Consider the following 272,008-nt stretch of genomic DNA (forward strand, 5'->3'; position numbering starts at 1 on the left):
AATAGATTTTGAAGCAATAATTCATTTATTTATTTTAAATATTAATATTTATATTATCCGTTTTCAGTCGAACAATAATTTGCAGACGGTCCCGAACTCGCGCAGTATGCGACGTGCTTTCGCCGGACTCTGTTAGCGAATCCCCGCTACAAATCAGCGAATCTCCGCTACAGATCTGGAAGCCGAAACTTTTTTTAAAATATTCACCTCAGGAAAAATATGAAAAGGGCTGAAGTCTTGCCTAAAGGAAAAATGTACATTTACCACACGGCTCCACGGACGGCGCCGTCTTCAGTTTAGCACAACACGCTGTATCGCTGCAAAATTGTTCGCTCCCTGTTTAATATTAAAAGTGATTGACATTTTTAATGCATTAGTCACATTATGAAATAGGCTAATTAAAAGTCATCCTATTAGTTCTGCTGCTCAGTGGCGGCGACTAGCGTCTTGAGCTGAAACTACACTAAGAGTAAGTTAAGGTTGGTTCAGACCAACCTTAAGAACGTGTGACTTACCTATGAGATACTTAGCGTACGAAGGTTTCGGGAAATGCGCCATAATGTTGAGAGAGGTTAAGGTACAACTTAAGAACTACTTAGCGATAAGAAGCTTTCGAGAAACCAGGCCCTGGTATTTTTTCATGTTCTAAATCATGACTCATTATTTTGAAACAAATTGTAAAAAAAAAAATAAACCAATTTCAAATAAAAAAAAAGATATCAAAACTTAGCTTTAAATGTAACATAGCTTACAAATTAACCTTTTGTTTATTTATATAACACAAACGCTTGTGTCAAAATAGTACAATATTTATGTTCATTTTAATTTCATATTAATGCTTATGAAATAATTGTTTGCCAAGATTGTGTTTTTTCTTAAACCGAGAGCTTCTATAGATGTTAAACAAGAAACGGGTATAGAGCTGCTTCACATTTTGAATGTAAATTTTCATGAATTGTTTCTTTTAAAGCTGCTGAACCATATTTCCTGAGCACCACCTTGTGATGGCAACTTGCGATGGCACATCCATTTTTGGCATTAGGCAATTAAAACGCTGTTCTTTTGTCTAAATTAGGAACTATTAATGAAAACCATAGCCTTTAAATATTAACAGACAAACAAAATTTCACGGCTGAGCCGTGTGAGGCAGGCTTGGAGGACCCAAAGGCAGACAACAGAATAGGTTCAGTATAACTGATTTTAATGCAAAATATCAAAGTCAAACAGAGGGAGAATTATAATCAAAAGAAAGTTACTATCTTTGTTTGAATACCGCTGATCTTAATGCAAAGTATGAGAGTCACAAAAACAGGAGTATAATCAAAAAGGTTACTTTGTTTCAATGCCACTGATTCTAATGCAAAAATATGAAAGTAAAACAGAAGGAGAATATAATCAAGAACATTACGTGGAGTGGGTAGTGGCGTGGCTTGGCAGTGGCTGTAGACAGGAGTTAGGGACGAGTGACGCAGAGCGCGCGCGGTGGCCAGCAGAGCGAGCGCGGCTGAGAAAGCGCAGGTTGAGCAAGAGTTGCCACAGAGCGAGCGCAGCTGTGTGGAGAGATGAAAGCTGCAGCGCGCGTGCCGAATCCGACGTGCAGGTAGAGAGCGCAGCAGCCGCAGCAGGGTGAGATCAGAGTAGTAGTGATCCAACAGATATAGACAGAGTCGGCGTCGAAAGTGGAAGCTGAGGTTTAAAGCCGGGTTATCAGTCAATGTAGCAAACAATTCCGATTCGTGAAGCAGAAGACGTAGGCTGTAACTCGAGGGGGGAAAGGGTGAGCAACGTGTGAGCCAAAAAGTATTATTGTTAACACTAGACACAAAAACACTTGGCTTGAAGCACACAAGAATTCGGCAACGTGAAGACGAGAACAGACTTAACGTGAGGCTCGAGAAAACTGGGCTATGAGCACGCAATAATTCGGCAAGAGTCCGCTGTGTGAGGAAGCGTTATATAGAGTGGAAGTGATGAATGAGATGAGGCGCAGGTGTGCTCGGGCATGAACGACCAGGGCGGCAAAACGGAAGCAACGGAATGGAGTCGCTGGAGATCATGGCTTGGCTTGAGCAGAGGGCGTGACTTGGCGTACCGTTACACAAAATTATAGTAGTAATAGTCACTTGTATTCCTGCTTTATTATACTGAATTAAATCAAATTTTATTTGTCACATAGACAGTCATACACAGTACGATATGCAGTGAAATGCTTTGACAACTGCTCGTGACCTTTTGATAAAAGACCTTAAAATAATAGACTAAATAATAGAGAATAAATATGAAAAATTGAAAGAAGGGAAATTTAACTAAGAAGATTGAAATAAAATATAAAATAAAAAAAATTAATAAAATAACATTACGTTACAGAACAAATATACAATATAAGAAAAATATGGGGAAAAATAGAAAAATACGAGACAGCTATATAGAATATAGGCTACAATATAAGAAAAATATGTGAAAAATATAGAAAAATAAGAACAGTTGTACACTCAAAAAAATAACTTGTTGAATGAACGTAATTAAATTATGGAAAGAATTTCCACCTGATTTAATGGCTTTCTTTCAGCATTAAGCAATTTTGTTAGCCCAACTTAATGTTCTTAGGTTCAGTCAAATTAATTTTATTAGGTTCATTTAACTTATTTACTACAGCTGCGTCCAACATACTTTAATACTGTTAACATAAATTAATAGCGTTGGTACAACACATTTTTCAGTTGTAAATTAAGTTGATCTAACTCAAGTAAATTTAAATTTCAAGCCCTGGTCAACAGAATTCTGTGAAGGAAGGAAGCATAAGACAAACGGGATAAAACGGAGATTTTTATTTTACACCAGCAGCAACTTACAAATGAAGTCTCAATTTGAAAAGATGTACAAAACATAAAACACCACAAATAAGTATTAATCATAGAAAAAAAAATGTAACACCAACAGAAAGTTTTGTACTTTATAACTGTCCGTTATGACTTTTAAATATGACCGTTAGAGACGGTTGGTCAGGAAACTCCTGAAGTCAGATACAGACAGGACACTTTCACTCACAAACTCCTGTGAAAAAATACAGAGACAGATTCAATTAAAATTCATGATACTTAATTTATCAAATGAACAATATATATAGTTTCTTCCTCTCGCTTCACAACTCATGAGAACAGACCGAAACCAGAACCGAACCGCAGATTAAGCACGCGCATATAACCGTCGGTATTTTAAATGTGATTAAAAATACAAGAAATAGCTTAACCCAAAATAACGTGACTAAACATCGCTAAACAGCAGGTAACATTTATGTTCAGTATTTCGTTTCTATTTAGAAAGACGGGAATTAATTCCTGCTTACCTTTTCCACACGCCCGCCAAACGTTTGTTTTCTCAACACGCTGTGTTCTCTTCTCGCGATACTTCCGGTTTTCCTATTTCCGGTTTTCATAGTGACAAGATCTCTTTGGTTTATCTCAACATGATTAAATCTAATACATGTTAAGTTGTTGAATTTCATGTAAATACAACATAATTTATTCATGTTCATCTTGGAAACATGAAATTATTATGTACAAAACACATATTACATTTTAGTACATGTAACAGGTAGCCATGTTTATTTTTTTGAGTGTACAATATAGATATATGGAATTTTATGGACTTTTGTGTGGGAATGAAGTTGAATATAGTTTGAATATAAATGGAAACGTCACATATGTAAAGTGTTTAACGTGTCTTGTGCATCCAGGTAACAGAACGTCCAGGGGGTGTGCAAATATGCTTGAAAGTGACATATTTAAAGTGACTTGTGTTAGGGGTAATTGTGTAATTTAACTAACTAATGACCACGAATGGTAGTTGTGCAGTGGCCACTAGTGGTTATTGTAAGTGAATGTCCAGAATGTCCATAGTGAGTGCAAAAACCATATGTGTGCATGTGCAAAATGTATCAGTACTGTGTGTTAGCCTGGTTGAGAGACCGTATCGCCTGCGGGAAAAAGCTCCTCCTCCGCCTCTCCGTGTTGGCCTTCAGGGAGAGGAATCGCTTCCCAGATCGCAATAGAGAGAACAGTCCATTGTTGGGATGGCTGAGGTCCTTCACAATCTTCCTGGCCTTGGTCCAGCACCGCCTGCTGTAGATTGAGTGCAGGTCAGGGAGCTCGGTGCGGATGATGCGCTCTGCTGATCGCATCACCCTCTGTAGATCTCGTCTGTTCTGCATGGTGCTGTTCACGAACCAGGTTAAGATGTTTCCCATCAGGATGCTCTCTATGGTGCAGGAGTAAAAGTTCCTGAGCACCTTGGAGGGCAGTCTGAAGTCTCTCAAGCATCTGAGGTGGTAGAGATGCTGCCGGGCCTTTTTCACCACGGTGTTGATGTGACAGGACCATGACAGGTCCTGCGTGATGTGAACACCGAGGTATTTGAAGCTGTCCACTCTCTCCACTGGGATGTCATTGATGACGGGGGCCTGGTAGTTTCTCTCCTGCTTAGTGCTGAAGTCCACTATGAACTCCTTTGTCTTACTGACGTTTAGAAGGAGGTTGTTCCTTTGGCACCAGTTCTCCAGATTCCTAATCTCCTTCAGGTAGGCCGTCTTGTTGTTATCAGAGATCAGGCCCACCACGACGGTATCGTCAGCAAACTTTATGATGGTGGTGGAGCTGGTAGTGGTATATGTACAAAGAGTACAGCAGGGGGCTCAGAACACACCCCTGGGGGGCTCCAGTGTTAAGAGTGATGGAGGCTGAGACATGTCCGACCATCTTCACTGCCTGTGATCTGCCAGTTAGGAAGTTAGAGATCCACTGACACAGAGATGAGCTGAGTCCCAGGTGCTCCAGCTTGGTTGTGAGTGTGGAGGGAACTATGGTATTAAATGCAGAGCTGTAGTCGATGAAGAGCATTTTAACATAATTCCCCCTTCTAGTGTTCAAGTGAGTAAGCGATGCATTCCCTGTACCTGGTAGTAGATGGTACAATTTAGTACCTACTGGAAACTCCAAAATGTGTTTAACATTCCTCTCTATGAGCCAACATAGGTGCAGCAGCTAATCATAATAAATCTTCTATCATAATACTGTAATTCTTCCTGTTTATTAGCTGTCCTCACAAGAGACAGTTATTGTTCAGGTTGATTTTTGTTCAGGAGTCCTTTTTTTCTTACAGAATCATAAATAACAAAACTTGCTTTAGGGCTTAATTACATGAGACTTTAAGAATTTAATCTGTTCCATCAATGGTCACTTCCAAACTAATCCTGGTCTTATGACTGAAGTTCTCAATTAAATCTGTCTGAACATACTGTAGATGCTTGGAACTGTATTTTCTACAGGTACCAGCACTTTGGTCACTTCCAAATTTTGGTTCCTTGCAAATTTACAGAATTTCCTTGATTTCACCTTAATTCCTACTTGATAGTCTTGCAAATCTTCATTGTTCATCAATCTTTCTAAGTCAATGCAAATATTTTCTGTAGTGATTACACAGGAACTGGCGTTGTCAGTCAAGTAGGGTCGAGAGGGCATGGTTTGGGTTGTCAGTGCTTTTACTGGTAAGCAGTAGACTGAGGTCCAATATTAAATTTACAGACATACCAACAGTATGTACATTTTTTAAACAATGAATAGAAAAGTGTAGACATTTGGTTAAAGTGCAGGTTCTGTCCTCGAATACAATACAAATAGACCAAGTTGTCAATGAATGAAAGTTTAATTAGAAGCACAAAATAATGCTACAAATGATACAATGTTTTGGTAAATGATACATTATTTTGCAGGTACTTATAGAGAATGAGTTACACTTTTTATTCACTCGAAGTAGGTTAACACAGTGATTGTTCCTCTTTTTAATTAAACATGTAAATCCATGTAGTGATAAGTATTAGTCAGTGGTTTAGGGTGATCAGTCACACAGTCTGTGTGTCACTAGTCTACATTCAATCAAATATATTTAAAAATAAATAAATCATATGTTTAGTTACAGTTTGGATCACCCTGAAAAGTAGAAGCGCCATGGCTCACACCCACAACAACAGTGGCACGGCGTTTGTGGCTCTCCACAAGGGCCATACGGACAAATCTGTCTGGAATGTTTTCACTCTGCGGTATGAATGCCTGACCCAGTATGGTGCTTCTTGTATTTTGTTGAATTTCGAATTTTTTGTAAACCTGATTATTTTTATTTACCGTTCCCTGTAGCTTAATGTGGTAGTTGTCTGTGGTAGCGATCCCGGACTGGCTGTTCCAGCGTGAAACTAATTCTGAAATCTCAAAGACCCGCATGCCTGCATCTCCTATTGCTGTATTTGACACAGCAAGGAGTTTGATTTTCTTTGAATTTGACTGGCTACAGATCAGCAGTGCATTCTTGCATGAATCTTTCTCCCATTTTGCAGCATATCTGCATTCGTTTGACTTAATCAGGCCGCAATAGTCCCAGCCTGAGGCTGTATAGCACCAGCTGTAGGATTCGCCATAGGTACCACAGGGGTGATCTGATCGACATGGCTCATTTTTGTATGTAACATCAGGTATTGGAGAGCAGTAGTCTCTATCTTTATCTGTATTGCAAACGGAGAAGCCCCATTCACTATTATAGAAACACTCGCCGTGGCACACCATCTGGTAAGTTGCACTTATATATTGCTGTGCTTTCTCCTCCACTTTACTACAGAAACTTAAAAGATCATCAGTGTTCTTGCACCAGGAAGTGTCTTTACTCTTCGTACAAGGTTGGTCATCTCTACATTTGATGCCTCTGAAATCGATGTTCTCCCGTACCGAGCAGTAGTCCCAGCCCTTGTACGTGTTACACCAGTAGTAGACATTGTCATGCATACTGCATGCATCATTACACAACTTGCCATATGTGGATGAGTAACGGTTTACAAAGCCTCCCTGTCCCCATGTCCAGCAGATGTTACTAAGGAAAATGATGGACGAAAGGACCACAGTGATTTTATGTCCTTCTCCCATGTTGGTGTTCAGCTACAGAGGAAGGGGAGGAAGTCCAATTGAACAAATATGATGTCTGTTCACAGTATCAACACTTAGAGTACATTCCATTATTCACCACCTGGATGAAGTTGTTGCTAAGATATTAGAACAAGCCAGTGATTTAAACCAGTGCTTTGCAGATGCACTACTGTCAGAGCTGCTCCTATAGAAAAATAAATAACTAAATATACTGCAGAACTAAATTGTTTTGTTTGGGAAGTTGAATTAACTTCTATTTGAAGTGAAACTGAATTACTATGTTACACTTATCTGGTGCTACATTGTTAATAATAAATAATCCATCTTGTGTAAAATTATAGTTTTATTAAAACTATATGTATCTAAGTTTCACCCATAATACTCACCTCTTGATGCTGTATATATAAGCACAAAGCTTAGTGTTCTTTCCTAAAGGCAGAAAAAGATTTTCTATATCATGATTAGAAGAGGAGGAGTTTCTCACTCAGCCAATCCTAAAATTTTGTTTTCTTGAATTGGGAGTTAATTTATGTTACAACATGCTGATGTTAATAATAATTCCATAAATCTAACCATTTCACAACAAGGAAAAAATAGTTGTAACTAAAAAATACTTGTCACTAATACCATGCAATTACAAACATCATTTTTCAAAGAAACTAGAATTTAATTAATAGCATAATTATATGTTATAATTACCTTAGTATCTTGACAACAAAACACATTTCTTATTATTATTATTAATATTATTATTATTTATATATCCAATGTAATGATTTTATATCCAATGTGTGAAAGACACAGCACTAATTACTGTGTTATGCTTATCTTACACTGTTAATAGTACATAATCTACTGTACAATTTTATTGCATACATATACATATACATAGTTTTGCTCAGCAATGCTCACCTCCTGCTGCTGTATGTTGAAGCACAGAGTTTAGTGTTCTTTCCTAAAGGCAGATAAATCTCTATATTTATGTCATGATCAGAAGACGAGGCGTTTCTCCCTCAGCCAATCCTGTGCAGGTAATTTGTTTTTTATGGATTGGGGGTTTGTGATTACGACATGCTGATATTAATAAAAACTTAACAAGTCTAACCATAGAATGTTTTAATGTTTAATGTTCTTTTTTTTTGTTTGGTGTACGTGTGAGCTAAACTGGTTGAACACACATTTAAAAACTGATATAACGAGTAAGACATCCTAGATTTTTTTTTTTGTGATCTAGTTAAATTCTGACAAGTTATAAGTGCAGACAACAAACTGGTTAAGTTCACAAACAAAGTAAGTATTTTTGTTTTTCCTTTTAAAACACCCAAAGCTGTTATGTCCTAAAAAATATTCAAGTAAACATCAATTACGGTTCTAATCCACATCCACTGGCCAATTTTAAGGTCTTTACCAGCGCTGTGTAAATTATAGTGCTGCTCCAGTCTCCTTACACATGATAACAAGAAAAAATTGAAATCTTACTAATTCAATAAAATTACCAATAAAACATGTTGTTTAAGAATAAAAAAGAAAATATAATTTAATTGCATTAGTATCTGTTTAACAAGAAACACCTGCTAAAACTGTTCTATTTTGTATTTTCAATACCTGCTCAAAAGTATTTAAATTTGATTTTTCATTCCAATTCACATAAACAAATTGTAATAAACTATAATAATAATAATAATAATAATAATAATACCTACTCAAAAGTATTTACATTTAATGTATTTCAGGTATTTAATGTAGGCTATGTAATGTATTTAATATATGTAATGAATTTAATGTATTTATTGCTTTACTACATCAACAACATGGAATAAATAATAATAATAATAATAATAATAATGATTATATATATATATATATATATATATATATATATATATATATATATATATATATATATATTTATATATATATATATATATGCTGTAAACTAGGATGGGGAACAGAAATCTGCTGCTCTCTAATTATGATGAAGCAGATATTGTAATGACGGCACTATAAACACTGATAAAAAGCTTAAAATATCCTTAAAAGCTAACGTTTTATTATTATTATTATTATTATTATTATTATTATTATTATTATTATTACTATTTTAAGTTAATACATTTTGTTGATGTAGTGAGCAATGAAAAGTACTTTTTATTGTGTGCATCAACCTATATACATGTTACATGACCATCTAACCCACTTGGCTATAAAGCTATAGACCTCTGCAGGCCCCAAGGTCACATGTAATGGTAAATATTTAAGTTAAGCTCAGTTCCCGTAAGCCCACCTCCACTGGCCAAGTTTAAGGTGTTTATCAGCGCTAAGTAAACTATAGCGCTGCTCCAACCTGCTTTATAATGATAAGAGATTTTAATCATATTTACAAAATAAGATATTTTGCTAATCCCCCCAAAAAATACATAATATAAAATGTGTTGCTTTGGAGATAAACAGAACATGAACAGAATTTACTATTAAATGTATCTAGTCAACAAAAAACACCCATTAAAACTGTTTCTATTTTTCTTCTTGTTATGCCTACTTAAAAGTTTTTTAATGTAATGCATTTAATGAATTAAATGTATTTTTTATTCTTCACTCCATCAATAATATGTAATAAACTAAAATAATAGTAACAATAATAATATTATTATTATTATTAATAATAATAATAATAATAATAATAATAATAATAATGATAACACTGAGAATTCTTAAGAATAGAAGGTGATCAGAGTTATTTATTTGTTAGTCAGTTCATTTAACATTTTTTTTTTTGTTCATTCAGCATTTGTGTGCATCAAGCTATACACAGTATAATGTTATGTGACTATTTAACCTAGATGGCTATAAGGCTATAGACCTCTGAGGGATCCAAGGCCACATTTAATGGTTAATATTTAAGTAAAGCTCAGTTCCCGTAAGCCCACCTCCACTGGCCAAGTTTAAGTTGTTTACCACCGCTGTGTAAACTATAGCACTGTTCCAACCTGCTTTATAATATAATTTAAATCATATTCACAAAATAAAAATTTTTACTAATACCATACAATTACCAAAAAAAATGTGTTGTTTAGGACTAAAATAGAATTTAATCCATGATATAATTTAACAAAACAAATAAAAAAACACCTGTTAAACCTATTTACTTTTAATGCTTCTCAAACATGCTTAAATTTATTGTATACTGAACAAAAATTTAAACGCAACACTTTTGTTTTTGCTCCCATTTTTTATGAGATGAACTCAAAGATCTGAAACATTTTCTACATACACAAAATAACCATATCTCTCAAATATTGTTCACAAATCTGTCAAAATCTGTGATAGTGAGCACTTCTCCTTTGCCGAGATAATCCATCCCACCTCACAGGTGTGCCATATCAAGATGCTGATTAGACAGCATGATTATTGCACAGGTTTGCCTTAGACTGGCCACCTGTAAAAGGCCACTTTGAAAGGTTCAGTTGAATCACACAGCACAATGCAAGTTTTGAGGGAGCGTGCAATTGGCGTGCTAAGAGCAGGAATGTCCACCAGAGCTGTTGCTCGTGAATTGAATGTTCATTTCTCTACCATAAGCCGTCTCCAAAGGTGTTTCAGAGGATTTGGCAGTACATCCAACCAGCCTCACAACTGCAAACGACGTGTAACCACACCAGCCCAGGACCTCCACATTCAGCATGTTCACCTCCAAGATCGTCTGAGACCAGCCACTCGGACAGCTGCTGAAACAATCGGAGTGCATAACCAAAGAATTTCTGCACAAACTGTCAGAAACAGTCTCAGGGAAGCTCGTCGTCCTCATTGGGGTCTTGACTTGACTCCAGTTCTTCATCATAACGGGTTTTGACAGATTTGTGAATAATATTTAAGAGATATGGTTATTTTGCTTATGTAGAAAATGTTTCAGATCTTTGAGTTCATCTCATTAAAAATGGAAGCAAAAAGAAAAGTGTTGTGTTTATATTTTTGTTCAGTATATTTTTCATTCCTTACTACATCAACAAGATGTAGGTACTTAAAATGCAAAGGTAACACTTTCATCTCTAAATTATTCCAACATTTTTTTTATTTTATATTTTTGTTTTAAAAAGCACCTTCTAAATCGGTTCCTTTTTGTGTTTTTAGTACTCAAAAGTATTTAAATTAGATTTTTCATTTCAATTTACATCAACAAATTATAATAATAATACCCACTCAAAAGTATTTACATTTAATGTATTATTATTATTATTTACTTTTAATGTAATAAATTAATTTAGGCGACACGGTGGTGTAGTGGTTAGCACTGTCGCCTTGCACCGCCAGGTTCGGGTTCTATTCCCGGTCAGGCTTGATTTCTGTGTCTGTGTGCATGGAGTTTGCATGTTTCCTCCTGGTACTCCTGTTTCCTCCAACAGTCCAAAGACATGTTGGTTAGGTTAACTGGCGTTCCCAAAATTTCCCATAGTGTGTGTGTGCCCTGTGATGGATTGGCACCCTGTCCAGGGTGTACCCTGCCTCGTGCCCTAAGCTTCCTGAGATAGGCTCCAGACCAGATCCCTGCAACCCTGAATACAGGATAAAGTGGTATAGACAATGAGTGAGTGAGTGAGTGATTATTTAATGAAATAATTAAAAGTATTTCAGGTATTTCATATAATATATGTACTGAATTTTATGTATTTCTTGTTCTTCACTACATCAAAAACATGGAATAATCTAAAATAATAATATTATTAATAATAATAATAATAATAACACCAGTTTTTAGGCACAGAAATCTGCTGCTCTCTAATCATAATGAAGCAGATTGGCGCAGCAATATAATTTACAAGGCACCGATAAACTTAAAATATCCTTAACAACTGATATATTATTATTATTATTATTACTATTATTATTATTATTATTATTATTATTATCATTATTATTATTTTAAGTTAATGCGTTTTGTTAATGTAATGAGCAATGAAAATTTAATTTAATGGTTAATATTTAAGTTAAGCTCAGTTCCCGTAAGCCCACCTCTACTTGCCAAGTTTAAGGTGTTTATCAGCGCTGTGTAAACTATAGTCCTGCTCCAACCTGCTTTATAATAAGAGATTTAAATCATATTCACAAAATAAAATATTTTACTAATCCTATATTTTTGCTTTAAATTACATTATATATACATTTAATATACATATATTAATAGATTGTACATGAACTAAAATTACTTTCATGGTGGAAAAGTATTTACAGCTATAAGGAATTGTTGTGGAAATTATTTTTTCTCTCGTTGGCCCCATCATTGCAGTTTTGCCTGTGCTCCATGAGTCACAATACAGTATTTCTCCACAAAAACAAAATAAACAAAATAAAATAAAAATAGCAAATATAATAACCAGAACTGGAACAGATCAGCGAATACAAATTTGAGACGTGTGAATTTAAGTGTGATTATAGTATAAAGTGAGATATAGAACAACAATTTACAGAATGGTGCAGTAGTATAGCATCTGTATTTGTCGCATAACTAGTAGTATAATGTAGTTATTAAAATCAAAATACAGTGGATAAAGAAAAGAATCCCTCTTTAAAATAATCAAATTTTGTTGCTTTGCAGCCTGAAATGAAAACAGATACAGCTTTTGTTTTATCCAGCTCTTTTATCCAACTTTTAACATCTAAGTTCAAGATAAAACACCAACATGTCAGAATAAAATATAAAAAATGTAAACCAGAATCATTCATATGGAAAAGAATCAACTTTTCCTAAGAAAATACTTTAAACTTAATCAGGTGAATCTAAGCAGCTTCTCAAGGGCACACAAAGACTGAATCTAATTGCAAATCTCTTTTATATTATTATTGTAAGCTTTGTTTTATAGACTTATAAATAATAATAATAATAATAATAATAATAATAATAATGTTTTTATTTCTGTTTAATTCCTGCCTACAAAGTTTTTGGTGGTCTAGGCCATTCGCTCTAAATTTTGGTCAGTCTCAGTTGGTATTTCACAGGAACAAATTACTGTAGGTTGTAGGTCCTCCTGGCAAGTTGAAAAGTACTTTGGCTTAGGCATATAAAAAGCATGAAAAGATGACCTAATGTATGACCTGAAGCATGTTGGATCACCAATATTTGCCTTCTGCAGACTGTTGTGTTTGGCTTTGATTCCTTTGGCTGCAGACATACAGTACTGTATAAACCCACGTGATATGTCTATTTCTGCAGCTTTGAGCATTAACCTCCTTCCCACTTGGGATGATCTGGAGACATTTAAAAAAAATTCTATCCAATTATCTAAACCCCAGGTTAATGGACCGTGGCAGTAAACATATAACCAGTGCCTATTAAAATCTGACAGCCCTGAGCTCTACTGAAAAAAGGAGGACACAGCACTTATTCAGTACCATGGACAGCTCTGCTGGGGAGGGGAGCCTCACTGAGGCTGGCAACAGAGTACTGGTCACCATCATGCTGTCAAAATTGCTTTGTAGTTTCCATCATTGGATAGATCCATACACTGGGTTACTAGGTTACTAACTAGGTACAACCAGTCAAATACTGTTGAAAAGTTTTTTTTTTTCTTTATTTCTGGGGATTAGTCCCAGTACTGAAGAAACATATGTCTTAAGTTGTCGTTTAAAAATTGCACCAGAAAGATGGTGTGTAATGCATTTAAAGAGAAAATTTTGCAGTACTCCAGCCTTGAAGTAACAAAGGGACTGAACAAGCACCTGAGTAGCCTGTGAAGAAAGAAATAAGCAGATTTTTTTTTGATATTGTAAAGAAGAAATTGACCGGAGCGAGTAAGGTTATCAATGTGTGGAGAAAATGATAGTTGATTGTCCAGAGTTAGCCCAAGGTTGTGGGCAGTGACTGAAGGAGTGATCTGATTGTTGCCCAGTTGAGATTACAAGGTCTTGACTGGGGTTGATAAATCACCAGGAATGAACGGCAGGTATGTTTTACTGAGACTGACCTTCAGCTGATGAATGTCCGCCAGACATGCTGAGTTTCATGTGGAAACCTGAGTGTCTGGGGGAGGAAAGGAGAGAATAAGTTGCATGTCATCTTCAAAACAATTGTATGGAAAGCCATGGGATGAGGGGTTGTTCCCATAGCAAGCGCCGGAAACATTAAAGGGCTAATATATCATACATATTGTTTTACTTTAGGGCACTGCATTTTTGTATGTTTATGCGCTTATCGAATATATGAACTAAGGTAGTCGGCATGTGAAACATATCATTTGACAATTTTGCTAGGTTATTTACTTTTTTAATTGCTTTTTTATTTTTTATTTTATTTTTAATTGGAAACAGCATACACATGTTTCCTGGAGAAAAATGTGTATGCTGTAATAAGGGAACTGTTGTTGAACTGAGTTGAACCAAATGTAAAAAAAAAAAAAAATGTTTTTCTCCTAATTTAGCTGGTTGAAAATGAACATTTCAAAGAACATGTTAAAGTATATTTTAATGTACAATGCTTAAATTATTGATGGTATTTACCCAGACTAGAGTCACTGTTCTCCAAAGATGATGTAATGCAGTAATGTTGATGATGAAGATGATGATGATAAGGAACAGCTGAGCTACAGTGACCAAATTGAATGAAAGTGAAAGTTCAGAGGTGAATGACAATGAGGAGATGCAGAGCCACCTGATATAAAAGACAGTTTGAGGCAATGGGTATTTTGTATTTTCATCCACCTTGCTGAGAGAAAAAGTGTGGTTGTACTGGGTGTTTATTTTGTACTTTATCATTACAGAGTTTGTAATCATTTTATCACAAATAAAATTGATAAATAAATGTCTGGAGATATAAATGTGTTTTCTTATTGTATATATGATAAAAAAGAGTTCAACTTTGTGCCAACATTGGGCTAACCTACTTTTGGCCCCACCAATGAGCCAACGTTGGGCCAATGGACAAAATTACATAGGGCCAACCACTGATGCCAACATTAGCCCAATGTATGCACTGCTGTTGTGGCCAAGCATTGGTCCTTCAGCAGTGTGCTGTCTGGGAGGTAAAGCAGTTTTGTAGGTACTGTACTATTTTGTTAGTACTATTTAGTTACTTTCCTTCATATTAAAAAGGTGCAATCAAGGGAATATCTTTTGTCAAGTTTTAATATATTGTGGGGTAGGCGGGGCGGCGGCTGACGACCATCATGCTTTGCGGGAGAGGTTGCTATGTGTTCACCATGTTGGGGAAGGGTGTTTGGGTTAGTGGCTTTGGCCATGTTTGTTTGTTGAGTGTGTGACCTATTGAATGTGCGCCGGTTTATGCTAAGGTTAAATTGGATGTAGGTTCTCGTGTGAATGTGCTGCTCATGCTATACAGTGCTGTGTTAAATAAAGTACTCCCAGCCATTGCATTGGGCAGCAATTAAGCTCACTCGTATCTTCAAGTTCTTTTCGGTGGTAAAATGCTACAATAGATATAGCCTATGTTTGATTTTATATCTACACTGCCTGGCCAAAAAAAAAAAGGCACCAACTAACAATAAGGTTTCTACTTGATAATTACTGCGGTGATTAATATGTTTTAGCTGCAACAAGATATTTTACCCTAACTGATGCAAAAGACATACTGTGGTCGTGGCAAAGATATTCATCTGTTTTAGAAGGGTCAATTCTCTGTAATTAAGAAAACAACTAAGGAGATTGCTGAAACTATTAAAATTGGGTTAAGAACTTAAAAACCTGAAAGGATAGTGCTGCAGTACATCATCTTTGAGGAGGAAATGTGGTTGGAAAAACATCCTGAAAGAGCATAATCAGAGATCACTTAAATGTTTAGTGAAATCAATCATACAATATAGTTGCAAGCAATGATCAAGCCCAAGCAACTGTGCTATCACCACTAAGGCGCACCAGAAAGACAGTGTGCAATGCATTTAAAGACATTATTATAAGGACAACAAGTGACAGTTTGAGTCTATTAAAAACAGTTCATACACTTATGTTAAAACTAGAATACTATACTATAGAAAACATTATGAACATTAAGCCATATTTAATTTTTTAAAAAGGAGAAAAAGTGGTGTAAAGGGTGGCTTTCTTGTCCTTGGTCTTCATCTGGTGGGTATTCTTTAGTACTGCATGAGGCAGGTCAACACCTTGTCAAGTCAAAGGGCTTATAAATTAAAGAATTTGCTGTGAGCTACTTAAGCATCACATAATCAGGAAAATTAGCAAATCTCCATAAAATCGCTTGCTCTCTCTATGTAGATTATTTTAAACCATTAAGATTTTCCACTCGTAAGATATGAGTACATTAATTTTCGTCTATTATTCAAATCAGGTGAAAAAAAAGGACAAAATATTACAGATTTCAAAAAGTGACAACTTAAAATAACTAATGTATTGTGGACTAAACCCAATGACATGCCATGGGAAAGTTGTTCAGCTCAATAAGTTCTATATGTGTACCGGGTTTTCCATGTATAACTCATATACTGAGATATTCCAGGGGGCGCTGTGAAGGGCATGTGCCATGCCAAGGGCCGAGTCATACTGACCTATTAATGGCCGCATATTCCAACCTGAATATGTTAAGATCCCCCAAAATGATGATAAAAATTACCCCAGGATGATTAAACAAAATATATATATATATATATATATATATATATATATATATATAGAAGAACAAGAGGGCCCTTCACCCTGCTAGGGCTTTGGCTGTAATAAAAACAGCAGTAGAACTCAGAGCTATGTTTAACAGTGACAGTAAGAGCACTTTTACATATGGGAACTAAGAGAACTTAAGGAATTAGGACTAAACAGATGTGTGGCCTTAAGAAAACCACTTTTCAGTCAAGCTAATTTTAAAAAAAGCATTGGTTTGCTATCGTTCATAAAGAATAGACTGAGGAGCAATAGAATAGAAAAGCAATAGCAATAGAAAAAGGTCATGTGTCTGATCAGTCAAGATTTAACCTGCTTTCAGAGTGATGGGTGCATCAGAGAATGCAAGAAGAGAGGCGGATGAATTTAAGCACCCATCATGCCTTGTGCCTACTGTACGAGTAGGGCAGTGGGGACTGTGGGGACAGGGTTATAATCTGGTGTGGCTTCTGTTGGTCAGGTTTAGATTCAGCAATGTTAAGTGAACAAAAAATGTGTCAGCCGATGACCTGAATATACCGAATGACCAGGTTTTCTCATTAATAACCTGTTTCTTTCTTGATGGCACAGGCATATTCCCAGGCATAATTGTGAAAGAGTGGTTCAGGGAGCATGACATAATTTTCACATGGATTGGCCACCACAGGGTCCAGACCTTAACCCCATTGAGAACCTCTGTTATGTACTGGAGAAGGCTTTACGCAGCGGTCTGACTGAATTTACTCTACATCTGAACTTCCTCACTCTGCGTCTGAAGTTCTCTGCCAAAACCATATGCACATATCTGCTTAGGACTGAACTTCCTACAGGTTTCATAACCTGGGCCACTCTAAAGAAGGGAGAAGCAATGGGAATTTGGAAAATACAGCATGAAAAACATTTTAGAAAATTTAAAAAAGGGACTAGGGAGAAAGTATTTGATGGGTTTCTTAGGCATGCTGGGACTAGAAAACAGGATTTCAACTAAAAGAAAAATGAGGGAGATCAAGACCAGAAGGTGGCGGTAATGCAACATAGTGGACGCCAACCACCGGTAAATACCAAGAAGACAAAAAGAAAGACATCCTTAAACAGACCATTCATACCTGAAAACTCCCCAGTGTGGCGGAATTTGGCAATTCTGCAAAGAAAAGTGTGCTAAAATTCCTCCAGTGATGTGAATGACTTATTTCCAGTTATCGCAAACGTCCGATTGCAGTTGTTGCCACCAAGTGTGGTACAAGTAGTTATTAGGTTTAGGGGGGTACTTACTTTTTCACATAGGGCTAGGCACGCTTGGACAGTTTTTTTTTTCCTTATTAAATGAAATCATCATTTAAAAACTGCATTTTGTATTTACTCTGGTTATCTTTATATAATCATAAAATTAGTTTGACGATCTCAATCATTTAAGTGTGAAAAAAATCTAAAAGCTCTAAAGGTTTCTTAACGACCCTGCTGATAAACGCCTGCAACCTGGCCAGCGGAGGTGGACCTACGGGAACTGAGCTTTATTTGTTCATTAGCTAGTAAATGTGCAGACTTGCAGTAACTGACTGGAGTCCTCAGAGGTCTATGCCTTTTTGCCAACTTGGATTTATAATCACGTATGATCTCGGACAAATAATATTAGAACCTTTTTTGGAGAAAGAAATAATAATCGAGAGCTGTATCTGCCGGTAAGTGGGGTTTGGAGTGGTATTACTGTACGTGTGTATTGTGCGCCACAACGCAGGGGGTGGAAGCATGAGTGGGTTTGTTTCTGTATGCTCTCTTCGTTATGGTTCAAAACTATTTGTGTGGTTTATAGCTCACACCCAAATTTACACCATTATTAACTGTGTGTATGTTTTATTGTTTTTTTATTACTTATGAAGAAGTACAAATTAAAGAGTACTCAGTTTAGAGTAACACATGCAGCAGTTGTTTACATGGCAAATGTATTTAGTTAGCGAGACAGCAGCACTAATTAACACTATATTGTATTTTACTAAACTTTATTGCAATCTATTACTTTTTCACTGTTTTCTATGATTACTGGAGATGACGTTTAGTAATAGGAACAGATTAGTAAATGATGTTCTTGTTTTACTTGTTTTACATTTTTGTTCAAGCAGATCAGATGCAGATGTTCAAGAAACAAGCAGATGTTCCTACTAGCCTTCATAGTCAAACAAACTAGGAATCAAACTATTAGACTGTAATATTACTGTAGAGTAGTGTATATACTGTAGTCAAAACTGTATCTCCACTAAGGAACCTCATCAAAGAAGAACACCTTAAACGATATTTGATATATAGAAATATTTATTCAAAGAAATCTTAATGAAGAAGTTCATAACATACACCATAATGTCAATCTAAAGTCTAAACAAAAAGGTTGTTTAGGTAATCATCTTTTAAAATGGTGGAATCACAGGTATATATTTTGTTGCTTTTTAATAGATATGTTTGATTTTATAATACATATTTTATAATTAGCAAAAAGGAACCCTTTTCTGACAGATTGTTAAAAAAAAAAAAAAAAACATTTAGAATTGGCTTTAGAGCTCCATCCACGTAAGATTTTACTCTAACTTCAACCGGATCCACTTCCAAAGTCATCTGTCACTTCCAAAGTAATCCTGGCCCGACGTCTGAAGCTCTCGGCCAAAGCTGTACGCACATACCTGCTCGGGACTGAACTTCCTACAGGTACCAGAACCTGGGCCAGTCTGGAGTTCCTTCCAGATTCCTTTGCATTGGTATGGATTTCTACTTGATAGTATTGCAGATTTTCCTTCCTCACCACGCCCAGTAGATTAATGCGCAGATTATCTGTAGTGACCGGGAAACTGGGGTCCTCAGTCAGGTAACCACTATGCCATCGTGCAATCAAGCTTGTCAACTCTCTTCCCCAACGGCTGCCATCTGCTATTTCTATAGGGTCTGGCTCGGTGTTGAACATGATCTCTGTATTGCTTCCGCTGTATGACGCCGTGCAGGATAACATTGCAACATTAGACTGATCTTCTTTATTCCCAGTATAAGAGTATTTACATTCCCCTGGCCTGATAACCCCGCAGTAGTCATAACCTAAATTTGTCCAGCACCAGTTGTATTTATAGCCATGAGTGCCACAGCTGTGATCTGACCGACACGGCTCGTTCTTGTAGGTTGTATCAGGTAGGGGAGAGCAGTAGTCCCAGCCTTTATCTGTGTTACACCAAAAGTACTTCTTTTCCTCATCGTACAAACATTCGTCCCTGCACTCGCTCTGATGTTTTGAACTTATACGTGATAGTGTTGTTGGTTCTTCTACACTGTGCACTAATCCACAGTAACCCCAGCTGCCCTTCTTGTTGTAGCACCAGGTGTAAGACTTGCCGTACTTCTCACACGGATGGTCGTCTCGACATGGATGGCCTTTGTAATCTGTGTTCTCTGTTACTGAGCAATAATCCCAACCATCTTTAGTGGAGCACCAGAAGTAATCAGACCCTTGCCTGTCACATGTCCCTGTGCACAGTTTCCCACTCGTTGTGTAATCGTATGCTTGCTTGCCACACAGGTCTTCGCATGGTTTCTGGGTAACAAAAGGCTTAATAATTTCCAGTTCATGTGTCGAGCCGACGAAAATGCTGAGCACGACAATCAAGGGGATTTTTTGACTGGTTTGTCTCATTTTGGCACTTTTTATTTTTCTAGAGCAGAAAAGGCAAAGAGGAAGATGTAAAGGAACAGGGAAGATACTTTGTATGATGATGGCAGATTTGTGATTACCTATAGAAATTGTTCAGTAAATGCTTGGTTAAATAAAACACATTTAATTATAGCTTATTATTCTATAAATATATAATTAACTGACACTAATTAGGCTCATGATCTAAGAAAAGCAAATTATTCAGATATAAATAATGAAATTTTTCAACAACATTTCAACAACAATGATAATAATCATCCATGTGGCTTGTATGTATACAGAGGTGGTAAATATGTCTAAATTACCCACACAGACTTTATAATATTCTGTCCCCCATCACATCAGTAGTTACAGAACCTGTATAATGAATCTGGTTCCCGGTATTTAATCTAGTGCTTGCTCGGTAACACTCACCCAGTTCCTGTCTCCTGTATGAAGTGTCCTCGGCTCTTTATGCCTGACTCTGAGTGCAGCTTGGTTTTTATATTTAAATCAAAGAGGAGGGGCTTGATCATACAATCACGGGGAAAAAAAAAGTGTTTCTGGATCTGTTCACCTTGTTTACTGTATGCCCAAAGGCACTGTCCAAGTTTCACAGCCAGTATCAGTGTTAAAAATATTGGCACACATATCTTTATATTTTCACTTCTCCTCTTCTTCCACTGGCTTCCTGCATCCTCCCAATGCTTAACAAATAAGCTAACCCACTTACCTCTCAGCTCTTATCACACCCCACACTGCAGAGATCAAGAAAGACATGCATCTAGACTGTTTTCTGTTCTGGCACCTACTGTAGGTGGTGGAATGAACTTCCTCTAGATGTTTGTACAGCAGAGTTAGTTACAGTAATTCATTAAACTATAATATCAGTATCAATGATACCATGACGTCATCGCCATCAAACTATTATTATTAGTGTGTGTGTGAGTGTGTGTGTAATGCAACTATATTAATGTATTTGTAATTCTAACCCTAACGCTTCTATAATGTAGGGAGCCAAACCCCCCCCCCTTTTTTTTTGTCACAGGTCTATCTGTGGCTCTTTGTAAGAAGAACATTCATCAGTATAAGTATTTTTGCTCTAAATAAAGTCACCTGGCTGCAATCAGTCAAGTTCACATTATACAATGACTTAACCCTATTTTTGTGACTTGTCCTGACTGACGGACTTGGCTAACCAGGTGCTACTGTAGTGCTACACATAGGTTTGGTTCAATAGCGATCCTCCTAAGAACTGGTTTTGTTTTTTCATGGGATACGGAGTCACACCATTACATCACAGTATAGGTCCATGTATGTCTCTACTTGCCCAGCAATGAGTGATAGTGCTAGTGATAAGTTTAGCAGCAATATTAGCAGAAATGCTAGCACTAGTGGCAATACTAGTGGCAAAAATATGCTAGTTGCAAAGCCAACAACATCAATGCCGAACTTCAACATGGCTTTGCGATCAGTTCTTTTGGCTTCATCATTACTAGAAAGAATTTGAGCCACCCAATGGATATTAAGTCCCAAGTTGTTTGGTTTTGTTTAAAATTTGTTGAGATGAAATTAAAATTTGCCACAACAGTGTTTCTCTCCTCCCCTTCGCAGATCAAGCAGTGAGTGATGGCGCTCTAAGCCAAAGTGATTGACGGCCCTCTGTGCCATCGCGTAAGTGACGGCGCCCTGAGCCTGTGACAGTTGGCTTGTCAGGTTGACAGTACATTTGCCAAATGGTGTTGGGGGGCACTGGGGGGACCAATCATATTTTAGCTGGGACCATGCCCCCTCATGCCTCCCCATTAGAATCACCCTGAAACCACCTTGGTGGAAAATGGCTTTTAGTTGCTGGGACATCGTAGGCATATGCTTGGAGAAAATCTCTCATAATTTTTCCAGGAAATACAAATCCTGATTCTATAGCTTTAGCTGCCAGTAAACGTGCAGGGAACAATGAGAATGGAGAAACAGAGTAGAGTAAAAGAGGTTACAGTCTGTTTGAATGTGGTTTGCTATAATACAACAGGTTATTCTGTAAATTACGCCATGTTGGTGTACGGTATTAAAATCTTGTCTAAGATCTTAATCTGCCCCTTTTTTTATCGTTGATCTACTTTCACCAGAAAGCTCTCTGCACGGCCCTGCTGGTAAACACCTGAAATTTGGCCAGTGGAGGTGGGCTTACGAGAACTGAGCTGTACTTGTGTATTAGTCAGGAACAGTGGCCTTGTGGTAAGTGAGGTCTATGCCTTTTTGTCAAACTAAGATTTATGATCATGTATCATTTATATCCTTTTTTTTTTTAGCAAATAAAGGTAATGATGACGCACACAACCTGCTTCTGAATGACTGGATTTATTATTACTGTAGGAAAAAACACCCATATAACAGTTCAATGAGTTTTTCTGTGATACCTGTGGGGGTGATGTTTATAACACAACCAACATGTTTTTTTTTAAATAAATGTCAGATAAATAAATAAAAATGACTTCTGTAGTAAGTATGAATTATAAGCCACGTCTTTTATTTACTGCTAAACTCTGAAGCCTTGACCCAGGAGTTAGGAGGAAAAGCGCAAGCCTTCTTTATTTACTAGTAAATAAAGAGAATTAAATTTTTCACATTTCTGGTAAACGTCAAACATCTGATTTACTCTAAAGAGGAATATTCTTTAATAACTTTCGATAGGACAAAGCAATCTGAATGATGAGTTGGACCAATAAGGTAGCCGCCAGACAACCATTGCGCCATTTAACACTGTACGCCTTCACTCAGTCACTCAACTTCTCATTAGCATGGTGGTGATCACACCTTCACAAGGATGTTATTTAGAGGATGGTAGGAAACTGGAACTGGCATCATTGGGATCATCGATCTCCCTTATTGAGGAGGCTGTCTAAGATGTTGCATAACATAATCTGTGACGTTGTGCAAATTCATAATGCCGTTGATAACGCATACATCAAGGTATGTAGCAATTACCCTGTTTAAGCAATCGGTGCTGTTTAAATAAAAAGACAAAAAGCGTTCAATCTTCTGTAATGAATAGAAATGGCTGCATTTTTGCTGATTTGACATACAGTGCAGTGGAACCTTGGATTACGAGCATAATTCGTTCCGGAAGCGGCTCGTATTCCAAAACACTCGTAAACCAAATTGAATTTTTCATAAGAATGGGAAAGAATATAAGAATAATGGAAATTCAAATAATTTATTCCACAGCCCAAAAAATAAATACATAAAAATAATTAATTACTTTACCTTAAAAAAAAGAAAAAACACTCCGGATGAGTGTTTCCGTTTGTGCGCGCAGGCGCTGTGTGTTTGTGTGTGTGTGTGTGTGTGTGTGTAATGATGAGATGGACAAACTGGATTTAGAATGCCTGTTCTTTTATTTGCTGCATTGTCGGGCTATAGTACAGTTGTATAGTATAGTATAGTATAGTTGGTCGAAGAAGGAGAGGAGGAAGGCATGTTCGAAAGCAGAGACAGAAAAGGAAAGGCAGTAGGGACTTTAAATGTTCCAGAAGAGGCAGAAACATAGGGTGACAAATATGAGTGGAGGCAGAAGCACCCAGGTGGACTACATCTTGTGTCGACGTTGTAATCTGAAGAAGATCAGTAACTGCAAAGTGTTGGTAGGGGAGAGTGTAGCCAGACAACACAGAATGGTGGTGTGTAAAATAACCCTGGTGGTGAGAAAGGTGAGGACGACAAGGCAGAGCAGAGGACAAAGTGGTGGAAGCTGAGAAAGGAAGAATGTTGTGTAGTCTTTAGGAAAGAGTTGAGACAGGCTATGGGTGGTCTGGAGGTGCTTTCAGTTAAATGGACAACTACAGCCAGTGTGATCAGGGAGACAGGTAGGAGGGTACTTGGTGTATCATCAAGTAAAGGAAAAGTGGACAAGGAGACTTGGTGGTGGAATGAGGAAGTCCAGGGGAGGCGGTGTGTGTTTAATGGTGAACAACAGCTGGGGCAACAGCGCAAGTATTGTTCCTCTTACACGCTCCTGCACACCAAACCTGGAACTACTGTCCATCATGTATCGTCCTTTTTATCTACCTTGAGAGTTCACATCGGTCATAGTCAGCGCTGTTTTAAATTCCACCACAAGCAGACACGGACACTGCCTTAAGCGAGCTGCATGAGGCACTCACACAGCACCAGACACAACACCGGGACGCTGCGCTTATTGTGGCAGAGGACTTTAATAGTGCCAACCTCAAACGCGCAGCGCCGAACTTTTATCAGCACATCACCTGCCCCACCAGGGGCGAAAGGACACTGGATCATTGTTACACTACAGTCAAGGATGGCCACAAGGCACAATCTCGTCCATCGTTTGGTAAATCCGATCATGCCGCCATCTTCCTCATGCCAAAATACAAACAAAGGCTGAAACAGGAAGTTCCAGTTCAGAGGGAGGTTGCGCGCTGGATGGACCAATCGGGACGCACTTGGTGAAGCAGACTGGGACATGTTTAGAAACAGCCCTGATGATGATGTCAGCGTGTTTACGGAAGCGGTTGTGGGATTCATCGGGAAACTAGCGGATGATACCGTGGAGAAAAATACCAGATCAGAACGTTTCCCAATCAGAAGCCGTGGGTGGATAAAGCCATCCGCGACGCTCTGAGATCTCGCACCGCTGCCTACAACACGGGAATCGCATCGGGGGACATGGACTCGTACAAGGCTGCGTCATATAACGTCCGGAAGGCGGTGAAAGAGGCGAAGCAGCGCTATGGAAGGAAACTAGACTCACAACTCCAACAGAGTGACATTTCTACATTTCTGATTTGGACAAATATCTATTTTCTTCTTTTTATATTTCTATATTATATTTTTATATTGATACTTGTTCTTATTTGTACAGTATATTTTATTTTATTTTACATTGTACAGTATATTTTACTAGTTAATTTCATTTTCCACCATATTTCTTTTATTACAGTATATTTTACCTGTACAGTATATTTTATTAGTTAATTCTATTTTCTAACATATTTCTTTTATTTATATTTATCTCTTATGTTTAAGCTTTTACTTTTAAGGTCACTGGCAGTCGTGTAAGCATTTCACTACATATCGTACTGTGTATGACTGTGTACGTAACAAATAAAATTTGAATTTAATTTGAATTTAATGAACAATTTATTTAAGTTCTGACCTTTTTTTCCGCAAATTTTGGACTCCAAATTCCTGCGACACTGTAGATAAGGTGAAGTGTAGACGATGGTGAGTGAGTGAGTGAACTTGAAATTAATTTTTTTTCTTAGAATGCATGACTTTAAACTTTGAATTTGAACTGAGTTTTGTTATTTTCTCAGAAGTCTGACTTTAAACTTTAAATTCTATTGATTTTTTTTCAGAATTGTGTTTTTTTTTCTTTCTTTTAGAATTCTATGTGTTTTCTCAGAATTCTGATTTTAAACTTGAAATTCAGGTATATTCATCTTCAAATTTCTGTTTTTGAATTCAGAATTAATTTTTTTTGTCAAAAAAACATCCATGCCATAATTAAAGCATAGGGTTAACCATGCTCCCCCAACACAACAATCAATGTGTTATATCTTTATCCATCTTTAATTGTTAGGTGTTAGTTGTGTATTAGTCAATAGTTTTATTTTGATGTATTAACCACATTGTCACAGTTGGGCCAGGCTCCGAATTGAATTAAACACCACGCCCCCAATCACACATGAGGTTTATGAAATATGATTTTAACCATGAGACCCTTTTGAAATATTTGACTGCTTCAGCTTTTTACAGCAGTTTTCTACCTTTTTATAGTAGTAAAAAGGAAATCAAAAAATAAAAAGGAACTGAAAATATGGCCTAAAACTGTGGCTAAAAACTGTGGCTCTTAACCCAAGTCCAAGAGGATGTCCCGCAAATCATAGTGTTTTCCTGCTTTATTTCACACATAAATTCAGAAACGACTGTTAAATAGTCCGTTAGTTAAATCAGGTGCACTGAGACCTGAGAAAACACAAAAAAAGAGAGTTTAAATTTTGGATTCCCAAAGAGACCGCCGCAGACATGAATAAATAATAAGAAAAAGATGAGATAAGAGTATGAAATTAGGAGTTACCACACCACTAGGCCGAACATATTAACATATACCTATTGAATATTAAATAAAAATTGGATTAAACAACAAAACAAGGAGGAACGATGAAGCACTTGTCAGGTATATACAGTAAACCCATGTAAAATAGGGAAGTGATGGACTTCGAGGACCCAGTAGTTAGAGCTTTGTGGGGTGTCTTTCTTTCTGACCAGTTCAGAAAATCTATCTACATTTAAACTTTTTTGCTTTTTCTCTGCTTAAAAGTTGTTTGGTTTTGTTTAAAAGTTGGTGAGATTTAATAAAAATTTGCCACGACAGCGTTTCTACATCAGTTTTTGTGAGGACATGTGCATCCCTACCAGGACATTTTTAACATATAACGATGACAAACCATGGTTTACAGCAAAACTCGGACAGTTTCGTCAGGCCAAAGAGGATGCCTACAGTGAGTGGGGACAGGGTCTTGTACAACCAGGCCAGGAACACAAATCTAAAAAAAAGCTACTCTGAAAAGCTGGAAAATAATTTTTCTGCAAACGACCCTGCTTTAGTGTGGAAAGGCCTGAAAACCATCACTAACTACAAGACGCCATCCCCCAACTCTGTAGGGAATCAACAACTAGTTGATGACATGAATGAGTTCTATTGTACATTTGAAACTCCCAGTCTCACACCACACTCCTGTCCTGACCCTCTTTCTACACCACCATTATCACCTCTGACAACCACCATTTGTGCTTTAAATGTTCCACAATCATCCCCATTGCAAAAAAAAGCTAACATCACAGGACTTAATGACTACAGACCAGTCGCCCTAACATGTGTGGTCATGAAGTCATTTGAAAGACTGATGTTGGCCTATCTGAAGGACATCACTGGACCTTTATTGGACCCCCTGCAGTTTGCTTATAGAGCAAACAAGTCTGTGGATGATGCAGTCAACATGGGACTGCACTTCATCCTTCAACATCTGGAAAAACCAGGGGCTTATGCAAGGGTCTTGTTTATAGACTTTCCATCAGCTTTTAATACGATCATCCCAGCACTGCTTCAGACCAAACTAACCCAGCTCTCTGTTCCCAGCTCTATCTGTCACTGGATCACCAGATTCCTGGGAGACAGGCAACAGCTAGTGAGACTGAGGAAATTCTTGTCCAACAGCCACATCACCAATACTGGAGCCCCTCAGGGATGCATTCTCTTCCCACTGCTCTTCTCCCTGTACACCAATAACTGCACCTCTACAGACCCCACTGTCGCGCTCCAGAAATTTGCAGATGACACTACAATCATCAGCCTCGTCCAAGACGGTGACGAGTCTCCATACAGAAGTGAGGTCGAGAAACTGGCTGTCTGGTGCAGTCACAACAACCTGGAGCTGAACACGCTCAAAACAGTGGAGATGATCATGGACTTCAGGAGAAATCTACCTGCACTTCCCCCACTCACCATCATGAACAGTACTGTGACAGCAGTGGAGTCATTCCGATTCCTGGGCACAACCATCTCTCAGGACCTGAAGTCGGACATTCACATTGACTCCAGACATCAGAAGACTACAATGGATGGTTTGGACAGCTAAAAGAATTATTGGCACTCCCCTGCCCACGCTGCAAGGACTGTATATATCCAGAGTGAAGTGAAGGGCTCGAAATATCACTTTGGACCCCTCACACCCAAGCCACCCTACCTTTGAACTTTTGTCGTTGGGGGCAAAGCTACAGAGCACCGAACACGAAGACAGTCAGGCATAAAACCATTTTTTTCCCCCAGGCAATTTACCTCATGAACAGCAAAAAATAAAATAAAATTAATTATTGACGTGCGAGTGGCAGCGCCCTGAGCAATGACAGGTTTGCCAAATGATTTTGGGGGCACTTGGGGGACCGTGCCTCCTCATAACCCCCCCCCATTAGAATCACCCTGAAACCACCTTGGTGGAAAATGGCTTTTAGTTGCTGGGACATCGTAGGCATATGCTTGGAGAAAATCTCTCATAATTTTTCCAGGAAATACAAATCCTGATTCTATAGCTTTAGCTGCCAGTAAACGTGCAGGGAACAATGAGAATGGAGAAACAGAGTAGAGTAAAAGAGGTTACAGTCTGTTTGAATGTGGTTTGCTATAATACAACAGGTTATTCTGTAAATTACGTCATGTTGGTGTACGGTATTAAAATCTTGTCTAAGATCTTCATCTGCCCCTTTTTTTATCGTTGATCTACTTTCACCAGAAAGCTCTCTGCACGGCCCTGCTGGTAAACACCTGAAATTTGGCCAGTGGAGGTGGGCTTACGAGAACTGAGCTGTACTTGTGTATTAGTCAGGAACAGTGGCCTTGTGGTAAATGAGGTCTATGCCTTTTTGTCAAACTAAGATTTATGATCATGTATCATTTATATACTTTTTTTTTTAGCAAATAAAGGTAATGATGACGCACACAACCTGCTTCTGAATGACTGGATTTATTATTACTGTAGGAAAAAACACCCATATAACAGTTCAATGAGTTTTTCTGTGATACCTGTGGGGGTGATGTTTATAACACAACCAACATGTTTTTTAAAAATAAATGTCAGATAAATAAATAAAAATGACTTCTGTAGTAAGTATGAATTATAAGCCACGTCTTTTATTTACTGCTAAACTCTAAAGCCTTGACCCAGGAGTTAGGAGGAAAAGCGCAAGCCTTCTTTATTTACTAGTAAATAATGAGAATTAAATTTTTCACATTTCTGGTAAACGTCAAACATCTGATTTACTCAAAAGAGGATAATAACTTTGAATAACAATAACTTTCGCTAGGACAAAGCAATCTAAATGATGAGTTGGACCAATAAGGTAGCCGCCAGACAACCATTGCGCCATTTAACGCTGTACGCCTTCACTCAGTCACTCAACTTCTAAAAAATAAATCTCAACTGATAAGTGTTTCCGTTTGTGCGCGCAGGCGCTGTGTGTGTGTGTGTGTAATGATGAGACGGACAAACTTTCGGGTGGATCCTGAGTATGTCGGCGGTTTGGAAGCACTTGGAAGCAAGTTTTGTTATTGTTAAACAGCCTTATTACTGTTATTTATTATCAATAAAAGTTTGATTGCTTAATTAATTTGTAGTTTTTTTAATACAAACAAAAAGAAAATATTTTAAACATGTTTTTTTAATGAAGCCATTTTCGGTTTCGGTATCGGTTTTCGGCCAAGTGCATCCAAAAATTTCGGTTTCGTTTTTGGCCCAGAATTTTCATTTCGGTGCATCCCTACATTAAATGGTCTCGCGCCGCAGTACCTGAGCGAACTGCTAGTGTTTTACGATCCGCCATGCCTACTTCGATCAAAGGATGCAGGCTGCTTGTCAGTACCGCGTATTATGAAAAATACAGCTGGGGGCAGAGCTTTTTCTTACAAAGCCCCAAAATTATGAAATAGTCTCCCAAATAGTGTTCGGGACTCAGACACAGTCTCAGTGTTTAAGTCCAGGCTAAAAACCTATTTATTTAGCCAAGCATTTTTATAAATAGATTTGCCATAGGTAAAGGAGCAGATCTGGGGGACTCATGGACGTAGAGTATTATGGTGAACTGGTATGTTTGGATGCTGTCTTCCTCACTCTCATTGATCACTCAGGTTTGTTGACGGTGAGGTGATTGGTTGCTTTACATCTCAGGAAGCCCTCATGTTTGTTTCCTTCTGGCTCTCCCTTTTTAGTTATGCTGTCATAGTTAGTTCTGCCGGAGTCTCTGCTTGCACTCTGCACTAAATATACATTCACTTTTTACATTGTTCGACTGTGACCATACCTAACTGTTATTTCTCCATCTCTTTGCTCTCTCCTTTTCTGCGCTCTCCTCTCTCTCTCTCCATCTTTTCTTTTTCCTCTACCTATCTCTCTGTCGAGCTATACATGTCGCTCCTGAGCTGCCAGTGATCCAGACCCCCTCTGCCCGCTGGACCTGTCTAACTCATCCTGGAGTCCTGCTTCTGGTTGGAGATCTCATCACATGGATGCCCCGTGTGGTCTGCCTGGAATGCGTGTGGTGACTGGGGTTGGTTCCACTTTTCCATGAAGGTGGTCCTGTCCTCGACTGATGCAGACAGCTGTTCTCTGAGGACCTGTGACTTCAGTCGCTCAATAGTTCAGGACTGAAATTTTTCACAGTCTACCTGAGCCTCCAGGAACAAACTGGACTTTAATCTTACACATCTCCTCTTATATTGAACTTCCAGTCTCTCATATTATTATGCACATCAATCCCTGCTATCTGTTTCACCCAGATGAGGATGGGTTCCCTGTTGAGTCTGGTTCCTCTCAAGGTTTCTTTCTATTACCATCTCAGGGAGTTTTTCCTTGCCACTGTCGCCGTCGTCCTAGGCTTGCTCATCAGGGACAATCAGGGACAATCATATCATTTTGATTCATACACATTCACATTTCATACAAACTTAGTTCTTTTGATTGTGTAAAGCTGCTTTGTGATGATGTAAATCGTTAAAAGCGCTATACAAATAAAATTGAATTGAATTGAATTTAACATACACAAACATAGGATATCAAACTTCCTGGAGGATCAAGGCCACAGGGCTAACTGTGTTTTTTTTTTTTTGTCTATTTTTTTTTTCTTTGTTTTTATGTGCAAAAGATGAACTGATGTCCATTTCAAGCCAGATTACCACATTTTGTTTGTGCTAAAGAATTTAAGAGTGAAACAAGAAAAGGAGCACCATGGAAATGTTTGGACACCTGAAGAACCGATCACCAGCCCAAGCACCAATCTCCAACAATCGGCACCTGGGCACAACATACAACCTGTGCACATTTTTAGAACTCTAAGACCTCCAAAAAGCCCTGGATACTGATGTCATTCAATGTGATGTCACTTAATATGATGTCACCCAGGAAGTTATAAGTCACTTTTGAGGATAGGTTTAAGGCATCGCCATGGCTGAACCATTCGATATATCAAAAATCCCTTCGCAATTTTGCATCCTCAATGTTTTGAGATTATATGGGCAGGGTTTGATTTCATTAATGTTCTCTCCGAAGCCGCTGTACTATATGAGTGCTACCTTGTGACTGCACATTCATTTTTGGCACTAGGATATTAAAAAGCTGTTCTTTTGTCCTAGTCATAGTAAACTTGGCCATTACTAAATATTAGCCTTAACATATTAAAAGACAATAAAGACTTGTATTCCTGTTTCATCATACTAAATTAAACGGATGCATTCTCTGTACCTGGTAGTAGATGGTTCAGTTTAGTACCTACTGGAATGTCTAAAGTGTGTTTAACAATCCTCTCAGTGAGTCTAAACAGGTGCAGCAGCTAATCATAATAACTCTCTTCTATCATAATAATTCTTCTTGTTTATTTCTGGTCCTCACAACAGATGTTTGATCACCAATTACTTATGACCTCATACCGACAGTCATGGCTGTAAGGCAGTGGTTCTCAAACATTTTCTGTCATTCCCCACTTAAGGCGGTGGGCGAACTTTCAAGCCCCACTTGTCAACAAAATGATAACGAAAATGGCCAAGTTTACTATTTATCGAAATATAAATTTCTAAACCAATAAGATCAAATAAGACCAAGTTCAAAACAGATAAAATTTACGTGCTATTTTTATAACAGGCTTACTTCGTCACTTATCTAGAGCTTTCTTTCAAAGAGGTTGAGTGGCTTATTAACGTGACTGGGGTGTGTTGTCTCTAAGTGTCTTCCTACTTTGTCTCATGCTGTCTGCTGCCAGCGGTTTAAGACACAAAACACACACGGGTCTCTCCTCTGCCCCCACCATGAATCCAAGTGCAACATACAGTAGGCTTCAGCATGTTTTCCTTTCGGCTGGCTTTTTGGTTGATTAGGCTGTTGGTGCTGAATCACCTGCTTTTTTGTGGTCCATGTAACAAATGTATCCATTGATGTTATTATGCTCACACACTGTACGCTACTGACCCGGTGTTCTGCCCTAAAATGCCCCCCCTGCCACGGATTTCCCCCCCTACATAATCTCTTTCAAATAATATATTAGAACATAAATTCATAGGTTTATGGTTTACAAATGACAAATTATAACAAACGAATTTAATTATAAAATAAGCAATATAAAAAAATCTTGTATAGGGGAAAAATATATAAATTATATATTTTTTCATATAGAACATGTATATTTTTATATTGCCCAATTTAAAATAAAAATCGTTTGATGTAATTTTTCACCACAAACAATATTTATTTAGTGTAATTTGTGATAAATAATTTGTTATTTGTACATTGACAAACCCCTGCAAAATAAATGTGCCATAAAATAATCATTTTGGGGATTTGTCTCGAAGGCTGTCACGTGCCTAGGGTTAATTATAATAGTAATAATAAATTTTTATTATAATAATAAACCTTTGAATACATGTCCTAATATAATATTTGATAGAGATTATGTAGGGGGTCAATCCGTGGCAGGGGGGATTTTAGCGCATAACACCTGTTTGTGACGGCGGTAAAGTTAGTTTGATATTCGCATCTCCGAATTCGCAGTACTAGTCTGGCATTTCTAGTTTCCAGTGTGGTAACAAAGTAGCTTTTTGATCCTTCAGGCGCTGAACAGAAGGGAAGATCAATATCGTTCTACACTTTTTGTTGCTTTGCGGCTTTTTGCGATGATCCCTAAATCATTCGTTGTGCCGTAGAGAATAATGGTGTTTATGCTTTTAAACATGTATAATTTAAGGTGGCTGTAGCTTAAAGACAATGTAGAAAGGAAATATATGTGGGTATCTTATTCGCGGGTTTATTTACGCAGCTATTGAATTCGGAGATGCGAATATAAAACCAACTTTACCGCCGTCACAAACCGGGTCAGTAGCGTACTGTATGTTGTGAGCGTAATAACGTCAGTGGATACATTTGTTACATGGACCACAAAAAAGCAGGTGATTCAGCATCATCAGCCTAATCAACCAAAAATCCAGCCGAAAGGAAAACATGATGAAGCCTACTGTATGTTGCGGTTGGATTCATGGTGGTGATGGTGGGGACAGAGGAGAGACCCGTGTGTGTTTTGTGTCTTAAACCGCTGGCAGCAGACAGCATGAGACCCAACAAAGTAGGAAGACACTTATCGACAACACACCCCAGTCACGTTAATAAGAAAAAAAAGAAAGCTCTAGATAAGTGATGAACTAAGCCTGTTATAACAATTGCACATGTATTTTATCTGTTTTGAACTTGGTGTTATTTGATCTCATTGGTTTAGAAATTGATATTTCAATAAATAGTAAACTTGGCCGATTTCGTTATCATTTTGTTGACAAGTGGGGCTTGCAAAGCCTTAAGTGGGGAATGAAAGAAAATGCTTGAGAACCATTGATATAGTCAAAGATGTTTATGTTTGTTAGTAAGAAAATCCTGTGACCCAGAAGATAAGATGATTACCTTGATTCTCTTTACAGTAAGTCTTTAGGTGTTCAATTACTTTATTCACAGATCTACCAGGCTCTTCGGCTGGGCCGCATGGCTGATGAGTATCCAAAAGTTATATGTCTGTATGCCAGCATTGGAGTTCCTTCTTTTAAATAAACTTTAGAAGACAATTTAAAACAGTACCTTTTCCCCTCTCTTTCATTTCTGCCATGTCAATAAACTCTAGAATTCAAGGGAGTTGGTCATCTGCCATCTTATGATTTCCTTAATATAAAAATTAGGCTAAAATTGATTGTCATTACATGCTTATTTAATAAAAAAGATAAAGGATTTTTCATTCCCTAGAAGAAAAACAAAAACACTTAAATCACACTAACTAGTTGACTAAAATCTAAAAGAATGTGTAAGGACTGTTTAAATACTATTTAAATACTATGGGATTTTATTTGAAGTAACAACAAGTAAAATTTTCTTCCTTTTTATTGTCATGAAATATGAGTAGTTTGGTCTTTAATTTTATGTTCAAAGGTTTGTTTTCTCACACAGACTCTTTTATTAACAATCCAAGAAACAACCAAGAAATAAGTAACCAAAAACCAAAGAGTGGTTCAGGAAGCACGACATAATTTTCACATGGATTGGCCACCACAGGGTCCAGACCTTAACCCCGTTGAGAACCTCTGTTATGTGCTGGAGAATGCTTTATGTAGCGGTCTGACAGAATTTACTCTACATCCGAATCATAAGTGGTCACTTCCGAAGTAATCCTGGCCGACGTCTGAAGATCTCATCTGAAGCACTCGCCATATGCACATATCTGTGTGTTTAGCTCACACCAAAAAAACAGTAAACAGTTGTTTACATGGCAAATGTATTTAGTTAGTGAGACAGCAGCACTGAATAACACTTTATTGTATTTTACTAAACTTTATTACATTAAACTTTATTGCAATCTCTTACTTTTTCAATGTTTTCTATGATTACTGGAGGAGAGTGTATTACTGATTAGACTTAATGTTCATATGACATTTAATATTAGGAACAGATTAGTAAATTATGTTCTTGTATGTTTATACATTTTTTTTGTTCCATCTCCCTCTCTAAAACCCTCTGCAGAATCAATATGCAATCAAAGTGAAGCAGATGTTCCTACTAGCCTTCACAGTCAAACAAACAGGAAGCAAACCATTAAACCGTAATATTACTGTAGCGTAGTGTATGTAGTCAAAACTGTATCTCTACTAAGAAACCTCATCAAGGAAGAACACCTTAAACGATATTTAATATATAGAAATATTTATTTAAAAAAAAACTTAATGAACAAGTTTATAACATACATACATGTCAATCTGAAGTCTAAACAAAAATGTTGTTCAGGTAATCATCTTTTAAAATAGTGGAATCACAGGTATATATTTTGTTGCTTTTTTTAATTTCATAATACATATATTATAATTAGCAAAAAGGAGCACTAACAGGATTGATTAGCTTTAGAGCTCCATCCATTTCTATGGGGTCTGGCTCTAACTTCAAACGGATCCACTTTCAAAGTAATCTGCCACTTCCAAAGTAATCCTGGCCCGACGTCTGAAGCTCTCGGCCAAAGCTGTACGCACATACCTGCTCGGGACTGAACTTCCTACAGGTACCAGAACCTGGGCCAGTCTGGAGTTCCTTCCAGATTTCTCTGCCTTAGTATGGATTTCTACTTGATAGTATTGTAGATTTTCCTTCCTTACCACGCCCAGTAGATTAATGCGCAGATTATCTGTAGTGACCGGGAAACTGGGGTCCTCAGTCAGGTAACCACTATGCCATCGTGCAATCAAGCTTGTCACCTCTCTTCCCCAACGGCTGCCATCTGCTATTTCTATAGGGTCTGGCTCGGTGTCGAACTTGGTCTCTGTATTGCTTCCGCTGTATGACGCCGTGCAGGATAACATTGCAACATTAGACTGATTTTCTTTATTCCCAGTATAAGAGTATTTACATTCCCCTGGCCTGATAACCCCGCAGTAGTCATACTCTGAATTTGTCCAGCACCAGTTGTATTTATAGCCATGAGTGCCACAGCTGTGATCTGACCGACACGGCTCGTTCTTGTAGGTTGTATCAGGTAGGGGAGAGCAGTAGTCCCAGCCTTTATCTGTGTTACACCAAAAGTACTTCTCTTTCTCATCGTACAAACATTCGTCCCTGCACTCGCTCCGATGTTTTGAACTTATACGCAATAGTGTTTTTGGTTCTTCTACACTGTGCACTAATCCACAGTAACCCCAGCTGCCCTTCTTGTTGTAGCACCAGGTGTAAGACTTGCCGTACTTCTTACACGGATGGTCGTCTCGACATGGATGGCCTTTGTAATCCGTGTTCTCTGTTACTGAGCAATAATCCCAACCATCTTTAGTGGAGCACCAGAAGTAATCAGACCCTTGCCTGTCACATGTCCCTGTGCACAGTTTCCCACTCGTTGTGTAATCGTATGCTTGCTTGCCACACAGGTCTTCGCATGGCTTCCTGGTACCGGAAGGCTTAAAAATTTCCAGTTCCCGTGTCGAGCCGACGAAAATGCTGAGCACGACAATCAAGGGGATTTTTTGACTCGTTTGTCTCATTTTGGCACTTTTTATTTTTCTAGAGCAGAAAAGGCAAAGAGGAAGATGTAAACGAACAGGAAAGATACTCCGTATGATGATGGCAGATTTGTGATTACTTATAGAAATTGTTCAGTAAATGCTTGGTTAAATAAAACACATTTTATTTATAGCTAATTAATCTATAAATATATACGTAACTGACACTAATGAGGGCTCACGATATAAAAAAAAGCAAATGATTCAGGTATAAATAATGCAATTTTTACATTTCAACAACAATGATAATAATCATCCATGTGACTTGTATGTATACAGAGGTGGTAAATATGTCTAAATTACCCACACAGACTTTATAATATTCTGTCCTTCATCACATCAGTAGTTACAGAACCTGTATAATGAATCTGGTTTCCTGTATTTAATCTAGTGCTTGCTCGGTAACACTCACCCAGTTCCTGTCTCCTGTATGAAGTGTCCTCGGCTCTTTATGCCTGACTCTGAGTGCAGCTTGGTTTTTATATTTAAATCAAAGAGGAGGGGCTTGATCATACAATCACGGGAAAAAAAAAAAGTGTTTCTGGATCTGTTCACCTCGTTTACACCCAAAGGCACTGTCCAAGTTTCACAGCCAGTATCAGCACTGTTAAAAATATTGGCACGCATATCTTTATATTTTCACTTCTCCTCTTCCTCCATTGGTTTCCTGCGTCTGCCAAATGCCTAATTGTAAATGTATTGTAATATAATTAGTTAATTCATTAAACTTTTGTGTTTGATCTGAGACAATATCAGTATCAATGATACCATGGCCGTCATCGCCATCGCTCTGATAGTCCTGTTTTAATAATGCTAATGTTATAATTGTGTGAGGACCCTCCTTTGTTTTTCTAAAAAAAAAAATTTTATTATCCGGGTCATTTTGAGGTGTAATTATATTAATATATTTGTAATTCTAGGGCCAGGGGTAGCTCAGTGGTTAAGGCATTGGACTACGGTTCGGAAGATCCCAGGTTCAAACCCCACAACCACCAAAGTTGCCACTGTTGGGCCCTTGAGCAAGGCCCTTAACCCTCAACTGCTCAGATGTGTAATGAGATAAAAAAAAAAAAAAAATGTAAGTCGCTCTGGATAAGAGCATCTGCCAAATGCCTAAATGTAAATGTAATTCTAACACTAACAGCTTCTCTAATGTAGGGGGCCAAACACCGCCCCTTTGTCACAGGTCTATCTGTGGCTCTTTCCAAGAAGAACATTCATCAATAAAAGTATTTTTGCTCTAAATAAAGTCACCTGGCTGCAATCAGTCAAGTTCACATCACACAATGACTTTACCCCATTTTTGTGACTTGTCCTGGCTAACCAACTCAACCAAGTGCTACTGTACTGCTACACACAGGATCAAATCAGATTCAATTAGCAATATATAATGCCGTAGAAAGCATTAAACATGATTTCCAAAATCTCGAGCAATGCCCCGTGCCCTAATACGGGTAGTATTAAGTTAAATGTGGCACTGACACATGAGCCTGAAAATCATTTGGTATTTTTGGAAAATTATCTTTGTACATTTATTCATAAAACAACTGATAAAGTAGCATTTATCCTTTTTACTATTTATGTGGTGGTGAGCACTGCTGGTAAATCATCTCTAATGCGTAACCGAAGGATGACCCATACACACACAGAGAGCAAGAAATAAGGAACTTTAAAGCAGGCAGGGCGTAATGGAAAAGTGCAGAAAGTACTTTGTCAAATTAAGATTAACAGAGACGCTTATGAAAAGTTATAGAAATAACTTTCATTTCCGTTTTCTTCTGGACACAAAGCACAGATGGTCAGACTTCCCTTTTTTGAAAGCTAGGAAACAAAACGGTCAGTAATCAATAACCAAATCCATTAGTATCCCTCACTACTACAACTAACACTATCACACTATTACACTACACTACATAACCCAGTGGTTCTCAAACATTTTCTGTCATTCCCCACTTAAGGGGGTGGGCGAATTTTCAAGCCCCACTTGTCAACAAAATGATAACGAAAACGACCAAGTGTATTTTTTATTGAAATATCAATTTCTAAACCAATAAGATCAAATAACGGCAAGTTCAAAACAGATAAAATACACGTGCTATTGTTATAACGGGCTTACTTCGTCACTTATCTAGAGCTTTCTTTCAAAGAAGTCGAGTGGCTTATTAACGTGACTGGGGTGTGTTGTCTCTAAGTGTCTTCCTACTTCGTTGGGTCTCATGCTATCTGCTGCCAGCGGTTTAAGACACAAAACACACACAGGTCTCTCCTCTGCCCTCACCATCCCCACCATGAATCCAAGCGCAACATAGGCTTCATCATAGGCTTTTTGGTTGATTAGGCTGATAGTGCTGAATCACCTGCTTTTTTGTGGTCCATGTAACAAATGTATCCATTGATGTTATTATGCTCACTAAATACAGTACGCTACTGACCCGGTGTTATGCTTTAAAATGCCCCCCTCGCCACGAATTGCCTCCCCTACATAATCTTTTTCAAATAATATATTAGAACATAAATTCATAGGTTTATGGTTTACAAATTACAAATTATAACAAATGAATTTAATTATAAAATAAGCAATATAAAAAATGTTGTATAGGGGAAAAATATATAAATTATATATATTTTTTTAATATACAACATGTATATTTTTATATTGCTTATTTTATAATAAAAATCGTTTCCTATAATTTTTCACCACAAACAATATTTATTTAGTGCAATTTGTGATAAACAATTTGTTATTTGTACATTGACAAACCCCTACAAAATAAATGTGCCATAAAATAATCATTTTTGGGGATTTGTATTAATCGTCTCGACGGCTGTCACGTGCCTAGGGTTAATTATAATAGTAATAATATATTTGGTAATAATAAACCTTTGAATGTATGTCCTAATATAATATTTGATAGAGATTACGTGGGTATGTGTTGGGGGGGTGAGTTTGGGCAATCCGTGGCAGGGGGGCACTTTAGCTTATAACACCTGTTTGTGTCCGCGGTAAAGTTAGTTTGATATTCGCATCTCCGAATTCAATAGCTGCGTAAATAAACCCGTGAATAAGATACCCAGATATATTTCCTCTCTACATTGTCTTTCAGCTACATCCGCCTTAAATTATACAAGTTTAAAAGCATAAACACCATTATTATCTACGGCGCAACGAGTGATTTAGGGATCATCACAAAATGCCGCACACCAACAAAAAGCGTAGAACGATATTGAACTTCCCTTCTGTTCAGCACCTGAAGGATCAAAAAGCAACTTTGTTGCCACACTGGAAACTAGAAATGCCAGACTAGTACTGTCTGATAAAATATTAATGTTTAACAAAAATACAGAAACATCAGCATACACATAGGAATAAATAAAATTACATACATAATACCGAATGTTTCCTTATATATATTGTTCCTCTGCAATTAACATGCCGACGTTAAACCGTTATTGTTGAACTATGGTTTCACTTTTTCTCTAAAGTTATTTTAATTTACTTGTATGAATGATCCATTTCTTTGCACATGATTGTTTAGTTTCAAATGTCCGATGTTTATTGTCAATAAAGAAAAGCATGAATTATAATAGGTACTTTCCTATTATTTTCCACTAATTCCCTCCCGTTCATTGCGCCCCACCTGTCATGCCTGTATTCCCCACTAGTGGGGCGCGCCCCACACTTTGAGAACCACTGACATAACCAAATCATTCATCAATGAAGGTTGTGATTTAAAATAATACAAATAAATAAATAAAAAAAATACATTTCAATAACTTACTAAGGACAGATGAGACATGACTGTTGGGAAAGGAATAGGAAAATAGGCAAATAAGAATAAGATTATAACGCATCTTAGAAAAAGCTCAAAACTTTCTTCAATGGAAAAATTGAGCCATCAGCACTAGGGTTTGATATTTTGGTTAGGCAAAGGGAAACAAACCAAACTTATGAAAATTTTGAGTTACGCCCCAGACATAAATAAATAATAAGTAAAAGATGAGGTAAGAGTATGGAATTAGGAGTTACCACACCACTAGGCCCAACATATTAATATATGGACTGTTCACTCTGTTGCGGTCTGGGAAGCGATTCCGCTCCCTGAGGGCCAACACAGAGAGACTGAGGAGGAGCTTCTTCCCGCAGGCGATAAGGTCTCTCAACCACAACCACTATGCAGAATTAACAATATTTTCACAATTTTCACAATAAATCAATCAATCTTTATACATCCATGGACACTATGGACAACTCCACGCACATCTACACTACATGTTTACGTTTACATTCTGGACCTTTGCACAAAGTCACTTTTTCTATGCATATTTGCACACCATTATATTTCTATTTGTACAGTACATTTCTATTTTCAGTTTCTATTTTTCGTTCTATTTTTCCTAGTTAAATTTTATTTTATTTATTTTATTTTTTTATTTAAATTTTCTATCGTATTTCTTTTATTCATATTTATTACTATTATAAGCTTTAATTCTCTTTTTAAGGTCACTGGCGGTCGTGTAAGCATTTCACTGAATTTCGTACTGTGTATGACTGTGTATATGAAAAGTTATAGAAATAACTTTCAGTTCCATTTTCTTCTGGACACAAAGCACAGATGGTCAGACTTCCCTTTTTTGAAAGCTAGGAAACAAAACGGTCAGTAATCAATAACCAAATCCATTAGTATCCCTCACTACTACAACTAACACTATCACACTATATTACACTTGTCATGATCGGGGTGTTGTGGCAGGTGTTGAACACCGTGGGCGGAAGGAGCAGGCATAGAGGCAGAGGGGTGGTGTTAACCAAAAAAAAAAAAAGAGTCTTTTAAAGGTTAAACAAAGTATAAATAAAGAGACAAACAAAGGAACAAACAAACTCCAACCATACTTAACTTTGTGCTAACAGGGGCTCTCTGGCAAGACACTAGAGAGGGACGGGAGACACTAGAGAGGGACGGGAGACACTAGAGAGGGACGGGAGACACTAGAGAGGGACGGGAGACACTAGAGAGGGACGGGAGACACTAGAGAGGGACGGGAGACACTAGAGAGGGACGGGAGACACTAGAGAGGGACGGGAGACACTAGAGAGGGACGGGAGACACTAGAGAGGGACGGGAGACACTAGAGAGGGACGGGAGACACTAGAGAGGGACGGGAGACACTAGAGAGGGACGGGAGACACTAGAGAGGGACGGGAGACACTAGAGAGGGACGGGAGACACTAGAGAGGGACGGGAGACACTAGAGAGGGACGGGAGACACTAGAGAGGGACGGGAGACACTAGAGAGGGACGGGAGACACTAGAGAGGGACGGGAGACACTAGAGAGGGACGGGAGACACTAGAGAGGGACGGGAGACACTAGAGAGGGACGGGAGACACTAGAGAGGGACGGGAGACACTAGAGAGGGACGGGAGACACTAGAGAGGGACGGGAGACACTAGAGAGGGACGGGAGACACTAGAGAGGGACGGGAGACACTAGAGAGGGACGGGAGACACTAGAGAGGGACGGGAGACACTAGAGAGGGACGGGAGACACTAGAGAGGGACGGGAGACACTAGAGAGGGACGGGAGACACTAGAGAGGGACGGGAGACACTAGAGAGGGACGGGAGACACTAGAGAGGGACGGGAGACACTAGAGAGGGACGGGAGACACTAGAGAGGGACGGGAGACACTAGAGAGGGACGGGAGACACTAGAGAGGGACGGGAGACACTAGAGAGGGACGGGAGACACTAGAGAGGGACGGGAGACACTAGAGAGGGACGGGAGACACTAGAGAGGGACGGGAGACACTAGAGAGGGACGGGACGAGGGCTAAAGACATGGCAATCAGCTAGGCATGGCTTTTAGCTAAACATGGTTAAGCTAAGCTTAACCATGGCAGTCAGCTACACATACACCTAGCTAAGCATGTCTTTAGCCCCAACATGCACTAAGCTACACTTACCTAATAGCTTAAACACACTAGGGAATGGGGCACAGAAACACAGACAAAGGATACCCAGTGGCTAGGCCAGGCAGCCCTCCATGACCAAGCGAGGCGGCACTCACAAGCTAGTCGTTACTCCAAAGCCAGGAGGGACAGCACTCTAAACCTAGGCACACTGGGACACTAGGGGGAGAGGAAACACAGGATAGCTAGAGACACAGAGGGGCTATGGCTAGAAGCATGCTAGTACTGTAACTGTACTATAACTCAACATAGAATTTAGCTAATCATGCTCCTAGCCACACACACACCTAACTGCTTACCTGCTCTGGCTAACCACAAGAACACAGGAGGACAGGACTGAATCAGCTCCACAAACACAGACACACAAAACATACACAGAGACATTGCCAATAAGAGAGCCCAAGTCAACACAACTAAAATCAAGGTACAAACTAAACATATAACAAATCAAAACAAAAAGCCCACACAAATGACAGCGGTGTTACCAAAAATGCTCGACCCAGTTTCCCAGTCTAAACAGCTATTTATAGATTGATTGATGGCTACCTCGGTTCAGGTGTGCACTGCATCACCTGACCGAGGTGCCTGCTGGGAAACTGAGTCGGCCAACAAAAACTACAAAATAAAAACAGTGACCTCTAGTGGAGGACCCTTACAACACTACACTACATAACCAAATCATTCATCAATGAAGGTTGTGATTTAAAATAATAATAAATACAAATAAATAAATAAAAAAATACATTTCAATAACTTACTAAGGACAGATGAGACATGACTGTTGGGAAAGGAATAGGAAAATAGGCAAATAAGAATAAGATTATGACGCATCTTAGAAAAAGCTCAAAACTTTCTTCAATTAAAAAAAAATTGAGCCATCAGCACTAGGGTTTGATATTTTGGTTAGGCAAAGGGGAACAAACCAAACTTTTGAAATTTTTAAGTTACGCCCCAGACAAGAATAAATAATAAGTAAAAGATGAGGTAAGAGTATGGAATTAGGAGTTACCACACCACTAGGCCCAACATATTAATATATACCTATTAAATATTAAATAAAAATTGGATTAAACAACAAAACAAGGAGGAACGATGAAGCACTTGTGTATTAGTCAGGAACAGTGGCCTTGCGGTAAGTGAGGTCTATGCCAAACTAAGATTTATGGTCATGTATTGTTTATACACTTTTTTTTCAGCAAATAAAGGTAATGATGAACACAAACACAACCTGCTTCTGAATGACTGGATTTATTATTACTGTAGAAAAAAACACCCATATGACAGCTCAATGAGTTTTTCTGTGATACCTGTGGGGGTAACGTTTATAACACAACCAACATGAGTTCCTGACGTACCTTCACAAAGATGTAATTCAGAGGATGGTAGGAAACTGGAAACGGCATCATCTGGACCATCGATCTTGCTATTGAGGAGGCTGTTCAAAAATGTTATATGACATAATCTGTGACGTTGTGCAAATTCATAATGCCGTTGATTTACGAATACATCAAGGTATGTAGCAATTTTTATTTGGGTTCAGATTGCTTCATAACGAGCTTTATACAACCGTTATTACAGAATATTCAGAGCCTCATATTAATATTATATACATCATAATATTTAGATTTTCCTGAAGTGTGTTTATATTTTGGCTGACTTCATATGTAATTATAAATATATAATTTTAATCATTAAATGATATATAAATGTATATTTTCATTATTTAATAATCTTATCATTAAAATGGTCAACAAGTTAGTGCATTGTTTTCCTACATTTCCCATAATGCCATTCGTCTCCCCTGGGTCACCTTGTACTGTCGTAACCGTAACGCGGAAGTTTAAACCGTCGCACGGAATTCTGGGTCATGTAGTCTGTAGCTTGTGTCCACATTGTATGACTTCCGTGATACACAACCTCCTGACGGTAACGGTTTTATTGGACAGATTGACACTTCGGGAGACATTTCTACAGCTGACACGCTTCTGAGTAAACCGTAAGTCAATACAAATGGCCTCAGAAGTGTGAAAACCTGTGTTTACTTGTTGTTGGTTGCTTTTGTTTTGTTAAAACAGAGACAAAGAAAAGCTGGGATGTGAGGTTTAGCGAGGTTTTAGCCTCCGTCTGCGCTGAATAAATCAACGCGTGTGTTTAATATGTCTAGTAAAGAATTATCTGATGTTTTAAAAAATATATTTAATCTTCGCTAAACAGCATAAAGTGCCGCTTTTTACCCTGCTGTGGTGACGTCATCTACGCTGACTTTATCCCGGAAGTTCTTATTAAACAAGGGAATAACGCTGAAACAAACATTTCTTTTGCAGGATAACGTGGTTACATCACCGCGTCAACCTGCTGCAACCACTTTAATCTGGTGATAAAGTGTAAATCATTATAAAAACACGCCATGTCGGAGAGTCTGGAGAAGACTGAGGCGTCGAACAGAGACTGCGCATGCGCACTGGGCAACGACACGCCTGAGTAAGAACCTGGTTACTGTTGCTAGGCAACCTTTTACTGTGGGCTTGTTTACAGAGCTTAAGTAATTAAATAAAATAAAGTCTGTGTACAGTAGAATAACAGGATGTTTACATATTTAACAGAATGTATAACAAAATATACATCTTATATAACAGAATATATTGTGTGTGTGTGTGTGTGTGTGTGTGTGTGTGTGTGTGTGGCCTGTTATCTTTATTTACAGTATGTGTGTGTTATCTGTGTTTGCACTGTTAAGAGATCATATCCATATCCAAGCGTGTCCGTATCTTTGTTTGTAGGTTTTTTTACACACCTAAACTTTTTTTAAAAAAAATATTTTTTTATAATGGCACACGTGTGATTTATTTGTACTCACATTCAGGGTAGTGATGATGTGCAATTATAGTAAAATATATTATAAAAGTTGTGGAAATAGAGACTCCTTCCTGAAATGATTTGGTTTGATGTTTATCCTGTGTTTGCAGTGCCAGAGGAGTCGCAGCTGGAGGAGAAGGAGGAGGAGGAGGAGGAGAGCCCATGCAGGTGGACGCCAAAAGCTGCGCTCATACCCACAGATACAGTCTGAGCTACCCCTCGATCGGCCACTGCGTCATCATCAACAACAAGAACTTCCACGCGAGCACCGGTAACATACTCCCTGATGTTCGGCTTTAAACTTCTCAGTTTGACACACACACTCGCACACATCCATCTTTATCATGACGCTGTCCTTTCAACTGCGTATGTATGTGCTTCATGTTGAGGCGTTTATTGAATTCCTGTTTTATGAAACGACTTATATAGCATTGTTATTTAAACGCTAATAATGTTAGTTAAGCACAATGAACAACAATGAAAACTACAGGAAATGAACCAGAAATTTAAACTTTCTGTTGAAATAGGGCGTAAAAGTGATTGACATTTATAGACGACTTGAAAACTCGGAGCCTGCTGCAGTTCTTTAAAATCGACGTCACCAACTTGCAGAAGGATGAGACGCATCTGTGTGTGTGAACTGTACACACAATCGTACACCAGCGACAATGACAATTGTTAAAATCGCTATACAAATAAAGTTGAGTTGAAAACTACTTGCATGTTACAGGAACTCGGCAGGGAGTCAGTTCCTGGGAGGCCAGCGTTTTACACATTAGGCAGGCATTATGATCATGGTCCCAGTATACTGAGAAAACTTTCTACCTAGATGGTATTCAAGCACTAGTGAAACACTGGGATAAGTGTATAGAGAAATAAAGGGAGTTTTTATAACTCATAACTGTGTTCTGTTCTGTTTCCACCATAAACAAGGCATGAACCAGCGCAACGGTACGGATGTCGACGCCGGGAACGCAATGAAGATTTTTGGGAAGCTGGGCTACAAAGTGAAGGTGTACAACGACCAGACTGTAGATCAGATCAAGAAAGTTTTAACTTCAGGTAAGAATGTTAAATTGGTTTAACAAAAAATCTTTTTTTTTAATATATATATATATATATTGCAGTTGTCCTGCAGAGGGCGCTACTTTCAAAGTCCTCCTTTTTTGCTCATCATTTTGCTCAAGATGCTCATTTTTTAAATGTCTTTCTTTTAAATCTAGCTCGCTGAATGGTGTCCCACCTGTTACAAAGTGTGCTTTTAGCATGAATCGTTTTTTACCTTTGTGTGTACAATTGTGTGCGCTTACCAGTTTCTAGGGATGACCACAGCCGCTGCGCCTCCTTCGTGTGCGTGTTGCTGAGTCACGGAGACGAGGGTCTGTTTTTTGGGACGGACCAGGCGGTGCAGATAAAGACCTTGACGAGTCTGTTCAGGGGAGACCACTGCTTGTCGCTAGTGGGCAAACCCAAGCTTTTCTTCATTCAGGTTTGTATGGGGGAATGTTTTTATATCCACCTGTCCCCACAAGGACTATAAATATGACTACGGACATTACGCTGGTCCCCGTAAAACAGGTTGTTGTTGAACTAAATGTTTACACAGTATAAAAACCTGAAAATGACAAAAAGGTTAGACTTACATTTAAACTAAAGTGTATTTACAGTGCTGTTGTAGCATGAGCACATTTTTTTGTAAGTAGCTGCATGGATAATCATACCTTTCGAAGGTCCTCATAGCGATAGTTCTTTGAGGAAGTGTGTTTGTGTTATCAGGCCTGCCGAGGCACAGGGTTGGACCCTGGTGTCGAGGCTGACAGTCCTGACAGTTCCGTGAGGATCCCTGTTGAGGCTGATTTCCTTTATGCGTATTCTACAGCACCAGGTACCCAGACACACACACACTCGTGCATACCTCAGTCAGGTCCTTTTAATCACTCAAACTGTAAAAGTGTAAATGGCCCTGCACTTTATAGGTTACTACTCGTGGAGGAACACACTAACCGGCTCGTGGTTCATGCATTCCCTGTGCGAGATGCTGAGCAAATACGGCCGAGAGCTGGAGATCATGCAGATCCTGACGCGCGTCAACCGCAAGGTGGCGCTGGACTTCGAGTCTGCCTCCAACATGCCCGACTTCCACGCCAAGAAGCAGATTCCCTGTATTGTGTCCATGCTCACCAAAGAGATGTACTTCACTTCCTGAGTGCAAACACACCCTTCTGTAATGCGAAAATGGCTACAATTATGTGTTTGTTTTGTTTTGTGTTAATATGGTGAGTTGCATTCTGGGGGCCGCGATGTGGTGGTAAATTATTATTGGGGTAGATTCTGTCACACTGTGCAGCTTTAGGGAACATATGGCGCATCACTTCGGTCATTCAGGTGTTTTAATTTGTCTTTTGGTTTTGTTTTTCAAGCAGGGCGATTCGTCAATCAGTTTCAGTGGGATTCTTAAATCAAAATGTAATGCCTTATTTTTAGCCCGACTTTTTGAAAAAAGATGAAAAAGGGAAAAAAAAAAGACTTGCAATAAAAGTTCAAAATGGGTCAGGGGTGACCCTGACAAATAGGTCAGGGTCTTCCAGTCAAAATTGTGAGTTTGCATTTTGTTTAATCCAGAATACTTGAATATCTAGCCAACTGGTCAAAATTTCAATTCGTAACCTGCCCCCCTAGTGGTAGAGTTTGGGAGTCTTTTTTCTTTTTTTATCTATTGTATAGGACTCATTAGGAAACGTTGTGAAGTGAGCCATTAAAATATTGTTAGGGAAAAATGTTTACAACTATACAAATGGAATTGATATAGTAGAACAGTTTTTTTTTTTTTTTTTAATGCTTCAGTTTAAGTGTATTTGTGGTGGTATGCTTTCACAATCAAGTTTTTTTTCACATCATTGACTAACTTAAAGAAGAAATACTTTCCTTATGTTGCTATAGTTATACCGCAGTACGTAAGCTGTGTTTCGATGTTGTTATATGATTAAATGGCTGAATTTGGCTTTAAACGGGTAACATGAGGGCAGAGCGACAACGAAAATAAGATAAAATTGTTAAAAATACATACTTTTTCCTCAGATGTGTTGGGGAACTATTAAAAAAATGCTCCAAAGGCCTTGAACACTTATTTACAGCTCCTCATACTTAGCATTAGCCGCTGAATTGAAGTGGGTTGTGTTACATGAGAAAGAAGGAAATGTCCCCATTCCGTTATGGCCTGACTTTACCTGTATTGGTTGTTTGTGTCACATTTTCTGGTAAACATTAGTTTTTCTGTGGGATTATCTGCGTAATTGGTTTAGATGGCACGGCTAAAGGGCTTGACTGAATGAATATACTTCAGCGGCCCTGCAGGAGCGTTTTATGTAAATAAATTCTCATGAATTGCCTAACAAAGGTCTGTCTGTTCGTCAATGCCCGAGACACTGAGTCATAAGGGATGTGATATCGGACTGTTTTTTTGGGTTTATAGGGGGTTCTGTTACAGGTCACCAGGGTTCTCTCGCATACACTTTTACAACTTTTTTGGACATCCACTTCATTTCATTTAATGTCACTTCATTTCATTAAAACTTGAACTGAGCCTTGATATCGAGAGAAAACCTGAACGACTCAACTTTTGAATTTACATTCAGTACGAAACTGCTGTAGCATTTATGTTGTTTATTCATAATGGTTAAAGGGGAGTTTTGTGGCTGTGTGTGTGTGTTTGTCTTGTGTGTTTATTATTGGATAAATCTGAACTACATAATGTGACCCTGCAACTTTATTAACCTGTATTTATAGTTTCAACATCCGCTACTCGAATCACTGTTCTATAAAACCAGCTAGCAATAGGGCTCAAACGAATCGAATCAGGGAACGAAAGCATTTGGCAACCATTATAGGATCCGGATACCGGTGTATAATTGCACTATACTGCATGCATTTTTATCCACGATAATTTGTCTTTCTACTCTCTAGGTGCTGTTTATATATATATATATATATATAATCATAGTCGTTACACCCGAATCACACACTTAAATTTAATCAGGTATTTTTATTTTGGTTTTGTTTGTTTTTTAAGATCGTGGCTTTACAACAATCACACAAGACCTCAAGTGTCCCTTTACTTTAACTGAAAGTGTCTTTAGCACGAGCTAAAGTTTCCTGTACTGTGTAAGAAACATTTATGGTAGTAGTTATAGTAACACCAATACCATGTGTCACTGAGCGTGCTTTCACTTCCCTGTCATTTCACTTGCATTTGTTCCTTAAATATAAACCATGTATGAAGAATTAAAATAGATGACATTTCATTTATCGTGTGCATCAGCTGTACTGTGCAGGTGTTGATAAAATAAAAAGCACATACTGTAGTGTACTGTGGTTTGTTGTATTTCTGGAATGAATTCAGCTGCATCTTTTCTAGCTATTGTACTTCTACTGTAATGTGTGAGTTAATCCGACATGTGTTAAATTCTTTGTCATGCCTTGTGAATTAGCATTAGCATGAACAACAGCACCATTTGCCCAGTTATTTAATAAACGTGAGTTCTTTCAGTTGTCGGAACAAATGTTTAAATACACAATGTGTATACTGTACATACACTACTGACAATAAGTTAGGGATATTGTGAGAGACTTAGTGAATGTCATACGTACAGTGTTTGTTTCACTTTGGACATTTTTGGGACAGGGAGGCAGTTGTATTGGGGTGATAAATACACCTGATTTTGTGTTTTTTTCAATGTAATGGTCTCATTGTGTCCAGGTGTGCCTTATATTGGGGCCAATCCCAAAAGACAACCCTTTTCAATGTGGTATCAATTTCAACATTCTGTGGGTATAAGAATCTGATACTGCCAGTAAGTCATTCCAAGTTCATCATTCAAACAGCCATGAACACACGACGTCACTTAACGGATAGCAGCGCCACCTGGCCATGGTGCGCCTTCGGGTCGGTGACAGGCAGTCAGATGTCGCTCGTGAACTTGGCAGAGTTCATGACAGACGGAGGAGTGGAGCCCCATGAGTGACAGACCGCAACGATGACCAGTACCTAAGGACCTATGCACTCAGACATCGTTATGCAACTGCCACACAGCTGCAGGCCCGTTTACGAGACGCGAGGGGTACTAGGGTTTTCAGACAAACCATTCGAACCGCTTTGGCTTGAATGCCAGACAACCGTTGCAGGTGACTCTACTGACACCAAAAAAACGCAATGAACGTTTGCAGTGGGCACAAGACCATGTGTCCTGGACAGTGCAGCAGTGGTCTACCGTCCTGTTTACTGATGAGTGTCGGGTCATCTTGCACAGGAGAAGGCGAGGTGAGCGATACACTGAGGTCAATGTGGTCCCCAAGGTTTGCTTCGGTGAATGAGGTGCAACAGTCTGGGGAGGCATCACCAGTCAGCGCAAAACAGATTTACCTGTTCTTACCTCAGAGACATCATAGAACCCATCATCATCCCCCAATTCCTCCAGCACACCCCCAACTTTCTGTTTATGGATGATAATGCTCCACCACATCGTGGCAGAATTGTCACAGCTCGACTTCAGGAAGTTGGAGTGCCTTATATAGTATGGCCATCAATGTCCCCTGACCTGAACCCCACGTCTGGGACCAGTGAAAGCAGAGACTGGGTGATCGTACCCCACCCCCACGTGACCTGGCAGAACTGCGTGTAGCATTTAAGGAAGAGTGGAACGCATTGCCTCAGAACAACATCATGAGGCTAGTGAGGAGCATGAGACGGCGTTGTCAAGCGGTCAGTGCGGCAAATGGTGAAAACACCCGCTACATTGTAAATTTTTTGTTATTTGGGGCTATCCCTGGTATTGTCTAAATTTTGGGGGTCATAAATATTAAACTAATAAAAATGGTGTTTCTTCTCATACATTATTAGTAATATCAAAGGAAACTTTTACTTATTTAATTCAAAAATAAGTAAAACTTGTGTGTGTGCGATTTCTACTTTATAAATAATCTAATTAATAATAATAATTTTAAATCTGAATATGTTTGAATATTCTGAATAAATAATGTTTAAATTTGGATCTTTTTCTCTAGTAATACAAACTTGTAAAATAAAAATAAAAAATCCTTATGAATGAAAACATCTTTAAATGCAATACATTAATTTATTTCACAAAGACTGTTACAGTACTGCAATTGTTATACACAAAATATATATATTTAGAACATAAATAGATCTGTACAAAACATTTCGTAGAACAGAAGCGGCAGCGTTATTTACTTGCAACTTTAGATTTTTTTTTTCTTAATGAACCAATGTCTCAGATAAATGTATCTAAAACTTATACCCTGCTTAGGCATGTTAGATAAGCGTTTGATTGAAATGAACTTCATCTAAAACATCAGATCAGTGCAGCTATGTACTTGTTCTAATGCGTTTCTATAGTTTTGTGATGACGTGTACGACAAGCGATCCGCGCTAACGGATTAAAATGCCGTTCAGGAGTTTGTGCTTCTTACAGTCTGCTTGTTTTTGTCTTCTAAAGAGAAAGGAAACTAACAGCTATAACATATCCAGAACAGGAACTAACTAGTGTTACGGCTGCTCCATGAACGTCAAACCAAAGTATAAATATATAAAGGGTATGTTGTGATTAATTAAACTGCTGCGGTGTAAAAGGAATAAAACACATTTCGGAACATGTTAGAACAAATAATCAACTTCCTAACATTGATTATTTCCCCACAACCAAATAATAAAGGACGGATTTTTCCCCCTTCGTTTAAAACGTGTCACATGGAAAATATGTCCGGCTCTAAAATATAATAAAATCATGTTTGAGTTTTAACTATTCATGACAAAAAAAAAAAAAAGGTTTGCGTCAACGCTACAAATGTAATCTGACGTGGTGATGTCACGTCTTTGGCACTACACAGAAATGTTTTGTATACTGTACAATCAGCACATGGCACAGAGAAAGAGACCAGCGCGACTCAGCAGGTAGATCAACCAGCGTACACAAGCTAACGACTAAACTAATACAGTTTTTAAAGATATTACAGAAATTTTGAAAAATCGATCAACCGAAAGGTAGAATTTAATTAGAGTATTGATTTCAATAAAAGGACATTTTAAAGCAACAGCTTTGGAGAAAAAAAATAAACATTTTTAAACTGGAGTGAATTTTTTATTATTTTTTTAAGTTTAGGTGCATTTTTACCTTTTATCTGTTCCTGCAATTTTTTTTTTTGATGGACGGAAGGCCTTTACCGGCCTGAAGGCATTGTATATAATAAAAATCACACTGGTTACCTAAATACCATAGGCTGGAGTGTTTTTGGATAGCGCCACCAAGTGGACATCATTATAACTGCACTTAATTAGGAGCTGATGGGTTTTAAGAAAGTTTCCAATCATGTCCCACCCCACTCCCACTCCTCGTCCTCTTCCTCTCCGGCTTTCTCCACCTTCTGAGTTTGTGCCTACATCCTGATCTTGGCGTAAAGCTGAGCGATTTGTTCTTTGAAGTGGTTCCTCAGCTCGGTTCTCTTAGCCTTCAGGGTGGGCGTGAGGAGGCCGTTCTGCACGGAGAACAGCACAGGGCTCACGGCGATGTCTCTCACCTGGACACAAATAAAGTAGGCATGAACGTGAAAGCTTAAAAAAAAGGTAAGATTCCAAACTTCTAAACAGGACTTAGTGCTTCTGAACGCAACCATCAGCTGACCTGCTCGAAGGACTTCAGGCCTCCCTCCTGCCCTAACCGCAGCATGTCCTCTAAAATGGCGTTTTTCACTTCCTGTCCAAACAGACACAAATGAAGAAGTCTTGGTTTAAAACACATACACACACCAGACAAACAGTAATAATCCCCAGTGGTGAACCAGTTGTTTATTGTGTATATTGAAGATCCTCTTTGTGTAAGAACATTTATGGAGGAAGTCTCCGATCTCAGACCTTGCGATGATGTTACATTGTTACACTGTGTGTGTGTGTGTGTGTGTGTGTTACCTTGCTCTTGCACAGCTCGAGGTAGGATCCCACGAGTCCTCTTTTCTTCGCCCATCCTGGAAGCATGTCAGGGTCTGGTACTACAATCCCCACTAAACACGACTACAGAAAGCACAATGCATTAACATTTACTCACATGCACCTTTGACCAGTTTCACTGCATCCTGAGAGTGTGTGTGTCGGTGTGTGTGTGTGTGTGTGTGTGTTTAGGACCTGCAGACTCTCTCCATGGACGAAGACCTGAGCCACGGGGTCGCTGTGAATGTAGACGTTCTCGATCTTCTCGGGAGCGATGTACTCGCCCTGAGCCAGCTTAAAGATGTGCTTCTTCCTGTCTATGATCTTCAGAGTGCCATTCTGTAACACACACACACACACACACACACACACACACAAGATACGATTAAAGAGGAAGAAGGAAAACAGAAACAGTTTAGCTAGCGTCTGAACTTTAAACGCTAAACGTGGAATGTACCGGAAGCCATTTGCCGATGTCACCCGTGTGCAGCCAGCCGTCTTTATCGATGGCCTCCGCAGTCTTCTCCGGATCTTTCAGATATCCCTGGAAGACGTTCGGTCCTTTTACACACACCTAAAAGACGAGACACAGATCAACACCATATGTAGTGATCACAACTTCGCTTACAGAGTAGTAAAACGTCGCGACGACTTACCTCCCCCTCACCGTTGTCCGCGTAGTAGCTCATCTCTGCCACGTCTATCAGTTTAATATAATTACACGGTAAAGGAGGTCCCACGTGACCTAAAACACACACACACACACCATAGCAGGTTTGTGTACACATACTATATGTCTTCACCCTGTGTGTGAGGTACAGTAGTGTTACCTGCCGTCCAGTCTCCTGGCAGAGACATGGAGCATCCTGCAGTGCACTCGGTCTGTCCATAACCTTCATAAAACTGTCACACACAACACACTCTTTAAAATGGTGCATGAACAGCAACCCGTCGGAAAAAAAAAGTCAGGTGATAGAACGACGTAGGTGTGATAGTTCACCTGGCAGCCGAGGGCGGCCCTCAGGAACGTCAGCACTGTAGGGGAAACGGGCGCGGCGCCGGTGATCATCAGCCTCACACGCCCACCCAGGCTCACCTACACAGAATACGTGCAATACATAAGGTGTATAAGTTACAAAGGGATTTAGGATTAATCTACAGCAGAGCAAATGCACATTCGTCTAGCTCGTCTACAGCACGTTACATCACTGATGCAGCGTTATTACAGTCATCCACGTCCTGATTCGCTTTAAAACTGCCCTGATTCCAGTTTTCAGCTTTCTCTTTCATGGTTCCTTGACCTACCTGCACTTTGTTGAAGATGAGTTTGTCCCACATGCTGTCCTTCCTCACCACGCCGCTGCGCAGTTCCGACTCTTTCCTCCTGGTGGCGAAGTCGAGCAGCCAGCGTTTCAGCGGCGTGTTTGCCTGCCCGAAGATCTGAACGCGACAAGAAGCACATTCAGAGAAATTGTGTGTGTGTGTGATTTCATAACATCTGCAGTACATCAACTTCAACCACACATCAAGCATACCCATAATTCTTAGCACACAGTCAGCGTGTTTACATTTTTCTCCTTGTTTTCTTTAACCCAAATTGTTTTTGGTGTGCTAATATTTCTAAATACATCACAAATACTTTTAAAAATGCTGCGCTCGACTAAACATCCCATTTACAAATCCCAAGAAAATGAGGATCGGCTCAAAAACTTAGCAAGAGTTAAGTTAGAAACGGCTTTTAATGTCGACAAAAGAAACTGCAGAACTTCTTAAAATTAAACGAGTTATACTACATAAAAACACACAGTACAAACAGCTCAGTGTTTTAAACAAAATATTCGACGTCTCAAAACCAAATACACTCAAACGGAGGAGTATGGACGTGATTCACGATGGAGTTGTAACGTCGCAGCGCGTCCTCACCTTGTCGAACATGCGGTTAAGGAGTCGGGGTACGACGGGGAAAATGGTCGGTTTCAGTGTCTTCAGATCGTCCATCAGCATCCGGATGTCGCCCTGAAAGTAACCGATCCTCGCTCCGTGCACGAGGATCACAATCTATACACCAATCGGAATTAGCAAAGTTAGCAGTGCGCGACTGCACAAATCTGCGTGCGGGAAAATTAATTCACAATTCTGTTAGGAAACAAAACACAGCAATCATACTAGCAGTTCTGACGTGGCAGAAGTTTTAATTTCTTCAATTAAGTGAAGATTTTTTGTTTTTTTAAATAATCTACAATTAAATATGAGGAAAATATAGCTATACAGACATTTTAAAATGTTTTTTCCTTTTTATTTAGACTAGCCAGGTATCAGCTCTATCTTTATTTCTTTAAACCTTTAATACCCCTCATGTTTGTTTTTTTAATAAGCAGCACTAACAAGTTTGATTAGTAGCAAATGCTAAATGTTAAAAATGTCACACACAGTCTCTTTCCCTCTGACTCAATAAAGAGAAACTTTATTAGTATATTCTTTTAAAAATATAACATTTCTGTCCTGTTTTCACTGCCACTCTGTTTTTAAATGTTAATATAAAAGACAGACTTGCTAGCTTTTTCCATCCAGATATCACAGTGTGTTGCTAACTTTAAAATGCTAACTCTGATTAGCTAACTCTACTTACAGTTGTCATTTTGGCATATACAACTGTTTATTAGTGATTTAATCCACACAACTGAGGAAAATATTAGTATTACCAACATAACTGGTGATATTAAATAGCTTTTTTTTGTTTTATTGTTCATAACAAAGGCAATAGCTAGCTTTTAGCTAAGCTAGTTTATGTTCATGGTCCAGAATTCCTATTTGTCTAGCATGACATTTTTTTTTTCCTCCTGAAATCTGTCTCATGGCTCCGTGCTGTGTTTTGGCATGATTGGCTTTTTCTTTTCATTTCAAAAATGTTATTAAATATGTGGTAGACCAGAGTGTTTATTTATATATGTACAGTATGTTAAAGACAGTTATATACGTACCTCTACCACCCTCTCAAACATGTGAGCGAGGGGAAGATAAGATATGTGGATGTCAGTGTGGTTGAGCATGCAGTGTATCTGTAAAAAACACACACACACACACACACACACACACACACACACACACATGCAGGGTAAATCACACTGTACCTCCATCACTCTCTCAAACGTGTGAGCAAGAGGCAAGAAGGAGATGATAATGTCACGACGATTCATCTTTATCTTTTCCTACACACACATACACACACACACACACATACACAAAACGCAGCAGGAAAGGAAGTAGATAGAGAATAAAAGAGGAAATGAGGCTAGATAAATGTTTTCATGTGTGCCGTCTTTAATTTTGAACTTGAACAACGACGCTATCCTACACTAGCTAGCAAACAATATAAAGTGAACAGGTTTATTAAACTTGTTGTTGAAATGTTAATGAACTTGAATGACGTTCTTTTATGACGACTTAATGATAATAACCCAGACATAAACCTCTTAAGCAAGTGTACACAAATGTTTATTAATATTCAGTTTCTGACAGAATGTAATCACGTGTAGAAATAGACCTACGATCTTGATTTGTCCATCCTGATAAGAAATAAAAGATGAGACTCTTTTCAACGTCGATGTCGTGTTAACAGTTTGTGGCAAAAACCCAAAGCACACAAGGGACGAGTGAATTTCCTCTAAAAGGAATTCATGTAACGCAGTGATTCGCGCAAAAAGTGCGAATGTGAACGCGATTGCGTCTCTTTGTGAGGCATTCCCACAAGAACTAAAGTTACACCAGTAGGTTGTGGTGTTGACGGTTTTAGGTTGATGAAATGTAGCTTTGTATGTCGTATGTTTTTGATTGGTCAATCTCGCAGTCTTCAGCTAATAAAATCATTTCGAACAAAGGATTTGTTTTTGTTTACTTCCTCGGTTACCATCATACCACCAAAAAAAGAAATTGCAACCTGACAAATAAGCGAACAATCTCCTCATAATTCTTTAAATACTGTCTTTTCTAATGTTCTCAGGACCCATGGTGCTATGTCTTCACTAAATCTTGCACAAACTGCAAAAATAAAATAAAAAAGCCAGCAAAAAAAAAAAAATCTTAAAATTTGCAAGCTCACTCCGCCTGGTTTTCAGCACTGATGCAAACAAGTTTTGAATGGCTCCCAGACGTACACGCAACTTAGCCGTTGAAAATACTTTGTACAGTATGCTGTTTAAAATTTCTTGCAAAATTTCAAATTAAATTCATATGTCGTTGAGCCTGTATATTCCTCAAAATACAGTATATGTATAGAACTGCTTTTGCTGTCTCCGCAACTCACTGCCGGCTTTTTCATTACAGGTCAAGAATATTAACATGCAGATAGTCACTGGTAATTAATGCAACAAAAAAAAACATAGTTTAAAGTATGCGCGTCCCTCAGACCCATAGTTTTGATTTGGGAAAATTATTACGGTTAATATATCCGAGTATGAAATGGTTACAGACGAAGTGCAAAAATGCCACATGTTCCTGTTTGATTCATCCGTCTCGAAGTGTTAAAACATGCTAATGAAGTTCAAGTGGCTGTACAGCTCACATCCTGACGCAAGCTCAGAATTAGAGAAGACTGGCTTTACCTGGGTGATGCGGATGAAGGCGGCGCAGTTGGAGATGACGTTGCCGTGGGTGAGTAAAGCACCTTTCGGATTCCCTAGCAAAGGAATAAAAAAACATTAGAACCAATAAATCAGTACTAATCTGTTAAAATAAAGATATTTATACAGTATACACTCTCTCTCACACACACACACACACACACCTGTGGTTCCACTTGTGAAGCAGATCAGCGCGAGGTCCTCAGGTTCAGGAGGCTACGGTAAATCGAACACAAGAAAGCAAAACAACCGTTAAGATCGGCTCAAAGTTATTATTCATGTCAGGTTGTTATGATTTGTTCAGAATCAAGCAATAAATATCTTATTCTGCTCACCACAGGGCGTCTGTGATTGGCTTTGCCGAGAGACTGCAAAAGACACATTCAGTTCAGCTGAAATCATTGGTGTACATTTGCAGTAGGTCTTACAGCATGAACGCATGTATGAGTGCATGTGCATGTGTTTGTGTTCACCTCCAGTATCCTCAGGCTGATGACCTGGATGCCCTCCTTTTCTGCTTGTGAAGTGAGCTCACTGTCCATGTCCTCCATCAGTACGATGGTCCTGATGCTGTGCTTTCGACCCGACACACACTCCAGCAGCGTGTGCACCTTCTCCACCACGTCACAGATCACCGTCGAGATCTCAGCTGGAGAAAATTAGATTGATCATAAGCAAGACGGACCAGACAGAGACACGGCTAATCGCATGCTCTGTGCTTTTTAACTCAAAACCAAACCAGGAAAATAATGATGCATGAGTTTGTCTTGACAGGCCGAGTATGTGGGTCTTACCTTTGTCTATGATGTAGCTGATGGCATCTTTGCCCAGTGTGTCATACAGCGGAACAGCCACCAGTGAGTAGGTGTAGCAAGCCAGCTCCGATATAGTCCACTGAAACCACATAATCACAAACATGATTCATCTGTTTAAAAGTATTGGAACGGCAAGGCCAGTTCTGTCGTTTAAGTGAGATGACTGGTCAGAGTTCCATTCTACTTTCCTGATAGGTGTTAAACGTATTAGAACATAACGCCTTAAAAAATATACCCATTTTTCTGGTGATCAAAAATATTGGAACACGACTTGACGGTGATGCTTGTTAACCTAGTGATTAACAGCACAGAATGTGTCTTGCCCTTCAAGCCCTGGGTTTGAGTTCTTCTTTTTGAGTTCTTCTTGGCTCTTGGTCAAGAACCAGACACCTAACAGTTCAGAATACTGATCTTTCGTCACAAAGTCCTCTTTGGATCTCAATCCCAATCGTCTTCGGTGTATGGCAAAATCTACAGAACTGGCCTTGACGTTCCAATACTTTCGGAGCAGTCTGTTTATCCCACAAAAAATCGACACACAAAATACATAATACTGTTAGAACAGATATAAGAAATATTGGATGATGAGGTGTACCTCAGGTCTGTTCTGGGAGAAGATACCAATGTATTTGTCTCCTGCTTTACTGTGACCTCTGTGGAGCAACGCAGAGCCAATCATCTCGGCTCTCAATGCGACCTACAAACACGCACAAACACAGATTATAAAAAAAAATAAAAAAACGCTTCTACAATGATAGACAGAGGTTTCCATAGTGCAAAAGAACTAAAACTCGTTACACTGTTTATTTATGAGGAACAAACTGGTGGAGTGGGATGCCTGGTGCAGGTTTTGTAGCCCGATTACAATGTGATGAGGTATGGGCACCAGGATTGACCTAGGATGTCTTACCTCTTTGTACGAGAGCCATTCATACGGCTGCTTAGCTCTTCTTGATCCCAAGCAAGGACCATTATCTGAGCAGGACAAAGACAAATAGTGCTCAACATCAACACCTCAACTGACAAGCAAGAAGATCTGTTTTTTTTGGGGGGGGTTGTCTATTTAGGACACTTACTGGACACCCGGATTCCACGCAGGAACACCTCGTACATGGTCCGTGCGTCATCGTAGAAGTGTGTCATCAACCTGTCGCTGTCCAGGAGGGTGGAACGGCGAACGTGTTCACCACCCTGAAAAAACATGGCAAATGTAGCAACGTGTCTGACGACTGAAGTGTGCGTCTTAGGTTTCGAGCTCGAGTTATAGGGGCAGGGCTAGTATTCATAAAAATTAGGGATGCACCGAAATTTCGGCCGCCGAAAATTTTCGGCCGAAATAGCATTATCGGTTTCGGCCGAAACGTAAGAAAGCGCCGAAAATAAAAGCCGAAATTGTCGCCACGCCTCTCCCATCCTCCCGTCTCGTTCGCGCTGTCATTACGCATCAAACACGGAGTATGTCGGCGGTTTGGAAGCACTTCAAAGTTTCAGCTGAGGACAGCAAAGTTGCAATATGCAAAATTTTTTTAATACAAACAAAAAGAAAATATTTTAAACATGTTTTTTAATGAAGCCATTTTCGGTTTCGGTATCGGTTTTCGGCCAAGTGCATCCAAAAATTTCGGTTTCGTTTTCGGCCCAGAATTTTCATTTCGGTGCATCCCTAATAAAAATTAGGAAGTGTGCTCTTTTGTGTGGTGTATAAGTTAATAGCTATGTGAGCTACGGAAAAATATCACGCAAAACATTATCATTTAGTACATACGTACGTACTTGGTTAAATTCTTGACGGCAATGAATTAATTAATGATTAGCAATCAGCAATATACAGTACGAACAGCAATAAACCCAAGGCTTAGCTCGTACTCATACTTGTCTAACAGGGACTTAACTTAATGGTGTTTCTAAATAATGTCCAGAAAAAGAAGAACTGATTGAAAGTAGGACATGAAAGGAGACAGAGTGTCACAAATACAGAGACAGAGATGAAGACACAAAAGGAGAAGGACGATGGCCTGAGCTTTTCTCTCTTTCTTGTATATTCAGATTGGAGGAGGTTGCCAAGGCTGTCGCTATGGCAACCGACCAGGCTGAGCACATCTCCTTCTCTTTCTGTTATTATAAGGAATCTGTGTTCAGGTCGTTGTAGCAAATGGAATGTGTAAAGAAGCGGGAAGAGATTCTGGACTCGTACAATCAACGGTTGCGTCAGACCGACGATAAACACTGCAAGACCTACTGTTTACCTCGATCTCCACAGACTGCATGGCGAGGTCGCAGGGGGGCTTCAGGGCTCGCGGTCGGGTGGCGAGCCAGTAGGTGGTGATGGCGGCGAACGCACCCATGCCCATTAGAGTGTTAGTAGGCAGACTACGCACATATTGCCTGAAATCACCCAGTTCGGGCACCCGGAACTGCCAAATCAGATCCTGCATCTGCATGGCTTGGCCACCGAGAGGCGCTCCTCAGTCAAAAACACGCGCACAAGTCTGTGCAGAGAGAGAGGGAAAAAAAAAAAGATTGGGTAAAACAGGAAACTTGAATAAACAAACACACTTCAGCGAAGTGGCCCTGGACAAGAGGCGTATCCCGGGTCCTTACTTTAAAACAAGTTCCAGTGAAAGTTTACACTGAATATATTTGTATATATCCTGCAAACACACAAACACACACACACAAACAGACACAGACGCTCTCAGTCTCTCTCCAGTCCCCCTGTCCTTAAAGAAACCCAAAATAGTCTCCGCACCTGCAGACTAAGACTCGTGACTCAGCTGAATATAGCAGCAGGGTCACATCACAAGTTACAGAAGTCCTACCTCAGAGGGCATTTATTTAAAAAAAAACATGCAAAAGTGGGTGTGCCTTCGCGTCAGTACACGTACAAGACGGAAGTCACTGGCATTCGTCTATGCTCGCGTTAGCTGGGTCAAGTGCACACCCACATCATGTGTCAAGCTCAAAGACACATCCTCCTGTCAGACTAAAAGACACACCCTCCATTCCCAAAGACACACACACACCTAGCCGTATCCCTGAATGTCATGCCCGCTAGGCTGCTGTTTTAGTCTGCCTACATAGCTTTGATCCATAACTGTAAATTCAAACACACACCCAAAAACTGAATCACCATACTCACGGAGATGAATCGCAAACACACACACACACACAGACAAGGAGAGAGAGAGAGGACACACACGGAATAAAGGCGGTGCTTAACAGAAGTGTGTGTCCGTTGACGTAGTGTGAAATTTAAACCACAGTAGTCAGTGTTAGCGCGTAGGACGTTTAGAAGCGTTTCTAAATGACTAAGAATAGAACGCAACACCCACCAAATGGCACGTACAAACAGACATGTACACTTACCACTGCCTCATAGGGACACCACCGCGCTGTCTTTCTCCTGTCCCCTGGTTTGATCTAAGTGTGTTACAGCAGAGCAATATAAACCCTGAACAAGTGTGTGTGTGTTCGTGATCCTGGCATTTAATAGGCAGGATCCTTTTTATCACTTCCCTATTCTATATACGCACACACACATATCGCTGAGCCACATTAAAGCTTGATTGTGTTTGATAAATACCAGCAGAACGAGTTGGAGCTGATAGTTGTGTGGGTCAATGCAGCCGGAGTGGAGTGTGTGATGTTGACCTACCACTTAACACACAATACCACGTGCACGCACACACACACACACACACACACACACACAGAGAATAAAAGGAACACATTCTCCATTTGCCGGAAACGCAGTTAGCAACCCATGCCATGTGACCTCAGTTTGCATCAAAGTTTGTGTGTGTATGGGTGTGTGTGTGTGTGTGTGTGGAGCAGCATGAGCCAGGGATTCAACAAGCAGGGTGTTTTTGACAACTTCCCCATTTCACTTACACACACACAAACACACACACACACAAAGCTGACCCATATTATACTACAATTGTGTTTATATTAATAAAAGCAGAGCAGAAAGTTGTGTGAAGTTCAGTGCGTCATTGTGACCTTCAACTCATCAGATGAACTGAACACACATAATAGAAGGCACACATTCTCAATGTGCCGGAAACTCAGTTAGCAACCCACATCATGTGACTTCAGTTCGAGACAGAGTCTATGTGTGTGTTTGTGCGTGTGTGTGCATGCACATGTCTTTCTGTCTTCATTATTTCAACAGAAGCCACAGAAGTTTGGTCATGTTGCAAATATTTTGCGGAAGATGGGCGTGGGTTGTATCTTCTGCAACAGTCGTAACAGACCGAGTGCTGATGAGCAAAGTGGGGACCAACCAGGAGCACACGTTACATTAGATAGTGTAAGTAGAACTGTGTGAATAAATCTATTACACACTTCAATCGATCGATTGAATTGCATAATGTATTTATTCGCACAGTTCTACTTATAGCATCACATGTGCTCGTGGTTGGGCCCCACTTTGCTTATCAGCACTAAATCTGTTACACAAACATATACTGATTCTAATCAAACCAGGAAATATTGATCAGTACTTTTTTTGTACTTGCCTTGATATGTATGCTTTATTTGCACGTTTATGTTGAATTCACGTGGTCTGTATAAAAAAAAAAAGACCTTCAGGCGACATTAAACTAGCTAAGAATTAGCATTTCTAGGTATTACCTAGCTAACATGCAGCAATTTTTTTATAGCTAAAAATTCACTGACAGAACGCACAATGTTTTTCAACTGTGTGTGTGTGTGTGTGTGTGTGAGAGGGAAACAACAAGGTTGTTAAATTGGGGAAATTAAACTAGCCACAAGTTTACAAGGAAATCCCCTGTAACAGGATCACAAAAGCTGTTGTTGCTAAAGGCTAGAGAGGGAGGCTTATTGTTTACACACACACACACACACACACACACACAACAGACCTAGTCATGCAAAGTCTTATGTGAGATTTAACAGGACTGTAAGTTTGCTGAGGTAAAACTTGCTAATCCCATGCTAATCCTATTAATTAATATTTACATAAGAAGAAACTGTTTAGCTTAACACACATGGCTAACCAGTGTCCCTTAAGAACCCTAGACTTGACCTAACTAGCTAAATCGCTATATATATTTACACAGGAAATGTTAAGCAACTGCTTGCTAGCCTCCTTTCACACCTAATTTTATTCAATATTTGCATTTATACAGAGACAATATTTAATATTTAAAGGTTTTACATTAATACAACAACGTTATCTCCTTGACATAACTATAGCACTATTACGAACTCATGCCCGTGACTACCTGTCACTACCTGAAACCACCTGCGGAAAACCAACAGTCAGCTCCCACCACGAGAGTCACGCTTTCCCTGCAGACGCCGCTGCCTACCGTTACATTCGGCGAGGAACGCCTGAGACTGTTTTCATGTAGTTATTGTTAAAGCTAGTTGTTTAGAAACCCCGGATCAGCTGCTGAAACATTGGAGCCGTGTGTGGAGCGGCGGCGAGTTGACTGCACACTCCATTCGCAGGTAACGCTAATGCTAGCATTCAGGCACCAGGATCTGCACACGGACAGAGCCACAGGGACCCTCTAGTTTTCTTATAAAGCTGTACAAATTGTACTTCCGACCAGCTTTTAAACAAATGCACGTAACACCAATCATTGACTTTTTTTTATTAATTACTGCCTTTTTATAATATTTTGCCATGTGGGAGAACCGGGTTCGATTCCCAGCCAATGCCCTAACCCCAGCCGCTGGATGCAGTGCCGGTCCCAAGCCGGTGTAAAACCTTTGCCAAGTTTGTCTGCGGAGTGGAAGGACAGCTGTGGCCGGGAGCAAGTCGAAAGACCAACAACAACAACAATTAGGTTTAGCTAATCTACCCTAGTTATAGGCTTTAGTTGTTAGCTAGCTGCACAAAAAAAAATGCTATAGATTTAGCGGTTAATAACACAAAAGACATGTTGGAGATTAACCACAGGACTGAAAAGACACATGACTAGTAAATAGAAGAATCCAGGACATCTTCTGGGATGATGGCCATGCATATATTTGTGTGTGTGTGTGTCTGTGTGTGTGTGTGTCTGTGTGTGTGTTTCAAAGTGGCACATTCATTAACTCTTGTACATACTCTGACTTTAAAGGTCACATATTTGACTATTTCCTCTAACAAGTTAACACGGGTCTCAGATACCTCTCAGATAACGCACCTTTTCATAATTCAAACTCCCTTCATTTTACTCCTCCCCAAACAAGCAATTTCAGTGTTTTATGCACATAAGTTAAAGGTTAGGGGAGTGAGTTCTTATTATATAATGTCACAACAGGGAGGTAATCTAACTGGCTGAACTTGACTGAAAGTGAATTTTGCTTAATTGATGCCCTTTAAGACAAGTTAACTGTCCTGTAAAAAAGATGAATAACTTTTAAATCATATAAAAAGAGAAAAATAACGAAATTGCTAACTAAAGTTAAACAATTATGGTAAAAAAGAATTAGAAATAGAATTCTAATGTAAATCAGGAAGTAGAAAACACACTATGTAAATATTAAAGTAATAAATTGGATTAAATTGATATATATGGGGTATCCCAGGTTGCGAATTGGGGAAACAGATAAGATCAGTAACTATGGGTTATACAAATTGGGTAAAATAGCTACAGTTACAGGCTAAATATAAAATAGTACAACAAAACGTTTTAAAGCACTAAGGCATGGTGAATGTAAATCCTGAAACCTGTGTGGTGAGTAAAAATGAGAACATAAATCTAAATCACTGTAATCCGAGACGGTACAGTCACACAGACACAAAAGCATAAGAGTATACATTTTCTCTTCTCTCTCTATGAATAATGATCCTATCTTCTCGCTCTGTCTTTCTTCCCCTCTCTCATTCAGTACTTTTGCCCCACACCAACACTTTCCCACACGAGAAAAACATCCACCTGGACTCCAGGGTTTCCTGAACAGCTAGTCCTCAGCAGAAGAAAACGGTATCCTGAGAATCGGAAACTCTGTCATTAAATTTGACGAGGCAAGCATCCTCATACTCATTTCCAATTGGTTAATTGAGCATCAATATCACAGCACCATCAGCCATACCATTATGACCACTGGCAGATGAACTGAACGACAACTGATCACCAATTATATCTAAGTACACTGGTGACAGGATCACGGCCACCCAAGGCTCACCCAAGCCCACGAGGGCCGAAGGCCAGTCCGTCTTAGCCGATTCAACAGAAGATCCAATGCATCATTATCAAAAGCCAGATGTTCCCCAGATCCCAGTCCAATCAAACATTAACTATGGGATGCACCAGACAAACAAACCTGAACCAGAGAGGCTCCATCCTGCAACCCACACCACCCAAAGGACCTGCTACCAACTTCCTGGTGCCAGATACCACAGCACACTCCAAGAAGTCTTGAAGGAGTCATGCTCTAAGGAGCTAAAGCTGCCTAGTTGGTTATAATGTTTATGTTTTTAACTTTATGGCTGATTAGTGTATAGAGCTTGACTTGTGCCAAATTAGCGGCACATGTTATACATGTTATAACCATTAACTTAACCATAGCTCTTCATGAGCTTCCAAATTGATTCCATCACATCAAGGATTCACTGTGTTGCAGAGGTCTGCCATTTTAGCCAACTTTGGAGCTCTATTTCTAGTAAAGATTTATATTATACAGCACATTATGTTTCGATTCATGTGAATCAGATCCTTTTTCCACTTAATCTACATGTTTGAATGAATATATTTGTGAATGTTAATGCAATATTAAACCTCGATTCATAGCAAACTAGATTAATTTTTTTGCATTGCATATGAACCAGAAAAAAAAACTGTCTTTTCAATCATAATTTCCATTCATGCAAATTTTGTTTAGAATATTCTGAGAGTTAATCAAATCGTGATGCCAGTATCGAGAATGAAATCTAATCGTGAGTGGGTGAAGCAAGTTATAGGTAATAATAGACACTGTGAGGATAAAAACTTATAAATTAATTTTTAAAATCTACCGAATGAACAATAAATAGTAAATGAGTTAAAATGGGTCAACCTACTGTGCAGCTTCACTGTTGCTAAGAAATGGAAAATGTGCGCCAAAAAGATCTCTACATCTTGCCAGTACTTGCTGTAAGAGAGATAAAAGAAACTTTAGAGCTAAAATCTCATTCAGACAATCCTGTGCTGCATCCTGCACTGCAGACGTAACACATCCATAAGCTCTTATAACATGCATACGCATACACACTAATATCCACCGAGTACTTTAAGATGAATTACAACAAATCCAAACTGTTAACACAGCCTGCTTTCATGGCTTTTAGGCATTAGGACTGAACACAGACCCGGTGCGTTGACGTTTGCCAGAAAAAGGATCTACTGCAGAGGATTGGGACTGTGTGCCAGCTGCAGACAGATGTGACTAATCTGATTAAAGGTGCTGACAGTCACCGGATGAAATTCCTGATCAGTTCTGCTCGGAAGTCCATCACCAGCAGCTCTAGGGTTTCTCATCCAGCTAGCGGTGAACAGAATGGTATTGTAAAAATGTTATTGGATATGAAGATATACTCGTGTTTAGGATCTGTATGTATTTTTATGTAGAAAGTCATATGACATGACATGGACTTTTATGTTACTCCAGTACAGAAACTAACCTCAAATGAAAAATAGGTCTTAGCTAATAGGGTTCATTTGATTTCTCCCCCCATCCAGCTATTTCCTTATTACGACAGCCAGTCTTATACTTTCATCTACCTTCCATCTACCTACCTATCTTACCTTCATCCCAAACCTCAAAGCAATTACAGCTAAACTCCGGACATTCCTGACTCCATCTAACATTCAGACCAATCCAAGGCCTTAACTTATGCCATGCTTCCTGCAGCACAGGAGCAGAAGTGAATCTCAGTCATGACTCATCTTCAGTGTGTGTGTGTGTGTGTGTGTGTGTGAGAGACTAGTCATCAGAATGCATGACTACCACCAGCGTCCATATAAATAAAAGAAAGGTTTTGTCTGTACTTTGGTCAGAACTTGCTCTTTTAATGAATTTCATACATAGGAAGACCAGAAACCAGACCCAGACAATTTTCTGTCTGAATGTTTGTAGGCCTGTCTGTATGTCTGTCTGTCCAGCCAGAATTTGTCACAGCATCACACCAGCATCTGGACAGAATTGGATGAAACTTTGCCAGTTCTTAGGTATCTGCCTGAAGTTAAACGCGTTTAGCGTTTTTTTTTTCCCTTCGAGGTGGGCGTGGCTATACACGTCACTCAACAGAGCCAATCAACGTGATAGTTTACAGTGTATAGACAGAGTAACGGCCTTTAATGCACAGACAAAGCACCCAAATCCTCAAAGAACACAAATGAAAGCGGGACACAGCATGGTTTACTCCAAAGAAAGGAAAGTAGACTATGGAAAGTTAACCTTCAAAGGTGTATGTACAGATCAATGTGTGTTTATGTGAAGTTTAAAATCACGCTGGAGTTGTTTAGGACAAAACTTCATTTTTATCCGATCTACTTTTTCCAGACAGACATGTAATGTACGTAATGTACATCAACGTACATTACAAACGTCAACGATGCGTACTTATACTGGTATACTGTGTAAGACCCGTGATAAATACTGTATCGGCTTCACATGTCCCACAGGGAGCACAATCCAGCCTTCACTTTTATCACTTAGGAGCTGCTGTGTCATACAGGCCACTTGTGTGAAAATAACAATGGGTGAGATGTTAATGTGTTAAAGATGAGGTCATCTTGCATGTGCTCAAGCTTCAGCTGGATTTTGTGCTCTGATTCAGTTTTGAATTTTCACATTTTGCATCTGCTTCGCTTTTCGCTTTCATAATCTGAATTGTCTGGCGGACTGCAGTTGCTGTCGTGGCCTTTTCCATGCTTGAACCAACAAAAACCTTTTATTTGGGTTGCTGCTTAAAGTTCAGTCCATCCATCCACCTAGGAACCTCTGTAGTCCAACTAGGTCCCGTGGAGGCCAATGGTGTATGATCACTGTATTTGTTCCAATTTGTTACCTCCAGTCAACATTAACACATGCATTCACACATTACAATTAGCCAACAAAATAATCTGCATGTCTTTGGATTGTGGAAGGAAACCAGGGTACCCAGAGGAAACCCACCAAGCACGGGGAGAACATGCAAACAGAATTGAAGTGGGAACCAAACTCAGACCCTGGAGGTCCATGGCGTCAGTGCTAGCCAATAAGCCACCATGTAGTTTAACTTTGTACTCACTCACTCATCTTCTATACCGCTTAAACCTGTATTCAGGGTCACAGGGACCTGGAGCCTATCCCAGGAGACTTAGGGCAAGAGGCGGGGTACACCCTGGACAGAGTGCCAATCCATTGCAGGGCACACACACACATACATACACTCACACACCCATTCACACACTACAAGCAATTTGGGAACGTCAATTAACCTAACCTGCATATCTTTGGACTGTGTAAGGAAACCAGAGTACCCGGAGGAAACCCACCAAGCGCGGGGAGCACATGCAAACTCCATGCACACAGAGACGGGAATCATGCCTGGCCGGGAATCGAACCCAGACCCTGGAGGTGCAAGGCGACAGTGCTAACCACTACACCACCATGCCGGTTTCCTCGGGGTATGCCAGTTTCTCCAACAGTCCAAAGACAGAATCAGATGTAATCTGATTAGTGTTTATAAATTGTCCACATTTTTCCTAAATTGCCTATGACCGCAGGTTAAGCCACCGAGACCCTATAAAGAATAATCGTTTAGAAAACATGAATGAATTTAATTGCACTGTGTTCTTAGTTGAAACACTAAAGGAACTCAGCATGCATGTGGATATCACAGTACCTAATGAAGCCAGATCCCCCCCAAAAAAGTACAATTTGGTACATTTTTTAATATATATTTATGAAAATGTATTAACAACTGGAAAATTATTGAATGCTTTTAATTAAACCAAACCTACTAAACTGAATGTTCATAAATTTGAATAGAATAAAAGTAATAACATTATTATTATCATTATTATGCAACCTTTTTCCAAAATATAGACTTTTATTAAATGCAACAAATCACCAAGCACCCTCCTCGCCTATAGCATGCACAACTCAAACCCCAGTCTGTGTTACTCAATTAACAATTAACAATTAAAATGAAAGACGAGGACAAACCTGACGCGCGTGAGTTTCACGTGAACATCCAGAGAGACGCGCACGCTCTTGTTTATTCCTCTGCAACGCGCGTTCACATACAAGCCCCGCCTCCTGCGATGTGATTGGCTCCCGTACGCTGGTTCGTATTCAGAGGCGGGCCGCTGATTGGTCCACTCTCCACGAGTCACTTCACTGAATCGATTCTTTTAAACTGCACGCGTTAGGATTAAATGAATCGACTGTCAAAGATTCGATTCTTTTGATTCGAGACGTTGCACTTTAAATAACGCATAATTTGAAGTTTTAAAAGCATTTTCTGCTTAATACAACTTTTATATGACTGAATTCAATAGTTTTAGCTCTTAGTTTTGGTTGTTTTAGTATATATAACATTTAAAAGTTCTATTTATGATTTATTAAAATGTTTATTTCCAATTATCACACGCGTATTAGTAGTTAATATTAACTACAATCACATAATACTGCAACATATATATATAGAATATTTTTTTAAAATCGTTTTGTTGTAAGTATTTTTGTATAATATTTAGAGCACGTTTAAAAGCACGTTGTTGCTCCCTCTAGTGCTCTAATGGGGTGTTACAGCAGCCCAGTGACGTCATTCAACCGTTCATAAATTCAAAAAGAAATTTTTAAAAGCTGCATTTTATATAAAGAAATTTGAACATGCAGATGTGTTACTGCAGATGGAAATAATTGACTTTAATTATACTCTTCCAGGATTGTTATAAATATATAAATAACGTATTTATTTATTTATTTATTTATTTATTTATTTATTTTCAGTTATTATAACTAATGATTATTTTATTCTATATCATTTTTCAGGCTAAACAGCGCCCTCTGCTGGATGACAAATGCTCATCAGGGACAATCTGATCAATCTAATTCAAATGAAGTTAAGTAGGCTTTCATTTTCATTCCAACCATATCGAGTTCAGTACACAGTGAAACGAAACAACGTTCCTCCAGGACCGGGGTGATACATACTGTACATCAATTAACAACACAACTCTACCGGAAGCAGCTACTGTAGCTAACCAAGAGACCCAATCATCTGACTAGCTCAGATATGACAGATTTACATTATTTATTTATTTTTAAGTTAACCTAAAACTACTTCTATACAAAAAAGAAACAACATAAAACAAAGTGCACGTGCAAATGTGCAAACAAAGAGCTACAAAGTGACAAATACAACTACGTTACACGTTTCAGCACTTTTGTAGTAATGAGGTACAAGTTGAGGTAGTGGGAGGAGAAACAGGAAACATCTGACATTCCTGAGCAGCAGCAAGAATATAAATGTTGTGCAATATAGTGGTATGTCGGTATGAACAAATTTTAAGATTATAGGTTGTAGATTAGAGTGTTTGTGCATGTGTGTGTTTATCAGTTCAGTGCTGATGTTATTTAGATCGTATAAGTGATTTGTGTTTGTGTGAGTGTGTGTGTTTTTTTATTATCAGTCCAGTCCCTTTGTATTGAGGAGACGCATGACTTGTGGGTAAAAGCTGTTGCACAGTCTGGATGTGAGGCCCGAATGCTTTTTTACCTTTTTTCAGATGGCAGAAGTGTGAAGTGTGTGTGAGAGGGGTGTGTCCGATCCGCCACAATGCTGGTGGCTTTGCGGATGCAGCGGGTGGTGTGGATGTCTTCAATAGAGGGGAGAGAGACCCCGATGATCTTCTCTGCTGTCCTCACTATCCACTATTGGGTCTTGCGCTTCGATGTGGCACAATTCCCAAACCAGACAGTGATGCAGCCGCTCAGGATACTCTCGATAGGTTCTCTATAGAGGGTGGTGAGGATTGGTGATGGAAGCTGGGCATTCCTCAGTCTTTTTAGGAAGAAAAGATGTTTTTGAGCTTTCTTGTGCAGAAAGTTGGTGCTGAGGGACCTGGTGAGGTTCCCCTCCATGTGGAAACCCAGGAATTTTGTGCTCTTTACAATCTTCACAGACGAGCCGTCGATGTTGAGCGGAGAGTGATCGCTCTATGTCCTCCTGAAGTCAACAACCATATCTTTTGTCTCATCAACATTTAGGGACAGGTTTTTGTCCTTACACCAGTCCATTAGCCTCTGCACTTCATCTCTGTACGCTGACTCGTTGTTCTTACTGATAAGATCCACTACGATCGTGTTATCAGCAAACTTGATGATATGATTTGAGCTGTGTGTCGCTACACAATCATGAGTCAGCAGCGTGAACAGCAGGGGACTGAGCACACAGCCCTGGGGGGCCCCAGTGCTCTGTGGACTGTGGACTGTGGCCTTTCGGTCAGAAAGTCCAGGATCCAGTTACAGAGGGAGGTGTTTAGGCCCAACAGGATCAGTTTCCAAATCAGGTGTTGGGGATCAACATGTATATATAGTTTTTTTTACACATTTCATACCCATTTTTCGTGACAATGGCAACTGTTAATAGTGCTCTACAAATAAAATTATTGAAATATTGAAATGCTGCATAACATTTTAGCATTTCTGTTTAAAATTGAAAATGAAATTGTTACTTCAGCTGGAAATAATAATACGCTTACACGGATTATTTTAAAGAATGTTAGGAACATAATGCACAGAATATATGTATATGTGTGTGTGCGCGTGTAGAGAGAAAGAGAGAGAATTTTATTTATTTTTCCTTTTTATTTTATAATATATTTACTTTGCTATAAGTATTGTGTATATATATATATATATATATATATATATATATATATATATATATATATATATATGTTATTTTTAGCTTTATTGCTGTATGTAACTCTATTAACATAAGTAATACATTTGAATAAAGAAGTGTGTCTATAAATATATTTTTTTAAAGAATTCCTAAATGCTCCTTGGTATGATCAGTAAATTCAAATAAAGGAGATTAATGTGGTTAAACAATTTTATTTAAGAACTTTTATCAAGTTTGAGATTTTTGGTGCTGATGTTCCTATTACTCTCCACACGATGGCGCTCTAACATTAAAAACTACCTTTAATAATAATAATAATAATTATTATTATTATTATTATGATTATGATTATTATTTTCCTTGGCTAAAATTCTAAAGGAAGTTTTTAAGGTAGCAAGCAAAAGAGTGGCCTAACAAGTAGAGAAATAAACCTAGGAACATAATATAAATGAATTAATAATTTGAGCAATAACATGTTGATCAGTGCTGCATGTTTACTCACTCATTCTCACTCACTCATCTCACTATACAGCTATACTTATCCTGTATTCAAGGTCGCGGGGGGCCTGGAGCCTATCTCAGGAGACTTAGGGCACAAGGCAGGGTACACACTGGACAGGGTGCCAATCCATCGTAGTGCACACACACACATACACACACTCAGACACTCCTTCACACACTACGGACAATTTGGGAACGTCAATTAACCTAACCTACATGTCTTTGGCCCGGGTTCGATTCCCAGCCAGTGCCCAAACCCCAGCCACTGGATGCAGTGCCGGTCCCAAGCCCGGATAAAAATGGGAGGGTTGCATCAGGAAGGGCATTCAGCGTAAAACCTCTGCCAAGTTGTAGTGCGGACTGGGTATTCAGCTGTGGCGACCCCTTGCTGGGAGCAGCCGAAAGACCAACAACAACAACATGTCTTTGGAATGTGGGAGGAAACCGGATTACCTGGAGGAAACCCACCAAGCACAGGGAGAACATGCATGTTAACTCGAAGCTTAAAATTTGAATTGTTTTCGGGACAGATCTCGGGTTATAGTTGGAGCTTAAAGAAAATCAACATGGAAACGATCACTCTATTGAGCAGAGCAACTAAGGGGAATATTACTATTATTTGCATTTTATCTACATTTTGCTGAAATTATTATTTTTGGAAATAATTTTAAAAAATTTAGTTAAATACTGATCATTTTGGGAGAAACAAACTGTAATAATGAAACTGTATATTATCATAATTCAATTCAGTTTTATTTATGTAGCATTTGGTCATTGACTTTAGTACAAAGCAGGAGAGGAATTATTAGACCGCAGTCATCAATGACAGCCCAGTGGAGAGAGTGGACAGCTCCTGATACCTCGGTGTTCACATTACGCAGGACCTGTCATGGTCCTGTCACATCAACACCGTGGTGAAAAAGGCCCGGCAGCGTCTCTACCACTTAGACACTTAAGAGACTTCATGCAGGACAGACGAGCTCTACAGAGGGTGGTGCGATCAGCTGAGCGCATCATCCGCACCGAGCTCCCTGACCTGCACTCGATCTACAGCAACCGGTGCTGGACCAAGACCAGGAAGATCGTGAAGGACCTCAGCCATCCCAACAACGGACTGTTCTCTCTGTTGCGGTGTGGGAAGCGATTCCGCTCCCTGAAGGCCAACACGGAGAGGCGGAGGAGGAGCTTCTTTCCGCAGGCGATAAGGTCCCTCAACCAAAACACAACACTGGACTAATAACATCTTTTTAAACTCCCAACATCGACTGGACAATCATGGACACTATGGACACATTCATACGCACTTGCACTCCATATTTATATTTTCATTTTTGCACCATTGCACAAGACACTTGAGTAAGTCACTTTTTATGCATATTTGCACAACCATTGTCACTTCCAAATTTTTACAAATTTCTATTTTTTCTCTATATTTTTATATTTTGTAATATTTTTTTACCCCTTTATTTGTACAGTATATTTTACTAGCTGAATTTATTTTCTTTCGTATTTCTTTTTATTCATATTTATTTCTTATGTATAAGCTTTTATTTTTTAAGGTCACTGGCGGTCGTACAAGCATTTCACTGCATATCGTACTGTGTATAACTGTGTATGTGACAAATAAAATTTAAATTTAAATTTTAATTTGACGCAAAGCAGCTTTACAGAATATTCTGTACTCCACTGTATATATACTGTACTGGACAAAAGTTATTTTAGGTCCAAACCTGTTAATTATTGAATTCATTTCTCATCCAACATCAGTGTCTGACTTCATAAATGCTCCATAGAATAAATGGAGAAGAATTCCCACAGAAACACTCCAACATCTTGTGGACGGCCTTACAAGAAGAGTGGAAGCTGTTATAGCTGCTAAAGGGGAACTGACTCCATATTGAAGCATTTGGATTTGGATAAAATGTCATTGGAGGGTGAGGCCAAATTCTTTTCCATATAGTTTGTAAAATGTCAAGAAATATGTATGAATCAGAATGATCAGATCGTCCCTGATGAACAAGCCAAGGGTGACAGTGCTGAGGGAAAAACTCCCAGAGATGTCAGTAGGAAGAAAGCTTAAGAGGAACCTCAACAAGGAACCCATCCACACTTGGGTGATAACGGATAGCAGGGATTGATCTGCAGTCACATCACTAACATGACCTCCACCATTATCATCACCATTAACTCCATCATCATCGCCATCACCTCCATAATCATCATCATCATCGTCGTCATCAACTCCATCTTGAACACCATCGCATCCACCACCATCACCTCCATCATTATCATCATCATTATCATCATCATCATCTCCATCATCATCATCTCCTCCATCATCATCATCACCACTACCATCACATCCATCATCATCACCACCACCATCACCTCCATCATCATCATCATCATCATCATCTCCTCCATCATCATTATCACCACTACCATCACATCCATCATCATCATCACCACCTTCATCATCCTCATCATCCTTATCACCACCATCACCTCCATCATCATCATCATCATCTCCTCCATCATCATTATCACCACTACCATCACATCCATCATCATCACCATGTCATCATCCTCATCATCCTCATCATCCTCATCACCACCACCACCATCACCTCCATCATCATCATCATCATCTCCTCCATCATCATTATCACCACTACCATCACATCCATCATCATCACCACCTTTATCATCATCATCACCACCACCATCACCTCCATCATCATCATCATCACCACCAGCAGCACCTTCATCATCATCATCATCATCATCTCCACTATCATAATCATTTCCTTCCTTCATCACCATTTGAAGAGTAAAGTTTAAAAGTGATAAGGAAATCTATAGTCAGTTTAGACTTTGTGCAGAAACATCATGCGAAACAGGAGCATAAAAAATCCTGAATTTTACACAAAGATCTATTTCTGGAAAAAGAAAATAAAACGAGAGTTTACTTCAGTTATCATGCTGGAGACGTACTTATAGCATTATAAATAGATTTAAATCTTAGAGGTGTAAACAATAATGCACATTATTACTAAACTAAACGTATACAGTCTAAACACACACACACACACACACACACACACACACTGTGAATAACAAAAGTAAACTCTGTACAGAGACACTGCGCTGATTTTTTTGCGCCTGCGGTTTTACGCACTGCATGAATTATGTCCGCGCATTAGTGTCGATCTGATCAGTTTACATGAGATTCGTGCATTAATCACACAAACAGCATTATAATCGAGCGGGAAGCGTGCACGGGGTTTGGGGATAACTGTAATCCATTTTCTATTCCTTACTCCGAAAAATAAACCATATGATAATTAACACACTGTATCGTTTGGAAACAAATAATTATTTGAAAATTATAGGTTTAAATGTTTAAGTAATAAAAAATAGTATACGCATACAAAATAACTTATTATTATAGATATACATAAGATAAGAAACAATTGTGCGTGTGCGTCTTGGCCATGTGACGTCATGTTACAAAGGGAAAACTAAATATTTCCAAAATAAATTGATAATTAAACAACTATCACTAATTTTGTTTACTGCTACTGTTGTGCGTTAATTACAAAAAGGAAACAAGATTTTCAAAAATAATTTTAAAGGATTTCAAATATTTTAGAAGAATTGTCGCGCATTGTTTTATCAAATGAAAAACTTGAAAGAAAAACATAAAACAGTTTAATGTAAAAACCACCGCGTTTGTAATCCCAGTTTAAAAGTTGTTTATCTAAATTTAAACTAACCTCCTGGGCACAACATTATGACACATTACACCAAAAACAAAATATTTCCAAAATAAATTTATAATAAAAAATGTATATATTGCAAATCACAAATTCATTTGCTGCTACAGTTTATTAATTATAAAACTAGCTTTTCAAATAATTTAGAAGAAGATAAATAGACTCAAAATAGACTTTGCGCGTTGTGTGTAACAAACATAGAAGGTAAAAAAAAACTGTTTAATGTAACAACTCTGCGTTTTTGCTCCCAGTTTAAAAGTTGTTTATCTAAATAAAAAATTTTACCAACAAGATCGACTAATGTATTGACAAATTAATTCGATTTTTTTAAAGACAAAATAAAAAGAAATGGTGCGTTTCACTTTGTGTAAAAAAAAAAATCTAAATGAACGCAAAAAGTTTTGGCACCTCGGAGCTTTGAATGTATACGAGTGTGTATGTTTTTGTGCTGGAAAAAATAATTGAACTAATTGGATTTTCTGCTTTAGTCTACTTCACTGGTGCCTCTCTCTCTCTCTCTCTCTCCTTCAATCGCAGCAGATCAGGCTCTCCAAAGAGCTATTATTCTTTTAACAATCTTTTATTTCTTGTATCTTTTTACCACCACCCCCACACACACTTTAATAGTTCGTAACCAGAAACTGTGTGATATATTAAAAACACACACACAAAACGGCACAAAACACACCGAGCTCAGTGTTTAGGAGATTAAAAGCAGCAGTAGAAGCAGACGCGCAGAAACGCGCTTTGGAGGGCGCACGGTGCGGCGAGCACAATACACCCCCGTTGTTTAACCCACGGTGTGAAAAAAAATATGGCTGGAGAAAAACAAACAGCCGATTGTTGCATGGAATGTATTCAAGTATAAAATAATGCCCTTTGTCGGACACGAACTTGGGCAACATGGGGATACAAAAAAGAGAGAAGTCCTTTTGTGCGCTTTTGCGCGTCGTCGCCAAAGACCCCCTTCTGGACGCGACTGTTGTTTTTTTCACTCTCTTCTCTTTTTTCCCCTTCTAATGACATTTACCGGATCAAAACATGGTGTTAATTCGATCAGAAAGCTTCACCCTTGGCAAACAATGCCCGAATGAGTCCGTCCCAAGTTGGTTAAGTTGAGCGAAATTAGGGCAAATGAATAGGGGCGCGCAGGTGATGGAGGATCAGGGGGCCAGCTGCGTTCCGGCATTCTTCTTCCCTCTCGCTCTCTTCTTTTTATTAAAATTTACACCCAGTGCAACCATTCATTCCGCTCAATAGACATTTTCTTATAGGATAATAGGATACAAATTGAGCCGTCCAGAGGTGGTGGGTGTGGAAAAAAAAACAGCATCACCATCGCTGTGGCGCGCTGTGGGCGCGCAAAAAATATATAAAGGCGGCGTGCCCGGAGTGTGTGTGTGTGTGTGTGTCTGGAGGCTATGCCAGGCCTAAGAGGTCCCCCCGCATACACCTGCCAAGGCTGGGGAGTGTAAAACACACGCTTTGCGTGAAAGATCTCCGTGTCACCGAGTCGTGTGAACACAGTAGAGGGAGGAGGAGGACATACACAGAGACACTCAAAAAAAAAAAAAAACCAGCGTCTACTGTCCAACACGGCGGAACAGCCTATTAAAGGCTTTGCTTAATTACTCCAGTGACAGGAGACATGCTTTATTTAAAAAAAAAAAAAAAAAAAAAGAATATTGCTCCAAAAAAGGTTAAAACAGGGCACAAGTGGTCAAAACCACGGGATCTCACTAACGCACGGGACCGGGTGCATGAGCCCCAGAGTGCATCTATCCCGGTCACTGTGCTAGTTCAGGGTTCAGGTTTCAAACTCCAGTGAACAAAATTCACCTGCAGTTCTTGTTAGTGTGCACATCGAATAGACATCAAAGACAATCCAGGGGAAACCACCTTAAAACAGTGATGCACACTACAAAGAACACTAACTTCTCTTAAAGACTTTCTGGACACAGGGTGTATTTATGTAGATCTAATTCCTTTAAAGGATAAATTGTGTATACGTATAGATAGATAGAAAAGATGCACACTCGTGGGAGCCAACATCATCATGACATGGAAATTATAAAGGGTTTTCGTTTCCATGAAAGTAAAAAGGGGTGCCCTACATGCAGGATTGTCGGTTTAAGCTTGAACAGTTTTGTGGCACCATAAAATCTCACTCATAAAAAAAAAAAAAAAAACCTGATTGAACTTTTTGTCAATGATGATGATGATGATAGTGTATGGTGGTGGAACAAAGAGTGCTGATGATGTTAATTCAAGAAGAAAAAAACTTATGTATCTATACATACAGTACAGCACCCTGAGTTTGAAAATAATTTTGAGAATAAAAATATGATTTTATTGAACTTTGTCGATAATCAGATTGGTTGTGTAGAGGGTGTATTTATTTAATCTTAAATATACAGACTTTTATATAATTATAATAATAATTTAATTTTAATATTTTATACTTAAAATAATTTAGAGGACATACCATGCACTAAGCTGTATACTATATTACTGTGAATGCACCAGACGTGTCCTTTATCGTCCCACACTAATGTAGGTTTACTTAAAGGACTGTGCATTATTGCATTAGACCTTAAACAAGTGTCCAAATGATTTGCCCCTATTATGCACTTTGTAGGGAACAGGGTGTAGGAACTAGGGCACCACTGGCGACACGACGGCACCAAACGCGCGCGCGCGCTCACTAAAACGTGCACCAGCGAAGTGCTCACGTGTAAACGCATTTAAAAATAATTAAATAAACAAAGACAAGAGTCTAGTATCTATCACACGAGCCCACACCTATACCACGGCCTAAAAGAAAGAAAGAAAGAAAGAAAGAAGGCTGGTTTGGGTCGCGCGCACTGGCTGCGCTCTCGGGTATCGTGTCCATGTGACAGCCACGTGGATTAACAAAACAGCACTTGCCCCTCCTTAGAGTCCCAGGTCCCCGCCTCTCTTTCACTTTAACTGATCCTATAAGCGAGCACATTAACCAAAAAAAAAAAATACAAAAAACCATCAGAGCTTTAATCCCTGAAGAATGATCGGGGAGGCCATGCATGCGCGCACAATCCGCTTTATAAAGAGCGCGCGACTCAGTCTCGCGCCTTCAGTCCGACACGGGAACATACACCGCTGTGCGCGAGAGCTGTAACAGCAACCGCTTTTATTTCCGTCCCTAAAGACACGATGGCTTCGAAGATGAAGGACCGCAAGGTAAGACTCAAGCTCACCACATTATTACAACTTATACACAATTAATACTAATAATTATAGGATTCTGACTGATACCATAACCAAATGATTCTGATCATAGCCAAAAATAATATAACAACAATAATATTATTATTAATAATAATAATAATAATAATAATAATAATAACCGTTTCATTTAGGAAGGGATTTTTATTATAATAAATCATTAAAAAAGGTATTAATACAATTATATAGTTTGGACACACCTTTTTAGCGCTATTTATTTATTTATTATAATAATATTTTATATGCACAAAAAAGTGTGTCCAAACCAGAGTGCATGGACCAATGGGCTTGTAAATGAAATACAGCACACTGTTTTTGTTATTCAATCTAAAAACATTTCTAATGTACAGGTTTTTTTTTTTTTTTTTTTTAGATTTTTATTAATTTAATTTTTTTTGTGACGTGTGTATATGTGAGCTGTAACATGCTTAATTCATAATTGTAAAAAATTTATGCAAACTTGCATACCGTGCTTACATTTTTGTCATTAATAATGATTTTGAAAGCACAGATAAATGAATGGGTAGCGTAGTGGTTAGCACTGTCGTTTTTCACCTCCAGGTTTTGGGTTCAATTCTCGGCAGAAGCTTGCAATTTCTCCAGTGGGTTTCCTCCCCCAGTCCAAAGATATGCAGATTAGTCTAACTAGCGTTCCTAAATTGCCCATAGTGTGTGAGTGTGTTTATGTATGTGTGTGTGTGCCATGTGATGGATTGGCACCCCGTCCAGGGTGTACCCCACATTGTACCCCTGGGATAGGCTCCAGGCCCCCAGCGAACCTGTATACAGGATAAAGTGGTATAGATGATGAATAAGTGAATGCTCTCTCAGTTTAAAAGTCACCTGGATTTAAAAAAATATATATTGGCTCACTGATGACAGGACAGTTTTACGAATCAGTTGCTCCCCTAAGGCCTGTTTATAGCCTTGGTGATAATGTTTAAAATTATTAAGAGCAGACAAGATAATCTAAAGTCATTTTTAGATCTTTATGTAAATACCGTAATATATAAAACACAGTAAGAGTCCTGTTGTATGTCATAATGTCGTTTAAGGGTAACCTGCGATGCAGAGCTTTAACTCAAATAAATGTTGCAGATCTCTTCATTAATGACTTAATCAACATTCCACAACTGAATGCTGGTTGTTTCTGTCTCAGTTGACAACCAAATTAATCCAGCAACTGCTTATTGGTTGGCAGTAAATTTCACTGTTATCTGTTTCCCTGCAGAAAACCCCAGTCTCGCACAAAGTGATCGAGAAACGGAGAAGAGATCGCATCAACCGCTGTCTGAATGAGCTCGGCAAAACCGTCCCCATGGCCCTGGCCAAGCAGGTACAGCGAAAATCTCTGAACATTACTGGGACAAAACAGGTCTGGGTGCAAAAATAAATCAATTAATCAATAAATCAATAAATCAATAAATAAATAAGCTTTGCTGTATTTAGTGCTTATCATCCATCCATCTGTATGTATGGAAAAGACTAGAATGATTGATTCCAATTAAAGTAGAAAACCATGATGGAAATACTGACTAGTATGATAGGGTTCATTCTTCAAAAAAGTGACCTGACAGTCGTGTATAATTCTTTACAAATGTGACATGATGAATCCTTATTTAGATGAGTTATACTTTAATTAAGCCAAACAACCAAACACCAATTGGATAGATATTTCCTGCATGCATAATAAAAAAAATGTTTTGATTTGTGACTATTGATAAAAAAACACATATCTGTTTTTGCAGATGAGCTCTTCATTAATTACCAGTGCTATATTTCTTTACATTTATATCTAATATATGCATTGAATTGAAATATAGCACACCGTTCCCATATTTTTGCAAAAATATGTTTTTGTTAAACATATTTTTAATTTGACACCAATTTCTTTACATTTTTGTCCATTTTGTCCATGTCTTTACCAAGTTCTCATATTATCTTATCTTATCTTATCTTACAGAATTGTGGGAAGCTGGAGAAGGCAGAAATTTTAGAAATGACTGTACAATACTTGCGTGCTCTGCACTCAGCTGATTTTCCCCGTGGTAGAGAAAAAGGTACGTCCTCCTGGACACGTCCTCATTCTCTTCATCTCTCAGATGTATTTATTTATTTATCTATTTATCTCTTTAATGGAAATGGCTCTTTATATCATACTAATAGTGATTAGTTTTTGGATCTCAGATGACCAGGTTTATGTTCATGTGACTAAATATAATATGAAAATATCATAGCAAATGTACATGTAATGATTGGAGAAGTTCATGCAAGTACAAAGGAACATCAGTTATTTAAAAGAGTTTAATATGTTCATGCAATATGATATAATTTTAGTATATACATTTTATTAGGTAATGAAACCTTACACAATGGCAATTACAGGATATATTATATCTTTATATCTCTTTATATCTCTTAGAAAACAAATGGTTTCTCTAAGATCCTCTAAAGTGTCATGAGTTCTAGCCTCCAAAAATGGCTTTCATTTGTGATTCATAGAAAGATAACCCAATGTCACTGACTTGTAGATAGTTTAAATGTTCTCCCAGAGCAACTGCTTTCACTAATCGATGAAATCGCGTTTGCAGGGGAGCTCCTGAGCGAGTTTGCAAACTACTTTCACTACGGCTACCACGAGTGCATGAAGAACCTGGTGCACTACCTGACCACAGTGGAGCGCACGGAGACCAAAGACAACAAGTATGCACGCATCCTGGCCTTCCTGCAGTCCAAGGTGGTTTCGGAGCCCGTGTTCGGGTCACGATATGAGTCTACGTTTACCTCGCCCGAGCCTGTGGACTTCCTTTGTCAGCTGCGCTCTCCGCCAGAGTGCCATCCGAACCCGAGCGAACCGGTCTTCCAGCAAAGCCACAGCGGACATTTATCCTGGCACGGTTCGGCGCTGGCCTACCCGCAGCAGCACGGACTGGACCATCACCATTACATGAACTTCATGAGCCACTCACACAGCTTGCATACGGCACCACATGTCGCTTTGTAAATAGGTTATTTGGATTTTTTTGTTGTATTTTGTATTACGTGTTTAATTTATATGGTTCACATGTCAAATAAAAATCTAGATATTGGAATTTACTAAATAAATTTTGTAAAAAAAAAAAAATTAAAAAGTGTTTGGTTGTACAATAAAGCTGAAATGTTTTGATGAAACATTGTAATAGGCCACAAAACCGTAGTAGGTCACCTACTGCTAATTAATGGGCCCCAGTTGGAGACTTGAACTGAGGTGTTTAATTTTGATAATAATTTTGATATAATACATCCAGTGTTGTGTTTTAACCAAAACGTATGCAAATTATTTCACCTAAAGTCGCTCATTTAATTAAAAACAATAGTTGTAATAAGAGAGATACGAGCTCAGAAAGAAAATAATTCCAAGAATTTTATTCTATTTAACTTCTCTGATCAGATCAGTGATTAACAAAGTAAAACTTTTAAACACAAGTTCATTTATTTTATTTAACAACAACAAAATAAATCAACAAATGTATTCCTAATCTCTTAAATGCTAGCTAGCATTATATGATAACTCTTAATAAATGCTAACATCTAGCTGTCGCAGTTGATAAACAAAGTGAACGTAGCAACAAAGAAGTTTTTACTTCATAATTTATTAAAATATAGCGTGTGGAAAAGATTTAGTGTTGCTAAAAATCTAAAAAAAACAAAAAAAAAACAAATCAAGGCTAACAAGTATGCCAGAACTTCTCCCCTTGAATATCAGCTCCACCATCAGTTTAGCGCTGGCGGCTAAAAGCTTCCCTTTCTTGTTAGCGACATTAGCCTTGTCACTCCATCATCCCTCAGGATTCTGCAGATCAGTTTGTTGGTCTAAGACTCATTGATTGACAATAAGCTTCTTTTCCAGAGCATTCAGGCAAATACAATCTCCTTTACACACACACACACACACACACACACACACACACATTTCCCTATTTACAATGACTTGGACTCTTCCACCTATATTTAAATATAATACAAACAAACAAATTGGATCAGTCCACAATGAGTGTGTGTGTGTGTGTTGGGGGACGGGGGTTTATGGTGATTATTTAACAAGTTTCCAAACATATGATTATAAGCAGTCAGGGGGCCGTTCTTCGTACGTCGCTAACTCAGCTGGATTTAATTGTTGTGGATTTGTCCTGATCTTGGATTGTTTCGTTCTTCGATGCACTTCTTGCATTTGCTGTCATGGCAACATATCCGTAAGCTTAAACCTGCTCTAAAACAAGTTTATTTCATGTAAACAGGATTTAGCCCTGGCGGGTTATGATTGGTTGAAATGGCGCGGACCATCTGATTGGTTCAGGAGCACGACTGATGCGGACTGACTCACGTGGGAAAAGAAAAGTATCTATCTATATATATATATATGATAATATATACCCCCCCCCCCACACACACACACACATACATAATCGCTAATAATAAACCCTAGGCCCGAGGCAGCCGTCAATACCATTAAAACTAATTATTGTATAACATTGAAGAACAGACCCCTGGTGGTAATGGATTAACTAGAACTAGGTTTAGAATTCATTTAAAAACCACCTTCAGGTATCTATAAATGCAATTCGCTTCTTCATTAGCATTGGCTGTTTCAAAACATTTCTGTGTATTAGGAGCAAACAGACAGCAGCTGATGAACAAAACAGCACTTAACCTAGGCTAACGCTAACTAGCATGTTAGCTCCAGTGGACTGGAATTCAATGCAATGTCTTTCATGCTAGCTGGACAAACTGCACAGTCATGCTATGTTAGCTTCATTTAATCACCACAGTAATGACTTCTGATAACGTGTAAACAGTTAGCTAGGTGGGATGTCAAACATTTGAGCAAGACTTTTTTAGAGCAACTTTTTGTGTTGTCTGTCATGGCTGTGTAAGATTAATGACGCTGCCTGAAAACCATGCTAAGTGTGTCTCTGCTGCTTACTTCTCTTTATTTATTAAGCGAAATATAAAGAAAATATTAAGTGATTGTTTTGTCGTCATTTTTCTTCTCGTATTTAGGCAAATGAGGCACTGCTGTTCTGCCCTGTGCTCGGGATTAGGGGTAAAAAAGCCGAGAGTCAGGCCACCGGGGTGAAGAAAGGCCCCGACACCTCGGCCATATTTGCATATAATTTAAGCAGGCTGCGTCGAGGCGTGACGCCAATTGTTTCTGAGATGTCGCAGGCTCAGCCTCTTCCTTTCTCACTGGATGGAGCGAAAACCTCTCACGCCTCCACAATGAGGGACAGAATAGACTCTGCCACGCCCTTCTCCTCCCTCCATCCCGGCCCGCATTACCGCCCAGACCAGCACGAACATTGACCGTTTACACACTGTGTGTGTGTGTGTGTGTGTGTGTGTGTGAGGTTAAACAGAGGAGCTAAAATAACAACATGAACAGAGTGAAGGTAAGAGAGTTGTACAAGAACAAGTGAGAAACCAATTAAAAGAGAAACAAAAGATAACAGACAGAAAAGAAAGAAAGAAAGAAAGAAAGAAAGAAAGAAAGAAAGAAAGGAAGGAAATGACAGCAATGATGCGACCGAAAAAAATAAGTAAGAAATGGAAGGAGACAAAAACAGTGCAAAAGAATAAGACGGGAATGTATAAAAGAAAGAAAAGTGTGTAAAGAAAAGAGTGAAAGAAAGACAGCAAAAAGAGTGTAAAAGACAAAATAAAGGAGGAAGACACCAAAATGTATAAAAGAAGGAAAAAAGAATGAAATGGCAGCAAATACGTGGCAGAAAAAAACGAAAAAAGACAAATGTCAACTATGTGACTATTGTGAGAAAAACAAGGTAAAAAAATGCAAAAAGATTGAGAAAGAAAGAAAGTGTTCAGCTTTTGCCGCTAGCGTATCCATGTGTGTAAGTTTGCCCTGTTGAGGATGCTTGTGTGACTTTGCTGTCGTCTTGTTGGTGGATTGTAGACGAGTGCAAGAGCAGCACACACACACACTCAGATGTTCATCAAAAACGTCTCACACCGACACACACGTTTGCAGCCCAAGTGTACAGTGTGAAACCGGCTAAAGACGGGGCAGACGGGGGTTCGTCCCGGCGTCCCATTCAGGCGTGGGGTGAAGGGGGACCTCAGATTCCTTGAGCTTCATCCTTGAGTGGCTTCGAAGGAAAATAATCAGGCGTATAAAATCAAAACTGCTGAGGAAAGAGAGAGAGAGAGAGAGAGAGAGAGAATTAAAATGAAACTGAGAAGCAAACCATCTACACACACATTTCTTAGACTAAACATATGAAGAAGCTAAAAAACTTATCTATTCGCCAATGAAAGTGTGAAGACCACAGTGGACAGAGCACCCAGTCTATCCACCTGTCCTGGACATGGCACAGAAAGAGCGAGAGAGAGAGAGAGAGAGAGAGAGAGAAACAACAATGATGTGCACGTGTTCGGAAAAACCTTCTAATGCCATGAAAGGTGTGCACTGTGAATGAGCACAGACAAACCAATATTAGTTCAAATCCCAGTTCTATGGCTCTATGAATAATAACTAATGGCACCCTGCCAGGGAGTCAACGCATTGTCATGGAAAAATGTTCAACTGCTAGAGAAAGAGAGAGAGAGAAATCTATGCTGCATTGCTTCCAGTTGAAGCAAACTCAGGACCTTGAGCCAAATCAAACCATGAAGAGACACAAGAAGAACGTAGAGGAACACACTAATGATTCTGGATGTTGAAACCAGCGTCTGAATGTTTGTCCTTTCCAAACATTATTACCTGGAAGTCGAAGCACTTCTCGGACTTTGTTGGAGCTGAGTCTCCTTGCTTGTTTCAGGAAGCAAAGACACAAGGACTGAGTGGTAACAGTAACTCCGTTTCATTGATTATTCATTGATTATGTTCCCATGACAGAGTGTTTTTATTCTTTTATCTTTTTAACTCAGTAGTTAGGGCATTGGACTATGGTTCAGAAGGTCTTAGGTTCAAATCCCATGACCACGAGTTGTCCCTGTTGGGCCCCTGAGCAAAGCCCTGAACTGCTCAGATGTATAATGAGTTGAAAATATAAATCGCTCTGGATAAGGGCGTCTGCCAAATGCCTGAATGTAAAATGTAAATCTGTATGAGATATATAAGGTATGTGTGTGTTAAACTGGGAATTGTCCTTCCACCCTTTCCACCCGCTCCTCCCTCTCAACCCCCCATCTGCAGCAAAGCCGAGACTTGGCACCGGAATGCAGGGAAGCAACAGTTTCTCATCACACACACACAGGGGCAGTAATCTTAAGACCTTGGCACCAGGCGCGGCTGAAGAAAGAACAGCGCTGTGAGAGGACTCATCCTTCTGTCTCAAATACACACACACACAAGCACACACACATAATTAAACAAAGAGCGGCAGAAACTGAGAAATGATCACGCACATTCCCAAACGTGACAAACTGTAACAAAAAAAAGTAGGATGAATAAAGACAAATGACCAAACACGCGGCTAAAAACATTTGTCTGACTTATTTCTAGAAATATCACCTCCAGAGCTTCAACAGAATATTATATTCTGGTTCATCTTTCACCCTGGAGCCAGAATCTGCAATGCCACACCACCAGATGGCGCCCTCACTTGACCCTGTTCCATCACTTTCGAACACTATGCGAAGTCTTACGCTTTCGTAATCTTTGTAGCCTTGATATTTTTTTAATGGCTACATTTGCCCCACCCCTTTTTTGACATTGTTCTGTATGTTCCCTCTAAATTTAGTCTTAGCCACTTCATACCCTGTCTGAAGGCTCTGTCTGATGAACCAACAGCTAACAGGCGTTGAGGGCGAAGGTTATCACACACTTTCTCAGAGACACGTGACATTCGAGCTATCCACCCAATGCACATGCGTGAGGTCATACACATCCATGATTGGCTAGTGTGGCTACGGAGGAAAGTGAGCCACCCCTTCACCCTATTACAGAATAGCCAATTTTGCATCCCAAGTCTCCTGAGAATGGATAGTTACTGTATTAGTGTGATTCGAACCCGCGATCAAACCCACACGTGAATTTTTGTTGCATTTTTAATCGTTTTATTAATAATGTGATTTAAGAGTCAAGGAGGATATTAATTTTATCTGTGTGTGTGTGTATGTGTGTGTGTGTGTGTGTGTGTGTGTGTGTGTGTGTGTGTGAATCAATTAAAAAAGCAACAGTTTCCCTCTCACACACTCCCGCTGCGGGAACCAGAGGTCTTGGCACTGACACATGAGCCAGACCTTCTGTGAACTTGGCTGCTCTAAAGCCTATTAAGAGTCACTAATCTGAGAGCTGGCGACGACGTGCTACCTCACCCTGGCTGGCACTCTTCCTCCTTCTCTCTCTCGCTCTCTCTCTCTCTCTCTCTCTGCCAGGGCCACGCCACAGATTATGTAAATCCATCTGCACCCCCCCACCCTCTGGCTCCCCGTCCTTTTAGGCCTCATCCCAGCTCCAAGAAAAAAAATGAATGAAGAGATAAAAGAGGGCAATAAAGAAAAGAGAAAACAACATGAGAAAGAGAGCAGGGTGAGAGAAAAGTGAACAACAAAAGGGTCAATGAGAAAGCAGTAAACGGTAAACAAATAAATGAATGATTGGCGGACGGTGGGCGTTAATAACCGGGAGGGTTCTGGCAAAGACAGACGGTGGAGAAAAGGTAGATAAAAAATTTAAAGATAGATGGATGGAAGGGGGGATAAAGGATAGAGACAGATAGTTTGATAGAGAGCTAGACAATTAGAAAGACGGACAGAGAAAGATAGATAAAAAGACTGACCGATAGACAGACAGACATAGATAGATAGATAGATAGATAGATAGATAGATAGATAGATAGATAGATAGATAGATAGATAGATAGATAGATAGATTATTAGCAGATGTTAAAACCAGGAGTCAGGCAAAAAGACATAGAAATCTATCTATAAAAAGGTACAGTGCAGTGAAAAAGTTTGTTTTATTAACCCTTTTAGCGTACTTCACTTTGTCAGACTGGTGATTTCTTGATTCAACAGCTCTGGCAGTAATCAGGTCTGGGTGTGTGGCAAGTGAAATTTAACTCAGCTTTCCAAAAATCACACTTCATTCATGATTTAGCAAATGTTGGCAATTACCCTTTTTACGTAGGAGAGGTAGGTTTGGATAGCTCTTTTTTTTAAATAAGCAAAATCATCATGTAATTGCATAATTTTATTTTGTATTTAATCAGGTTATCTTTGTGTAATATTCAAATGGTTTAACAATCTCAATTATTTAAGTGTAAGAAATATGCAAATATTTGGAAGGGCAAATAGTTTTTTACAGCACTGTAGATGGACAGGCATGTAGATAGATAGATAGATAGATAGATAGATAGATAGATAGATAGATAGATAGATAGATAGATAGGAACACATATGGGGAAAAACTGACGGAGAGATTGATGAACAGTTTATTAAATATAAACTAATAAAGATAAAGAAAGATTGACAGGTAAATGGACAGATAAACAAATAAACTTTCATTACAGTGTGCATATATTGGTATAACAACAATAAATGCAAACTGAATAGGACAGACAGACAGACAGCAGCATGGGAATGTGTAAGAGGAAGGCAGTGGAGTGTAAAAAGCCTCATTAGCTCATCACTTTGTTATTCATGGCGCTGAAGTCGAGCTGTTTAACTCACACAATTAAGGCATCATTTATGAAGAGAAAGCCTCGGCTACTGACCACATTGTCTTACAGGACAAAGGGTTTCAAATCTCTTGTGATCCGACTGCTGGTGTGTGTGTGTGTGTGTGTGTGTGTGTTTTGTGAGAACTTTAGCAATGAAATGTGAGTGCTTATTCAGTCAGGTTCCAGGGTTCCACGTTTTTTACCCAGTCTCTCTCCTTTGAATCTTTGTTCCTTGGGTCTGAGGACCTGCCTTTCGCTCGAGTGACGCTACAGGAGCTGACAGTGCAGGTTAAACCCCTTAAGGGTCAAGTGGCCGTGATAGCTTTGGCATGAAAAAATATCCAGAATGCACCTGATGCATCTGGAGCCTAAAATAGAGGGCGTGTGGAAGCACATGAGAAAAGAGACCAGGCACAAAACCCAATCAGGGCTAATACGTTCCCTGCATGCTCGGATGACTTGATAGGGGACTGAGAGGGTGACGGCTAGGGCGAGGGCTTCTTTTGTATGGGCGAGGGGACAGCGTTCAGGGCTGAAGTGGGCGGAACGCGGGCTGGACAGGTCATGAACGAGAGCTGGGAGAAACACGCTTGAGGGAAAGTGGATTTAACGCTCCTGTTCACTACTATAGGGTTTCTAGCACTGCAAAAGAAAAATTCTGACCATTGATAACAATATGAGTGTAAAAAGAGCTCCAGTTAGTCTGGACAAGTAGCTTTCTCAACCAGAGAGAACCCAAACGTCCTGTTTTTAATTTTAAACATAATCAAATGAAGCTAAAATATAAGGACCTGCTGATGGACGTCACTCAGATCTGACCTCTTACACCACACAGCAGGAAAACTCTGTCGGACAACACAACCACAAAACAGCGGCACAGCAGGGTCCTGTACAGCCACTAATTGTTCCCAGTGAGAAAACGCTCAAGTCATCCCAGGACCACCTCGGAACACACAAACAAACACAAATACACACATAAGAACAAGGTGAATGTGTGACAGTAGAGACAGGTTTAAGTGCTGTAGGATGCTGCAACTAGCAAGGCAGAGCAAAGCTATGCAATATGTAGAATTTGATTATTATTTGTCATCTTTATCATTTTTGGTTGAGGAAATAACATATGGGGCTACAGGATGTGAAAACTAACTATTATACAAAGCCCTGTTTTAATTGCTATGCTAAAAAATATGAAAAAGAATGAAAATCAAATAAGATTTTTTTTTTCAAAATGGCTGAATTTAATTAATTATGAAATTATACTAACATTATACTTATCCAACTTTTTGTTAATATAAAAGCTTAAACTAACATAATATAAAATATAAAAGCTTTTAACTAACACAAAAAGAACACAAATGTCCAACTAGGATCCAAAAATATATATTTTTTAAAATGCAATAAATAATAAAAAATATTTTTAAACATTATTTCACAATGAAACATTATACAATATACCAATATTTGATATATTTGTATATATTTAAGATCATTTTTGTTGAAGATTAGCTCTTTCTCAGCTCAAAAAATATTTTTTAGGTGTTCTTGACATTTGTTATTACAAATATATATATATATATATATATATATATATATATATATATATATATATATATATATATTTTTTTTTTTTTTTTTTTTATTTATTTTTTTTTTTATTTGTACTTATTTTGTGTTACCTGCCTACCAATTTGTGCCCAGACTTTTCTGGAAACTCAACGTGAAAAGGTTTGTGTGAAAACAATGCATTTCAACTATATTTCTATACTACTACATACCTACTATAACTATATAACTTTAACTTTATCAAATCTTTTCTGAACTGTTTTAATTTATTTCCAAAATGTTTTAACTGTAAGCTGTGTTGCGAAACTGACCAATGTTAAAAAGCGAATCACCAGCAAAAAGTCCATTGGTTAAAGTGTGACCCTGTGCCCCATTCTGTCACTCTGTTTTGCAAGAGATGAGCGCCTCATCCACGAATCCAAACCTCATCTTAACTAACCTGAGGTCAGTTTGGCAGCAATAAAGTTTCTCTGTGAAAGTCAGTAAACCCTGTTTAGGTTTGTCTCTCCTAATCACATCAGTGCACCAGAAATGCCAAAGCAGAATCCACAACAGAATCTTCTAATCAATACAATAGTTGGGTTTTTTTTTTTAATAAGAAAGAAAAGTCACCACAGTAGTAAGTATGTGAGAGGACATGAGGTTCACAAGAAAATGTTGAAGAGGGACCCATGAGGGAAACACCACAGAGGCAACAACATCAACGCAAACTCGCTGCTACACACAAACACTGCTACTGCCACAATTTGTTTTTCTCACACTGACATCCAAATGTGTGAAGGTTTTATTAACGAAATGTCCGTTCGGAAGATTAAAGTAAATTTCATGACATTTTGAAGGAAATATTTATAATCTGAGAAGCAAAGATAAATCATTGATCAAATATTGTTTTTCCTTAGATTTGATATCATTTAAAATTAAATTTACAATTTTTAATAAAAAAACAGCAAGTGATTCCTAATAAAGATTTTAAAATTCTCATTGAACTAAAATGGTGTAAATATTTGAACATGAAATATAATTCACATTTTAAAAAATACAATTAAGTAGTTCAAATTTAAATAAAATAATTCGAATTTCTAACCAAAAAATGAAAAATGTGAACATTTGAATTAATTTCAAGTACTATCCGCTTCAGATTAATACTGCTGTGTATTATGTAAAATAGTCATAAAAATAAAATACTCAAACTAACTAAAAATAACAGTGATTAGCCAATCAGAATTCAATATAACACGCTGCACACAAGCGTCATTTTTCACGCTGTTCGCATTTTCTCAACAGCCAGGAGAACAGTTCAAGCAAAACTTTTGACATACTGTATTTCAAAAAGAAAGCGAACTAAAGGTATGCCACAGACACACAAATCCTCTCAGCAAAGACGCGACGAAAACGAAGGATTCAGTTTAACGCAGGAGTTTGAAATGACTGGCAGCTTTAATGATTATAAAAGGTGAGTTCTTTATTCAATTTGTGGAATTTCATTCCTAATTTAAAGAAGAGGTTTTGTTTTTTCATCAGACTTTGTGGCTTCACCCACATGCTTGGGTACAAAGGGGTCAAAAAATTTTTTTAAATGGCAATAGTAATTTGATAATTTGTCTGTGTGTGTGTGTGTGTGTGTGTGTGTTCTTCCTACTGCCATCTCAGGGAGTTTTTTGATTGTTTTGATTTATACACAGTCACATCTCATACAAACTTAAATAATTCTTTCGATTGTGTAAAACTTTTAAAAATTTAATTGAATATACAGAGCCTGGTCCGTAGTTATATGAAACTAGAGTTCTATTGAAATAAATAAATTAATATCTATTTAGATTTTTATTGTACTCTAATAATCTTCCTCAGAAAAGCCATGGAAAGAACCAAATGTTTTAACAATTGCATGTTTACGTGCATGTGTTTTGTTTTGATGGCTCTAAGTTCATTTAATTAAGCTGGTATTTTGTTAATAAAACTGTTCATAAAAATGTGACATATTTTACAACAATTTCGTATGGTTAGTTGTAGGTTCCCCCTTGATTATTTTTTACAATTCGATCTCTATATATAATTCTGAATTAAGGATATATGAATCTTTACTAATAAATAAATAAATTCAGAAAGTAAGAAATATAAAGTATTATGTCATTTATTTTGTAAATAAATGAGATATTTTATCAAAACAAGAATAAAAAAAACAAAAAATGAATTCATAATGTACAAAAAATACCTAATGATCTAGCTACTAATTACACTTATTACAAAAAAAAAAAAACCCTAATGGATTTTGTTAATAAATATATTTATATTTATTTTAATAAATAAAATAATTAAATAATGGAATTTAGCTATACTGTATAATAAATAGTGAATAGTGAATAAATAATTGAATCCAGTTTTTCTACATATGTCGGAGCACAAATGAGTGCAAAATTAGTTTTTTGTCTGATAAACGACATCCATCTTCTATCTGCACTCGGTCACCAGAGCCCCACTTGCGCTCACGAGGCAACTATCTGGTGTCATTTATGTGAAAGAGGGATCGGTTTCCCTGCTCACGTTCCCACTGTTCTCCACAGGCTGAGAAAGAGGGATTTGTGGACAAGAAAGAGAGACGGGAGAGACGGAGCCCGAGAAAAGAATGATCCCCATCACTCGTGGAGACAAGACACCCCGAGAGATAACGGCTGGATGAATGAGTGGCTTATTCCCCTCTTTCTTTCGTCCCGTGCGAGGAGAGAGGGAGAGATGGATGGATGAGAAAGAGTGAGAGAACAAGGCATGGGGAGGAGGGGGAGGATAACTAGATGCCCGTTTATCTGCTGCCTGCTTAATCTGGGCCACCATCTGAGAGAGAGAGAGAGAGAGAGAGAGAGAGAGAGAGAGAGAGTTGAGATTTGAGAAAGAGTTCTGTGAGGACCATCATAACACATAATGATAGAAATATGTGTATTTTTAGTGCTTAGTGAGGACCAAATGTCCCCATAAGTAATAAAATACATGACTGTGTGTGTGTGTGCGTGTGTGTGTGTGTGCGTGTGTGCGTTTTTGTGTCATATGACACAAAAGTTGTTGAATTACATGACTATGTGTGTATATGTGTGTGTGCGTGTGTGCGTGCGTGTGTGTGTGTGAATGTCCAGCTCCATACAGCTGCAGGCTGCGGATTAATCGTCCTCCGCACTGCCACTTTTACACAAGTCGCTCTTTTTGAACAAAAGTCATAGATGCTATTAATGAGATGGTAATCCCAGGCCAGTTTCCCCCGATGGCCGCTGCTCCTCTCTGTCCCCATGAATAAAAATTAAAGCCCTGAATGGCTAGAGAGAGAGAAGAGAGGAAAAAACAAAAAATATTATTCTTCATGGATCATGGTGTGCTTTTGGAGTCTCGGGTTCCCACAAGAAGATCTGACACAGTTCCATCCTCTCTCTCTCTCTCTCTCGCTCTCGCTCTCACTCTCTTGCACGTTTCTCTTCTAGCATGGGGACCACCAGTTAAGACATAAGCGTGGTTAGAAGAAGAGAAGCAAGGGGAAAAAGGACAGTCAACACATATTCTACCTTCATTAAACTCTGGGTTAATTATGTACATGTATGTTTACTCTCCTGTACACAACAACATTCCTACAATTGTTTAATCATGTAGATTACAAATAAACAAAAAACATCTTGTGAGCAACAGTTTTGCAGGTAGATAGACTTTTTCTAACAGCGGAGAATGGCTTAAGCTTACAGGAAGGGGATAATCACTTAAACAAGCATGCTTTACAACCGTCTTGAGCAGAAAAGCATCTCAGGATGCATAACACCTCAAAGTTAAAGACAAATAGGCTACGAGAGCAGACGACCACATCAGGGTCACCTCCTGTCAGCCAAGCACAAGAATCTGGTACCACAGTGGTCACATGAATGCAAAATTACACAGCTGAAGACTGGATTTTTCAAATTTTTCTGGATTTTGGACTAATTATCAACGGTTACACATAATGTTGATGACATGCATACAAACCCCAATGCAAGCTGATAACGAATTAGCGCACTGGCATTAATATAAACCTGTGTTTCGTAGGAGGGTCCAGTAAGTGCTAAATTTTCATAGTTTGTATGGAATTTCACCGCTTTGTGACTAGCATGTGCAGTCTAGCATACAGCATTAATTCTGTCCAGTCGTCATCGTTCCTGGTTTGACTGCTCGACCGCGTTGGATAAAAGCGCCTTCCTAATGAATAAATGTAAATTCTGTTGACCAAACGTGTCAAAAAATTCACGGCGACGGAAGAGAGTGCCACACAGGAACTGGTGACACCGGGATCAGCCTGTTTTAGCATGGCAATGATTTAGCATTGATTAGCGAGAGAGGGAGGGAGAGAGGGAGAGTCCTGAACCGTTCTAAAGTTTCCTTTCTCTCCATTCAGGCGGTCCCTCGGTGCCCAGGCTTTTTCTGTTGGTATTACAAAATCCCCATTCACTCTAACCCTTGTCACCTGTCAACTAAGCCTGGCTGGTTTTCTAGGTCTTTATCCTCAACACACACACACACACACACACACAAGGAAAAAGAAGTAAGAAGCTAAGCTTATACCCAGCCTCCCACTATCAATGCCCACAAACCACACACACACACACACACACACACACACACATATATATATATACAAACAGTCAAACCACATGTCTAGGAGCTGTTACTCTTGCAGATTAAAATTCATTACCCTGTTCTTTTTTCAGAAACGTTTACATTGCGTTGGTTATTGTGGCCTATTCACTGGACGGATGGGGGAGTTCTCATTCTCCGGACTCGCCCGCGGGTGGCCAGGGTCTAATCCGCAAATCCAAGCTTGTAAACTCAACTATTCCGCAAAAACAACCCGACCGTATTAGAGAATAAAAACACATGGCTGTTTATTCCGTTTGAATAATAAAACCTGTGTTAAGTTAAACAATTTCATTTTTTCCCTTCAAAAAAATAAAAATAAATAGGAAACATACACAAAGCTAAAAATAACTAGCTGAAACTGAAAGAGCAAGAGGAATTACATGCATAGTTTTGCAAGAAAACTTAACTTTTATACCAAATTGCAATATAAAAATCGTTTACACATGAAATTGAGTACATAGGTACATGTGAAAATAAGTACATTTTTATTATAGAGGTACATTTTTGTGGGATGTGTAAAAGTTTTCAGAAGGAAATATTTCGATATTTTCAAAATCTTTAACATAAAGGCGACAAAATTTTTAAGTGGTAAAGTGGCTTAAAAACTAATCTTTAAAAAAATCTGTGGCAGATTTTTCTTCTATTTTTCACTTGAAATTATAAATAGAATCATTTAACTTAAGTATTTATGTAATTTTAAAAAAATATACAGTAATAAGATTAATTGTTGAATTAAGCTTGTGTGTTGTTTTAGAAAAAAACAAAAACAAATGAAAGCTCCATTAGAAAACTTTTCACTAGTTTATAACTGAAGTGCAATGAATAGTTTTGTAATAATACCAATTAAATAAAATACTGTCACTGCAGCTTAATTTTATAAAACTAATTTCTGTGAAGTTTTACAAGAAGGGTAAAAAATTAAAAACAAGTAAATAAAATGTAAAAAGTAATCTAATTAAAAATTTGATAAAAATGATACATTTACATGTTTAATTTCTATTTCTTTTTTATCTTATTTATATATTGGTCCTATTGCTTTCTCCTGTTCTTTGAAAAAATGTATACCAGAAGTAGAAAAATAGAAAAGTTACTTGGCTAAGCCATTACAAAAATTATGTAAAAAAAAATAACTTTTAGGTAACAGTAAATCCAGTAAAATGCATCTAAATATTTATTTTCATTTGTGCAAACTGTTATCTAGCAATATTGACAACAGTTGCACACTCATGTGTTCGCTGTTTTCATTTGCACCATTCGAATTTCCAAGAAATACTAGTCAAGAGACTTGACAATATGTGAAATTATGGCATTATGTTTTCCTTGCTTATGAAGCCATGCTACAGGACAGTGTAATACCTTGAGCTCATACCTTAAAAAAAAAAACATGTTAATGAAAAGTTACGGCGAAGAATCTGTCCTCCAGCTGTTCGAACTTGTTGTCGGAAATCTCTAGTCCAAACCTGTAGAGAGGGTTCGAGAGGTCACTGGAGGGTCAGCGGGAGGTCGGGGAGCTGGTCGGATAAGCAGGCCATCAGCATACGCCGTTCAATGACCCTTTAGGTCAAGAGGTTGAATTGGCTCTTCAGCCAAAAGCTGGACACATACTGACCAAATCTTTCAATTGCATATCTCTCAATCTCGGGATTAAAGCCTCTCTATCACACACACTTTCAATCAGCAACCTTCACTCGCTCCAGGAACCACAGAGAATGACCGATTGATTTATCAAGCGCTATGAATAACCTGTGTGTGAATATTCCATCTCTATTAGACTGACAGGATTGTGTAAGTGTTTCAGGTGTGTAACATATTAATCACTAAACCCTTCAACAAGTACAGAAGTTTATAAATGCTTTACGTATGCTATTCACATGACCAATGCTTCATTTAAAGGCTATCCACACTGTACGCATTATATATGGTGTCCATGTTTTGGGGAAGGTTTTGAAAAACACCTGTACTGTACATCCACAAGTGTGCTTAAACAAATTAGAGCACTGCTGCTAGGTTATTACCACGTATAGGTACAATCTTTATGATAACCTAGCAAATAACTGCAGGCTAGTCAGGTTTTTAGACGCATTAAAGCTGTTTACGGGAGATGTAAAAGCACAGGGATCACAAAAATCATACCAAACCATCAGAAATGTCAACATTTACCTCAGATATGTTGATAAAATACTGAAAAAAGACTCGGCTTGATTATTATTACTCAGTTATTACACATACCATCGACCGCTAACCAGACTTCCAGCACTCCTCAGGAGCTAGTAGTATATAATATAATATAATACTAAAACACAACACACTGTGATTGTGTGTAGCTTTATTATTATGTGTGAAAAGAAAGGTGTAGACTATTCATAACTTTTTATTTAACATTTAATCATAAATCCCAGTGTTTACAGGGAATGTCAAGAGACAGCGATCATGAACCGTAAACAGAGCTCTTCAGAATATCAACGTTTACCTCAGATGTGATGACAAAATACTAAGAAAAGGCTGTTTATTAATAGAATTACACTTTAATTACACCTGGCATTGATTATAGATTGCGGAAATTCCTCATTAACTGGTGAAGTCTTTAGATTGTGTGTTATGTAACTTTTCTGAGGTGACTTTTTCCTCAGATGTGACACATTCATGATCAAGTGTTGGTCTTTATAACACACTTTAACAGTAACAGATGCTCACTCTGCTTCTAAAGTCCTATTATTTTTTTAAAATGGTTATTTAAATACAAATAATTTTATGTATAGGTGTTTTGTAGCGTTATAAATAAAATTTTGATAGATATATGGTAAAGCATTTGGAATGGTTTAAGGAGTCATGTACATCAAGCGCATTTTGTAATTCACAGTAAATAAATAAAATTAAAAAGTAAATTATATATATATATATATGGGCACTAAATTTCTATTAAATAATGATAACCTATTGGGCTTGTAGATGTCTTTGATGTTATTTGAGTTTAAAACACACACACACACACACACACACACACACACACACACACACGCGCAGAAGGACATGAGGTTTTAATAAGCTACTTAAACAGGTTTAATTATAAAATTGTTAATGAATCTTTTTACATGCGTACATTAAAAAGTATTTATAATTCCATTTTATATACCATATATACAACTTAATTCCAAACTTAGTTAGTCTATTTTTAATATTAGCATATTTTTACTTTAATAAAAGCATTAACCTGTGGTAAAACAAATGGCACCCCCCAAACTATAACTATGGGGGATCAATAATTGTAAAACCAGAATGGCAGTTGAATGGTTTCTCACCTGCCATGCAGAAGGCCTGGGTTCAGTTCCCTGTTCCTGGATGCAGTGCCGATCTCTAGCACTGATAAAATGGAAGGGTTGCACATCAGAAAGAGCAACCAGATTGGATGGTCGGCTATAGCGACCCCATGATCGGAGCTGCCAAAAGACCTACAACAAGTTTGAGAGCAAAATTGCATTATTTAAGGCAAAATATATATTTAAAAAGATATGATGGAGCAATAATACTCAAAGTTATACCTTTATTTTAAGCTTATGTCTTATACTGTAAGTGTTTTTACAGTACTGGAAATTAAGTCCTTAACACATATCATAGCATTGATTTATCATCCTGTTTTAACAAGTGTCTGAACAAAGTGTCTTTTTAACAGAATTGTACACCAGGTCCCAGCAACCGTTGCTACAGCGACTCATCCAACTCCTGGAGATAGTGGACTGTGTTTGCCTGTGTCTTTTTTTTTTTTTGCCATCCACAAATCCCTTAAGCTGTGGACATCCTGCATACAGCATGGATTCAGGCGTTTATGAGATGTGTGCCCCCGCTGACTCGGGGCGCAGGAGAACTATGGGACGTAAGCTTGTTACAGCTCGAGTCAGTTTGAGTACAAGAGTCGGGAGCCCGAGGTCTCCGTGGTCATGTGTATCATTAGTTGGTAGGATTCATGAAGTGAGAAAGATTTTTCTCGGGGTTAACCCAGGAATTCTCCATCCCGATGGGTTCTTTGTAACCGGTTTTTATTAATGTGCTCCTTCGAATAAAGTATCGTTTCTATAGCAACAACTGTAATAAACAATTCACATAATCAAAGACAATAAAAACATTTCTGATTCCTAGCAAACTGGAATGTACAAAGTATGTTTGAGTCAAAGCAGGACTTTTGATCGTGCAGAGTAAAAACTCTCTTTACTTCTCTATATAATCTCCTGCTACACTAATGCACTTATCCCAGTGCTTCATTATAACATGGATAAAAAGTTTTTTCATCTGACTCCCAGTCTGAAACACTGGCGTCCAAGGAATTCCTTTATTGACCCAAACATGTGGTTTCTGTAATGTGCAAGTGGTGATGGGAAATGTACAGATGTGTCTCTTGCTTCTGCATTTTGACGACAAGTTATCTAACAATTTTCAAGGCTCAGGTGTCCCACTCACAGTGTTCATGAGAGCGACTGACTGCAGCGGGCTTACCTCGGCTGGGATCATCATCATGTTTTACTGCAGCTAAGAGTCTCATCCATGTGCTGTGCTTAAAGTCTTCTGTAAATGTCAATCACCTGTTTTACACCTTCATTCATGAGAAAGTTCATCACAAATGCTAATTTGAACACCCTTTGGTGTAAAAACTTCTTTTTATTTATTGAAAACTTTAACCCTACACTTTTATTTCCCCTTAACTTTTTACTTCCACTTTTTCAGATTTTAACTTAATTTATATAGCATTTATAGTCCTATAGTAATAGTATAATAAATAATCATTTTAAAGTGTAATTTAGATAGATAGATAGATAGTTAGATAGATAGATAGATAGATAGATAGATAGATAGATAGATAGATACTTAAGCAGCGTCTCACTTTCCATGTGCCAGACCACAGCTCTCCATCGCCACCTTCTGACCTTCTCACCCACAGCACACAAAACTAAAGGTTATATTATAAAAAAAAGAAGAAAATGACCAGATGTGCTTCATATACTGATACATAAAAACATAAGATTGGTAACAACCTTATTCATTTAAACATGAGAATAAAAGATACTAGTAACATTTATCGTCAGAAAGGGAACATTTTACATACAAAGCAAATTTTTCTCCTTATTTTTTATAAGTAAATAAAAAGGTAAAATTTTCTAATTAACAAAATACCTTTAATCTTTCCACTCTCAAGAATAAACATTTTACAAATAGACTTTGTAGTATTTATTTACTTATTTATATTATGTTAACATAAATTCCTCCTCATCAAACACACACACACACACACACACACACACACACACACACACACATGGATAAGAACAAAAGCGTCTAAGCATGCATTAAGACTGTGCACATACACTGATCAGCCATGGCCTTATGACTAATATTTAGTAGGTCGTCTCTTTTGACACCATAACAATGATGCACCGTGTGTTCTAACACATTTCTATTGGAATGTGCATCAGTGAGCTTTGGCCACCCATGACCCTGTCGCCAGTTCACCGGTTTTTCTTCCTTGGATCACTTTTGGTATGTCCAGACCACTGCAGTCTGGGAACATTCCATAAGACCTGCAGTTTTGAGTTGCTCTAACCCACTTGTCTATCCATTACAATTTGGTCCTTCTCACAGTTCCTACATTTTCGATATCTCTCGGCTGGAAGAGGGTGGGATGTATTAAGCAGCAAGTGAACCTTTTTTCCTGAAGTAAGTTGGAATGTGTTATGATGTGTTGGAAGCCAAAAAAAAAGGGCAAGCATAAGGATTTGAGTGTCTTTGACAAGGGCCAGATAGTGTGGGCTAGATGACTGGGTCAGAGCAGGTCCAAAACTTCAGGTCATGTGGTGTGTTCCTGAAGTATACCAAAAGTGGTCCAAGGAAGGAAAACCAGTGAACTAGTGACAGGGTCATGGGGTGCCCAGGCTCGCTGATGCAGACTGGGAGTGAAGGCTGGCCCGTGTAAGCGCTAGTGTAGATCAAATTATTTAAAAAAAGTTTAATTCTGGTTGTGACAGGAAGGGGTCAGAACACTGAGTGCATCACTGCTATGGTGGCAAAAGTGAAGACCTACTCAGAATTAGGCAGGTGGTCCTAATGTAACGGCTGATCAGTGTACACATAAGATTTAGGGGGGGGTTCACACACCCCTGGTGCCTGCGATCCGCTCCGGGTTTTACAGTTTGACCTTAAGAGAGAGTCAGAAGCTCTGGACTGAAACTGATCCCCTCGCGCCATGGTGACGTGCTCATGTGCCTTGTGCGTAATTACGCACGAGACTCGGGAGACTTCGGGGTGAAATAAGCGGTGTGGAAAAAAAGTTTTGACCCCTGTGACTCTACACAGGTCCGAGTCATTCTGTCCAGGCTGAGAAAAAGTGAAAGGATTTAGGGTGCGCAGTGAGGAGGACACTATTCAGAGCGCCCACATAGGACAAAATGTTTAGACCAATTCTATTATTATTATTATTATTATTATTATTATTATTAAGACAAAAGCACAGATTGGTTGCAAGGTGAATGTAAAGGGTTGGTGTGAATGATTTAGAGGGAGCTGGCAGGTTGCTGTGTGAGAGGTCATTCAAACGCACACAGGAGCATAAAGGCGTGTTTCATTCAACATTTTAAACAGATTTTATATATATATATATATATATATATATATATATATATATATATATATATATATATATATATATTTTTCTATAACAAATGTACAGTGTTTTATGCTGGTCTACACTTTGAGATCCACAAACAGCTGAAATCAATTTCCCTGTGTGTGCCAACATACATTATTATTATTATTATTATTAGTCGTTGCAAGGTGAGTGTAAGGTTTGTTGGAGGAAGTTTGCATGTTGCTGTGTGAGAGGTCATTCAAACGCACACAGGAACATAAAGGTGTGTTTCATTCAACATTTTAAACCAAAAAAAAAAAGTAACATGAAAGGGTTATTATCCTCAATATTAGGTCAATAGGATCGTTTATAATAACAATTGCATGTTTTAAAATAATGACCGTTATTATAGTAAAAATTTACTAAATGTAATGTATAATTATAAATAAATTAATTCTATAAGAATAATATATATAATATTAGGGTGTATATATAATAATATATATAATAATAAATAATATAATATAATATAATACAATAATATATATAATATTAATATAAGGTTATTTTATGATAAATATATGTGCTTGTTTCATTATGATTATTATTATTATTATTATTATTTATACTATTCAGGCAAAAAAAAAAAAAAATCCACTTTGTCCTTTAAACGTCCCCCAGTGTCCCGCATGGCGCCCCCTCCTCATGCCCCCTGACCCGGGATCTTTATTCCCGCCGCACTTTCTGTTCGGTGGCGCGCGTGTCCGTCACCCCGCTCCTCTCGCGATAGGTGCGCGCCTATATCAGGAGCGCGCAGGCCCGCGTGCTCGTCCATTTGGAGGGTCCAGCGGCGTGTGGAGAGCTTTGAGCGCACGCAGACAGAAAGACAGACAGAGAGACAGAGACACACACACACACACACACATTCACCGGCACCATGAGTGAGGCGGTCACCAGCTTCTTAATTGATTTCCTGGCAGGTGGAGTGGCTGCGGCCATCTCCAAAACCGCCGTGGCTCCCATCGAGAGGGTCAAACTCCTGCTGCAGGTGTGTGTGTGTGTGCAATTTATAAAAAATGTTCTATAATATAAATCTAAATTAATTTATGCATGTAAGTATGTACTTATGTAATATGCAATATATCTTTTGGACACTAATACACTAATGAATATAATATTGTAAAAGGCCACAGTGTTTTTGCTTTAAAAAAAACCCACAAAAACATAGATACTATAACAGATAACTTTAGAACCAGCTTCAAAATCAATAACTGATAACCATCCAAAGAGAAGCTCTTTACTAACCATGTGCATGCATGTGAAACATCAATAAATACTTCATTACTTAAGATACTTTACATCATCTGTACTTGCATGGGCAGTTAAACTCTTAAGAGTCCTAAAGACCTATCTGATTCTTAGACATTTGAGTTAATTCCTCCAACCCTCCCCCCTCCCAAAATATAAATAAATAATAATAATAATGCATCTTATTTATATAGGCGCCTTTCAAGTCTCCCAAGGTCCCCTTCCTATTCCTATTCTAACCTCCCCAACAGTGTTTGATGCTACTTATAGTTAGTAATCTAGTAACCAGTGTAAGGATCAATCCAATGATGAAATCTTCAAACACTTTCGTAGGTCGCTTTGGATAAGAGCGTCTACCAAATGCCTAAATGTGGTCGCCCTTGTTGCATCTTGGCCACCAATTTTCAATTTTCATATTGCATGCCCTCTCTAGTCTTTATTCCAACTGGAGAGCACTGGACTTCACAGTGTGGGCCGTTCGCTGCGAGGCTTTCTGAAACGATTTTACAGTATGTCTAACACCAAACTTTTACTGTCTTTCAATAAGGCAGGATGTTTAGTCTGATATTAACTGATCAATTTCGTCCAATTTTGAGTTGATTGCAGTGTTTGAGAGGTGCTACCGAACAAGTCGGGGACATAACGGTTGGTAAAAACGTGGTTGCAGAGAGTGATGATACTTGGGGTGAATCCAGTGCTAAAAATAGCCTAGGGTTTGCAACCCAATACCCATACCCCCCATCTCACAGGAGTGTAATCCTCAATGTGGCTGGAGCACATAGTCAGACTAATCTTTCCAGTAAGAATACCGGAGCAAAGTTGAACGAGAGACAAATACATTATGGAAAGCATGGAACTCAACTGTTGAAAGGTCAAGAATGTAATACGTTAAAAGAAAGGTCACATGAATAGTTAAGGCTTGTCCTTAAGTGTCCAGATCAAACAAAATGATGAAACTTATAATCTTCAAGTCATATTGCGTCAAGTCATTTTGTGGGGAATTTTATCAGTAAGGTAGTATCTCCATCAAAAGTGGCAACTCAACTCCCAACTCCAAGAAATGAAGTATTTAAGATTCATGCATCCAAGTTAACTAAATTCCTCTCCGCTCCAGGTCCAGCATGCCAGCAAACAGATCACAGCCGAGATGCAGTACAAAGGCATCATCGACTGCGTGGTGAGGATTCCCAAGGAGCAGGGCTTCCTGAGTTTCTGGCGTGGAAACCTGGCCAACGTGATCCGTTACTTCCCAACTCAAGCTCTCAACTTCGCTTTCAAGGACAAGTACAAGAAGATCTTCCTCGGAGGTGTCGATAAGCACACTCAGTTTTGGCGCTACTTCGCTGGCAACTTGGCATCAGGTGGTGCCGCCGGTGCAACGTCACTCTGCTTCGTGTACCCACTGGACTTTGCTAGGACCCGGCTGGCTGCCGATATTGGCAAAGGCGCTGCCGAGAGAGAGTTTACCGGCCTGGGCAACTGCCTGACCAAGATCTTCAAGTCAGATGGCATCAGAGGGCTCTACCTTGGCTTCAATGTGTCCGTGCAGGGCATCATTATCTACAGAGCTGCCTACTTCGGGATCTATGACACAGCTAAAGGTAACAGTTGACTGAGGTTTGATTAAGTTCATTCAGGAATGAGTATACTGTGTATAGATATAAAGCTCAAATCCTCTTCATTGCCAACTTGCAGGCATGCTGCCAGACCCCAAGAACACACACATCGTTGTCAGCTGGATGATCGCCCAGAGTGTCACCGCTGTTGCTGGTATCGTCTCATACCCCTTCGATACCGTCAGACGTCGTATGATGATGCAGTCAGGGCGCAAAGGAGGTAATGCTATAAATAAAACATGTTTTTTGTTGTCTTTAAGTAACCAAGTGGTGTTTCCTTGATGTTCATGGTTGCCAACTGGCTTAAATTATTTAAACCAAACTTGTTTGTGAATACTATCATTCCCCCGACCCCAACAAAACTCAGGAGTATTCAACTGGGCCACGATTTCCAAATACCACCTATTGCACAAAAGTCCAGTAGGTGGCAACAACACACTTTTTAAGTTTGCACCTTCTGGACTGGCTCCACCTTCTGGATGTTTGCTTCTATGTGCTTGATCACAATTTCATGGTTTTGGCCTCTGCCCCATTTTCATCACACTTGTCTGTTCTGCTTCCCTTTTCCAGCTGACATCATGTACAAGGGCACAGTGGATTGCTGGAAGAAGATCATCAAGGACGAGGGACCTCGGGCGTTTTTCAAGGGCGCCTGGTCAAACGTGCTGAGAGGAATGGGCGGCGCTTTCGTGCTCGTCCTCTACGATGAGATCAAGAAGTTCACATAAATGCCGAAGCCTCCAGATCTCGCTCACCGAACGACCCTCAACGCTGTGAACGCTGAGAGCGTGTCGACCGTCCGAGAGCGACAGGAAGCAGCCAGTTCCTCGTCCACTCCCTGTACCTGTGTAAATATATTTAACCCCGACCCACCCACATCTCAAATCACGACCGTCCTCTCAGGTCCGATTACTTTCGGTATGCAAATATTGCTACCGTTTGTTTATAACAATTTTAGAAAAGGAAAAAAAAAAAACGAGCACCTCTGGGAGTTCTGGTAATGGAAGAAGCGTGTCTGTACACCAGAAACATCAACAGTTCTTGTGTTCTTTTAATAAAAATAAACTTGAAAAACACCATTTATGATTTCGTCTCAATCATTCTTTATCAGAAACAAGTTGCGTTCTTGTTCTCGGTATCTCAGTATTCTTCTTATTCAATGTCGTCCAACAAGGACGATAGGAAGACGGCTCTCATCGCAAAAATTAAAAACATAAATAAAAATGATGTAAATATGCCTTTAATTACATTTGTACTGATTTAGGTGACCTTGGTGTCCTCTAGCTTTGAGTTAGGTAACATCACCAGGGATCCAACATGAAAAAGATGGTAACGCGTCGTAAAGACAACGAAACAAAACACAGGTCGTTAACCGGTCTGTCTCTCAGAATGCCTGAGATAATAACACTAATCCTTCTGTACAGAAGCACCAAAAGGTCAGGAGTGTTAGGATTACCGACCTGAAGCCATCCATAGTAACAGCATAGTAACCTGCGTTAATGTGCATGTACTGTATGTGCTGGGTCAAAGGTCACACAATGGCGCAAATGAAGGAATTTTATTAATGTAACAAACATACATATACATATATAGATATAAAATATATATTTAATGATTTTAAATCTCAAACCACAGACGATACGCTCACATTATACAGTCATGAGTTAAGCCAAGCATTAAAACTGCTATTTCAGGCACAAAAGAAGCAAGCAAGCGTACGACAGGAATGTATGCACGTAGCTCCGAGAGCAGCGTACGAGCGGTTCAGAATTCGTTTTCATGCTCTAAGTTTGGCAAGCGCCGTGTACGGCTGCAAAAATATCAAAAATCGGGGTTACCCTCCTCCACGGATCTAGAAATCTATAAACCAGGTGATGCTGATTGTCGTGTGCAGTGTACTCTAAGAATAGGAGCCTCATTAATGTGTTTGATCGACTCGAATCGTTAAGCGGATCAAAGTTTGGTTTTCGTAAAATTGTGCATTCAAAGCCCTGGATTATAAAACACAGTAAATATTGATAGAAATTGTCATAATTTGGTAAAGAAAGTATTTAGTATGATATATATCGTGGATATATCTACAGGTTCAGAGAGGCCATTCGATAATATTTGTCACTTTTATGATAATGAATGAAGTGCCTGGTTTTAAATAGAGAAGTTTAAAAATCTAATCTCTATCTACTCCAATAATTTTGCAAATCATCTATCGCCAGCTATTTAGATAAAATGTATTTTCTAGCCATGATTTAAAGTTTACAAAGCATTTAAATATAATGAAATCATTTCGAAGCATGGTCTCCTCAAAACTCTAAACAATTTAAGGAAAGGCAACATGGTCACAAGATTAAACAACGTGTTAATGTGCAAAGATTACGTTCATCATCAAGGTCTCCTCCGTACCCAGCGTTTAACGTACACCCTATTAGAACTAGCTCTTCACCAGGTCATAAAGGTCCTCATACTCATTACATTAAAGTGGTCCATCAGAACATGCGCCATGTTGCGGGAAGCAGGTTCAAGTGTGACGGAGCCGGGGGATTGGATCAGGACGCGGAGCAGAGGTTCTGGTGGGTTTCGTAGATTCAGGTCTGCTTCTGTGAGGTTGAATTGCAGGTTCTCGTGGTTCTTCCTGTCGGGGGTGACAGTAGAATCAACTTAAATTGTCATAGACAACACCGTTAGTTTTAAAGCTTCCAAATTATACTATTTCTTTAACAAGTTGACAACAGTCTCTGAGCTTTCCTAGACTGTGTGTGATAATGCTCCAGCTGAAATACACCTCACTCAGATAACTCTCCTTTTACCTCACTTCTCATCCGAACACGCAGTTTCAGTGTCTATGCAAATAAGCTACTGCTGAGCCACGCCCCTCTGGTGAACGGCAGCAAGCCGGGGGAAGAGGAGGGGTTCTTCATTTATGAGGTCACAACTGGAGAAAAATCTAATTCCCTTTGTTTAAACCCTGGCCAATACAAATTATAAAACAAGATCTTTTTAAATCAGTTTTTTTTTTTTTTTTCTATGTGCATGCGTCCTTTAAAATGTGTGTGAAATTACCTGATGTAGGCCTAAAGGGAGCCGTAGGTATTCCAAGGTATCCGGCTTGGCGCTGGTAGTCTGTGAGCTGTTCTATTCGGGTCATTCCTGGTGTCGGCTTCACAGCCTCCAAACGCTTTAGAAAGGCCTGTGACAAAAGGACATGTATGGATTTACAGCGTGTAATTTTATTTCATTGTGTCACATTATGTCTTATATAAATGTCCTAGATGCACATCATATGTTCCAGACTGTAAAAGGGCAAAGGCGGGTAAATGGTCTTTTGTAACAGCGCTACTAAATATCCAAATATAACAGAAGGTTTATTATATTAACTTGGAGCAAATCATTGTTTTATAGGAGGAATAAAACATTGTAATAAAGTCTTGATGCCTCCGACCGAGAGTTCACCAAGTGCTAGAACGGAGTGAAAGGTTCCTTGTGACCCATTGAAGGTATAAATAACCAGGGATCAGAATGTCAGCAGCACTCGTGCCTCCGGGAGCGTTTGGAAACCCTACAGTAAGCAGAAGCCGATGAGAAGCGCGTCACTGGAAATAGAGCAAAGACTGAAGGCCAGCGTTTAGGACACACACCAGATCTGGAAAGATTCGGAGAACCGCTAGGGATTAGTTCAATATACAAGGAGGAGAGAACGTTCAAGCTCAAGCTCAAAAGAGAGGGAATGAAAAATAATGAATCAGAGAAATAGAAAATGACAGTGAGAGTATGTGTGTGTGTGTGTGTGTGTGTGTGTGTGTGTGTGTGTGTGAAGGGAAGAAAAAAGCCACAAGCTGGATTGTGTTACTCCTCTGTGCTAAGAATAGAGGGATAGGGAAAGAGCAAGTGGGAGGAAAAAGAGAGAGAGAGGGAGTAGGAACGATTTGTCCCAACCTGTAACGCTCATGACATTCGTTTGGTTGGACATTACAACACTGATCAGATATTAGAACAGATGAACATCCCCGATGTACTTTATTGTTCTATCCAACCTACAGAAGTTCAGTTATATTAAGGACAGGTTACAATGTTAACTTTCACTCCTTTTACTTTCTATTTCTAACCATTTAACTTTCTTTGAGACTGAGACTCCTCCACCTGGCGCTGCCTGTCTGACAGCACTGCAACACTCCGTTTGTAGCTTCCACAGTCTTCACACACACACTTTCACTCAGCAGCTGGTACAAACAGGATATTGTGTAACCCTATTATAAGCTTTCCTTTTTTTGTCTCAAGCATAAGAGCTCGATCTAATAACAGTCGCACATGAGCGCGTGAAAGGTGCTGAAAACTGAGTTAGGTAGACCCCTAGTGGTCAAATATTTAAAAATATTAAAACATTTCTGAACTGGTGTGAAAACGCAGAGCGGCCGATATACAAAATTAAAATGAACACCTTGAGAACGGTTTTAGAAAGAGTCTTAGTTTCCGACACTGACCAGGTTTGCTTGATGGATCCGCCGTTGTTCGCGCTGCCTGTTGAGGGCACTGTGATAAGGTCGGAAAGGTGGCGTGTATGAGCGGTACGTGGAGCAAGACAAAGGCCGAGTGGAGGAGTGGGAGAGCTCACGCACGAGACGCTGGTTCTCGCGCTCGATGCGCCGCACCTCATCGGTGGAGAATGAGTAGTTCTTATGCCGCTGGGTTGCGCTGCTCTTCCTGCTGCTGCTGACAGATGTGCTTCCAGGAGTGGAGACATGAAGGACCCTGTCCATCTTTCTGTGGCCACTCGGCACAGCTGGAGAAGAGGAAGAAACGTGAGGAACACAAGAACAGAACATGGCTTATTTATTGGGAGATGATCACCTACATACCTGCCCCTAGTTAGGTATTCATTATACACTACCAGTCAACAGTCTGGACACGCCTTCCTAGTCAATGATTCTTCTATATTTTATATTAATACTAAAGATGTTGAAATTAAGATGTAGCAAATTATTTAATTAATCCTTTAAATCAATTTAAAAAACCTGTGAAATAACCCAGAATATGTTTTATATTGTCAATTCTTCTAAGTAGCCACCTTTTGGTTCAGTGACAGCTTTGTACACTCTTGGCATTCTCCCAGTCAGCCTGAGAGTGGGTTTCCAACAATCTTGAAAGAGTTTCCAGAGGTGTTGAGTACTTGGCTGCTTTTTCTTCACTCTCCAGTCCAACTTATCCCAAACCATCTCAAATCGCTCTTACATAACCCTAACCATGTGCTTGGGGTCACTGTTCTGCTGGAAAACAAATGGTGGTCCTACTGAGTGCTAACTAGATGGGATAGCGTGTCGCTCCAGAATGCTATGTTAGCCAGGCTGGTCAAGTGTGCTCTCAATTTTGATAAAGTCACTAACAGTGTCATCAGCAAAGCACCATCACACCTTCTTCTCCATGCTTCACAGTGGGAACCGCACATTCAGGAACCGTCTGTTCACCCTCTCTACGTCTAACAAAGATACACCCACTCACAAAAGTGAGTACACCCCTCTAATTTCAGCTAACATTTTAGTATATCTTTTCAAAAGGACAATACTATAGAAATGAACCATAGATATATTTTAAAGTCATTCGTCAATGTGCAGCTTGTATAACAGTCCTCTGTTAATAAATGAACATACAGCCATTATTGTCAAAATAGCCGGCAACAAAAGTGAGTGCACCCTAAGTAATAACAGCTGTACATCTCAAAGATGCAACGTCACATATCCTATTCATCATGTTCATGTATTTGTCAGTGGGCGAGTATGTCTCCAGACCTGAACCCTATTGAGCACCTGTGGGACGTCCTCAAGCAGAAGGTGGTGGAGCGCCATGTCTAACAACATGTGCAGCTCTTGGGAAGTCCAGGCCCAAAAGGAGTAAGGCCATAATATATAACAACATGCTTTTTTTTTTTTAACCAAAAACATTAATTGCAGTCAAGTAAAGAAAATCATGCTCTGTCTACACGGGCCTTTTACCTCTCTTGTATAAATAAGTCATTTCTTCTCTATTTGAGAGGCCTTAAGGTAAATAAGCTATTGAACATTTTAGTTTTTGGCATGTATGCTAAAAAAATAGCAATATAAATAAATGCATCAATGCAAAAACATTAGAAAGTATAACGGTTTGCCAAATGCACATTTTGGAGACACACAGTGTTCAAAGAAGCCAATTAGAAACAGGTTGTCAGCATGTGACACAATCACAGCTACTCTAATCTAAAGCTAGTCATTCTAATAAACGTATCCTCTGCAGCTGAGGTAGCTCTTAGTTTTCCTTTGGGGCATGCCGTTCTCATAAGAGCCAGTTTCTTGACAGAGATGGTTTTGGCAACTGCACTTGGAGATTTAAAGTTTAAAGGTTTTCAGCTTTTTGCAGATTGACTGATCTTCATTTTTTAAATTAATAATAGCACTAACATTGATTTTTTTTTTTTTACCATGGACTCTATAGCCACCCTTCCTCTGCACACGGCCACTTATGGTCTAAAGCACATTAAGGAGGCAAGAAATGTCACAGATTAACTCTTGACAAGACACACCTGCGAACTGAAAACCATTCCAGGTGATGACCTTGTGATTCTGATGAGAGAATGCTTGGCACACCCATAAAAAATAGTTTTCAACGCATATATCATAACTAAATGTATCGATTTTGGACAATCTATAATATAAAACATATTCTGGGTTGTTTAACACTTTTTAGTTTTTGCTGTGATACCTACCAGATCTTTTCTCTTCATCTGTTTTCACATCCAGCTGTCGTGGAGTTCCCAAAGTGCCTTTAGGTAAGGTGGTTTTAGTGGATTTAGTAGATTTAATGGATTTAGTGGATATGGGCGATTTAGTGGTGGTGGGTGGGGCCTTACGAGAAGGCTGCTTGGGAGTGGATACAGGGGTAACGACTGTGACTGGATCGCAAGAATCTGTCGGTTCTGAGGTTTTGGGTCGTTGCTTCTGACTGACTGATCGCTGTCGTGGCTGTAGCCATAGGGATGAGGATGCCTTCCTGTCGGAGAGCAAGGCTAAGTGGGTGGGGCTGTGATACCTACCAGATCTTTTCCTTCTGGCTGTATTTGGTTCAAACTGCCGTGCATTGGTGGTTCCCGAAGTGTCTTTAGATAGGGTGGACTTAGTGGATTTAGTGACTTTAGTGGTAGTGGACGGGGCCTTATGGAACGACTGCTTGGATTTAGTGGATTTAGTGGTAGTAGGCGGGGCATTACGGACTGACTGCTTGGATTTAGTGGACTTAGTGGTAGTGGGCGGTGTCTTACGGACTGACTGCTTGGATTTAGTGGATTTAGTGGTAGTGGGCGGGGTCTTACATAACGATTGCTTGGGAGTGGATAAAGCAGTAACGCCTGTAACTGTATCAGAATCGGTCGGTTCTGAGGTTCTGGATCGTTGCTCCTGACTGACTGATCTCTCTCGTGGCTGTTGCCATGGGGACAAGGAAGACTGCCTGTCGGTGAGCATGGCTAAATGGGTGGGGCTGTGATACCTACCGGATCTTTTCCTTCCGGCCGCATTTGGATCAAGCTGCCGTGCACTGGTGGTTCCCGGAGTGTCTTTAGGTAGGGGGGATTCAGAGGAGGTGGGCAGGGCCAGGTCGAACGACAAAGGTGGATTAATGTCTGGAGAGGATAAAGGGGTAACATCTGTCACGGTATCATCAGAATTAGCTATTTCTGAGGTTCTGGGCCGTTGCTTCCGATTGAATGATCTCGGTCGTGGTTGTCGCCGTGGTGACAAGGTTGACTCTGTGTTGGAGAGCTTGGCCGAGGAGGTGGTGCTTCTTTCTCTACTACTGGATGACGATGAGCTCCGGGTGCGAAATTTGCCAGGAGATTTTGTGGCTGGTTCCCTGCGATGATGGCTCTTCTCCTTGTTTTTAAAAACGACATCTTCCTCAGCTGCCGAGGAGGAGGGAGAGGAGCAGATGCTGGATGAGACATCGGCTTGGCTGCCACGAATTAAGGACATTTCCGAGTGAGCGAGTGGTGAGGATTTCCTGGATAACGTATCAGAATCCTCTTTTTCACAAGTCGCCTCGTCTTTTTGAACGCTGTCCTCCTTACATTCAGAATCATCCATAAACCCTCGCTGAACCTCAAGCCCAGACATCTCTTTCTCTAATAATTCTATGCCACATTCAGGATTTTCCGTCTCTTCACTCCCTTCCTTTAAGCTTTCAGGCTCCTCGACCTCTTTTGTGATTTTGGAGCTTTCCGGTTGGTTAGGACGCTCCTCGTTAGTGCTTTCAGACTCCTTGATCTCTCTTGTGATTTTGGAGCTTTCTGGTTGGTCAGGATGCTCCTCATTAGTGCTTTCAGTCTCCTTGACTCCTCTCGTGATTTCAGAGCTTTCCAGTTGGTCTGGGTGTTCCTCCTTAGTGCTGTTCCTGTCCTTTGTCTCGTCTTGGACAGGTTCTTCTGGCTTGGTGTCACTTGCATCGCAGTCACTGTCGAAGAACGAATGATCCACTTCCCCTTCCAGTTGTTTTGGGCTGGACATTGTGAACTTCTTATTTATCGCCGTCTAAAAGGATAAAAAAAAAAAAGCATTTGTGAGTAAGATCAGAGGATAAAACTGAGTAGACTGGTTGAATCTAACAGGATGGATTGTGGTAATGCAAATAACCACTCTTTAAAAATGTGAGTAGAAAAACATCTCAGAATTCTCAAAATACATCAAACTCTGAGGAAGAGCAGCTACAACAGCAGAGATCAGGAGATCAAGCTGCCTAACATGGCGTAAGAACTTCTAGCTAGGAGTCTAAGTTTAAGAGTGATTTAGGGCCAAACTCCAGCTATTATTTCAGTGAGGAAGCAGAAATGACCCCATTGCTAAAGATGACACATTTTTCAGAAGACTGGTCGACCAGGGAATTAATCTCTTTCCACTTTCTTTTCACTCTTGCTGGTATTGTGCATATTAAAGAGAGTCAGGTTCGGGAATGAAAAATTCATGATCCAAGCCAGTTACCTGCTGATATAATATTATCACGGTACCTCTGTGCTGGTTCGATAAGTATCACAATTTTCTAAATATCCCAATTCGATATTACATTTTCCACGATTTTGTTAGTATTTTCAACCTTTAAAAAAATTCATGAGTAATTAAATGCAGCACATTCCTTATAGCATTAGTTTCCCTCACACTAGAAACTAACTTCAAGTACAAGAGTTTAACTTCAAATTCAAGTTAACACTACATTTTTACTGAGCAGCATGTATCTCTGTCATCCACTATAATTATTATTTCTGAACAAACTTAGCAAATAATTCACTCCTACCATACGGGATGAAAATGTGGCAATAGTTCAGAGTGTGCCACCTGTAGGATTTACCACCTCAAACGCCTTCAAAGTCTCAGAAATAAACTTGACAATGAGCGTGTGGGTTGAGTGGCTTCGAGCATTAGCACTCGCGGTGTTGTGAGACTGGTGTAAGTATGTTTAATGAGTGGGTTTAAAATTAATTCGCTCACAGTTTGATGAAAAAGTCAAATCTGAGGGTTTTATTGCGTGATTTTTGATAATGTAACACCACAGAACTGCGTTTCTGCTGCTCCACTTGGATCCTTATGCGGCTGGTACAGAATCGTTTATATCTAAGGCTGATCAGCTGCTGAACGGTCACGGTCAATCAAACTAAAAGCCAGACAATTCTGTTTACTGACCGATCGACCAGTTTATGTCTATTATAAACTTATATTTTTTTTTTAAATTGGGCCTTTAGTGGCTCAGTCGTAGGTTTCTCGTCTGTCATGCAGAAGGCCTGGGTGTGATTCAAACCCAAACGCCCAAACCTCAGCCACTGGATGCAGCACCAGTCCGAATCCCGGATAAATGGGAGGGTTACATCAGGAAGGGCAAACCTGTGCCAAGTTGTTGTGCGGATTGGATGGTCCACTATGGCCCGGATTGTGGCGGATTGGATGGTCCACTATAGCCCACTTATCCTCCACTCTCCCTTAATGGGAGCAGCCGAAAGACCAACAATAACAACAAGTTTTTCAAAATTTTATTTTCCGTCTCTGGTCTCTTTTGCATACTGGATGTTGATTGGCTCTAATATATAAAAAATAGTTTTTAATGCACACATTTAACTATTATGATAAAAACGTTTTGGTTAAGAAAAAAAAAACAAGGATAGTGTTGTTATATGTTAAATCTAGTATATAAAACACAAATTCTGTTTGATCGGTGAACAGATAGTTCAGTCACAGGTGTGTCCACCAGGTGCCGCGATACCACCAAAGAAAACTTTGCAAAACAACCACTCAACATTTGAGATGGAAAATTCTTCTCTGACACTGTATCAGGGTTAATTTCATTTGCATGTTGTCATCGGCATGAGAATTAAAATTTTTTTTTAAAAACACACATTTCAACAAGACCAGTAGTGGCTGTGTGAACACGCAATTCTTGCCCCAAACAATGAAAATGTCAACAAAAATCAACAACAGCATTTTAAAAGAGCTGCCTGGGCTTTCGGTGGACGCTGTTGTCTAATTAAATGAAGCCATTTATGAAATTTGGAAATTTTTGGAAATGTAATTTTTTTTTATTCTTTGGAACCTCTCAAAGGTCCACCATGTCAACACTTATTATCACTCGGGAATTAAGGAATATCTTTATATACAGGTGCCAAAAAGTCAAGCTAAAAATATTGTTTATCCCAAGTTGTTTATGCTCATACAGTCAGTCCCTTGCAAAACTATTTATACCCCTTGAATCTGTCTACATTTGTAATGTTACAACCACAAAGGTAAATGTATTTTATTGGGATTTTATGTGACAGACCGACACAAAAATGGCACATAATAGTAAAGTGGGAGGAAAATGATAAATGGCTTCCAAGACTAAAATTTTACAAACTTCCATTTTACAAATTAAAATCTGTGTGGCATGCATTTGTATTCACCCCGCCATAAGTTAAATACTTTGTAAAACCACCTTTAACTGCAATTACACCTGCAAATGTTCTGGGGCGTGTCTTTACAAGATGTGAATTTCTTTTTCCCGTTCTTTGCAGATTGGTACAGACCGTCTGTGAACAGTAATTTTGAAGTATTGGATTTAGGTCTGGACTTTGACTCGGCTGTTTCAACACATGAACATGCTTTGATCTAAACCATTCAATTGTAGCTCTGGCTCTATGTTTAGAGTCATTATCCTGCTGAAAGGTGAAGCTCAGCCCCAATCACAGTCCTTTTGCAGACTTTAACAAGTTTTCTTCCAAGATTGCCCAAGATTGTTAGTTTTCCAGTTGAAATTTTGTTGAAAAGTTGAATTTTGGTCTCATCTGACCAGAGCACTTTGTTCCACGTTTGCCGTGTCTCTCACACACGCTCACGGAAAATGCAAACAGGACGTGTTGCTTTCTTCTTGCCACTCTACTAATACACGACTGAGTGTTGTCCTACGGGCAGATCCGCCCACCTAAGCTGTGGATCTTTGCGGCTCCTCCAGAGTTATCGTGGGCCATCTGGCTGCTTGTCTGATTAATGCTCTCCTGTCAATTCAGGTGGACGTCCATGACTTGCTCTTACCGTTTTTGGATGTTGGATAGAACAGTGTGGTCCGTGAGATGTTTAAAGCTAGTTATAACCTAAGCCTGCTTTAAACTTCTCCAAACTTTCTCTGCTAAACTTTATCCCTGACCTGTCTATTTTTACGTTTAAGTTTGTAATGTTTGCACAAATGTGGAAAATTTCAAGGGGACTTTTGATGTTTTTTTTGTTTGTTTGTTTGTGCAATACAATTTGTATGACATGAACAGAATTTGCAGTACTTTTCATTAGTGTATAGAATATGAAAAGACTGGGGCAGGTCAGGATGTTCAGATAAAGCTGAAGGGAAATAAAACCAGAGTCTATACGGAGTGAATTAGTTAAACATGAACGCAGCAGATGTTTCCAACAACATAAACACAGCAAACACTTCAACATCCAGTGCGGCTTGTGTTCAACCTAATAATAATAATAATAACACTAATAATAAGAAGAAGGAAACAGCGCTGAAGCTCCATGGCAACGCAGCACGCGCGAACCACGACAAAACTCACCTTTAACGCTGAAATGTGCACAAATTTCCCCACATCATCGGAGAGGAATCAAAACAACAACAACAACACACACCATTTCCGCTGGACAGTATTGTTACGTGGGACTCCGAAACCCAGAAGCTCGTAGAAATAAATACATAAACAGAACGCCGCTTTACTCGGGCCTGTGTTCGGTTCCCTGACTGTGACGTGACAATGACGTCAGCACCGCCGTGACCAATCAGCACACAGCGCGGCCCCGGCAGCGCGACAGTCGCTACACTGTATCAGATTGTAACAAACGGACTGTAACAGATCGGCACAGTGAGAATCTTTAACGGAACTTCCGGGGAAACTTTTGTCCGTTAAAAAAATTTAAATGACGCTTCAGCTAGAAATCACCTGACCGCGACAGCTATGCTAAGCAGTGGATACTAAAGAAAGCGGGTTTCCCTAGCAACGGTAACTAAGTGACGTCACTTCCGCAACCGGCTTGCTGTCAAATTTATACAGACGTATTCCGGATTATATTATAGACTTACAACATATTATAGACTTATACTGTAAAAAAAAAAAAAAAAAAAAGTAAAAGAACCATCTCTTAACAAAATCAAAGCAAAAAACAACAACCGCCACTTAAAAAATATACAAAATCAAAGCAAAATGAAAAAACACAAACTTGTCTAAACAAACTCTAGACAAAATTAACAAAAACAACCTACTTAAAAAACAAAGTAAAACAACTTTCTCTTTACAATTTCTAGACAAAAGTAAAACATTCTTTTCTAAATAAAATCAAAGCGAAGTTAACGAAAACAACCTCTAGACAAAATTAACAAGACAGCCCACAATAAAAAAACTAAACTAAGTAAAACTATATACTCTAAACAAAATCCAAACCAAACATAACCAAACCTACTAAACCAAACCAAATCTAGACAAAACAATCTTCTCTAATTAGAGCAAAATTAACAAAAACAATAAAATCTAAACAAAACGAACAGAAACACCTGCTGTAAAAACACTGGCCAAAAGTAGAACACCCATCTCTTAACAAAAGTAAAGGCAAATTACAAAACAGCATTCTCCTAACAGAGCCTAGACAAAATTAACCAAAACAACCTTCTCTAGACAAATATTAACAAAAAATAACCTACGGTAAATAAAATAGACAAAGTTAAAACAACCTTCCCTTAACAAAATCTTCACCAGATCCACCAAAATAAAAGTGTCAATGTTTGTTTTTTTAATGTGCAAATGTTTCACTAAAATTCCCAAAACTTTATGAAAGGTGTATTGAGCCATATGACTTGTGCACATTATAATCTTGGATGATAAAACCTAAGTTGGAAATAAAGCAACGCAGGCAAACAGAGGCAAACAGAGACAAGTTCTACAAAAAAAAATTGCACCTAACAGCTTTTTTTTTAAAATAACACTAAAGTTCACATAGATTAGCAGTTTCACGTGATTTTTACGTCCTTTGCATACATTTTAGAGGGTCAAATAAAATTGTGTAAGCCAAATCCATCTTTATTGTGAAAGCATTCAGCAGAGGGAGCCACAAAACAGAATAAGTAACAGTTAACCACACTGTGTGCAAAATGTGTTTCAGAAAGGGTTAGCTAGCTCTTATACTTGTAACATGACATTTGGATTAACATGCTTACTCGCTTATCAAGAGCGCTTATCAAGTTTGCAAAATTAGTTGCAAAATCTACAATATTCTTTAAGGAAGTTTCTCACATATTGTTCTGTAAAGAGCATTCAAACACAAGCTAGCTCTTTAGAGAATTAGTATTAGTAGCAAACGGTGTCTAGAGGTTGCTTAGTAAATCAATTTATCACCACCAAGTCTTAGGAAGACGTCAAGAACGACATGATACAGTATGAACAGGTTACAGTAACCTGGAGATGTTTCCTATCCTGATCACTGAGGTATGAAAATAATTTCTCACAGGATTGAAGGACTTAATATTTGCAAAAGAAGTAAGAATACATGATGTGTGGACAGCATGTCTGACTCTTTTTTTTTTTTTTTACATGATAGGTCATGTCAGAATAATATACCTTTATGATAATCCTTTGGTGTGCCTGAAAATGGAGTAAAAATGTAAACATTTTCATTTAAATTAAAGATGAACATTATTAATCAAATGGTGAAAAAACAATGATTAAACTAGAAGGCACCAACACAAAGAACCTCCTTTAAACAAACAAACGCTCTAAACAGAACTAAAGCTAAAAAAAAAAACTTTTCTAAATGAAATCAAAATGAACAAAAAGAACCTTCTCTAAAAACACTAAAGTATTAAGGCTTTCTGAAGACCTCCTTAGATTCATGTACATTTCCAGTATAGTAACTAATATATTTTTACTTATTTATATAGAGCACAAACCTTTTTTCCCCTGTGTAATATGGCTGGTGTACCCACGTCAGAATCATGTACAACTTTTAAACCTTTGTCAAAGTACACACATAATAAAATATCATTTGGAACTCAAGAAAAAAATTAAAAGAAAAAAAAAAAGCAGATAAAATGACACTCACAGATTGTTTTGAACACAAGCCTTGAGTGTGTGTCCGTAGCAGAACAGATCAATTCTAACATTCGGAAAGATGGTTTATTTGGGGTAAAGTGACCGGTGTGCAAAGTTTTTTGTTTGTTTGTTTGTTTGTTTGTTTGTTTGTTTGTTTGTTTTTGTACCACTCGTTAAAAACAGTTTGTCCAGGAAATGTAAAAAGAGTTTTCTGTACCATTTCACATTCTTATGCTGCGCAGGATGGTACTGGATGAGTTGACCGGACAGGTCAACACCTCCCTCATATTTGTTGTGCTGTTTATGGAAAAAGGCAAAGGAATGATTTGGTAGACCGGTTGGCATCTCTGGACCTCTCTGAAAGGCTTTGTGGATCGTGGAGAAGACCGATACCTCTCATGTGTCCATCCAGTTCACAAAGCCTAATGAACTAACTCTGATCCATGTGAAAGTTCCTTGGTCAGACCTTATTAGAGCGATAGAAGGCTGAGGAGGTGGTTGTGAAGCAAGCAAGTTGGGGCGTTTCACTTGTGGGGGTGAAGCTCCATGTCTCACACCTTGAAATAGCATTCCTGTCCAAAGGAATAAAGAAAAGTAGAAGAAGTATATTCAGATATTTAGATAATACCCTGAAAACAAAGGCAAGTACAGACCCACAAAACACAATGCGCTGCATAACAATGAGCAAACTCAAAACCACATTCCAGCCATTTATGGAAGAGGAGTTATTCAATGTCAGATAAAAACAGCAAAAAATTACTCTGCATTATCAATTTTATTGTTTGAAATTCTACACACCTTGGAGTGGCATGATCCAGTTCTACAGCCGGTCCAAGCTTCGGCCGGAAGTGTCTTCTCCACTGGACGTGTGCAAACAAAAAACATGAACACACAATAAGAAGTTGCAGCTAAAAACTGTATCTGCGCCTAAGGGAATCTCACAATCTCACTGTCTCTGTGCCTTTAAATTGTGAGAGGAAGCCCGGATGCCATTTTGTCTCAGAGCTGTTTTCCAATGTATTGGACTGTGAACTGTGTCTTGTTGAGGTTTTTCCGAAATGAAGATTTTTCACCATCATAATGTTTACAGGACAGACGTTTTTTCTCTAATCGTGCTCCGGGACTGATTCATTGAAACCGATGAGGCCAGCTCATTTCTCGCACACACACACACACACATACAATATACCAGACTTTAGGCATTTTATACATTCACTTACACACTGAAAATATTGTAAATATTGGTATCTGATATCATGAGCTACATCCGCAATTGATCCGGTAGTAGAACCGCAGTCTGTTTGTATCTGCGGAAATTCCTAACTCGAATGTGAGTAAGGGGACTACCTTTATAGCACATTTGTTCAAAAACTTGGAATTCACTATTAATTTTACGTTGTCAGTGGCTGGCTGCTATCGCCCTCCATCAGCCCCGGCCTGTACCCTGACGACATTGTCCAGCGTGTTGGCCCCCTTGATCAAAACTGAATTTGTGCTCCTTGGTGATCTAAACTGGGATATGACTAAACCACCCGATAAAGTCATTCAACAATTCGATGCACTAAATTTACATCAAATTATCTGCTCCCCCACTAGGTATGACGCCAAATCTATAGACAAGGCTACATTGATTGATATCATTTTAACAAACTCATAAGTATTACTCTGGGGTATTTTGTTCTGATATTCGTGATCACTGTTTTACTGCATGTGTTCGAAATGGCTGCTCCATCAGGAAACCGACTCGATTCTGATGTAAACGGGTTTTTAAAAAATTTTGATCATTAAGATTTTCTACACGACATGGCAGATGTTATCTGGTCTAGAATCAGTCTGGTTCCAACTCTAGACGAGGCTTGGAATTTATTTTATAAGTTTTTTAGGGCTGTTGTTGATAAACATGACCCGATAAAAAGACTTAGAGTAAAGGATCGACATAGTCCTCCAACTCTCCCTCATCCTACACTACTTCCCTCCTCCTCCCATAGTTTCATTCTGCGGTCCTTTTCAGAGAAGGAGGTTTTAAATGAATTGCTCAGGCTAGATTCCAATAAATCTGCTGGGTCGGATGAGGTGGATCCTGTCTTTTTTAAAATTGCTGCCTCTATTATTGCTGTTCCCATCACAGATATATTCATTTTAACTTTACACACAGGGCAAATCCCTCGTGCTTGGAAGTCGACGTTAGTGTTCCCTCTTTTTAAGGGTGGTGATTGGTTAGATCCCAATTGTTACAGGCCTATTTCTGTTTTGCCATGTATTTCTAAGGTTTTGAAAAAACTTTTTTTTTTAAATGGTCAACTCACTAAATACTTGGAAGCTCACAACATCTTATCACCTGCTCAATTGGACTCTAAATTGTACTGTGCTGCTATTTTCATTGACTTGGCCAAGGCCTTTGACTCTGTCAATCACAAACTCCTTATTGATAGGCTTTATGATACTGGCTTCTCCAACAAATCCTTGTCTTGGTTTTCTAATTATCTAAGTGATAGAGTGCAGTCACCAATGGCGTCCCACAGGGATCAATACTTGGACCTATACTTTTTTCTATTTATATGAATACTGTAGCTAATTCTGTTACAGATTCATTTATCCATCTTTACGCTGATGATACAATTCTTTACTCTACAGGTCCTTCTCCTGCTGCAGTTTTGCAGCAACTTCAATACAGTTTTATTAGATTGCAACAGACCTTTTCCAATTTGCATCTTCAGCTAAATACTTCCAAAACTAAAGTCATGTGGTTCGGGAAAAAAAGGTTATGTTCCATCAAGCTTTCCAAGTATCTGCTCCCTTGATGGGACACCACTGGATCAGACTACTGAATATAAATATCTGGGTATTTGGCTAGATAACTCTCTGTCTCTGTTTCAAAACACATTAATAATTTGAAGTCTAAGATCAAATCAAAACTTGGGTTCCTTTATAGAATGCGTTCTGCATTTACATTATCTGCTAGGAAAACTCTGATGCAAATGACCATTCTCCCCATGTTTGATTATGGTGATGTTATTTATAGATCAGCATCCAAAGGCCTGCTTCAAAAGCTTGATGTCCTCTATCACTCTGCCATCCGGTTTATAACAAAACGCTCCTTTCAAAACTCATCACAGTCCCTGTATTTTTCTATCATCTGGTCTTAATTGTATACCCACCGCAAAATCCATTGGTATATGGTCATTTACAAAACTCTCCTCGGTTTGTCCCCTCCTTACTTACAAGAATTGTTACACTCTTTTTCTTCTGGGTATAACACTCGGTCTGCTAACCTGATTCTGCTGACAGTTCCCAAGGCTTCTTCTGTATTTGGCATGTCGTCTTTGCCAGGCCACAGTTGTAAATAAGAAACCTGTTCTTAATTAAGGTCTTGCCTGGTTGAATAAAGGTAAATAAAAAATAAAAAAAAACAATCGAATATCTAAAATACCACTGCCCTTATTGAAAGCAGAACTGAGCTCTATGTAACGTCATAAGAAATTTCACTTACTGATCACTCTGTTCATCTCCCACTGGACGTCTGGATCGACTCATTCTTCGAAATGAAAAGAGTTCTCCATCAGCATCACAACCTTCAGGTCCAGAAGAAATCACTTTCCTACAATTCCTCCTGTAGATTCATATGAGGAGCCTTTTACTCAGAGCAAGACTCTTACCTCTATAGACAAGAACTTTATTTCTTTATTGAAATTTTTATTCTGCTGGACACAGATATACATAGACACTCTAAATCGCCTCTTTAAAACAATGCAGCTTATAGAGGATTTGACTGTGAATGGAGATTTGTGCATTAGGGGGCGGAGTCTGGTGCGCTGGAGATAAGAATCTGAAATATGTTTTTTTATTTTTTATTTTACTTAACTTACTTAAAAAACCCTAACATTTTCTTTACATTTGACTGTTTCAAAAAGAAAACATGTCTTCCAATTATGTAGACATTCTTTTTGCTGGGTTGGTGGAACATCATTTCATTTACAAAAACACTTGCAAAATGACAAAGGGTTAACCCTCCAGCTGAAATACCACTCAATCGGATAATGCTGCCTTTATTTCACTCCTCCTCCGAATACGCTGTTTCAGTGTCGAGCCAGAGGTCACAACAGGGAGGGGAACCTAATGCCCTTGCTCAAACCACAGCCAATACAAAAATAAAAATATAAAAACATGTCCTTTAAACTATCGTCACAGTAAGATGCATGAGTGTGAATACCTGATGTGGACCTAAAGGGAGCCGTAGGTATTCCGAGGTATCCGGCTTGGCGCTGGTAGTCTGTGAGCTGTTCTATTCGGGTCATTCCTGGTGTCGGCCTTACAGCCTCCAAACGCTTTCGAATGGCCTGTGTCAAGAGGACATGTATGGATATGTTATTTCATTGTGTCACATTATGTCTTATATAAATGTCCTAAATACACATAATATGTTCCAGACTGTAAAAATACATAGGTAGATAAAACCAAGCACCAAGTGCTAGAACGGAGTGAAAGGTTCCTAGTGACACATTGAAGGTATAAATAAATAACCCAGGATCAGAATGTCAGCAGCACTCATGCCTCCAAAAGCATTTGGAAATCCTACAGTAAGCAGAAGCCATTGGGAAGCGCGTCACTGAAAATGGAGCAAAGACTGAAGGCCAGCGTTAAGTACAAGAGCTCAGTCTAACAGCAATCACACAGGACACTGACCAGCAAGCAAAAATAGTTGCTGAGAATATAAGCGGGTGAAAAGAGCTGAAACATGATCTAGGGAAACCTCCAATAATAATAAGGTTCAATTATTTGTCACATACAACATATTGAAATGATTTTTTCGCCTATTTTAGTTAGGAACCTGGGTGACCCTGAGTGCCTTGTCAGCCAGATTACAAATTGGGTTAAGAGCCTTGCTCAAAGGTTCAACAGTGGCAACTTGGTGGGTCACAGCCTTAACCGTTTGAGCCACCACTGCCCTAGACCACTAGTGTCCAAAGAAGTACACTGGGAGCTGTGAACACTGGGAAAACACAGGGCACCAGACATATGAAAATAATAAATAAATATTGAAATACTATGAATTGTTCAGAAAGAGCTCGGACACGGACCACGTTCTCTCGCTGGATTCGCCGTTGGTCGCGCTGCCTGTTAAGGCCGGAGTGATAAGGCCGGAGGAGTGGCATGTATGAGTGACTGCCAGAGTGAGAGGAACCGCGCGTGGAGGACTGGCACAGCTCACGCTGGTGATGCTGGTTCTTGCGCTCAACGCGTCGCGCCGTGTCACTGGTGAAAGGACAGGTCGTACACTGCCATCTTGTATTGCTCCTCCTGCTGGTGCTGATAGAGGGCTTGCCAGGAGTGGAGACCCTGTCCATCTTCCTGTGTGTACACAGGACAGCTGGAGATGGAGAGGAAACAGGAAGAAGACTTGAAGAAGAGCAGAACATGACTTATATATTTGAAGATTTTCCGAACTCCATGATTGCCTACAGACATGACTGAAACTAGTTATAATTTATACATTAGACAATATTTATAGTCGCAATGTTTTTATCAGAAAAAGATCAAAAAAGAGAAGGTAACACTATCAAAGCTTAAGTGGCTTCTCATCTTTCCATAAGCTGTAATACCTACCAGATCTTTTCCCTCTAGCTGTATTTGCATCAAGCTGCCGTGCATTGGTGCTTCCTGTAGTGTCTTTAGGTAGGGTGGATTCAGAGGAGGTGGGCGGGGCTAGGTCGAACAACCGTTGGAGATTAATATCCGGAGAGGATAAAGGGGTAACACCTGTGACCGTGTCATCAGAAATAGCCATATCTGAGGTTCTCGGACATTGCTTCCAATGGTCTGATTCCGGTCCTGTCTGTTGCTGTGACGACAGGGATGATTGCTCATTAAAAAGCGTGGTCAAAGGAGTAGGAGTGCTCTCTCTACTACTGGATGATGATGATGTTAAATGTCTCTGGTTCCAGGTGTGGAAATTGCCAGTGGACTCTTTGCCTGGTTCCGTGTGATGGTAGCTATCCTCCATGCTTTTAAATACAAGACCATCCTCCTCCCCTGCCAAGGCGGAGGAGGGGCTCATGCTGGACAATCCCTCGAGTTGGATACCGTGAATCGAGTGGGTCAATTCCGAGCAAGTGAGTGGAGAGGATTTCTCAGATGAGGTGGCGGAGTCTCCTCTTCCATGAATCGCCTCATCTTTTTGAACACCGTCCTCCTTACGTTCAGAATCATCCTTCACAATCAACCCTTGCTCAACCTCAAGCCTGGACATCTCTTTCTCTAACGATTCTACTTCACACTCTGGCTTTATAGTCTCCTTAATTTCTTCCTTTACGCTTTCAGGCTTCTCGACCTCTCTCGTGATTTCAGAGGTTTCCGTTTGGTCCAGATGCTCCTCATTAGTAATATCTCTGTCCTCTGTCTCCTGGTGGATGGGTTCTTCTGGTATGGTGCCGATCACATCACAGTTGCTGTCCTGGAACGGTTGATCAACTTCCCCTCCTTCCAGTTCTTTTGAGCTGTACATTGTGAACTTCTTATTTTTCACCGTCTAAAATGTTGATAAGAAAGGAGTAGACTGGTTGAATATAGCAGGAAGGCTTGCAGTAATGCAAATACAACCTTGTCGAGTAAAAAAGCATTTCAGAATTCACAGTAATATATATACCCTAATGAAGAATTAGAGAGAGTAGAAAGCAATGTTAATAGTCTTTTAGATGGAAGAGTCAAGGAATTAGTTAATATTGTTTTTGAGGAAGAATGGACTGGAAAGTCAGCTTTAAAGGACAGTGAAGCTGAGGAGGAAGAAAGATAAATAGGTGCCGGTGATCCAGCCTACAGAGTTTCAACTAAAGTCATGGAAAAGTACTGAGACGGAAACGTGTCGATAAAAAGAAGTGTGTGGAATATTAAATAAAGCAGACGAACAGACAAAACAAGTCAAGACAAGATCAGTGAAGGAAACATTAGACATTTTAAAGATGTCGGGACTGGAAACCTACGTGAGACCTACAGTTGGCGGTAATATAACCAACCTACTAGATTCCAACTGGTGTTAAACGACAAATAATAAAAAGAATGTAGCGCAAATAACCACTACAAACCATGGTGAGTGGAAAAGCATCTCAAAACCCAGATAATATACACTATATGGACAAAAATGTTTGGCCGCACCTGTTAATTATTGAATTACTTATTGAAATGCTTTAGCATACCAAGACATCTTGGACAATGCTATACTTCACTTAACCTTGTTGTAACAGTTTAAGGAAGGCCCCCTTTCTATTCCAACATGACTGACAGAGCAAGAACTTCTGTATAAAGACGGTGTAGAAGAACTTGACCGGCCCTAACACAGACCCCTGTAACCTCAGGTAAGCACCTTTGGGATGAACTGAAACCGAGATTACGAACACAGAAACACTCCAAAATCTTGTCAAGCCTTCCAAAAAGAGTGGAAGCTGTGATAGAGATTCCATATTGAAGTGTATTTATGTAATACTGTCGTCTATACGGTGTATATCAAACCCAGGGGAAAATCAGCTAGAACAGCAGAGATCAGGAGACCAGGTCGTCAGCCATGAAATAAAATCTAAAATATATGTTGTCCGTTTTTCGGCTGCTCCCGTCGAGGTCGCCACAGCAGACATTTTCAAGTAATCTCAATTATATAATACAAATATGTGATTTTTGCTGATCACTACAAGACCCACCCCCACTCTTTTAATTTTTAAAATAGATTTTTCTTTTATAATTTTACCTACAACTTTTTTTTTTCAATTTGTTTTCCATTCCTTTTTTTTCATGTGGCTGTAATGAAGTTTTTGTAAAATAGAAATGATGACGTTAGAGAAAGGGGCGAGTCAATACGAACAAATAGACGTCATGTGTTTGAGTTACACACTAATGAAAGGCCCGGGGCGGGTCGGGATGTTCTGTTAGAGCTGAAGGGAAATGAAACCAGAGTGCAGGCCAAGTTAATGAGTTCAACAACAATCAGTAAATAAAAATAACAACAATAATAATAAGAGAGCTGCACTAAAAAAAACAGGACAAAACTCACCTTTAAGGCTGAAATGTGCACAAATTACCCCACATCATCAGAGAGGAATCAAAACAACAACACACACACACACACACACACACACCATTTCCGCTGGACAGTATTGTTACGTGCGACTCCGAAACGAAGAATAAATAAATAAATAAATAAATAAATAAATGAATAGAACTCCGCTGTGTTCGGGGACTCCGAATGTGACGTAGCATGTGACGTCATCAAAGACCTGACCAATCAGCGCGCTGTGCGACTCTCGGTGGGTGGTTTTAATGGAGCCGCAAGAGGAGGATTATTTATTCAGTTACTTTTAATGATTCAAAGTGATTATTTTAATAAACATTTTATTTTCACCATGCATTTATATATATATACATATATATAGTCAGGAAAAGAAAAATATAATGTATATTATATAAATCTAATATTAATAAAATTAGATTTTTATTAAAATATTATCATGTACAGTTTATCCATATATAACGTATAGTAATAACATGTAGTTTTACATGTATATAAATGAAATATTTATGTATATAAATAAAATATTTATACATACATTTCTTTTTCCTGAAGCGTATATATATATATATATATATATATATATATATATATTTGCACTGCACAAGTCACTTTAAATATGTGGATTGCACAACCCTGGACATTACCTTTTTTTTTTTTTACTTTTATTTATTCTAACTTCATTCCACAAAAATGATTTTAAAAAATAAATAAATATTTCTTCATATACTTTCTTTTGTGTATTTTGTTGTACAGTTGTTTTATTTTAACTCTAATTTTATTCTTCCTAGTTAAATGTACCTGTTATTTTATTTTTCATATTTATTTCTTATTCATAGTCTTTTATATTTAGGTCACAAGCAGTCGTGTAAGCATTTCACTGCATATCGTACTGTGTATGACTGTGTATGTGACAAATAAAATTTGAATTTGAATATATATATATATATATATATATATATATATATATATATGTGTGTGTGTGTGTGTGTGTGTGTGTGTGTGCAAAAAGTTATATATTATACAAAAGTTTGGGCACCGCTTGATAAATAACAGATTTTTTTTATTGAAAAGGCGTCACCAAAGTCTCCCTTGGAAATGGAAAAGTAGCACAATATTTCCTATATATTAAATACTTTTTTATATTATATAATATATATTAATTACAATATATTATATACTTCACATATTTCCTGAAGTATAGAGTGCATCCGGAAAGTATTCACCGTGCATCACTTTTTCCACATTTTGTTACGTCACAGCCTTATTCTAAAATGGATTAAATAATTCTACACACAACACCCCATAATGACAACGTAAAAAAAGTTTCCTTTTCCTTTTTTTTTTTAAACCATTTATCAGTGAGACTAATCAGGAAAAAGGCTGACTAGAGAGCATAAAGATTGGATTATGGAGCATTGGAGAAGGTTATGTGGTCTGATGAGTCCAGATTGAGCCTATTCCAGAGAGGTGGGCGTGTCAGGGTTAGAGGGGAAGCCAAGTGTCCACTGTACGAGACCCTGAAGGCGGCAATATGATTAAGGGTTTCAGTTGCTCAGGTCCAGGTTCAACAACCTAATGCGTACATAAAAAAATGAAGTCAGCTGACGACCTAAATGTACAGAATGAGCAGGTTTTTCAACAATGGAGTTTCTTTTCCCTGATGGCACGGCACATATTCCAAGATGATGATAGCGAGATGGTATTTTCGCACAAGGATTGGCCGCCTGGGACTTAAACCTGCGACCTTCCAATCGGTAGTCCAATGCCGTAATCACTGAGCTAAATAATAAATGGATTATAAAGTTTTTAACGTGCAAATGTTTCACCGACATAACTGAACGTTTACGAGTCACTATGACTTGCGCTCATTATAAATGTTTATAAGTGATGCAAGCAAACAGTAACAGATTCTGCAAAAGGCAAACAAATAAAAAATTATTACATACATTGAATAGCAGTTTCAAAGATAGCTGTCCTGTAACAGTTTTTTTTTTTAAGACACAAAAAATATGCGTGGGCTTTAAAGTTACGAAATAAAAAAAGGTACCAAATAAAATGGGAATAAATACGATAGTCACTGGCCTCCATGGTCCTTAGTTGGACTACAGAGTTTCCTAAATGGATGTATGATTATGAAATAGGTACGACACAGACATATAAAAGCGTCCAGCAGAGGGCACCACAAAACGAAACAAGGAAACGTATTACCACGAATCCATCCATCTAGGAACCTCTGTAGTCCAACTAAGGACCGTTGTATTTACTCCAATTTTTCAATGAGCAATTTAAAAAGCAATATGTATTTAAAGTTTTATTGACCTTTGGACCGTGTGTGTTATGCTATGAGGGCTAGCTAGCTCTTATACAACCCCTGGATAAAAAGTTAGGAATCACCACTCTTGGAAAATCTTCATCCAAGTGCTGTAGAGGGGAAAAAAAAATAAATAAATCACAGACATGCCACAAAACTATTTTCATTTAACATTCCAGCCTCGGCGATGTCTTACAGTTCGGTCACAGACACTGACTGCAGTTTCTGCCAGTTTGTTTCTCATTTGTTTTGTTGTGTATTAAGTTTAAATGAACATTTTTCAAGAGTAGCGATTCTATACTTTTTTTCCAGGGGTTATACACCTGCACCATGACATTTAAATTAATATTCAGACTCACTTATTAAAAGCAAGTTTTAAAAGCTGCAAAATATACAAAGATTTTTAATGAAGTTTCTTATTTACTGTATATAATTAGTATAAAACAAAGGAGACGGTGTGCCGAGGTTGCTCAGGAAATCAATTTATTACCACCAAGTCTTAAAAAGACATCAACAACATTACAGTACACAATACACGACATGATACAGTGCTGAGCAATGGAGGAATGGCATCTGCTGTGTTTTTGTGTTGTAAAGTCTCTCGAGTAAATCGTTCTCGTCAGACGGGCGTGGCATGTCGCTTCTCTCAGATGGTTTTCGGTGTCTGGGGAAGGCAGAGGTTGTAGTAGGCATTCTGATCCCAGAAATCAGGTCCTTTCCATCCACACCAGCCCTGTCCACACACACACACACACACACACACACACACACACAAAAGAGATTTGTACAATACTCTGACATTGAGACACACACAACTCATTTTGTAAAGACTTCATACTTAATATTAAAATATCAAAGTTCACCTAATTTGTTTCCTAATCCATTTAACACTGTGTGTGTGTGTGTGTGTGTGTGTGTGACAGAGAGAGTTTCATTATCCTAAGTTGTAAAGTTATTTTCTAAACAAACTAAAGGTTATAGTGAAACTGCAGTGGAGGTGATGCTGCTTCCGTCCTGCTGGTACAAGCGCATGGTTTCATCTGTTATCTTTCTCACCATCACACACACCTCTAGTTTTTTTTCCCCCCACACACACACACACTCAGTCACGTTTAAAAAACGCTCTCACTATGCGAGCAGCTAACTTGCTAACACACAGTCAGGATCCTTTACTGGACTGAGACTTCACTGAGATGCTGGTTGTGTAATCGCTCAAAAAAAAAACAGAAATTGCATGAATGAACGAGGAAGTAAAAAAAAGAAGAAACAAAAGAAGGCTGCATGTCCTTCATTCATGTCTGGTTTTCTTCTTCGTCATAAAGTTTTTCTATTGATCTCATGAGAGTTTCCATGAGAGTTTGGTGCGTTCAGTCCTGGAATTTATGATCCCTCACCTGGAGCAGTTTAAGTGTGAGATCTACACTCTTTCAGGCTTCAGAAGAAAACTGCAGAAAACAACCTTTTCTAAACAAAATTACCAAAGGCAATCTAGTGTAAAGAAAACTTTAGATAAAAGTGATGAAAACAACCTACTGTAAACAAAACCTAGACAAAATATAGACAAAAGTAACAACGAAATTAAGATAAAAACAACCAACTCTATAAAACAAAACAACCTACACCAAAGTAAATCTAGCCAAAAAAAAATCAACAAAAAAAACCTACTCAAAACAAAACTAACAAAAAAAATCTACACTAAAAAAAATCTACAGAAAATTTTAAAAACAACCTAATTTAAACAAAATCTAGTGGAAATTAAAAACAGTCTACTCTAAAACAATCTAGACAAAATTAACAAAAAAAAAAAAAAACTTTAACCAAATTACTATAAATTAATAAAAACTTTCTCAAGACAAAATTTAAGCAAAATGAACAAAGCCAACCTACTCTAAACAAAATCAAATCAAAATGAACAAAAAAAATGCTACAAACAAATAACTTCCTCCAAACAAAATCAAGACAAAAGTAAAACAATTTGCTCTAAACAAAACAGAGGCAAATGTAACCAAACACCAAATGACCCACTCCAAACAAAATACAAGTTAAAAGACACAGAAACATTAAATTCTAAACAAATACAAGACAGGAGTAATGAAAATGATTGGCGTGGACCAACAAACAAATCAGACAAAAAAACAAAAATAACAACCAGTAATTTTAATGAACTAGAAGGTTGTCACCATGTAACACAGTCCAGACTCGGACCGAACAGAAGCTCAGCGTGAACAGAAACTCGCTGGTCAGTCTGTACCTTGTCAGTGACGGTCTGTAGATCCTCTCCTCCCGTGTAGTGCGGGTCCAGGATGAGGAAGCGGATCTGCCCGCTGGTCTCGCTCCAGGCCACGCCGAGGATGGTATGTGCCAGGACGCCCCCTCCTGGTACGGACAACGGGGGAAAACAAAATAATAAATAAATAAATGAGTAGGTAACTTAGGCATAAAATGAAAATGGTGATAATTATCATAGAGGACGAGACTGAAGAGACGCTTGTCTCACCGATCATGATGGGTGTGCCCTCGGTCAGGAAGTGGTTGGCCAGCTCTCTGCCTTTGGAAGCTAGCTCAGATCCACGACTACATCAAGAGAAGAGATTTATTAAAACATCAAATCCATCGTTTATTATTTATTTTTATATTATTATACATGAGTCATGGAGTCTGGTCTGAATAAATGTCCGTAAATCGCTGAATGTGTTAGATCTAGGTGTACAGGTGACGTACCTGACGAACATGATCTTGGAGGTGACTCCCAGCAGCTGACTGAGCACGGCCTGCACCTCGATGGAGCCGATCCACTGACGAGAACCAACGAAGGGAGCTTCCTTATCACCTACATCCACCAGAGCCTACACACACACACACACACACACACACACACACACACACACATCATAACTATAATAATATCATTGCGCTCAATCTGAATGAGGTGTGTGTGCACTGTGTGTGTGTGTACCTGTTGTATCTGCTTGTGTGTGGGGACGGTTCTGTCGGTGTAGCCCTGCTGCTGGAACCACGAGCAGATGGTCTGCAGTGAGCGGTAGGCACAACCCCAGCCGTTATCGTCCACCCGGTCCTGCATGTAGTGATGATAACTGTACACGCCGCGCACCGCGTACACCTGGGGCGCAGGCACGGAGAAACGGTTCGTCTTGTGGTTGCGTCTACAGTCGGTGCAGTAATAAATAACACACCCTGAGGTGCGGCGTTACCTTGGCGTCCTCTACACTGGGAGCGCTGAGGTGTGTGTGTGGATTGCGCAGGTAGCCGTCTTTATAGGGTTCATCCGGGAAGTGGAAGGCGTTGGCGCGCCGGAAGCACGGCCGGCCACCGGGCACGTCGTGCCTCCTGTGCAGCTCCTGTGTTTAGGAGGACGAGTCATTCGCACACTGTATAATTATTTCAGATTACAAGACACTACGGTACGTTATGTTTTGTTATATAAGCAACAGCTACAGAAATGTCCACAGCGCAAAAATCTGGCCCGATCTTAACTAAAAAGAAAATAGGAAAACTTACATGCACCAAACAAACAAGACAGAAACAACAAAAATAACCCGAAAAACAAGGCAAAAGTAAAAAGAAACAAGATGTATGTAGTGAAAAACAAGACAAAACTAATAATAAAGATAAGAAGAAGAAAAAAGTCAACATAAAAATGACGTATACATTTTTTTTATGATGTTTAAAAAAAAGAAAAAAAGGTAAACGAAAAGCAAAGTACAACTATTAAAAATGTCCTGAAAATAGAAAGAAAGAAAGAAAGAAAGAAAGAACAAAAGGCAAAAAAAAAAACACTTAATACATACTCTAAAAAAAAAAAAAAAGAAACATGACAGCTTGAAAGAAACAGACAAGGAAAAACTAACAAAGACTGTCTCGTAACTGACTGACTAAACTAATAAATAAACAAACTGACAAACAAATAAATAAACAAACAAGGCTCTAAACAAAAACAAAGAAAAGGTGACAAAATTTACCTACTCTAAAAAGACAAGAGTTAAAAGAAAGAAATGTCAACAAAACACAAGGAAAACACCAACAAAAATCACCTCAACCAGACAAAAAAAAAAAGAAGTAACAAACCAAAAAATAAACACCTATTAAACAAAAACAGGGTAAAAGAAAACTAAAATTACATAATCTACAAAAACAGACAGAAGTGAATAAATTAATTAATGTAAAAAAGTAGGGCAAACAAGACTAACTAACTGACTAAATAAATAAACAAATAAATAAATAAGACTCTAAACAGAAACACAAGGCAAAAATAACAGAAATGACCTAAACAAAAACAAACAAACGAACAAAAAGGCCAAAATGGACTGTGGACACAATCATACATTATGTACACGGATGATATACCTTTGTGTGTGAGTGTGTGTGTATGTGAGTGTGTGTGTATGTGAGTGTGTGTATGTGTGTGTGAGAGTGTGTGAGTGTGTGTGTGTGTACGAGTGTGTGTGTGTGTGCGCTCGAGTGTGTGTGTGTGACTTGCCTCTCTGACAGACAGCAGCTGGTCGTCCGTCTCTCCTGCAGGATAAATGACAGTTTTCAGTCGATCAGATGGAGGCAGCAGGAAGTGAAAGGCCTGAGGGACGGGCAGAGCGTCGTCCTTCCTGTACCTGATCACTGTCTGCTCCATGTCTGAGAGCTGGGCCTGCAGCGCCACCACCAGGCCTGAACAAACACTGCAGGACAGGAAAAGATAAAAATAAACCTCAATCAGAACAGATGCTTTGCTATTCCGAATTTTCACCTTTAGTACGGAGAGACAAATTTTATTATTTTTTTTTTACTTACGATCCGAGAGAGTCGCTGCCGCTTGCGTTGATCACGCAGTCCATGCAGAGAGGCATCGTCACACACCGCTGCTTCTTCGTCACGCTGTACAGACTCAGCGCGGCGCTGTCTCCCGACTCGGTGACGTCCATCATCAGCTTCAGGTTTACCACAGTCTGAAAAAAAAAAAAACACAAACAAAAGACAAGCAAGAAGATTTAGTGACAGTCTTCTTTCCCCCTCAGGAGACACGAGGGCGAAGCCTGCTTCGCATTACGCCACTGACTCGCGTACTCACAGGACTGGCGTCTCTTTTATCCCGTCTTTTTGAAGACTTCCTGTTCGGTCCATCTCCCTGCCTGAAACGTGACACGACAGCTGTGATCTTGGACGTTTCTATTTAATCATTTAGGACGACGTGTAAGTACGAGAGTGGTACATCAGACCCGACACTGTGGGACTCACTCTACGTGCTGCTGGAGATCTCTGCATGGTGTTTCGGCGCTCACGTTCTCCACAGTGGACCGTGAAGCCTTGTTGGGCCACAGGAGGACAGCGCTGTTGCACACCATGAACACCAGACCCTCAGACGAGACTCTGGAGCGGAGAACCTGGAAGGCTTTGGAGATGGAGCTCTGTCCGTGCGCTCCTAAAAAAAACAACAAAAAAAAAAAAAAAACAAGAATTTCTTTATAATTGTAACAACACGACCTTATTAAGATCATCTTTAACCATGTAAATTAAATGAGATTAAAATTAATTATTTTTAACCGAGGCAACTTTACCATTAGCACTCTCAATCTGGCAGAAGAACTCCAAAACGCCTTTCAGCCGAAAAATAAAGTTCTCATTTTCTGTCAGCACCTGCAACAACAAACAAGATAAAAGCTTTGTTCTGTATTGTTAATGCATGTTAACGCCCTTTTATGTTTTAGTGTCAGTTACTTTTTTGAATTCAAATTTTTCAACGGTCTTAACTGTCACTCACATGAAACTTGCCCGGTTAAGATTTCAAGTGAAAAGACATAAACCTGAAAAAGTGTATTATTCAACTAATTTTTTTTTTTTTTATATAATTTAATGCTAAATTGTTTAGATATCGCAACAACAATTTAAGCAACAATTTTTACAGGTCACTTGTTTCTAGAAGCTTACACCAATTTTAATATCAATACTCAAAGATATATGAATAATTTGCATTTTAAACGATTGTTGTTTGAAGTGAGTCAGTATAACGCTGATAAAAAACAAAAATAAAATCCTCTCTCTCCAAAACGGCTGAAGTTAGCAACTAGCTTCTAACTAACTCCTATTTTTTTTAGGGAAGCAAGATCAGTCACTTCTATGTTGTATAAACTTCAGAAGTAGCGTTTTTGGCCATACACATTTTCTGTATTATATGTAAAACATAAATAAAAGGCATATTTTATACTTCTGTTCTGTGTAAAATCAGTAAGAACAGTATATAACCCATCTACTGTACGCACCTTTGAGGGGAAACGGTTTAGTCTGGACTGTGTGTGATGTCCTGAAGCTCTTTGAATAATAATAATAATAATAATAATAATAAAGTTCAAAGCCATTATGGTCACATTTTATAAGTAGAACACAGATAAAGGGATGTAGGTGTTATCTTTTTGTTAACATTATGTACTTGGTGACGTAGAGGTAACCTGCCTTCATGTGTCTCTAGTTTACAGAACACTGGGTCTGAGCAAACTGAACAGAACAGAACTTACAACTTATACACTGTGATTATTATTATTATTGTACTACGTAACTTATTGTTTAACCACTGAGTAGCAAATAACATCTGAGAACTATCTAATTAGTAATGAATACATACATACAGACATGCTGTATACAACTTACAGAAATGTAAAGGTTAAACAGATTATACAGGCATAATATAAAATAAAAGAAACTAATATACAAGTCAAGTGTTCAAGTCAAACCGGGACTTGTGGTGGCATTCACCCATCTTACCACAAACAAAAAGTTAAATAACAACACCATTAACCCCCCAGACTCACCCACACTCTCTCACTCACACACACACACACACACACACACACATACCAGCTGGCAACCCCTAAACCCAATAACAGCGTTTATTCTAAGTGTCACAAACCCGCAATCAGTTAAACAACTTTATTCTAATCAAATACTCTTCTGTGAATGTTCCTAAACCGTGATTAATCTGCGTTAAAACACTTTACCTACCATTTTTTCTGGGCTAAAATCACTGAGACTAGCATAGCACTCGTCATCAGGAAGCGGCCATTAGTGATGACGTCACACAACACGGTCGCGAGGGCCGGTGTGGTGTTATGCGCTAAAATGTCCCCCGACATGAAATGCCCCCCCCCCACATAATCGCTATCAAATATTATATTAGAACATAAATTCATAGGTTTATTATTATCATCAAATATGATATTACTATTATAATGAGCCCTAGGCACGTGCCAGCCGTCACAAGAGCGTTAATATAAATTATTGTATAGTGTTTATTTTGTGGCACATTTATTTTTCAGGGCTTTGTCATGAATATGCAAATGAATATTTATATATAATACAAATATTTTTTGTTTATGATGAAAAATTAGACGAAACTAACTTATTATAAAATAAACAATATAAAAGTATACATGTTGTATTTGAAGAAAAAAAAATCATATTTTTATTTTTTCATATACAACATATATTTTTATATTTCTGATTTTATTTTATTGTCTCATTTAATTTGTATTTTGTAAACTATTAACCTATGAATTTATGTTCTAATATAGGCTAATATTTGATAGCGATTATGTTGGGGGGGCAATCCATGGCAGGGGGCATTTCAGTGCATAACACCCGGCTTCCGGGTTAGCGTGGCAACGCTCATGAATATTAAGTGGCACGAGCGAACGCGGGCACGTGACGGGCACATCATGTTATTTCTCTTCTCCTGAAGTGTGTGTGTTATAAATCTGTTTGGAGTCTCCATGTTCACAACTACAGTGGAACCTCATACGAATGTTCACCTTAAGGATTGAAATTTAGCAAAGACAAATAAATTACCCAATAGAAGAGAATTAAACAATATAAAAGAGAAATTGTACTCTGTGTGCGTGTGTGTGGAGTAGTGTTAATTTCGTCAGACGAGACGAGACGAAATATGTTCGTCAACGACCTTTTTTTTCATGACTAAGACGAGACGATGACAAGACTGCACCACTGTCCAAAAACGCTGACTAAGACTAAATTAACATGCATTATTGTTGACGAAAAAAGACGAGACGAAAATGTTTTGCATAAAATAAAAACTAAGATAAAATCTCTCTTCATTTTCGTCTACAATCGCATCTGCTTTTTCATCAGCTGTTACGGCTTTAAAATATTCAGAAAGAGTTCGCGGCTTCGCGCTGTGGCTCAAGTTACAGGTCTCATACTCAACACAAGTGACGAGCGACGACGACATGCTAGGTCGAAGGAAGAGGCTTGATATTTGGTCGCATTTTAAGTACAATGGTACTGACAAAAAGCAAATTTTAGGCATATACGCTGTAAATCAAACAGTTAGCTATGGTGTTTTAGCACATTAAGCAGGTTATATATATTTTATGTTAACTTATTTTGCCACATGCATGTGTGGGTCTTCACATCACGGGCGCGGAAAGTGGGGGTGCTGTAAATGCATGTTTTTTCATTAACATTTATTTGTAATAAAAACTTTGAGTTGGCTATTTAAAAAGTTTTATTTTCTGTCTCAGATGAAAATATCTTGCTCTGACGATTTTTAAAACGTGTCAGTGTCAATGTTCTGTGTTAAGATGCACACCTGTAATATTTTCTTATAAGGCATTTTTGCAAAAGTTGCTTAAATATCTTAATTTAATTAATGCCTAGTCCTGGCTTAAGCTAAGCTCCGTCTGTGAAACTGGGCCTTAGTCGACTAAAACTTGACTAAGATACCTTGAGTTTTCTTTTGACTAAAACTAGACTAAAATAACGAGACTTTTAGTCGACTAAAACTTGACTAAGATACCTTGAGTTTTCTTTTGACTAAAACTAGACTAAAATGACGAGACTTTTAGTCGACTAAAACTTGACTAACAAAAAAAGATATGTGAATGACTAAATATGACTAAAACTAACAAGGACATTTGGCACAAGACTAAGACTAAGACTAAATTAAAAATAGGTGACGAAATTAACACTAGTGTGGAGCTTTTTGACCTCTAAAACATGATTACAGTAAAAGTAGCACTAGTTGTCCTCCCAGTGTGATAAGTTTTGTTTAATATAAAATTCTATGAAAAAAACATATGCAAACATTGAACCTTGGCGTACCCATGCCCTTTCCTTATAAATGTTTGCCTCAAGGACTATAATACATTTGCCTGGGTGTACAAAGCATTTTTGGCAAACGAATGAACAAACCAAACCGAAAAGAACGCTGCTAACATCCAGGAGCCGTTCAAAACTGACTCATTTCTGTCAGTTTAAAGCCAAGGCAAGCGAGTTTATGAATTTTGCTAAATGTTTTTAATGACTTGAATGAGTGGACCCGTGAGACCGACGTTGCATTCAACATGCATTTATAATATTGTTTTGTACTTTCTTTATTATTATTACAGTAGTAATATTTTTGGGTGGCTGGGACAGATTATCTGCATTTACATTATTACTTATCACAATATAAATTTTCGCCTTAAGCGCGATTTAAATTTGTACGCAGAGGTTGTTCTGTACAGGTTTTGCTATACCATAATAAAGCATAATACAAAGATTGAACGTTTCCTATATTTATTCATCTCGTGTCCTAAAAATTTCGGAAACCTTAAAATTATAGCTTTACACGTTTCTGTGACAAAGTGCATTTTCCACAGAAGTCTTGGTAACCATTAGAAAAAGCTCATTACTACACAGCAAACCTGTGATTTTGCGCTGCACTACTGTCAGGGCTCCTGTTATAGAAAACTAATCAAGTTAGAATAGAAACAATAAAAAAGAGAAATTGTACTGTGTGTGTGGAGCGTTTTGACCCCCGAAACATAATTACAGCAGAACTACCGTAGCATTAGATTTGTCCTCCTCATCTGTGTGATATTATACAGTATATATATATATATATATATATACACACACACACACTTGGTTCGTCCTCTAGGTGGCAGGCAGTGTATAAATGAATAAGTGAGCAGACCATTCTGTCTGGTATAATGTTTTAATAATAAAATAATAAATATATTACAACTAATTAATGATGCATTCTCAAAAAAAAAAAAAAAAAAAACAGGACCCTGATTAGGCAGTTTGTCTACAGTAACACTGCACATTCATCAAACAGAATGCCATAACACTGTAAATCTTCAACATTCATAAATCACACACACTCTTTCTCTCAAACACTTATATACTCAGTGCCATACTCTCAAATCACACACATACACACACACACATTCTCACAAAATTCACATACACAAACACTCTCATTGCATCACACTCTAAATCTCAACACACACACACACACACACACACACACACACACACACACACACAGATGAGATTTCCTCAGATTTCCTGGACTTGTGGGACTTGCAGTTGGACTTGTTTAAAGCCGTCTGATCTCAGTTTCAGATTCTTCCTGTTTAAAGTGTGTGCTGATCTCATCCCCTCCTGCAGAAAAGCCAAACAGTCATCAGGGCTCTGTGGGATCAAACCTCACAACCTTCTGGTGTCTGTCACAGAACAGAGAACTATTGAAGTAAGAAGAGTGTAAGATAACCACAGTCTCACCTGCAGGGCTGAGAGAAGCAGCTCTTTCTGGACTTTTATCCATTATGTCCTTCTGCTCAGGTTCCTCCTGTGAGAGAGAGACAGACGGGTTTTGTAACGTATCCAAAGAAACACATTTACACAAGTCATGCAGTTTGTCACAATGTGACACGTTCCAAAAGACATGTGAGAGGATTCACATGTCAATTCTGACCGAGTCAGCTTTACCAGAAAGTCAATTCTCACAAATCATTTTTAATGACTCAGCTCTTTTAAAAGATTGACATACAATTAATTTCAGAATGATTTGACTCTTTCCGGGATCCGATTCACATGAGTGTAAACGAGTCGACTTTTTCTGAAGTGGATTTGAACAAGTTGACTAAGAAACCAACAGTATGTTAAATGACTCGAATGTGAGTCGACTCATTAAAATAGTTCCATTCCGAATGTACTTCACACTACGGGCATGAGGTATCCGGGGTGCTTATGTTACCATGGTAACGCACTAAGAAAGTGATGTCTAAATAGTGGAAGTTTGTTGAGGGAAGTTTCCCTCACAGAATAGGAAGCACCCTTTAAAGTACACTTGTGGAATGGAACGCAGCCTCCGAAAGACCAAACAATTATTTAAATTTTTCAAGACTCATTGCGCACGAGTCGTTTGTGAACCTGAATGGGTCGACCCGTGTGAAAATCATTTTACACAAGTCATATTAGTTGACTCTATCTGAGAATCGAGTTGTTTGTTCAGAGAATCAATTCAAACGTGTTGCCTGGGTCACCTGCAGGACTTTCTGAGACACCAATCGCATGTAAATAGACTCAAATAGGGGACTGGCATTTGAGTTGAATAACATGCAAGTCATTTCCGAATGATTTGACTCTTTCCAAGACTCGCATGAGTCGTATAAGTTGACTTACTATGAGAGAGGGTTCACATAAGTCATTTGTGAACGAATCGCTTCTTTTAGAAAGTCGACTCAATTCTCAGAAACCTCTATTTCTGAGAGACGGTTCATCTGAACTATTCACCTCTTCCTCTTTTGGAGAGTCATTTGTTCAGAGAATGGCTTTAACCGTCCTCTGTTCTAGTACCTTTGTGTGTGTGTGTGGGTACACATGTTCTCCGTTCTACCTTCGGGTGTGTACGTGATGGAGACGTCACGCAGGACAGTTTTCTCTCACTCCACTGGAACACACTGGGAGCTGCAGATTTCGTTCCTCCCACGAAGTGACAGCTGCAGATCCTCGAGTTTTCATTGGAACAGTCCGGAGGACGCCTAGAAAACACACACACACACACACACCAGGATTAAGTGGGCATATTAACAGACTGTTAAACACTGGAGAGGACTTCCATCAGGATAAGATGTTGCTAGGCAACCAGCAAAAAAATAATAATAAATAAACATATCATACAGATTTGATCCCAGTTATGGCTGTGTCCCAGATTTAAAGATAAAGAGTACTAGACTCAATTGTGCTTTCTAATTCCTTCAAGTGCACTAGAAAGCTGCTGGTGTTAAATACAATTTAATTAGGAAACTGAAGAAAAAAAAGAAAGGACCTAGCGCGCGCCGGATGTAGTGCACTTCCTGTAGTGGTTTGGGACAGAGCCGAGAGCTAGCTAACGCCATAGCGGATTAAATATAAAAGCACGGACCCGCAGAGCTGCTCCCATTTCCGCCTCTTCCTGATGTTGGAGGGCAAGCGGAAAAAACTGCACTGGTTTTTACTGTAACTGTGTTCGCATTCAGCCACAAAACACTGAACCATTTCTCACAAACAGCCTAAGAATCATCATCATCACTATAGGAATGAGTAATTTCCGCATCAGGACGATTGTTCGTGGGTTTAATTCGCAGGTGGAAAGTGATACAGCGCGCCACACTGCCACCTATCGGTTCGGAGGAAATGCATTTAACACAATGTACTGTAGGTGCTAAAGGGAAAGAGAGAAAATAAAGAAACATTACTTAAGTGAATAAACGTCTAAATTTCATCATATACATTTTCACAGAGTAGTGTAGTTTTTTCAAACGTTTTTATTTATAATGATAATAATAAAAGGTGACACAGTGGTGTAGTGGTTAGCACTGTGGCTTCGCACCTCCAGGGTGTGTGTTTGATTCCCACCTTGGGTCACAATTTGAATTTTCGCCCTAACAACTCACCTCCAGAATGTGGTTCTGCTGTACAGGTTTCACTACAGTAATGAAGCAGAAACCTTAAAATTATAGGTTTATCTGTTTCTGTGAGAAGGCACGTTTTCCATAATCGTCTCTGTGAGTAAATGGTTGGTGGTGGATGGTTCCATCTACATGTCGCTTGGCCCATCAGGCAACAGATATACATCCACTGTTTCTAAAGCAGTTATGCTGGGTCGGGTTGCCATCTGAGCACTGGGAGGTGCTACAATGGTTTCTAGATAGGATGGATAGATATAATAATAATAATAATAATAATAATAAACCGATGTACTTTTTTACACGAATTGATATATTTTTTCCAAAAGTTCGCCTAGCATTTTACTTTAAGAGATAGTCGCTAAAAGCGTACGTTTCTGGTCTGTATGAACCCACATTTATTTTATAGACTTTTTATGAACTGATTTCTAATCAAATGTTAAAGGATTACTGAGCCATTTCTAAGGCTTTCGGACTCCAGCGAACCACAGTAAGATTCATTATCTGCAAATGGAAAAAACATGAAACAGCGGTAAACCTACCCAGGAGCGGTCGACCTACCAATATTACTCCAAGAGCACAACGACGCCTCAACCAGGAGCTCATAAAAGAACCCAGAAGAACATCTAAAGACCTGCAGATCTCACTCGTCTTGGTTAGGGTCAGTTTTCATGATTCAACAATAAGAAAAAGACCGGAGGGCAAAAATGGCGTCCATGAGAAAGTTCCAAGGTGAAAGACACTACTGACCAAAAGAAACGCAAAGACTCATCTCACATTGTCCAAAACACAGCTTGATTATCAACAAAATTCTGTGGACTGATGAGACAAAAGTTGAACTTTTTGAAAGGTGTGTGTATCTGGTGTAGAGCTAACACAGCATTTCATAAAAGAACATCATACCAACAGTCACACATGGTGGTGGTTGTGTGATGGTCTGGGGCTTTGCATCTTCAGGACCTGGACGACTCACCGTAATTAATGGAACCATGGATTCTGTGTTTTAGCTGGAAATCCTGAAGAAGAATGTCCGGCCGTCAGTTCAGGAAGGGGGCAAATACTTTTTCAAGGCTTGGTATCTTTAGCGTTAAATCACTAAACAATATTTTATTCTGTCTGATCACAAAATGGCCAACAGAATCATGCTTACAATAATAGATCCATAATTTAGGGATGATTATTCTGGGCTTTTTTCCAGTCATCACACTTGACTCAGAGATACTAATGTTGTTAAATCAAACCGTTAGTTCGCCAGTAGTACTGATTTTAATTAATGCTATGTGGTGACTGTTTGCTTTTACAGTAACGCTACTGAGACATATTTTGCTCAAATTCTAGTAGAAAATCGTATTATTTCTTCTTCTTATACCGTAATATAGCGCACAGCCTGATTATCGGCTTCACACGGTGTGAGACAGAGGTGAGACCAGGCTGAGACAGAGGTGAGACCAGACTGAGACAGAGGTGAGACCAGGCTGAGACAGAGATGAGACCAGGCTGAGACAGAGATGAGACCAGGCTAAAACAGAGATAAGACCAGGCTGAGACAGAGGTGAGACCAGACTGATAGTCGCACAGTTTTAAATGTCATTTTATTGGAATATTTATCCACAATAGCTTATTCCTACAGGACGTGTAAAGCACAGTGTAAACCCATCTCATATCCCACAGTGCTGTGTTTCCTCAATAGATCACTCGGCTCTCTAGTTCAGTGTAATTGTAAGTGAGTGTATATTGTATTTCTCATTATTATATATTATAATAGAAAATAATATAACATAATAGATTTTATGTAAGTGTTTGTGTGTGTGTGTGTGTGTGTGTGTGTGTGTGTGTGTGGATTCTACAGGTCTGGGCTTTCAGGAGGTTTTGCCCGAGCATGTGCATGAGTTTCGCAGTAGATCTCGTCGTCTATGATAAAGTAGCCTTTTTGCTTCAGGTTCTCCTCGCAGTCCGAGCAGACGAAGCAGCCCGGGTGCCGATACTTATCATGAACTCTCACCACCATCCCACTGAGAAAAAGACAAAAAAACACTGATTTGTAAAAGACACACCGTATACACTAGCATTATAAACAGTTAAAAGGTTAAATCTAATAACAATCCTTTGATCTTTAATGTAATCAGTGATATTATTATTATTATTATTATTATTATTATTATTATTATTTGAGGTTGAAGCCCACGTACATGTCTGTGTGTCTCTCTGTACAGCAGAACTCTCTGTCTAACTTATTAATACAAAGAAATCCCATTCTGTAAGGTTGAGTATCTTACGCCTTGTTTACACTAAGTTGTCCTTCTTTGGTGGTCAGACAAATACACTCCCTGTTCGGTAATCGGAGAGTGAATCACAGATGAGAAATGGAAAAAGTAGATAAAAGGATAAAGATGAAGTTTTGTCTTAAAACCACTCCAGCGTGTTAAAATTCACTTATACCACTTCAGCGCTGTTATTTCAGCCAAAGTGAAAATATGAACTAATCCCAGTAAAAATATTCACTTTATCTTTTCTAATTAATATCTATTGGTGCAGGTGTTGTTTACATTGAGACAGTAGCGCATTAGTAGAATATTGTAAAGTAGATTATTAAATCCCACACATAACTGTTTATAACATCACTTTTACTCCACATTTAGATTTCACTTATGGTGCAGATTAAACTTCAGGCAGAGATCTAAGGACTGCAGGAGATTCAGTAAATTCTGTCCAGACAGTTCTGCGTGATGGTGCGACAAAATCTGGCTGGACAGACATACAGACACACAGACAGACAGGTTTTTGGTCCTCTAGTGTATGAAATGTAAAGATATGATTAAAAGAGCGAGTTCTGACCAACATACAGACAAAACCTCTCTATTATTTCTACAGTATAGATCAGTGTTGTAGGGCGCCGTTGCCTCACTTCTCTCACACACTCACACTATGCCGTTTCCACACTTGTCACACATGGGCAGTTTGTGCAGGTTTCCTCCGGGCGAGAGAGGCTTCGTCGTGGGCGCTTGCACCGCCTTCGTCACGACCGGAAGCGTTCCTGTCAATCAGAGAGACGTTTCCATCAATCGAGATGATGATGATGATGGATTGCTGCAGTGAGTGACTATAAGTGTATGTGTGTGTGTGTGTGTGTGTGTGTGTGTGTGTGTGTGTGTGTGCGTGCATGTCGTACTCTCACTGTTGATGTAATCCTGTAAGGCTTTAAAGGATCCTGACTGCCGTGGCTCGTGAGGCTCCTGATCTCCCTCTTCCTTCTGAAGCATACGGTACACATCTGATTCTTCTATAGACGTGAGAGTCCTGGGACTACACACACACACACATCTTTATCATCATCATCATCAATCTCCTTTATTTCAAGGAAATGATTCAGTGTGTGTGTGTGTGTGTGTATATGTGCACAATCCTTTATAATAAAGTTCAACAGACTCATAAAAAGTAATAAATCTTATAAAAAAGAAGACATGGCCTGTGTGTGTCTTAGTGAAGGAGGCGTGGCCAGTGCGTCTGTCTGTCTCGGTAAAGAAGGCGTGGCCTGTGAAACTGTCAGTCTTAGTGAAGGAGGCGTGGCCAGTGAGTGTCTGTTTTAGTGATGGAAGCGTGGCCTGTCTGTGTGTCTGTCTGTCTCAGTAAAGGAGGCGTGGCCTGTCTGTGTGTCTGTCTGTCTCAGTAAAGGAGGCGTGGCCTGTCTGTGTGTCTGTCTTCGTGAAGGAGGCGTGGCCTGTGTGTCTGTCAGTAAAGGAGGCGTGGCGTGTGTCTGTCAGTTTCAGTAAAAGAGGCGTGGCCTGTCTGTGTGTCTGTCTGTCTCAGTAAAGGAGGCGTGGCCTGTCTGTGTGTCTGTCAGTCCCAGTAAAGGAGGCGTGGCCTGTGTGTCTGTTTTTCTTAGTGAAGTAGGTGTGTAAAGCCTCCTCCAGCACTTACCTCTCTGGCTTGCTTTGTATCAGGCCCCTGAGCTGACCCTGTAAGGCATCCTGGATATTTCCTGAAGAATAAAGGCCGATGGGAGAGTTGTAGGCGGAGCTCACAACCTGTCGCTTGTCATCGATGTTGGCTGCTGCCACAAAAGGCGCGGCCCGTCGGTTATGACCCGTACCTATTGGCTTGTACTCCTACCGTGGAAAGTTACGGACCCTCATCATTGTCGTGCAGTAGTACACAGGGCATAACGCACAGTGTATCTGGTAATTAGCGCCGCACTCACCTGTCTCTCTGCCTCCAGGTTCATTTTAAACGGATGAGCTCGGCCATCATCTCTCACCTGGGGTGACCACAGTTTGGTTTCAGGCCTGTAACGAAAGTATTGTAAGTCAACTGATCCATTTTGTTTTCACGACACGAAGGTGAAATGACCTCCGACCTCTGGATGGTTAAGCTGAGCTGTCGCGTGGCCTGCTTCATGCGACTCTGAGCTTCGCAGTGCATCATGTTGCTGGTGGAGATGCCATCTATAGCCAGGATGATGTCACCAGGGGAGAGGGCTGCTGTGGATGCCCTGCTGCCTGGAGATATCTGAGATAGCAGAGATAATAAAGATCGTCAACATTATTAGGTACTAATAAAATATACAGTGTATACAGTGGTAGCTTGGCATACAAACGGCCCTCTTCATGAATTTTCGCTGAACCGAGCCGAACTGAACGTTGGCTAAGTCGCGTGTGAATCCAGGAGCTGTTCAAAGCAAAGCGAGTTTACATATTTTTTGGGTGGGTTTTTTTTTTCTTTGTGCAAGACTTAGTGATGACATACAGTAGCACCACAGGGCCCAAGAATGTTAGCAAAAAGAAAAGGGAGTCACTTTCAGTTTCGTTTTTGTGCCAAGAGGAATCATAAATTAAGGTTAAGTGATGTTTAATGTCATTAATTGGATGGCTGGAACGGATTATCCGCATTTACATTATGTCTTATGGGAAAATGTGTTTCACAATACATAATTTTGCGTTAAAAAGCGGATTAAATTCATATGCAAAGGGACCGCTGTAATCAAATGTAAGGACTGGAATCACCAGGGACCAGCTAATGCGATATTATTGCGATACCTCGGTGCTGATTTGATTTGTATTACGATTCTGTAAGTATTATGATTCTATGACAATTCTACATAAACATAGCAAATACACAAATTTACACACAGAATGCTGTGCTACCTGCCAATGTGGAAATAGTTTAGAGCACCCCCTGTAGGATTATAGAGGAACTGAAAGAGTTTGCAGCCGCAAACGCAAGAATATGTACTTAATGTAAATTAATTTTTTTGTCATTGTTGTGATAAATGAATCGCCACACAAAAAAAGAATCATGTCACATCACTAAATTAATTCCCCCCCCCGCCCCCCATTTCTAATATATAGATTTTTTAAGATGAAATGCAGAATGTCCTGTAGTTGGAGTCTATACAGCGACATTTGGATTGTGTCCCAGCTTGTCTTTAGACAAAAGAATGAGATGGACATCATTAGTGTTAGTATAACAAAGTTTAATGACTTAATAAGTCCAAAAAACTCACTCGCTTACTCATCGTCTATTCCGGTATTCAGGGTCAGGGGGACCTGGAGCCTATCCCAGGAGGGCACAAGGTGGGACAGGGTGCCAAACCATTGCAGGGCACACACACATACACATGCTCATTCACACACTACAGGCAATTTGGGAACGCCAATTAGCCTAATCTGCAGGTCTTTGGAAGGAAACCCACCAAGCATGGAAAGACCATGCAAACAGAGACGGGAATCGAACCCGAGCCCTGGAGGTGCAAGGCGACAGTGCTAACCCCTACACCACCGTGCCGTTATGCAGTTAAAAATTTTTTTCTGTGTATGAGTCTTAAAGCGGTTTGTGTGGGAGAAGCAATGTGTGTGTGTGTGTGTGTGTGTGTGTGCGCCCTTGCTGGAATGTGCACTTGTGTAAACATTTTTTTTCCACAGTAAACAGGATAACAATCTCCAGACGAGGCCTGACACAGTCTGCTCGGCTCCACGTGACGAGAATGTGTAGTGTTAACCTTGAAATAAAATGCACACACGATTCCCATTTACAGTGGATCCCGTTATTCAGAATTACTCCTGCTTCTTCATCTGCATCTGTTTATTAGTGTATCTGAGCTGGATTATGATCTCATCGCAAAATGCGCTGAAATAAGTTTTTTCTCCCAGAAGTTGAACGTATTACATAATGTTAGCATGCTGAGTACGTTAATTTAGATTTAGATCTAGTGACAAAGCCAGGTGACATGACAACAACGCTACTTTCATATTATCATAAATTACAAGTTGATGCCGCTATTTTAGCTGTTAGCATACTTTTTCAAAATGGCGATTCAGCGGTTTCTCTTAATACTAATCACCAATTAGCCAGTTATCTTGTTTACGTTTTATACTATAATAAGGAGCAATTTCAGGGAGATACCAATAGAGATATAAGCGCTAATTGTCGCTAGCATGACCACAAACAGTTCTGAGGAATTTAAGACGAATGACTGGCTAAATATTTATCAAAAAAATTCCCCTAAGCATGTGGAAAAATAAACAAACAAAAGGGAATCACTCCAACCTCCTTCGAGACCCCGTGTGAACTCTAGAAAACGCATGGAGGTTTCTCACAGAGGGGCTTTTACTAAACGCCAGGAATAGCAGTCCCAGAAATAAAACAGTCTGGAAAATGAAAAAAAAAAAAAACACAAAAAAACGGAAGACTATGAGATCCTTTAAAACCCTTTAGATTTACGTAGATACAACGGCACCTCGGCATACGAATCCGTCCCTGAGGCAAGATTTCCATAGGAAATAATGTAAATGCAGATAATCCGTTCCAGCCCCCCAAAAATATTATCAATATTACTAATTTCCAACACTATAATCATATTTTTGCATATAAAAACAATTAAAACATTTTAGAAAAGACTGGTAAATTAAGTAAAATATGAAATAGACTTTAAACCTCATTCGACCTTAATTTACAGTATGATTCCTCTTCATTAAATCTTGCACAAAATGGCAACAACAAAAAAAACGCACACACACAAAAAAGGAAACTCACTGGCTTTTTAAGCAAATGAGTTTTGAACGGCTCCCGGACGTACGCGTAACTTAGCTGGCATTCGGTTTGGTTTGATTCGGTTCAGTCGCTTGTATGCTAAAAAAACACTTCATATTCTGAGGTAAATTTCTGTCCTGAAGGCGAGAATCGGTGAGACGGAGCGTTCGTATGCCGAGGAACTACTGTATAACTAATTACATTTACAGCACTATTGCTAGAAAGCAAGCTAATATTACCAAGATGGATTAAGAACACAAATTTCAACAATACAGTTTAAAGAAAATTAATTACACAGCACATGAAAATGAAAAAAAAAAAAAAATACAAAAACAATTGAGAAAAGCTAAACGACTCACAAAGCTGACAAAAGCAGTTAGGTATGCTAGGAATGCAATGCTAGCTCAGTAAAACACTGTCCTAGCTAATAGCGCTATCTGTGTGAGCTGGAAACATTTTTGTAAATCTTTACTCAAAGATGATTCTTTCATTTTTGGTCAGTTACTGACTCTTACGCTAAAGTAACTTTCTGAATGTTAGTGCTAAGCTACTAGTTTTGACTGAACCCATAGCAAAATTTTGTTTCTTATCTCATGAGCTTTCTCATTACAAGCTTAACTTTGTCTACTCTATTTCTCCTAAACTCCACCTAAAAAGACATAACTGAGACACAAAGCGAGACATACTTTTAAGAAACATTTGAGAAATCTGAGATGTACATGAGAAACAGAACTGCATTTTAAGGAGAAGCAAATGAGCCATATATAAGACCATAATGAGATATAAATGAGTCAGATATAAATGAGATGCATGACAAATTAGAAAAATTATAGTTTTATTGAACATAACAAAAATCCTCAGTTAACAGCATAGAGTGTAATAAATTTACAATTCACACAATAAAACAGCAAAATCTGGCAAATCAAGACACGAAATGATACAAAATGCCACACAACCTGATAAAGATATTAAATGTCACACTGCTCAACTCAAAGTATGATTTATACAGGAGTTACACAAAGTCCACAGCATTGTGACGATCTTCCAGTGAAATAAATCAGTCAAAAGGAAAGGAAAATTGGTTTCTTGCTGTACGTAAGGGCGACAAAAACGGGCCAGAGCCAGGAAAAGTTCTCTCTCACCGGCTACATCAGTCTTCTCTTGTGTTGGACGTCCAACAAGTTCGTCCAAAGTCTGTAACTCCTGGAGTTCCTTAGTATCTAATGGAACAAAAAATATATTTTATATATATATATATATATATATATATATATATATATATATATATATAATAAAACATTTGAGATTTACCTAAACACATCCAGCTATTCCATTCCCAACTGTCTGAAGGTTGAGTGATGGGCTTGAGCTCATGAGCTGGTGTTTACCTGACTGATGATGTGGTGCTGATGGAGACTCCGGAACATTCTCCTGCATTCTTGGTCTCCTGAGGTGGCATGCTTCTGAAAAGAACCCAGTTAAAGTAAAACGTATATAATTACCAAGATAACCTAAACACAAACAAACATATTGGTGTTTATTTCTGGAATATAATTAACCGATGTCTCTAAAGTTACACGTTCTGGTAACTCCTGTTAAACACTGAACACTCTATAATAAAACTACTGGTTTTCAAAAACTGATCAGTAACATTCACTTACTATTTACGGTTAACTTAGGACCAGCCTAATAATAATACTGTAACCAGCTCACTGATTTTTACCATTAAAAAAAAAAAACCTTTCAAGTGTTAGTTACCTAGCAATGCTAATCCACATGCTAAACCACCCACAGGTAACGTTTAAATTCCTTTAGCAATTTAAGAACAAACGTAAGCGGTGTAATATTAAGCTAAGTATACCACAGTTTTTTTTTTGTTTTTTTTGTTTTTTTACTAAAGACTTTGTGGTTTTAACTTACATTTTGACTTCTTGTCAAATAATAATTAATTTTAAATTTGGCGTGAAAAAGTAAAACCCACCTTCACCGTCCGCTTCGTCTTCTTCTTCTTCTTCATTTTATCTGCGGCAGGTAAAGTAGGTGGTGCCCTAAAGGTCTGAATGAATGATGGATAAAGTTTTTTTTTTTTTTTTTAAATATGCGCTGCATTTTTCTCTAACACATTGTCCACTTAAACATTTGCAGGCTTGGAGCATGTGTGGGAGAAATTGTGGAAAATTATATCGTTATTAGATAAATAATATTTATATATATGTACTGTAGGCTTAATTGGGTGGCCATGAAAATTTTGAACATTTAGTAATAAATGTATAATCAAAAATAAGTGTAGACAGAAATCATTGAACACAAACATTATCTCATTGCTTCACTTCTTAACAAAAAAATATGCTGTATAATGTATTTTAGTTATTTATTGGTAATGACATTTGTACAGAATGTAAAGTATATTTGCCATAATAGTATGTATATTTGTTTAATTTCAATAAATTCATTAAGGTGTAGACGTTTGTAAAAGGTTAGCCATGCTAATTAACTAGGGACACCAGGGTGTACTGTATAATAATATAACTGGGGGTTAGATTTTTTTTAATAAAGACGCTATATTCCGAAATAAAACATTTATCTATTACACAGCAATTTTGTAATTGATTTTAGTCGTTACCAACCTACATATCTACATATCCTCATTTCAGAGATCCAACATACTAACCCTCTCCTCCATTTACCCGTATGTAAAGAGTAAGATAAAGTGTATCAAAAAGTACTAAACACTCTTTAGTGTAGACGGCACTGTTTCTCAGAGAGCCCTAGCCCTTAAACCCTGAAGCATTTTTAGCCATTCTTGCATTATGTTTTAATAAATATACTGCATATGAGTCAGGATTGTGTAATATAGAGTGACATTTTTTCAGCAGAATATATTCTTCAATATAAAGAACTCAATTTTATTTCATTTTAACTAACTATACTGTACAACCATGACTAAGCATATTTTTTTTAAAAGGATCATATCAGAACATATCAGAAAACCCAAAATGCACAGTTTACACACTGTTATGAGTGGAAACCTCTGCTTTGGGTAAACAAAAAACATGTGAGTCGCACACAAGACAAATATGAACTATCTCTGATATGTAGAGGTAATGAGACACATTTGAGAAGCTTGAGAAAAATGGCTAAAATTTCATTCAAGTCTCAAAGACGGCTCATTTCTGTCTAGGAGACAAAGAAGAGATTAACATGAGATCTCATCCTGGAGTTTTTTTGCTATGGGAAATGCTGAAAACAATCTTATGTATGTTTTTTTTTTCATTTATTATTTTTAAAATGCTTTTAAAATGGCACTGTACCCCTAGGGGGCTACATAATTATTATTTTTTTTAACAGTGCTTGTTTATAAATCAGCTTTATAGAATACAGATTACAGTCACGCTCCTCCATTGTGGATGTGTTCTGATCCGCCTCCTTGTCACTATTATAGGCTGCATAAACCACATCCTGTTTGTTTTCTGTGTCTGTGTCCCAAATCAAATTACAGTTCTAAAAAAGACAGTGTTACAATCTTCTGTCCACGATGGACGTGTCCCAAACCGCATGGATTATTCACTTTTGTTGTTGTTGTTGGTCTTTCAGCTGCTCGCTTTGCGGAGTCGCCACGGCTGATCCAGACACAACTTGGCACAGGTTTTACACCGGATGCCATTCCTGACACAACCCTTCTATGAGCGACACTGCACCCACTGGTTGGGCTTTGGGCACCTGGGATAAACTTTATTATAAGTCTCATGAGGATGTGTCCCAAATCATATTTTTCACTATGCAGTCTATATGGAGACCCCTACAAACATCTGACAGTCACCAGTTACCTGTGGCTTCGTACCAAACAACACACCCTATTCATGTGGACTTGTGTACCAAATCACAGCCTACTGTATGTGATGGACGTTTTACACACTAAACACCAAATTAAGTCAGATTTCTCTGTGGGGCCCAGGGGTAGCTTAGTGGTTAAGGCATTGGACTATGGTTCGGAAGTTCCCAGGTTCAAATCCCACAACCACCAAGTTGCCACTGTTGGGCCCTTGAGCAAGGCCCTTAACCCTCAACTGCTCAGATGTGTAATGAGATAATAATGTAAGTCGCTTTGGATAAGAGCGTCTGCCAAATGCCTAAAATGTAATGTAAATGTAAAATGTCTCAGTCGGTTATACATCTTGACCCAATCAGATCAAGCACTTGATCATAAATCAGGACTCATCCCGAATCACACTATAGACTAAATAGGCCACATGAACTCTTAACATGGCATGGAAATCTGTTCTTATAAATGTATAAATACAGTATGGTTGGAAAATATCACACTTCTTTATTAGAGTTACATGATAAATGAAGCAAAGGAATAGCTGTTCTATGTGTGTGTATGAGAAAGAGAGAGACAGAGAGAGAGAGAGAGAAGTTTTTGACCAAACATGGCCGTCTGTCTCTGAGCTGAAATGTAGTTTGAGCGGAGCGATCTCTCCGAGAGCCAAAGCTCATTAGAGCAGAACTACAGCTGGGAAACTTCACGCAGAAACACCGCCCGGTCCAACTGTCCTTCTCCCTGGAGGACGCGCTTTTAGTTATGGAAAGATGAAAAACATCCAAAAAGTCTGTACACACATGATCTGTTTATTTTGTAAAGCTTGGCATTGGCATTTTCCATTTAGAAATAGAACTCCTACAGTAGATCAGCAGTCACCTCCTGATACCATTAATATTGCAATGGTGTATCATGATTTAATAAATATTCCAGATTCCTGATATTATATATTTTGAAACAATTTGGTTCAAATTTAAGTTGCCTTGTCCTTATAACATTAGATTTCTCACTTAAAAAACAAGCGCAAACTTTAAACAATTCAAACTAACTTTAAATACCAGAGTTTAACATTCAACTGACACTATAATTATAATTTCTAAGCAAACTTGACTGAGCCACATAATATGGGATTGTGGAAATAGTTTAGAGCGCCACCTGTAGGGCTTTCCGCTTTTGGTGTTTTCGAGACTGGTTTCGTCATTATGATCAAATCGTTTAAAATCTCTTTTAGAGTCAGTGCAGTAATACATTAAACATCACACAAAAGAATGGCAATTCATAACAGAAGTGATTTCACCCATTCTTCAATTCATTTACACTCATCGAGGGCTAGCCTGAATTCCCATCATGCATTGAATTCCAATGATGTCAAACAACCGCCATTGGGACTTCTTGCCTTCTTGCTGACAAGCCACCAAATAATCCGTTACCTTGATATTGATATGTAATTTTACACTTAATTACTCCGAGTCACATCCAGACGAGCCACGCTTAAATCAATATTCACTACTTTAGCCTTCTTTATTACCCTACACTAGGGTGATAAAGTGCTACACTAGCATAGTTCGGCAAAATTCACATCTAAAACTTCAATACATTCAGCTCAATTAGGTCCTGTTTGCTTTTATTTTGCTAAGGAATCAGACCAACGTTTTTCCAACAAATCCCATTTTGTCATAGATTTTTCTTTTCATTAGAAAGTGAATGGGGCCAATTTTCAAACGCCCGTAGTTCATTCATTTTTTTATTGTCCGACTGAAAAAGAAGACGCATTGATAAAAAAAAAAAAAAACACTTAAAAATCTCTACTATGTTGGATAGAATCACATAAATAAATAATAATTATTAAAAAATGTGCTCCTTAAAAATTACTTTCTACTGTATAGTGAAGTGAAAGGGTTTATTTAAGCAATAAACTACTGCTGTCTTTCTCCCTTTCCATATTTCGCAAATAACCTATGCAACTTTAAAACATGATATCCTGACTGTCCAAAAAAAGAAATGGAGAAAATTGGGCAAACCGCTTGGATGTCCAAAGCACTTTCCTCATAGTAATGACTGGGATTTACATATTTTAGCCAAAATCATTATAAAAACAATTTTATTAGAAGACGGAAAGATGCCTAAGCTCTAGGACTAACGGTTCATGAGACAGATGTCTCTGAAGCAGTGTCGCGCTTCCTGTATATTTCAATGGGGTCTGCGCTGCTTGATTTGAGGCAAAATAGATTAACCTCCATAAAACCAAAACACTTTGCAACCTATCATGATGAATCAGGCAGGGGAGAACACTACAATCCTTAAACCTCTCTAGCAACCCAATAAACATCTATAACTTTTATAAGATTCGATCCTGGACCGCCAAACTTGGGCCGGGAAGAACGCCATCACCATTGTTTTGTTTGGAGGGGTACACCACAGACAGAGTGCCATTCCATCTCAGGGCACAAACACTCTACAATCTTCCCAATTTTGGGAATGCCACTGCATTTCTTTGGACTGTGGGAGGAAACCAGAGTGTGAGGCCACAGTGCTAACCACTATGCCACCGTGCCACCATCAAAACTTCACCCATTTTTTCAAATTCAAGCGCACAATCATACACTCAAAGGTTTTACCATTTTATCATTCGCAATTACTTTAGAAGCGTCTTCCATCCAAGCTAGCTTAGCTGTTCAGTGTGGCTTCAGCTTTTACACCTCATTGTTTTCCTTTTACAATTTGATGAAAGTATTTTTAAAAGTTTGCTTGTTGCTAAACAAACCTGCCAAGACTGAAACATGGCAGAACTGAACTCTTTGTTCTAACTTGCTGTTCACTATGAAATGGTGGTGAAAATAGCACCAGTGGCATGGCTTCAGATGTACACAGGACGATGTCTTTTGGTACATTGACTCATGAAGGTCGGTGCTACTTGTGACTGTGCATCCAGCCTTGTGCTGCTATTCGCTGGCGGGCTACAAAACTAGTCTCGCAACTTTTTGACACCACCTCATGTGTTGCAGCTATAACAGCTTCAACTCCTCTGGGAAGGCTTTCCACAAGGTTTAGGAGTGTGTTAATGGGAATTTTTGACAATTCTTCCACAAGTCAAGTTCCTCTCTCTCATCCATGTCTTTATGGTCCTTGCTTTGTGCAATCACGTTGGAACTGCAAGGGGCTGTCCCAAAACTGTTCCTACAAAGTTGGGAGCATGAACTTGTCCAAAATGTTTTGGCATGGCTTCCTTTCACTGGAAGTAAGGGGCTGAGGCCAATGAGTGAAAAACAACCCCACACCAGTTCCAACATGACTGCGCACCAGTGCACAAAGCAAGATCCATAAAGACATGGATGAGTGAGTTTGGTGGGGAAGAACTTGACCGTCCTGCACCTCAACCCTATAAAACACCTTTGGGGTGAATTAGAGCTGGGACTGTGAGCCACATCTTCTTATCTAACATCAGTGTCTGACCTCACAAGTGCGCTTCTGGAAGAAGGGTCAATAATTCCCATAAACATCCTCCTAAATGTTGTGGAAAGCCTTTGCAGAGGAATTGACGCTGTTATAGATGCAAAGGGGGCGGGGCCAACAACATATTAAACCCAATAGATTAAGAATTTTACTCAAGATCATATGCATGTGAAGGCAAACGAGCCAATACTCTAAAGTAAAATGTTTAAATTGTCATGTTCAGGTGAGCTCTTGATGCTTCTAGCAGATAGTAGATCTATACTATATTCCATAAACCATCTTTAAATAGATTTTAAACACAGTATCATCTGTCGAGGAATGTTGTGTTGAAGTTGTACATGAACAAATCCATCAGGTCCAGTAAAACTGTCCATCACTCAGCACTCAGATAATCCACTCCAGCGACAGGTGCGAGTGTTCTCAGTGCCGCCTTCCTCAGGAATGATTCACTGCTGAACTTTTAGCATCACACACACACACACACACACACACACACACACACTCGCTAAATTTAGTTTGGCTTTTACACTTACAAGAGACCCATCCTGGATGCTGGGTCGTGTTTATAATCGCTACTTGTTCTGTGTTTTCAACCTTCTTTAATGAAGTGAACACTTATTACTTACTGCAGTGACTTTGTCAGTTGTGTGTGTGTGTGTGTGTGTGTGTGTGTGTGTGTGAGAGAGAGAGAGAGAGAGAGAGAGAGAGTCATGCACTACCTAATATACACAAAGGCTTAAATACTCCTTTTGAACACTAAACTAACACACACACACACACACACACACACACACACACACACACACACACACACACTCTCACCTTGGCGATAGTGAGAGGCTGGTTGAAATCCTTTCCTCCAATCAGCCGAAAGCCCCATGGTGGTGGTCCATCCAATATGACACAATGTGCCATAGTTTTGCAGTCTGTGTGTGTGTGTGTGTGTGTGTGTCTCTACAGAGTGTGTATCCTCCAGCGGAATGGAGCGCTGTCCAGTGTTTAGGCTTTATTAAAACAGGAAAAGACCCCACCTCCTAGGATGAGCTGTTTGAACAGATCATACATCTCTCTCTCTCTCTCTCTCTCTCTCTCTCTCACACACACACTCTCTCACACTCTTTTCTTCTCCTTTTTAAACTAATCACTCCTGGTTCCCTGAGCTAAGATCAGTTGTGTAACTCTTTAAACACCATATCTGCAAAACAAGCCTATAAAGAGCATTACTGGTCTGGGATCAGTTATTCTTTTGCATTATTACATAACTGATCTCAGACCAGTAATGCTTTACATGTGTCATTAACTTTTAGCTTTCAGCTACATGATTGGGTAACATTACTGAGCTGAGATCAGTTTTTCAGCTTTTTTTCATGGACGGTTTAAGCACTAAATAAACTATATCATCTATAATAGCAATATAACATTACTGATCTGAGACCAGTTCTGTAAGTTGTTTGCTTTTTATTAAAAGTCTGATGAATACAAAACAATTGATGCAGCTGTCCTGAGATCAGATTTTCACTTTTATCTTTACAATAACGCTTGAAATTCTTGCATGACCCAAGGTTAATTCTACAGATCTGTGATCAGTTCATATAGTTATTATAGTATTAGTAAGATGCTCACTGTACATATTTCATTATGCTTTTCATTTGTATACATGACAGTAAAGAGAAAGCCGGACTGACCTGATCATTGCTGATCGTTTATTTAGTGCTTAAACAGTCCATGTTACTGATCTGAGATCATTTTTGCTTCTGACTTTAAAAGGTGATTACTTCTGATCTGGGATCAGTTCACTCCCTTTTTGATTCTAAAATAAAACAGCGTGATTTAAACTTTTTTTAAATAAAATATTTGAATTTTTATGATTACATTTTGAGATAGAACTGATGAGAATGAATTTTCCCCCTAAACTGGAGGGGAACGACCTCTAGGCCATCACACAGAAGATGAACTTTTTGGGAGGAAAGTGAAAGCTTCAACCGATCCTGAGATCTAAGTACAAAGTTGAAAGGTCGGCATGTGCAGATGACCTTCCTTGTCCTTTGTCCATCAGGGAACTGACGTCACTGTTGCCATGGTAACGGAGTCCATCACTGTCCATCCAAAAAACAAACAAACAACTAAGGAAGGAAGACTAACGTAGGACTTTAACAGATATGCATATAATACAGCTTTCCTTACAATTTCTTCTGTACACACTTTGCTGATTTTAATCTACGCCGTTGTCCATCTTTGACATGCACCCGTGCAGAGGATTATCCTTACCCCAGTGCTTCGCCAGCTAGTTACGCTATGAGACAACTGTCTCTCGCCAGAATAGGGAGAAGGAGTTGTGTAGATGAGATTAACAATAAATTGATAGTTATGTTTAGGCTAAATCTAGGTACGCCCGGATAAGCCGGAGCACAACAGGATATACGTCCAGCTGTCTTGGCGATCTCTTTCTGCTAACACTGAATGAAGCCAAAAGTTGGATCAGGTGGGTTCGGGACCAGGGCTTTTCCCCGAACTCATAAGACACCAGGATTACAGGGATCAGTACAAAAGGATCACTGTCTGAAACACTGTGTGTGCGTGCCTGCGTGAGTGTGTGTGTGTGTGTGAGAGAGAGAGAAGCATATTCTCTTCACCACTTGTTTCTGTGTCTCACCAAATAAGGGCAGGAGCTCATGATAACTATCCTCAAGGCACACACACACACACACACACACACACACACACACACACACTATCTTTGTTCCAAAACTTTCCGACATGCCCTTTTCAAGAGAAAACACACACACACACACACACACACACACACACACACACAGAGCTGAAGCTTGTGTATCATATATGGAAGGAATGACATTTTTAAACTGGAACATATTTAGCCTTGGCCGCAGATGCAAATATTATCCAATACGGCCATGATTTAAGATAGAGAGTATAAAACCGAATCAGCTTGTTTGGCAGATTGCTAAGAGACTAGCTGTGGGCTAGCCTGCTAAAAAACAGAGCATTTTGTAAACACAAACACAATTTGACACAACTGTGCTAAAAAAAAGGTAAAAAAAAAAAAAATAAAGGGAGAAAAGAGCTAGCTTAGTATCACGCTAAATAGCAGGTACTCTGAGTAGTTTGTCAGCATGCGAAGTAGCATGGAAACATGCTAGCCAGCTATCGACATAAAGCCGACTTACAATATTGTTCGCAGTGTTGGACGAGCTACCTAATTGACCAGCTCTAATTTAAAGAAGTGAAATAACTAAAAAATATCGAGGAATACAGAAATGTTCAAGCTGAAACCTGTCTAACTATTTTAGGTTAGCAGAACATTCTTAAAACATACGCATTCTCAAAGTTCTGGGAATGTTCCACTGTAGATAATTTTCTGGAAAGATTTCGACGAGGTTAAGGGTCAACGTTAAAATAATGCTCAGTCATATTAGCTGTCATGTTTGCAGTGATGTGGAAGCTGCTTTTAAAATCTAGTTAACTAATCGACAAGTTAGTTTAGCGGTTAGTTATGCTAGCTCAGCTTCATGCTACATGGATACAAGTAATCCTGAACAAAAGTTCCTGGAAATTAAAGTAATATTGCTAACTAGGAAATTGTTGTTGTTGTTGTTGGTCTTTCGGCTGCTCCCGGCAAGGGGTCGCCACAGCGGACCATCCGGTACGCAGACGAACTTGGCATAGGTTTTACGTCGGATGCCCTTCCTGATGCAACCCTTCCATTTTATCCGGGCTTGGGACCGGGACTGCACGCAGTAGCTAGGGTTTTAGCGCTGGCTGGAAAGTGAACCTGGGCCTTCCGCATGGCAGACAAAACACCTACCACTGAGCCACCACTAGGAAATGTCTAGGCTGGACTTTAAGCCTCTGTAGTAGAACTAGGGACCATGGAGGCCAATGGTGACCATTGTATTTACTCAGCTGTCGCATGTGGCCGGTGAAGTTGGCTACCTAAAAGCTTAATTTGAAACAAATACTGATACAGGACCGGTTTCTCGCTGATTAAAGTGAACAGGTTCATTCACATCAGATAGCAATGGATTTTGCTGAGTGGTGTTTTTTTATCCATCAGAACTTGTTTAATAAGGAAAACAGGAAATTGACAAGGGTGTTAGAAATACTTTCTAACTTGTTCGTGGACAGATATGATAATAAGACACATTACATAAGGCTGATTGGTTCACACACTCGAGATGTTAATTCTATTAGAATTTTAGGTGTTATACTTTTTGATTCAATCCAATCTTATTTTTTTTGTCTGATTTGTTCCTGACAGCTATATTGAACTTTTTTTTAAAGTATTAAAAACTGCTAAAAATCTAAGAAACATTGAAATGCTGTGTAAATTTACGTAGATGTTTGTTTGTGATTTGTTACTGTACGTACAGTAAGTGTTTTACATTTGTTTTTACTTGTACACCACTACATTATACAGCAAATATCTGTACTTTCTACTTCACTACATTTGTGCATAGCTTCACTTATATAAAGCATTGAACCTTAATGTAATTGGACATTAGAACCACACCCACACAGTTCACAAATCTATATACACACATTTCACAAAAGACAGAACAAAAACAGAGGCTGATCACGGAGAAGGAATTTATTAGATACTCCGCGACCGCGCGTGTGTAAAAGAACGATTCACTATATGTACCTGTATAGATAATGTTTGTTTGGGTCTATTAATTATCCAAAAAGCCTAGAAAGACAAAAGCAGATCCTCTAAAAAAATCCAGAATTTGACAGATAGGATGTGTCCCTAAACACCAGTTGTCCCCTTTCAGTCCTGGGGTTGAGGTAAAGGTCATTTCAGGTCAAAATAATTGTCAATTTCCTGCATAATTATATGTTTTGTGTATAAGCAGGAATATTTTGGCACATCATGGTACTGCTGGATACGAGGCGTGTGCTGATTTTATAGAGTACGAATTTATATTTAAAATCTGGCTTTAGCTAAAACCCTCACAGCTCCATTAGACAGTAACAATTTCTTGGTTTACAGGTAGATTCCACTGTATGTCAAGGTTTCCTCCATTTTGTCTTGGTGAGCTTTTCTTCACAGCAGTCGATCTGGATCGTTCATCAGGATTGTTCGAAATTTACATCCGGATGTCTGATGTTAAAGGAGCAATCAATAATAATAATAATAATAATAATAATAATAATAATGATAAAAACTCAAATGGAAATGAAATGAAACCCGAACCAATGAGTGTGTGAGCAAAGTGACTTTATAAAGCAAGTGAATTCTGTTATACAAAAAAAAAAATTCATGTGAGGTTTTTGAAAAACAAACAAACAAACAAACAAACAAACATTGAACTCATGTATGTAAGGTGCAGCTACAGTCATCACTCTGAACACCGAACATCTATAACAACTATAACTAATCTATCTGAGCCCTGGTGCCAAAGAAATAAAAAAATAATATAAAACATCCGGTTAGCTTGTGTTCTTACAAAGTGAGAAAAAAAAAAAAAAAGTAAAATGTGGCACGGACCATCATCGACCTTCATCGTGTATACAAACCCATAACGATGCAGCTGTTTCTTCACCTTTTAAATCAGGCAATGTGTCTTCACACATACCAACATACTGTAGATACGTCTAGAAATTCACAACATCATCGTGCAAAATGCACCATAAGGTCATTTAATACACACCCACTGATTGCCATGTTTTGGACATTAATATTTCATTATCATCATCAACAGGACCAGCAGTGGACAGAGAGTTATTGCTTGTGCACTAATAACCTCATTTGCTCCTGAGTTTAAATATCTGCGTCTAATGATAAACACCTCAGGGTGCTTAACGTGGAGACAACTTTGCTACCATGAAAAAAAAAAGGAAGAAAGAAAGAAAGATAGAAAATGGCATCTTCTCCGGTGCTCCAGTCCTGCAGGTGGCGCTGTTCAGAGGTCATGGCAGCAGGATGAAGAAGGCATGATCGAATAATCTTTTGAGAAAAATCAGCATCTGCAGGACTGCACAACGCGACTTCTTCCACAATTATGTCGTTCTAAGGTCGCTGCATTCACACGAGAAATTGTGCACATTGTAACCATAGCAACACCATCCTAGCTAGCCTAGAATCCAGATTTGATTAATCGTTATAAGGAATACAAATACAAACGCCTAGCAGAGTCCTGAAAAAAGGTTATAAAAGGTTTCCGTATACAGTAGAACAAATTGGCGTTCATCATTTCATAAGCAGCCATACAGGCCACACCCACAAGTGACAAGAAACCCGGTGTGACAGGATTTTTTTTTTTTTAAACAAAACATACATTTGACAAAGTCCAGATCAAGACAATTTCATAAACTGATTCTTTTTTTTTTGTCTTATTTTGAAAGGAAATCAACTTAGCATTTTTTTCGTCTTCGCGTGACGTCGATCGTTTCTCTCCACCAATCAGTTCTCAGAGTTTCTCTCCTACTCGTTACCCTCTTCAAAAAGATAACCTATTGCTTGTTATAAAATATTATGGCTAATAAATAATGTGAATATTATTACGGAGCACGGAGTACACAGCTCCTCATTCAGGACGGAAGCAAAACTTCAGTGGAGGAGAAAACCAAAGTGTTGGCTAGAGATGGCTAGTGAGTGCTAAAACTGTTTTTGCATGAAAACATGCACACACTCACTCACACACACACACACACACACACACACACACACTTAGGGTTGAGGTTTCACACTGGGCCTCAATTCTTGTGCCGTAGGTCTTTATTAAAGAGTCTTAACATAGTTTCCTGGGAAGGTTCCAAACAGCCGGCTCCTCCGAGACGTTCCTGCAGAGGAGATGGAAAGAACAAAAGCAGAAGTGGTGAAAATGTGTAGAAAAGAATAGTAATAAATAATAGTAATAAATAAAAATGAGAAAACAAGGAACAATAAAAAAAATTGGAACTAAAAAAAAAGTCAGGCAAGGAGGAAAAGGGAATAACGGAGAAGAAGAGATGAGAAATATATATATATATTTTTTTAAATAAGAAAACAAAAAGCAAATGGATAAAGAGAAATTCAGGGAATAGAAAAATAAAGTAGGAAAATATAAGAGAAAAAAGAGAACAAAAAGAGAAAAATAAGAGAAAACCAGGAACAAGAAAGGTGGGCAGTGGAGAAAAAAGAACCAGAGATGAATGGAAGTGAAAAAGAAGAAAAAAAAGGACAAAATGTGGAAGAGAGAAGAACAAATAAAGAAAGGGGAAGGATGAAAAAAGAGAAGATTGGAAAAAGATGAAAGCATAAATATGCAAATAAATAAATACATAAATAAATGAATAAATAAAGGACGAATGTGAAAAAAATATAAAGATAGAAAGGTGGAAAGATACAGGAGTTAAAATAAAAAATAAGAAAAAAGAGGAAGAGAACACATGGGATAAACTAAGAACGAGAAAAGACAAGAGACAAGGAAAAGAAGCAGATGAAAGAGAAGAGGAAGCGGTTATGTGGTGTGCTGCTTCACGTAATTCACAGTGCCGGTGTAGAAAGGGTTTTGGCTAATCTTGCTAGGGCCCAGGCACTATGTCAGCATCCCTATGACATCATGACAACAGCCCCACTACGTCATAGTGCGTGAAGGGCCCTCTTGTTCCTCTTAGGAATATACACATTTTTTCCAGCATCTGGGGATTTTTGGGGGTCTTAACATGCTCAGAACCTCAGAAAATCAGTATACAGTCTGGGATCTGCTGCCATTAGGATGCCTGAGTGGCTCTGGGCGTGGCCCGGGGCCATCACACGAGATTTTGCTGCATTGCTCATACACATACAGTACAACCCGGAACACATTTCATGTCATGCGCTCTACTCAACAGGAAGTCAGTTATTTTGGGTTGTTTACAAAACACATCCGATGGATTTTGATATACTCCTCCTAGGAGATTTATACGGTCGTCACCAAACCCGACCTCAGTGTCAAGACATTGAGAATGAAAAATTGGGTGGATTTTTCATATCTCAAATGGTTCAGCCATGACGATGCTGATTAACTTCAAGAGTGACATCACGTTGAGTGACATCATAGTGAGATGCTTTTCAACTTGCTTTTTCAAACGCACACAGGTTAGATTCTGCTGACATTAGGATAAAAAGTGTCAAATACCTGTACCTTCCTTATATATTGTTTCGTAATGATTTAGATATCTCTTCTTTAAATGCATGTGCTTACTGTGCCCACTGTCTTTCTGGTGCGCCCAGGCGGTGATGGTGCAGGGTGCTTGGGACCGATCATCATTGTTTGCAACTATACTCTATTCTTGATCTGGCTAATCTTGACTTATCAAGTTTGGTTAATATTATCAAGTCTTAGTTTGGCTAATCTTGTTTAATATTGGTTTAGCTGATCTTGTGTAGTCTTGGTTTGACTAATCTTGCTTGATTGGGCAGATCTTGTCTAGTCTAGTCTGGGTAATTTTGGCTAGTGTTGGTCTAAGTAATCTTGTCTATTCTTGGTTTAGCTACTCTCGTCTATTCTTAGATTGGGTAATTTTGGCTAATCTTGCTAAAGAGGCTATGCTTTGGTTCCTCGTCTAGTCTACTCTCGTCCATTATTGTTTTATGGATTACAGATCTAGTCTTAGATGGCTATTTATGTCTAGTTTTTGGAAATTTCTGTTCTTAGGCTTTTTAGCCATTGCTTACATATTCTTGTTTAGTCTCAAGGTCTTTTAGTCATGGCTTTTATGTCCAGTATTTGCTTGGTGTAGTTTGATCTGGTGACTCAAGGCATAGGTAATTTCATCAAGTCTTTGTTTAGTCTAGCTTGTATTTGCCAATCTTGTCATGTCTAGTATTGTATCGTGAGCGACTTGCTTTTAAATGAATGTTACAATGAGTAAATATCAAGTATGACACACCTACAAACCAGCCGTCATCGCACTTCTCCACCACATCAACCACATCACCCTCTCGCAGCTCCAACTCGTCTTCATTTCGGGGCACATAGTTATACACAACCTGAAACCTGCAGCAGAGAAGATGTGTGTTCAGTCGATCTGCTGTCTGCAAACAATACGACTGGATGAGAATCCTGACTAACAAGCTGCTAATGATGATGAGGTCACTTACGGCTCTCCGGGTCCATGAAGTGAATCCTGCATCATCCTCTGAACGAGAGAGAGAGGGTGAAAAAGCGAGAGAAAAGACAGAAAGGCGAGATGTGATCAATTCCTTCTCATATTAGTGTTACTGTTCTGGAACAGGAAGTCACTTCAACCTCATGTTCAGCAAACACAAACAGACAGATGCAAAAGCGGCGACATCATTTTCATCCTCAAGTATCATCAACATCATCATCATCATCCGATTCATGCACACAGAGAACTCCAAACAGGAGAAAGGGCATTAGGAGAGGACACCATCTGCCAGCCTGCACTTCTGCTAGTGTCACGGCACACTCCGTCCTACCCTTCGCGCTCTACTGGAAGAAACGGAGGGCGATAAACAGCGCCTCCTGGTGGAAATAGGGCTGCGCGGCGGCTTCCCGTCAACTACCGCTGCGTGACTATAAACCGTCTGCAAGAGTCACAGCTCATATCAGGAACTTGGCATCAAACATACAATACACAAACACACGCTCTATTTAATGTCATCTCCATGCTAATGCAACAATCTGACGTTAATAGTGTTACATCCATAGATAAATAGATAGATAAATTAAAAATAAAACACACACACACACACACACACACACTGCAACCCACAGTAAGTGCTGCACACATCATCCCTTAGTGCACACTTGCTATGCTTTACCTTGATGTGAGGAGAATGCGGCTTTGACCGAGGGGACAGTGGAGGAATGGAGACAGGAGGAAGACATGGAGATGTGTGAGATACAGGGACACCGGAGAACAGAGGGGAAGAGAGGGCAGGAGAAGTAGATGAAGATGGAGGAGACATACTGCTAGAATGAAGAGTGAAGGAAGGAAGGAGAGGAGGAGAGCGAGGAGAGAATTGAGGAATTATGGAAGATGTGATTGGCTCTAAGGGAGTAGCCGGGGGAGAGAGGGGAACTGTAGGAGATGAGGTTGGCTCTGAGAGAGGAACTGGAGAGGAAAGGGAAACTGTGGGAGATGTGCTTGGTCTTAAAGGAGGAACTGGATAGGAAAGGGGAATTGTGGTAGATGTGGTTGGCTCTGACGAAGGAGTCGGAGAGGAGAGGGGAACTGTAGGAGATGTGGTTGGCTCTGAGAGAGGAACTGGAGAGGAAAGGGGAATTGTGGTAGATGTGGTTGGGTGTGACGAAGGAGTTGGAGAGGAAAGGGGAACTGTAGGAAATGTGGTTGGCTCTGAGAGAGGAACTGGAGAGGAAAGGGGAACTGTGGGAGATGTGGTTGGTCTTGAGGGGGGAACTGGAAAGGAAAGGGGAATTGTGGTAGATGTGGTTGGCTCTGAGGAAGGGACTGGAGAAGACGGTGGAGAGGCAGGGATGGTGGGCAGGAAAGGTTGCCGTGATGGGTAAAATGGAGGATGAGAGGAAGGAATGGGAGGAGACAAAAAACGAGTAGGGGGAGAGGAAAAGGAGGAGAAGGACGAAGGAGGAGGAGAAAGAGGAAGGTGCGTATAAGATGAGGAGCAGGGAGAATGAAGAGAACTAACAAGGGAGGTAAGAAAAAAAGAAGGAGGGGAACAACGGGATGAAGAGGGGTCCTCTTCAAATGTAGGAGAAGGTACAGGGGATGGGGACAAGGGGACAGGAGAGGAAGGAGGAGAAAGGTGGAGGGAGGAACTACATGTGGAGGAAATAGGGGAGGATGCATGAGGAGGAGGAGAAGGGTCCGGTGATGGAGAGTAATCAGGCTTTGATAGACGACATGTGACATGAGGTGAGGGATCGGCCTAGCAAGGAGAAATACAATGAGATGTTTACTTGCCACCCCAACTCTAGATGATACAAACATACAGGAAAACTTTTGTAAAGCTTGGAATAGCATACTATTCTGTAAATACTTTAAAAACAACAACTGTATGGTCTACCTCTTGTGCAGGTACATCGAGGAAAGAATTGCAAACATAAGATCTGATTGGCTCATCGCCCTCTTCCTGTAAGTACAACTTAGGAAACCCCGCCCCATAGCTGTCCGTCACTGGGCTGGCAGGGTCTGGGAATCCGTCACTCAGTATGCTTAAAGGTGCCCCGTATAACCCCTTGTCCTCAGGCAGAGTTTCTGATTGGCTGGTCAGCCTTGTGGACTCTTGGCATGGAATCTTTGGCATTAACTTATCACCTGATGCTAGCACACAACATTTAGAAGGTTCATCAGCCAGATGTTCAGTCTCCTGAGATAATTGATTACCGAGGAACATCGTCAGAAGTTTGTCGTAGGGGTTTGGATCGTTCATGAGCACCGATAGGTCTCGGTCGTGATGCTGTTCTGCAATCACCTTTTTATGTCTGATGGCGTCTGCTTCTACAATGTACAGCTCTTGATTCTGATCCGAAATCAGAGACTGTGTGGTTGGAAAATGGTCTCGGTTTAAAAAGTGAGAGGTGGGATTTGAGAGAGGAGGTGGGGTCATAAGAGGAGGAGGTGGAGATGAATTTGAGACTTGAGACTTATTGAGCGGTGGAAAAGTGGGTGGGTGGGGACTGGGATAGCGGATGTTTCTGGGAAGGGGTGGTGGAGTGGGAGGAACTGGAGTGGTACTGGGAGAAAGAGTGAGAGAAAGCCATTCACTGGTGACCTCCTGAAGGTAGGGGTAAGGGGTGGAGCCAGAGGGCTTATAGAGGAGCACAAAAAGAAGAAGAATAAGAAAGTGGAAAATAAAAGAAAAGTAAACATCCTTCTGCTGGAAAACAGCCTCACCTTCTGCGCTTTGTAGGCGTCTATACGGTGACCTGAACTTTTAGTAGGGGATCCCTTGATGACATCGACGTATGACACAGGAAAAATCCCCTGCTTATTGGAGCCAGGGATCCTCCCTTCATACCAGTTCTTATCCACTTTCCTTAGCAAGATGACTCTTTCTCCCTGCAACACACACAAACACAAACATATAGTACTTATGAATTAATCTACCAAGAGTCTGCATAAATATAGGAAATGCGTGTTCGTGTCAGATATCTCTTACCTTCCTGAGCGAAAGCTCCACGTTGGTGTCGGCGTTAAAGTTGTACCGAGCCACGGCCTCTCCGATCTCCCGAAGCTGGGCTGGAGGAGGAGGACGCACCGGCTGCTTCCTCTCAGGAGACACGACCTTCTGAAAGACATACATACCACCAAACTTAATACAATAACAAAAAAATGAGTAAACCGTTTACTTTTGGAAATATGCAGTATTTTAATGAACACACACACACACCTCAACATATGAAATAGGGAATATTCCAATGCGTCCTCTGTGCTCTCCCTCATACCAGTTGCTGTCAATCTGTCTGACGATGTTGATTGCATCACCCTTCTTAAAAGACAGCTCTCTGTAAAACACATCAAGCGAAACATCAAACGAAAGTGAGATCCGCCAGGACGGTATGACGTTATACTGTGCACCGGAAGTGCATCCATGTAGCGTTTTGATTTAAAAGCATACTCACTTGCCGGTCTGAGCTCTGAAGTCATAAATAGCCCTGGCAGACTGTCTCTGATGGAGAAGAGAAGATAATATAAGATATGTCATCTGCTTAGAGGAACCCTAGAAGACAATCAGAGAGCGCATCATAACGCACGCTCGATTTATTGTTGCTTTTACATTTAGGGTCTAATACGTTTGGTGTAAGATGTGGAGAAGGAAAAAGTGACGACTACTACAACAAGTGTGTTTGTTAGGGGCGTAACCATGATTTCTGTAAAACAAGGAGACAGAAGACAAAGGGATAACGAGACCAGGAAGTATCGAGTACATATGGAAAGTAGTCAACAGAGTGCAGTGATACAGCAGTAGTGACAAATTTATGCCTTTTGTAATGCGTGTTGGAAAAACGCATCTTTAGCAGCATCTTTAATTTTACCTTCATTTAAAAAAAAATCCATAATTTATTAATCTACAAAATTGAATCATAAAAAAACAGGTTAATCTAAAACTTAAGATTTAAAGGAGTTACCTCTCGATCTGGAGTAGGCTTTCTGTTCTGAGGTGTGAGGCGACCAGCTTCAGAGCCCTGATCTGTAAAATGGAAAAAAGTCCTGTGAGGTCATGCCATTAAAAAAAAAAAAAATAAATAAATAAAATTATACAAACATGGTGGAGGTGCAAGAACAGAAAGGGTGAATCACTGGTGAGGGAAAATAAAATTACGATGGGATAAAACAACTGCAAAGCAGAATCAAAATAATTTATTTCACTTATTGTTTAAATAAAAAATTGTAGAAATTTATTTAATTACTTATTTTTTTAGTTGCTCCAGCACATTTCGCTGTACGCACCGAACTCTTAATAAAACGACTCGTACTTGGTACAATCGAATAAAATTATTAAAATTGTTACCTTCTTTTCCTAAATAAGTCTATAAAGCAACTGGAAAAAACGTACATTATACAACAATGGTCACTATAACACGTTAAAAAAACAACAACATAGAATCAAATACGTTTTTTCGACTGACGAATGCAAGATGCATCACCTCACGTGAAAGAAGAAAAGCTGCAAAAACTGATGGACACAAATCATGCATTTAACAAACAGACCAAACATGAACCATGCTTTCTTGCCTCTTTTCCACGAAATTCATAATCTAAACATATCTTATACACCGTGACTGAAAAGTTGAACAGACACTAGAATTGGCTCTACGTTTTTTTTTTTAACCTTTGAACCAGCAGAGAAGAGGCAGTGTTTCAAATTCACCAGCACAGCGAGTTTGTGGGGATGACAATGGGACGGTGTGACTGTGGCAACAGGGTTCTTAGCGAGTGAAGAAATGTTAGCGCAGCTGCACCTGAATAGTAATGTTCGTTAGAGCTAGCTTTAGTATGCTGGTTGTTGTTGTTGGAGGCATCTGCGTGATGCGGCTGCTGGTAGGAGGCACTGTGGTAAGGCTGGTAGTGGTGCGAGGAGGAAGGGGAGAAAGTCCCCCGCCGAGCCCGCAGTGACGAGCTCCGTTCGGGAACTTCCGGGAGCAGCTCCTGCAGTAGCCGACGCAAAATGCTGTCATCAGGCAACCGAGCAGCTCCCAGTCCTTTCTCTGACCTTAAATGGTCATAAATGTCCTGTAGAGCAGCATCTAAAGCCTCATACATTGCTGTCTTTGATTTGTGATGGCTTGAGCGACTGTGGTGTCGCTGGGTTGGTGAAGAACCCCGCTTCTTGCGGAAAGGCACCGGGCTGACCAGAAAGGCCAGTTTGGAAAGGCCTGATTCGCTGGGTGATAGCGGAGCGAGTGGAGGCGTGATGGTGGTGCGGCTCTCTTGCTGTGCTCTCTCATGCTTAAGCATAGTGGTGAAGCGAGTGTAGGAAGCTGGGCAACGCCCCTTACAGGAGCTGATGAGGTGGCGGTGGTGGTAGCCTTGACTCTGGCCTAGACTCTGGTGGAGATGGTGGCGGTGGTGGCTGCTGTGGTGACTGCGTCCGTGGTGATGGTGGTGGTGAAGGTGGTGAAGGTGGTGATGGTGTCCAGAAATGCAAAAGCTATCAGACGATGCTAGTGAGCAGTGGTCTAAGTCGCTCTCACTGCAAAGGGATGATCCTTCTATCTGAATGAAATCACTCAGTTCAGAGGCACAAGCGTCCTGCTCGCTGTCTGAACAGTCCTGTTGCTGTTGCTGGTTTTGCCTGACCACCGGAACAAGGCTGCGATCTTCTGGACCTGGTCGCGGTTGACCTTCTGGGGGGCTTCTCGCCCTTTCTGGAAGATCTTCTTCCTCCAAGAGCGACTCCACTGAGAAGCGGCGCTTAGGGCAACTGCTGGCTCGAGAAGACCCTGGCGTAGTGGTGCCTGATGGAGTGTTATCTTCACCAAGGTCTGGCATTGACTTAGACTTTTGGATCAGCTGCTCGTACTCCGAGATCCGATTTGGCACCATGCTCTGTGGTACTTCCTGGCCTAATGCTGCCCATGAATGGAGGCTCTTCCGCTGCTGCTGCTGTTGTCGCTCAAGTTCCAGGATGCGGGCACGGACAGAACACATCACTTCTGAGGGCAGAAGCTGTTCCCTGTCAATGTGATGCATCGTCTTGTAAAGCTGCAGGAATCCTGGGGTATCATGGGCCATTTTGCGACGATGATGCCGCCGTGCTCTCGGGGACGAATTGAGACTCTTCGCTTGTGTCTGCTGTTGACGCGTTCCACCTTCACCAAGCAGAGATCCGACACTTTCTGAGCGATTGCCATTTATTCCGACATTACTGTCCGAGAGCAAGTCATCATAGCTGCGAGACTTGAGGCAGGGCGAGGATGTGCCTGCTTCCTCATCGTCCACGCTGCTCCAGGTTTCAGCACTGTCCTTCTGGCACACCTGCCAACCATTTTTGAAGCTGATAGATTGCTTGGAGCTGCGCAGGGTGGATGTGGAGAGGGAGAGGGTGTCAGAGGAAAGTTGTGAGGACACGTGGTCCATACCTGGGGAGCTCACTGATGGAGAGAGAGACTCACAAGTGCCTCCAGCTGCAGAGGCAGCAAATGCGGCATGCCAAAAGAGAGGAGACAGGAGCGGAAGTTAATAGGTTCAACAGTTAGAAAGAGAGAGTTAGTGCGGTTATAAGAACATTTGAGAAGAAGAGACAGCGAGATCATGAACACATATGCAAGAAAGTGTGCGAATGACAGAAAAAATGTTAATTGTTAAATGTTAGGTCGCTCGTTGATTGTGTGTGCGTGTACCTTTTGCTTTTGCTGGAGAGGAAGGTGAAGAACGTGCAGCAGGTTTCTTCAGACTGTTAGATTTGTAGGGCTCGAGTCTAGAGGCTGGAACAGCATTCTGCTCACTTCCTGCGCTCTGCTGAGTGACAAACGGCTCTGACTTTCGTCTCTTCCTGTAGTCACTGGTGGCACCAAAGATACCAGAACATCACTAAAATGCTTTGATGATTTTTACTATCTTGTTCTGTACTAGACCTTTAACAAATTCAGACTCAGCAAACAGCAGCTGATTTTTATTTAGCCTATTTTTTAGCCTAGGGAAATAAATGCTTCAGATATTTTTTGTTTGTTTGTTTAATCTGCCTATCTAGCTTATCCAAACTGGACCTACCTGTCTGTTTACTTTTTACAAATTCAGGGCCCAACACCAATATTTATAACTATTATTAATAGCTTAGCATCACAGCCAATTAGTCTATCATTCCTTTTAAGGCTACGCTCATCTAAGGCCCCCTAGTGGCCAGGACCTCTATAAAATGGATAAATGGTTTACTGAATGAATTGATGGATGGTTGAAAAGATTGCTGAATGTATTGATGGATGGATGGATAAATAAATCGAACAAAATGTAAGGCAGAAAATCAGTGGAGAATCCAGAGATGTCGTAAATGTTAGGATAAATGGCTGCATGGAAGAAAAAAATAACATGGCAGGATGGATGAATGATGTGAAGAGAAGAGAAGGATGAAAGTGCAGACAGTAGATGGACCGTCCATGCTTGTCGAGTGCCACCTAGTGGCCAGGACCCTTGATACCAAATGTAGCCAGTAATCCATCCCTGGGTTACACCGTTTAAATAGAGTTGTGGTGCCTTTTTATGACGAGGCACCAAATTTTTCTGAATGCCCCATTCCTGGAGTGTATCATCAAATACACGCACTACTGCTTCACTAGTGTGTGAACCAGAAAACTGCTTGATGTATAAAGCACCTCTCTCTGAAAAACTTCATATCAGTCCTTCTGATCTGCTTAAACTTTGTTTTTAGGCAAAGGAAAAATAATGTTTTATTACATGCAATTGTGCTTACTGGAAAAGCCATGCACAATTACATATCTGATCATTATAATTAGCAGAAAAAAAACACTGTAATCATTGGTCTGGAAATTTCCCCCTTTCAATTCATTAGCTCTTTTGAGTCCTTCTTTTTTTCCCTCCTAATTGTGCTTCATGATTTTGTATTCTTTTGCATATTTGTCACACTTAAATGACTGAGATAATCAAACAAATTTCAATATGACACAAAGATAACTAAAGTAAATACAAAATGTAGATTTTAAATGATGATTTTATCTATTGCCCCTAAAACTAATAACTGGTTGTGCCACCCTAGGGACAACTCCCGCAATCAAGCGTTTGCGATATTTGAGCCATTCAGAGGTGGACTAACTGCAGCATGAGGTCAGGAACTGACGACCGGACATTCTCCTTCAGGATCTTCTGTTCGAGCGTTATGGTTCCATCAATCATGGCAAGTCGTCCAGGTCCTGAAGCTGCAAAGCCGCAGACAATCATGCTACCACCACCATGTCTGACTGTTGGTGTTAATAATATGCTGTGTTGCTAACGGGACACACACCTTCCAAAAAGTTCAACTTTTGTCTCATCTGTCCACAAGATATTTGCACAAAAGTCTTGGTGATAATCCAGATATTTTTTGGACAATGTGAGAGACAAGCCTTTGTGTTCTTTTTGGTCAGCAGTGACCTACTCCTTGGAACTCTCCCATGAATGCCATTTTTGTTCCCAGTCTATTTGTTATTGTTGAATCATAAACTGAATCTGTAGATGTTCTTCTTGGTTCTTTTATGAGCTCCTGGACGAGTCGTCGTTGTGCTCTCGGGAAGGATCACCACTGCTCCATTTGTGAATTACTTTTTCACACAGGGCAGGTAGGTTCGGGCAGCTATTGCCCCTTAATAACAATATAATAACAATTACAATACTATTTAAAAACTGCATTTTGTATTGATTCGGGTTATCTTTGTGTGATATTAAAATTTGCTTGTTTCATGATTACAAAGATAGATCCACTTCACTGAACCTGCTTTGACACGAGGGTGAGGAGGGGAAATTTGTGTAGCGAGACCGAGCACTGGCTCTGCATTAAAGTGGTATCGGGTGCGGTAGTATTGGAGAAATTTTACGAGTACGGTTATAAGCAATGAGCACGGTATCGGACCGATACCCATTACTGGTACATCCCTGCTTTAATCCTAACAGGTATAAATAGCATAATAATGCTCACAAAAACATCACACATACAAATCTGGTGCTTTTCAGTGTTCTGGTTGCGCCTAAAGCATAAAAGCAATCTTATAGTCTTTCAGTAAGGCGTTATGATCTTATAGCATCCCTAAAAGCCCCGGTGTAATTTTTACACACCACTCCAGAAGCGTACAACAGCACCGCAGGAAGCGTAACCTCCGCACTGAAGTAAAGCTGCAAATAAAGTTCTTAATGAGCTGAGCTGAGATGAAAAGAGAACAGCAGGATGTCATGAACACGGCACTCAGCCATGTCACTCAGCCATACACACACACACACACACACAGGCACACCCGTGTTATAAATTTGTCATGCACTTACAAATTAGTGCACAACCGCCAACATACACACATACAGTATCTCAAAAACAACAATCATATTGTGCAGAGAACCTGATGGTTTCTATTCTGATGGATACACACAGGACAATAAGACTCACCTGGAGGTGCTCTCGGGCCGCTCGGAGGATGAAAGACAGAGAGATGTCTACAAAAAAAAGAACACAGGAGTGAGATGCGCACAAACAAAAGAAGCCCTGACGTTGCTTTCCAGCCCTCGTGCGACACTTAAAACCTTCCCCCCTCTCCGTACGGGCAGCTGTATCTCACAATAGTTCCACCCACCCCCCCCCTTTCCCTGCTTACAATGCTGTAATGATGACCTTTGACCCGCTTTAAGAAAGACAGAGAGAATCTCTCAAGGTGTCCACGGTAACCTCTCACAATTCATGAAGAAATGACGTGCTGCATAAGCATGATTATTAAAGAAAAAAGAAAAAAAAACACGTGGCGGCTGAACATTATGACCCGATCCACGGTGTCCTTCAAGACTCGCTCCTCCTCCCTGATTTTCACCAATGAGCATCGCATTGATCCGGGGTGCTCCAGACTACCCACAATGCACTGTGGTCGGTGTGAATGGAAGAGCTGGTGAGATACGCAGAGCTTGTCAAGGATTCTGCTGGCTAATCCTTTTGCAGAATACATCAATATTTTAATACTTATTAGCTTTTAGACTTATTTCACTGAAAGAATTTATATTTTTTTAAAAAAGAAAATTTTACATTTCTAAAAAGATCCGGGACGTTCAGAAAGGGAAGCCAGTGTGCAAGACCGTACATCACATTCGGTTCATTAAAAATAACACTGCAGTGCAAGATCGCTCTTTAAAAAAACCTCGAGGCTAGAGAAGACAAGAGGAGCGTCAGCAAAAAGAGAAGAGATGAGGATGGAAGGATGGATAGATAGAAGGGAGGAAGGGTGGAGACAAGAAAGCAAAAGTCAGAAGTGCAACCATGACCTGACTAATTTATAGAAGAATATGATGAAACAAGAAGAAAACAGAATGGAACAAAGTTAGATAGAGGAAGAAAGCAAATAGATAGATACAGATAGATTAATAAATGGATGGACTGATAGATAAATGGATGAAAAATTTATCAAAAATACCCTAACCTAATGGATTGATAAGAAAAAGAAGGCTGGTGAGTAGATAAAAAAGAGAGAGAGAAAAAAAGAGAGATTAAAAGGATAAATAAATGGATGGTTAGACTAATTAATGGATGGATTACTGAAATGGAGGATGGATGGAAGAATAGAAAGATTGCTAAATGGATTGAAGGAGAAATGGATGGATGAAAAGATTGATGGAATGGTGGAGAGATTAATGGATGATGGATGGATGGATTAGTGGAGAAATTGCTGAAAAGATGGATGGAAAGATTGCTGGATGAATGGATGGAGGGAACTAAATATTGATTGATCAAAGATGGATCAAAGATATGTACTGTATAAATCTGTGGGTGGATGGATGGATAAAAAAAGGATATAAGGTTGATGAGTAGATAAACAGAATAGCAGAACCGATAGGGGAAAAAAGAAGAGAATAATTCATGTTAAATTGATTAACGTTTGGTTTATTAAAATGATTGATGGATTTATGGTGGGATGGATGAGAAAAAATATTGGGCATAAAATCAACAGATGATGGACAGATGAATCATGATCATCATAAAAGTATAGAAAAGAAGCGAAGAAAATGATGAAAGGTGGAGAGGAGACGGACTGCTGGCACAATTAAAGTATAAATCGACAACTTGAAAAGAAAGGAAGGTTAATAAAGTGATAGGCAGAAAAAAAGAAGGATGGAGGGAAAGACTAGATTCTAGATTGCAAAAAAAGATGTGATGTGATGGGAAATAAAGCATATATAGTTAGTGAGAGGATGCATAGATGGGTGGAAGGAGGGAGGGAGTGGGTGTTATTACCTGGGCGCGGGAGTGGGTGGAGCAGTCAGGCGTGTAATCCAGCCTCTTTTTAGGAGGCTAGACGGCCGAGCGGAGCGGAGAAGAAGAGAGGAGGAGGAGGAGTGGAGATGAGGTGGAGAAGCAGGTGCACCATGGGAAAAAGGGCACATGTGGAGAAAGCAACAGAATTAGAGCATAGCAGCAAAACACCTAAACACACACACACAGAGTGTAAGTCTAGGGGATGCTAATATCAAAGTGTCAGTCCCGTGCCATCACACACTTCAGAACAGCAGAGCGCGTCAGCGTCTACACTGTGTGTGTTCTGGTTGGTACCATACACACAAGGATTAAAGTCTGAATTATCTGCGTCAGTCATCAGCAACTTCCTGCTTGTTTACTTGGTTAGTCACAAACAAGTAAACAAGTAAAAAGCAAACAAACAAACAAACAAAGCTCAAGCTGTAGCGTGGTCTTAAAGCAGCAACCCTGCCAAAGATTTATTATGGAGTGGAATACCGGGACAGAGAAGTCTCCGCCCACTACCGAGACACAAGATGAGGCTACTGCAAAGAAGAAAAAAATGCCCGCCGCCTGCTGAGGCAGAGAAATCTCCACCCATTACCAAGAAGAAAAACATCATCCACGGCTGAGGGAAAAAAGCCTCCACCCACTACCGAGACAAAAATTCTCCGTCCACTGCAGAGATGAAGGAGTCTCTGTCCATTGCTGAGGTCAAGAAGTCTCTGCCTACTACCAGGACGAAGAAATCTCCACCCCACTACCAAGATGGATAAACTCTCTGCCCAATACAGAGCTGGATAAACGCTCCGCCCACTACTGAGATAAACTCTCCGCCCACTATCGAGATAGATAAACTCTCCTCCCAATACAAAGCTGGATAAACTTTCCCGCCCACTACCGAGATAGATAAACTCTCCGCCCACTACCGGAATGGATAAATGCTCCGCCCACTACAGAGATGGATAAATGCTCCGCCCACTACCGAGATAGATAAACTCTCCACCCACTACCGAAATAAATAAACTCTCCGCCCACTACTGAGATAGATAAACTCTCCGCCCACTACCAAAATGGATAAATGCTCCGCCCACTACAGAGATATATGCCCCACCCACTACAGAGATGGATAAATGCTCCGCCCACTATTGAGATAGATAAATTCTCCGCCCACTACCGAGATAGATAAACTCTCTGCCCACTACCCGAATGGATAAATGCTCCGCCCACTACAGAGATAGATAAACACTCCGCCCACTACTGAGATAGATAGACTCTCCGCCCACTACCAAAATGGATAAATGCTCCGCCCACTACAGAGATAAATGCCCCACCCACTACAGAGATGGATAAATGCTCCGCCCACTACCGAGATGGATAAACTCTCCGCCCAATACAGAGATAGATAAACTCTCCGCCCACTACCGAGATAGATAAACGCTCCGCCCGCTACCGAGATAGATAAACGCTCCGCCCACTACCGAGGTAGATAAACTCTCCGCCCACTACCGAGATAGATAAACGCTCCGCCCACTACCGAGATGGATGAACTCTCCGCCCAATACAGAGATAGATAAACTCTCCGCCCACTACTGAGATAGATAAACTCTCCGCCCACTACCCGAATGGATAAATGCTCCGCCCACTACAGAGATAGATAAACACTCCGCCCACTACTGAGATAGATAGACTCTCCGCCCACTACCAAAATGGATAAATGCTCCGCCCACTACAGAGATAAATGCCCCACCCACTACAGAGATGGATAAATGCTCCGCCCACTAACGAGATGGATAAACTCTCCGCCCAATACAGAGATAGATAAACTCTCCGCCGACTACCGAGATAGATAAACGCTCCGCCCGCTACCGAGATAGATAAACGCTCCGCCCACTACAGAGATAAATGCCCCACCCACTACAGAGATGGATAAATGCTCCGCCCACTACCGAGATGGATAAACTCTCCGCCCACTACCGAGATAGATAAACGCTCCGCCCACTACCGAGATGGATGAACTCTCCGCCCAATACAGAGATAGATAAACTCTCCGCCCACTACCGGGATAGATAAACTCTCCGCCCACTACCGAGATAGATAAACGCTCTGCCCGCTACCGAGATAGATAAACGCTCCGCCCACTACCGAGATGGATGAACTCTCCGCCCAATACAGAGATAGATAAACTCTCCGCCCACTACTGAGATAGATAAACGCTCCGCCCACTACCGGGATAGATAAACGCTCCGCCCACTACCGAGATAGATAAACGCTCCGCCCACTACCGAGATAGAGAAACGCTCGCCCACTACCGAGATGGATGAACTCTCCGCCCAATACAGAGATAGATAAACTCTCCGCCCACTACTGAGATAGATAAACGCTCTGCCCACTACCGGGATAGATAAACGCCCCGCCCACTACCGAGATAGATAAACGCTCCGCCCACTACCGAGATAGAGAAACGCTCCGCCCACTACCGAGATAGATAAACGCTCCGCCCACTACCGAGATAGATAAACGCCCCGCCCACTACCGAGATAGATAAACGCTCCGCCCACTACCGAGATAGAGAAACGCTCGCCCACTACCGAGATGGATGAACTCTCCGCCCAATACAGAGATAGATAAACTCTCCGCCCACTACCGGGATAGATAAACGCCCCGCCCACTACCGAGATAGATAAACGCTCCGCCCACTACCGAGATAGATAAACGCTCTGCCCACTACCGGGATAGATAAACGCCCCGCCCACTACCGGGATAGATAAACGCTCCGCCCACTACCGAGATAGATAAACGCTCCGCCCACTACCGAGATAGATAAACGCTCCGCCCGCTACCGAGATAGATAAACGCTCCGCCCAATACAGAGTGGGATTAACTCTCCGCCTACTAACGAGATAGTTAAACTCCCCACCCACTATTAAAATAAATAAACTATCTGCCTAATATAGAGAAGTATAAACTCTCCGCCCATTACTTGAACAAAAATACTCTCCGCCTACTCCTGAAACCCAAAACCTTCCGAACACTTTCAACTTATGGAAGAAATTGCTGTCTGATGTACAGAATGTATAAGTTTAATTAAGAATATTGAAATTTGAACCTTAAATGGTAAATTTTTAATTACCTGGCAACACAGTTAAAATGAATCTGGTTATTTGGCAGTGTTGTGATTGAGGTAGAGGTGTGAGTAGAAGCACTACGATCCCGCGCACACCTCTAGACTGAAGACCACGCGACACACCTGGCATGTGCCGAAGATCCCGCACTCCACTGAGTAAAGATTTATCCAATCCCATGATTCTGTTCACCAGGGGCATGACGCCCACATGGTGGACTGATTAGAATGTATATATATTTTAAATAATTAAGCTAATTGTCAGACTAAACGGTTACTGTGTGGTGATGTGAAAGCTGAATATCGGCACATGCCAACCACACACACACACACACACACACTTTCTTTCTCTCTTACACACACACACTAACACACACACCTATATCTGCTAAATCACACGCTAAAGTGCAGCCCTCGCACACGAGCCCCCTCTGCGTTTCACTTACCGGCCGGCCAAACTCCAGCTCTGAAAAGAACTTAAACCAAGGCTCGTTCTCTATATCTATCTCATCTGCTTCTAAAGCAAAACTCTGCAGCACGGAGCGATGAGAAGGAGACAGAGAGATGGAAAAGCGTTAAGAGGACCGCACCAGTTCACAGAGCATGAGGAGTAAAGAATGGGAAAGAAACAACAGATCAGATGTTCACACACACACACACACACACACTTAAATGTTCAATGATTTTTATTCAGCGATGAAATAAAGTCAGTTTACGTATGAAATTTACTGTACACTTCACCTTGGCTCCAGTAGGTGGCAGCAGAGTGTGACACTGAGTCTCTCTCTCTCTCTCTCTTTCTCTGTCTGGAGCGCTAACAGACTGACATTACGACTAGTGGATTTCTCCCTGCTGTTATTCTTCCCGCTCTTAACCCCGCATGGAGCAGTGATTCAGCGTATGAGCTCAAAGCCCCATGGGAAATGTAGTTTTTACGATCGCCTGGCTCACCTCACTGTCTCGAGCCTGTTACAAACTGCTGAGCTGGCTAGCGGCGAGGTGCTGTCAGGAAAAAAACGCTGCGCTAGTCACTTTTTAAACACCTACACACACACTCTTTGACTGCTTCACACTGAAACAGAATTATCACACTACTTTATTAGCGACTGCTAAGCTAGCTGGCTATTTATCAATTTAAGCGTAGCTAATGCTAAGTTAAGTTAATAGCTCTGGGATTTACAGCAAGTCCTGATTGCTAGCTCTAAAAGATACGTTGTGTAGTTTATCATTCAGCTTTCTTTTACCCTAATCTAGCTATGCTGGCTTTAGCTAACACATTCCAACACGAGTGCCTGACGGTTTAACTGGCTAGCTAATCTGCCTGAAAGAGACACGGATAAACACATATTAAGCGATGTCTAAACGGTACAGCTACACGAGACAGAGTGACTGCAGCTCACCGGCCTCTCGTGCTCCAGGATAGAGGACTTCCCCGGTTCGTACTCGAAGATGCTACGTGGCTCGGCGCGATACCGCCGCGTATCCACTTTACGATCCGGTGGACTCCATTCGTTTCTTATAGAGAGAGAGAGAGAAAGAGAGAGAGAGAGAGACATTGAAAAATAACAGGAGAGAGAAATGATGAGGCAGTAAGAACAATTTAAAGAGACAGAGACAGGGAGAATAAGAGAAAGTGACAAAGAGATAGAGTGAGAGGAACGTCGAGAAATAATGGGAGAGAGAGACATAACGGGAGCTGAGAAAGCTAAAGAAGTTAAGGAGATAATTAGAGATTGGGATAAAGAGGAAAGTAGAGAAAGAGAGTGTAAAAAAGAGATGTGGAGAAATAATAGGAGAGAGGGATGGAGAACTAATGCAAGCAAGAGAGAGAGAAATAATAGGAGAGAATAATGTGAGAGAGAGAGAAAGAGAGAGATCGAGAGATTGAGAACTAATGTGTGTGTGTGTAAGGGACATTAAAAACACATTGAGAAATAATGAGAGAGAGAGAGACATTAAGAAGATAAAAGAAAGTAAGAAGTCGAGATTTAAAGGGAGGACATGAGTTAAGAAATAATGATCTCTCTCTCTCTCTCTCTCTCTCTCTCTCTTTCATATCATTGTGTCTTCTTTCCTGTAGCGCGACTGAGGGAAGGTCTTACGGATCGTGCGGATGCTCTTTCTCTCGGTCGAGGTCTTGCGAGCGGAGCTGCAGGAGCGAGGGCATGGGTGGGGGAGGGGGCGGAACAGGGCTGGGCTCTCGAGGGGGCGGGGCTCTGCTGGGCTCGATGGAATTCCGGGACAGAGGGCGGTACGTGTGTGTCCGCGGTGGTGGGTGGGCATGGACAGGGTCGAAGTTCTCTGAGGGACAAAGTTGACCCGTTAAAAACAAACAAACAAACAAACAAACAAAAAAAGAAACAACCACAAATCCACTTTTACACCCGGCGTGGCAGCCAATCAAATGCAGCGATTTTCTTGTGGCACGTACCGTTATTCACTACAGCGTAGGTAGCACCGTATGTGTCTGCATAGTCATCATCTGTGAAGAGCATCATGGAAAATCTTTATTAAACATAAACACAGACACACACACACACACACACACACACACACACACACACACTCTGGTTTAAAGAACTTACCTGCTTTATGCACCATATGGATCTGTTTGAACATGGTCTTGTACCAATCCTTAGGCCTGTCTACAGTCTGTAGACACACACACACACACACAGTTCATAATATTTTTTTTATTACTTACAGAGGGATATCTGCATAAACATACCAGTGCTGTGTGTTTGTGTGAGTGTGTGTGAGAATAAAGCAGCTTTGCTGTAGTAAAGAGTAACATGATGAGAATATATGATAATGTCAGCAAGTCAGTATGGTGCTTTCCAACCCAGAGTGCACTCTCTTTCTCTGTCTCTCTCTAATTTCTGGATTCATTTACAGTGCCATCCTCATGCCCACCCTGGTGCCCACTCTGATTATTAAATACAAAAAATTATAAAATGTATTGAGAAATGAACTGAATTTAATTTCCACACAAATGCTTAACCAGACACATACACACCCTGACACCCACCATTATAACCATCCTGGGCCCACCCTGATTGCCCACCCTTCAGGTCCACCGTGATTGCCCACCCTTTAGGTCCACCCTGATGCCTATTCTTCGAGCCCACTCTTACGCCCACCCGAATCTAATATCACTCACTGTGCGGATAGCCAGAGGGAGGCCCGAATCATCCACCGGTCCGATGCCCTCGTAATGAGGCGCTTTGATTACTGAAACTTTCTTTTCTTCCTCTGAGAAGCGAGCCACTGGAGTCACGCTGCTGAATGACGTCTCACCCACCGACAGCACCTTCCTCCGTCCTGACTCTGAACCTTCTATCAGACAGACAGGAAGAGTTAGACAGAAAATATGCAGCGGTAAAAACTATTAGAAGAAATACAGCAGGATAGATAGATTCAGTACGACAGACAGAGAGGTAGACAGAGAGTCGGAGAGACTAAATAGAGAGAAAAATGATGGTGATCAGAAACAAACATACAAACTGCAACAGAGAGAGAGAGAGCATCAGCAAGGAAACCAAACACGCAGAGAAAGATGAGAAGACAGAAGGATATAAACCAAACAAAGCGAAACTGAATTCCTAAATGACACTGATTTTAACTGCACCTGATTCAAACGGGCAAAAATCCTGACTAAAGCATAAAATACAGGCACACAGCATAAACAAACTGTTAGCTTCTAGGCTAAAATCTGCACCGTCAACATCTGAGGCACTCCGAAATCCTGGCAGGAAAACCTGGTGGCTTCCAGTCCGTCTCCATTCCACTCAGATATCGATTGCTCCAGGCTTTTTTAATGGCTGCAAATGTGAGAGCTGGGCAACGGCACTGCTGCTAATGAGCCGCATACATCACATAGCCATTAGTTAGACATCAAAAATCCAGAGCTCGATCGATATGATAGGAGCTGAAATGATGAACGTCTTCTGAAACGATCACAACGTGTTCCAGTGTCACTTATTTGACAGATGAAGTGTTCCTTACAAACTAATTATTCATTACTATCCAATTATTTAAGATGGCATTTTAATTAGACTGGAAGAGAACCATTAAACAAGACAAGCTAAATGATATAATACTGTGTGGGTGGGGCAAGTGATATTATCCAAGTGTCACCCAATCATTAGACCCGCCTACTTTATATTGAATGGGAAAAATTCTGGCTAAAGTCGACTTTATCCAATGGCGACCTCACCTATTATTTAACGTAAAGGTCAATGAAGCCAAACAAAGGTAGAAACCCAAGACATCCTATAACCAAAGAACTGCAAGAATTCAAAGAATTTGTTATATTCAACCAAGTTGATGAGGACAAAATTAAAGAAAAATTGCCTTCAATGTAAAACTTCAAAATCGAAAAAGGAACTTGGATAAGTTAGCGGGTAATCTGGCCATGCGGCAAGTTCTGCAAAGTACCCCATACAATCACAAATCCTCGAAGCAGCAACTAGTAAAAGAGCTCACAAGCCCATGCAATTGTTAGCTAGTGTCATTGTACCCCACTTCATGCGAGCCCCACCCAAAAATCATGGTCAATTTGGCTACCTTGATGGCAAACGCCTATTTGTGGCAAACGGCAATTGCTAATTACTACCTTGCTAAATTCTTAATTCCCCTTACCATGACCAAAGTAGCTGACTAACTAGCTAACACAAGATGTTCACCGAATCAATACATTTACCCCATGGAAAACCAACAAGCAGTTTCACCACAACTATGAAGCATTGTCCTACAGAAAATGCGGTGAATGAACTCACCTGAGTGTCTCGTGTGCTGAAACTGCTCGAGTCCGTGACTAAAGACTGGTGGTGGAGGACGTTGCGCAGGAGGAGAGAATGGCCTCTGTGAATGCGCACCTCCATTCACCGCCAGTTGACCCTGTGAACACAACCGATCTATAAGAAAGTGAACTGTACAGATACTCGTCTAGGATAACTGTTAGCATAGCAAGAAGCGACATAACATTTTGTTATACATACACTTTTGTTTAGGAAGAGTGGTTGGGATATATACAGGGGACATACACATGAAAGTTAGAACACGTGACGTTAAAACAATGACAGGTCGGTATGCTGTGGTTAGATATTCAAATGTCCGAGTCTGAGACTAAAGGGTATTTCAGAAAATGTATCGAATATACATTTCAGACAAACACACAAAAACCTCAGAAAATGGTGACACCACAAGTTTAACAGATGGACCAAGAGCACCTGCAGCGACATTTAGTACACATGCTAACAAGCCTATAGAGGGAAAGACAAACAAACAGAGATTTTGCAACATTACCAAAACCAGACAAAGCGAACTGATGAGAGATCTGAGTGAAGGGGGCGTGGCTGCGTGATAGTTACGTTAGTATCAGCAGCCGTTGCTGAGGCAGTGGGTGCAGGGACATCGTCAGGGCAAACAGAGGCATGGCTGAGCGTGGGGGAAGGGGTAGGCGTGGCCTCAGGTGAGTCCACAGCGCAGATCTGCAGTTCTTCAAGGACAGCTGTTGACGATGAATAGTGGCTCAAGGCTGAAAGGGATCGTGACGAAGCATTTGGCCCGGACACGATATCAGGTGAGTCCTGACGTGTACCGCCAAATAATGACCCAGATCCAAAATCGGTGGTCCCTCTCGGTGGGGATACATCACGCTAACGGAAGGCAAAAAGGATGAAAGGAGGGACTAAGAAAAGATTAGAGCAACCATGCCAGCATGCCAGGATGTGAACTACTGTGTGGTAAAGACTGGTTGTACCATGTTAACAGACTGAACAGGGAAACCAGCTGTGGGAGGAAAAAAGAATTTGACAGGTGTTCTGAGGATTCAAGAGTAAAAATACGGTAAGGAAAAGGGTTCATCAAGATTTCTTTGAACGGTTACGGTTTTCTAGATCTTTAAAAGGGTTCTATTGTCTTTTCTAAAGGGAAAAGCAACTGTTCTAGATAGAACCTTCAAGGATCCATGACAGACTGGTTAAAGGAGAAATTCGACAAAGGATTCGACATTTTTTCAGTAAAGAATCAAGTGGAAATAATACATTTTACAGTATTTACACTACCGTTCAAAAGTTTTAGAACACTTTCTAACTCCATGATGGTTCCTGATTTTTATTTCTTTCTACATTGTAAAGGAATGCTAAAGGCATCTAAAAATGCATTAATCTCCTTTGAACAGTTAATGGTGAGATGTTTCTGCTACTTCTGCTCTGTAAAGACTTCATAACGCCTCTAATCTGAGGTGCTGTTAATTGGTCATTTTTCAGGCTGATAACTTTAAATGAACTTCTCGTCTGGGGCAGAGGTAGGTTTTGGTCTCGCCCTCCTGGGACGGCCTTCATGAGAGCCAGTTTCATTATGGTGCTTGATGGATTTTGCAAATGCACTTGACAATACTGTTCTTGCAAGAACTATTACAGAAAGGCCGACCTCTGTGTCTTAAAACAACAACTAACTGTTGTTTTTCTTGTTGTTACGTAATTACCTAATCCCATATGTGTTATTTTATAGTTTTAAAATCCCCAGTATTGTTGTAGAATGTAGAAAATATAGAAATTTGCAAGTTACCCCAAACTTTTAAACGGTAGTGTATATTACGATTAACAGTTCTGACTCTCTAAATGAACTCTGACAACCTTCTTAAAGGCAAACCCTCTGTTGTAAGGCTGTACTGTATATAGAGTTTCAAACATAAGGATAAACAGAATTTGAACCAGAACTTCTTTTGATGAGAAACTGCCACAAGGTCTAGAAGTGTAAATCTTGTCAAATTTAGTGTAAAGTCTAGGTCAAATTCTGTTATATTTAATAAATACATTATCTGGCAAAAAAAAATAATGCGCGCAATCCAAGAATTCATTGACCGCCTTTACCTTTGATTGTGGTGCACAGTGTGGCGGCAAATTCACATGTAAAAATGATTCCTCATGCGCCCAGAACCACTGTTTCACAATTTAAATACTGAAATATGCCTGAGGTGATAACCTGGTCATTTAATATATTCAGGTCGTCAACTGACTTCATTTTATTGCCACATAACGGTGCTAAGCCTACACCTAAGCAAACCCCCAGATCATAACACTGCCTCCAGAGGCTTGTACAATGGCCACTATGCATGACAAGTGCATCGCTTCATACTCTATCCTTCTTACCCTAATCGCTCTGGAATAGCCTCAATCTGGACTCATCACATCACATGAAGGTCCATTGCTCGAAAGTCCAATATTTATGATCCCACCAAATGATGTGTTTTTTAATAATGTGTTGGACAGTTCTTAACCCAATTCTAATCATTTCAAATCTCCTTATTGTTTTTGGTTGTTGATGAAAACTATATAATTTGGCCCTTTAAAAGGGGCGACCTTTTTTTGGCGGGGCAGTGTACATGCTACTACAGAGAAATTATTGTTGACTATGGAATTTATGTAAAATATAAACAATATTGAGGTTACTTACTTAACTGTTTGAGATCTTTAAAGAGGAACCATTTGTGGAGAAAACTCTCTATACCTTTGTAGGGTTCTATGCAGAACCTTTACATGATCCCCAAAGGGAAAGTGTAAAGAAGTCTTTAAAGTGCAAGATGAAACCTTTTGCAAAGAGTGTATGCAACAAACAACTTTGTTAGATTCTTCCATCGTTCTTGATAAAAAGGGAAAAAAACTGTGGATTAGAAAAAAGACTAATTAGGTAAAAAGTGAAGCTGATCTGAAGCCAAATAAATGCAATACCACCACATGGGCCGCTGGTCTTGGTGGCACTTTGGGGCTTGGCTCTGCAGCGTCCTGTTTTTCGGATCCAAATCCTGAATGAAGTCCAGATTCAGGGCGGTATTCTGAATCTTTAGGACCTATCTGAATGGAGAGAGAGGCTGTGTGTGTAGCAGGGGATTTGGAGTATGTACGTGGTGGTGGAGATGGAGGACTATCAGATGAAGGAGGGTTCATGACCTCTGCCATGTTAGTATTACCCCAAGACTGATTGGTGTTAGCGTCATTGGTTATATCTGCACTGGTTATAGCATTAGCGATGACTGAGTTAGATCCTTCATTAACAAGTTTCAGAGATGACACCTTGCGCTCCAGGAGCTGGCTAATAAAGCTGTTAGCATTAGCATTAGCCTCTGGGGAGATATCTGAGCTGGTGGTTGTAGAGCGAGCAGTCTCGGAATACGAGTAGGCTGACGATGAGTTGGATTTGATGTTGTAGGAAGCAGAGTTAACGAGCGAGCTATAAGGTGGAGGGTTAGGGGTCATGTGATAGCTCTCTCTCCGAGGGGGTGGGAGCGGCACCTGATTGACACACAGGGGAGCCAATCAGACAAAAGAAAAAAAAAAAACAAAGTTAGAAATGAAGGGCGTGGCAAACTGGCAGTATAAATGGAAATGATATTTAATCAGAGGGAAGAATGTTCTCCTGAATTAAGGATAAAATCGTTAAATTTGTGGCCTGTGAAAAAAAACAAGATTTACATTTTTATGAACATGTACAATTATGGACAAAAAAATGGACAATCCTGCTGCTTTACAGTTTAACACATAAAAATATCACATAAAAGATCGTCATGCTGTGTGAAGCAGAGGAATGCTGGGTATGAGATGAGTACTACTGAACACCAAAATCCTAACTTTTAACTCAAACCGGACCTGCATCAGATATGAGCTGTCGACTGAACGCCACAACAAGTCAACTCAGTAGTCAAAGCTTGTGATCATCCATTATAACATCTGATCATCGCTAATATGGCGAACATTTAAAGGTGGACAACTTTTGCTATTTTTTCTTTAACAGGTTCAACCAGAGTGGAGAATGCAGTATGTTGTAGGGGTTTACCGGGACAGGACTGCTCTTGTCCTGCAGGTTGGGACGAACACTCCGATAACCTTTAGATGTCAGAGTAGAGTTGCTCGCATCGCCGTTCCTCAATCCGTCATTCATGCTGCGGGACTGCCAACCATCTACACACACAAACATACAGACCATTGATTATTATTTAGCACCATCCATCTATATATCTGCGTCAGGGTCCTAAATCTACTGTCAAGATATTGTTCGATCTCTGGTTAGATCCCTTTACCATGACATGAGCACAACCAAAGATCATACACACACTTATTCAAATGAACATAATCAATCACACTTACCAGACTCCGACAAATGACTTTCACTACCTGTAAACACACAGCAGATGAAAAACAAGCATCACTAACACAGCTGTCATCTTTTTTCCAGTTTATATGATATACAGTACAAGGGAGAGTCAAAAATTATCCGCTCTCTGGCTGTAGAATTTATTAAAATAAACATCATCTCCTTGCTTTTTAATACACTTTATCCACATGTCAACAAGCTTTTGTATTCCCTCATTTAAAATGGTTTAAGCTGAGCTGCGAGCTACAGTACGAATGCACAGCTGTCTTCACTTCTTCATTAGAAGTGAAACTTCGTCCTCGTAGTTCTGCTTTCAGGGGACCAAACAGGTGAAAATCAGATGGTGCGAGATCAGGACTATAGGAAAGATGCCTTAACAACTCAAAACAAAGTTTTCGCAGATCGTCAACAGCGTGCACAGAGATCACGGCACCCTCGGATATCAGTCCTCTGCGCTTAAACCCGAAGTTTAGGCTTCAGCTCTTCAATAAGCGTCTCACAGTAATGAGCACTGTTAATTGTTGAACCTTTTAAGAATCCCAGAAGTGTTGATGAATTTTCCAGCTGATGGTTGACTTTTGAACTTTTTCCCGGTTGGTGATTGAGGATGTTTACATTCCATGCCGTTTACTCTCAGGCTCGTAGCGATGAATCCGTGTCTCATCATCAGTAATGATTCTCTTAAAGAAACTTCCACCTTCCTTAGATCACTGAAATCCAAATGTTTCTGTTGGTGGTCTCCCGTGAGTTGTTTTGGCAACAGGTACACACTCAGCCCAAGAAACATACAAAAAAATGATAAACAATAAATCACTGCATGCTGCTCTTCTTTCGTGCGAATCACAAGTGGACCGTCCACTTTTGCTCGCACCGCAGTTACAAATAAAAGCTCTGGGAAAGCTCTGATAAGAAGTTTTAATATGAACTGAGTGCAGATAATTTTCGACTTACCCTCGTACCATTAAGTACTATTAGAGTACTAGTATTACTATTAGAGTTTTAGTACTAGAGGAAGTACAGAAAATTTTATAAATAATTAATGAAATAGCACTCGCGTTATATTATATAGCTCATGGGTCAAAAGTGTGTTCACTGAAAAATTTAAGAATCAAAAGCCCAAAAATTTACTCAAGTAGTAAAACTTAAATCAAGTAAATACACCATCACCACAGTACTATTACTCAAATACTTTCCATCTCACACTAGTACCAAAGCTAACAGGGTAACAAACCTAATAGAAAGCAAGCTAGCGTTCCACTAATGAGATAATCTTTGCTTGTTGCGATGTTTCTTTTCCCTTTATTGTATTTTATTGTAAAGTGCGTCGGAGGTGTGGTAAATGTCGGATCTTAGCATTGTACCCCTCTTTTAAAAAGAGCACAAATCATCTGCTGCATCCCACGCTCTGCCGCGTGTGGAGCTTAGCATGACTCAGCTAAACTGTGCCAATAAGAGAACAACAGCATCAGCAGCAACAAGAAAAAAAAAGAAACCCGAATCAAACTGAGCTCTCTAGAACAAACTCGCACAAAATATTTACACACAAGGTTAAGGGTGAGAGGGGGTTGTATACCGTAATGTGTTAGCCTCATTAGCCTTGTAGCTCATTTAGACAGCTTTAAGATTCCTGAATTTTAGTCCCGTACCTGTGTTCATGATGGAGATTCCCTTTTAGCGCTTCGGGGAATAAGAGCTCACTTTCCTGCAACACACATGAAAAAACATGGATGTGAGTGGGGAAAAAAAACGCACAATATAAACAACGCTTTATATTCAACATTCATTCAAATACACTACAGGACGTTTAGGTTTCTATAGTTACAGCTCACACAGGGACTCCATGTGAACCTAACTTTATAATAAACTGATTAAACCTGATTTCTTCTACTGTATATAACAAGATGTTTATTTGACGTTTTTGGAAGGAGTCTCCAGTTACAGTCAAAGGAAACAGTATAATTCTGACATTTTCAGGACTGAGATCTATAACATACTGTACAGTAAGGAAGAAGAAGAACTAACATGTTTCACATATTAAAAAGTATCATACCGTACTTTAACTAATATAAACCGGCAAATTCCTGTTTTGCCAACATCTTTTTAAAGGAAAGTACTGTAGCTAAAGCCCGCTGGGAAAGACGCAAGCTGTCCCTGTCATGACATCACACCCTAATGTGCACATTGAAGACAGAATAACAAAAAATGTAGCTAAACTTGGTCCAAAAGTATGAAGGTTATAAAAGAGTGCTAAATCATGCATGAAAAGTCCGTAGATGTCACAACATGTCCGGCACAAATTTTCATCTTGATGACATCATCACACCAAAAGCAGCTAAACCTAACAAAACAAAACTTTTTATTTCCTTTCTACAGGAAAAAAGTTCATTAAATCTAGCAAAAAAAAGTCACAACACTAGTTGGGAGACAGCTTTTATTGTCCACGTTCCATTTTTATAGTAAGTAACTAGAGTTATAAAAGAAACACTGACACATGGTGAGAACAGCAATGCCTATGAAAAGTCTATTATGATGTCAATGCATATGATATAAACATGACATCAACTCACTGCCCAGCCTTAATGCTAAACACAGGTTCTCCATCTTTTTAAACTTTCACAGTCACCTAACTGTGCACGGTATCCACCTTTATCAACGTCTATTAACCTTTATTGCCACTCCATTGAATTTTACCTTCATATATTCGTATAATGCGGACCTAAAACTGGGATTCCAGACAGACAGGAAATAGTAAGTCTTGTCATTATGACATAAGCACAAGGCGAGGCGGATATGGCCGTGGATGACACTGGTCAGTCTGCCATCAGAAATCTACAGCATGTGTCTGGTATGTGTATATTCAATAGGCACATCACATGCACATACGGTCATACACACAAAATAAACATAACACATATTAATAACCTCACTCAGCCACTGATCCTGTAAACAGTGCCTTCATTCTGGACAACAGAGGGTAAATAATTCAGACCAAACTGCACTAGACCCCATGAGGAAGGCTGGGCTTTAGGTTAATTAATTATTAAATAGTCCTGAATTCCTGACTGAATGTGGATTGAAAGGAAAGGTTTCATGTTTCTGTAAGAGAATAGATGATAAAATGGAACTTAAAATGTAAACTTTTAAATTAAAACATTTAACAATATATATTTTTTATAGTAAAAATAAGTGAAAGCATATTAAAAATATGTAAGGTCCAAAGATATTACATAATCCTAGACATTGAAAAAAAAATCAAGTGTTATAATTCTTGAATTATATATATATATATTATATATTAGAAGTTAATATATATTATTTTATATCTTAACACTTAAAACTTAATATGCACATATATTAAACAATTACTGAAAATGTTATATTTTTCGATAGTACACATACATTTCACCCTAAATTTTTTAAATTAAAGTTTAAAGATATATATAACTTAGTTATGATTGTTTTTTTAAACTACTAGTATAAACACAGTAAATATTAAAATAACTGACTGATTAAGTTTAAGTCAGTTAAGTCAGTTATCCTTAGCAACTGCTTTATTCTGGATATTTTAATTTAAAAATATTATATTGTTTAATATTGGGTCCAAAATACTATAGGACCTACACAAATGTTAAAGAGTTACAAATCAAAAAAAGACTAAAAAGTAAATATAATTTAACATTATTATACATTATCTATGCATTTTAACCTCAACAAAAGCTAAGTTGTTTTACCCTAAATATAACCTTTAGATTAATAGTGCAATACTGTAAAATTATTAAATATCCAAGCCAAGTGAATACATAAACATATACAGTATGTAGTAAATGAAATAGATAGATAGATAGATTTTATTTGTCATAATGTTTCATATTAAAATCTTATTGAATAAAAGTCTGTAAAATATATTAAAACAGAATTACATATTAATGTTGGAATTTCTTTTCCTACAGGCACTGAAAAAAAAAATCTGCAAAATTAAACCTTAGGGAACAACTAATGGAACCTTCCATTATATTGTAATAGAATATTAAGATAAATAAAGCGTGCTGCTTGTGGAGAAATGGAACATGTCTAGCTGTGCCAGTTAAGGAAGGAAAACCATTGATTAGTATGTTATTGTCCGTACAGTACATCTCAACAGATAAAGTACAGCTTCAGATTTTTTACTTAAGTTTCTCAAAGTATGAGGAGTACAGGGAAGATTCATAAAACAAACTCTCATGATAGTTTTGTACCCAATTGTTTAATTTTTCATATAGCAAGAAAATAAAGCTGATTATAGAACCTAGCTAATAGCTAATTACTAGCTGTCTAAGACATACATCTAAACACACTCTCAAAAATCTAACCTGTTTGCAATAACAGAAAATATTACATTATACAGAAATCCTTTCAAGTTAGCTGGTCATATTATCTGCTTTATAGTATTATAAGAAAAAATTAACTTCGAAAAAATCATCAATTAGATCATACCAGCCAGCTGGCTTTAGCATTAGCCTAAAGATAACCTAAACATTCTCTTAGAAATCCTTCCTTTAAATGAACTTGCTTGCATGTACGATAATATAAATTTGATTTTGAATTAATTTCATAAATCCTGTTAGGTTAACTTCTTTAAGTTTTTTTTTAACCTCGAGTGAGCAGATGTTAGCTAGCTGATTAGCATCAGTAGTAATACTGTATTATTCTCACTTATGCATATAAATTTCTGAAATTCTGCCAGGTTGTTAGTTGGATAGCTATAAAGCTTCTCTAAGAACTAAGTAAACTACTGTATATACTAACCTAATGTTAACTTAATGTTTCCATATTTTTATATAGATGGCAACCAGCTTAATTTTGCTAATATGTAACACTACAAATTTAGCTAACATTCTTTGTTTAACTAGCATACTCGTATTAACTAACCTGAGTTACATGAAAATCCCTTATTCGTGAAATATAAAGAGAGAGAAAAAGTCAAAACAAGATGCAATTGTCCGGAATATCAACTTTTACCTCAGAAATGTTGAGAAATTACTATGAAACAACTAAAATGAGTCTTGATTAAAAGTATTGAAATGTTTTTAACCTATCTTTAATGTTGGGTGTTTTGGAAAAGTGGATGCAAAGACACAACTACTTAGCCTTGTACTGTACATAGTAACACATAACGGTTGATACCTTCCTCACACAAATACACACAAACACACTAACACACACACCGTGTACCTTATGTTTAAGTCTTAATATATTTTCAAAAGTATAAAAATAAAACTTTAACACATACCATTAAGCACCGTCGTTGTTAACTACAAACTTTCCTCCTGAGTGTTTTGATGATTTCTCGCCGCTCTGTTAATCTGTCCTAGCAGTCGGCTGAGTTATTAAAATGACTGAGAGTCAAATTCCTCTGCAGATCTCCCTGTACTGAATTTGCCCCATGATGCTCTTTTAGAAGGCTTTCTCATACTACAAATACACACACACACACATACACACACACACAGACGGAGAGACGTCTTGCTTGCTCCTGTTACCATTTTAAATTTAACTTGACTGCTGCTATTAGCTATAAAAAATACAGTCGGGTTCAAAAGTCTGAGCCCCAGTGAAAAACTTCCAGTACAATATATATTTGGGGTTTAAAAATAATTTAAATATCATGTCAAGTTTTTAGATAAAGAAAAAAAACCCTGTTCAGTCTTTTTTTAAACTTATGTACAACATATTGATGTTTCTTACAATAGCAGGAATAAATTGTAGTTAAGTTAGCATTCAATGCTGCATGAAAATATAGACCAACACATTTGAGGAAAAACATGTTCCTATTGATCCGACTTTCACTGTGCCTTTAGTTTTGTTTACCCAATCCATAATGATCGTCTATGGTAAAGCTATCCTCAGGCATTACCCAGCTTTTAAACTGAAGTACATTAAAGTCTTGAAAACATTGTTGATGGGCAACTAGGAATTAAACATTTCAAGCTTAATAATGATAACATATAACAATTTAGCTAGCTAGCATTATTCGTTTAACTAGCATTATAGCATTAACTCAGTACCTAGCTAGGATTTATTATAGGAATTATTTAGTTTGATTAGTATTGCGATTCTGTATGATGATTTTAGAAATATCCCAATTTAATATACTTTTTTTTTAATTTGTTGCAATACTTAACAAACTGAGCAAATAATTTGCTCCTACTACACAGAATGCTTTTCTGCCTGCCAATATGTAAATAGTAATAAGCGCGACACCTGCAGGGTTATTGAGGAACTGCAACATTGTACATCTCAAACGCAAAAATCTTAGAAGTCAGCGAAAAAAAAAAATACATGAATTGTTAAACAAAAGAATTGTGTTATGCAATGAAATCCCCCTCCCCCAAATTTCTATTTAATTAATTTAAGATTTATTTAGCAAATATAAAACAAGACGGAATTGTCCGGAATATCAACTTTTATCTTAGAAATATTGGTAAATTGCTATGAAAAGTCAATTATTTATGTCAATCTTTAATGCTGGTGGTCTAGAAAACAAATGGCAAACTTATCAGAGTATACTGAAAAAATCTTAATTTGACATAATAATAATAATAATAATAATAATAATAATAATAATTATTATTATTATTATTATTATTCCTTTACAAGTTTATTATCTGTATTATTATTGCTGTATATAATGTAAATAATACACAATCACTTATATAAGTGTCTAAAAGCTTTTATTCTTAGCTTCCACATCTACACACACACACACACACACACACACCACTCGTCACATGTGCAGTTTTAGCACTGTAGGTGTGGCAGTATAAGTTGTCCTGGCAATAAGATTTATATTATGGGATAGTGTTTCGCGGGTACAGACGGGCGGCATCACAGCAGCTGCCACAACAGGAAACACACACACACACATGGAGATGCTAACACTGGCTGTCGAATGGTCTCCTCATTCAGAAATCACATATTGAGATCCAGCAGTATTAATCTGTGTGTGTGACAGAAACCTAAATATAGTGAACAGAAGGAAAGAAAGAGCTCAGTTGTAATGGCTGCCGTTAGCATGAGGAGATTTACTGCTCGACAGGATGCTGGAGGGAAATGTGCCCAGTCATACTGTCTTCGAAAACAATGCAAACATTTTTCTAAAAACCTTGACTAATTCTACACGATTATGGAGCCAGGATGGTGAAATGCTAACCGCTAAAATCATTACCATCAAATCCTAAATCATTAGCATTAACGTTAACATCTGTGTTTACAAACCTGACAGGATTTTTACTTCAGATGCCAGCTATTACACAGTTATATAATAAAGCTAAATAGTCAACTACCCCCTCCCACACACACACACACACACACACAAACTTATGCAGAAATATGTTTTGTAAGAGATTTAAAGTTGAAAGTTCATGGCCTGCCAGGGCCACTGTGAGAGAGCAGTTTTACACTGTCAACAGCTGTGTGACTCATTGTGTGTGTGTGTGTGTTGTGTGTGTGTGTGTGTGTGTGTGTGTGTTGTGTGTGTGTGTTATTAAAAGCCTCACTAGGACAGAACTGCCAGATACTCGTCTATTCTTAGTCCACTGTCAGGAATCAAGATGGCATCATCAAAACAGTTCCAGACACACACACACACAAACACACACACACACACACACACGCACGCACACACACACACACACACACACACACAAGGGCAAGGCCAGTAAATAAGACTGTGGGTCAGTCTCATTGGAGAAGACATGGCCTTTGTCTTTCTCAGTGTAGGAGGTGTGGCCTCTTTGTGTCAGGAGGTGTGGCTTCTGTCTTTCTAAGTGAAGGAGGCGTGGCCTCTGTGTCTGTATATCTTAGTGAAGGAGGCATGGCCTCTCTGTCTGTCTGTCTTAGTGAAGGAGGTGTGGCCTCTCTGTCTGTCTGTCTTAGTGAAGGAGGTGTGGCCTCTCTGTCTGTCTGTCTTAGTGAAGGAGGTGTGGCCTCTCTGTCTGTCTGTCTTAGTAAAGGAGGCGTGGCCTCTCTGTCTTTCTGTCTGTCTGTCTCAGTGAAGGAGGTGTGGCCTCTGTGTCTGTATATCTTATGAGGGAGGCGTGGCCTCTCTGTGTCTGTCTGTCTTAGTATAGGAGGCGTGGCCTCTCTGTCTGTCTGTCTTAGTGAAGGAGGTGTGGCCTCTCTGTCTGTCTGTCTTAGTGAAGGAGGTGTGGCCTCTCTGTCTGTCTGTCTTAGTATAGGAGGCGTAGCCTCTCTGTCTGTCTGTCTTAGTAAAGGAGGCGTGGCCTCTCTGTCTTTCTGTCTGTCTGTCTCAGTGAAGGAGGTGTGGCCTCTGTGTCTGTATATCTTATGAGGGAGGCGTGGCCTCTCTGTCTGTCTGTCTTAGTGAAGGAGGCGTGGCCTCTGTGTCTGTCTGTCTTAGTATAGGAGGCGTGGCCTCTCTGTCTGTCTGTCTTAGTGAAGGAGGCGTGGCCTCTCTGTCTGTCTGTCTTAGTAAAGGAGGTGTGGCCTCTCTGTCTGTCCGTCTTAGTATAGGAGGTGTGGCCTCTCTGTCTGTCTGTCTTAGTGAAGGAGGTGTGGCCTCTCTGTCTATCTTAGTGAAGGAGGTGTGGCCTTTCTGTCTATCTTAGTGAAGGAGGTGTGGCCTTTCTGTCTGTCTGTCTTAGTGAAGGAGGTGTGGCCTCTCTGTCTGTCTGTCTTAGTGAAGGGGGTGTGGCCTCTCTTTCTGTCCGTCTTAGTATAGGAGGTGTGGCCTCTCTGTCTGTCTATCTTAGTGAAGGAGGTGTGGCCTTTCTGTCTGTCTGTCTTAGTGAAGGAGGTGTGGCCTCTCCGTCTGTCTGTCTTAGTGAAGGGGGTGTGGCCTCTCTGTCTGTCCGTCTTAGTATAGGAGGTGTGGCCTCTCTGTCTGTCTGTCTTAGTGAAGAAGGTGTGGCCTTTCTGTCTGTCTTAGTGAAGGAGGTGTGGCCTCTCTGTCTGTCTGTCTTAGTGAAGGAGGTGTGGCCTCTCTGTCTGTCTGTCTTAGTGAAGGAGGTGTGGCCTTTCTGTCTGTCTGTTTCAGTGAAGGAGGTGTGGCCTCTCTGTCTGTCCGTCTTAGTATAGGAGGTGTAGCCTCTGTGTCTGTATATCTTAGTGAAGGAGGCATGGCCTTTGTGACTGTCTATCTAAGTGAAGGAGGCGTGGCCTTTGTGACTGTCTATCTTAGTGAAGGAGGCGTGGCCTTTGTGACTCTATCTTAGTGAAGGAGGCGTGGCCTCTCTGTCTGTCTCAGTGAAGGACGTGTGGCCTCTGTCCTTCAGTCACAGTGAAGAAGGTGTGTTTACTCCTTAAAGTTAATCTTTTTTTTTTGTTGCACTGAACAGATCATATTGAACATACACCATAATCTTCCCTTCTCCTTTGACTCTTTTACCCACTGCCATCCCATCTTTATCTACATGACACATTTACCACGTCACACAAAATGTATTAATTAATAAACATAAAATTTTTAACTTGTTTGCTGGAAATGCTTCTACTGCGAGCAGACTCTGAAAACAACTGAAGAAGCAGCTCAGAAATTTGTAAAGGTTTTCATAAATGCTACAAAACAAATCCAGATCCAGACATACCAAATCAATCCTCGGCACAGGCCGTCCATAGAAGTCAGAAAGCGTTTCCTCCTGTACAAATGGACGCTAAATCGATGCCAGGGTATTTTCGATGCTGCGTATTTGAGGGCCGCTCGTCCTGGCTGCACGTCCCGGAATCACTCAGGCACGACCGCGTGTTGAACCGCGGCAGTTTTCAGGCGACCCAGAGGTGCTGGCAGCATTCCTTGGGTTTTCCGAAGCTGACCACAGAATTTCTCGTAAGAACTGCGAAGGGACGGTCAGAAACGCTGCTGCTCGTAGCGAGAGGAACTCAGGAGGTGTAATGTGCAGCGGTGAGGCCGAGCAAAGCTTCTTAATGAAAGATGAAATCAGGATTACGGCTGGATTTATGGTTTTAACGGATAACCGCGAGTCAGGATCCAGCAGGAAGTGCTTAGGTTTAGAGAACAGAACAGAATGCACTAGAAACATTTTTTTTTTTCCATGTGCAAATACTCTGCTGTTATAAAAGATATGCTCTGATAACTTGAATGTCATACAGGGTTCACTTCGGTCATTATGACGGAAAATTCCATCGAAATTCCCCTAATTAAATGTTATGATATTTTGCACAATTGTAGCTATAGTTTGTGCCAAATATCTGTATTTTTTTAAAAGTGAAAAATAACAAAATTTTAAATGTGAAATTTGCCTTTTTTTGTAAAATCACATCCCTGGTATAACCATGTTGTTATATTCACATTTGCATATAGAATGTAATAGGTTACTTTTATGTTTCCATTTTGTGACATCACAAACTGAGTTTCTAACTTATATTTATTGATTTAGAATTTTGTGCAAAAAGAATAAAAGTAATAAAATGAATAGAAACAGAGAGAGAGAGAGAGAGAGAGGTATGCAGTGTTATGTAAGTCACTGTTGTTAAAGAACTGATATACACGTGACACACACACATATGCAGACCTCGCTATCACACACACATACACACGCAGACACATTTAACGGACTCGCCAGGCTCCGCCCCCAATCAACGTTTCCAATCTCCCAAATTCTAATCACACAAACCTGAACCTCATGACCCACACATACAAATACACCTCACTTCCCCTCGTCCCTGTGTCTCCTCGTCTCTCCAAGCTCCGTGTCCTGTCTACCCGTTCCAACATTCCTGATCCACCGACCACCAGCTCCAGCATCATATCAGTTAAGACTTTCCAGTTCACTCTCTTACCCACGTCCCATCCCAAACAGTTATCATTCACTCTTAATAAAAGCGCCCGGTCGGGTTTTCTCTAATTCCTGTCTGTAGAGTCTGTCATTCCGTAACAACACACACTGGAAACACACACTCATTACTACTCTGTACTAATTGGGAGTAATTATTCCGCTGTGCTTGATTCATTACATACCACAATGACACGTGAACAGAGAGCATTAACCTCTTTCTCTCTCTCTCTCACACACACACACACACGATCCAAGGTTTACTCTTAAAGCACACACACTCAATCAGAACTTGGCCCATATGCCGTCAGTAAACAGTTACCCAATTCTCTTGAACTCGATTCAACATTCTGAACGTTCAGTGAGTCTCAGTGATTATCATTTGTTTTATCGTTTATCTTTTAGTGAAGTTGTGTGTCGCTGTTCGTCTGTCAAATTTTCATAGTGTTTTGCCGATTTCTAATTATTAGATTTTTTTTTTTTTTACATTTTTGGCCACACCCACCAATCTCCATAAAAGGCAAAGCCGAAATAAAGAAATGATGAGGGAACAATGTAATAGCGCCCCCTACCTCTACTATACACACTACTTGAACAGGGCGCCATTACTTTTGCTGTAATTAAAAAGCTTGCCTTATTTATCTTAATTTATGGACTTGTTCAGGGTTATAGTTTTATAAAATGCTAAATACATAAATGTGTAATTAAAACAAATAAATAAACTCAAAGTAAAATCTTAGACAATTATTGTGTTGCGTGATAAAAACAAAGACACGAACAAGAAACTTGTAAAAAAAATGTTGACACAAAACCGCTACTACAGTATGAGGTAAGATCTGAGTGTGTGTGTGTCTGTGTGTGTGTGTGTGTGTGTGTGTGTGTGTGTGCCACTGGTCTCTGTGGATCGCAGGTTGCGTGTTTGCATGTGTGAGAACCATATTGTGTGTGTGGTGCGTGTGTGTGCAGTTTCACATTCCTTCAGCCATTGAAACTCAACCTTCGTGTGTGTGTGTGTGTGTGTGTGTGTCCTAGTGTTCCCTTTCGAGGCCTTTGTGCCGACCCTGAATAAAACTGGACAAAAAACACGCAGGAATGAGGAAGAGGAAAGACAGTAAACACACACACACACACACACACACATACACACAAACGGAAAAAAGAAACTGTTGAGTGGGAAAGGAGACTGTAACAGAGAGAAATGGAATGAAAGACTGAAAGCCATAACTGAATGGAATCCAAATGAATCAAATGATATTAAATTGAATCGGATTGAATCGAATCAAATCAGATCAGATCAGATCGAATTGGAATCCTTTAAAATGAAATGAATTGACTTAAATCACATTGAATTGAATTACAAAAGAAATTAATTGAATTTTATAGAAACAAATTAATTTACTTGGTGTGTGTGTGTGTGTGTGTGTGTGTGTGTGTGTGTGTGTGATATGAGAGAGAATCATAAAGAAGGAAAAGAGAGGGAACCTACAGTCTTATTATAGTGGAGCTAAAAAAAGAGAATTTATAGTGAAGATTTTGGTTTGGATTTTTGGCCGCGGATGTGGTTTATTTGGGCCTGTTTCTGCACTGACACTAAACCCAGAATGAGGTTATATCACATGCCACTTCATGTGCCACTTTCAGTTATATTCCCAGCTGAAATGTCATAAATGTTAATGCTAGAACAACCAGTTTATGACAGTTTTAACCACATTTTCTAGTAAAGCTAAAAGCACTGTAATAAATTAGAAATTTGGGAAACACTTTCATCTAAATACACTATATAATAATTGGAATTGCTATCTCAAAATATAGAGACCTATTTTTTTTTTTTACCAACCAAAGAAGTTCATGAATTTGTATATTTTGTATATTTAATTGTAGCGCATAGTATTAGCATATACAGTACATCATGCACACAGTAATTCAATTATAACAAAAATAGAGCTAGTAAGTAAGTAGCTAGCTAATGTTTCTGTATCTAGCAATAGCTAACTTTAAGTTTCTAGCTTGTTATAGACAGGTTATGTTTGTAATGTTTTACATTCTTAATTTTTAAATGTTGCAAAAATTATTTTATTTCATAACTGACAAAAAGTATAAGTAGAATTGGAAGTGTTTGTTTATCTGTAGAATTTTTTGTAGATTCTTACCGTCATAAAACCTCCTCGGGGAAAAGGTTCTTGTTCAGGCGAGACGAACGTCTGCCGAACCTGTCAACATGGACCGTTCACTTTTCCTTTTCTCGGGAACACCCTTTTGTCCTTCAGATCCTTCCGCTACAGGGACGAAAAGAACAGAACATGTCTTCTGAGTCTGATTTCAGGTTTAAATATTTATATAAAACCTTAACCGTATAATTATGCAAGACATAAGATTATACGTACAAGGCAAAGTGAAGTGGCAAGCTTTTTATACCAAGATTCAGCACTTGTCTATAAAGTCAGCATTCATATATAAGCAAAGCAGGAAATTATACTTAGTGTCAAATTGATGCTCTAATGCAAGTGCATTCAAATTTTATTAATTTATTTATTTAAAAACTTTCCTAAATCTGTGATAATTATTACTATTAAAAGATGACATCAATTCACTACATTTCTGTACAACAAATATTGATGCTTTTTCAGTTCAGGCTATTGTCTTGTTTCTGTCTCAGGTTCGCCCTCAATGGAAGCCAAGCTGTAAAGTTTAATGTAATTATGTAAAGTTTAATCATTAGTTTAAAAAAAAAACATTAAAAATCTGTGTTTCAACTGAATACCTCTGTAATATCTCTAATATTTAAAATATTTGCGTTGGTGTGTGTTTAGTTTTTGAGATTCATCATTTCGACTGTGTTACTGTCATATATTCAGCCAGAGATCTCAGTAACTGTTGTAAATCTGTCAAACATGCAGCAGGCCGGACAAGCCAACTAAAAAGTCACGACTAAATCAATAACATACACTATATATACAGTACACCTATATTAAATAAAGTGCTACCTCACACCTACGCGGATTACTTTCACCCATAAATCCCAGGCTACGTTATGAGCATCACGCCGCACTGGATTGTTGTTATAGCGCTTTTCCATTTTGATCTCCTACCAGGAAAAGCTTTCAGACTGGTGTTGAGTGTCCCCTACATTATGAAGCCGTGTGCGCCTTTTGAAGTGCCCGATTAAAAAGGTCAAGGTCCTTCACGAGTCACGCATGACTGGGCTATCTTGCGATGATGCAATGCTGCGAATATGTTCCATCTGTGTAATGGGTGGTCGGGGTCCTGTTCGTATAAGAGTGTTAAGTGTTGCAGGATTAGCATCGAGTTTCACACGGTCGCGACGATAGCTTCGTGGTTAAAGAAAAAAAACAAAAACAAAGTGAAAAGTCTTTTCATATCTATTTTAATTACTCTTCGCTAGTTCAAGTTAAGGCTAGCACATTATTATTATTATTGCACTTTTTTTAGCACAAAAGCTTTGGACAAATGCACGGGTCATACTGGGGGACCAATCGTTGCCCAACCCCTTTTGATACTTTTCTAAGGACTCAACCAACGGTTTTCCCCCCAAATTCCCTTTTTTTAGATTCATGACTAGGTAAACGTATCTCTTTTAGTTTTGCATGACAGCTACATCAAAACGTTCAGTTGGGTCTCCTGGGAAAATCCTGCACAAAACGCACCATTGTGGCGTTATGAGGGTTCACCCAACCCACCTTGTCCCCATGACTTATGAGCCTAATCGTTTTGGGTCCGCTTGGAAAATGAGAGTCAAAGAGTGTGACAATCTATACTACTTCAGAAAAAAATCATGTCAATCAAAAATAATTAACCCCTTCAAATATACACACTTAAAACTCGCTCCATAGACAATGAATGGCATTTTACAATGGAGAGGCAGTAAATCAGCAAAATCCTACCTCTTTTTTATCTCTCTCCCTGAATCTCAGACACCTACACTGCTTATATCTAACTGGAGAGCTGAGGCTCTCGCCTTCTCCACATTTTGAAAGGAGAAGATAGGTTAAACCATTGTGGAGTTATGCGTGTTTGATTGCGACCTGACAAAAGACGAATTTTCTCATAGAAATCAATTAGGATACGTATTTACAAAAAACCCTCTTTTTTTATTGTGATTTTGCCCCAATTCTGTGAGTGCACACATTAAACTTGACATTCTACAAATTTAAACCGTCTTCCATCAAACAATCCAGAAATGAAACCTAGTATAAGGCATACACTTCCTGAGATATAAGCATCAAAACCAGGGAACTGCGCTTGCTATTCAAGTTAATGGAAAGGATCAGGTTACATTGTCTCTGTCTGTGAGTTTGCCAAATTTTACCATCAGAAACTGACAAACCTTTTATATATGAGCCAACAAATGAAAACAGGTTTGGTCTAACTCTCAGACCAACAACTTTTGTCACTTTTCTGGAATCTTCGAAGTTAATTTGCGATTTTTTTGGTCTATGTGCCAACTTTTAGTGTCAGATTTATTATATGAAATGTATAAAACTCCAAACTTTGTTTTGGTTGATGTTTTTTTCTGCTTTTACAAAACTGCAGCTCCAGATTATGTCTGCATTATTAAAAACTAAACTGGATTCTTAGCAGATTTGTTATGGCAGTCCACAGTCTAACATCCATCCATATCTTCTGTCCATGTGGCCTTAAAACGGTAAAACAATTAACCAAGTAAGGCTTAACGCTAGCTTAGGCATGTCATCATTAAAGTTCTTCAAGGCTATTTTTTGCAACACCATCACACACACACACATGCAGGGAACGTGTCGACACGGCCACTCCAGGCCCGTCTCAACACCCAATCCATTGTGAGAGTGAATATGAGCTAAGTGTTTCTGGCTGTAGCAAGTGACAGATTATAAAAAGGATCGGCAAAGTGACAACATATAAATACACACACACAACCCCAATAATAAATCTATGGAACATACGGTGTTACTAAGCGGCATGGCAGTCCAGGACAGCCCTTCTCATAAAATCATGAGCACAGAGTTGCTCAACAACATACTGTAGACCTGACGCTAATCTAAGGGTTGAATCCAGTATTTTAGCCTGTTTAAGCTTACAGTATGTAGGGACATTATGAGCATGAAATTAGGACACAATTTAAATATAAAAATTTCCATCAGATGTGCTGACAAATTTCCAAAACCCCATATAGTTTTTTAAAAAAAATTTAAACTTACTGTAGTTAAACTTTGTAATATTAACGATTTGCTATGCTTTATCTTGTTTGTTTATAATAATGTACTGGACTTACATCATCTATTATCATTATGGTTCTTAATGAATCATGATTTTTTTTTATTGTTCATTAAAAAATATTTTGTATTATACTGTACAATTATAAAAATTAGTATATATGTAACTATAAACTGAGAAGTATAAGATATATAAAAATATAGAAGAGTTAAGAAATAGTGTACTGTATACTGTATATGTATGTCAGTAGCAGAATAATTGAACTATGCTATATTGTACTGTATATACATATTCCATACTACACTGTACTATTCTGCATTAATAGGATTAATGCAGAATAGTACAGTGTAGTTCCATGGCCAATTTCATATACTTACTGTATGTATACCCATATTCTTTATTACTTTTTTACTATGGTTTAACTACAATGTATTTTACTTTACTAATATATACCTAAACTCCATACTCAAGTATTCCACAACATACTATAATACTGTCCTATATGCTAACGTACACTTACAATATATCCTATCCTACTGTACTGTAAAGTATATTAAACTATTTTATACTATTATACTATACTATATTGTGCTGTATAATTATTAATATTCTCTACTGCTTTATATTAGCTAACTTGTGCTAATCTGTATTTTACTATATAATATTGAGCAGTACTATATGCTCTACTATCTATCTCTAGATCTACCTTGTTACTATAGTCTAAACTACTGTACTATATCGTATTATACTATATGCTAATTTACAACAATGTTCTTTAATACATTGTACTATACTGTAAACTATATTACTACTGTATATTAAACGTACTATGCTAATTTATACCTGTATTCTTTGCTTCTTTGTACTATACTGTAATCTACTGTACTACATGGTACTATACTATGTGAATTAATAATAATGTTCTCTATTGAAAGGTACTATACTTTAAATTACTATTCCATTTGGTACTGTACTATGCTGCTGCATATTGATAATGTTCTTTACTGAATACTGTACTGTAATTTACAACATTACTTTACTGCTTTCTTCTATGTTGTACAATACTGTAAGCAACTATACTCTACAGTACTTTGCACCACTATGCTGTATATTGTACTCCACTTCATACAGTACTATCGTACTATTCTGTACTTGACTGTCATCTACAGTGTTCTACTGTACTACAGTACGATGTTCTCTACCAAATGCCTCAGTACCCCGGCATACTGTGTTATAATGTAAACTACCATTCCTAACAGGAAACTTCCGTACCACATTGTACTCTACTGCAAACTATACTACTAACAGCATAGTACTCAATACTCTTGTGTACTCCACTGTACACTACTGTACTACAATATCCTAAATAATTTATCCAGCCATAACAACTACACTGTAAAGTAATGTATTGTACTCTACTGCACTATTCTCTACTAGTAATCCACTGTACAATAATTCTCTATACTGTAAGCTACTGTAAACACACTACTGCAGTATCATGTACTAAGACTTTGATTTACAAACTAAAGAAACTGTAACTGCAGTTTTTAAATCACCTACATCAGCAAATATTTCTGCATGAAATATTTTAGACAGAAATCAGCCAAATATATACAGTTTCCTGGACATCATTTGTGTGTGTGTGTGTCTGTGTGTGTGTGTGTTCCCAGCCTGCATATTGCACATAATGAATCTGCAGTTTGTTCTGGCCCATTTACAACCACTAAGCCAAGCTTTTTCTGACCTGGGACATTATCCAACCTTATGCGTGCGCGCGCGCGCACACACACACACACACACACTTGCTGGAACTGAGTTTGCAAAAAAAAAAAATTGGTTTAGCGTAATCCAAACCAGCAACAAAGTTCGATACTCTTCAGTAGCTAAACAGTTTTATTAAATTAAATTGATCAACATACAAGCTAGAATATTTATTTATTTATTTTGAATTAAAACCATATGCGAGGTTAGATGAAATATAATTAATTCATATTTATGTAAATAACTAACATTTAACTCAAATTATGCCAAAATTTAGGAAATAGTGTTATTCTGTAACAAAGTAACCGATGTTGGCGGAAAGTTAGCTAACGGTAAATTTGAATATTTTATGACATCATAACATTACTCTGTGACGATGCTATGAAATCATTTTGATGTACTGGAGCTGAATATCGACCTTTAGATAAAGGCTGGTGCTGCAAAGCTTTCCCTGTTTCTTTACATGAGCACATGAGCACACACCCACCCACACACACACACACACACACGATACACTTTACAGCACAACACAGCCGCTCAGATCTGATGACGCAGCGATAACAGATTTACAGTGAGTTTCTACGGCTGTGTAGCGCTGCAGGTTAGCAGAAAGAGACTACTGTCTGACACACACACACACACACACACACAGGTAAGAGGAAGTTAAAGTGTGCTCCATCCGCATTAGAAAGTGGATTTAATAAAAAAGGGATAAAATATACAAATAAATAAGTAATAAATTAATAATTAATGACAGAAAACGTTTCCTAAAACATTACTTCCTCTTTTTCTGTTTTATTTCTCATATAATGAAGTAACTTGTGCTTTTTTATGCACGCTGCCATTTTCCAGCAGATACATTACCAAATGCTACCTGATTGTGTTTGCGATAGCTATTTCCATGTTTTTTTGTTTAAACGTGGTAAAACCTTTATTGTAACCCAAGTGTCTTACGGAATAATGTTGTCTTTCCCACAATTCTCTGGTAAAATTCAGCACTTAAGCATGTTTTACACATTAATTCATTAGCATGGGATTAGCTCAGTTTCTCCTGTTGGTTGCTAACATGCTAACTGACTTGGCGGTTAGGCTGGCGATAGTGTTGGAATTCGCCTTGTGCGCGCGCACATGAACCTACACCGCGAGCTCTCTGAGCGAAACTCTTGCTAAGTGTGTGAGAGAGAACAAGACTGTGTGATAATTATCTGTCTCAGGTTTCTGTTAAAGCGGATTAAAAAGGTAAAAACGAAAGATTGCTGACGGGGAAGGGCGCTTCACAAAGCGAACGCTCTACTAAACAGTAGCCTAATAAGTGTCAAGGTACTGTATGTGTAGCTCTACCTCAGTTATAGCTAAAGTTAATTCACTTTGACTCATGAATTATCATCGTTTATACCGATTTATCCTATACAGAGTCATGGGGGGGGGGGGGGGCAACCTACATCCTGGATGGGATACACCACAGACATCTGCATGTTTTTGCATTGTGGGTGGAAACCGGAGTACCACTGTGGCACCACGCTGTGTAAACTCTCTCATCTGTTAACTTCATGGTTGGCTCAACTACTGAGAAATACAGTAGTTGGTACATGCAATAAAGTTGTTATTATTTTAAAACACGGAGGTCAGCCTTTGTGGAACAGTTCTTGCAAGAACTTATCTAACTTAACTTATCGTCAAGTGCATTTTTAAAACCCATCAAGCTTCATGATGAAACTGTCTCTCAGGAAGACCCTCCCAGGAAAACAAGACCAAAACTGAGCTCTGCTGCAGAGGAGAAGTTCATTTAGGGTCACCAGCCTCAGAAATCACCAATTAACCTCAAACAGCACCTCAGATTAGAGCCGTTATGAAGCTTTACAGAGCAGAAGTAGCAGATATACATCTTATTATCAACTGTTCAAAGGAGATTATTGTGTATTTTTGGATAAACTCCTTTAGCATTTCTTTACATTGTAGAAAGAAATAAACATTAGGAACGACCATGGACTTAAAAAGTGATCACAAACTTTTGAGTGATAGTGCATATATATATATTTTTTGTTCTTAGCATTGCACTATTAACTTCTGGTCTGTGTATACTGTCTATACAGGTATGTGTGCAATTACATCAACAACCAGTTTTTGTGTTACTGTCTCTACTGCTGTTGTCTTCTGAATTGTACTATACTGTAAACACGATTCATACATCTAGGAACGTCTGTGGTCCAGCAAGGGACCAGGGAGGCCAACGGTGACCATTGTATTTCTTCTGTAGTAATTTACGATACTACTGTACCTTGTATTATACTGTAAATCACAATACTACTGTACATTGTACTCTACTGTAAATGATGATACTACAGTATATTGTACTATACCGTAAATCATGATTTTACAGTAAATTGTACTATACAGTAAATCACAATACTGCAGTACATTGTACTCTGCAGTAAATTACAACACTACTGTATATTGTACTCTACTTTAATCTACTGTAAATACTACAGTACATTGTACTCTAGCATATATAGCAAACATAAAGTACATTGTACTCTACCGTAAATGATGATTCTACAGTACATTGTACTCTATTGTAAGTTATAATACTACAGTACATTGTACTTTAGTGTAAATAACAAACATAAAGTCATTGTACTCTACAGTAAATGATGATACTACAGTGCATTGTACTCTTCTGTAAATAACAGTATTATAGTACATTGTACTCTAATATAAATTATGATACTACAGTACATTGTACTATCCAGTAAATTACAACACTACTGTACATTATACTATACTGTAAATTACAACACTACTATATATTGTACTCTACTGTAAATTATGATACTACGGTACATTGTACTCTAGCATAAATAACAAACATAAAGTACATTATACTCTACTGTAAATTACAATACTACAGTACCTTGTACTCTACTGTAAATGATGATATACAGTACATTCTATTCTACTGTAAATTACAATACTACAGTACCTTGTACTCTACTGTAAATGATGATATACAGTACATTCTATTCTACTGTAAATTACAATACCACAGTACATTCTACTCCACTCTGGATTATGATACTGCAGTACATTATACTCTACTGTAAGTTATAATACTACAAAACATTGTACTCTACCGTAAACGATAATACTACGGTACGTTGTATACTCTAGCGTAACTACATAAATAACAGTATTACAGTACATTGTACTCTAATATAAATAACAGTATTACAGTACATTGTACTCTAATATAAATAACAGTATTACAGTACATTGTACTCTAATATAAATAACAGTATTACAGTACATTGTACTGTAATATAAATTATGATACCATAGTACATTGCACTATCCAGTAAATTACAACACTACTGTACATTATACTATACTGTAAATTACAACACTACTATATATTGTACTCTACTGTAAATGATGATACTACAGTACATTCTACTCTACCCTGGATTATGATACTGCAGTACATTGTACTACACTGTAAATCCCAATACTGCAGTATTTTGTACTCTACTGTAAATGACCATACTGTGCTATTATACAGTAAATTATACTACACTACATTGTACTATACAGTAAATTATACTACACTACATTGTACTATACAGTAAATTATACTACACTACATTGTATTATACAGTAAATTATACTACACTACATTGTACTATACAGTAAATTATACTACACTACATTGTATTATACAGTAAATTATACTACACTACATTGTATTATACAGTAAATTATACTACACTACATTGTACTATACAGTAAATTATACTACACTACATTGTATTATACAGTAAATTATACTACACTACATTGTACTATACAGTAAATTATACTACACTACATTGTATTATACAGTAAATTATACTACACTACATTGTATTATACAGTAAATTATACTACACTACATTGTATTATACAGTAAATTATACTACACTACATTGTATTATACAGTAAATTATACTACACTACATTGTAATATACAGTAAATTATACTACACTACATTGTACTATACAGTAAATTACGATCCTGCTGTACATTGAACTGTGATATATGAGAACGTGTGCTGGTGTCCTGTACTACACTGTTAGTGACTGAACAGCTGTCAGTCAATCTCCAGCGAGGAGATCCCGGGTTACCATGGCAACCGACCCGCCACTTTCATGTGGCCGCGTCCTCAATCGCACATTACACTGCTCTACACTACACCACACCACAATACACCACACTAGACTACACCACACTAGACTACACCACATTACACCACACTAGACTACACCACACTAGACTACACGGCACGGTTTTGGGACGAAGCCCACTGCTTACCTCCAGGTCATTAACGCCGCAGCAGAGACAGAGAGAGAGAGAGATAGAGAGAGAGACCTCTGGTTCCGAGTGCAGCCTGGGTTTATATACAGTATATATATAAATATAAATATATAAAATAAAAACAAAGAAAGTAAATAATAATAATAATAATAATAAGAGTAATAAAGTATCCCGGGTCCGTGTAGCGGGTGCACCTGATCTCGCGCTCTTTATACGTCAAAGAGACAAGAAACAAATCAAAGAAATCCGCCGCCGCCGCAGAGGTGTGTGTGTGTGTGTGTGTGTGTGTGAGCGCGAGCCTTGCGGTATCCCGGTGCTCTCTTGTCTTTGCACACGAAAGGAAACGCCTCTCTTTTCTTCGGATAAGACAGACAGACAGACAGAGAGAGAGAGAGAGAGAGAGAGAGAGAGAGCTTTTGAGTGTGCACGCGCCCGACGAGACGAGAAGCCGGCGCGCGCGCGCACGCGCCCGAGTGAAGTGAAGTTGAAGCAGGGGAGGGTTGAGGATTTTTTCCTTTTTTTTCTTTCTCCCTTTAATCGTAGAGACGCTTTGTGTCTAGCCCGTTACCCTTCTGATAGCTGAAGTGTTTCCTGAATGAACCCAGGAGAAAAAAAACACTGCATTGCAATCATGATGATGATGAATATAGACAATAAAGGATCTTTTATTGTTTTTTTTTTCATTGCTTTCATATCATCATGTCAACATTCGACTAAAATGCCTTTCCTGATGCAACCCTCCTATTCCATGCGTTTTAGGACCAGTCAGCGCTGCATGCAGTGAGTAGCTGGGTTGTCTGGGGTGGACATACGGTTAAGCATCTTCCCCAAGCACCCAACAGTGGCAACACACCAGCGGCAGGGCTCGAATCCCCTATCCTCCCATCCGAATCCTATAGCCTTACCTGCTTACTGTACATCATTTCAAACTATCAATAATATCGCAATATTGATCTGCCGAAGATATTGTATATTGTGCAGCCGGACATGATATCCCCGTTAGCCGAAATACAATTTTGCCTAAGAACACAGCCTTGAATAAAGAACGGCACAAAAACAACCTCCCAGAGCAACTTCTCCCAGCCATCCAGGAACAGTTTGGTGATGAACAATGCCTTTTCATGCCAGCATGATGGAGCTCCTCACCATAAAGCGAAAGTGATAACTAAGTGGCTCAGCGAACAAAACATCGAAATTTTGGGTCCATGACCAGGAAACTCCCCAGATCTTAATCCCATTGAGAACTTGTGGTCGATCATGAAGAGACGGGCGGATAAACGAATAAACACAAATTGTGACAAACTCCAAGCATTGGTTATGAAAAAAAGGTGAATTGCAGAGGTCTTGGAAAAGAGGTATCAACACTGCAAATGCTGCAAACTGCCTTTGACGCTTATGAAATGTTTGTAATTATATTTCAGTATACCAAAAGTAACATCTGACAAAAAGATCTAAAAACACTGAAGCAGCAGACTTTGTGAAAATTTATATTTGTGTCATTCTCCAGCTGTACTACCTGATCACATGCATCATGGCTTGGGACTGGCACTGCATCTAGTAGCTGGGGTTTGGGTGGGAACTGAGCCCGGGATTTCCCACATGGCAGGCAAGAAACACTACCATTGAACCACCAATGCCGGTTATCGTGATAGTAACACAGATCCTAATTGATGCACTCAGTACTCTCTCGCCACACACACACACACACACAAGAGGCTTCCCTCTCACCCTGACCCACATAACACAAACCCTGCATCAGCAACTGCGGCAGAAAAAAACCCCAGCATGGCAATAAAGCATGTCAGAAAAACACACACACGTTTCCGTAAAAACGTTCGCGATCCTACTTCTAAATCAGGTACAACAAACACGTCCGAGTAATGATTAGATAAGCTCATGCACTTCCTCTTACCAGACTGTGTGATATTCCTTATATAATTAAGTGATAATTAATGAGCTACTTAATTGCTCATTGATTTTAACTGTGCATTGTGGGCGTTTATCGTTTTCGGTTAATTTTTCAAAGCATGAGAGGTACAGCAGTTACTCACACTCACTCCTTGCTTTCCTTTCAGTCACCACTTTATTCTTGTCTTAGAGGTTGTTGTGGATACGGAGTCTATCCCACCAACGCTAGCTTTGCAAACAGCACGTATGTGCAATATATATTATTATTTATTTCAAAAGAAAAGTATGTAGATGAAATTCCAGTTCTTGCCGGACAGGAATGTAAGCGTAACGCAGTATTTGCACGATCCACCCGAAAGTTTGACATGCTGTGCGTACAGAGATGCTTTTCTGTTTAACGTAGTTGTAAAGAGTGGTTATTCGAGTTAGTGCAAGCTTTCTGTCAGGCCTGAACGTAAAACGTTTACATTATACAGAAAAATCAAGAGATACAAAAATATACAGTATGTTAGCAAAACACATGCTGCAGCCAGCACTCAAGGACTCAATCATTTTCACTACATTGATTACCAGCTACAGAGTTAAACAAAGTCTCCGTGATCATACGGGTGTAGGGGATATAAGAGGAACTGGCAACTTGTGTTTAAACGCTCTAATTTTACATTTGGACTCGATTAAAGTTGTGAATAAATCACTTATGTGGCAATAAGTAGATGCAGCCACTGACTTTCTTTCTATAAAATATATTTGAAGTCCCCGTTTCTCTCCTGGTTCGGTCTGTAATCAAACAGAGGTTTGTTGTTTAGGCTATGATGCAAAAAAAATTGTAATTTAAGTTTTTATAGAGGGAGAGAGAGAGAGAGCAAAACTGAAACCAAACTAGTTGGAAAAAATGTAATTCATCTGCAGTTGGATTGACAAGAACACGCTAGGTTAAGTTTAGCATTGCAACACGTGCATCATACTTGGTCATCGCGACTAGCGTCATACGTTGACGCTATAACGTGCGAGATCGTCATGCATCATGACAATCATCGCAAATCAGCACGACCGAATTAGCGTTCAAGTGTGTGATCAAAGACGGCAAGATATAAACCGAGCCCTCGATGGCTGACCTTCGCGCTGGAACTTACCCACGTGTGAGGTTGGACGATTGGTATGTGGCGCTTCGATAGCTGAAGGAGCAGGTTGAAGAGGACGGCATGGGCTCTGACCCTGGAGAAGACCAAAGACGGACGAAAGCTGAAATAGCATACACGAGCCTGTCGAGCCGGTCTGCCCTGATGGCATGGATATGCTTCGGTTAACTAGAAAAATCGCACACGGGAAAACCTGCTCAAACAGACCCTGTAATTAAAAATAAATAAATAAAATAATTATAATTATATATATATATATATATATATATATATATATATATATATATATATATATATATAAACGTTAGCGCTAGCTAACTGTCATCATCCGAAAACCAAGGCTAGCTTTAATCTAGCGTATTGTTTAGTGTTATCATGTGTGAACTTCCTCTTACAGGACTAGCATTAAAGCTAGCATTGATTCGAATGTTAAATAAATATTAGCGAAGATTATGTGTATTTGTTTACTAAAATGGATAGAAAATGAAGACTGAACAAGGTTTATGAATACAGTGCTAGGACAAACATTATTAACCCCCCCCCTCCCCCCTTCGATCCCCCCACCTCCCAACGGGTAGTGGTGAAGTCATGCGCAGGTCTTTAATTTTCTCACACACAACCCCTAAAAATACTGTACAGTGTTCATAATGGGGTTCTTAAGCTTCATCTGTCTTCTCTCACTTTTACACACACACACACACTGAGTGACAGAGAGTGACCCAAGCCGGAAAAAATAACTCTCTTATCAACAGCTCCCGTCCACACACTCGTCACATCTAGAAAGCTCACGGCGGGCGCTAATAAAACAAAAAAGCTCCAGGCTTATCAGCGTCTGGCTAGCGTTAGCCACCTAGCATTCCAGACAAGGCATTCAGTGCAAGGTCACGAAACAACCATGTTCCAGTTTTGATTTTGATTGATTAAATTATTTGAAATTCAGTTACAGATACAGTTGTTAATATTTTATTTTATTATTTTCTATAAGCATAGCAGAAAATAGCTAGAATGGTTACTGATGCGCTAAAAAGACAACAGACATGTTGTAATTAGCTTAGATCATTTCTGGATGTGTTTAGAGCTCACACACACACACACATGAAGGTGTCATGCTGCAACACTTTTCTTGCTAACATACGTTAACACGGCGGTGCATCAGCATAGAGAGACGATAATTGAAGGATAGAAGGTTTCTCACATTCATGTGTGTATGTGTGTGTGTGCCAGGGTGAAGAATTTCACGTTCTGTAAACACCAAAATGTGTGTTATGCTAACTAGCTATCTAGTTTATCTCGGTTATCTTAATTTGTTGTTAAACTAGCAGTAGTTACTAACTTGAACTACCGTAGCCAGCATGCTAGCACACCACAAACTTTTTATGGTTATGCTAGCCAGTTAGCTAGCTATATTATCAAAAATTGTTATGCTATATTAAAAACTGTTATGCTAATAATAATATCATTGTTTACTTCATCGCTGATCAGATTATTTTTAGCCTTAACTTTTTTTATCTATTTCTACAAACTCTTTTCCCATCAACATCAGATCCTAATGCTAGTTTTAAACATGTATAATAGCAGGATGATATCACTTAACCTTCATGTTAACAATGCACTAACTCTGTGGATGATTTTAGCCACTGAAACCGAATCTGTGACATCATGACTTGGCATGTTCAACTTAAAGCCGTTTATTTTTGTCCGATGTTAACCTTAAGGTTAACACAGAATGACCTGTGGGTTAAAGGTCAACGTGCAGGTCTATTATAGTTGGTCTGTTTATACATTGGCTCTTTCCAAACCACTAGCGTTCGCTTATGACTTACGACAAGGAAAGGGTCGAACTTTAACTTTAGCGCTGTATGAACGCTCAAATGTGTAAAAAGCTTTACTATGGATGGCATGATATATTCTTCATTCCTACCTAAATTAGCTTGTCTTTCTGCCTTGCTAATCATTAAGATTATATATCTTGTCTAAAAGCTATTTGGTGATCTCCAGCTACTATCCCCACCCCCCATCTCTCTCTTTCTCTGACTTTGAACTCTCATAACACTAAATCTTCTCCTCCTGCCTCTTTGTCAGGCACAAGAACTTGACTTCTGCCCCATACTTCCTCAACAATCGAGCTAAACTTGGCGAAAGCCACATAAACGCGCAGGACCTAGCCTGGCCCAAAGAGCTTCTTTTCCAACAGGAATGTGTGGGAAGGCATTCCAGTCTTAATTCTCCACATTCTTCTCATCGCTCCTTCGTTTTTCCCCCCTTTGCTTCCTTTTGAAATTTGTGCAGCTGCGACCATAGAAGGCGAAGCCAGTGGCAGAGGAAGCACTCACTGAATTTCCCGGAGTTCACAATAGGGTTCAGTAGATGTTTAAACCTCTTTAATATGGATTCCTGGCGCTTCAGAGCACTGTGTAATCGCTAGCCGAGTTTAACGATAATGGCTTTATCGCCGCTTCTCGTGCATTAGTTTTGACAACTGGCTGATTACTGCAGAAAGACAGGAAGGGAGACTGGAGTGGAACAATAAACACCTGCTCAGGGACAACAGGGATCCATTACAAAGAGCCATTACTTAATTACTCGCCTCAGGAGAAGCCATAACCTTCCCTGTGTGTATGTGTGTGTGTGTGTGTTTTAGACAGGTATGAGAAAGTAAACCAGCTGGTCTGTTGCACAATATTTTGTCAACAGTTTTATACATGCATCCTCAGCAGTTATTTCAGGCAAGTGTTGTAAAGTGTTTGGTAGAGCCAACTGAGATAGGTTAATTGATGCTGGGTTAATGTGTGTATAGTGTGTAGCTGGCTAATCAGTTTTGATATTTTATGTTGTCTTGATCCTGCCATCTAAGGTGTTGGATCGTTTCTAACATTCTCATTGTTGGGTTAATAGTTTATCCATTAGGGTTTGCTACTGATGTGATCCCACTATGTTTGGTATTGTGTTCGCCCTGGCATGCTTAGTCATGAGGCGATTGCTGCTGGCTTGAGAACTGACTTTTGATTTTGGGTTCATCCTGTCTGGTTTGATCCTATCATGATGAGCGTTAGGTTCATCTGAACATGTTTGGTGTTGAGTTTCCGTGCCTCCTGCTGCGTGATCCTATCATGTTCGGTATTCATCCACGGAGAATCATCCTGTATTGTGTTTAGTATTAATTATGTTAATTTTGGAATGTTTGGTTTAGGAGTGGTTCTGCTGTTCTAGTTTTTGGGTGATTGTGCAGGATTATTGTTGGATTGGAGCTCAGGTTCATGCTGCCAGGTTTGGCAGTGAGTTAACCGCATTGGTGCATCCAGGTCTGTTTGGTGTTGGGTTGATGCTACTGGGTTTGGTATTGGGTTCACCCTATTGTTTTTTATTATTGGGTTTATAATGAGATGTTTGGCATTGAAGTGATTCTGAGTGTTCAATGCTGGGTTGGTCCTACCATGTTTGGTACTGGGCTCATCTTTCTCTGTTTGGTGTTTGGTTAATCATAATATATTTGGTATTGGTTTCATTTAGAAGTGTCTCTGCTTTTCTTGTTTTTGGCAGTTGTACTGTACTCGTTGTTGGATTGGAGCTCGGGCTCATGCTGCCAGGTTTGGCAGTCATCCTGGTCTGTTGGTTTTGGGTTCATCCTGTTGTGCTTTGGTATTTGGCAGATCCTACTGTTTGTGTGTTATTTGGGTCATCCTGCCATGGTTGGTTTTGAAGCCAGTCTGCATGTTACGTGTTGGGTTGACCCTGTTGGTTTGGTATTGATTTCTTCTTTCTGTGTTTGGTGTTCAGTTGATCATTTGTTGTATGGTCAATCCTCATTGTTTGGTAATTGTGCCGTACTTTGTGTTGGATTGGGTTGTCAGTTGGCTTGACAGGTTTGGTGTTGGTATTTGATGTTGGGTTGATGCTACTGTATTTGGTATTGGGTTCATCCTCTTGTTCTTGGTGTTAAGTCAATCAGTTTGTGTTTAATATTTGGGTGATCATGCTGTTTATTTATTATGGGTTTATGCCGACATGCTTGGCTTTGAAGTCTTTAATGTTGGATTGAGCTTACCATGCTTGGTATTAATTTTATCTTTTCTAGGTTTGATGTTGAGTTGACCAGTTGTTGTTTGGTTTATCCTACTATGTTTGATTTTTCTGGCAGGAATTAGAATTGATTAAATTGTGAAATATGAATATGTTTGTCCTGCTGTTTGTTTAGCTTTTGGCTGAGTCTGTGTGTTTCTTCCTGCATTTGGTGTTGGCTCTATGTTCGTGTTCTTGGTTAATCCTGATACATTTGGTACTGGTTAATGCTGCTGTGTTTGGTGTGTGTGGCTGTTATTTCATGCTGTGCTAAGCTACACCGGTGAAGTATCGATGCTTCACAGTGTGCGTCAGCAAGCAATTGAGGCAAAATGTATTGTTCTCTCTCTCTCTCTCTCTCTCTCGCACTCTATCTTTTTTTCCTACCCACACACTCTTTAGTTCATATTGAACCCGCTTGTCCACTCAATTCCCGGACGTCACCTAAATGACATTTTAACCCACTGATTAATGACTCATGTTTAATTAGACTGGACAAAGTGCTTTCCACCGAGAATAGCAATAGATCCGGCGCTTAATTTATGAAGGAACAAGTGGAACAATAAGGAAGTGACCAGTCTAGGACCTACTGAAGTGATGATGGAGGAATACACATCGCAAGCTTGTTTCGAGAGTTTACAAGCTACGATTTCTTTCCTAAACGTGATATTTCGTTACTTGTCCTTACCTCTCTAAGATGTCTTGTGGCATCGATTCCTACACTACAGTGTTTTTAGTCTCAGAACAACCTTGTTCCAAGACCGAGCTCAATCAATTTTTATAAAGATCTAGTAGCTAATTTCCAAGATATGTAGCTATTTATTTACTTCAGTGACTAGCTCTCGGTGGGATGCTAGCCAGCTCGCTAAAGTTACAGCTAAAGCTTTCTTTGTTTATTAGAATTTATTAGCTTACATTGTGGCCTATTATCTAGCTAGCCTTATTATATCATATGACAATGAGCTAGTTACAAATTTACATGTAGCTAATCTACTTATAAAACAGCACCTGACTCATTTATTTATTAGTGTCTAACATCATAGGGTTTATTTAAACATCTTTATCACCATATCTCCCTCTTACACACACACACACACACACACACACACACAGTACAGTTTATTAGTGTAGGAGAGGGATGACGTGCTACTGCAGTACATTATGATCACACACACACACACAGCAAGTTTTAATGTCTTTGCTGCTAAGAAACATTTTAAACCATTTAAAACAAGACAGGTGTGTGTGTGTGTGTTTATAACCTTTAAGAAAAGGACAAAGAGAGAGAAGCAAGGGTGAAGACAAAAGATCAGAAAATTAACCCAGAACATTTCTAACCACACACACACACACACACACACACACACACAAAGCGAGATGTTTAAAGATGACTCATTGAACCCCATGTGCCATTCCAGTCTCACTTCCTACTGCTGTTGCTAGGTGATGGCACACAAGACCTGGAAATGTGTGTGTGTGTGTGTGTGTGTGTGTGTGTAATAGAACTTTTCTGAGTTAATTGTTTAACCCCTTATGATACACATTTGTGTCCTAGGACCCCAAGTCCCTACTTCCGTGAGCACACACACACACACACACACACACACACCTTGTATGCCCCAAAGGCCATTCTGGGTAGAGGGTTAGGTCTGTGGTGCATTGTGGGATAGATAACGTGCCATAGCCTGCTGTATAACTTAAATGTAATGCTGCAGTCCCAGAACCATGCAGTATATAGGAGGAAGGGTTTACATCTCCTGTAGCACATGTAGAGACAGTCATATGGAGGCCTACAGCGCCCTCTGCTGTCTAATATCAATTTACTGACAATATAAAAATGTTTATTGAGCTCCAGTGTTTTGTAGAATGCACTATAAAGGAAAAATCACCATATTTATTTAAAGTGGTTTATTTTTGTGATGTAAAATAAACTAATAGATTATTTTATCACTGTATGCTGAGCTAATTAAAATGAATTACTGTATCTGAAGTGAATAAAAGAGAATCACAGTATCTGTAGTGGATCAAAGAGAATCACTGCATCTAAAGTGGATCAAAAACAATCAGTGTACCTAAAGTGGATCATAGAGAATCAGTGTGTTTAAAGTGTATAAAAGAGAATTTCTGTATCAAAAGTGAATAAAAAAGAATCAGTGTATCTAAAGTGGATCAAAGAAAATCAATGTATCTAAAGTGAATCAAAAAGAATCAGTGTACCTAAAGTGGATCATAGAGAATAACTGTAGCTATAGTAAATTCAGGTTACCTAAAGTGAATAAAAAAGAATCTGTGTATCTAAAGTGGATCAAAGAAAATCAATGTATCTAAAGTGGATCAAAAAGAATCAGTGTACCTAAAATGGATCATAGAGAATCACTGTAGCTAAAATAAATTCAGGTTATCTAAAGTGAATAAAAGAGAATCCGGTTATCTAAAGTGGATCAAAGAGAATCAGTTTATGTAAAGTGGATCAAAGAAAATCATTTTATGTAAAGTGGATCAAAGAGAATCACTGTATCAAAAGTGAATAAAAGAGAATCAATGTATCTAAAGTGGATCAAAGAAAATCAATGTATCTAAAGTGGATCAAAAAGAATCAGTGTACCTAAAATGGATCATAGAGAATCACTGTAGCTAAAGTAAATTCAGGTTATCTAAAGTGAATAAAAGAGAATCCGGTTATCTAAAGTGGATCAAAGACAATCATTTTATGTAAAGTGGATCAAAGAGAATCACTGTATCAAAAGTGAATAAAAGAGAATCAATGTATCTAAAGTGGATCAAAGAGAATCAGTGTATCTAAAGTGGATCAAAGAAAATCAGATTATGTAAAGTGGATCAAAGAGAATCAGTGTATCAAAAGTGAATCAAAGAGAATCTGTGTATCTATACTGGATCAAAGAGAATCAGGTTATGTAAAGTGGATCAAAGAGAATCAGTGTATCTAAAGTAAATCAAAAAAGAATCACTGTATCAAAAGTGAATCAAAGAGAATCAGTGTATCTATAGTGAATCAAAGAGAATCAGTGTATCTATAGTGAATCAAAGAGAATCGGTGTATCTAAAGTGAATCAAAAAGAGAATCACTGTATCAGAAGTGAATAAAAAAAGAATCACATTATCTATAGTGGATCAAAGAGAATCATTTTATGTAAAGTGGATCAAAGAGAATCAGTGGATGATAATTGATGCAGTGTATCCCATATAGTGAACACACGTGGTTTGGCACATGTCCACGCTGGCACGGTAAGTATGGGTGTGTGTATTTTAAGAGCTTGAACACAGGGTCATACGTCATGTTAGATGTTTTCCACAGAAATTTGAACTATAGGAGGAAGTAGTGAGTGGGTGAAAGGACCTCGAAACCGACGGCTTCCACACACACACACACCGGAGAGAGAGGGGGGACGGGACTGTGTGCGCGTCACACCACTTTCTCCGTCCTCTCACACAGGGACATCCTGTCTGGACAGGCGCCAGGAGGACACGCAGTGTTTAAGCGCGGTTTGGGTGGAGAGGGCACTGACAGCTGGAGCTGGAGAGAGCGCTCGTCATTACAGCGCGACACTGTGTCTACAGGGTGTTATTGTACACAACAGTGTGTGTGTTAGTGAACAGAGAGGACGTGTAGGTCTCTGGGTATGTACTGTCTCTCTCTCTGTCTCACACACACACACACACACACACACAGAGCATGCGGGTCCTGACAGGTCGCAGTGTACTGTTTGATTTTATTTGTGCATAATAATAATAATAATAATAATAATAATAATACATATGATCATTATGCACAACTTTCTCGCGCGCAAAGGAGGCTTATACTATAGGTATTCAGCGCGCGCGCCCACACACACACTCGTGAGATCTCTCTTTTTTAATTTGCACTTGGAAAAAAAGGCGTTTATATTAATTACTGTACTGTGAAGGATATGATAAGATAAAACACACACACACACACACACACACACACAAAAATCAGGATCCATGCGCGCGCCTGTCAGCGTGTGCGCGCGCACCGAAATCTTGTAGTTACTCGAGCGCACGCGACTCGATCCTGTGACCCAACGTGTCATTTTTGTACAAAGAGTATAAATCTATATTTACACATTTTAAAGGACACATTTCCCTTCTGGTGCTCGCGCTCAACCATGCACTCTGGGATTAAAGTCGGGTTCAGATACTTTAACCCAAGGCTTTAGCTCTGGATTTAGTACAGTATCTATTGTATTAAAGCATACTGTACCTCAGGTGGCTTGGTGGCACCTCTGGGGTCAAGGGTTCGATTCCTCGCTCGTTGGGTCTGTATGTTCTTTTCCTTGGTTCCTGATGGGTTTCCACCCACAATCCAAAGACATGCAGATTAGGCTAATTGACGGTCCCAAATTGCTCGTAGTGTGTGTGTGTGTGTGTCCTGTGATGGAATGGCACCATGTCCCACAACCCAATATACAGGATAAAGTGCTATAAAATATGGATGAATGAAATGATTAAAGTATACCAAGGCGGTAATCACTAGTCACCTCCCGATATTATCAAGATACCTAAGTGCCCATTTGTTTAAAATTGCAATTCTACTGTATAAATATCACGATTTTATAAATATCCTAACCCGATGTGACATTTTTTCCCCATGATTTTGTTACAATTATAAACCTTTAAAAAACTTAATGAGTAAATATAGTTGCAAGCAGCGATGAGCGGGCCCAGGCACCTTGCGCCTTCGCCCATAAGGGCAAATGCACTTAAAGTGGACATACCAATACCATTATGACATCATTTTAGAAAAGGGGCAATTTTTAGAACACCCTCTAAAAAGCCCCAGATGCTGATAAAACAAAAAGCATCACACTATGATGTCACTCAGTGTAATGTCACTCAATATGATGTTATTAACCATTTTTCAGTATAAGTGTAGAGCATCATCACGGCTGACCCGTTTAAGATATCAAAAATTCCTCCGCAATTCTGCATCATCAGTGTCTTGAGATCACATGGGCCTGGTTTGTTGGAGATCGTATAAATCTTCTAGCAAGAGTGTATCAAAATCCATTGTGTGTGTTTTGCAAACAACACGGAATAACTGTTGTTTATTTCAACTGTTGTTTAAAGTTGTTCAGCTCAGTGAGCGCTACATGTACTTGCATGTTTCATGTGCATACATGCAAGTGTATATGAGCTATGGACAAAAATCTTATTTGAGGGTCCCATGCCATGCACGGAGCCAAGACTTTTTAGCCATCCTAATGTGAGTAGGTTTCAACCTGTGTGCCAATATTTTGAGCAAACGAACAATTTTATTTTTATCAAGAATATTTAATTTTTAAACGAACAAGAGGGCCCTTACATGCTATGACGACATAGGGCATAGTCACGGGGACCTGGAGCCTATCCCAGGAGGCTTAGGGCACAAGGCAGGGTACACCTTGGACAGGGTGCCAATCCACTGCAGTGCACACAAATACACTACAGGAAATTTTGGGAACACCAATTATCATAACCTGCATATCTTTGGACTGTGGGAGGAAACCCACCAAGCACAGGGAGAACATGCAACTCCATGCACACAGATAGAGGAATTGAGCCGGGCCGGGAATCGAACCCGGACCCGGGAGGTGCAAGGCGACAGTGCTAACCACTACACCACCGTACTGCGTAGGGCTGATGTTATACCTAATTAAATGTAGGCCGTTCCTTGCGAAATTAGTTTTCTTATCATGTTTAAAAACAAGTGCAGCATTTCAATAATACAAACCAACTTCAAATACAATGGTTTAACATTTAACTTCAAATTAAATTAAACACTTAGCTACATTGTTACTGAGCAGTGGGTATCTCTCTAATCTGCTATAATTATTATTCCTAAACATACATAGCAAATAATTTACTCCTCCCACATTGAATGAACATGTCAGAATAGTTCAGACTGCACCACCTGTAGGATTATAAAGAAACGTTTTAAAACATTTGAGGACACGTTTTACCGCCTCAGACCCCTTCAAATTTTCAGAACTCAATTTGACACGGAGCGCGTTGAGTAAGTGTGAGCATGTCTGGCTTTAACAAACACTTTTTCGACTAATTAGCCCTCGTAGAGTTTCGAGACTGGTATAAGCGAGTGTAAGGAGTGGATTTGAGACCAATTCGCTCAGAGTTTGGAGAAAAAGGCATATCGGAGGCTTTTAACGCACATATAACACCATGAAAATGTGTTTCTGCTGCGTCACTTGAAAGCTCTCCAACATAACGCTAAACAAGGAATTTAGATTCTTTGATTTACTAAGAAGAGGCACAAACCACCTAGAATCTGCTCCAATCCACCTTAAAATAACTAAAGATATTCTCTGATGGTTTTTTACTCATTTCAAAACTTCTACTTCAAAATGTTAGCCAAGCAGGTCTGGGTTTTCACTATATCACTACATGCTTAGTGGATTAAAGTGAATCTCTATCTGCCCAGTATGCCACCAAATTCAAACGAATCACTGTATATTGTGTGAATCAAACCGGACCAAAGCATAGTTCTTTAAAATGAATTGATAATGGATATGATTAACAAATCAAACAGAAGCAGTATATACCTGAGATAGAGCACAAGGTCATATATATCAGGTTATGAAATAGAAAAGGTGACAGCAGGTTGTAATGAAATATGAGGAAGCGGTGAATGGGGAAAAGAAACTCGAATCCGGGTGCAGGCTTTCACACTATAGCAAAAAAAAAAAAAAAAAAAGACAGAGACGAGGAGGATCCAAACTTATGCAAGTCACATAACACTTTTAACACATAACACTTTTAACACAAGGACATCCTGGAGGGACTGGTGCGTCAGCACGGGTTGCTCAAGCTCCTCTGTTTTGTTGTTTGAGAATTGCAAGTGTGGCGATTCGGATAGGGGTACGTCATAAAACTGCGACAGTGTTCAAGGGTGTGTGTGTTTGAATGCTGCCTTTAATTCAATCGATTTGTATTAGTGTTTCATTTGTGTTCTTATAATTTCAGAGAGCGCACATGGCGATTTGGAACACCGCCCACCTCTTCCTGTTCCTCTGCACGTGGGTTCCTGGGCTGAGTCAAGCTTCCAGAACCGAGTGCAGAGTCGAGCTGAGTAAGGCAGACTGCAGCCACATGAACCTGAATGCCATTCCCCAGGACCTGCCCGAGGACATCAGCGTCCTGGACATGTCCCATAACCGACTGGTCCAGCTCAAGCCCTCGTCTCTGACCCGATACAACCGTCTGGAGCAGCTCGACACCAGCTACAACAGTCTGAAGGCAGTACCGGCAGGTCTGTGCCAGGCCGTGCCCAGGCTGTGGCGGCTCACCCTGCGTCACAATGTAGTGCACCTGCTGCAAGACCAAGACCTGAGTAACTGCATACGCCTCACACACCTGGACCTGTCTGATAACAGATTGAAACTTAAAGGAGAACCCTTCTCAAAGACAGAGGTAGGTCATGAGTTAATCCCAGAGTTAGCAAACCGAAAATGCCGTCAGCTTCTGTGTGACTTTATCCTTTAAAAAAAAAAAAAACATCTCGGTACGTCTTTAATCAATTATTATTATTATTATCAATAATACGGAGGAAGGGACATCAGCGCTGGTGACTTCGCAGAGCGTTCCCAAAGGTGGAGTTTTGTCACTCTCCTATTGGCATAGCTAGATTAAAAAATGAATGCTGGCTCAGAGAACTAGACTTGGGTGGGTAGGGGATCAGGTGCTGAGTGTGTTCAGGTGTGTGACTCACAGGGTGGTGCCATGTTATAATGGCATGAAGGTTTATCTTGATGTAGCAACCTTATTCACATGTGTTTGCATTCGTATCCCGATGCTGTGTTGAGAAAGCACGAGTCAGAATGCAGCCTCGTCATACTGAAACTAGAGCATCAGGTTTGCACCTCCTGCAGGAGTCCCTGGGTCTCGCCAATCAAAAACCCCATCATACAACTTGTTTAGAATAGTTTGCATAACTTTAGCGAGATTGCAAGCAAATTTGCTTTCTAGTTTTGCATACCCAATAAAATTCGTTAGCATATGGGCGAAAATAGCTTCTAAACATAAGATTCGATGTGTAATGTTTGTGGAATGCTACAGAACTGTTATGCAGTGCAATTAAAACCTGTAAGACAACCTACAGTAGTATGCACCAGGATGCTAAGTGCTACGCTGAGCAACGGCATTGACATTATTACTTCTTATCATTTGTATGTGAGCAGAATTTGGCCTGGCTGGACGTGTCCCGAAACAAGCTGACCACCGCTTGCCTGGGATCGCGACCCCAGCTTAACAGCCTGGAGACCCTCATCTTTGCAGGTAACGACATCATGGAGCTGAAAAAGGACGACTTCAGGTTCCTCAACGAATCCTTGTTGTTCCGGACGCTGGTGCTTTCTTCTCTGCCTCTAAAGAAGGTGAGGATTAAACACAGCTGCATTATATCTGCTAGTTTTCAGCGATCTGGCATTACTGCAAAGAAATGAGGAACAGAGTAGTAGCGTATGTTGTTTATGAAAGAGAAAGACTTTCACCTGTGCAGCTCAAAGCAGGAATTGAGATCAGAGTATAGATAAATATATAAATCAGTGTATATGATATAAATCTGATATCTGAGAGAGATTGGAGCTGTCAGTTATTTATTGTGGTCATATTTGTATTCTCCTTTGATGCAGAGTCATGAATAATAATAATAATAATAATAATACTGCATGGATTTTGTTTAAGGCTGCAGTGCTGCAACTTTCCATTCACCCGGTTTATGATGTACTAAAATTAATCACACCAATGAACAAGGCTATAGGGTCTATACAGCAGTTTACAATAAGCTAAAAAATATACAGTATATATCGCTAACGATGTTGTTCTAATTGCGCTCTTATTCACAGGTAGAGCCTGGCTGCTTCAAACCCATTGCTAGGTTCCAAGACCTGGTGCTACATGGTTGTAAGCTCAACCCCACCATCATGTCCAAACTCTGTGAGGAACTCTCTGACACCTCTTTGAAAAACCTATCCATGCAAAACACCCAGCAATTCAATCTGAACCTCAGCACCTTCAAAGGTTTTGACAAGACCAACCTGACTATCCTGGATCTCTCCAACAACAGCATGACCAGTATCACAGATGGGGCCTTTCAGTGGTTTCCCATGCTGGAGAATCTCTCTTTAGAGCACAACAACATAAAACAATTGACCAAAGAAACATTTTCTGGACTAAAGAGCCTGAAGAAGCTCAACCTTCAGTTGGCGCTTCTGAAAAGTCATGTGTTGCCTGTCATCGACGACTTCTCTTTCCAGCCACTGGTCCAGCTGGAGTATCTGAACATGGAGAGGACATCGTTCAGGGAGATCACTGAGAATATTTTTTATGGACTTCCATGTCTAAGAGAGCTGAATCTGGGTTGGAGCAGCACAGGGCTAAAGACAGTCAGCAACACCACATTTGTCTCCTTGAAAGGATCTCCACTTCTTCAGATACTTAATCTTACAGGTATGGGCATTAAGGCCCTGGGGCCAGGAGCTTTTTCAAGCTTGGGAAACTTGAAGCTTCTAGTGCTCAGCCACAACTTCATCAACCAGCAGCTGACAGGAGAAGAGTTTCAGGGTCTTGACAGTATCAAGGAAATCCATTTGTCTTACAACCAGCAGATGATAAATTTGACGTCTACGTCGTTCATGTATGTACCCACATTGAGGACTCTTTTGCTCGGGCATGGCTTACGTCCAAATACGAAAATGGACCCGTCTCCATTTCAAACGCTGGTCAACCTGGTGGTGCTGGATCTCAGTAACAACAACATTGCAAACATAAAAAATGGCTGGCTTGATGGATTACAGCATCTTAGTGTGCTGAAACTTCAGCACAATAATTTGGCCAGGGTGTGGAAAAATGCTAATCCTGGAGGTCCTGTGCTGTTCCTTCACGATGCTCAGAACCTTACCATACTTGAGTTGGACTATAATGGTCTTGATGAGATTCCAACGATGGCCTTTCAAGGCCTCTCACAACTAAGATACCTCAGCATTAGTGGGAATCTCCTGAATTTTCTCTACGACTCCATTTTTGACGATTTGCGGTCTTTGCGCTTCCTGTCGCTGCAGAAGAATCTTTTGACCTCGGTGAGGCCGGAGACGTTCAAAGTGCCGCTGTCCAACCTGATTGATCTCTACATGGATCATAACCCGTTTGATTGCACCTGCGAGAGCATAATGTGGTTCCACAAATGGCTCAATACCACCAACACTAGCGTACCTGATGTAGAAAGCTACATCTGCAACACTCCATCCTTGTACTTTAATCGCTCGTTGTTGGACTTCAACCCAGAATCCTGTAAGGACCTGGTACCCTTTCAGGCTGCATATATAATCTCCAGCACTTTAGTACTGGGTCTAATGGTTATAGCCTTCTTGGTGCACTACCAGGGCTGGAGGATTCATTTCTATTGGAACATTCTAGTCAGTCGCACCCTGGATATAAATGAGTTTCGTTATAAAAGGTTGAACGAGTGCAGATACAAATACAAAGCCTACATTGTCCATTCTCAGGAGGATACACTTTGGGTGGAACGAAGCCTGCTTCCTTTGGAAGACAAGGATTTTAAATTCTTCTTGGAAGACCGGGATGCAATGCCAGGCTGTTCCACATTAGAGACGATTGTAGACAACATGAGAATGTCCCGGAAAATAGTTTTTGTTATCACTGAGGCACTTTTGAATGATCCCTGGTGTAGACAGTAAGTCTAAGAATCACCACTGACACATGACATGTTGAAATAATGAATTGAAAGACATTTGCTAAAATTTGACCGCAAGCCAAATTTCTCTTCCCATGTCTGGTTCCTCAAAATGTTCCCTTGGAAGCTAGCCAAAACACACACTCAACAAATGGTTATTAAATAATAATAATTCAATGAAAGCATATTTAGGTCTATTTTTATTCTTAAATTCGTGTAATAGACATTTAGATGGTGCAAATAATTAAAAACACAACTTTGTTCCAGGTCACAAGCATTATTTCAGTTCTGTCCTTCTCTCTCTCTCTGTCACTAGGTTTAAAGTCCATCACGCCCTTCACCAGGTAATGGAAGAGAATCGGGACTCGCTGGTCCTGATTTTCCTTGAAGATGTCGCAGAGTACCGCCTGACCCAGTCGCTCATGTTGCGTAAAGGCATGCTGAAACGCCGCTGCATGCTCCAGTGGCCTCTGCAAAAAGAGCGCATCACGGCTTTCCGCCAAAAGCTACAGCAAGCGTTATCCTCAAGCAACCGTGTTGCCTAAAGCCGACTGTCTGGGTAGAACCTGGATAAAGCATTTAATGAACAAGGATTGCTGTTAATGCTAGCCTCAGTTGGTGCTGTTTACCTTTCTAGTACCTTTGGTAACAAGTTGGCTTTTTATGCTAGCAGTTTACAAGGTTGAGGCTACGTTGATGTAGCTACTTAGCTCTCTCAGCACACTAGGTTCGTATTTTAGATACTTAAAATAACAAGTATTACTATTAATGCTAGGTGCTGAAACTAAAAATACAGTCAGCTAATCCACTTTACGCTGACAGGGCTAGAAGGATTTAGGTTTGAAGAATGAATATGTTATGTCAAGCTAATGATAGTTAGGCTAAATTAATTAAAATAAGCAAAGATTTTGCTGTTGCTAGCCATTTTTATCACTTATCTCCAGGTCAGAAGAGATCAACTGAGTAATGGAACAGTTTTAGGCTTTTACATGATACAGCAGAACCTCGACATACGAATTCAATCCGTTTTGGAGGCGAGTTTTTAAGGCGATACACATTTTCTCATGAGAAATAATGTAAATGCAGATAATCCGTTCACGTCACCCAAAAATATGACTAATATAAAAAAAATAATAAAACTTGTAGCTTTTGAAAGCGTGTCAAAGGCAACATCGGTATCATGGGTCGACTCTTTCGAAACTGTTCTCGCTGGCTGACAAAAATCGCAAACTTGCTTCACTTTGCTTTCTACTGATGCAAATAAGTTATAGCAAAAAAACTAGCAAACCAGTTATATCAAGCAACTTAGCAAACAAGTTATAGCATCTTGTTCAGTTTGGTTCAATTGTTCGTATGCTGAGGTTCCACTTTAAGTTTTTTTTGGAAGAGCTAAAGTTCTAATACGGTACTTTATCCACAGGTTGTAACAGCTTCATAGAGATTCCTCCACTTTCTTTCTTTCTAAACGAACAGTTTCACCTAGAGTGGAGCTCCAAATTCATTTTTTAAACCAATGCCTCAGAAATAATATGAACTAGAAGCAAATGTTTTGCACTATATAGGGCTTTTATCATATGTTGTATTTTTATATAACATATATATATGTTTATATATTTGCTCTAAACCAAGATATCAGAGATGATTTTATAAAACTGTGCTGGGTTCAGGTCTCATGATTTATTGTTATAGTCTGCCCTCTAGTGGCTGGTTTTGCAAATAAACAATTGAGTGTAAATTTACCAATATCTCCACCTTGTTTTATTTGAAAGTGTATATACTATGTTGTGGCAGGATAATTGTTGATAATAATTTGCCTTAAATTAGATGCCTTAATTAAAATAAAAAATAAACCAAAGAATATGATAAACAATTACATAAATATGATTAAATGACCAAGTAAACAAGTAATTAAACAACTATATAAATAATTATGGAAATATAGAAATATCTAATATAATTCATAAATAAATAAATATTAATATGAAAATATGTACAAGTAATAAGTAAATGTAATTTGGTAAATAAGTAAGTATAATGAACTACATAAAAATGTAAAAAGTAACAAAACATAAACAAGTACATTAGTAAGTAAAATACCGTATAAGCAAATAAGTAATTGTTGAAATTATAAGTATATAAATAAAAAAGCACATAAATATGATTACATGTAATGCAAGTAAACAAATAAATACTCAGTAAATAAAAAAAACTATATAAATAATAATCCATCAATCAGTATGTCAGTAAATAAGTTACTACAATGAAATAAGATCATATATATATATATATATATATATATATATATATATATATATATATAGTAATTAAATAAGAAATTATAAATATTAGTAAGGTAAAGAAATAAATATGTAATTAATAAAAAGTAAGTACATAAAAAGTATATAGTGATGGAGATAAATACAATGAGTGCAAATGAGCAACTGATTATAGGTGGGTATTATTGGATTATAAAAGAAGGTATTGTATACTATGATAAAGAATTTGCATGTAAACAGTATACAGAGAAAGACAAGGGATTTAACCCATGTGTCGTGTTCATATTCGTTTTACTCAGCCAGTGTTCTGGGTCTGGTGGACCCGCTACATTTTGTAGTTTTTAATTCAACACAATCAATCAATTTTATGTTAAAATACCCAACAGATGTTTACTTCATCCTAATTACAAGCATCATACACAGGATATATGGTTACTTTTTGCCCTTTACCTTTGTTAGATCATATTTATGAATTAAAGGTGGTACGTGTTTTTTTTTTTTTAAATGTAATAAAAAAAGATCAATTATCAATATGAGTAAAAAAAATCTAAAGATTTACAAGTGAAGCACAAGCTGAAGCCAACACATCTGAACACATTGCCTTTACAGTACAAGCCTATACAACACATGAGGGGCGGAGTTTTACTGTTGTATGTGGTTTATACTGTACGTACTTCTTATGCATGTATGTAAAGTGTTACTCTGTCCATCTTGTGTGCACATGCCTCACAGCACCTAGAATAATAGGCTCACGGTTGTAAAATGGGGGGAGGTGGTGCACCCACTTGTCAGATAGCTTGTCTCTCTGACATCAAGCTGGTCTGTCATCTTGTTTATCAAAGTGGATAATCCTGGAAATTATATGGAGGTTTTCCAGGGACATTGTTGCATGGAAATGTTCATAGCCAGTTTCTGCATCCTACTGGGATTCTGTGGATCCCCCCTCAGACATGAAACCCCAGCAAGGATTAGAGCCCCAAAGTGGGCAAAAAAGTGGGTGTTCCAAAAAACACAACTTCTTTCTAAATTATTGTAATCCACTACAATTTTCAAGGTAAAATCTGGGACGAAAAGCTCAAAAGAAGACTTGATGTCCTGCACATAGGTAACTGCCATCCCTGCTGGATGCATTATTATCACATTGGCAGCCATGCGTGGAGGCACATTTCTTGGGCAAGATCATTCAATTTCAACATTTCTGACATTCATATTTTTTCACTTGCTAACTGCTGACGGGCTTCTTTCTGTTTCTGGAGGAGCTGGCTGCTGATGGCCTGGTTCTGTTTCTCATCTTCGTTTTGGAACTAGCTGATGCTCAGTCTTAACCTTTCCTTTAAAGTCACTGCCAGACTCTGAATTTTTAGAAATGTGAACATCTTTCTCTACATCATCATCAAAAGCATCTCTCTTTTCGAAACATTGAAAATGTTTTCTGATATATGCTCTTCACAGGCCAAAGAGTCTGAGTTAAAAAAAAATTTATTGTATTATTTTTCTTGTGATAAAAAATGAAAACGGTTTCCACAGACCTGAACACCACACAAGGGTTAAACTGCAAGATATTCTTCAACTATCTACGTCTCGTCTGTTGATCAGAGCTGTGATTACAGGTTACAGTAGGACGCAGATTATTATTATTATTATTTTTTTTTTTTCCCATTATGTTTGGGAAGGGCTGGACTGGAGTGAAGAGACACTCATATCCAGCTTCACATCTTTCTGCCTCTGCGTCATAAACACTCCATGTTTTAAGCATTTTACCCTCTGTATACAGGTTAAAAAACAAAGTCCACACACTGTGTGGGTTGTTTGGCAGATGTTTAGAGCACAGCTGCCAGTGTAAAATACATCATGAGTGCATTTTAAGTCTTTGACTTTGCATCTTTAATACTTATAAATTCTTTCAAATGAATAAAGCTTATTCTTAGTTTTTGTATTCACGGCTCAGAAAAAAATGCTGACCAGGTAGAAATCATGAAGCATTCAGCAAATAGAGTAAACTATGGTTTACATTGAGTCACTTTCTTTCAAAGAAGCTTAAAGTGTTTTATATATTGTATTTTTTTTAATGACACTACAGCTGCTGGTATGAACTGGGCCATACACCTGCTGGAAGCTTATCCTGACATACAGAGATAAGTTCAGCAGGAACACACACACCACACACACACACACTTACTGCACACGCACACACTTAAATCCCCATACACACACAAACACAGAAAAAGAAGAGACAGAGGGAGAGAGAGAGAGAGAAGGAGAGGGATTGAGAGGCAGAGAGAGATTGGTTATATATGATGGATTCCATACAGAGTCACATTGAACAGGTTTTACAAGGTGTCCTTCATCAGCATAGTCCTCTTCAACATCCCATAATAGTTGCTCATCACATTTGCCCTGAAGAACTGATATAGAGCTGTGAGGTAATAACACGAGTTATTGTGCTCCTTAAAATTCACATAGAAGGATAAAAGTGATTATATATTTAGCAGAAGAATATATATATATATATATATATATATATATATATATATATATATATATAAAAGGTTTATTAGAGAAAGAGGCAGAAAAAAATAAGGTTTATAGTTTTTTGTATCAGAGAAAAAATGAAGGAACAGAAAGAGAGGACAGTATAATACCAGGACACACAATGAGGGACAGAAATGTCAACACTGTCAAGTTCAACTTGGTTTCCAAAAGACCACAGTCTGAAGCCCAGCCTCTCCTCTCTCCTGATTGGTCAGCTCCGAGGGGCGGGGTGAGCTCCTAGAAACGTTACAATGTATCACTATAAAGCGCAGAAGTCGGAGCGCGTGTGCGCTGTCTGCTCCTCGTGCGGCTCGTGCTGTGGTTACACGTCATGGCGCGCGCTCTGGGTCTGGTGGCTGCGGGCGCGTGCGTCCTCGCGCTGGTGCTGGCCTGGGTCTCGTACCGGCTAATCCGGGACTTCGTGCGGATGTGGACCGAGCTGAAGCCCGTGCCGAGCATCGGTGTCGCCTACCCTGTGCTCGGGCACGCGCTGCAGCTCAAGACCAGAGCCGGAGGTGAGAGGCAGGGCACATATACTGTACCACCACGGGCATGACGTCATCAGGTAAACAAGTAAATAAGGGGGTGTGCAGGGAAATGCATTATTAATAAGGAAAACACCTATGGACGTAAAGAAGGAAATAGGTAGGCATTAATAAGTTTAACAAGTTAAATAAATAAAAAAATATATTTATAAGTATATAACTTTAAAAACATAGATAAATAAGTCACATAACTAGGTATGGTAAAAGTAGATAAATAAGTATATAATTTTTTTTCAAATACATAAATAGCACAAATAAGTGCACATCTAATATAGTAAATAAAACTAAATAGGTTAAATAAATAAATGACTGAATGAAGCAATCAAAAACTAAATAAGTATATTGCTAGTATATTAAATGAACAAATAAATAAATAAATATACTAGTACTGTAGGCTAAATAAATAAATAGATATGCAGCATAACTAAGTAAATCTAAGTAAATAAAGAAGTAGGCTTATATACGTTTATATAAATAAATAAGTAGCACAAGGTAGCACAAGGTAGGTATACCTACAAGTAGATGTAAATAAGTAGATTAAATATAAAAAAGTTTAAACAAACAAACAAATAAATAAATAAATAGCTAAAAATACATGTGTGAACGAGTAGATAAATAAGAGTATATATGGGTAAATAAGTGGCCCAAATAAATGTGAAAACAAGCAAATAAATGAAATAAAGGTAAATTAAGCAGATAAATTTGTAATTAAACATATATACTCATATAGGTAAGTGAAAAGTCAAAATAAATATCTAAGTCTTAAAGCTAATAAACAAACAAATGAACAAACAAATAAGCATCGAGCGTCAGTAATTAAGTAGGTAGGGAGGTATTGTACTGTAAATAAGCAGCCTGAATAAATAGTAGGCAGATAAAAAAGTAAATAACAATATAAGTAGAAAGGAAAGTGACTAAAGTGTACAAGGTTAGTTAGTAAATAATAAATAGAACATAGGAAATATGCAAATAACTACATTACAAGTCAAAAGTTTTCTACACGCTAAACAGTACTGGATTAAAAAAAATGAAATAACACACATGGCATTAGGTAATTAAGTAACAATAACGATATAACAACAACAACAACAGTCATTACTTTAAGATACGAAGGTCAGCTGTTCTGGAACGGTTCTTGCGGTAACAGTATTGTGTCGAGTGCGTTTGTAAAACCCATCAAGTCCCATGATGAAACTGACTCTCCTGAAGACCTTCCCAGGAAAACAAGACCAAAACTGAGCTCTGCTGCAGAGGAGACGTTCATTTAGAGTCACCAGCCTCAGAAATCACCAATTAACAACCAGCAGCTCAGATTAGAGCCGTTATGAAGCTTTACAGAGCAGAAGTAGCAGATAAACATCTTAATATCAACTGTTCAGAGGAGATTATTGTGTGTTTAGTATTGTTTTACAGTGTAGAAAGAAAGAAACATCAGGAACGATCATGGAGTTAGAAGGTGCGTCCAAAATTGATAGTGTATGTAAGCAAGTAAATGAATAAAATAAACTTCTAGCACTAGATTACTGCAGTGAAACTGTTACTACACTTACTGTGTGTGTGCACAGAGCTTCATCATATTGACCATGAAGTGTCTGAAATCGTAGTTATTCTATATTTATTTGCAATTTCTTACTCACACACCTGTTATATAAAATATAATGTTGTTAATTAGAGTGTAAATTAAATATTATTTAAAAATGTGTGTGTGTTAGAATTCTTTTCTCAGGTGATCCAATTCACAAACGACTTTCGGGACGCTCCTTTGCTCATGGCATGGATCGGACCTATACCCTTCCTCTTCCTCTACCACTCGGAGACAGTTGAGGTACACACACACACACACAGAATCTCTCTCTTATCTACACGTATGCTTTGTTCCAACTTCATTAAAGGTCAAAGAACACTGTGCAGAGGTTCATAGACGGTACAAAGTTACATAAGTGCACTTTCAACAGATATACTTACACAAGACGATGCGTTTGAGATCCTCATGCAACCTGTTACACACTTTTCACCCTTTTTTTTAGACAGTTCTGAATAACTCGGTGCACATGGACAAGGCTTATTCTTATAAGTTTTTGCACCCCTGGCTCGGAACCGGACTGCTGACAAGGTACAAACCTGCAGGATCAGTTAACCTAATCCTGAGATAAGAAACAAACGGTTATATAGTTATAGATAAATATTATATAAGGTAATTATTAAGTGATAAATATCGTTGTTATCAGCTCATGCCTGTCTATCTCAACCTCGCCTCACCTTTCGTATCTTTTTTCGTATTCCTCTGTCAGTACAGGGAATAAATGGCGGAGCAGAAGAAAGCTCCTCACGCCCACCTTCCACTTCTCCATCCTGGCTGACTTCCTGGAGGTGATGAACGAGCAAGCCGAGGTCCTGGTCGACAAACTGGACACGTGTGTTGGGAAAGGGCCTTTTAACTGCTTTAACCACATCACACTCTGTGCTCTCGACATCATCTGTGGTGTGTGTGTTGTCCTATGCTTCGTTATACACACACCATCCTTATAGCTGTATATTAGTTTCCCGTTGCCATGTTGGTAACTACAATAACTATCAAAACAAGTAAATGACTTTAAGTACGAGCAACAAGGGGCCTCTGAGTGGCGCTATGATAAAGTGCTCGCCCTATCATCCGTTCGATTCCCGGGTGATGCTGTAACCTCTTGCAGCCGGAGGTCTGCTTGGCCGAGATTGGCCGAGCTCTCTCAGAGGGGAGGGATGAAGGGTACTTCATGCTTCCACATTAATCACGGCTCAATCAGGGGCGTCTGTAAGCTCGCGCACGCAGAAGAAGCGGATAGCGCTGTCCTCCAAGTGTGTTACGCCGCCCGCAACGGTGCGTGAGCAAGCAGTTCGAAAAGATGCGGGTGGCTGGCGGCATGTGGTTCGGAGGAAACACATGATAGTCTTCGGCCCTCCCGGCTAAATGGTAGTAGTAGCCTTAATGTGGAGCCCCCTAGTGACGGGGAGGAATTGGCCACGACTAAATTAGGGAGAAAATCAGGATACATTTCCAAAAAAACAAGGGTACTAGCAACAAAATCAGCCTTAAGTGTGCTAAAGGAAAGACAAGCTAGCCAGGGATTATCTTCCGGTGATGTTTTTCCACTCTTGAAGTGCATGTGCCACTTAAAACTCCTCATTGCAGCATCGTCGTAAACCTGCTGAGTCATGTCAAATGTCTTCCTGGCAGATTTCACGTTCGCTCCTTGTTCTAACTTGATGTCCATGATAAAATAGTAGACGCGGAAACGTATGTGGTCAAGACCGGTTGCACAGCTTCTGATGTACACAGGGCGATGTCTTTTGGAACACTTATGAAGGTCGGTGCTCACTGTGACTGACTGTGTGTGCAAACCATCTTTTGGTGTGTTACAAAACTAGTCTTGAAACTTTTTGATACCACGACACTAGCCTACGGTTCAACCGTACATAGATTTGCACGAGTTTTATCCTTATTGAAGCAGCAAAAGAACAAAAAAGAGTTAACATGGGACGACAATACGAACATTTGCAGTATAGCTCGAAAACTTTTCAGGAGACTTCAACCAGGGACTTCAAGCACAGTGCCGCGATGAGACTTAGCCACGCTTAGCCACTGCTTGGAAACGCTTTAAAGACGGCCGCACATCTGTGAATGACGATCCTGGCTGAGGGGGCTCGGAGAACACACTTCTGTAAACATTCAGCAACTTATTCTTAAAAATCGACTTATAACTTGTTGCATCTGTCTTGACCTCGTTCCAAGACATTTCCACATGCTTAGGCCATTAAAGGAGTTCCTGGGAAGTGGAGATGGTGTTCATGCAAGCTAGTGAAATGCAGGGATAAGTGCATTAGTGTAGCAGGGGATTATATAGAGGAATAATGAAGGCTTTTACTCAAATAACTGTGTTCTGTTATCCTGCTATCAAAAGTCCCGGTTTCACTTGAACACCACTCGAACTTTTCTCTATAATCAGAACGCAATCAACTATAGCTAAGCAACCTAAGCAAGACGTAGCTAACATATTTACTGCAAATAGGATTCATTTTGAACCTGTTTTGGTTTGTTTGCTCCTGATTTCAGTGCCGCGGTTCTCTAAGCTAACTTTTAGCCAGAGACTAAAGTCCAAGTTATAAAAAGCTGTATTGATTGTAATGCGCCTCAGTGACTGTTAGAGCACTTAGTATTATAAAAGAAAAAAAAGCAACCCATGGGACAGAAGGTGTAATAAACAGTCTGTTGCGTTATGGCTAGTGACATGTCAGTCAGAAACTCTTAGAACTCATCCAGTCGGTTAGTGTTGTTCTGTAAGTTTGGAGTTAGAGTGAGGATAATTGAACAATTACAATGATATACTGGGAAAGATGTATACAATTGGTCTGTAAACAAGAGAACATTTTAAGAGTCGACTGTAATGGTGAACCGAATCAGTTGAGCCAATCTGACTTAATAACACGAGATGGAATTCTCATCACGGGTTCGTGTGATTGTGTTACAGAAACGGCGATGGGGAAGAAGATTTACGCACAGAGCAACTCTGACTCCGAGTATGTGCGCGCCGTGTATCGGTAAGTTAGCTCCTCAGTAAATACTTCAAATCAAGCTCATTATAATGAAAGAGTTTCACGGAGAAAAAAACAGACCACTTTTAGCATTTTATCATCAACATAAAGTTTTGCTTTTTTTTTTTAAACAAACTTCCGTTTTTTTTCAACATATACAGCGGTACCTTGGTATATGAATTTAATCCGTTCCGGAGGCGAGTTCTTAAGGTGGAATTTCGTATTGTGAAGCGCCTTTTTCCATAGGAAATAATGTAAAAGCAGATAATCCGTTCCAGCCACCCTCAAACGATATTATCAATATTACCAATTTCCAAACCTATAATCATATTAGTGCATATAAAAACAATCCATACATTTAGAAAAGACATGTAAATGAAGTAAAATATGAAATAAATAGACATTAAATCTCACTTAACCTTAATTTATGATTCCTCTTGGCACCGCCTGCTTTAAAAATCTAACTGTAAGCGGCTCCGCTTTCTTCTTGCTACCAGCCTGGGGACCTGTGGTGCTTCTCTAAATCTTGCACAAAAACAAACAAACAAAGAAACAAACAAAAAAAAAAAACATGTGCACTCGACTTGCTTGACTTTTCACTGACAAAAACAAGTACGCCCAACTTAGTTGGCGTTCCTTTCGACTCGATTTGGTCGCAATTACGTATGCCGAAAATGCTTCTCATGCCAAGGCAAATTTCTTGTACAATTTCTGTTCTTAAGGTGAAAATTTGTGATGCCGAGATACCTCTGTAACCCAATTATACTGAGTATCTACTGTAAAAGCAGCACTGTGCTAATAATAGCTAGCTTAATATTATAGTTCAGTTAATATTGTAGTAGATAGTAGCTTTCCCTGCACACTCCTATAAACCTTTGGCAAATTGTTATGAAAAAGGTATTTACTGCATGTTATAATGAAATTACGACCAAAATTAGGTTTGCTAGCGCTTTTTATTTTGCAGTAACACTAGATCAAGTTTGTGAAATCACCTTCACCTGGCAAGTCTTGGTTTAAATAATAAAATAACATTGACAATGAGATCTGATTGGTCTAGGATGAGTGACCTCATCAGCCGGCGCCAGCGGATGCCCTGGTACTGGCCCGAATTTGCCTTCCAGTACTTCGGCGATGGCAAAGAGCACGACCGCTGTCTAAAAATCCTGCACTCCTTCACTGAGAGTGTATGTTTTTTTTATTTTTTTTTAATTCAGAGCTCGTTATGACTTCACAAACAAAACCCAATCATCTTCAGGTTCTGACTGGACCTTTTGTTTGATTGGTGCGCAGGTCATTCGCGAGAGGGAGGAGTATGGAGTTAACCACGTGGAGTCTGACAGCGAATCAGATCAGGCAAAGAAGAAGAGGCGGGCCTTCCTGGATCTGCTCCTGAAGACGATGGACGAGGACGGGAACAAGATGACGCACCAAGACATCCGAGAGGAAGTGGACACTTTTATGTTCGAGGTGCACTTTTTTATAATCAAGTACAAAGAGGAAAAACAATGAAAACAATGGGAAATGGTTGAACTAGCTACGTCTATTTAAAGTCTAATTTTATTTCACTTTATTTTAAAAGAAGCACATTGTAGTGATTGATTTCATTCTTTGTCGCCCCCTGGTGGCAGGGTCATGACACTACAGCTGCTGGTATGAACTGGGCCATTCACCTGCTGGGAGCTCATCCTGACATACAGAGGAAAGTTCAGCAGGAACTGGATGAAGTGTTCGGTGAGCGAGCGCGCACACACACACACACACAAACACACACACACACACACACACACACACACACACACAGACACACACTGCTGTCTGCTTTTTGGTTTTATTTTTTGTTATATACTCTATGTATCTTGTGTGTGTGTGTGTGTGTGTGTGTGTCAGGTGAGTCTGACAGGCCCATTAGCACAGAGGATTTGAAGAAGCTGCGTTACCTGGAGTGTGTGATTAAAGAGGCACTGCGTATCTTTCCGTCTGTGCCGTTCTTTGCTCGGAGCATCTGCGAGGACACAAAGATCAGTGAGCTACTTACACACACACACACACACACACACACACACTAAATTATCTATTTTATTGAATTTTTCATTAAATTAATTGATTGAGTCACTGATTGAATCTAATTAACAAGCCAGGTATTGTTTGAGTGATTCATTGATTCAATTTATTTGATTCATTAAACAATTCCTTCTATTGATCCATATATATTGATCCATTGATTGAGTTATTGACTCATTGATTGATTGGCTAATTCTTTTTGTCCATTCATTCATTCCTTCATTCATTCCTTTGTCCAGTCTATTCACTGATCGATTCATTATTTGATTCATTTATACTTTTGTAATCCACTTGTCAGTGCATTAATTCACCGCTCCATCCTCTCAGCAATAAGCAGATGAGTAACAGGGGTAATAATTAATGTTCGTTAAGCCATCCTTCGACACCTTTTTTCATCCATTAATCCATTTCTCTTTTTTCAGTTATACTAATATACTTATTATACTAATAAATAAATTCTGTTGATGTGTGTGTGTGTGTACAGACGGCTACAATGTCCCTAAGGGTGTAAATGTCATCATACTGGCATACGCACTCCACCGTGACCCGCGGTTCTTCCCCGAGCCCGAGGAGTTTCGCCCGGAGCGCTTCCTGCCTGAGAACACGTCGGGCCGAAACCCGTACTGCTACATCCCCTTCTCCGCAGGCCTGCGCAACTGCATCGGTCTCTCTCTCACACACACACACACACACACACACACACACACACACACACGTATATACTTGAAATATTATAACATTAGGTTACCACACTGCTGTTTTTAAATCTAAGTGTGTGTGTGTGTGTGTAGGTCAGCGTTTTGCTCTGATGGAAGAGAAGGTGATTCTGGCCTCCATCTTGCGCTCTTTCGACGTGGTGTCGCGTCAGAAGAGAGACGAGCTGAAGCCACTGGGGGAACTGGTCCTCAGACCCGAGCAGGGCATCTGGATCACGCTGGAGAGGAGACGCCGCTAACACACACACACACACACACACACTCACACAGTTGAAATAGAAAATAACCACACTACTTGTATTAGTGTACAGAAAAGTCACAGCTTTAGAGCACTTGAGCATCAAACATCAGTCCGTGTGTTTATTGATATCCTGAAACATCCCTTAAAGGTGTTTGAGTCGCATCATCTCTAAACATCTCGAAACATCCAGCGAGCCCGTGTGTGTGCTTTGTTCAGGGGCGGAGTCGTCCCAGGCGGAGACCACTCCCAACAGGACAGATTTAAAGAACTTCATTATTAATTATAAATCTGTACTTTTAAAACATAAAGTAATAAAGCAAATTCAAAAGAAAAAAAACCCACTAACTTTTCTTCTTCTAATGATCTCATTACAGAAATCCTCTTCCTGTGGAACTTTTTCTTTTTAAGCGCTCAAGTATTTTAATGCTCACGCCATTTCGTTAGGTACTGTACACGGTAGAAAGCGTAAGAAAGATGATTTAGGCATTTAAGTGCGTGTGAACGTGTATTAAGAATGGTGTAAAGAAAAGAACACGCCTTGTTGAGGTCAGAGGTCAGAGGAGAACGGCCAGACCGGTCCGAGCTGATAGACAGGCGACAATAAACACTGATGAGTCTTGAATTCTGCCGCAACATTCTGCGACAAATCCGATCGACGGCGAAACGGGGTGTACCTAATAAAGTGGCTGGCGAGTTTATTTGAAGGAGAATATTGCTGGAATATTGCAGAATCTAAACCATTTAGGACCTTTGGAGGTGGGTTGGTTGGTTGGTTGTTGAAGATGTCTTTATAAGCCTGTAGTGCATGTGATCAGCCACAAGGGAGCAGCAGTGACAAGCTACAGCGTGACGAGAGCTGCGACTACACGAAGACGACATCCTTATCAAAGTTATATTAATGCTCTAGAACATTAAGAAAAACATCCAATAACTGAATAAAAAAAACACAGACATGGGAAATAGGCTATAAACCAGTTAGATCCAATTTTCAGCTATAAACAGTCGTTCCTTTATTAGTCTTGTCATGTGACTGGAACATCACAAACCATGCTCTGGACTCTGGAGACTCCTTCTATCATTTAATGATTACTTCGTCTTAAACCTACAGAAGTGCTACAGTTATAAATGTACCTTCTCGGTTTTATTCTTGTGTGTAGAACATCAAATGTTAAGCATCTAATATTTGTGGTGCTGTTGTTGGTGAGGTGTGTGTGTGTGTGTGTGTGTGTGTGTGTGTATATACAGCTTGAGGCTGTAGATTAACTTTGAAGTGCACTTTGAAGCAGAAATTAATCTCGCAATTAAGTCGCGAGAAGGAGCCAGGCCGCGTCCTCAATTTCGAACCTTCCACGTCAGTCCCTCCGGCCAGCGAGGCTCCTGCACAATAAAATTCAATAACACTCGATTATCACGCTTTATATGAGCAGATTACGCCGGTGCTGACGGAGGGAAAGTCTGACGCACAGCAGCGGCTGAGCGTTAGCGTTAAACACAACGATTAAAGGTTCGATCGGTGCGTTTTTATTCATGCAGACATGAAGATTTGTTAGGATTATATACACTCTGTACTTTTTTGTTCACTTGTACGTCAAAACCTTGCCAGATGATGTCATTGATTGATTTGCATGTGCGTTGATTGTTCCTGCGCGTTTAAAAAATATCAAATAATGAAAATAAATACAGAGAAATTGATGAGAAGAAAAAAGTTATGGATATAAATGTATACAACATCCACAATTTCATTTAAAGAACAAAATGCAAGAAAGATGTTATGGATTGGTCGCTGAGGTCAATAGCAATCCGCGTTGTTTTACATTCGATGTAATCAGCTGTAAATCGAGAGCTGTCAATCAAACCAATGAACAAGTTGTCCTCAGTTTGAACTTGTGTTTAGTCAAGTCATGCAAAGGGTTAAAGATATCAAGACTAGAACACACACACACACACACACACACATGGAATGATTGTTTCTCGAAGAATCTACCGACACTCTGTTTTAAACATGACGTGATCCTTAGGAGCCGCGGCAGAGTAAAGCATTTGATTCTGCAGCATTATTTCAACATTAGAGCCAATGAAAGCTCACCAGCTCCAGGGTCTTCATTAGTTACTCAACCAGGCTGTAAAGACGAATAGTGCTGATTTACATGCAGTAATAGCGATGGACACGAACAGGTGTCGCTCTCATAATGGGTAAGACTCCCGGGGCTAATGTGGGGCAACCTGAGGCAGGACAGCGCCACCACTGGGGACATACTGGTGTGTGACGAGGTGTCCATCCCATTATGGGGAAGAATCCCAGGGCCAAATTTATACAATAATTAAAAAAAAACTTTTTTGAATAATTTTAGAATACTTTTTTAATACCCTTTAAAAAGACAAAACTTGTACAGAGTTGTAGTGTAACAATAATAATAATAATAATAATAAAACACATTCATACTATTAACATAGTAAACATAGTAAGACTTGTAAGACAAGGGAATGTACTGTATTTATTAACGATTATTCCAAAAGCAAGCTAACTTCCAGGAATTTAATTTATATAAATGAACAGCAATATAATAACTGAAAATTAATTTCATCAATTATTTATTTAAATTGTATTTCCTATTCTGTCTATTTTATTTATTTACTGTATATTGATTATTTTATACTGCCCTGTGAATTAGTTTGTTTTGGACACATATACCAGTGCCTCGTCGATTGTATAAAAAAAAAAAAAAAAAAAAAAAAAAAATTATATATATATATATATATTATTAATATTGGCATAGAAAAAAAAGTAATAAAACATTTTAAACTGTCCAACAGAATGTGTTACAACGTCCCTCTTATTGCCATCTAGCAGTTCCTAAATGTTACTACATCTTATTTAGTCTTTAGTTCTTAACGATAATGAATGGATTCCATCATTTCATGGTGGGCAGATACACACACACACACACACACACACACGCACTTTTAGAAAGTATATATTTAAGGAAGCGAGGTGACTGATTTAGGCTCACAACACACTTGGATCCTGAGTTTCCCGGTCTGGGTTCAACCCGGGCACATGTAACTTTAACTTCAGTGAATCTGTCGATTCAAAAGTATTGGAACAGCGAAACCACTTCAATAGCTTTTGCTCTACATTGAAGAAACCGAGAACAGAACAACAGCCAAAAACTGTGTGAGTTTGGACATCAACATCATTGTTGACCTGGTTACCGAGAGGGGCAGCCCAGGCAAAACAGGGCAGCATGTACTTCATGAACTCTTAAAGTAATTCTCTACTCTTTGTCCTGGCGCTTGGAGTTACATTAAACGTGCCAAACGTTCACTTATAATGACTCTAATATCTTCCTTAAAAACTTTCGATAGACCTCATCTTATACTGCTGTCGACACACTCTCCTGGGTGAGATTATCATACAGTCTCGCTGCCATCACTTACAGTACAATCAGACGTGATCGATGGTTCAGCCAACACACACACACACACACACACACACACATAGACACGCCACTGCACACGGGACAAAGTCAGATGAGCCATAAGTCAACACGATTAAGCTAAAAACTTTGCTCGCTTATTAATAATTTCTTCAGTTTCTTAAGCTGTTGTTCATCAGAAAAGTAAAAAATAAAATGTGTACAAGTGCTAGTTAAGGAGCTATGTAATTGCTAACATTTTCTGTTTAATTTGTATTAAATTAAGCTAGTGTGTGACACAGGCTAAGCTAACTGCTAATCTAACACAAGCTACCGAGCTGTGGTAGTTAAATCAGTAGCTTAGCTAAGTACTGTAGGTCAGCGCAATACTTAATACAAGAGCTAACAACATGTAGAATCGTTGCTATTATGTAATGATGTAATGATGTGTAGTGAATAATATAGGAAATGTATACTTTTTTAATTAATAATTGTAAGTAATAATAAAAAATTTTAATAAAGCAGGTTTCTTTACTTGTAGTTGATTAGCAAAGATTAATTCCACTCGTAAAAGAAAAAAAAAAGGATAAATCGTGCACAAATGCTAGTTAAGTAACTGTTTAATTGCATTACTGCTGGTAAATTTAACTAGCTAGTAACACAGGCTAAGTTAGCCAATCTAACTTAAGCAAAACATGTGTACATGTTTATATTTAGTTTTAAAAATAGTTTTAGTTAAGTTACTGTATATTTGCTGATGTTTAAATTTTTTTTTTTTTATAAACTTGGCTACCCTGTAACAAAGGCTTCGCTAGCTAATCTGGTACTAGCAAAAGTTGTAAGCAAGCACAAAAGAATTATGTAGCTAGTTATATAGGCTAACCTAGCCAATGTGTACATGTGCAAGTCAAGTAACAGTTTTTTTCTTAACTATTATTGCATTTAGGTAGCTAAAGCTTTTTTAAAGGGTTACTAGCTAATCGAAGACTAGTAAAAGTTGTGTACTAGTACTAGTTAAGTAACGGTTTAATTGATAACAGCTTTCTTTAACTTTACTAATTTAATCTATAAAAAAGCTAAAAGTTATGCCTTGCTCTTTAACAAAGTAAATGTCAAGTAAGTTGGTGTGTGATCAATAAGTCGACCAAACATACCTCATCACACACAGGATGTAACATGAGGATCTATAAGTCAACAGCATGAAATTATTCCATAAACAAAACGAGAGATGAGCTTCAAAGAGCACACAATCATCCGTGAAGTTTATTTAAAATTGTTTACGCGGATAGGGAGAAGGGTTTCTAAGAGCAGCACAGGTGCTGACTCAGCTAAAAAAATATAATAAACAATTTTTCTCTCATCTCGAATATACAGTGATCAATCAACCTTGGCCATGTTTTTTCGTCAATGAGTTGTCCATGAAATTTAATCACGAACCCTAAACCCTAAACCGTGCAGCAGAACACGCAGCGTTATTGGAACCGCTGTTTTCCAAAGGATGAGCAGTGAAACCAGTGGAAGGTCAAGGGTCGCGGCTTGTCAACGTGGAGGATGTTAATAACGGCTTGATGACGTCACAAGCGACCTGCCTGAGAGCATGAAAAACGCTGGAGGAGGAAAGAAAGAAAGAGATCATGAGCAGAAGAGGAGGATGAAGATCAAGACGACAATTACCGATGAGGTCATCGGGGAGGAGAGCTGGAGAGATAGAGAGGAGAAAGAGACGATGTAGAAAGTAGAAGTCAAGAGGGGCGAGGATGGAGCACACACTCCACATGCGCACACACTCCACCCACCCACACACACACACACACACACACTGAAAATGACAACAGCCATAGAGACTCGAGGGGAACTTAGCCACCTCATTAAGGATGAGTTTGATATTCACTGTTTAATCATTTGGCCAATCAAAGAAACCTTTGTTCGCCCAAGGCCACGCCCTCGGCTGTCAATCACCAGAGGACCGTGGATAAACTCTTTTTTTAATGAGATGATTAATTATAGCAGTGTTCCAGGCACGACTGGGATATGAACACACACACACACACACACACACACACACACACACACACAGTGCCTTGCAAAAGTATTTATACCACTTGAACTTTTACACATTTTGTCACTTTACAACCACGATGCATTTTATTGGAATTTTTTGTGATAGAGCAACGAAACGTTGCAAAGAATTGTAAAATGGAAGGAATATAATAAATTATGTGTCACTTTGTGTTGGTGTTTAACATATAAAATCCCAATAAAATGCATTTACATTTGTGTTTGTAACATGACAAAATGTGAACAAGTTCAAGGGGTATGAATACTTTTGCAAGACACTGTATCTGCGTTATATGAAGATAATTAAAAGTTATCTTAAGAGTTATCTAACATCATTTTAAACACTAGGCTCTTTACAGCTACATGCTTGCTAGCTAGCTAAGCGTACACCAGCTATAGGATCTCGTTGCTTAGCAACAACAATAGCAATGTTTAATATTTAGCTTATACGATGCTAAAACATGGAGCTACAAGCGTTTCTAATTTAGCTTTGAAACTTGTTTAGCTTAAAACCGTGTTTAATTAAAGACGTAACCCTCACAAACTTGCACGATTGAGGATATCTGCGGAAAAAAACAAATGAACTAATTGGATGAAAAAAATAAAACATGGATTTTGGGAAGGCCACCTGTGTTCTCTATTAGTGATTCTTTTTAATCCGCAGCCAGTCTTTGATTTATTTTTAATAAGCAAACCTCTGGCCTTGTTATTGTGTGTGTGTGTGTGTGTGTGTGTGAGAAAGAGAGAGTCTCACACACTTGCACATGCTTCCCTGAGGTTAGCACGACAGCTCTGATCGGTAGCTTAATTTACAGCTAGTCTTGTGCTAATTAATCAACACTCAAACAACTAAATCAAGCATCTCATGTTTTATTTCAACTTTTGTTCTCGAACATTTTTCAACATGTTTCATTTGATCAATCAAAATGCTAAAATGTAACTTTAAAATCATGTACTGTAGAATTAGCCTAGCTAGAAGAGCTAAATGTGGTCGTCTTGGCTGTCAGTCAAATGAAAAATATAACTGTTACTTTTGTCTTTTATGTTTTTGAAAAAAAAAAAAAATGAGGTGCAAAAGCCCTTGCTTCTCTTATTCTTGTTTGTATTATTTGTCTCTTTGCCTTATCATGTTTATCTTTCCTTCTTCCTTAATCTTTCCTCACATCATACTGTACGCTCCCATAGCAAAGAAACTCCAGGATAAGATTTCATGTTAATCTCTTCTTTGTGTCCTAGACAGAAATGAGACGTCTTTGAGACTTGAATGAGATTTAGGCATGTTCTGCATCTTCTCAAATGTGACTCATTACCTTTAAATCTCAGAGAGAGTTCATATTTGTCTTGTGTGCGACTCACATATTTTTTGTTTCCCCAAATCAGTGTTTCCCACACAAAGTATACACTACTTGTAAACTGTGCATTTGGGTTTTCTGATATGATCTTTAAAAATAAATAAAAAATAGTCATGTTAGTATAGTTAGTTAAAATGAGATAAAATTGAGTTCTTTATATTGAAGAATATATTCTGCTGAAAAAATGTCACTCTATATTACACAATCCTGACTCATGTACAGTATATTTATTAAAACATAATGCAAAGAATGACTAAAAATGCTTCAGGGTTTAAGGGCTAGGGTTCTCTGAGAAACAGTGCCGTCTACACTAAAGAGTGTTTAGTACTTTTTTAAATACTACATCTTACTCTTCACATACAGGTAGATGGAGGAGAGGGTTAGTAGGTTGGATCTCTGAAATGAGGATATGTAGATATGTAGGTTGGTAACGACTAAAATCAATTACAAAATTGCTGTGTAATAGATAAATGTTTTATTTTTAAATCTCGCGTCTTTATAAAAAAAAATAAAAAATCTAACCCCCAGTTATATTATTATACAGTACACCCTGGTGTCCCTAGTTGATCAACATGGCTAACCTTTTACAAATGTCTACACCTTAATGAATTTATTGAAATTAAACTGGCAAATGGAAAACTAACTTTACATTCTGTTCAAATGTCATTACCAATAAAGAACTAAAAAACAATATTCAGAATAGTTTTGTTATTGAGAAGTGAAGCAATGAGATATTGTTTATGTTTATTGACTTCTGTATACTCTTATCATTTAAGGCCAACCAGAAGTTGCAGACTTTGGACGAACTTGTTGGACGTCCACCACAAGAGAAGACTGATGTAGCCGGTGAGAGAGAACTTTTCCTGGCTCTGGCCCGTTCTTTTAGCTCTTACGTACAGCAAGAAACCAATTTTTCTTCTCCTTTTTGACTACATTCATTTCACTGGAAAATTGTCACAATGCTGTGGACTTAATTTCAGTATATAATATATAATAACTCCTGTATAAATCATACTTTAAGTTGAGACACTTAATATCTTTGTCAGGTTGGGTGGCATTTTGTATCATTTCGTGTCTTGATTTGCCAGATTTTGCTGGTGTCTGTTATATTGGGCAAATTGTAAATTTATTTCACTGTATGCTGTTAACTGAGGATTTTTGATATGTTTAATATAATATTTCTTAATTGTGTTTCATGCACCTATATCTATATGCAACTTGAACTTTTGCACATTTTGTCACTTTACAACCACGATGCATTTTATTGGAATTTTTTAGATAGAGCTACAAGACGTTGCAAAGAATTGTAAAGTGGAAGGAATATAATAAATTATGTGTCACTTTGTGTTGGTGTTTAACATATAAAATCCCAATAAAATGCATTTACATTTGTGTTTGTAACATGACAAAATGTGAACAAGTTCAAGGGGTATGAATATTTTTGCAAGACACTGTATCTGCGTTATATAAAGATAATTAAAAGTTATCCTAAGAGTTATCTAACATCATTTTTAACACTAGGCTCTTTTGTTATCTGTTTTTTCATCTCATTATGTTGTATCCTGATATATACTCTACCCGTAGAACAGATTAGCTGTGTCTCTCCACGTTATCGATTTGTTAGAAATATGAATCCGACTACTAAAGACAGATTCACAAGTAATCTACCGGATCTGTCCCAAATTCTTATTAGACCCCTAAATGCAGACGATCTAGACGAAGTGACTAGCAGCATGGGTACTATTTTTACCAGTACATTAGACACTGTTGCTCCCATCAGATTAAAAAAAGTCAGAGATAAAACACTTGCTCCTTGATACAATAGTCATACTCGCGCCCTAAAGAGAGCAACCCGTAACCTTGAGCGAAAATGGAGAAAAACTAAATTAGAAGTTTTTCGAATTGCGTTTACAGACAGTATGTGCAGCCATAGACGGGCTCTAAAAACCGCTAGGACCGAGCATCTTAGACAACTGATAGCAAGAAACCAAAACAATCCCAAGTTCTTATTTAGTACAGTAGCCTGCCTAACAAAACCTAAGATGCCTGCAGAGAGTACTCCACAACATTTTAGTAGTGAAGATTTTATGGACTTCTTTAATGAAAAAATCGATAGCATAAGGAAGAAAATAACAGAGGTTCAACCTCTAATAGCATCTCATGATCTAGTTCAGCCAAGAGCTTCACATTTAGATTTTCAGTGCTTTACAGGTATAGGACAGGAAGAGCTGTATAAACTTATTACCTCAGCTAAATCAACAACGTGCCTGTTAGACCAAATACCAACCAGATTTTTAAAAGAAGTGATGCTTACAGTTGGAGAGCCACTTCTAAACATTATTAATTCTTCATTATATCTAGGTCACGTCCCTAAACCTTTGAAGCTGGCAGTTATTAAGCCGCTTCTTAAAAAATCTAATTTGGACGCGAATGAAATAACAAATTATAGACCGATTTCAAACCTTCCGTTCATATAAAAAATATTAGAAAAAGTAGTATCAGCTCAAATATGCACATTCTTGCAGGAAAACAACATCCTAGAAGAATTTCAGTCAGGTTTCAGGCCACATCATAGTACAGAAACTGCACTAGTTAAGATTGCAAACGACTTGTTTTTAGCTTCAGACCAAGACTGCATCTCAATACTAGTCTTACTTGATCTAAGTGCTGCATTCGACACCATAGATCATAATAATCTCATAGACTGCCTACAAAATCATATAGGTATTCAGGGGCAGGCATTAAAATGGTTTAGATCATACCTGTCTGATCGATACCATTTTGTAGATCTAAATGGAGTACCGTCTGATGTAATGCCAGTGAAATATGGTGTCCCACAAGGGTCAGTTTTAGGACCTCTCCTGTTCTCAATTTACATGCTTCCCCTGGGAAACATCATTAGAAGGCATGGGATTAGTTTCCATTGTTATGCTGATGATACCCAATTATACATCTCAACAAAACCAGATGAAATACCCAAGTTGTCTAGATTAACAGAGTGTGTCCAGGACATAAAAGATTGGATGACCAATAACTTTCTTTTACTAAATTCAGATAAGACAGAGATATTGCTCATCGGCCCAAAAACCAGCACACAACAGCTTTCACAATTCAGCCTGCGTTTAGAAGGATGTACTGTTACTACTAGCTCAACAGTAAAAGACCTGGGCGTGATATTAGACAGCAACTTGTCTTTTGAAAATCATATTTCCAATATCACAAAAACAGCCTTTTTCCATCTTAGAAATATTGCCAAACTTAGGAGTATCCTATCCGTATCTGATGCAGAAAAGCTAGTTCATGCATTCATGACCTCCAGACTGGACTATTGTAATGCATTACTAGGTGGTTGTCCTGCATCCTCAATAAACAAGCTACAGTTAGTCCAAAATGCAGCCGCCAGGGTTCTCACTAGATCCAGAAAATATGATCATATAACACCTATATTATCATCCCTGCACTGGCTACCTGTTCAATTTAGAATTAAGTACAAAATAGTACTACTTACATACAAGGCTTTAAATGGTTTAGCTCCCTTATACCTAACCAGTCTTTTGATACGCTATAATCCACCACGCTCCTTAAGATCACAAAACTCCGGACTTCTGGTAATTCCCAGAATTTTAAAATCTACAAAAGGGGGCAGGGCATTTTCATATTTGGCTCCAAAGCTTTGGAATAGCCTTCCAGACACTGTTCGGGGAGCAGACACGGTTTCCCAATTCAAAAGTAGGCTCAAGACGCATCTCTTTAATCTGGCATACGCGTAACTCAACCCATAACCTCATACTCCATTACACTTATCCTGAATGGCAACTACGCTAATTCTCTCCATCTTTTCTGTATTTTTCTACCCATCCTGAGACATCTGGAGATTGTGCCAGCTTCAGTAGACAAAGGCCAACCCTGCGAGGTTTCTAAAGCATCTTGAGAAGGACCTGCTCCAGCTAGATTCTGCTTTATGATGGCTGGAGCTACACATCCCTCCCCTGTGCTTCCAGTGATCTGACCCCATCTGCCCTCTGCACCTACTGCTGAACTGAATCTACACAACTTCTGATATATTGAACTTTCACCTGCACAACACACTTGATGTTATTTCTATCTGTTATCACCCAGATGAGGATGGGTTCCCTGTTGAGTCTGGTTCCTCTCAGGGTTTCTTCCTATTGCCATCTCAGGGAGTTTTTCCTTGCCACTGTCGCCGTCACCCTTGGCTTGCTCATCAGAGACATTTCATTCATCATTCATTCATTTAATTATTATCTAGACACATTTTTCTCACACATACACACTTCCAAATATTTTCTTTTCTTTTCTTTCTTAAAAAAAAAAAAAAAAAAAAAAAATCTTTCATTTTTTTCTTGTGAAGCTGCTTTGGGACAATGACCATTGTTAAAAGCGCTATATAAATAAAATTGAATTGAATTGAATTGTATGTCATCATGTACTGTACATCTCATATTTCTCAAATGGTTCTCAAGTATGTCTCAGTTTATGTCTCAGTTATGTGTTTTTGTTTCTCCTAAGTGGAATACAGGAGAAATAGAATAGACAAAGTCGAGCTTGTAATGAGAGAGCTCCATTCAGTCTCATGAGACAGGAAAAAGCTCATTCTGGGTAACAGAATTTTGGTATGGGCAGCTCAAAGCAAGCTAAATGTTCCTCTGTGTCCACACCATGAAAACAAAGCGCTCGAGTGTTTGATGGTTTCTCATTAACTACAAAACAATAATTTACTCCAGGAACATGAGCCACTGTGCTAATTAAGATCCTAAGAGTGGTGGGTTTATTTAACTGGAATGGGTTCACGGGCTGTGGTAGAACGCCTGGGAAGATCACCGACAAGGTTAATTTATTTGTCAGAAGTGAACAATTCGTCTAGCTTCTGCTCCTCTGATGTCGGCCTGCTCCGTTTTTTCAGTCCCGGAAGGTTGAAGCGTGCTGTATTGGGGTTTAGTGAGTGTGTTGTTTCAAGCGGCAAGCCAATCTGATGGCCTCCTGCGGCGCGCGGCTGAACGAAAGAGCCGAATAAATTACAGCCACACGCTTTGCGAATCGCTGCTGTGTGGACTCCTGCGGAGAGGCTCGTGCTCATTTTATGGAGGAGACAAAAGGGCTGTCGAGTTATTTCCTTTAAAGTGAAGAGAGATTAGTGTGAAGGTTAATATAAAGAGGAAAAGGGATAATAGAGAGAGAGAGAGAGAGAGAGAGAGAGCTGGCTAATGTACGTAGGAAAAGCTAACTCTGTTATGGCGTTATCCTGAAAACAGAGTTGGACTGATTCCGTTGTTAGCATTGTTTCCTCATTTGTGCTTTATAGGTATGAAAAGGTAAGCTAATAAGCTAATACAAAGAATACGCCTTCATGCCATGACAGTTGCTAGCGGTGACTGTGAAAACGACTGTGGATAACCAAAATATAGCTGTTTATAGCTGCAATTTTTAAAAGATAGCCTGGCCAAACAATACTAATAATTAACTTACAGACCTTAGTGGCCACATTAGCATTTGGTAAAGCTCCATTTAAGCCCATATCCTAAAGGACAGATTAATCCTCACATCATTTATACAGTTAGCAAAGCAAATGAAATGCTGTGCGAATGAGCTAACTGGTAATTTATTAAAATTCTTCTCTTGTATCGTAGAGCTTCTAGAGCTTTTGTACTCTTTTCTGGCCACAAGCTTCAGGATCGTTATTTGCTTTTAACACTTTTCACAAGCGTCTGCTTCTGTTCTCGGGTTTGAACTCACCAAAAAAGCACCTTATAGGAGGAACTACTACTGCACAGTAAAATATAAGTTATGAGTATAAATGCACTGTCTAAAAGTTATAGCACCCCCCCCCCCCAATCATCCCCAAGGAGACCAGAAACCAATGTGTTACCATATACAGTATTTATACTCAGTCATCCTACTGGAATGTTTGCGGAATGTCCTTTCCATTTTCCCTCACTAGTTACAGTCCTGTGTGTGTCTTTCTATCCTGTTAGGTCTGTTACCGTCCCCTGAGTCCTCCAGAGCTCCCCGTTCTCAGACCACATGCGGCAGAACTCTAGGAGAGAAGTGATGAATGATGAAAGATGAAGGATGAATGATAAAAAACTGTGTGCGAGAGTGTGTAAGTGTCTGGTCTGAGAGATCACATGATCACCTTAGGTTTAGCTGCAGGCCAGCATTTGTACACGCATATACTGTACATTATTGAAAATGCCCCCGGTCATGCAAGAGCCCAGTTTCTAATATGCTCGTCTCCCAATTTTTTCATGCAAACAAGCCCTCCTATCCTCTTCCCCCCTTACCCCGCAGCCTTTATTTAAGAAAGTAAATTGAAATTTTTTAAATTAACATTCTCATTCGAAGCCCGATGAGAATCTCCTCGCATCTCCGCGCGAACCTCTGAATGCACCAATTACACTTTATTTTAAATTACGTTTCTCGTTTTCATTTCGGTTCCAATTCACTGTGCAGAGAAATGATTACAGTTAAAAACTTTTAAGGTGTTAAAAACTTTTTTTTTTTAAGTATGAAAAGTAAAAAAAAAAAATAAGGGCACCTGTTTTATGAAGACGTGAGGACGGAATGTCTGTGAAAAAATTTAGAGTTAGCCATGCATTTAAGTATTGTCCTTTGTTTTGTAAGTGTGCTGTCTGCTGAAATATAACATTTTAGAAGATTCAAATTGATTTTTTTTCCCCAATTGTGCTTGTAAGCCATACAAAACCAGCTTGCTTGTTGCTACCATGTTTAATACGTAGCAAGCTAACCAGGATCTAACAAGGATAATGGAAAGGTTTTCTAGTCTGTGCAAGTTGCCTTGGTGAGCAGTTCAAATACTGTAAGTCAGATGTGTATCCATGTGATGTATATAGCCCTGGGAAGATATATTTCTCTGAATAAATACATGCATGAGAGACACGATTAGATTCTGTACGTTGTCAAACATTTCCACACTGACAGTCTTACGGACAAGACGCCGATCCTGTCACTGACTACTCACAGCAGTCATGGAACTCGTCACACACTGGAGCAGCCTGGGGCGCTGAAGTTTTAGTAAAGCTGACAAGTGACATGGTGTGTTAGGAGTGTGTGTGTGTCACTATATATAAGTGAGCTACGACAAAGCCGGGACAAGGTAAGAGTGTGTGTGTCGATCAGGCACTGGAAATTAATTACAAAATGCTTTTATACTGAAGAAGTAACTTTAATTCTGGAGACTGATAGGACAGCGGAATTGATACGTGCGCACACACACACACACAGGAAACATACACACACAATTATTTTATAATATTGTTTACATTTTAAACAGGGTGTGCGATATGGGACATGTCCAGAGTTTGTGAGAGGTTTATGATAATGTCTGTGTGGTAGTGCAATGAATTGTTGCTTGGTTTGGGACATGTCCATAGTACAGTATATTGATGACGGTGTTTATATGACCTTTGTAGTAAATAGGGTATGTGGTTTGAAAAAAGCTCATAGGTGATTGATGATGGTATTTAGGTAGCCTATGTAGTGAATAGGGTTTGTGGTTTGGGACACATTCAAAAAACCCTCATAAGAATGGATCTACTGTATAGTGAATATAGTGTGTGTATTGGGAAATGTGGACATTGGATTAATTAAGTTGCTTGGGTTGATGTGTGGTTTAGGACACATCCAAAATGAACACACCCCATTTTCTATATGAACCATATAAGCACCACAAATAATTACAGAGGTAAAAATTAGCGAAGGCGATGTCCGATGACGTAATATGCTCTGGTCCCATCCCAATGAGACGTGGCAACATAGATTACGGCAGGTTTTGGTCGCTGACTCGCTGGATGTCCAGGTGGTGCTCCAGAAAATAATGTGGGCTTCATAGATTATTGGAAGACCTTTGAGGGCAAAGCTGGCCTGTTAGGGGGGGACGGTGTCCATCCCACTCGGGAAGGTGCTGCTCTCATTTCCTGTAGTATAGCTCATAGTCTCAGAAGAGGCCTAGTTAATCAGTGACAATCCAAAGCCCAGGCCAGAGCTAATCACAAATGAAGAAAGACTCAGAAATCCTGTTTTAGTAATTTAATTAATATAGAGACAAAAAATTCAAAACACACTGAATACACAGCCGGCACCTCTGATCTGAAGCTAGGACTGTTAAATATTAATTTAAAATTAATATTAATATTAATATTAATGAAACTATCACAGGCACGGACTCAAATTTAATGCATTTTAAGTTCTCTATAGTAACATACAAATATGAAGTCAGCTCAGTCGATCCTACTACTTATCATTTACAGACCTCCAGGGCCGTACTCTGAATTTCTTTGTGAATTTGCTGATTTCCTCTCACACCTTGTCGTCTCTGTAGACAAAGTGTTAACTGCTGGAGACTTCATTTTGAGATTCAGAAGACCCTCTGAGAACAGCATTTATGTCCATACTGTCCTGTGTGTAGTAGAACCCACTCATAAAGCAGGTCACACTTTAGATTTAATTAAGTATAGGAAATATAACCACAATTTCAGTCTTCTCAGATCACTGTCTTGTCTCAATTGAAGTGTGTCATGGTAATAATGTATCAAATACAGTACCACTCAGAGCTTTATCAACAATCTCCCAGAGTTACCAAATTTGATTGGATCGCCATCTGACTTCACAGAACTCAATCAGGCGACTGAATATTTAAAGTCAACATTTCTTTATACCGTAGATAATGTAGCTGCATTTGAAAGGAAAATGATCAGAGAAACTCGCTCCCTGGTATAATGACCAAACATGTACTTTAAAACAAACCGCTCGGAAATTTGAACGCAAATGGCTTTAAACTGAACTGTTAGTATTTCAAACAGCATGGAAGAAGAGCAAATGCTAGATCATTGTATCTCTTCACTCTTATAGAAAATAACAAAAATAATCCTAGATTTTTATTTAATACTGTAGCCAAATTACCTAGAAACAAGACTACTGCAGAAATCTCCACAACAACAACATACAGTAGTGAGGATTTCATGAACTTTTTCAATAACAAAATCATAAATATTGGGCAAAAACATTCAGGCTTTGAAACCAGACAATTTAAGTGACACAGATGATAAATTAATCGCATCACATCAGAACCTAGAATACTTTACTCCCCTTGAAGAGAGTGAACTAATTTCACTCATCTCTTCTTCAAAATCGTCAACCTGTGTATTAGATCCTGTACCGACACATTTTCTCAAGCAGATAGTTCCATCAATAACAGAACCCCTGTTGAAAGTAATTAACTTTTCACTTAGCAATAGGTATGTTCCCAAATCCTTTAAATTAGCAGTAATTAAACCGCTAATTAGAAAACCTGATCTTGACCCCTGTCAGCTGACCAATTACAGGCCAATATCAAACCTCCCCTTTATCTAAAAAAATCTGGAAAAGATAATAGCACAGCAACTATGTTTATATCTACATAGGAATGGCATAAACAAATTGTATCAGTCAGGATTTAGGCCTCATCACAGCACAGAGACAGGACTTGGTAAAGTAGTAAATGACCTTCTTCCCCTTCTCTGATCAGGGTTGCATCACTAAACTTGTGCTACTCGACCTCAGTGCGGCTTTTGACATAGTATTCTTCTTTACAGATTAGAAAATGTAGTAGGAATTAAGGAAACGGCCCTCTCGTGGCTCAGATCCTATTTGACTGATCGTTATCAGTTGGTAGATTTAAATGGTGACCATTCTGCATGTGCTAAAGTGGAGTTTGTTGTTCCACAGGGTTCGGTTTTAGGGCCACTGCTTTTTCTCTTTACATGCTTCCTCTGGGCAACATAATTCGTAAGCATGGTATTAGTTTTCATTGTTATGCTGATGACACACAGTTATACGTCTCAGCAAAACCAGATGAGAAAAACCAGCTTACTAAAGTTGAGCAATGTGTGCAGGACATAAGATTGGATGTTAATTAACTTCCTTCTGCTTAATCCTGATAAGACAGAAGTTCTAGTCAAACTGTAGGACCACAAGCAGCTTTCCAAGAAACAAGCTTTCTAATCACACTGTAACTTTAAATGGCCTTTCTGTTCCATCAAGTACAACAGTGAAAGACCTTGGTGCGATTATAGATCCCAGCCTTTCATTTGAAGCACATGTAGATAATATTACCAGGATAGCATTCTTTCACCTCAGAAATATTGCCAAAATAAGCAATATATTGTCACTAAACGATGCAGAAAAACTAGTTTGTCTCACTGTCTGGTTGTTCAACTAGGTGTATAAACAAGCTTCAGTTAGTCCAGAATGCAGCAGCGAGTCCTCACTAGAACCAGAAGATATGAGCACATCACCCCTATCTTATCCACACTGCATTGGCTCCCTGTGAAATTTTGCATTAATTTTAAAATACTAAAGCATTAAATGTTCTCGCGCCAAGGTAACTGAGTGAACTGCTAGTGTCATATGATCCGCCTGATCCTGTCCTCAGCTGATGCAGACAGCTGTCCTCTGAGGACTTAGTTTAGAACTGGAGTTTCCTACAGTCTACCTGAGCCTCAAATGACGAACTGGACTCATTTTCAACTTAAACACATCTCCTGTTATACAGTACTGAACTTTCAGTCTCACACAGTATGATGCAGATCAATCCCCGCTATCCATTTCACCCAAATGAGGATGGGTTCCCTGTTGAGTCTGGTTTTTCTCAAGGTTTCTTCCTATTACCATCTCAGGGATTTTTTTCTTTGCCACTCTTGCCGTCGTCCTCGGCTTGCACATCAAGAACAGTCTTATCATTTTAATTCATACACGTTCACATCTTATACAAACTTAAATAACTCTTTTGATTATGTAAAGCTGCTTTGCGACAATGTCAATTGTTAAAAGCGCTATACAAATATAATATTAAAATGAAATATATCCACTTTTGAATTAATTGAATTGAAATATTCCCACTTTTCTTATGATGGTATTTTGGATGTGTCCCAAACTACACACCCTATTCACTACATAGGCTACCTAAACACCATTGTCAATCAACTATGAGCACACCACACACCATACCCACTATTGGTGTGTATACTGTAGTGGATATGTTTTTTGGTTTGTGAAACATGGAGCGAATAATTTTCCATTGCCTATGGAGTGAATAAGGTGGGCGGTTTGAGACAAGCCCATAAAAGACTCATAATGTTAAGGTATTTGTAATGGTGTTGATGTGTAGACTGGTGATGTTTTTTAAATAGCCTATGTAGTAAATAGGTAGAGTAATTTGGGACAAGCCCATACTACCAGAAGTGGATCAATGTAATGGTTGTAATGGTGTTGGTGTTCTGTATGGAAAACATCCAAAATGAACCCCTCATGGCATTTATAATAGATATGTGTGGAAACATATGGGGATAACCGATATGGTTCATAATGGTGTTTAGTTAGCATACTTTATTGTATTAAATATGGTGTTTGGGGGCCTATGTACTGTAGGGGTATGGATTGGGACACATCCAAGATAAACCCCCTAATTGTATGTATATTGGATATGTTTTGTGGTTTGGGAAACGTGCACGTTGGATTCATTATGGTGTACAGTATATATGGCCTATGTAGTAACTAGAGTGTGTGGTTTGGGACAAGCCCATATTCCCCTGATGATGTAAAGAGGTTTGTGATGGTGTTGATGTGTAAGTTTAAAACACTTCCAAATGCACCCCTAATGCTGTGTATAATGGTTATGATGTGTGGTTTGGAAATCATGTACACTGGAGTCATGATGGTGTTTAGTATTGAACTAAGTAGTGAACACGGGATGTGGTCTTGGACCCCTCCATATTGTATTATTGGTGATGTTTATATGGTCTAGGGTGTGTGGTTTGGGACATGCACATAGTGGATCATTTATGGTGTTGATACTGTATGGACTATGTAGTAAATAGGAAGTGTGGTTTGGGAAACTTTAATAGTGTTTGTGTTTATGTGACCTATATAATGCTGAGCTGTTTAAGACACAGAAGTTCCCAAATAGCTATTTTTTTTGTCAGTCTATTTGGGAAGGACGAAGTGTCTTCCTGCTTCGCTAGGAAACCTTTTCCCCACTAATCACCATTATTCATATAGTAAATGAACAAAAATCTCATCTCACTGTCTGCTTTTATACTGTACCTCATTGTCATCACATGAATTACAGGAGAAATACAGTAAGATCCTGATGCTATCGCCTTCACGCTGAAAGCAGCTCTAATCTGCGTCTGATCACAGGATATAATATCAACATGTCTCTTTGTAAAAGGCTTCATTACCATTATCCTTATTAGGATTATTAAGGTCGTTATGGTTTACAAAATGCATCCATATGGAGCATGGCTGTTACATGGCTGTGTTCCAAATCACAAATGCCATGTGGATGCACTGTACGTTGTCTCAGGCTTCGGATGCAGTTACAATCCGGTAGCCTTTTTTTTAAATAAAGATCAGATAATGAGTTTGAAACTAAGCTTAAATCACTGATGTTGCTCATTTCTCATTCTTATAAAAGTTTCAGTTTGGGACGTGACCTCGATGGAGGATGATGATGATGATGGGGTTTATTTAGAGGCAAAGAATAAGAAAAACGGCTTGCAGTCTTTTTCAGAAGATCTGCAGGGTCAGGGTGTGTGTGTGGTTGGAGATACCTGATCAACAGATTAACACAGATAGGAAGAACTGTACAGCTTTCAGGATGTTGGAAATCATGGCACTGCTGCAACAACTCGGAAACCGTCATGATGCCTCGGTACAGAGCCTGTGGGAAGAGAAAAGGGTCATAAACGGGGTTAGACACCGCCTTTGGCTTTCATTTTATATATCATCTAATGCAATGTGACTATCTTCCTCCACATCTTACACACACACACACACACACGCACGCACACGCACAGTCTGACCTTTGACATCTTTTCTAAAAGCCTACGAGCGATTCGTTTTCTCATCCTGTTTGTGGCATGACTGAACTTTGGCCTTTATCATATCCAACCAAGATCTTTTACTGCAGCATGTGGCATCCCATAATAGTCTACTCGACTGAGTCAACATAGCGTCTTTGCTCTGTCTTAGAGGAATTAAAACAGATGCCAGAGATGCCAGTGGATGCTGTTACGGGGATCAGGGTGGATGGATTCAGAGGACGAGGCATGTGATGTAATCTGTAATATGATATCATGTAATAATAAGCATGGGGGAACATGGAGGACACTTTATTTTAGGGCCAAAACCTGTGTTTCCTTGTCAAGTTAGTGTGTATATTATAGCAAGCAGGGTGTTTCTTACTGTCACTCAGACCTCATGGGATTTTAGGTAAGCCAGTAAGAACCAATGGCGTGACATCTCAACCACACTGGCTTTCACTTCACATTCCACGGTGTCTCAAAACTTTCAGCAAGGGGTCATGTGATTGAGGTCAGGTAAATTCTACATACAGTACCAAATAAAACGCTTGGTTTTTAGTTGATTAGTTGATTACATAGCAACATTCGTATCTACAAAGCTGGATTTGATATGAACATTTGAACCGGCTATGTCCTTACGTCATGACCTTTTGACAAAATGCAAAAAAGAGACAATGGATCTCTGCACAAGCCCTATTACATTAAACATGGGCAGAGCTTGGACATTTATATTTACAGCATCTGGATGACACATCCAGAGCAACTCACATTTTATTCCATGCTACATCCGAGCGGTTGGATGTTAAGTGCCTTAAGTGTCCAACAGAGGCAACTTGGTCGTGCTGAGGTTTGAACCTGGGACTGTCTGATCAGTAGTCCAACGTCTTAACCGCTGAGCTTTTCCTGCCTCTTGGAGATCCACCCATACCTAACAACTCCACAAACTATATAGGCTCTAGATACTCTAGACGTTCTGTCAGTGGTGGTTTTAAGGCATAGTACAACCAAAGACTAACAATGGTCAGAGATTTAACGTATTTCTCAGCCAGTCCTTGCTTTCTTTCCAGGTGTTAATGGAGAGCGATATGATCTTTAAAAAGGTGATTTTTTTTTAGATACTTGCAAATTGGATTCTTTTACACTACATGCACATCATTAGCAATCTTTAATTCTAACACTTGTCCTACCATGGTCGAAAAATTGGAATAAATATAATGTTTACCATTGGCCTACACGGTCCCTAGTTGGACTACAGAGGTTCCTAGATGGATGGGTGGGTGGATGGATGGATGGAATTCTTACTTTTATGTAAAAAAGCCTTCATTTTCACAAGTGTACACCATTCTCACACCACCTTCTCTGCTAAGCAAGCTTGGGATGAAACCTGACCTTCTCTATTTGATGACACAGACCGGCGAGAAGTCTAAAAAATCTACTCAGTTTAACACTAGAAGCGCCGAGCAGCGGTCATTTGACCGCAAGGGGGTAAAAAAAAAAAAAAATACTTCACACTCGATCAATTTCCAGGACCCTCCTTTCATGACTTTTCCTAGTTCTGTGAGCTTAATCACCCTGTATGCTTAAATTTTTTAAATCGCACCAGTAAAAGCCAGTATAAAGCTATTTTGCTCTTATTTACGTCAAATCGCTGACAGCTGCGCGGCGGCATGACGTTTCCTGTCTTTTCCAACCTGCGATTCTCATTTCTCTCAGCAGATGGCGCAAGGGATCGCGCATACTTTTTATGCATCATTCAGTGCGTATATGTAACTATCTCAGGTTTCATTCCATATATGCAGTCTATATATATATATATATATATATATATATATATATATGCTTCCGTAAAATATCGACAATTCGCCATTCGTTCTGGCGTTGATAATCAGCGATATTTTATAAGGGCATTTACGGAATTTCGCTTTACTTAATTTTATAAGGTTTTGAGAACATTAATTAGTTTGTTCGTTCTGTTAGAAGCTTCCGTGAAATTATCTCTAAAACAATATTGTTTTACATATTACATATGTAATGACCCCTCCTGAGGATATAAAGCCTCATTATTGAATGTAAATAAATCAGATCTACCACAGCAGATAATAAACTATGCTATGTCATAACCGAAGCAAACACCACGATTATGCCTCGTTTCGTTCAGTGTTGCTAGGCAACGGACCACGCGCCTAATCGGCGGGAACGTGGTTCACTTGGCCACGGTGTATTATAAACCTGTGGAATGTTTCACTGCTTATGAATAAAAGCGAGGGAAATGTGGAAGTGATGTGTGGCCACTGAATGAGAACTAAATCAAAGATTTCGGTAACTACACTGAGTGTAACATCTGCATAGTGACACTAAACAGCTGAACACCTTCACTTTTCCGTTTACCTCTGAGAAAAAAAAGCTGTATGTTGTTTGTTTATATGTAGAATGTTTATAAAAGTACACGGAGTAGGCGCGCGCGTGCGCACAGACACACACACACACACACACCTCCCCTGAGCCCTCGGTCAACATCTAATGACCATCGGTATGCAAATGAGTCAAGACGTAGCCTAACGTGGTGTCGTGTCGGATTTCAGCGTTTTTTTCAGTTACAACAAGCACAGCGATGAGTCCACGTTGTTTCACTGGTTATGACATAGTGACACTAAACAGCTGAACAACTTCACTTTTCTGTTTACCTCTGAGAAAAAAAAGCTGTATTTAGTTTGTTTATATTCAGAGTAACACCTTCCAACCACCTCTCATAGTCTATTGTTAGTTTTAATGATTTGGCAGAAACTAATTATCACTACATAAGTACCCCAACACCATTGATCATGAGTTTCAGCTGATACTAATTCTATACATGCAACAGAAAATGTAGGTGACAGGTAGTAGGTTGGAGCCATGTATATGTAAATACAACCCAGCCCTCAAAAGCAAAATGATATGTCCCCAATCTGCTGTAAATTCATAACTTCACCCAGTTAAATCAGAGCCCAAGCCAACAAGAACCTTCAGTTCCTCGACCTCCAGCCAATCAAAATCTTAGTGCCTCGCTGCCTCAACAAATTTCTGTCCCAGTCAGTAAGATGCCATGGCGTCTCAGCAATCCAGGATTTCAGAATCCATGATGTCTTGGACGTTTTTTTTCCAAGTGGGACGCATAGAGTCTCACTCAGCTCCACCCCATGCTGTCTATGTACTTTACGGAGCCCACACCAAACAAAAAATAAACCCTCATATCTACAAGCTCGAAAGTCTCGCAAACTTCTCGCAGAGATTTTGTTGGTTGATTTTCACAAGACTAACAGAGAAAGTGTGTGTGTTAAAAGGGAGAAAACTAAGCCCGTTCTCACGAAGGAATAAGTCGCTGATCAAACAAACTCATTCACGTAGAAGAAGACCTGGCCGGGACCTTTGGCTGAGATAAATCCGAGGCCACCGGGGAGGGATTGGGGGACTCGGGCTCATGAGGAGGAATGAACAATCCAAGTGACAGAACCAGGACATATGGAACGTCAAACATGCTGATCTCAAAATCCTAAGCTATGAGAAGGTTATTATTATTATTATAATTATTGTATTATAACTTGTTCATGTTCTTGAGTTCCCATACTGTATAATAACCCAGTGAAATCAGTAGAATTTCATAACGTCGAGCTGTTTATCTTTAATAAAGAAGCACATTTCAATGTCTCTTCCTTTGCGCCTATATTTGGAAAAGTCTTATTAAAAGGTTTTTATTTTAAACTCAGAGTTTCGGTCTTAAATTCATTTTTATATTATATGGCCCATGGTATATGCTTTATGTCACATCAAAGGGCAGTGATGTGCCACAACCCCACCATAATCATCATCATCATCATCATCTGTATGTCTGCTACTCTCTTGCTGAAGATGAAGATCACTTACAGTCAGATGCCATACACACCCAGGTGGATCGCGGCACTACGGGATTATTAAACAAGACGCGACTCCCATCGGGAACAGATACAGACGGTTTAACATCTGATGCACCACCATTAGCGTTGTGAAAAAAAAACAAACACACACAAATGCACTATTTTTTACTACAAATGTAAAAAAAATCAGCAAATACTGTATAGTTTCATAGCAGGAAGCAGAGATAATAAGAGAAACACAATTGGTTCACAAAACTGAACGTTTCTCCCCAGTTTTTCTGAGGCATTCGGGCTTGTTACCAGACGAAGGTGTTTCCTAGACGAAGGTGTTTCCTGCACTTGATTAGCGGACCGGATAGTGTTGCTGTGACTTTCTTTCACCTTCTTGATTGCCAGTCTTAAATAACTGTGGCATTAATGACAACCCAGACTATACTGCTCTGGGTTTTTGTCTTTTCTCTTGCACAACCCCTCTTTCGTGGTTTCGTCTACATGCCGTCCGGCACATCATGCAACTGTGTGCATTGCTTCTGTGGCAGTTACAGTATTTGTCAAGTCAAGTTCGATGTCCGATTGCATCTGAACACTTGGAGGTGAAGGACCTTGCTCAACAATTCAACGGTAGTGACATGGTGGCGTCAGGGATCTCCAGAAGATCTAACCGGAGACCTTCTGCTCAGAAGTCCAACACCTTAACCACTTAGTAGGGAAAAAAACGATTGATTTATGGGAATGAATTCTAAGTGATCGATCTTGAGTAATAAAGCTAGCCTGATTGCTTGCTAATGTGCATGCAGAGTTAAAGACAATGTCTGCAACCTTGAACGTCCTTTAGAAAGCCCTTCCTGTTTCGTGTCAGCAAAAGTGTCTCTTGGCATTTAAGCCCTGTTGACGTGATGGTTCCGGATTCTCGGGTTTATCCCGCGGGCTACTCTGTGACACACACACACACGCACACGCACACGTTAGATTATACTGGAAAAGAGCACCAAGCCGTTTAATGGACATGGATTCAAGGGCATACTTCATACTTGAATGGAAAGCAAGGAGAAATTCACAGGTCAATGCCGCAGTTCTCCAGAGGATAACATGTTGCCGGACGTATCGACTGATAATACTTTAGAATAAAACATCAAAAGTATCAAACTGAATTTCATTCCAGTTCTGATTTTTTTGCTCTCACAGTAGGGTTTTGTGAAACACAGAAAATAATCTTGTGGATCAAAAAGAATTCTTCATGTTCTTCATGTTTTTAAATGTATTTTATTCCCTCTCCGGTGTGAACAATATGAACTCCGCGACCCGCGTGCGACCCAAGCCGGCATATTAACCCATTCCCTTAAATCAAGATAACCTTCGATGTATGTAATTTTCTTTCTGCTCCATACTTTAAGGTTACCATGACAACACTGTCAAGCGAGCCAAGCTTCAGCATGCTAAGGACTGACTGACAGATCTGCCATTTCATCGCTCCTTTTTATCTTTCGATCCATCCTCATCCCTCAGCCCATTTTCAGCAGAGCGAATGGAGGAGGTAAAATTGCCTCCTTTTCAGAGATATGTTCTTTCATGGGGGAAGTGAAGCACGCACGCACGCACACACACTTACACACTCTTGTTATACTTAAGGGGGATGTGCTTTTGTGTACTCCAGCCTGCTAGTCTTGAGCACACAGCATTAAACACAAAGGTATCTGTAATCATTATAACAAGCGGAGACGTGGCCGTTAATGTCACGGAGGATGGCATTACTGACGTTTATCGACTGACTGAACGAAACACAGCAACAACCAAACTGAACGATTCAAACATACATCCAGGTTACTTAAATAAAAAAAAAAGACACACAACATTTTATCATATTTGTTTTTAAGACTATTTAAACTGATAGATTTACACCAGATTTATTCTGCATCTCTCTCGATGCTTTTATTCTCTAAATGATCCATTTTAAAGGTTTCTATTTTTTTCCTTTCATTACCATATTAGTTCAAGTTCAGCTCTAATATATGTTTAGTTGATAAGAGATTGTTGGGAATATGATGAGTACCACAACTTTGAGTTTGATCATTGGGAGTAATCACTGATTTTTGATGGTTTTTAAGGGCAAATGTGATTAGTGATTGATGGGAACAGCATTTTTAGGATTTCCAAAAATCACACAAAGAGAGAGAAAGAAAAAAACCCTCGAGATAACACAAAGGGAAAACAATGAGTTGTAGATTTCTGAGACCAATCAAACTCACAAGGGCTTTTCGTTGCTGAAAGCTGACACGGGTGCTCTGAACTTCTGCACGTTCTTAATCTCTCACGCCTACGTGCATCAGGAGAGACGCATCGACTAGAGAGAGAATGAGGGCAGAAATGCTCCTCGACATACTGTAGGATGTCGTCCCACAGTATTTGTGATTGTGTTTTCCTCAAGTGCCTGAAGGAGCCTCGCTAGACCCTCATTAGCGCCCTACAGCAGTCGGCGTGCTGTATGAAATGTTCCACCTTTAATTACCACCTTTCATATCCTCAGAGGAACGTCGCCACTGCTGGTTAATTTTTCTTTATATACTGTATGTACTTATCTGAGAATCTCAAATCTCTCATAAAATTCTCCGTCAAGGTCTTGACTTACAGTGTACCGAGTGATGCTTTAGGCTTCACACACTGTTGGCGTTTGAGTTGAAATATGCAGTTATTTCGTGGGTGATGATGTTTAGTCATTATACCGTATTAGGGCTGTAGATTAGCATATTTTTTGTCGCTAAGCAGATGGACCAGGTCAAACCAACAGATGTCCAGCTGTGAAAATGGTCCAGTGTTTTTTTTTATATATTTAAATTTATCGAGTGTAAGGAAGCTGTGGCATTATAATAAAAAAAGAAATATGTTATGAAGTAAAAGACATTTATAATTTTGTGTGTTTTTTAATATTTTATTTAAACCTCACTCTGTAGTTATGAACAATGATGATTAGTTACTGGTTTTGGGAGACACTGGTGACCATTAATGGGTTGTTGGGGATAGTGGTGATTGGTAATTGCATTTTATCTGTCTCCCAACAAAATGCTTGTGCTCTGTACTCCACCTGAACACCTCACACACACACACACACACACACACAGAGCGCTACTGCTAATAATGAGTTTGGACCGTTTTTTTTTCCCCCATTACTAGATTAAATTATTCTTTCAAAACTGCATGTGTGTAATTTTATGGTTTTCTTTGTGTAATATTAAAATTTTTCCAATTATATAAATCATTGATGCATGTACAGTAAATCTAATACTTTTCATGGTACTGTATAACCACAATAAATGTTAGCAGTGCTAAGGATTTCAAGGATTGTAAATGCGGTAGAGTTTTTTTTCTTTTTCAATGCAGAAAAAAAAATCTGATGTTTTTATTGCAACAAGGTTTTATCTTCAGTTTGCTTTGAGCAATTTTGGCGCTGTTCTACTTGCACAAATCACTCTTTGTGTTACATCTTTATTGACCTGTTTTACTGTAATATAAAAACCACATTTGCCTAGGGTGTAGGTTCATGATTTTAACCATGATATAATCTTGACTGCTGTAGGTCAAAGTAATAAAAAGGAAATGAAGTAAAATATCGTTAAAGTTTTTAAGCCAGAAAGGTCTGCAGAGCGGGCAGGGGAGACCAGGAGAGACCGGGAGAGACCAGGAGAGACCAGGAGAGACCGGGAGAGACCGGGAGAGTCCAGTAGAGACTAGGAGAGACTAGGAGAGACCAGGAGAGTCCAGGAGAGACCAGGAGAGACTAGGAGAGACCAGGAGAGACCAGGAGAAGGACTCAGAGGAAGGAAATCTCAGAAGGGACAGAAGCAAGGCTTCAGTATTTGCAGTATTTGTTTTTGGGAACGGGGTGATTAGTGGTTGTTTTTTTAATTTCAATTCAATTCAATTTTATTTTATTTATATAGCGCTTTTAACAATGGTCATTGTCTCAAAGCAGCTTCACAAAAAATTAAAGAATTTTTTTTTTTTTTTAAAGAAAAGAAAAGAAAATATTTGGAAGTGTGCATGTGTGAGAAAAATGTGTCTAGATAATAATAAAATGAATGAATGATGAATGAAATGTCTCTGATGAGCAAGCCAAGGGTGACGGCGACAGTGGCAAGGAAAAACTCCCTGAGATGGCAATAGGAAGAAACCTTGAGAGGAACCAGACTCAACAGGGAACCCATCCTCATCTGGGTGATAACAGATAGAAATAATATCATGTGTGTTATGCAGGTGAAAGTTCAATATAACAGAAGTTGTGTAGATTAACATGAAGTCCAGTTCAGCACAGGGAGTCAGTAGGTGCAGAGGGCAGATGGGGTCTGGATCACTGGGAGCACAGGAGCAGGATGTGTAACTCCAGCCATCATAAAGCAGAATCCAGATGGAGCTGGTCCATCTCTAGATGCCTTAGAAACCTCGCAGGGTTGGCCTTTGTCTACTAAAGCTGGCACAATCTCCAGATGCCTCGGGATGGGTAGAAAAATACAGAAAAGATGGAGAGAATTAGCGTAGTTGCCATTCAGGATAGGTGTACTGGAGTATGAGGTTATGGGATGAGTTACGCGTATGCCAGATTAAAGAGATGCGTCTTGAGTCTACTTTTGAATTGGGAAACCGTGTCTGCTCCCCGAACAGTGTCTGGAAGGCTATTCCAAAGCTTTGGAGCCAAATATGAAAATGCCCTGCCCCCTTTTGTAGATTTTAAAATCCTGGGAATTACCAGAAGTCCGGAGTTTTGTGATCTTAAGGAACGTGGTGGATTATAGCGTTTCAGAAGACTGGTTAGGATATATGGGAGCTAAACCATTTAAAGCCTTGTATGTAAGTAATACTATTTTGTAATTAATTCTTAATTGAACAGGTAGCCAGTGCAGGGATGATAATATTGGTGTTATATGATCATATTTTCTGGATCTAGTGAGAACCCTGGCGGCTGCATTTTGGACTAACTAAAGCTTGTTTATTGAGGATGCAGGACAACCACCTAGTAATGCATTACAATAGTCCAGTCTGGAGGTCATCAGATGACCTGCATCAGATACGGATAGGATACTCCTAAGTTTGGCAATATTTCTAAGATGGAAAAAGGCTGTTTTTGTTATATTGGAAATATGATTTTCAAAAGACAAGTTACTGTCCAATATTACGCCCAGGTCTTTTACTGTTGAGCTGGTAGTAACAGTACATCCTTCTAAACGCAGGCTGAATTGTGAAAGCTGTTGTGTGCTGGTTTTTGGGCCGATGAGTAATATCTCTGTCTTATCTGAATTTAGTAAAAGAAAGTTATTGGTCATCCAATCTTTTATGTCCTGGACACACTCGGTTAATCTAGACAACTTGGGTATTTCATCTGGTTTTGTTGAGATGTATAATTGGGTATCATCAGCATAACAATGGAAACTAATCCCATGCCTTCTAATGATGTTTCCCAGGGGAAGCATGTAAATTGAGAACAGGAGAGGTCCTAAAACTGACCCTTGTGGGACCCCATATTTCACTGGCATTAC

The 272,008-nt window shown here is 39.2% G+C and overlaps 13 protein-coding genes and 1 long non-coding RNA gene across 20 annotated transcripts; 5 read left to right on the forward strand and 9 right to left on the reverse strand.

Moving 5' to 3' along the window:
- Positions 1-18,928: 18,928 nt before the first annotated feature.
- Positions 18,929-20,806, reverse strand: LOC128508729 (uncharacterized). Its single transcript, XM_053480189.1, has 2 exons — positions 20,656-20,806; positions 18,929-20,242 (listed from the first exon to the last, which is right to left on the reverse strand). Exons 1-2 carry the CDS (start codon positions 20,754-20,756, stop codon positions 19,138-19,140), a joined length of 1,206 nt encoding a protein of 401 aa, XP_053336164.1. The 5' UTR covers positions 20,757-20,806; the 3' UTR covers positions 18,929-19,137.
- Positions 20,807-34,988: 14,182 nt separating this feature from the next.
- LOC128508279 (uncharacterized) lies at positions 34,989-36,910 on the reverse strand. The gene is made up of 2 exons (XM_053479517.1): positions 36,759-36,910; positions 34,989-36,347 (listed from the first exon to the last, which is right to left on the reverse strand). Exons 1-2 carry the CDS (start codon positions 36,857-36,859, stop codon positions 35,243-35,245), a joined length of 1,206 nt encoding a protein of 401 aa, XP_053335492.1. The 5' UTR covers positions 36,860-36,910; the 3' UTR covers positions 34,989-35,242.
- A 7,273-nt stretch (positions 36,911-44,183) lies between these two features.
- casp3a (caspase 3, apoptosis-related cysteine peptidase a) lies at positions 44,184-49,531 on the forward strand. Of its 2 annotated transcripts, none has more exons than XM_053480099.1 (7): positions 44,184-44,310; positions 44,639-44,795; positions 45,281-45,441; positions 46,104-46,232; positions 46,484-46,659; positions 46,947-47,055; positions 47,147-49,531. In XM_053480099.1, the coding sequence occupies exons 2-7, from the start codon at positions 44,722-44,724 to the stop codon at positions 47,374-47,376; spliced, it is 879 nt and encodes a 292-aa protein (XP_053336074.1). In that variant the 5' UTR covers positions 44,184-44,310; positions 44,639-44,721; the 3' UTR covers positions 47,377-49,531. The 2 variants fall into 2 exon arrangements, with proteins under 2 accessions (XP_053336074.1, XP_053336075.1); XM_053480100.1 differs by having other exon boundaries at positions 44,201-44,310; positions 44,698-44,795.
- A 1,756-nt stretch (positions 49,532-51,287) lies between these two features.
- Positions 51,288-69,808, reverse strand: acsl1a (acyl-CoA synthetase long chain family member 1a). 5 transcript variants are annotated; one of them, XM_053479907.1, is made up of 21 exons: positions 69,752-69,808; positions 60,847-61,089; positions 59,677-59,791; positions 59,511-59,575; positions 59,196-59,297; positions 58,580-58,679; positions 58,259-58,434; positions 58,121-58,153; positions 57,950-58,001; positions 57,768-57,841; positions 56,148-56,225; positions 55,090-55,224; positions 54,472-54,606; positions 54,167-54,262; positions 53,997-54,069; positions 53,823-53,911; positions 53,624-53,740; positions 53,362-53,505; positions 53,149-53,250; positions 52,865-52,936; positions 51,288-52,760 (listed from the first exon to the last, which is right to left on the reverse strand). In XM_053479907.1, the coding sequence occupies exons 2-21, from the start codon at positions 61,039-61,041 to the stop codon at positions 52,620-52,622; spliced, it is 2,094 nt and encodes a 697-aa protein (XP_053335882.1). In that variant the 5' UTR covers positions 61,042-61,089; positions 69,752-69,808; the 3' UTR covers positions 51,288-52,619. The 5 variants fall into 5 exon arrangements, with proteins under 5 accessions (XP_053335882.1, XP_053335881.1, XP_053335880.1 ...); XM_053479906.1 differs by lacking the exons at positions 56,148-56,225; positions 69,752-69,808 and adding exons at positions 56,298-56,375; positions 61,967-62,257; XM_053479905.1 differs by lacking the exon at positions 69,752-69,808 and adding an exon at positions 61,967-62,256.
- A 10,046-nt stretch (positions 69,809-79,854) lies between these two features.
- On the forward strand, positions 79,855-82,991 carry helt (helt bHLH transcription factor). The gene is made up of 4 exons (XM_053480310.1): positions 79,855-79,936; positions 81,213-81,317; positions 81,945-82,041; positions 82,573-82,991. Exons 1-4 carry the CDS (start codon positions 79,910-79,912, stop codon positions 82,983-82,985), a joined length of 642 nt encoding a protein of 213 aa, XP_053336285.1. The 5' UTR covers positions 79,855-79,909; the 3' UTR covers positions 82,986-82,991.
- A 20,332-nt stretch (positions 82,992-103,323) lies between these two features.
- On the forward strand, positions 103,324-106,460 carry slc25a4 (solute carrier family 25 member 4). Its single transcript, XM_053480001.1, has 4 exons — positions 103,324-103,505; positions 104,880-105,366; positions 105,461-105,601; positions 105,952-106,460. The coding sequence occupies exons 1-4, from the start codon at positions 103,395-103,397 to the stop codon at positions 106,107-106,109; spliced, it is 897 nt and encodes a 298-aa protein (XP_053335976.1). The 5' UTR covers positions 103,324-103,394; the 3' UTR covers positions 106,110-106,460.
- A 464-nt stretch (positions 106,461-106,924) lies between these two features.
- cfap97 (cilia and flagella associated protein 97) lies at positions 106,925-117,626 on the reverse strand. The gene is given in 6 exon segments (XM_053480362.1): positions 106,925-107,984; positions 107,986-108,010; positions 108,439-108,565; positions 109,857-110,155; positions 112,109-113,924; positions 117,458-117,626. Coding segments are annotated over 5 exon segments (2,331 nt in total). The 5' UTR covers positions 113,901-113,924; positions 117,458-117,626; the 3' UTR covers positions 106,925-107,896.
- A 2,500-nt stretch (positions 117,627-120,126) lies between these two features.
- On the reverse strand, positions 120,127-123,579 carry LOC128508272 (uncharacterized). Its single transcript, XR_008355887.1, has 3 exons — positions 123,468-123,579; positions 120,776-120,837; positions 120,127-120,549 (listed from the first exon to the last, which is right to left on the reverse strand). It is a non-coding gene; the product is annotated as an uncharacterized LOC128508272 (long non-coding RNA).
- Positions 123,580-124,028: 449 nt separating this feature from the next.
- Positions 124,029-128,069, reverse strand: LOC128508218 (cilia- and flagella-associated protein 97-like). The gene is made up of 5 exons (XM_053479440.1): positions 128,016-128,069; positions 125,582-126,503; positions 125,056-125,345; positions 124,188-124,314; positions 124,029-124,048 (listed from the first exon to the last, which is right to left on the reverse strand). The coding sequence occupies exons 2-5, from the start codon at positions 126,477-126,479 to the stop codon at positions 124,029-124,031; spliced, it is 1,335 nt and encodes a 444-aa protein (XP_053335415.1). The 5' UTR covers positions 126,480-126,503; positions 128,016-128,069.
- A 2,741-nt stretch (positions 128,070-130,810) lies between these two features.
- On the reverse strand, positions 130,811-137,425 carry ufsp2 (ufm1-specific peptidase 2). Its single transcript, XM_053479569.1, has 12 exons — positions 137,350-137,425; positions 135,912-135,990; positions 135,592-135,775; positions 135,425-135,485; positions 135,148-135,302; positions 134,843-135,035; positions 133,557-133,703; positions 133,301-133,465; positions 133,066-133,190; positions 132,842-132,918; positions 132,596-132,720; positions 130,811-131,077 (listed from the first exon to the last, which is right to left on the reverse strand). Exons 1-12 carry the CDS (start codon positions 137,350-137,352, stop codon positions 130,991-130,993), a joined length of 1,401 nt encoding a protein of 466 aa, XP_053335544.1. The 5' UTR covers positions 137,353-137,425; the 3' UTR covers positions 130,811-130,990.
- A 7,229-nt stretch (positions 137,426-144,654) lies between these two features.
- pdlim3a (PDZ and LIM domain 3a) lies at positions 144,655-158,371 on the reverse strand. Its single transcript, XM_053480232.1, has 7 exons — positions 158,203-158,371; positions 147,436-147,587; positions 147,280-147,364; positions 147,000-147,187; positions 146,251-146,384; positions 146,004-146,115; positions 144,655-145,093 (listed from the first exon to the last, which is right to left on the reverse strand). Exons 1-7 carry the CDS (start codon positions 158,293-158,295, stop codon positions 144,925-144,927), a joined length of 933 nt encoding a protein of 310 aa, XP_053336207.1. The 5' UTR covers positions 158,296-158,371; the 3' UTR covers positions 144,655-144,924.
- A 4,228-nt stretch (positions 158,372-162,599) lies between these two features.
- Positions 162,600-212,533, reverse strand: sorbs2a (sorbin and SH3 domain containing 2a). Its single transcript, XM_053479628.1, has 27 exons — positions 212,309-212,533; positions 212,112-212,187; positions 202,945-203,070; positions 191,651-191,706; positions 189,998-190,024; positions 189,687-189,811; positions 188,585-189,145; positions 186,221-186,508; positions 185,627-185,747; positions 184,009-184,184; positions 183,434-183,500; positions 183,280-183,330; positions 182,951-183,149; positions 182,249-182,363; positions 181,295-181,378; positions 177,725-177,781; positions 175,898-175,944; positions 173,154-173,314; positions 171,273-172,937; positions 170,439-170,500; positions 169,932-170,029; positions 169,700-169,814; positions 169,469-169,597; positions 169,204-169,368; positions 166,466-166,503; positions 166,255-166,361; positions 162,600-164,181 (listed from the first exon to the last, which is right to left on the reverse strand). The coding sequence occupies exons 4-27, from the start codon at positions 191,658-191,660 to the stop codon at positions 164,120-164,122; spliced, it is 4,530 nt and encodes a 1,509-aa protein (XP_053335603.1). The 5' UTR covers positions 191,661-191,706; positions 202,945-203,070; positions 212,112-212,187; positions 212,309-212,533; the 3' UTR covers positions 162,600-164,119.
- Positions 212,534-222,766: 10,233 nt separating this feature from the next.
- Positions 222,767-231,685, forward strand: tlr3 (toll-like receptor 3). Its single transcript, XM_053480279.1, has 5 exons — positions 222,767-222,859; positions 226,220-226,666; positions 227,434-227,628; positions 228,100-229,946; positions 230,263-231,685. The coding sequence occupies exons 2-5, from the start codon at positions 226,229-226,231 to the stop codon at positions 230,489-230,491; spliced, it is 2,709 nt and encodes a 902-aa protein (XP_053336254.1). The 5' UTR covers positions 222,767-222,859; positions 226,220-226,228; the 3' UTR covers positions 230,492-231,685.
- Positions 231,686-235,022: 3,337 nt separating this feature from the next.
- On the forward strand, positions 235,023-243,213 carry LOC128508281 (cytochrome P450 4V2). Of its 2 annotated transcripts, none has more exons than XM_053479521.1 (11): positions 235,023-235,269; positions 237,012-237,124; positions 237,327-237,412; positions 237,591-237,781; positions 239,805-239,874; positions 240,926-241,052; positions 241,159-241,335; positions 241,497-241,599; positions 241,756-241,890; positions 242,414-242,593; positions 242,721-243,213. In XM_053479521.1, the coding sequence occupies exons 1-11, from the start codon at positions 235,086-235,088 to the stop codon at positions 242,882-242,884; spliced, it is 1,530 nt and encodes a 509-aa protein (XP_053335496.1). In that variant the 5' UTR covers positions 235,023-235,085; the 3' UTR covers positions 242,885-243,213. The 2 variants fall into 2 exon arrangements, with proteins under 2 accessions (XP_053335496.1, XP_053335497.1); XM_053479522.1 differs by having other exon boundaries at positions 235,246-235,319.
- The last annotated feature ends 28,795 nt before the right edge of the window (positions 243,214-272,008 follow it).

Source organism: Clarias gariepinus, chromosome 20, assembly GCF_024256425.1.
Source record: "Clarias gariepinus isolate MV-2021 ecotype Netherlands chromosome 20, CGAR_prim_01v2, whole genome shotgun sequence".
NCBI classification, from domain to species: Eukaryota; Metazoa; Chordata; class Actinopteri; order Siluriformes; family Clariidae; genus Clarias; species Clarias gariepinus.

Coding starts and splice junctions, on each gene's coding strand:
- ufsp2 (XM_053479569.1), bottom strand. Junction 133,191..133,300: donor CACACAAGCAGATACAACAG/GTACACACACAC, acceptor GTGTGTGTGTAG/GCTCTGGTGGATGTAGGTGA. Junction 131,078..132,595: donor TACAGACCGTCACTGACAAG/GTACAGACTGAC, acceptor GTGTGTGGACAG/GGCTGGTGTGGATGGAAAGG.
- pdlim3a (XM_053480232.1), bottom strand. CDS start 158,295: ATGGCACATTGTGTCATATTGGATGGACCACCACCATGGGGCTTTCGG. Junction 147,365..147,435: donor CTCAGCTTAACCATCCAGAG/GTCGGAGGTCAT, acceptor CTTTCGTTACAG/GCCTGAAACCAAACTGTGGT. Junction 146,385..146,999: donor ATACAAAGCAAGCCAGAGAG/GTAAGTGCTGGA, acceptor GTGTGTGTGTAG/TCCCAGGACTCTCACGTCTA.
- LOC128508729 (XM_053480189.1), bottom strand. CDS start 20,756: ATGATCAAGCCCCTCCTCTTTGATTTAAATATAAAAACCAAGCTGCAC. Junction 20,243..20,655: donor ATACAGGAGACAGGAACTGG/GTGAGTGTTACC, acceptor TTTCTGCTCTAG/AAAAATAAAAAGTGCCAAAA.
- LOC128508218 (XM_053479440.1), bottom strand. CDS start 126,479: ATGTACAGCTCAAAAGAACTGGAAGGAGGGGAAGTTGATCAACCGTTC. Junction 125,346..125,581: donor AGCTAGAGGGAAAAGATCTG/GTAGGTATTACA, acceptor CTCCATCTCCAG/CTGTCCTGTGTACACACAGG. Junction 124,049..124,187: donor TCCCTTTAGGTCCACATCAG/GTATTCACACTC, acceptor ACACTGAAACAG/CGTATTCGGAGGAGGAGTGA.
- acsl1a (XM_053479907.1), bottom strand. CDS start 61,041: ATGCAGATGCAGGATCTGATTTGGCAGTTCCGGGTGCCCGAACTGGGT. Junction 54,607..55,089: donor TTAACCGCATGTTCGACAAG/GTGAGGACGCGC, acceptor TGTCGCGTTCAG/ATCTTCGGGCAGGCAAACAC. Junction 53,251..53,361: donor TCCATGGAGAGAGTCTGCAG/GTCCTAAACACA, acceptor TGCTTTCTGTAG/TCGTGTTTAGTGGGGATTGT.
- tlr3 (XM_053480279.1), top strand. CDS start 226,229: ATGGCGATTTGGAACACCGCCCACCTCTTCCTGTTCCTCTGCACGTGG. Junction 227,629..228,099: donor CTTCTCTGCCTCTAAAGAAG/GTGAGGATTAAA, acceptor TCTTATTCACAG/GTAGAGCCTGGCTGCTTCAA. Junction 229,947..230,262: donor AATGATCCCTGGTGTAGACA/GTAAGTCTAAGA, acceptor CTCTGTCACTAG/GTTTAAAGTCCATCACGCCC.
- sorbs2a (XM_053479628.1), bottom strand. Junction 189,812..189,997: donor AAGTCATTTGTCGGAGTCTG/GTAAGTGTGATT, acceptor TTGTGTGTGTAG/ATGGTTGGCAGTCCCGCAGC. Junction 170,501..171,272: donor TAACGAACATTACTATTCAG/GTGCAGCTGCGC, acceptor TCCATTTTACAG/ATCAGGGCTCTGAAGCTGGT.
- slc25a4 (XM_053480001.1), top strand. CDS start 103,395: ATGAGTGAGGCGGTCACCAGCTTCTTAATTGATTTCCTGGCAGGTGGA. Junction 103,506..104,879: donor GGGTCAAACTCCTGCTGCAG/GTGTGTGTGTGT, acceptor TCTCCGCTCCAG/GTCCAGCATGCCAGCAAACA. Junction 105,602..105,951: donor GCAGTCAGGGCGCAAAGGAG/GTAATGCTATAA, acceptor TCCCTTTTCCAG/CTGACATCATGTACAAGGGC.
- LOC128508281 (XM_053479521.1), top strand. CDS start 235,086: ATGGCGCGCGCTCTGGGTCTGGTGGCTGCGGGCGCGTGCGTCCTCGCG. Junction 237,413..237,590: donor GGAACCGGACTGCTGACAAG/GTACAAACCTGC, acceptor TTCCTCTGTCAG/TACAGGGAATAAATGGCGGA. Junction 241,891..242,413: donor CTGCGAGGACACAAAGATCA/GTGAGCTACTTA, acceptor GTGTGTGTACAG/ACGGCTACAATGTCCCTAAG.
- casp3a (XM_053480099.1), top strand. CDS start 44,722: ATGTCGGAGAGTCTGGAGAAGACTGAGGCGTCGAACAGAGACTGCGCA. Junction 45,442..46,103: donor GAACTTCCACGCGAGCACCG/GTAACATACTCC, acceptor ACCATAAACAAG/GCATGAACCAGCGCAACGGT. Junction 47,056..47,146: donor TGCGTATTCTACAGCACCAG/GTACCCAGACAC, acceptor TGCACTTTATAG/GTTACTACTCGTGGAGGAAC.
- LOC128508279 (XM_053479517.1), bottom strand. CDS start 36,859: ATGATCAAGCCCCTCCTCTTTGATTTAAATATAAAAACCAAGCTGCAC. Junction 36,348..36,758: donor ATACAGGAGACAGGAACTGG/GTGAGTGTTACC, acceptor TTTCTGCTCTAG/AAAAATAAAAAGTGCCAAAA.
- helt (XM_053480310.1), top strand. CDS start 79,910: ATGGCTTCGAAGATGAAGGACCGCAAG. Junction 79,937..81,212: donor CGAAGATGAAGGACCGCAAG/GTAAGACTCAAG, acceptor GTTTCCCTGCAG/AAAACCCCAGTCTCGCACAA. Junction 82,042..82,572: donor TCCCCGTGGTAGAGAAAAAG/GTACGTCCTCCT, acceptor TCGCGTTTGCAG/GGGAGCTCCTGAGCGAGTTT.